Here is a 288,358-nt window from a genome sequence, read left to right as displayed (position 1 = left end):
AACATTCAAAGGTAAATACAGGTTCCATTACAATAAACAATCCTGACTTACTGAATGAAAACTTCCTGATAGCATGGCGGCTAGCTGGTTACTGCTAGTTCTGAGTGGCTGTTTCTGACTGAGCGGAGTAATTATGCAGAACAGGGAGGAAGCAGAGGAGATCGATTATTGTTTCAGAGATTACTGTCTCATGTTAGGACAGCGAAAGTTTTAGAACGTATGTAAAATGTATTTTTTTAAAGTTAGATGCTGCAGTTTCACTGAGGTTCGGTGTGAGAGTTCACGACCACGTGGAGCAGAAGCAACGCTCCGTCTGTGAAATATTACTATCTGTAGCGTAGCAGCGGTTCAACAGCGAGAGCAGAACCAACGTCTTACACAGCAGCTCGAAGACTTAAATAATTTTGACGAAGCTGAAGTTGGTTTCCAATTCCAGCTTCCAATAGCTAGAGGGCCATTCCATTTAATTTTTCACTACTTTCTGCATCTTTAATCAACTCTAGTTTAAAAACTACTACACCTAGAGACTTGAAACCTGGACTAGATTATTCTGCTCTAATAGCAGAATATTTATAACCATGTTTGGGATTTGTGAAACTTTTATCTGATTTGTGAAAACTCAATAAATTTAGATTTTCACAATTTTTGGCACCTCTTTCATTACTACAACTGCTCTAATTAAACTACAACTCCTAGACTCTTCAAACCTGGACTAGATTATTCTCCCCTTCAAGCAGAATATCTAAAACCATGTTTGGGATTTGTGCAACCTTTTTCTGATTTGTGAAAACTCAATAAAGTTAGATTTTCACCATTTTTGGCACCTCTTTCATTACTACAACTGCTCTAATTAAACTACAACTCCTAGACTCTTCAAACCTGGACTATGTTATTCTGCTCTAATAGCAGAATATTTTAATCCATGTTTGGAATTTGTGAAACCTTTATGTGATTTGTGAAACTTCACTAAAGATCAGATTACTATTCATACATGTTCCATGCAGTTTTTTTTCTTCAAATTCAATTCTAATTCAAAACCATTTTATTAATCCCAATGGGAAATAAAATGTTGGTGTAACTCATTAATTCTTCAAAGAGTTATTGTAGATGGTGATGGCTGTTGGAAGGAAAGATCTTTTACAGGGGTCTGTTAAGTGAAGTGAAGTTTCACAAATCAGAAAAAGGTTTCACAAATCCAGCTTGAAGAGGAGAATAATCTATTCCAGGTTTGAAGACTCTAGGAGTTGTAGTTTTTTTAATTAGAGCAGTTATAGTAATGAAAGAGATGCAAAAAATAGTGATAATCGAAATTTATTGAGTTTTTACAAATCAGAAAACGGTTTCACAAATCCCAAACATGGTTTTGGATATTCTGCTTGAAGGGGAGAATAATCTATTCCAGGTTTGAAGAGTCTAGGTGTTGTAGTTTTTTAATTAGAGCAGTTGTAGTAATGAAAGAGGTGCCAAAAATGGTGAAAATCTAACTTTGAGTTTTCACAAATCAGAAAAAGGTTTCACAAATCCCAAACATGGTTATAAATATTCTGCTATTAGAGCAGAATAATCTAGTCCAGGTTTCAAGTCTCCAGGTGTAGTAGTTTTTAAACTGGAATCGCCCTTTAGCTATTGGAAGCTGGAATTGGAAACCAACTTCAGTGTCGTATAATTTTTTGGGTTATTTGTTTAGCTTTCTGACCGTCATGCTAATCTGGGTGAGTGTTTGTAGCTGTGCGCTGCTTTACCTGATCTGATCGCTCTATATGTCTTTTTTTTTTTTTTTTACTGCCGTGAGCCTCGATATAGCCAAACTCCGTCAAGTATGGCATTGTTTTTATGCCATATTAGATTGGTAGTGTTGATGCATTTTGACGTGCTTCACCCCATGTGCTTAAATTTTTCGCCGCAAAACGCAAACTTCCCCATTCACTCAGTGCATTATAGTTCCACACGAGATCGCTTAGGATTTGTTGCTGCATGCTTGCGCAATGTGAAGGAAAGAGGAGACCAGCTGCACAGGCAGGCTGAAGCAGGTGATCGGTTTGTGTGATCGGCAACAAGAGACCATGATTGGCAATAACCGATCATACACTTTTTTACGGAAATCGGCCGATTATAATCGGTGGCCGATCGATCGGCACACCTCTAGTTACTACCAGGCAGTTCTCACTGCTGCTAACGAGATCTGGGCTGGAGGCGAGTGGTTGTGAATAGAAGACACAGAGAACTACGGACACCGTGAAAGCTCAAATAACATGCTTCGGCAAAGTTGTCACTTTCCTCACGTTTTTGCATGATAATACTAATAACAATAATAACAATAATAACAATAAATACATATATGTCACATATATATTATAATTATTCTAAATATATATACGTTTAGTCATAGATAGATAGATAGATAGATAGATAGATAGATAGTGCTATATGAAATAAGAACTGGGCAATGCATTTTAATGCTCAATATTACCCATCAGATACCATTCACCCTGTGGTAAAGTGAGGGAACAGTATCTGATGACTGAAAATCACCCATGAGATACTGTTCCCCCTGTTTTAAAGGGTGAGGAACAGTATCTGATGGGTATATTTTACCCATCAGATACCGTTTCCCCTATGTTAAAATCACCCATGAGATACCGTTCCCCCTATGTTAAAGGGGGGAACGGTGTCTGATGGGTGAAATATGCCCATCATATATATATATATGAACAAGCCCCGGTAACCATCACTGTGGCAGATGTCCAAGAAAGAGTCTCGGGTATGAGAAACTGGACAGCACCAGGACCTGACATGATCCATGCCTACTAGCTGAAGAAACTCACTGCCCTCCATGAGCGACTGGCAGCTCAACTGAACCAGCTGCTACAAAACGGGACTCACCCTGAATGGTTAACTGAAGGGCGCACAATCCTGATACAGAAGGATCCCTCAAAGGGCTCAGTCCCATCCAACTATCAGCCAATAACCTGTCTCTCTACAACATGGAAGCTCATATCAGGCATCATAGCGGCTAAGATAAGCGGACACATGGATAAATACATGAGCACGGCACAGAAGGGCATCGGCATAAACAGCAGAGGAGCCAAACACCAACTCCTTGTAGACCACAGTCGCCCGAGACTGCAAAACCCGACACACCAACCTGTGCACCGCTTGGATTGATTACAAGAAAGCTTATGACTCAATGCCACACACTTGGATCATTGAATGCTTAGAGATGTACTACATCAATAGGACTCTAAGAGCCTTCATTGCAAACTCGATGGGGCTGTGGAATACCACCCTTGAAGCCAACTGCAAACCACTTGCACAAGTGTCCATCAAATGTGGCATATACCAAGGAGATGCCCTGTCCCCACTGCTGTTCTGCATAGGCCTGAACCTCCTCAGCCAAATCATCAACAAGACTGGCTACGGATACCGACTCAAGAATGGGGCCACAATCAGTCACCTCCTCTACATGGATGACATCAAGCTGTACGCCAAGAGCGAGCGAGACATCGACTCACTGATCCACACCACCAGGATCTACAGCACTGACATTGGGATGTCATTCGGACTAGAGAAGTGTGGCCGGATGGTTACAAAGAGAGGGAAGGTCGCCTGCACAGAAGGGGTCTCACTCCCAGAAGGAACAACAGCAGACATTGAAGACAGTTACAAGTACCTGGGAATACCACAAGGAAATGGCAACCTCGATGAGGTCACAAGGAAAGCAGCCACAGCCAAATACCTCCAACGAACAAGGCAAGTCCTGAGAAGCCAGCTCAAGGCAAGAACAAGATTCATGCAATAAACAGTTATGCCTTACCAGTAATCAGATACCCTGCCGGAATAATTAGCTGGCCAATGAAAGAGATAAAGGCCACGGATGTTAAGACTCGGAAGCTATTAACCATGCATGGAGGGTTCCACCCCAAATCCAGCACCCTGAGACTGTACACGAGCCGTAAGGAAGGAGGCAGAGGACTAGTGAGTGTGAGAGCCACTGTCCAGGATGAAACATCCAAGATCCATAAATACATCAAGGACAAAGCCTCAACGGACGATGTGCTCAGCGAATGTCTCAGACAATAGGGAACAGAGGATGAGGCGCTGGAGGCACCATCATGGGAGGACAAGCCCCTACAAGGGATGTACCACCGACAAATAATTGAAGTAACTGATATCAGAAAATCCTACCAATGGCTGGAAAAAGCTGGACTCAAGGACAGCACAGAGGCCCTCATCCTGGCTGCACAGGAACAGGCCCTAAACACCAGAGCAATAGAGGCTCAGCTCTGCCACACCAGACAAGACCCAAGATGTAGATTGTGCAAGGAGGCCCCTGAGACAGTCCAGCACATAACAGCAGGGTGCAAGATGCTGGCAGGGAAAGCGTACATGGAACGACATAACCAAGTGGCGGGCATAGTGTACAGGAACATCTGTGCAGAATATGGACTGGAAACCCCAAGATCAAAGTGGGGAACACCCCCAAAGGTGGTGGAGAATGACCGAGCTAAGATCCTGTGGGACTTCCAGATCCAGACAGACAAGATGGTAATGGCGAACCAACCGGACATTGTGGTGGTGGATAAAGAACAGAGGAAAGCCGTTGTGGTGGATGTAGCAATACCAAGTGACTACAACATCAGGAAAAAGGAGCACGAGAAACTGGAGAAATACCAGGGCCTCAGAGAGGAACTGGAAAGACCTGGAAAGTGAAGACCACAGTGGTGCCTGTGATCATCGGGGCCCTTGGGGCAGTCACCCCCAAACTGGAGCAGTGGCTAAAACAGATCCCAGAAACAACATCAGACATCTCAGTCCAGAAATGTGCAGTTCTAGGCACAGCCAAGATACTGCGCAGGACCTTCAAGCTCCCAGGCCTCTGGTAGAGGACCTGAGCTCAGAGGATGAAAGAGACCACCCGCGGAGGGTGAGAAGGGAATTTTTTTTTTATCAGTATTTTTAGTATTAATAATACTAATACTACTACTAATAATAATAATAATAATAATAATAATAATATATGTCACATATATATACTACTACTAGTAGTAGTATTAGTATTAGTATTATTACTATTAGTTTCACGCAAAAACGTGACGAAAGTGTGACAACTTTGCCGAAACATGCTGTTTGAGCTTTCACGGTGTCCGTAGTTCCCCAGACAAGCACGCCGAACAAGCGCGTGCTTTCTCAGTGCTCACACGTATTTTGCTGCGTGGGTGGGGCGGAGCGGCAAGAAGATGCATAGGCCTGAACCGTATATGATGGGGAAATGCGGACTGACGTAACACCGGCCCAAGATAATAAGGGGCCTTAAACAGAATCATGATTTAGCCTACGTCAACTACCTCCTACTAAGATCAGCATCGCCAACAGTGTTAGATCTAGTTAAGTCTGTTGAAAGGGAGCCCATTAATTGGCTGAGTTTTAAATCAGTCACTGATTATTGGTTATTATTTTCTGTAATGTATTTGTGAACAAACCCAGTCACCCAGACATACAATTCAGGCGTGTGGCAGAAGGGAAATACCTAAAACATGGAGGGTAAGGATCAGGGTTGAGAAACACCGTTATAGAGGCTAAACAGAAGTAGTACTTATTTATTAAAATAGCAGCAAATTTGCTTATTTTATAACATACTTCATAACCAGTGACCAGTGATCTGTTTAAAAACTACAGTCTCAGATCAACATAGCCCTCCAGCACTGTCAGCAGCAGAAACAGAAACATTATAACTATCGGGAAAAACATAGACTAAGTTTGCTTTGCATTGCTCCCATTTGCATTGTCACATCATGACAATGATATAGTATGATCCGACTAAATATTACATTCTTGATTAATATGGGTTGCTGCTATGTTGTTACCGTGTTTTAAGATCTTGTTCAACGTGCCCCTTTGTTAGCTTTGAGCCCCTGCCCCTCCAAAGGTCTCTGCACGGCCCTGATCTGTATGTACAAAGGCGCACAAACAAACAGTTAGCTCTCACCTAATGATAAATGATAAATTTATAATGATAAATGGTTAATGGAAATCTATATTACTTTCAATTTAAATCGGTAAAATCCTTATATACCAGACACATTTACAAAATGCTGAGAAGAAAAAAGGACACTATTTTATTGTATCTAGGAATTCAGGGAAATTAAAAAGTTTTGGAAAGCAATAAAAAACTATAGAACATATTGTCTCAAAGGACATTGCACTATATCCACTTTTTCCTCATTCTAAGTCTGTATCCCAAAAATACTAAATGTGAACAACTATTGATATTTGTCTATTACAAGTTAAAAGACTGATAGCACTTTTCTGGAAGAGAACAACATGACCAAATATCAAGCAATGGATTAGACAAATGCTGAAGACTTTACCCTTGGAACACATAACATATCTCCAAAAAGGGAAAAGCGAGTTATTTGAAAGCGTTTACAAACCCCTCCAGACTTTTGTTGAAGGTGTGGCCTTGTGTCAAGAGAATGAAGCCAACTAAAGACAAAAATATCATAAGACCATGATGTTAAGAAGTCTCTACAATGGATTATCATCTCCTGTATATTTAAAAGAATTTATGCAAATGTGCATCAAAGAGGGCATTTGTTGTTCTTGTTGACTGTATTGGTTATATGGCAGGTATGTCAAAATTTATTGAAAAATGCAATAAAAATATTGATGGAGGAAAAAAATTGGGAGGCTGTGGTTGCACAAAAAGTTGATTGTCAACAGATCAAGAAACTGACAGACTCCATGACTGGAAGGCTTATAACCATTCTTGAAAAGAAGGGTGGCTATATTAGTCATTGATGTATTTTTTATATGTTTGTCAATTTTGAGATGTATGTTTATTATTTTCACTTCAACATATGATAATAAATAAGTGAGATGTGAAAATTTTCTGTTTTAATTCAGTTGCATAATATTTCTGCATCGTAATAGTTGCCCAATAATCACAATAATAATGCACACACAAATATTGTACTAAGAAAACCAAAATCTTTGGATTGACCAAAGGTTATTGACTAAATAACCTTTGGTCATTTCAAAGATTATTAACATTTTGGATTGATCGAGAGCGCTGCAATTTTGTTCAACAATAAAATGAATCCTCAAAACTAAAACTACAACTTGCTTAATAATAAGCGGCCCTCTTAAGTACTCAATAGGGTTATCAGTTGAATACCTGGGCTTGTCAATCTTGCATACACATGGCTGTTTTAGTTAGGTATTCGTGTTGCACAGTCCCTTATTCAAATTAAATAATTTATTAGGTTTTATTGGACTTAAAACTTTTCCTTGCATACAATTTCTCCACAGATAACAAGTTTTATTTTAGCTTATCTGTTGCTTTCTGCAGGGCATTTGTCAGTCAGAGTGAAGCCACGATGCATCTTCCTGCAGATGTTGGTGAGAATTTACTTTTTTTTTTTTTTTTTTTTGAAAAATCTTCAACAAACTGCATACATCTGCACAAAGATATTTCACCTTCTTGTTATCACTTCAACAGCAAAATGTCTCATTAATAATCAGTGGCTTACATTTGCAGACCTGTTCTTATTTGATGGCATGAACAGTAGGTATAATCACATCTCCAGTTGGGTCAGAGGGGTATCTCTACCTCTCTCTTCACATTAGCAATGTACTAGCTCAATTTAGATCAGTTTTAATATGATCTAATATGAGCACTACATATTAGATCATATATTCAGGATTCCATACTGAATAAAGAAGTATTCAGTATGTTATAGTTTTATTTCTAAATGTTTTACATTGATCTCTGTCCTCTATACTCTTAGTCATAAATTGGATTGAATTTATGACTAATTTCAATCCAATTCAGTTCATTATTGTGATGGAGACCAGGGGCTCCATTACTAATAAAGGGATGCTAATATTATGTTGCTTAGTTTATTTTCAGTCCAAATGTTTCCTGTTTCAGTTATTTATTTTAGCCTCATTGTGACATTTAGTTTAACATTTTTTAAGGTAGGGAAACTGGCCACCTTTCCTGTTCAGGGAGAATGTGAGGGGAAATGTCAGTTTGTTTCTGATAACTTTTATGGGTTTAATTTGAGTTTGCTAATTGAGTGTTTGCCTTTCCTGGTGTGTCTCCCCAGCAGGGTAGAGCAGCAAAGGGAGACAAATGCGCCAGGTGCTGCTGAAAAGCTCCTGGAGCATACCATGTCAATTAAGAGGGGTAATGCTCTGAGGAGTTGTATTAAGTTAAACGTATTATTTGATTGACCTTATATTAGTTTGGTTCTAATGATTTGAATGCATGTAAATATTGGTACCATTTATTGTTTTGTGTTAGGTCTGTGTAAATAATGTTTATTTCTTGTTTTGTTTTTGACAACTCCTTTATTTGGTATGAATGGTGAATTTGCCCCAGGTATCTTTGGCCCGGTCCCAATGATCAATGTGCACGCAAACACTGCTCTGTGAAGTGTGGATTCAATGAAGTGCACATAAGGGTTTGAATGCGCAGGTTTACAAGCGTGCAAAAATGTGAGAATTGGGACAGTATGCCACTGTGTCACAACTTCAACATCCAAAATGGTGGGATTAGTCGCTGTTCAAGACTTTGTGCTGCTAAAAAGTACAACTACAGCAAAACAAATTATTTTAAATGTACAGTAAAGGTATTTTTGATTTTCTAAGATCAAAGTGCTGATTTTAAGAATTAAGAAACTTAAAGAGTATAGCTGAACATTTTCAATATGAACACATTTCATTCCAGACATTTTCTAATTAATGTTATACTAGTTTTGATTATATGCTTGACTAACTGATGTTACAGTTTAACATGAGTTAAGCTATTCATATGAGACTACAAGCTAGACTAGTTCAAATCATGTTAACTTTAACTAAATTGTGTTCTACTAATTAAATTGCAATTATTAAAAGTATTATGTGTTCTTAGTTTGTGTTTCCTTAAGTTTTTAGTGTTTTCCTCTCCCTGTGGGAGATAACTTGACATATCTCTGCTGCCTGCTTGACTGAGACACTGCCTGTGTGCCAGAGTTAATTTATGGCGTGGTTCCTCCCTGATAACAGACAGTCCCTCCTGCAGGCCCTCTAAGATGTTATTCAATCCACTATTTTCGCATGCTCTACGATTAACTGTATTAATACTAAGAATGATCACATTTGTGTCCTCAACACAATCCACATTCTTAGGGGAGAAAGACTCACCTGGTATAAATTAAATTTTTAGCTATTCGAGTAATGCTTAAGAGAAATTTATTTAATCAAAGAATGTCATGAATATGTGTGTAGGGCTGCACTGATTGCAGTTTTCTGGCCGATTCCTGGTTACCAATCTATAAAACGCCTGACCTGCCGATTTTGATTTTGGCTGATATGAATTGTTTTTGTCTGAAATGTCGCTAAATATAGCAAGAAAGTCACTGAGTTGGCAACAGTGGGGTGAATATAGTTAACTATAAACATGCAGACCTGACCTTGTGGGCCAGTCTGTCAGTCAAACCTCTCACTGTAGAGTAGAAAAGGACAGAGACTGATTTTTAAACCTTTGCTGATGAAGATAAGATTAGGGAATAAGATGGGCTTCACATGTAAGTATCGGCCAATCACGATCCTCCAAAATTAAGGAAATAGGCGCCCAGAAGTCAAGTGGTTGATAAATCAGTTGGCCAATAAATGTATCCTATTATACATGTATATAATGTAAACAGCACTGCCAGAGATGCACTACGTTTATAGCAGGTTGTCATAATCCGTGTTTCTGTGTATTTATTTTAAGGTTTTTCTGTCCTGAGTCTCTGTTGTTTCTGCATCTTCCCCGTTGATTGCTTCCCAGGTGTGTCTAGTTACCTGATTACCCTGTGTGTATTTAAGTCCACCTGTTGTCTCTGTCTCTTGTCGGGTTCTCGTCTTATGTCAGTTGTTGTCTACTGCGTGCTTGCCAGTTGGTTAGCTTAGCTCTCGTTATTCAGTCTTCAGTTGCTACCGGTATTAGCTGTATGCTAACCTCTCTGCCATGCTGCCTGTCATCCTGGACTGAGCTTTTGTTCATCAATAAATCACCATTTTCATCTACATCCTGGGTCTACCTGCGTCTCTCCTCTCCACCGCAAACCCCACTCCCTGACACAGGTGTGTGAGTGGCCTAATGATCGGACTGCTGATTGCAGTCAGTCCACATTGTTAGCAGAACTAGAGGGCTCCAAAACCAAATTTTGCTTAGGGCCCCATGGAGGCTTCGGCCGCCCTTGATCATCATATTCGTTCACCGGCCCGAGAGTCCAGAAGATGCGCCGTCCCTCACTTCACAGGTTGTAGATGAGAATAGCCGTTAGCCTAGCATTGCTAGCATCAGCTAGCCTGGTGCTGTTAAGAACATCTCAAAAGACTATCCAGGGGACCATGGGATCAGTGGCTCGCCTTGGCAAAGAGAGGAGTGGAGGCAGAGGTGAAAAAGAAACTCCATCTTTGTTGCCATTAATATGTCCAGGAATGCGCCAACAATGACTGTTTACAGTTGTAACCTTCCGTCACAACAGCATAAACAACTCAACTCACTTACAGCAGTTGTTTTTTTACTTAAAGGAAAATTTCAAGGTCCACACAATGGGTACAGCAGTACCACTGCACATGCACAAACATGGTAGTCAACAATTTATCGACATACTTCCCAGGTGCCGTAAAAAATTTTATTTAATCTTGACGTGTTTTCATGTCAGTTCTATATAAATAAGAATGTGGAACAAAAAAGAATAACATGAATGAATCCACTATCAGACTAACATGTTTATAATATTGATTTATATTGTTCTTTTATTATTCGGTTAAACTTGTTTATTTGAGCAAGTGACAGGTATAACTAAAACGTTTTTTTTGTAAGAATGGTTTGGAAATGTATATTTTGTATTAATTATACATTCAATTGATCCACTGTTGCTTGCTATTGTAGCAGCAGTTTTTTTCTTTAGTATCATGTGCTTCAATTACTTATAATCCTTAATCAGAATATGTTGCTCGTTTGGTGTGAGGGATGGCGTACACAATTTATCTAGGATAGAATCTGTGATTCCTTTCATGGTCTGCTGAAGAAATCTGTTGACACGCATTGAACTGAATTACTTCAGCTTGGCTCGACATAGTCTCACCCTACGGTTGCACCTCCTGAGCCCGTTTTCGTCTTTGTGAAATGGATAAAGCCAGGATGAACTGATGGCGCTATGTCAAGCCTGGCTTTATCTCTTATTCTGGATTTTGTAATGCTACTTTTGTAAAACAGCCCTCAGGATAGCAGATTAAACTGGGATTTTCAGAATATTCTTGCTTAATTAGGTTTCAATTTGGTTTCACAATAGTGGGAAGACATAAGTTATCATGCCGATTTATCCTGTGCAGCTGTTCCTGCTAGTTAAGCCTGGAGCCTTATCTGTTAAGTCACCGGGCATGCTGATTAGAAACCTAGGTGTTTTCTCCATGACTTACTTGTCTGCTTGTTTCTGTCTTTTTAACTCTCTGCATCAAAATAACACTAATTATTTATGGTATTCTGTCAAGTACTATTATGATTTTAACATTGTAATGTTAGAAAATACCATTATCAATTTTAAAATGACATACAGACTATGTTACTGTTAGATTGTGTTTCTGTTAGATTGTGTTTTTGTTCTAGTTTTTTTGTCTAGGTTGAGGGAGCTAGACAAATGGGTCATAAAGCAACAAGTGTATGGTAATTAAGTCAAGCCATATAATTAAACAAATGTCCAGTTTAAATAACAGAACATTTAAAATACTCACTCAATTAGGTACAACTAGCTAGTACTGAGTTGGACCCCCTTTTGCCTTCAGAACTGCCTAGATTCAACAAGATACTGGAAACATTCCTCAGAGAGTCTGGTCCATATTGACATGAAAGCATCACACAGTTGCTGCAGATTTGTTTGCTGCACATCCATAATGCGAATCTCCCATTACACCACATCCCAAAGGTACTGTATTGGATTGAGATCTGGTGACTGTGGAAGAATTCGAGTCCAGTAAACTCATTGTCGTGTTCAGGAAACCAGTCTGAGAGGATTTGCATTTTATGACATGGCACGTTATCCTGCTTGAAGTAGCCATCAGAAGATTGGTATACTGTACTTATTAGTACCATTTGAGCATCATGTCAACGCCACAGCCTGCCTGAGTGTTGTTGCTGACCATGTCCATCCCTTATGACCACAGTGTACCAATACACAGTGTACCAGTATATCCCCCACACCATTGCACCACCACCACCAGCCTGAACCATTGACACAAGGCAGGACTGAGCCAGGCTTTCATGTTGTTGACGCCAAATTCTGACTCTATTGTCTGAATGTCGCAGCAAAAATCGAGACTCATCAGACCAGGCAACGTTTTTCCAATCTTCTATTGTCCAATTTTGGTGAGCCTGTGCAAATTGTAGCCTCAGTTTCCTGTTCTCAGCTGACAGGAGTGGTACACACTGTGGTCTTCTGCTGCTGTAGTCCATCTGCCTCAAGGTTTGACGTGTTGTGCGTTCAGAGATGCTCTTCTGCATACCTCGGTTGTAACGAGAGGTTATTTAAGTTACTGTTGCCATTCTATCAGCTTGAACCAGTCTGGCCATTCTCCTCTGGGATCAACAAGGCATTTACGCCCACAGAATTGACACTCACTGGATATTTTCTCTTTTTCGGACCATTCTCTGTAAACCCTAGAAAATCTAGTGTACGTGAAAATCCAGTAGATCAGCAGTTTCTGAAATACTCAAACCAGGTTAAGGTTGTTTATTTGAGCAAATGACAAGTATGACGGGTTGTTGTTTTCAGTTAAGAATGGTTAAGAAATTTATATTTTAGGCTAATTACACATTTAATCTATCTCCTATTCTTTGCTATTATAGTAGCAGTTTTTTTTTCTTTAGTATGTTGCGCTTCAATTCCTCATAATCCTAAATCAAAAGATGTTGTGTGATTGGTGTGCAGTATAGTGTATGCAGTTTGTCTAGCATAGAATCAATGAGTCTGTGATCGATCTCATGGTCTGCCGAAGAAATCTGTTGACTTGCATTCGCCAATTATTTGAGTTTGGCTCGACATAGTCACACCTCTTGAGCCTGGTTTGGTCTTTGTGAATTTGATAAAAGCAGGATGAACTGATGGTGCTATGTCCACCCTGGTTTTGTCTCTTATCCTGGATTTTGTAATCCTACTTTTGTGAAACAGCCCTCAGTTTCACAAAAGAGAATAACTGTAGAACAGTTATTCTCTTTTACAATACTGTATGCTGCATTTATGGTTGTGCAACTCTGTTTTTTCCTTTTTCTTGTTTATTAGATAATTGGTTTTGAGGTAATTTTTTCAGTATTCCAGTTTCATTTTGTCATAGCTCATTCACTAATCTGATTTGATTCCCATTTTATTCTTCTACATATTCCTTTTGTCTTGTCAGTAGTTAGATTACATGCCAGTAGTTAATGAAAGAGATAAATTACAGAATGTTTCAGCTGTAAAGAATTTAGATTTTATGAATAATCTAATAATAAATGATTGATTATAATTATTAATAATTACATAAGCCTAATATTAATGTGAATTCTGATTCCCAAAAGAAGACAGAGAAGAATGCACAAGAAGAAACTGATGAAGTGATATAGAATTATTTCTATATAATTCTATATCATAGAATTATATGATATGATATGATTCGTTCCTGGTGCTCCCTCCAGGAACGAATCACAGCTAAACAGAATGTCAGACCAGGTGTAGCTTCTATGGGAAGAAAAGTAACTGAGAGAAAGCAAAACTTTAATAGTTGAAATAGTGGGAAATAATGCAAATTGTAGAGGAGTAGAATAAGAACATGAGAAAAAGTGGTCATTTTGTCTTTCAGTAGCCTAAGCCTATCGCAGAATGACAGGATAACCTAAGCTAGTCTCACTATAAACTTTAAAAGGAAGTTTATAGTGAGAATATGGAAAGATTTTTTGGAGGGTTTTACAAATGAATTAAAAATAGAAATCCACTTCTGTGTGTTTCACAGGTGATTACACTGATTTCTACTCCTCCAAGGATCACGCCACTAATGTCGGCATCATGTTTCGAGGAAAAGAGAATGCTTTGATGCCAAACTGGTACATGCCATGCTAATATCTAGAGCAACAAACCAAATTAATAATAAAATTTCATGAATAATATTTAAAGATAGAAAGTCAGCCTAAATCCTGCAGATGTCATTATGCTCATGTAAAAGAAATTAATTTCTTTATGTTGTTCAAGGATTTTCATGTTTACACATGTTTTTCAAGACGACAGCTTGAGGGTTGCATGTTTTCAATTTACTAAATTAGAAACAGGAATAAATAACATTATTATGGTTTAACATGTGATTATCTATCACTTTTTTATTGATACTGAAACATTTGATTTAAAAACTTTGTACCAAGTTTAAGTAAATTTATAGAAAGTTCTAGCCATCAGTTTTCCAGTTCGGTAAGTTTGTGCAAAAACACAACCCAAATTGTTGCTTGTGTGGTTTTGTTGTTCAAAACTGGGTTATGATGTTTGGCAGGTTGAGGCTTCCAGTGGGATACCATGGCAGAGCATCATCACTGGTTGTGTCTGGAACCCCGATTCGCCGCCCTTGTGGCCAGATGAGGCCTGATCAAAGTAATCTCCTAATGTTTGCCAGTGTTGGGTATCATTAATGTCCTTTTTAATTTAATTACGAATTACACATTTTTGTGTTACTCATTAATTGAAGCAGACAAACCTATTTTGAAGATGATTTTTCAAATCCGGTTTCACATCTTTTTCTCTTCATATCAAAAAATATAAGTTTAACTAGTGACCTGAGTAGAGCATAAAACCAACCTGAAGATATTTTGACATAGTAGAGACTACCTAGACCAGGGGTCACCAACCTTTTTGAGACTGGGACCTGCCTCACGAGTACAGAGTAACACGATGGGCTACTTGTTTGATACAGACATAAATTATATTGGCTCAGCCAGCCTTTATAACAATAATACATGTGATTACATGCTGCCTGATCATATTAATGTTAGGGACTACTCACAACAGTTATCAGTAATGATTTACCATGGCAACAATGGTTAATTCCTATTATGTGATCAGAAGTTCTTAGTTCACAGAGTTTAAAGTTTGATTCCCTTTTGGAGCTCTTCTGTGTGATTCTAAATTTCCCACAAGTGACTAAGAGTATGGATTGTTGCAGTAGCATCTGCAGCTGTACGGGAGGATCAAACTCTGCTCATTCATCTTTAGCTTACAGAAAAAGCACCAAGCCGCCAAATAAACAAAAGTAAACTGAGCAATAAGATTTAGGCTTTGGCGTGCCCACCCCCACAGACTCGCTACATACAAGATGTTTTGACACAAAAGATCTGCTTTTCTCCACAATTTTATTAACAATAAAAGGGTTGGATAATACCTTGAGATGCAAGTTTGCATCTCAAGGTATGCAGAGTAAAAAAAGAAAATAATTTCTGGAATTTGTATGCAATTTCAATGCATACCTTGAGATGCATTCCCACTCTGCATACCTGCATCTCAAGGTATGCAGAGTGGGTACTCCGTTAGCTGCAGGCGCTACTGCCTTCCGATAATGTTCTGCAGGCATCTGCGCATAATTCTGAACTTTAACTGTAGAAAAGAGTTTTATACATACAGCAATTTATTGTAAATGTTTTTATAATTTACTTTTTTTTAAATCTAAATATAAACAAATGTTACTTCAATGTAAAAACATTTAATATGTATATATTTTTTTCTTGGCAGTGCTCCTTAATGACAATGGCTATTTTTAGAACTTGCTCTGGGGGCGACTGACAATGTCCCCTCAGGCGACTAGGTGCCCGCGGACACCATTTTGGTGACCCCTGACCTAGACTTTATTGTCAGAGGGACTTCTTTTTTTCCTCTTGGCTTTTCCCTTGAGGGAATCTATCTGAGCTTGGCTTCTCGGACTTTATCTCCCATGCATCTTACATGAGCTATTCCTCTGATGTATTAATTTCTGATCTTATCCATTGTTGAGGTTCTCCTTGGGAGTGACATGTCCTTCTCTGCTACTTACAACTCTGCATCCTGCCTCTTTGTCGTTGCCACTGTCTCTAAACCAAACAGCATTGCAGGTCACACCACCATCTTGTACACCTTTCCTTTCATCCTTTCTGATACTCTTTTATCACAAAGCACACCTGACACTTTTCTCCACCCATTCCAACCTGGGTGGACACGTTTCTTTACTTCTTTTTCATGCTCTAACTACTTAAAATCCTTCACCTTCTTATCTCTGTTCTCTGTAACCTCATGTCCACTTGAGTCCCTCTCATTCACACACGTATTCTGTCTTACTATATCTAACCTACATTTCTCTCCTTTCCAGGGCAAACCTTCATCTCTCAAGATTTTCCTCCACCTGTTCTGTGCTCTCTGTAAACTATGATGTTTACAGATGTTTGCAGTGTCATCTGTAAACATCATAGTCTATGGAGATTCCTGTCTAACCTCATTTGTCAACCTGTCCATCACCACATAAACAAGAAAGGGCTCAGTGCTGTTCCTCAGTGAAATTCCACTTACACCTTTGTTGTGTCTACCACTAGGTGGTGTACGAGAATAAGTTAGACTGAGGGAGAGAAGGAGAAGAAGAGATAAGATGGCGGAGAGGATGACCTGATGTTACTGTACTGCTGAGCGAGTTCTGAATAAACGCTGTTAAGAGTTCTTTGTCTACTTCAGCTTTTACCTCGTCCTGGCTTCCAAACATAACAACCTTGAACTCCTTTTTGTCACTCCAAAGCACATCTCACCACAGTCTTACAGCTCTCATACATAACACAATCCTGCACCACTCTAACATAGTTCTCTGCTACTCAAATTCAAATACAAAATTACTTTAGTGATCCAAAGGGAAGTTAAATGTTGTAACTCATATTAATTCATATGAATTATTGTAGATAGTATAGCTGTTGGCAGGAAAGATCTCTTGTAGCGGTCTGTATTACAGCAAATCTGAAGAAGTGTTTGACTGAAGATACTCTGTTTTCCCAAGACAGGGTTGTCCATAACTTTCTTGGTTTCATGAAGAATCATCATCTTCATAGGCTCCACAGTCGTACCCAGAACAGAACCAGCCTTCTTTATCAGGCTGTTAAGCCATTTTAGGTCCCTGGTTCTGAGGCTGCTGCCCTAACTGCAGAAGATATGACACTCTCAACAACAGACTTATAGAAGATCTGCATCATCTTGCTGCAAACCTTGAATGATCTTAGTTTCCTCAAGAAGTCCAGTCTGCTTTGTCCCTACTTATAGACACTTCACTGTTGCATCTCCAATCCAATCTGTTGTCCAGATGAACACCGAGGAATTTATATTCCTCAACCACCTCCACTTCTTCTCCCATGATGGAAATAGGGTTTGATCTAACCCTATTTCTACTGAAATATCTAGACTTTCTTATGCAGTACCATAACTCCTATCTTGGAATACAGTCATATGCTTTCTCTAGATCTATAAAAACACAATGCAGCACTGTATGACATTCTCTGAACTTCTCTATCAAAATCTGCAAAGACGGAATCTGTAGTACGTTTTTCTCACATAAAACCATATTGCTGCTTATAGATGCCCACTTCTGACCTCAGTGTAACTTCAAAAACTTTTTTCCATAACTTCATTGAATTTATCTACTTTATACCTCTGTAGTTCCCACAAAAAATGTCCCACTTTTTCTTAGCTGCTCTCTTTCTCTGTACCCACACTTGCACTTCCTTGTTCCACCACTAACTCTTCTTGACAACTTTCCCTCCAGAAGACACCGACTACCCTCCTACCTCTCTCCCTGATGGTATGAGCAGTAGTTGTCCAGTTTTCTGGGGGTTCCTCGTGGTTAACCAGAGTCTGTCCCATCTCCTCCTGAAAGCCACACAGCTTTCTTTCTTTTTAATTTTTTCAGCTTCCACCACTTTGTCCTCGACTCTGCTTTTGTTCTCTTCACCTTTCTCACCTTCAGAGTCATCCTACACACCACCATCTTGTGTTGTCCAGCAACACTCTCACCTACGAGCAGAGGTAGGAGCACACAGGTGGATTACTTCTTGTGAGGACGATGCAATCTGCTGTAATTCAGTGACTGCAAGGTGGTGTGGGGTCTGTAAGAGAATAAATTCATTAACTTCTGGCTCGTTGTATTCTCTTGTCCTCCCAGATTCAATGATGCCATGCGTGGATACAAAAGCCACACAGAGATAACAACCAGCGCTCCACGTCATACATTTTCAGAGTTTATTCCAACATTTAAAAGTATAAATTCACATCAACAACACAGACACTTCATACACACCAAGACAGACCTTCATTCACCTGAGACACATAGGATAGGGAAAAATGCCAAAACAGGAAAAAAAGGCAAAGACAAACGCTTTCCAAGTACAATCATAACATTTATTAGACAAACTAATGAAGCTGACATAACTCATAATAACATTGCAAACCAGCATCCAATTCAATATTTACCTTACTCCACAAACATCCACACACCAAGACAAACTTATGGGGAACCATTTCACTGACGCACCATTCCCCGGACACAGCATGACGGGTAACCCCGGAGCGATCTGAAGTTAAGGTTACGGGTCCTCCTGTATTCTAATTAGGGGACTGTCCTTAGCTAAGTTCATTTAAATCTAGTTTATGTTCCCGTAAAAGCCTTTTCTTTAAGATTAAAGAAGCGTTATTTTCTTTTAAGTGGAGACAGATGTTTTTTATTACCCTACCAGAGAGGAAGCTCTGCTCTGGCGACAAGACCAGATTGTTTAACAACAGCTGTTAAATCTTATCAAGGTGGTCAAAATGTTAAACTCATACACAGAGCCACTACCCCCTATGAATGCCTGCTCAGTCTAGCTGTGTTTTAAATTATAGAGAACTACAAACTAAATTATTTAATTCAACTTAATTAAGTTGAATTAATTAAGTTGTCTCTTATGTAGGACATCTTATGTAGGATGTTTCAATAGAAACATCCTACATAAGAGATTACGCTGATTTAACCATGGATATAATTTAGAGCTGAATTTTCTTATTTAAAGCACTATTAATTTTGTCAAATATTTTGAACATATAATCAAGTCTAAAAACTAGCATATTTTAAATTTATTTTCTTAACAGGTCACTGACAATCTTGTGCATCGTCTGCAAAAGAGGTAATCTACCTGTGTGCCCCTACCTCCGCTCTTCTATGTCACCCCATGTTCCTGCCTCTTCTGGAAGAAAGTATTCACTATAGCCATTTCCATCCTTTTTGCAAAGTCTACCACCATCTGTCTTTCTGCGTTCCTGGAGGCCAAACCTCCCCTTCACTTTCTCATCACATCTGTTCGCTGCTTCAACATGTCCATTGCAATCTCCCCCAATCACCACTCTCTGACGTCTGTGGATATTCCGCATCACTTTATCTAACTCACTCCAGAATTTCTCCTTCTCTTCTAACCACATTTTTCCAATATATATATTCCCTAGCTAGCACTGTTAGTCATGTTTGTATATGTACAGCTCACAGATTTTGTCTTGCTCTCTGTTGCACTACAGCTCCTCCCTAACATTGGAGTCTGCCAGGAATGTGAAGCATAGCTATCAAAGCTTTGCCACCAATGATAGCAAATAAGCAGTTTTTCCATAATGTTAAGTTGTTTCTTCATCACTAACACAGCTGCAGTAAACCGGTAATCTTGAGCCTGTACATTCTGTGTGGGGAGCATTTTCCTGGATTTATTTCTCACCGGGAGAAATGTATTTCAGATGGCAGGAGGACCAATGGGAGGAGGTAGAGTAGCTCAGTTCTTTTCACAGTCTTATACTGTCAGGACATAGGGATAGTTTTAACAAATATGTAAAAAAAAAAATCATTTTTATAAAAATGACCTACTGGAGCTATGAGCATGAGCATGACTGGTAGCTCAAATAGAAATAAAATCTTTGTCCTAAACATCGTGGAGTAAAGAAAGATGTATTTTGAGAAATTATCTGACTTATTATGCTTAATGTAACAACATTTACCTTTTGCCTTTCAGCAAAACCGCCAATCTTTGGTCCTTCCAAGCAACTGGACATTGAGCTTGAGATGGTAATTATTCTGTTCTTTCTATGAACCAGAGAAACAGAATACAGAGTAGAGTGATAATGTGAAGACACAAACTATTGACTAGAGAAAGGTCTTTCTCGTCAGTATATTTTAATGCATGTTAACATACATCGGTGTCGTTGTTGCTGGTGTAATAGAAAATTTCATTTTTAACCTTATTTCTGATGGAAATGCTGAATGCCTGACCTGGCAGTCTTAAAAACTTGGCATGTGTGGAATGCATTGTTGGTACTTTTGTTTGACCCTGCAACTATTTTTCCTGCCATAAAACCATTCCCTCCAAAGAGGTGAGGGACAGTTCATGAGGTGGGGGTAAGGATTGTCTTTGTGGTCCATCTGGCAATAGAGATAAGATCAGACTTTTGCTGTGGCTATATAACCATGTAATGTGTGTCGTTCAGGGCTCTTCTCCTGACTGCGTTTAGTCTTCGAATGCTTTTGGCTTCGAATAAAGACACTTAAAGACAAAGATTAATCTTTCTCTTATTATTGAAACAGATTCTCATTCTTTGATAAGTGAAATTTTCATAATCTGGAACTTCCTTTTTTGTTAACAGGCATTCTTTGTTGGTGGAGAAAGTCAGCTGGGGGAGCCTATTCCCATCAACAAAGCCCATGAACATATCTTTGGGATGGTACTTATGAATGACTGGAGCGGTAAGAATTTTTTTATTGATATGACTTAAAAATGAGTAGTCATCTAACAAAATGTAGTACACAAAAATCTAATCATCCAGAATGATTTGAATTCAAACTTGCTGACTGACTTTTAAATCAAAGAAAACTGAATTAGTTCCAATGCGGTCCTTTGATTCAAATACACTTTGCTGCAGCAAACAGAAAGGGGCAGGGACAGACCATTGTCAGTCTCGTACCTTATTTGGAAATGGGACCATTGCACTAAGGAAGTGAAGAGGGTACTATTTCCTATATTATCCGCAGTTTCCCGTTTTTATTTTCTTTTAAAATCTGTGATATATCTTCACCTTTAGGAAGGAGTTTCACTCTCAGTATGTTTTTGAACTTCTCTCTCATTTACTTCAGCACAGCTCACAGTTTTTTTTAACAAATTCTGTAGATTTCGCTTTACTTCTAAATCTGCTCCTTTGTCGCATCTTTTCGGGCCTGCTACCGCCTTTAGTAGTGTAAGGGTGGTAGCACAACTAATATAATTACTAAATCAGAATACCACAAAGTCTTTATTATTTATTATTAATTCTGGCATTACTGGAACAGTAAAGGAGCAATTCCCTCACAAAAGAACATATCTTTTCATTCTCTTAAGGAAGTAGAGCTAATTAAATGACATAAAAAAGACCTGAAAGTTATTCCAGTTTCATTTAATGGCCAACCTGTTGAAACTGTGGCAAATTTTAAATGCCCTGTCATTCCTGGACAGTCAGCTCAGCTTTGATGAAAACACTGACTATATCTTTAAGAACTGTTCTCAGAGACTCTATCTTTTAAGAAGACCTAGTGATCTTGGGGTTACCCAACTTGAGGTTGTTGAGTTAAAATGTTAAAACTTAACATTCTAACTAGAGTTTTAACTTAACTCAAGTTAAAACAACATCTTAACTCAAGTTTTAACTTTTCATCTCAGTTGGTTTGGTCACATGTGCAGACTAAGAATCTTTTAAGAATACTTTGAATGGCAGATATAACCACAGGTAAAGAACATCTATTAGACGTCATTTATTGACGGTGCAATAATTATTCTTAACCAAACTAAATAACATTTACCTGTAGCGTGCTAAGTGTTTTGCTCTATTCACAAATTGTTGATAATGTGATTCTATGAATATGATTCATCGCTTTAGAGTTGAAGGAAAATTTCCATGTTGATAGACTAAATCGTTTTGTCTTATTTTTTCCTATATATAAGACTCTAATAAAAAGTCTCTCAGAATAACATACATGGTACCATAAAAACAAAAATGTGAATTTTTGCTTGTATCTGTTTAACAACCCTGGTTGGAACAACCTGGGTTGTTATTCTTCTGTTATTAATTTGTTTATTATTGACTTTTGCTCAATTAAATTTCTTACGTAGTTCATCATGTTGTTTTTCATGTCTCCTTATTTCTTTTGTTCCTCCTATAATTGATGGAGATACATAAACATTATTTATAACATATGAAAGTATTGTTTGTCATTTAATTAGCTCTACATCCTTAAGAAAATTAAATGTGTTTTATAAGATAATTTATCTTTTACGGTGCCAGTAATGCCAGAATTAATAGTAAATAATAAAGATGCTGTGGTATTCTGATTGAGTAATGTAATTATATTAGTTGTGTTACCACCCCCACGACAAGCCCGAAAAGATGCGACTAAGAAGCAGATTTAGAAGTACACAGAAAGCTATAGGCTTAAAGCTTATAAAGCTAGGCTCAAAATCCATATTGCCAAAAAATGCATCCCTGTTCTAACTTGGAGAAATAAAATGTTAAAGGTGAAATAACCTTTTCTACATAACCAGAATAGTTCCATGAACTGCTGGTATAAGACAATATCTGAGGAGAATAGAGAAGGGATGCATATCATGGCAGGCTGGAAATCCATGTTGCCAAAAAATGCATCCCTGTGCTAACTTTAAGAAATAAAGACTTAAGAGTGAAATAACTTTTTCTACATGATTAGAGTAGTTCTGTAAACTACTGGTATGAGTTTTATATCAATAAGATAATATTTGGGGAGAAAAGAGAGGGGGTGCATATTTTGGCAGGCTGGAAATCCATATTGCCAAAAAATGCATCCCTGTTCTAACTTGGAGAAATAAAAGGTTAAGGGTGAAATAACGTTTTCTACATAACCAAAATAGTTCAATGAACTGCTGGTATAAGTTTTAAATCAGTAAGACAATATTTGAGGAGAATAGAGAGGGGATGCATATTGTGGCAGGCTGGAAATCCATATTGCCAAAAAATGCATCCCAGTGCTAATTTTGAGAAATAAAGAGTTAAGAGTGAAATAACTTTTTCTACATAACCAGAGTAATTCCATGATCTGCTGGTAGAAGTTTTAAATCAATAGGATAATATTTGAGGAAAATAAAGAGGGGATCCGATCCATATTTTGGCAGGCTGGAAAAGCAAATTGCCAAAAAATGCATCCCTGTGCTAACTTGGGTAAATAAAGAGCTGAAAGGATTTCACCTTTTCTACGTAATGACAATTGTTCTCTGAGCTAATGCTATAATTTTTATATCAACAGGATGGATGAAAATATTTTCAGGCTCATAAATTAAAATGCATTCCCTCCTGCATTAACAGACTAGAAAGTTAAGCATGATGTAAAATGTTCAACATAATGGGCCTCTGTTTTGTAATGCTTTTAAGCTGTTATGGTATCAAAAGAAAAAGCAGAGAATTTCAAACCATTTGCGGAGAACGTTTTCAACAGACACGGACTGAAAAGAAGTTCGACTCATGTGTCAATGAAGGTGTAAAAACCGTATTTATTTCAAGTAATTTGCGAAATAAAGACCACCATTTTAGGGATTACATGGTTAAGAAACGTGATAATGTTACAAATATCTTTAAAATTTCCTCTTCGGTCATATTTCAGTCCGGTTTCTCGTCAATATACGAGACTTTAGAGCGATACGCACTCCCACGAGAGGGGATGAAATTTTGGGCAGGCATGCGTTTCTGGGCATAACACTGGAGCGTCTTGTTGCAGAGAAACAAGCGCAGGGCTCCCATTAATTTGTAGTTATCATGAGTTAAAATTTTCATGAAAGTAAAATGTTCGTTTTTGTGGCGCATCTGCATCTTATTTTGAAGGGATATGTAAACGTTACAATAACGACCAGAGTCAGAGAGGGTTAGGGCAGTGGTCGAGACCAGAGGAGAGGAATAGAGCTCGTGAGTTTTAAGTCTGGTTCACACAGCACGATTCAAGATCTGATAAAAGTACAACAGGTTCGATTCCACCCACGAACATCCCGATTCCAGAAGAAAATCCCGTAAAACCCCACAACCTACCATACGTCAATTTAGAGTAACAAGCATGTCTGACGATGTAAAAGCAATAGTGATAGTTTGTGGACTCATTTTAAGCGATAAACGACATAACAAAAAGAAAAAACGTTGGATAAAAGACTGCAGGAGCAGTCGCTCTATTTGCTACACTATGCACTAAACTGGTGTTCTATCAGACAGCCATACGCTGTCAGGATAGCATACATGCAGTTAGTACGCATGCCCGCGCATGCGCATTAAGAAGTCCGACCGTCAGCGGAGTTGTCAGTTCAGCATATGCAACAAGTTATGACGAAAATAAGTCATTAAATTGTTTATAATATGATAACTAGATATATATACATGCGTTGTCGTGGTTTCAAAGTCTATTTAAAGCAGGTCTAGCTGCAGCTGCAGTTAACTACAACACACGCCCTTGTAAAACTCATTAACCTAAGTCAGGATGCCATACTGCTGTAAATAACAAAGTGTATGATGATCCACGTCATGATTCTATGTTGATGATTAAATAAAGTCATATGGTAATAACAGCGTATAGATGTCTGAGCTAAGTGCATGACTATGTGACAACGTATGCTGATCTGACACCGGGCTCTCAACTTTGCGCCTTGTCAGCTGTTGGGGATTCCCCTCCGTGCTTACGTCACCGCATTTTCTGATTGGCTACCTGTCACATTCAACAGGTTGCGTTCTTGCTCCCAGTCAGGGAAAACCCCACACGCTGCAAGGGCTAAGACAATCCAACATGTTGAATTCCTGATTTTAGATGGGAGCGGTACAACGTTCTACGTAATGCACCACACACTGCAGGATGATCAGTTACAATTATCAGTCTTAGAACTCGGAACATCAGGGGAAAATTGGGGCAAAAAATTTAAAATTGTGTCATGTGACCTTCCACTTACCGCCCCTCCGGGCAGCAGTAAAATTGCAAAGCCTTGTCCGGTCCGCGGTGACGGAAAGGTTGGGGACCACTGGGCTAATGCACAATGGAATGATTAAACTTACACAGCTGCTGACAAAGAACTATATGTGCCTGCTTAAAAGCTATCCATGTTTGAAGTTTATTCACATTTTCTTGAAGAAAATCATGCATTTTGACTTCTTAGTGGTGTTAATCATGGTGAAAGCCTTGTCATAAATTCAAACTTGGTGAATCTCTTCTGGACACTCTCATAGTCGGTGACCAATCACAGTGACCAATCCACTGTGGTCACTTAAGAAAAAGGAACAAAAACAAATAAACAAAAATACAATGTGATCTTAATTCAGCATTTATTTAATTACCACTCCAAGAATGCCCCTTGCTGCACACTGTCAGAATGGCAGATAAATGTCTAGTTAACATGAATGGTTGTTATAAAGTGTAATATCATAATTTCTTAATGCAAGAAGCATTATGACTAGAGCTGAACAAAATTATTCTGATCAAATATTTGTATGGCAAAAGTTCATACAGTCTACCATTGTTATTCAGAATGGTTGTTAATCATTTATAGTTTTAGACATGAGTGCATCTCATCACTTAATGAGTATTCAAAATTATTTCCAACCAGACACTGTGGCTTGTGGATGTTTGCAAGAAGTTTATTAATAAATAAATAGAATACACCAGTTTTACATTTGACAACAGATGTCTAAAATGTAGCTTATTTACTTAGCTGGTGGATGTTGATTCCTGCTCCTTCTTCCCCACTTACTTGTCCCCTCAGACCCCCCTTCACATGGAGAAAATAGTAACACAAAAATGACTTTCCTAATTTTCATGGAGAATATTTCATCTGCTTCTTTCTCTTTGGTCAAACAGGGACTTCTTTCTCTCGTAGCTGGTTCTTCATTAGCATCCTTTGACCTCCCACCCCCCCCATCTTGTGTCCTTAGGCTAAAATGGGTCTTCTTGTGGCTAAAGTCAGCAAAGCAAAGAACACCAGCACCATGTCAGCCAAGTTGCTAAATAGGGATAACTTTGACTAACATAGTACCTTTTAATTTGCTCTATTAAAACTGAAGGGAAAAATCTATTTACTTGCCTTTAAAATATGTTTAAAATTAAAGGCTAACCTTACAGTTATGGCAGTTAGCTAGCAATTAGCTTGATTTGCTCATAGCTAACATTACAAAGAAAGAGAAACATAGTCAATGTTTTTTTTCCCAAAGAAAATGTAAAGTTAAGACACATTCTCTTAAGTATTAGGTGACATACTTCGGCTTCGTTTTAAACAGGAGGCCTGGCCGCTATAACTTGTGTTAGGGAGGCCAACAAGATGGAAGACTTCTTCTTCACCAACAGAAGAAGAAGTCTTCTTCTTCTGGCATTAATGCACAGTGCATTAACATCTGTTAATGCACTGCTGCCACTTACTGGTGGAGATGGCATATTGCAATGCCTAAAACAGCCTAAAAATAATGTTTCAAATGCAAAGTTCTTAAGTGCTTTGTAGACATCTTGCTGTAAAACTTTAGAATCAATTAAATTAAGAAATGTATAACAAATGACATAGTGATCTAATAACACACAAAGATACATAACATTGTAAATTTTGATAACTATTATGACATATTTATGACAGATTCTTGGTTAATGTCAAGTTGTCATAACAAAGACATTTTTGTCTAGGTTAATATCAAGTTGTCATACCAAAGACATTTTGAATAAAGTCAACTTTGCATCAAAAGTGTCATTATTTACCGAATGACACTTTATGACAGTGCTTCTCAATTCCGGTCCTCAATCCCCTCTGCCCTGCATGTTTTAGGTGTTTCCCTTCTGTCACACCTGGATTGAATCTGTGGGTGATTAACAGGCTTCTGCAGTACTTGATGGTCATGCAATCATTCGAATAATCTGTTTTGGAATAGAGACACATCTAAAACATGCAGAGCAAGGGGGCCTGAGGACTGGAATTGAGAAGCACTGCTTTATGACAACAGTCATAGATATTCATGAAGACTTATTCATATTTATGACAGGTGTTATGTCATGTTTATGACAGTGTTATGTCAGTCTTACGCACATCCTGTCAAATAAAGTGTTACCTCTTCTCATTCTACGCACTCTCTAAGGAGTGCTGGCCTGCTTCAATTAGTTTTTGTTTATATGTGACTGTGCCAGTCTTATATTATGTATGCATGCCAATAAAAGAGATAGAGGAAAGACACAGAATAATTTATCCATAATAAGAAAGACCAACCCACCCTAATCACTAAAGCCCCTGTTGCACTGCACAGTGAGGTGCATGAGGATCCTAAGCTAAGATGTGGCGGACTGTTCTTTCCAGCCTTCAAGTAGTTCCGTGGCCCCCCCATTAATGTCTCCAGTAAAGACCTGCAATCCTCTGTGTCGCATGTGGACATGTTCCACAAAATTAAAACTATGCTAAGATTGAAGTGATTAAGCATTTCAAAAACATGGCTAAAAATATGTGAAATGTAATAAGATTCTAAAAAAATATTGATTAAACCTAATAAAAAATATTGCTAATTCAAAGAAAAAGAGGAAAAAGGAGAGGTAAAGTATCTGTAAAGGAAAAGGTTATAAATAGCTAAACCTAGAAGCACAGTGAAATGAGCAAGTGTTGTCCCTTATAAAAGGGGACAATTACAAGAGAACAAATGATCAGACAAAACCAGTGCCCCTTTACTTGTTCTTGTATTGTTTGTAAAGAAGAGCAGAACACATAAAAATCACAATTATTCTCATTTAAACAGTTCAAGCTGTTAGATGCCGAACAGAACATATCGCTAACGGCTTACTGCTGTTTGCGAAACAGAAACAGAGCTAAGTAGCTAGCCAAACACTCTTCGCACATCACATTAATGCAAGATAACTAATACGCGACGCAAAACAAACTAAATACATACAAACTCACACACACAGGGCAAGCATTCATCCATATCATTCTCCAAAGATTAATCTCTTACCTTCTAAAAGGGGACAATTACAAGACAACAAATGATCAGACGAAACCAGTGCGCCTTTACTTGTTCTTGTATTGTTTGTAAAGAATGCACGAGTCCCCCTAGTGGACTCTTGACTATGGCGCCAATGCACTGCTCTTTCAGACAAAGGACTATATTTCCTGCACACACCAAATCAAACTAAATTAGGATAATCAAACAATTTGATCTAATATTAAAATGTCAAATTAATATCATATGATAATCAAACAATTGGATCTAATATTAAAATGGTCAAATTAATATCATACCCTGCAACACACTCCCCCACGAAATAGATGTTGTCCCCAACATCTCAACTCATGCGATGTTGGGAAAGTAGTAAAAACATGAGAAGCAACACGTCAGTCTTAAAAATATTCCTTAAGTCACTAAATCTACTTACAGACTGGAACTCTTTTCATACATTCTCATTTTGAGGGTAAACACCCAGTGTCCATGTTTTAAACATGGAAGTCACTACTTGTCCATCATCTTAGTGGTCATCCTGTGACTCCATAACAAGAGTTCATTGAAAAGTACATTGTAGCTTGGATGTCAATATGTCAGTTCACATAGAGAATAGTCCCTCATTGTGAATGTTATAATAAACAGTCCATTATATTATGAACCCAATGTGTGTCCATTCTTTCAGTTTAGTGGTGCACCATGTCCTGTGCTCTCATCTCTGATAGTCATATGGGATGTAGTATGGGTGAACAATGTTCATCCATGGCATTGTGAAGTATGTGGGCTGTGGTGGAGTACCTAGGTTGTAGCAGACTGGAGATTCAAGTCTCTCATATGTAAAAACTTTGGGCTTCCTGTGAAGTCGTTGAGGTCGTTGAGCTTCTTCAGGAGCCTGAACTCCCTCTCTGACGATCCCATGTGAAGCAGGTTGTTCAGTAACATCCTCTATCGTTTGTTCCTCGCTACAAGAGCCAGACTCTTCATACTCCATCACAGTTGCTTCTCCTTGTTTGTGATCCATCTCAGGAACTGTGCTCTGTTCGAACCGGATATCTCCTAGCTCTTGGGTTGTGCTTGCAGGCATAGGGTTAACTTTCTCAGGCTGGGCTGGCTGATGAAATAGCAAAGGAAAGTATTCGTCAGCATCATCATCATCTTCCTCCTCCATTTGCTCCACTCCTTTGTTAATTAACACTTTCCTCCTCTTCTTTCCAGCCTGTACTGGGATCTCAAGGGGCAAAGAGTCACATGGGAGGAACAGATTGCGATGAAGGACCCTTGACCTTCTTTGACCTTTTTCAGGTTTGAGTTCATAAACTGGGACGTTTTCATTTACTTGGCGTACAACAACATGGACAATGTCCTCCCAGTGATTCCTCAGTTTTCCTGGGCCCCCACAAGGTGTCAAGTTGCATACTAAAACACGATCACCTGGTTGCAGTACTGAACTTTTCACTTTGCTGCTGTACAACTTCTTACTCCTCAGGCCGGCTTTCTGGGCATTTTCTCTGGCGATTCCATATGCCTCCTCCATGCCTTGCTTCCACTTTTCCATGTAGCTATGATGATTATGCCCTGCTTGTTCTGGAGTCAGGTTAAACAGCATGTCGACTGGTAATCGGGGAGAACGCCCATACAACAACTGAAAGGGGGAGAAGCCTGTCACCTCACTCCGAGTACAGTTGTATGCATAGATCATTTTGTTTAATGAATCCTTCCAGTTGTGTTTCTGTTTGTCTGTGAGTGTCCTGAGCATCTGGAGTAATGTCCGGTTGAATCGTTCAACTTGTCCATTCCCTTGCAGGTGGTAGGGAGTGGTTCTGGACCCAGCAACTCCACAGTATTTTTTCAGTTGTGTGAACAGTTGATTCTCAAACTCACCACCCTGGTCGTGGTGAATACGGGTGGGAAAGCCAAACCTCATGGCGTAATCATTAAAGATCTTGTCTGCTGCCGTTTTAGCTGATTTGGAAGTGGTGGCATAGGCCTGGGCAAAGCGGGTAAAATGATCAATGATCACCAGGATGTATTCATAACCCCCTAAGCATTTTTCGAGATGCAGGAAATCAACAGAGACAAGTTCAAATGGTTGAGTTGTTACGATGTTTGTGAGTGGGGCCCTTGTTTCCCGACTAGGTTTTTTATGTTTGAGGCATTCACATTTTCTCATGACATAGCTTTCTATCTCACTCTGCATAAAACGGCCAATAAAACCTGTCCCGTATCAGGGATGATGTTCTGTCGACACCTTGGTGACCCATTTCGTCATGAAGTTCCCTCAACACTGTATTTTTATGTTTTTCTGGGAGTACAAGTTGTTTTTAGCTTGTTGTCTTTCTGTGCAACACCCCACTTCCATCAATTTCCAACTTGTCCCACTCTCTTAGCAAGCACCCCACTTGTGGACAAAGTTGCTTGAGTTGTGCACTTGACGGTTTGCTTGCAGTTAGTTTGAACTGGATTACTGGTCCCAGAACTGGATCATTTCTTTGGTCATTCTGGATCTGTTCTGGTGTTAGTGGGATGATGGGTGTGTCAGGGGTCAAACCTGCAGATGCTACTGAGACACACATGGACCACGACACACTGGACTCATCTTAATTTTTCACAGCTTCTGTAGTTGCCCCAATGACATCAGATGGCATTTCTTCTGAACACTCCTTCATAAAAGACTCCACATCTAGAGGCATTTGGGATAAACTATTTTCCTTTCCTGGCCTATATTTCACAGAGAAATTAAAATCTGCCAGCTCTGCAACCCATCGGCATCCTGTTGCATTTAGTTTGGCAGTGGACAACACATATGTCAGTGGATTATTGTCACTATAGACAGTGAAAAACAGGGCATAGTATAAATAGTCTCTGAATTTCTCTGGTACAGCCCATTTAAGGGCGAGAAACTCCAACTTCCCCGAATGCAAATGATAATTTTTCTCTACAGCTGTTAGGGTGCGCGAGCCATAGGCAATCACACGAAGCTTTCCACTCTGCTTTTGGTATACCACGGCACCTAGACCCAGATTGGGCGCATCCGTGTGAAGAACAAATGGCTGTGAGAAATCTGGGAAGCCAAGAATAGGGGGGTTGACAAGGCAGTCAATGAGTTGTTCCAGAATCAACTGGTGTTTTTCAGTCCACTGAATGATTGTGCTGGATGGGACAGCTCTGCTGCCCGTTTTTGTTGGCCACTTTTTCTTTTTGTTCGTTAATGGCTCATGCTTTGTAGGTGCTTTTAACAGGTCATATAAGGGACTAGCAATACGTGACAAATCCTTTATATATTGTCTATAATAGCTCAAGAGTCCAAGAATTGCTCTTAACTCACCAATATTCGCAGGATGTTTATGCTTTAGGGCTCTTACAGCATCAGTGTCAGCTGGATCTATTCTGTTGCCCTCAGCAGACACGATCCTGCCCAAGGTACCGCACCTCAGCTTTAAACAGGTCACACTTTTTAGGTTTTAGCTTGATCCCATGCTGCCTCAAACGCTGCAACACTGCTCGGACATGGTTGAGGTGATCTTCAAATGTCTTGCTGAACACAAGAACATCATCAAGATATGGTACACACATTTCATCCCTCAAATCTGCTAAACATTACTCCATGCAGCGCTGAAAAGCTGCGGGTGCATTCATCAGGCTGAATGGAATTCGTATCCACTCATACAGACCCCAGGGGGTCACAAAGGCAGTTAAATGCCTGCTGTCTCTGTCTATGAATCCCTGATGATATGCAGCAATGAAAAGTAGGTGTTTCCCCACAGATTATCCATTATATCTTGAACCCTGGGAATCGGGTGGCGGTCAGGATGTGGGTTTTTTTTGTTGAGCTCTCTGTAATCTATACATAAATGCAGGGTGCCATCTTTTTTTCTTACACAGATAATTGGTGAAGGGTAAGAAATGTGGATCTTTCAACCTACCCTTGTGCTATGAGATCCTGCAGGTAGTCTTTCATTTCCCTGTACAGAGGTTTCGGCACAGACCGGTATGTTTTTGACACAGGTTCATCATCCTTCAATGAGATGTTAATTTGCAACTGGTGTATGCAGCCAATATCCTCATCAGTTTTGTAGAAAGACTCGGATTCTTCTCTTAATATCTGGCTTACTATTTGTCTCTGGTCCTCATCCAGGTGGGTTAAATCAACAGGGTCCCACTGTCCATCTGCAGGTGCACCTCCACTGGTGCTCTGGACCTGGATGTGATTGATTGATTTGCTTGTTGGTTGTTGGGTTGTGCTGAATAAGTCAGCTGGATACACAGACTTTACAGACTGCACAGCTCCAACGACTGTCCGGCCTGGAAGTGTTAATATAATGGTTTGTGGGGTTTTGAACACTTAAAACAACCTTTGGGGCTGTTTCTGCCTCAACTGATACAAGGGTATCATAGAATTCCAATCCTTCAGGCCACTGTGGGTTCACAAGAGGCTCACAAAGCAGAGTTTTAGCCTCCCTAAACTTTGAGGCCTGGATATGACACTCAATCTGGATGGTGGTGGTGTGTTTCGGCACATTGACTCTTTCATTTACTGTCCTCACATTGTGTTCACATGTCTGACCAAGGCTGACAGCAGAAATAAAGGCTTTTACCTTATTTTTTTTAGATGAGGGTATGCAATTTTTACTGCATTTACAAGTTTGTCCATATCGCCATATATTGATTGGCCTCCCTGGTTGTTCTGCACAAGATGTTCAATTACATTGAACCCAATGATGGGGCATTGCTGGTGGTTGCCTGTCAACACAAGCACAGGTATTCAGCTTGAAAGGGACTTCCAGCCAGCCAGAGTATGGCATGTCGGTGCCATTAGCTGCTTCAATACGTAATGGGTCTAGTGGGTCCTGTAGCTCAGTAACATCCCTTAGATGCAGGTCAGGTAGGTAATTTTCTTTCCATGCCTCATCTATAGCACATATTTGTGAACCTGTGTCCCAGAGTGCTTGAGTATTCAGTCCATTCAGGAATCACTTGATAATAATTTTTTTTCCTACTAGCTTTCTTACGGTTTGGTCTTTAACAGAAGCTCTGATAGTTTTGGGTTCAGATTGTTCATGTAGCTGCCTGACTTGTTTAACACCTAAACATGAGTGTGACTTGCAGTCAATTTTGTGAACAGGCCAATGCATTTTCTGACATGTTTTTGAGCAATAAAGTGCAGTTTTACAACTCGAGCAGCCTTTTAATTCCCTCTTCACTTTCTTTTTTTCACAGTTTACATAAAAATGGGACTTATAGTTAGCTTTGGCTGCCCCACGCCCCACGGAGACAACTCGACTTAGTTTAAAGGTTCCCTATATGTTGAATGAGCTGCTCTGTCTGCTCTACATCCTGCCCTGAAGTGCTCAGTACTTCCACATCTGAAGCAATGCTGACAATGTTCCTCATTAGCTTGGGCACAAGCAAAGCATCTGGGTTGTGGGCGTGGTCTTTGGTAATACCGTTGTGGAGCAAACTTTTGTTGAAACTGTGCAGTCCCTTTCATCCGTCCTGAACCATACAGAGGCCTGTACTCCTGCTGCATTTCTGGGTGTTGTTGAGGGTAACTTGGCATCATTGGTGACATGGACCTGAAAGACTGTTCTGTAGGTAAGAACACTGGACTTGCGGTATACACTTGTTCTGAACTTTGTGGAGGTTGCATTAGTGTTTTTTTGCATCGTTTCCCTGATTTGGGACAATTCAGCTCTCAGGTCCTTTAACAACACCATGTCAGAGCGCATTTCTTTGATCTCAGATAACACATCAGGGGACATTTGAGATCGGCTTTGCTGGGTTGAAGTTTTTGTTTCTCTAGGTGGCTGACCAGACTGGACAGTACTTACACTGGTTGCTCTTTGTGGGGCAGCATGCCTCTTTTTGTCCTACCTCTCCTTTTCATTTGTACAAGCAATATTCACTTTCTCCAGCAGCAGTTCACCGGGTGTGTCAGGCTTTGTGAGGTAAGGCTGAAGATCACTCTTGATGTTGTCATTCTGTAAACCTGTCAAGACAGTATGTATAAACAGATTTTGGACAAGAGCAGGGTCATATTTTAAAACTGGCTCTGCTCCCTGAGAGGCAAACAGAATTTTCTGTCTCAGGTCCATTGCCCTGATTAAGAAATTCTGAGGAGACTCTTTGCTGCCCTGAACCTCAGAAGTTAGCTGCTTGTAAAAATCCATGGCGCCCCTCTCCTGGTAATGGGACCTTAAGATTCTACGCAGATAAGGGTCTCTTTCCCCTCCAAATAGCTCCGTAATTGTAGGCCGGGTGTTATGGCAGCACAGATCACAGCATCAATAATATCTGTCTCTGAATAGCCTTTGGTAAGCCCACTTTCAATCTGTCTCGCCAGGCTAGAGAATGTCAGTCGATCCTTCTGGCCTGGTTCTCCAATCTGTCTAAGAATCTTCAAATCTTTGCGCCACATTTGATTTTCTGAAAATGTTGGAGTCACATTTTTCTGTGAAGCCTGTGGGCAAGAGTGTGTTTTTCTGTCCATTGCACCCTGGGCCTCTTTTTCTTTCTGTTGTAGTGACAATCTGAGTGCCTATATTTCTTTTTGAAGCCTTTCCTGGTCATCAGATTGAGTTTCTACTCTAGGTGACTCTTCAACAGATTTTACTTTATTTATTGTGTCCCAGATGCTGAGATATTCTGACATGCCTTCATCTTCAAGGCTAGCCAGTTCCTCCCGCAAGATATTTGATGAAATATGAAATTAGATGACTGTGTGTTTTACTAGTCAAAGGTTCTCTTCCAGGTGCTGAGAGCTGCAGTGTGATGCATACTTCAATCAGCTGTTCAACTGTCAAGTTATACAATGCTCCTTTTATCTCAGCTGAAAATTTTCCAATTCCGACTCCATTTTTATATTCTGAATTTCAGAAACAATAGAATGGAGCCCAACCGCCTTCAGTTGATTGGTGTTGATCTCTAGTGGTCAGTGCACACTTCAGGATACAAACTGTCAACTGCTGGCTGAAGACCTCCACGTTGTTTTCTGCAAATTTGGGTTGTTTTGGGATGATCAGCGGGAGGGATCCACAGGAATCTTGGGAATGATCCTCTCGCCAAACGATCCCAGCGGTGCCTCAAAATGTTGAACTTTATAAAAAGGGACAATGACAAGAGAACAAATGATCAGACGAAACCAGTGCGCCTTTACTTGTTCTTGTATTGTTTGTAAAGAAGAGCAGAACACATAAAAATCACAATTATTCTCACTTAAACAGATCAAGCTGCTAGATGCCGAACAGAACATATCGCTAATGGCTTACTGCTGTTCGCGAAACAGAAACAGAGCTGAGTAGCTAGCCAAACACTCTTCGCACATCACATTAACGCAAGATAACTAATACACGTCGCAAAACAAACTAAATACATACAAACTCACACACACAGGGCTAGCATTCATCCATATCATTCTCCAAAGATTAATCTCTTACCTTAAAAAAGGGGACAATTACAAGAGAACAAATGATCAGACGAAACCAGTGCACCTTTACTTGTTCTTGTATTGTTTGTAAAGAGCGCACGAGTCCCCCTAGTGGACTCTTTACTATGGCGCCAATGCACTGCTCTTTCAGACAAAGGACTATATTTCTTGCACACACCAAATCAAACTAAATTAGGATAATCAAACAATTGGATCTAATATTAAAATGGTCAAATTAATATCATACCCTTCAGCACAAGCACAATGTATTTTTCTGCATTGGGTGGCATTTTACAACGCTTCCACCATATATGGCCAACAAACAGTCCACAGACATGTCTCCCGTCCAGACACACAAACACCTCAAAAGCAGCACCACTTAGATCCTATATTGTAGACCCTAACTGTGTCCGAATTCAAGGGCTGCATCCTTCGTAGGCCGCTTACATTATAGCGCAGCGACAAGGTCTGTTCGAATTTGAAAACTTTTCCAAATGTTGCAGACAACTGCATCCTTCAATCAGTCAATCAATAAAATTGATTGATTAAATCAATTTTATTTATAAAGAACCCTTCATACTAAATGCTGCTCAAAGTGCACAGATCAATAAAAACAAACCCACAAAAAACAATTACCTACCCTACATGGAAAAACACACAACTGTATGGAAATGCACAAACTACGCAGAAATAATCCAATTCAGGAAATAGAGTTGAAAAGATGGGTCTTGAGCCTGCTCTTAAAGACAACATTTTCTGTGGCCCTCAGGTTCTCTGGCAAACCGTTCCACAAACGGGGGGCCATAATACTGGAAAGAAGCCTCACCATAGGTGTATGTTTTGACTCTTGAAACTGTTAATAGTCCGGTGCCAGTGGTTTAGCCAGCAACGTTGTTGGGGTGAAGCTGGACTCTTTGACAGTGGTGTCAGAGAGAAGGATCCTGTCCAAGGAGTAGATCATCTTGGACAAAGAGTCTCATCCACCTCATGATGGGCTGGTCAGCTACAGAACCAGCTACAGGACCAGCTACAGGACCACCTTCAGTCAGATATTGATAGCTCAGAGTGACTTAGACTACTTAGATTAATTTATAGTTTAACATATTTCGATTCGCATGCTTGGTTTGTTCTTTATTTTATTCATTTCTTTGTTTCGGGTCACTTATAGTACTTGTATTACTAATATTTAACACCTTAAGTAGAGTAGTAAGTAATTTCCCCTTGGGAAAGTATGTTATGTTCTTTTGTATTCTATGGAATTTATTTATTTTTTTTGGCTAAAAAGTTGATTTTAAAAAGTAGGCACACGTGAGATTTTTTTTATCAGCATTATTATTATTATTATTATTATTATTATTATTATTATTATTCTTTGAACCTACAATCCATTTAATGATAATGTTGCTTTTTGTCTATCTGCAGCTAGAGATATTCAAGCTTGGGAGTATGTTCCTCTTGGACCTTTCCTGGGAAAGAATTTTGGGACGACAATCTCACCCTGGGTTGTGCCAATGGAAGCACTTTTACCTTTTGCAGAGTCCAATCCCTTGCAGGTTTGAAGACAATGTCCAAGTGGCATCTTACTACACAAAGTCATATTTGTATTTTCTAAAAGTTCCTTTCAAACTTCATAGATATAAAATTTTTTGGGACTTCATTTGAGCAAATATTTTAATTATTAAAACCATCTACAGTACTTCTCACACATTTTATGAATTAATAATCAAAATCTTAGTCATGCTCAGAACTATACTCAGAACTGTCATAGTCCATTTTGTAGGAAAATTATAGCTGATATTGCTTATAGTTCATATTGCTTACCTACTTTGAATCCTACTTATCTACTTGAGTCCTTTGGCAACCACTTTGGTTACATCCTGTGATATACTTCTTTTAACCTGTTTAAAGCCTAAGTAATCCCCAATAGGCAAATTTGTTTGACAAATCTGCCTACAAATTTGCATGTAAGAAGCCAATCGAAGGGAAGAATATATTTCATGCACAGACACACACATACGCACGCGCACGCACGCACACACACACACACACACACACACACACACACACACACACACAAATAACATAAAACATAAATTTACAAACTACAAAAAAATCAGAGGAAGGGAATAACTGGTATTGGAAGAGAACACTGTGTCAAGAGGTGTTAAGCTCCAGTCCTCAAGGACCGGTGTCCTGCAACTTTTAGATTTGCCTCTGCTGCACCAAACCAGAATAGAATAATTAGATCATTAGCAAGGTGCTGGATAACTTATCTACACAAGGAGGAGGTAATTAAGCAATTTATTTCCAGTGTTTTGTACCTGTGGCACATCTAATAACTGCAGGAGACGGCCCTTGAGGACTGGAGTTTGACACCTGTGGTTTAGAAGATACTAACATCTTCAGAATTATCGAATTCTCCAGAGAGGGATATTATATTTTGACACACGTATCAAACAGTATACATACAAACACATTAAACTCTTTATATCACACTTTGAGACGCTACGATCAAATAAGAAGCAGCGGAAAACAACAAGGTGACTTGCTAAGATCAGGTCACGGTTAGTGGAGTAAACACATACCACCCGCCCGCTGAGCCTGGAGCCGCCTGGCCCCGTTAGCGGAGTTACGCTGCAATGAAGGAGTATATTTCAAAGAAACTGCATGAACTAAGTGCATAAATGAAGCTAGGAGGCCTACTTTCTAGCCTAAAAACATCTTAAAACAACTTTTTGTGACAAACTTAATTCCATTTATCGCTGCTGGTGGCGCAGTGCAATAGTGGCCATTTTGCTGGTACAGAGACGACAGGTATGGCTGCAGGATGGTTTGGAAAGCCACTCTCCTGTGCTCTGGCCTTTCAAAATAAAAAAACTAAGCTAAAAACTCAGGCTAACCATTTTTATCGGTGACCAGATGTCCGGTATTATTTGTTTCTCACAGGAGCATTACTTAAACTGACTTGCAGCTGGAAGACAGTATATAGTCTGAAACTTATGTGTGATACGGCCCCTGTGTAAGCCGGACAAAAAGAACTTCCAGGTCAGACCATTTGTCAAAAATGAAATCATGAAAATCGAAATTGAGCGCTCGTTATCCGTTTTTTCCATTTTCGTTTTGTGCACTAAATGGGAAATCGGATAACGAGCCGGTCCGTGTATTTCCAGGCAGTTTGTTTTTTCGTTTGAAATGAAAAATGAGAAAATGGAAATAGACTTGTTTTCCGTTTAGAAAACCAAATCGGAAATCGGATTTTTGGCTCGTTATCTGATCTGAAATAGTGTGCCAATTAGATTATTAAAAGCTTAACTAAATAAATGTTTGCCTATGGAAGAGGATTTGGGAAAGAAAACAGGTAATCAATTTGACTTTAATCTAAAAAAAAAAACCTTGCACATCAGTTGGTGTTAGAAAAATGTTATAGGCCCCTTATCCTCTTCTGTGGTTCAACACCACACAATATCTTTTCATATTTTTATAAGTGAAGTATGACTGTCCAATTAGAAATGTAAACCTTTGTCCCCTTCATGAGACTATGAGACTAAACATAATGAACAACTTTTGAGTTGATTCTTCCCATTATTTCTTATCTCTGGATTTATAAGCAAGAAACACTAAAATAATTATTTCATATTTAATTTGTATGAACTTGTATGTAGTCAGAGCTTTAAACTCAAATCTTACAATCTGTAATCTGTCTTTTTCTACCAGCAAACTACTGTATAATAATGGTGCGAGACAGTATGACATTTTTCTCCAATATTTGCAACTTTCACAATCATTTCTGGATGGATGGGGTATCATACTTAGTTTTAAAAGATGAAGCCAATCAGCATTCATCTTCCAATTTAAAGCATCAAAAGAGTACACAGCAAATTCAAAAGTGTTAGATTTCTAGTGTAAGTGTTGAATGTTAAAAATACAGTGTTAATTCAAAAACATGAGTGTTAGTGTGTATTAGTTTCCCTAAAGAGTTCCAAAGAGTTAAATAAAAAGCAATCCAGTCCAGTGGTGTTGATTTAGAAATCAACATCATACAGTTCCTCCCACAATTGTAACATATTTGTGACATCACTTCAGGGAAGGAGCTACAGGTAGGGTGGGAGTTGCAGGCCCCTAGCCTAGACCTACAGGGGGCCCACATGGGAGGCAGAAGATGACTTCAGGGAACTGCTTTTTTTTAATCACATCTGACAAGAACTGTAAAAAGGAGAGCACTCTCCTGTTTAAAACTAAGTATGATACCCCAGTCGGTTATATAGTAGGGTGATCCATTCCTGACTCATGGTTGCTATAACCTTACCAGACTGACTGATTGTAGTGACATAGTGGGTGTAAAATATTGAATAAAATGTTGTGCTACATGACTGGCTAACTACAAATGAATCGTCCTTATTGTCTCCAGGTGCATTCTGGGTAAAGCTCGTCACCAACGTCATCATCAGTCACGTGGCAACAAATGAGAAGCTAGCCAGAGCATTTCTATGGACTACGTTAACATGCTTTGAATTTGTGTTGTTTCATCATTAGTGACCAGTAGCCTAATGTTTCTGTTCTTCTCTTGGTTTGTTGTACTTCATGTCAGATAGACATCAAAATGACAGTCGTTCTCTGTGGTGATGAAACTTGTTAGTTCAGCTGTTGCGGGCATGTCTGTGTTGTACAGTTAAATTATCATGAGCTTTATTATTTGGGACCAGTCATTAGCCCCGCCCCCCAGCCAACACTGTCTTGTTCAGCTACTGCGTCACATGTTTGCCTGAGAAGCGGAGGCAGCAGTATGACGTCTTGTCTGGAGCTTATAACAAGGTAAGTTTCATGTTAAAATTATCATGTTTTTGACTATTTTTTATGGAGGCATTATTTTTCCGTTTACGCAAGAGTATCGATTCATATACATAGTTAGCTTGACGTACATTTATTTGTTTGGATATCACGGTATATACGACTATTTATTATCTTAACCAAACATTGAAACTGTCAGGAAAATCTGGAGGCCATTTGAGTTAACATTATTTAGCTGTGGAGGTCGTTTTCTTTACGTTTTTGGCAGTAGACTGTAAAATGGGGGAGTGGCTGTGCTGGACCATTGGCTTATCTATGCCACAGGCATCAAACTCCAGTCTTGGAAGGCCACTGTCCTGCAACATTTAGATGTGCCGCTGCTGCACCACCTGAATAGAATAATTAGGTGATTAGCAGGACTCTGGAGAACATATCTACACAATGAGGAGGCAATTGAGCCATTTGACTCTGGTGTTTTGTACCTGTGGCACATCTAAAAACTGCCAAAATCTTTTTTCTTTTAGTGTGTCATGTTGGTGACTGAAGCGTGTTATGATGACTTCAACACATTTCTTCAGAGAGGTTGGCACGACTCTTAATGCTGTCCAAAAAATTTTCTATAAGCTGACTAATTTCTTTAGTAATTATTTCTGACTTTTTTTATGCTTTATCTTGTAAACCGGGTGGGCAGAGTAATTTGAATGAATATGATGGTGACACACACAGGTGAGTCTGATTAGTTTTGTTCACACTTCTTTTTAAAATATTTATTTATTATCCTAATGTTTCTGCTATATTTCCTGTATATTTCCTCCTTTATGTTGGCAAAAACAAGAGCAGCACCAAAGACACTTCACCATCAGTGATCACAAGACCCTCCATGGCCACTTCCACTGAACTTTCAAAGCACACTTCACCTTCAGTGCAAAGTACCATGAATGAATGACCTTTGTTGTATATTGCTGTCAGTGCTCTTTGATGTTTTGAAATAAAAGTAGATTATATACTGCAAATGGTGCTGGTGTCTTTGTTGATTCAAGTGGCATCTAATGTCTTTTAAAATTAATTTGGGGATTATTGATGGCCAGTAGTTTCCGGGAAAAAACATTTTAATTGTTCTAGTGGCTTTTATTTGGTAGTAAATTTACAACAAAAGTGGGTAATGAGAGAAGGGGAAGACTGGGAAGCGAACCCACGACAGCCACATTGAAAACTAGATCCTCCATATGTGGGTTGTGCTTAAGCCCTGCGCCACCACAGCATAACCTGCCAGTAGTATTTCAAAACTCAGATTTCTATGTTAATATATACTTTACACCATTATACGTTAGATTAACACATTCAGTGTCAACTTTTGACAAAACACACCATCCAGAGTGCACCGATATAGACACTTTCAAAATGTTGAATTCAACTCTGTAGGCGTTGACTGAACACTTCCAAATTTGCTGTGTATATAAGCAGATATTCAGCCAGTGTTTGGGGAATCATGAAAAAATATTCCTATAATTTATATATATATAAAAGATGAGGAGACAGTTAAGAAGACGATGTCAGGTCAGGAGTAGGAAGAGGATCACAGAGATTCTGGGAAGCTGCATCCAAACCTGGAGCTGAAGCCTCTCTTCCTCAAGAGCTGTCTGTATGAAACAATAAAAAATAAATATTAAAAAAAAGTTCACACTGCACATAAACCGGAGGGAAGAATATATTTCACACACACAAATAATATGAATTTACAAACTAGAAAAAAGTCAGAGGAAGGGAATAACTGGTAATGGAAGAGAACACTGTGTCAATGTTTAGAAGATACTAACATCTTCAGAAGTATCGAACTCTCCAGAGAGGAATATTATATTTTGACACACGTATCAAACAGGATATATGCAAACTCATTAAAATATTCATGCCACACTTTGAGACGCTACGATCAGATATCAAGCAGCAGAATATGACAAGGTGACTTGCCGAGATCAGGCTGTAGTTAGTGGGGTAAACACACTCCACCCGCCCGCTGAGCCTGGAGCTGCCTGGCCCCGTTAGCGGAGCTATGGTGCTCCGAAAACTCCAGAGTATATTTCAAAGAAACTGCATTAACTAAGTGCGTCAATAAAGCTATGAGGATTACTTTCTCGACTAAAACATCTTAAAACAACTTTTTGTGACAAACTTACCTCAGTGATTCTTGAGAATAGGGACAAAACAGGTCCTATGGATAAAGCACAAAATTTGAATAAAATATACACAAAATATAATTTTTTCAAATTATATGAGTAAGTCAACACTGACTTACTTAGTCAGTGTTGACTGTTTAGTTTATGTAGTGACCATTTGTCCCCAAACTTAAATTCAAAAATCAAAAAACTCAAAAAACTCGAAAGTGATCAAAACAAAAGTAAATCCAACTCAAATAGTCACCTGATGCACCGTGGATTCTGGTTTACGCAGCAAAAAAGGGAATCAAAGTCAAAATATGGTTCTTTGGGTTTATTTGTAGTTCAGGCAAAAGGGTTACAGGCTTCTGCTCTTATTCCTGTACCTGTTCTCTGACTAACAAAAGAAACCGATATGACTGATTGGCTGGTAAAAAACCTTATGACCACCCATGTGCATAATAAGCTACCTAAGACCCACCTATTTATACCGTGAAATACCCACATCCCAACCTGAAATTAATTAACTAATTATGTGAATTCCTAATCAAAGAAATTATAAACAACAAAACAAAAATTCTAATGATAAATCAACTGGAAAAAACAAACAAATAATAAGAATAAACTAAACAATTTAAATTCTAAGATTTAACCAAAAAATGGGAAAATAGCTGCTACACTCCAGCCCCTAATTGTGCATTAAATCACAATTACATCAATCACTAAAGGAGCTATTCTAACAACCTCAATAATAATCTATATTAATGCAAAAACATTAAATAATTCTTCTGATTCTTAATTTTTTTTTTTTTTTCCAATGATGAACCTGCAAGAGAAGCAAGAAAGAAAAGGATGGAAGGAATAGAAATGTCTTTAGTCTGCAGATGCCTCCAGAAGCAGACAGAGCTTTGTTACTGGCCTCTCCAACACACTGGTTTTGGTCTGAAGTTGTACTAAACGAATCAGGCCTTGTGCATCAGCTTTGACTGCCAGGACTCTCCTCATCTGCCAACATCCTCTGGGTGCTGTAGCATCTGCAATTAAGACAATGTCTCCAAGAGATATGTTTCTTCTGTCTCATCCACTTTTGTTTTTCTTGCATTAAAGGCAGATATTCAGAGATCCACCTTTTCCAAAAGAGTTCAGCCATATACTGTGCTTGCTTCCATCTGCGTCTGAGGTACAGATCTTGTTTTTGAAACAGTCCAGGTGGCATAACAGGTTTGCTCTTTAACATCAGGATGTGATTTGGTGTGAGGGCTTCTAAATCATTTGGATCATCAGAGACCAAAGTGATGGGCCTATCATTCAAAATGGCTTCAGCCTCACAAAAAACGGTCTCTTTTAGCTCTCTATTGGCTCCCACAAAATTTGTGCCATTATCTGATCTAATGGAAGAGACTGGACCACGTCTGCAGATGAATCTTCTAATTGCATTAATGCAGGAATCAGTGTCGAGGGTATAAGCCACTTCCAAATGAATAGCACGACTAGTTGGGCAAGTAAATACTACTCCATAACGTTTAAGAAGACTTCTGCCTTTCTTCACATCAATGGGGCCAAAATAATCAACACCAACATCTGTGAATGGAGCTTTGTCTGGCAATATCCTTTCCTGTGGCAGGTCAGCCATTTTCTGTTCCAGAAGCTTACCTCTATTTCTTCTGCAGGTGACGCAGTCAGACAAGATTTTTCTGGCAGCAGAGTTTGCATTAATTATCCAGTATCTCTGACGCAGTCTGGACAACATGTGGTTTCTTCCTGCACGACCAAGCAGATTGTGAATGTAACGCAGAATTAATGTTGCCACATGCATGTCTTTACACAGGATGACCGGATGCTTAATTTCAGAAGGCATAGCAGCTCTTTTGAGACATCCACCTACTCTGAGAACTCCTTGATCAACCACTGGATCGAGTCTATACAGTTGGCTGTCTTTAGAGACGGTCTTGTTGGCTCTGAGTGAGTTGATCTCTGGTCCAAACCTGTGATGTTGTTCAAAGAGAATAATGGAATGCTCTGCTGTAGCCAGATCTTCACATGTCAAACATTGGATTTTCAGCATAACTTTAAACTGCTGCATCTTTTGTGACAACTTTTGCTTTTTAGTGTCTGCATCTTCTGTAGACTGATGCATCATGGCAGAAAACTCTTTTCTTTTCTGGGATAGCTGAAGGAGGAGCTTTCTGAGCTTTAAAACCCAAGCTACAGATGTTTTTAGCTTTGACCAGGATGAAAAGTAGGAGATGAAATAACTGGTAGGGTCTTTAGCCTCCTCAATAACAGTATTAACGATCACATCCTTTTTAATTTCAGGATCATCAGGAGGAAGCGAGTCACACTTTACCTCCAGCTTAGGCCATTTATTTTCAGACTCTAGCAGAAACTCGGGACCATTTATCCATTTGCTGTGCTTCAAGAAGTCCTCTGCTTTCATCCCTCTTGATGCTTCATCTGCTGGATTATCTTTAGAACTTACATATCTCCACTGGTCAGCTTGTGTTGTTTCTCTGATGATGGACACTCTGTTTGCAACAAAGGTATGAAACCTCTTTGTTTCGCTGCTTTTGTTAAACTTTCTTTTCAAACTCTGAAGACGTTGTTCTGCAATACAACGGTTCATAGGCAAGATGGAATTTTCAGATTTAAAAGGCAAATCAATATAATAATGTCCATTTTTTAATTGTGCCGAATTATCCATGATATTCATAAATTTGACATCCTCTTTGGACATTTCAATCTGCTCTTGGGATGTTGTTTCATTGAAATCATGATTGTATTGTTCAATCAACATTGTTTCCAGATGTTTAACAGAAATCCTGTTTGTAGTGAAAGGATGGCAGCCTGTTTTGTTCCTTCCACTCCGGAGTAGACCATTGATGACCCATCCAACTTGGGTCGAAACTGCATATTGGCCTTCATCCTGACTGTTGATCAGCTCCCATGGCTCCATTACTTTAGGTGCGTTTGTGCCAATGAGCAGATCCACATCAGCATCTATGTTGTGGAGCTTGATGCTTTGGAGATACGGCCACTTATCGATCTCCTCCTGTTGTGTAACATCTTGCTTTGAAACAGGCATTAGTTTCTGTGTCATGACATCTGGAAGGTCAATGAAATCATTTTTATCAAATGTTTGTACTCACAATGTCTTTATGTCCCATCGTTTGCAGCTGAATACTTGTTCTTCTACCTTTCAGTTGCAGCTTCCGGGCCAAACTTTCAGTGCAGAATGTTCCTGTGCTGCCCGGGTCCAAAAATGCATACGTCTGCACAGTGGTGTTGGTTTTTGGACTCCTGATTTGAACTGCAACGATAGAAAGGTTTGAGTTATCTTCATCACAGACCTTGACATGACCGCAGGTCTGAGTCATTGTGGAGGGGGTACTCTGAGGATTCTGTGGATGTCTGGAGAAAACTCCTGTGCTCTCCTCGTTGATGTGCAGGACACTGGGATGCTGCTGGTGACAAACAGAACAGACCAAACGACCTCTGCATTCTCTGCTTATGTGTCCCACCTTTAAGCAGCCAAAACACATTCCTTTTTCTTTAATAAAGTTTACCTTTTCTTTATGTGGCTTGTCTTTAAACTTAAAGCACTTGTCAACAGTGTGATTACTTTGGAGACAATACAGACAGCTGAGGCTTGAGGACTTGCCCTCATCTCCAGATGGACATTCATTCTTCACTGCAATGACATTTGTAGCAAAGCTACTCCCCCTTTTCTGTTTGGTAAAGCTGCTGGTTCTGGAGTTGAGCTGTTGATGGTCCATGATGTTACCAAACAGTGGATCAGATACAACTTTAACTTGCTTTTCAATAAAAACAACAAGATCAGTGAATAATGCCCTCTGACCCCTGCTTTCCTGCAGGTCACAGGCTACATTTCTCCAGCTTTCCCTCATTTTATAGGGAAGCTTTAGTATTATGCTCCTCATATTAAATGGCAAGTCCAGTTCCTTCATATGAATAATGTGTTCTGTTAAGTTTGAGCATCCCTTAAGAAACAGAGAGAATGCCTGCAGTGATTCAATGTCCTCATTTTTAATAGCTGGCCAGTTGTTAATTTTATCCATATAGGCATGTGCAATTTTATATTCGTTTCCAAAATGTTCAGAAAGAAGACTTTTAGCTTTAAAGTAGCCCAGATCTGATGGTAAATGCTGGCAACTATGCACAAGGTCTCTAGGCTGCCCCCTGGTGTATTGTTCTAGAAAGTGCAAACAGTCATTCATGTTGGACGTTTTAGCCTCTACGCCATTTTCAAACGCTCTTATAAATGATTTATATTGAAGAGGATCACCATCGAAAACGGGAATGTTTCTTGGTGGCAAAACAGAGCTTTGGTTTTGCTCAACCAACATGGCAGTGATGTCATTCTGCCGCTGCATGATGTCAATAATACTGGCTTGTTGACCCGTTTGTTGACCTGGTTGCTGCTGCCTGCTTGTGTTCGGATTTTGATGAACAGTTAATTGATCACATAGACTGTGCGGCTTATGAACGATTTGAATTGCTGGCTTTTGTTTCAGTCGGACAACTGGTTGCTCAGAGATGATGGAGGAGATTTTAACATCGTCCATATTTTTCTCTGGAACAAATGCATCGGCCCATGGATTAAGTTTTAGCGCCGAATTGGAGTTGCGCTTTTCAACATAGGAATTCATACCATCAGAACATTTTGAGCCACACTGTGAATTTATTTCGAACACACGAAGCTTTGCATTAGCAGCCGCTAACTCCGTCTCAAGCTCAAGTTGCTCCTTTTCTTGTTTTAGCTTTTCCTCCAGCGCTTCCAGCTGATGTTTCTTCTTGAGCGCAGCAGCCCGCTCCAGCAGCGCTGCTCTCTCGGCCTCTGCTTTAATACGAGCCGATGAAGTGGAGGAAACACGGGACACCTGAGAGCCTGTTCTAGACTTTACAGAGCAAACATTGGAAGCGCTGTCTTCAGGATTTATTACGTCATCATCATTTTTGGCTTGGTCATAATCATCTGCACTTGGTTGGACAAAGGGCTTACCCAGTTCACATAACCAGCCCCTGACAAGATCAGTAAACTCAAGGCAAGTATTCATTTTATTTTGAAAGTGTTCATTTTGTTTCATGAGTTCATCAGATGGAAGTGGCAAACTTGTCAAGTTTTTATGTGACACCTCTGCATCCTGACAACACTGAATAAATGTAGCAAGAAGAGAAGTCACCGAGTCCACTTTATCATTTGACTCCATCAAAATATTCAGATCGTCCATTATTCGTCTTACTTGCTTCAATTTAGCATTTCTTTTATCTTGGCATGTTTTAATATAGGACATCAAGCCTTTCTCAGACAGTTTAATAGTTCGTTTGGAAGAAACTTCCAAGTCACTCTTGGCCAAATGTGCTTTCGATCCGTCAGACATTTTGGCGAAAACACTTTGAACTGCTTGTAGTTTTGTTGTCTTTTACTTTATTTTAAACCCACTGGCGGTGCATAAAGGTCCAGCACTTTAACTCAGTCTTTTATTAATCTTCATGACGACGAACTTGCACTTTAATGTTGATCGCCACCATCAAACTCCTCTCGTTTGGCCGTTTTCCTTTACAGCATTAGCAATCATCGTACATACCGATGTCGTTGAAGAAAGACGTGTGTTGTAGGAGAAACACCTTCATGACTTGTGGGCGTGGCCCTTTCCTCCCGCTGTCGGCGTCCGAAGAACAAAGGAGACGGTTCCTCCAAACTTTACGCAGCCATCAGCAGAATTGAGATCGTTGATTGCAACTCAACTCCAAGGTCGGTTTTTTTTACTTGATGTAGTGACCATTTGTCCCCAAACTTAAATTCAAAAATCAAAAAACTCAAAAAACTCGAAAGTGATCAAAACAAAAGTAAATCCAACTCAAATAGTCACCTGATGCACCGTGGATTCTGGTTTACGCAGCAAAAAAGGGAATCAAAGTCAAAATATGGTTCTTTGGGTTTATTTGTAGTTCAGGCAAAAGGGTTACAGGCTTCTGCTCTTATTCCTGTACCTGTTCTCTGACTAACAAAAGAAACCGATATGACTGATTGGCTGGTAAAAAACCTTATGACCACCTAAGACCCACCTATTTTTTACCGTGAAATACCCACATCCCAACCTGAAATTAATTAACTAATTATGTGAATTCCTAATCAAAGAAATTATAAACAACAAAACAAAAATTCTAATGATAAATCAACTGGAAAAAACAAACAAATAATAAGAATAAACTAAACAATTTAAATTCTAAGATTTAACCAAAAAATGGGAAAATAGCTGCTTGACTAAACTAACCTGGGTCATGTGAGCACAACAATGTATGTTTTCCTGGTGGTTGCTGAATTTTTATTTTATTTTAAAAATTGTCTTTAAAAATCCCTTGTCCCGGAGTAGAACTCAACACATTATAATAGTTTAAAACAATTAAAGAAATACTAAAATTATAAATTATGACAATTAAGTATAAGTAGTCATATAAATAATTATAAAAGTATCAATAAATTGAATTAAAAATCTTTTTTATATATTTTCCAACTCCATTGAAACTTGTCCCTAGCTTTTGTCAACACCGTCAGACATAAAGAGAATGTAAAAACATCAGACATTATTAGGAGGCACCAGAACTTCTGAGGACCCCAGAAGTTCCTTTCTCTTCCTTTGCTAAGAGGGCTAGTTAGCTCTGGTTAGCTTATGTTATTCTTTAGTTTTTTCTTGTTTTATCCCCAAGTTGTTTGTCACAACCATGATGTGTCAACTCCATAACTGACAATTTACAAAACTTTGATGAAATTTGTGAAACAAATGCTTTATTTTGGTATACTGTAAAGATTTCATGGACCTGATGAGCTACAATATGGCCTCCTTCAGAATAACACCATATAAATTGAGGTAGTATGCCATTTCGTCAACTCCATTAGAGTTTTTGTGACTCTTTCAGTGAAATTGTTGACAAATCTCACTTAAATGTGCGATTAATTCATTTTAATGTATTTTACATAAATTGCATTACTTCACATGTATCAAGTATTTTATTTTACTCACTAGTTTGTCACCACCTTCAGCTCTGTGTCAACTCTGTTATGCACTGTCAACTCCATCAGATGGACTTTTTGTTGTTTTTTGTTTTAAATAATATTTTTTTGTTTCTTGAGAAGCATTTGTCTGTAAAAATGAGTAAAATATCACTAATAGGGTATTTTAAAAATAATTTTATATTTATTTTTGTCAGATGGTGATGAGAAAGTTCTGGGTCAGGTGATTAAAAATGTAATTTGAAAAAAAATGTTGTAACTGGGAGCCTGCACCTTAGCATCTTTATATTTCCAAAACATTATTTGTCATATTTGCATACATAAGGTTGAGAAATAATTTTTAAAAATTGTTGGGGAAAATTAAAACACATTTTGTCCCTATTCTCAAGAATCACTGACCTCTGTTTATTGCTGCTGGTGGCGCAGTGCAATGGCGCCCATCTTGCTGGTCCAGAGACAAGACGGGTATGGCTGCAGGATGGTTTGGAAAGCCACTCCCCGTGCTCTGGCCTTTCAAAATAAAAACCTAAACTAAAAACTCAGGCTAACCATTTTTCTCAGTGTCCAGATGTCCGGTATTATCCATGATTAGCTGTAACAATAAACTTTTAGATTATTTTGTTTTTATAAATTTTAATAAAATATTGTCACACGGACGTTGCCATGTTGATCACGCTGCAATGCATTCTGGCATGTCTACAGGTCCGACTGTAGACATGTCGGACCTGCTCATGAGTAACTCATGTTACTCATGAGTAACATGAGTAACATGTTACTCATGTTACTTAAAGATGAGTAACATCTTTAAGCCTTTTCAACTTTGAAGAACGTTCAAATTGATGGGAAAGTAGAAATCGCAAGAGGTAATGAAGATGAGGAAGAGGACAGAGTTGGCTTAAGATGGTGTTTTGCTGCTGCTGCCGCCACCTTCAATTCCATAAATGAAACAATGAATGATACGTGCCTTTGGTCGGCAGTAGCAATAGCTCCGTAAACATATTAAGAATTCCCAGCGCTGCTTATCTCTGATCTTTCTCCTAGTGTCTGCAGCTCCGTGTCCTGTCTGATAACAGTTGGTTAGGGTCCGGTCTTTATCCAAATCCTGAACGGGATCTGGCGGCAGTAGCTATAGCTCTGTTAGCATTTAAAAGAGCTTCCATTGCTTCCTGTCTCTTATGTTTCTCCCAGCGTATGTAGCTCTGTGTACGATCCAGTAGCAACTGTTCCAGAGTATGGTGTGGGGAATTTTACTGCCATAAGTCAAGAGCACACATTTTCACTTTGAAAAAATAACTTAATTTCTTTGTTCTTAAAGTGAAACTAACCCCCAAATCAACTTTTTTTTTTTTGCTGATAAACTGTCTAGATAGGATAGGATAGGTTTAGTAGTGTTCTATCTCAGTGGTCCCGAACCTTTGGATCACCGCGGACCGGTCAGGGCTTGGCAGTCTGTGGCCCGGGAGGGCGGGGGAGTCACAAGGCACAGTTTCCAATTTTGTGTCCCAATTTTCTGTTTACGACAATCTTAGTTCTGATATTGTCACCGATCATCCTGCAGTGTGTTGTGTTACGTAGAACGTTGGACCGCTGCGATCTAAAATCGGGCATTCAACATGTTGGATTGTCTTGACCCTTTTATCGCAGCGTGTGGGGTTTTCCCTGACTGGGAGCGAGAACGTAACCTGTTGAATGTGACAGGTAGCCAATCAGAAAGCACAGTGACGTAAGCACGGAGGGGAATCCTAAACACCTGGCAAGCCAAAACCGAGAGTCCGGTGGACATCGGAGATGATGTGTGGAAACAGCATGAATGTTTATTCAGTATTTCGTACAAGGAATATCAACGATAATGAGAGGAACTGGAGCGAAACCGGTACCGCACTTTTCAGCTATCATTAACCTGACAAAATAGTTCTAATGATAAGGCTGTTCATTCATTCAGGGCGTGATGCTGACTCTAGCTCGCTTAAAATGAGTCCACACACTACTGCTATTGCTTCTATATCTTCATCCGTGTTTGTTTATTCTAAATTCACGTATGGTATGTTGGGGTTTTTACGGGTTTGTAATAATGGAATCGGTTCACGTGTGTTGCTCCTGCCGTGTGGCTGGACACACAAACCAATCGAACCTGTTGTACTTTTATCAGCTCTGTGTGGTCACAGAGGTTTGGAAAATTGGCCGACAATTCTTAAATTGTGCTATATGAACCAGACTTAAGACTCACAAGCCATACTCCTCTCCTCTTGTCTCAACCACTGCCCTAAAACTCTTTGACTCTTGTCTTCAAAATAAGATACTGTGGCAGATACAATGTATGTATTTAACACCCGAATACATGCTCTTATTGTGAAGGGGAGAAGGTGAGGTGAAAAGACACCAACAGTTGTCCTTCATTCCATTTTTGGTTTTGGATGGAAGACATTGACAATAAAACAAGACTCAAATTACTTTTTCATCTTTTTTCTGCTGACTTCCACAATATAGACACGCCACAAAAATGAACATTTTACTTTCATGAAAATTTTAACTCTTAACGACAAATTAATGGGAGCCCTGAGCTTATTTCTGTGCAACGAGACAGTCCCATCTGGGAGTGATGAGAGAGACACCCGAAGTGTTGCTTATGCACAGGGTCCTTACTTGGTCTCTATGTGGCGAAGCAGTTTGAGCGCTTCATTCCCTCATTAGTGAGACGGTCGACGCATATCATCCAGAAAGGTCTTGGAATGTGAGAATCACCTACCGGGATAAATCCATTCTCCTGTCTCTTCTCCTGGCCTTGTCCCTTCGCAAAGAAACTTTCCAAAGACATCTGATCTGTTTCTTACTAATTTTGCTGCTTGTGGGCTCAATGTTGGCGCGCAAGACGTAACCAAGAGAATCCGGTTATAGGATTTTCAAAATAAGAGATCCTCCAGACTCAGGTAATGCATATAACGGAAATAATTAATTATTTCTTGTGAGGCCCGGTACCAATTGGTCCGCGGACTGGGGGTTGGGGATGACTGTTTTATCTCTTTGTTTCTGTGCAAATTTAGACATGTTTATGCAATTCATTATTTTTGTTTATGCAAAATAATGCTTTTAGGCATTATTTGGTGCAGTTTGGTATAACTTCATCACAGCCTGGTTTAGATAGTTAGATAGTTTAGAGCACAGTGCTCCCTCCCCACCTCTGTCCGCCCAATGGTGAGTTAGAATTTGGTGTAGTAAAGGTTGCCATGGCAACCTGTGAGCATTGGTTGATAGTGGTACTCAGCTTTACAAATGCATGATTTATTTGCAATATTGACACAAAGTGACATGGGTCTGCTCTGGTCTGACTATTTGGTGAAGGAATGGTGTTGAACGGATGACTGTGTCAGACTGGCTGCAGTGCTGAAGAAGCAGAAAAGAATCTGCAAGCAAGCAGGGAACTTTTTTTGAGAACAAAAAGATGAAACCCTGCTTTCAAACTGAAAGCCTAAGCACAAGTATTACAAGTTCTGAGAACAACGAAATTAAATTCTGCTTTCAAAGTGAAAATGTGTGCTCTCGACTTATGGCAGTAAAATCCCCCCATACATTTGCTTGGCTGCGGGTTTAGGCCCTTTGTGGACAAAAACTGTTGGAATTCAATTGTTTTTAGCTTGTAAAGGTAACGATCACCTGTTAAAGCCTTAATCAGTTTTGCCTGTACAAATTAATCAAAATCTTTCTAGAGAAATGTTGAAAGTAGGTCCTTCGGAAATTGTGTTTGGCTTTGGCTCACAATTTCCAAGCCAGAAATTGGCTCGGAAATTGTGAAATTGGTCTTTTCTTTTCACCAGTCAAACTCATTATGTTAAAAAACAACTCAGGGAAAGTTAGCCTTCCTGTGTTTACTTTGTAGATTCCAGTACAGAACCGCATCACCAACCCAGAAGGTGAAAAAATAGCAACCTCAATGGGAGAAAAATATTATGAAAGATACAATTTTTTTGAAGTAATTATGAGCATTGGCATATCACAAACAGCAATTTTTTATTTAACAGTTTTCCTATTAACTAAACAATTGCTGTTTGTGATATGTTGGCCTATATTTAGGCCAACATGTTGTTCAACTAATCTAGGATCCCTTTAAGGTTCAATAACACCTTGGGCCAGCCCTGCTCAGAATCAAAGAATAATCTGTGAAATGATACATCACGACAAAGGCCTTCTTAAACTAATTTAGAATAATGAAGAGTGTGCAAGAGTCCATCTATGTATGGTTTAAGTATGTTTCTGCTACACTTTTAACTTTTTCCAGAATATATTTCTGTTTTTCTCTTTGGTATATAACCATGGAATAACAGCTCCCCAAAAAACCTTTTCACTTTGTTCTGCCATTCTACAATGAATAAATTAGCTGAACTAAAACAAACGTATTTTATTTTGTTCATTTTGTTTACTTTACTAATTTGATAGAAATTCATTCCATTTGTGCTTCAGTGTTGTGACTGTGAGAATTTTTTTTTCCAACCTTATTTTGCAGGATCCCCAACCTCTCCCATATCTACAACATGAAGATGCGTATTCCTTCAACATTAACCTGTTTGTGTCACTCAAGGGTACTGTACACATCCAAACACACACAAGAAACTTGCAAAAATTCGGTGTACATTTAACTACAGACGAAAGAGTTTTTATTTGTCATATACAATCATCTACAGTTGAAACTACAAGTTTGCATGCAGAATTTTTTTTTTTCTGCAAGTGAGATTGTGAGAATCTGAAGTTAAATGAGACCAATCTTCTCTTGTGTTAGATTAGTTACAATTACAATTATTTATGATTATAAATGCTAGAGAACTTAGTGAACACATTTATTAGGATTTTTTTTTTTTGCCATTTTTTATTTCAGAAGTTTACATACATATGGTCAACATCAGCTGCGACAGACTGGCGACCTGTCCAGGGCGTACCCTGCCTCTCGCCCGAAAGGTTAGCTGGAGATAGGCTCCAGTAACCCTCCCGACCCCATTAGGGAGAACGGTGTATAGAAAATGGATGGATGGTCAACGTCAGAGATTATTGTCATTTAAACTGTATGACTTCTTTCATATCATAAAATTCCTCAAATATTTTTAGACAACCATGTCTACCCTTGGAACAATCAACACCCGATCCAGGATCCTTAAATTAAAGTCTTTTTTCATACGAAACAAACAAACTGTAAATCATCATTTTAATTGCTTTTCTAATGTGCCGTCCAATTAAAAAAAATTGGATGGAAAACAGGTAATGTAAATTCCAAAATCTTCTTTGACAATGTCTTTTGTATCAGGAATGTAAAAAACACATGTCCATGTTCCTATATTACATGACTTTTAATGAAAAATAGCTGTCTGTTCAAATAATAATAGTAATATAAAACAAATAATTATAAAAATTAATACAAAATCCATATTTCATAAAAAAAGTTAATATTTGTCTACTAGAGGAACTATTTGAACCATGTCTTATTTATGTACATGGAAACATCCTTCAACAGAATTTTTTTTCACAGTTTTTAACATAATTTTTGTCCCACGGTGAAGGGTTCCGGTGTACCAGGAGCAAAGTTAAAGGTAAATGTAAATATGCTGATTTACACAAAGATCCAGCCATCCATTTTCTTTACACCCTTGTCCCGAGTGGGTCGGGAAAGGTGCTGGTGCCTATCTCCAGCAAACGTTTCGGGCGAGATACAGGGTACACCCTGAACAGGTTGCCAGGTTGCAGGGCATTACACAAAGATATAAATATAAAATGAAAAAGAAATAAAATCTGAATAGTCTCTTTTATGTGAAGTCACATGGGCGCGGCACAGAAGATTGGCAGCCGACTAGGTGCTCTCCGTGCTCACGTGTCGGTGCTCGCTAACGTGATTAGTTGACAATAATGTTGTAAGGGGCTTTTATTTAGTGTCACTCCCCTTAATTGAGGTAGTATAGTCTGGTTATAGACATTTTCTTATGAAGAAAAGTATTATAATCTCGCAATGGTCACAGGCCACGTTCCCACCTGCAGCAGCTCTCCACATGAGCAGAACATGAAGGAACACCTCCTCCACCTAATCTGGCCAGTTTATTTTCGGAAGTGGTTAAAATGAGTAACATGCTATAAAAAAAGGTACTGATGTTTCCTACAATAACAGTAACAATAACTGCTTTGAATTTGTGTTGTTTCATCATTAGTGACCATGTAGTCTGATGTTTTTGTTGTTCTCTTGGTTTGTTTTACTTCATGTCTGTTTGGACTTCAAAATGACAATTGTTCTCTGTGGTGCCAAAGCTTGTAAACTGATGCTACCTGAGCTTTATTATTTGGGTATAAAGTTCCCTGTCATTAGCTGCGCTGCCAGGCCAGCATTGACTTATTCTGCTAGTGACATAACTAAAGAGCTGGCAGAGAAAAGGTTTTCACTGCAGTGAAAAAGCTGCAGGAGTGCAACATTATATAAACCTCAAAAATAAGTCTCAAAAATCCTTGTGCGCTTGCAACCTGATCTGTGTGTGAATACAGTTTTGTCTGTATCAGGCGACTCGTGCACAGTTAACATTTGTAGCTGTAGGACGAGGTTTGAATTAATAATTATCAAATTTGTGAGGTTGAAGTTGACAAATCTGTATGTAAGATTTTATGTTTGTAGAGACTGTAATTGTGCATGTGTACTTTTATTTTGTATTTGTTTCTTAATAGTACTGTGTGCATTTAACCACATATTTACAAGTACCTGGAGTTGCGCACAAAATGTTTTTTTTATGGTTTACAAGTCATGTTTCACAGATACAAAGATCCAAAATTACATATGAAGAGGATTACATGGATTACAAATCCAGTTTCACACACGCACGGGTATTTTGAGACCATTTTCTCTCCATACCGCTGAAGCATTTTTTTTATGGGCAAATCTATAGCAGATGCTTCAAGGAAGAGAAAAATATTTTTTGTAAAATTCAAGAATTAGGAAGGGAAATCAGAAAATTTGGTTAGTTATTATGATGATTTATTTTAACAAGGCAATTGTGGGCTTAAGTTTCAGTTAAATGAAATTTGGAACAAAAAAGTGGAATATAAAAACTGGACTGGATTGCTTTTTATTTAACTCTTTGAAACTCTTTAGGGAAACTAACACTAACACTCATGTTGTTGAATTAACACTGTATTTTTAACATACAACACTTACACTGGAAATCTAAAACTTTTGAATTTGCTGTGTAGCTACAATCTGATGCTATAAGTTTAATCTTTGAGTTTGAGCTTTGTTTGTTCATACAAATCAAACTGCAATCATAACTTAATGCTTTTTAGGTTCGCCAATTAAACTAGTCCTCCTCTCCCAGATTTCACAAAATTTAACACAGAAGTTGTAAGCGGTACTGATGTGTTAAGCAGCAAGAGGGGCCCCTAAGTCAAATTCTACTCCAGGCCTCATGCAGCCTTGGACTGACCCTGCATGATGAGTTTAATCCGCTGCTCTGCGCCAACAAACGGGAGATTTAATTTAATGCTGCTAATGTGGCTTTAGTAGCTCTTCCATTTTGTGTCTGTTGAGTTTTTAACAAGGGCACAGAAACTATTTTGGTTGGTCCAGTTAATGGGACGAGTTTCTCAGATCTCCGCAAAGCCGCGCGCATTAACTCTGGTTCACTAAGTGGACAAAGCATTTGGTATGGTTTGATGCATCATGTAACTGGAAAAATACTATTACTAATAATAAAATAATATACAACCAGCATGATGCGTGACTGCGAAGCGGCGAGTGCGAAAGCGCCTCACCAGGCTGAACCTGCATGATGAGGTTAGCGCTGGTTCGTTAACCAGCAACGCTCCGACCAACCGGGAACACAGACATAAACTTGATCAGCACAGATAGAGCCGGGCGCTGGACAGCGTATTGAGATGGAAAAGCCGCACAAAATTCTTTGTCCACAAACATAAATCATTCTCACCGCTCTCTCAATGCACCTCTGAAAGCTCCACTACAAGTTATTCCTGCGGTTCACGTAGAGCTGCGCAACCAGAGCTAACGCGGTGGGGTTTAAACTCCTACCTTGATCAAAAACTCTGGAAAGAAACATAATTATTCACAGGGGGTTGATGCAAATATCCATACAGGTTAGCTTGTGTCCAGTTTGAGTGAACGGAGGCGTGGATCCGCGCCGAGGTAAACTTAAGACATCCAGCTGCTGCAGCGTGCGAGGCAACGCGCAGAGGTGCCAGCGGTGTGATTGGTCAGCCCGCTGCCGGTTTTAAATGCATAAACTATAAACCTATCTTCTATAAACATATCTTTTAAGAATAAATCTGCTCTGGCAGTGAAACGCTTAGAGAAACAGACGATTGCAATACGGCAAAAAAAAAAATTGCTTTTTTTATTTTTAATTTTTCTAAAAACATAAACAAGAAATGCTTAGCCTGGCGGCAGGGCTAGCAAAGCATGGCGGGCAGCCAGGCATATAATACACTGGCAGAAACCCTGTGTTCAGTGCATTGGGCTCTCTCAATTGCTGTGAAGTCAAATCAGAAAAAGAAAAGAAAAAAGACATGGGCTCACTGTGTTCCACACGGACATAAAAGAGGGATGGACAATGAGAAAAGCGGAAGAGAAAGCCAAACAAAGAGGATGGGCGTTGCGGACTCTTTTGATCAGAGATCCTAGTCGACCTGTGCGGAATCTGTGGACGGGCGGAGGGGCAGCCAAAGACAAGACAAAAGACAAAAGCCTTATTGTTTATGAGATTGGACTGCAAGGTTGCCTACATTCCTCCAGCCGGGCCTCCAGCTTTGCCAGCCGGCCCATTAACTGATTGATTTTTATGATCGAACTGATTTTTGTTTTGTTGAATAATGGATTTGGGTGTTAAGTTAACTTGAAGCTATTTGTATTTATTTTTCTTCTTTTTGGGTTTGTTTAAAGGTTTTTACCGGCTTCTGGACCAATTGTGAACATGTCCTGACACACACTAATAAATAAATGGAGGATAAAATTGGTCCTTCAAGTAAAATCTTGTTGATTAAAGTTTGCATCAATTCATCCATCCCTTTTCAAGTGGGGAAGCTGCACAGTTTAAAAAAGAACTTGACAGTAAAAACTGGCTACAAACTGCTGGAGAACAAAAAAACTAATTGAAGGATCTTGATAAAGAAGAGACAGTTGCTGACATTTGTTTGGTTCACATCTCTGAACAACTGAGAATGATTCAAAAGATGGCAGAGTCAGCTAATGGGAAGACTGTTGAACAATTAAAGATGGAGAGAACAACAGCGAAGATGTCCCTAAGTTGATTGATCAATAATATAACTCGGACACATGAGGACATGACTGAAGAGGAATTAAAGGACAGTTTCAACAAGCTCAACATAGAGGCTGGAAAAGTAATGACAGCAAATGATGATCTGGAAGCAAGTCTCATCGCAGAAGTGGAATCCAAATTGGGTGAAGATGAAGAAGCCGTACTGATTGAACAGCAGAAATCTGACCTGGAAAAAACAGCAAAAGAATGTGAAGGAAAGGCTTAATCCAGGAGACCCTGTGGAGAACTTTTGGAAAGATTGAACTGTTAATTGCACTTCATGTAGCAGAATCAGAATGTGGGCATGTTGCCACTATTAAACCGGGAGTGGAAAAAGAGGCATATGACTTCACTCTCAGCCACCTGAAGGAACTTTTAAAGGCTGTGTTAAGGAATAACACCAAGTGTTTGGAAATACATGATGATAAATCATACTGCAAACCTGGGTTTTTGTGCAAGAATCAAAGCTGCAGGAATGGGGATGATCCACATCACTATTATCTATGCCCAAGTGCTGAAGCTAAGAAAAGCAACACAGTCCAGAGGAGGAACCAAATCAGTCCAGAAGACGACAAAGTAGCAGAAGGTACACACAGGATCAAGAAGAATTTCTTAAGAAATTGCCACCCGAGTTGGCCAAACATTGTAGAAATGTATTTTCAAATACTGCATCTAGAGTCTTTAATACAACTCTGAATCAGTCAAATCTTCTGATGGATAGTGGAGTGCAGGAACTGCCAGTGTTAATGATGCTTCTTGAAGTAACTGCAAATGCTGGACAAAAGATTAATTGATTTGGCGTCAGATACAAATTACATAACACATAAGGCTGCAAGCAGATTAAACCTCAAAAGTAAGGAGATCACGCTCATTGTCCATGGAGTTGGAGGGATGAAAGTTTGCGTGGAGACAAAACTTTACCTCCTGAAGATTTGTGTGAAAACCTCCAGAGGCACTTTTAAACCTTACCAGCTTGTTTGTTATGGACTTGACAGCATTGCAGATATTCATAAGCATGTTAAAGCAAAACAGCTGCAAAGATTTTTTCCAGATGTGCCACTGGATGAAATTGTAAGACCCAGAGAAATAAGCTTACTCGTAAGCCACAGGGAAGGTCAGTTGACACCACAAAGAATTAGAGTTGTGGGGAACCTTGTACTCTGGGATGGCACTTTAGGAAAAGTGGTTGGAGGAACTTATCCAGAACTGTTTGAGGAACTTGCCATGACAGTTCATACAACCAAAAGACATTTTGCAAGGTCAATGAGGACACCTGCTGTGAGATATGAATAATTCATTCATGAAATCCCACAGCATCCACCATTAAAATCATCAGGTCTCCATCTAACTTAAGGCATCAAAGACTGCAACTACAAGCCTAGATTTCTTGGAGTGGTGGAGGTGGAACAGTATTGGCGCGGCTTGTGAACCCAAGTGTGGAGGTTGTCTTTGTGGAAACTGTCAGCTGGGAGGAAAAGCGATGACACTTGCTGAAGAAAGGGAGCTTGAAATAGTGAAGGAAGGCCTCACCTGCAATGAAGGAGACAGACACACTGACGAACCTCATTGGCATGCTAGGCACCCATGGCTGGAAGATTTAGCATCCCTGCCAGACAACAGAAATGCAGTCAAAGCTACATTTTTTAGAACAGAGAAGCAACTGACTAAAGAACCTGACTGGAAAGCTGCTTACACTGAACAAGTGCATGACATGCTTCAGCGTGGAGCTGCAATGAAATTGTTTCAGGAAGCAATCAGCAAATGGAAAGGCCCAGTGTGGTATGTAAGCCACTTAATTGCTCTGAATCCACACTCTGTGACAACTCCTGTAAGACTTGTGTGGAATAGCAGTCAGAAATTTAAAGGGACAAGTATGAATGACCTGCTGATGTAAGGCCCAGATGTCCTAAACCAGATCCGTGCTGTCCCATTAAGGTTCCGAGAAGGAGCTTATGCTGCATTAGGAGATATAAAGAAAATGTATAATTCTGTTTGACTGGAAGAAAGAGAAGTTATCCTGCACAGATTTATTTGGCGTGATTCAGAGGATGAAAAAGTTGGAGATTATGCAATAACAAGAGTGAACATTGGAGATAAACCTGGAGGATGCATTGCACAGTTGGCGATGCGGGAAACTGCAAGTTTACTCTAATTTATTTGTCTTAAAGAGGAGCGGCAAGTCATCCAGAATAACAGCTATGTTAACATTCTGACGTCCCACAATGACCCAAACAGGTTAAAGGTCTGGGGTACATTGTGGAGGAGGATAAACTCCATGTCATAGTTAGCATAATTTTTTCAAAAAGGGAAAAAAAAAGATGCGACTTGGACAAGACCTCCAGTTGGACCAAATCAGAAGTCAAACACCAAATCCTTTGACAAGGCGAGAGCTCCTTAGTCAGGTGTCTGGTCTGTATGACCCACTTGGCTTGGTAACTCCTGCAAAATAGAAGGGGGTAATCCTGGTGCGGAAAGCCTTCCAAGAGGCAAAGAATGTGAGTAACCAAGTAAAAGACACCTGGGATTTAGCACTCTCAAATGACCTTAGAGAAGATGCAACCAAGCACTTTGAAGAGTACACTCAGCTTAGTAAGATCCAATTTGACAGAGCATTAACTCCCTTTCATAACTGCAGTGACTCCTTAGCAATTACATTTTCAGATGGAAGTGAATATGCTTATGGAGCAGTGTTGCATCTGAGGTGGGGATCAGTTCAAGACCCAATCATCAGGCTGGTGGAATCCAAGGCTAGGCTAACTCCATTGGATCAAAAAGCTGAGGCTGTTAAAGCACAGATATGTGGAGCTGTGCTCGCATCACGATTAAAGAAGTACTTTGAGATGCACAGCCAAATCAAAATTGAGAGGTGGCATCACCTCACTGATAAACAGTTCTTGGAGCAATTTAAAGAGAGAGCTATGGGTTTCAATCATTCTTTGCAAATAGAATTGGAGAGATCCAGAGCAATACAAGAATCCAAGATTGGTGGTGGATTCCTGGGGATCAAAACATTGCTGAGGAGCCAGCCCTCAAGATCTTGATATGCTCTCAGGGACATTTTCCTTGCTGCTCAGATGGGTGCCAACTTTCCCAACACAACCACAGATAGGTTGGTGGTTTATCAAGACAAAGAGTTTGGATTATTAGTCTGTGGCAGCAGTATACAGATCTTTAGAGAAGACAGAGTTGCAGTTCCCATCATACCCCATGATGCCTGGGTGTCAACACTGTTGGGCAGAGAAGCTCACAATGCTGCACATGATGGAATTGCTGGGACCCTACTGAGGATGAGGCAGAAAGCATGGGTTGTAAAAGGACAGAGGATAGCCCAAAAGATTGTTGACAGCTGAATGGTCTGTAGGAAAGCTCGAACTCTGAAGTGTCAGCAGTTAATGGGTGATTTGCTGCCTGAGAGGGCTGAGCCTGCCCCTCCTTTCAAGTTCATTTCAGTCGATCTCTTCGGGCCTTATCATGTCAGAGATGACGTCAAAAAAAGGGTGACGATTAAGGTCTGGGGAGTCGTCTTTTGCTGTATAACCAGTAGAGCTATTCACACCGAATTGGCAAGCTCGCTTTCCACTGAAAGTTTCCTGATGGCTTATCAGAGATTTACTGCGATCCGAGGTTATCCACAGAAGATCTCGTCTGATGCAGGCACCAATTTTATTGGAGCAAAACCAGTTTTGGAGGAGCTGTATAGATATCTGGGCACCCAAAATATATCAGGTTTGGAAGAAACTGCAGTAAAGAATGGGACTGAGTGGGTGTGGAAAATCCTTCTCGCAGACTCACCTCACAGGAACGGAGCTGATGAAGCTGCTGTTGGCATTGTGAAAAGAGCTTTCCAGAGTCTTGGTCAAGAATTTGCATTAACTTTTAGTGAATTTTATGCAACTCTTTATAACGCTGCCAATCTTGCAAATGAGCGCCCAATCAATGCCAGAATACAGAGTCAAGAGGGTTGTATTCAGTACATCACTCCTAACAGTCTTTTCCTTGGACGAGCATCTCAGAGTGGTGATGAGAAAATGTTTGATTTTTCCAGCTATTCATTCAAACGACTTAGAGCTATGCAAAATGAGGTTACTAAGTTCTGGAACAGTTGGAGGCAGCTGGCTGATCCCAACCTTTTTGTGAGGAGCAAATGGCACGCTTCCCAGAGAAATGTTGCTTTTGGGGACTTCGTCTGGTTGTGTGACCAAAATGCACTTAGGACAGTTTAAGCCGGGCAAAGTTGTAAGTGCTAATCCCGACAAGAATGGTGTTGTGAGGGACATAAATGTCCATGTTGTTAAGCTAAGATCAACTCATCCACCAAAGAAAGATAAAATCAAGACCACCATTTTTCACAGGAATGTTAGGAGGCTCATTATCTTAATACCGGTAGAGGAACAAATGGAAAGCCAAGCCAGAGAGGAATAAAACTCCAGATGTACCAAATACGACAGCGGAACTGCGATCTTCCCAGTGGTTCATGGAAAGATCGAGTGGGAGGTGTGAAGTCAAATCAGAAAAAGAAAAGAAAAAAAAGACATGCGCTTACTGTGTTCCACACGGACCTAAAAGAGGGACGGACAATGAGAAAAGCGGAAGAGAAAGCCAAACAAAGAGGATGGGAGTTGCGGACTCTTTTGATCAGAGATCCTAGTCGACCTGTGCGGAAATGGATGAATCTGTGGACGGGCAGAGAGGCAGCCAGGCCTCCAGTTTTGCTGGCCGGCCCATTAACAGCAACGTCTGAATTGAAGTGGTGGATTGTGGCGTTGATTGATTGATTTTTATGATCGAACTGATTGTTGTGTTGTTGAATAATGGATTTGGATGTTAAGTTAACTTGAAGCTATTTATATTTATATAATAAATATACATGACTAATATTGAAAAGTAAATATATTTATATTTAAATAAATGTAAATATTATGTAAATGTAAATCAGTGGTCCCCGGACCGGTACCGGTCTGTGGACCAATTAGTACCGGGCCGCGCAAGAAATAATTAAATATTTCTGTCTTATGTATTACTTGAGTCTGGAGGATCTTTTATTTTGAAAATCCTTTACTTGCGTGCTAACACTGAGCTCTCAAGCAGCAAAATGAGTAAGAAACAGATCAGGTGTCTTTGGAAAGTTTCTTTGCAAAGGAGAAAAGGCCTAGAGAAGAGACAGGAGGATGGATTTATCCCAGACCAGTAGGTGAGTCCCACTTTACAAGCTCGCTCTGCGTAACATGCGGCGACTGGCTGCTAATGAGGCAATGAAGCCTTCAAACTGCTTCGCCACATAGAGACAGAGCACGCTGTGCATACAAGCAACACTTCAGGTGTCATTGTCTCCCATCACTCCCAGATGGGACCGTCTCGCTGCAGAGAAACAAACTCAGGGCTCCCGTTGGTCATTATCGTGAGTTAAATTTTTCACGAAAGTAAAATGTTCATTTTTGTGCCGCATCTGTATCTTATTTTGAAGGGATATGTAAACGTTACCATAGCGACCAGAGTCAGAGAGCGTTTGGGCAGTGATCGAGAGGAGAGGAGTAGAGCTTGTGAGTCTTAAGTCTGGTTTAGATGGCAAGATTTAAGAATTGTCGGCCGATTCTCCAAACCTCTGTGACCACAGAGCTGATAAAAATACAACAGGTTCGATCGGTTCATGTTCAGCCACAAGGCAGGAGCAACACACCACACACGAACCAATTCCAGCCATGTTTACTGGAGTTTGATTGGCTGGGCAGTTAATTGAGAAGGCGGGGACAACAGCATATAAAGAGACTGCTAGCTGAAGTTTGAGAGAGACCGAAAGCTAAGAGACTGATGGGAAAGCTGCCATTTTGTCTCGTTAGTGAACTATGCTGTGCTGAAGGAGGCCTAATAAATCACCTTTGTTTATGGTACAGTCAACTTTGCCGAGTTTTCCTTCCACACCACAACTCTCAGTGTAACAATAAAAGACGACGGGAGCAGCCGCTCTATTTGCTGCACTATGATTTGGAGGCGACTATGTTTTTTCATAGTTAACATTTTTAACTGAATAAACATATATAATAATGACCTTTACATATAATAAAAATTTCCAAATATCATCTCCGATATCCACCAGACTCTCAGTTGCACGATATGTTAGCTATTTGGGATTCCCCTCTGTTCTTATGTCACCGTGCTTTCTGATTGGCTACCTGTCACATTCAACAGGTTGTATTCTCGCTCCCAGTCAGGAAAAACCCCACAGGCTGCAATAAAAGGGCCAAGACAACCCCCCCAAATTGGGTATATTCAGGCTTTAGCGGGAACATGAAGATTATCTGACGGTTCTCTCATATAGGGTTGGGCACCATTCCAATTGAACGATTCCAGTTCCTAACAATTCTCAATTCCAACTCTATTTAAAGATCCCTTTAAGTAGAGTTTTCACAGTGTCCAAAAAAAATTAACAATGAGCCAAAGTTAATTCTGAACAAAATATTCTCAATTTTAATTGTATGATCTTTTTACCTTTCATGAACTTAATTATTAATTTTCTCCACAGGGCTACTTCTAACTAATATATAGATATCTTATATGTACTTGAATTGTTATGATTTTTTTTTTTTACACGGTTACACTTTGACAGGAGAGCTTTGTTTTTTTTTTTAAAAAGTTGATGAAACCATATTTACCAAATATTTACCAGTTATTTTCTGCCTTTTAAGGTTTCTTTAAATGGTGATGGAAAAATATAAGGCCATCTGTCATTTTGATATATCACACACACCAGACCACTTGGTCCAGACACGCAGATTTATGCACATTAAATGAATCAATAAGAGAAAAATTCTTTATCAGAGCATTACCTGTGAGATGGACACAGAGCTAATTTCATCTCACTATCTGGATTGCACTCAGCTCAGTGGTCCATTCATTTATTAAAGTGAATATACACTCAGTTGCTGCCGCACACTGTCCGTGGCTGCGCACACACTACAGCTGCTTTTTCTTTATTGAAATTTGGCAGCTTCTTCAGTTGCTGGACTGGGAATTGAAACTTGGAATCAAAATGTACAAACTTAAATCATTCTGGGAGAACTGAAATGTTAGCCCTGTGCTTGAGTTTAACAAATGATTCTTGAGACTTGATGCCCTACCCTTGTGTATATGCTAAAATGTTCTCTGCTTTTTCTCTCTTAAGGTCAGGACATGACTGAGGCTGTAAACATCTGCAGTTCAAATTTTAAAGTAAGAATCTGAACAAAGCCTCAAGAGGACATTGTGGCATTTTAAGTAGGCTCTAAACACAGACAGTTACATTATATTTGATTATCCGATTAACCTTTCTCTATTATTTCTGACCAAATCAATCAGGTGGTTCAACAACTTTGCGTTTCTGGCAAATAATTTCACGGACCTGATGTATAACTGGTTCGAATTGTTGTTGTTCTTGTTTTTTGCCTATCGCCTTTGCCTTGATGTTGGGTGTTAACACCTTTGTTAACACTGTAGATATTTACTTTATTCATTAGACTTGTCAGTTTGGGCCCAGTAAACTCTGTAAGAGACAGTACTTCATAGAATTATCTGCCCTATGACACACTCACATGTTGTGATGAGTGTATGTATCAAAATGTGTTTCAAGTGTGAAACTTTTAGAGCTTCAAAAAAATGGTTATCAGTTCCAGATTACTAAACATGTTGCAGAATAATAAAGGTTTGTTACAGAAAGACTGTGAAGGTATGTCGTCTGAAGAGATGATCATGATGAAGCAGGCTTTCATAGCTGTAGGCTTTCACAGCTGTGTGTGTTACTACAGATGTGAGTGTTACAGCTGTAATAAAATCAGGGGTAGAGGATCGGAGTTTACAGTAAATTTAAATGAAATCATTTCCTTTTCCCTCTTTGTATCTCTCTTTGTTTAAAGTACATGTACTGGACAATGAAGCAACAGCTCACCCATCACACAAGTAATGGCTGCAACGTCAGACCAGGAGACTTACTGGCTTCCGGTACCATCAGTGGGCCCGTAAGTGTCAGCAACCTTACTGCCTTGTTAATAATTAAATGGTTTTGCACACACATGCACACACAGTATATCTGTCAGTCTTTGCATTGTCTTCCATTAATTTTTCCATTCATTTCTATAGCCTTACCCTGACCTTTCTCTAATTCTAGCCATTACCTAATCAAAGCTCAATTTATACCTTAGTCTTAAACCTAAGCTCTGAAAGGTCATACTTCATCCATAGTGCCAAAGTTTAATCTCATTGAGATAGATCCGTGACAAAAATTGTCAGTTTGTTGCCGTGCTTTTGCATTAACTAATCTTCTAACACTATCTGGTTTTGGTATTTGCAGGAGACATAGTTACTTTTGAGCAGAGATCACACTAGACTTTTTTGTTCAACATCATTTTGACTGACACAATAAAAAAAAAAAAAAAATCGGTCGTACTATTTTTACCCGTCAAATTATAATCACATTAACATAAGCTATTTAACCGCATTTTTATGTGGTTTAGTTAATATTCACCTTGTTGAACTGTGAATCCAGATCCCATCACACATAAAGCAGATGAACGGATCTAACTTATTCTCCGTAGTGACAAAAACCACCAACTATGGCCCCAATAACTTATAATAAATTTAATTAAACGACTCCACTTAAATTACATCACTTCACCTGCTGGGGTCTTATCTCACAGCCTCAAAAAATTCCTCCTGGTTCACATCTGCAGAGAAATTTGCACTTGTTCATCGGTCAGCTGGATCTGTTTGATCCGAACCGATCAGTTTAACTTTTTTTTTTGTACCCTGTGCTTTTACGATGATTTTTTCTTTTTTGCGTGGTTTCACTTCCCCAAAATGGACAGATGTTACATCTGCCACGCTTCTGAGCGCCGCTCTCCTGGGCGCAGGACGGAAACGTCTTCAGCTTCATTTGTTAAAACCGCAGGATGAGTTAAGTTTAATTCTTTGCAGCGGTGGAACCGCGTCCACATTGGTTGTGCAGCGGACTGCTCATGTTATGGTCTAATTAATTTCTGCACTTTTATCCATTTCCTCAACCTAATCTGCCCGCTCCTCTGTTTAGACTATAAATGGATTAACACAACATTTCATTCTCTTTAGTTTTCTCTGTTTTGTATATAATGGAGACTGAAATTAAACCTGCCATTTCTACCAAAGGTTTGAACCAGACGCGCTCCAAGGCGTCCGGTCAATAACTCTTCAACACGCTGTCAGCTCCTGGTCAGAAAGACCCATTAAGTTCAGTATCCATGAGATGATGTTCACAAAGGATTTTTGATTAATTGATTTTAGTAGCCTCTGCAATGAACTCTTTGCGTAAAGTCTGTAATGTCTGCCCATGTGCACTAGTCAAGGGTGTTAATTATAACCTGTCAAATGACAGACGGGCTTTAAATTTTCCCCGTCGTTTAAAAAAATAACCGGTCAAATACGGAAAATATTCTGTTCACGCGACCTCTGCTTTTGAGAAACATTTATATGACGCAATAAAGAATTATGTACATTTATACAATTCTTTACTGAATAACTTCTATAAAAATAAGACTGATGAAAGTTAACTTCTTGATGGAAATTGTAATGTCGTTGCTCAAAGAAGAGGCTGTCTGTATGTGACCAGCAGGTGGAGATCTTTTTAAAAGTTACAAGATGCACCCAACACAGACTGAGCAGTGCACAATATTTTATTAAACAATTTCCTTAAAACATTTCTTTTTGTAAAAACGAGGCTTCAGGCCTACTACTCGGTTCCTGGAACAAAAGGGAACAAATAAAGGATGGACAAGTTCAATTATTCCAAAAGAAATAAAACATGCAATGCAAAAGAAATTAGTAAATCAAACAAACAAACAAAAAGAAAACAAATTAGTAACTTCAATAACACACAACATATACAAACTGTAAAAGGAAACACTTCAAAGAATGGAACACATCATTGTCGTCATCCAGATCCAAATGCCCTTCGATGGGGCCAGAGGAGCAATGCCCCGCCCACACAGCCTTCCCAACTAGCAACAGGTTTAGTTGAGAGCGGCTCAAACAAACAATGGCAAGACAAGACAGCAGAGCATCCAAAGCGCTGCAGCTCCAAACACAATCAGGTGCCCAGGGGTGGAAACAGAGCCTAACCCGGGAGGAAGCAGGTCAGCAGGTGAGGACCAGATGGAAGCCACACGCCACAACCCCCCACCCCCCAGCTGCAGCCGGCAACGCCATCAGAGCAACCGATCACAGAAACGCACGATAGGTGTAGCACCCACAAACCAACCATGATCCCAGCCACGGATAACAAAACGGGCACTTACGATCGCAGATGAGCTGATCAAACACACAAGCCAACATGTAGCCGTCGACTGTAGCAACAATGGGAGAAACAAAGACACACGCACCTTGCATCGGCCGGCCCAACTATATAGGCACCTGCCCTGCCCACCAATCAACGGTGCGCTTCTAGCTGCACCTGGTGCACAGAGTGGGGGAGGGTGGAACACCATCCCACCACATGTAGAAAATTTCGACTCTCTGTGACCATTTCACAAAAGCAAAACAGAGGAAGTCGAGAGGGAGGGGAAACCCTTGCGGATAGCAGACACATTTTTAAAGAGCTGTAAACGTACATAAGAAATGGCTCAAAAATATCTACTGGCTGTAACTAAGAGATGGGGTGAGAAGCTCGGTCATCCGGGAGGGACTCAGTAGAGCCGCTGCTCCTCCACGTCGAGAGGAGCCAGTTGATGCTCGGGCATCTGGTCAGGATGCCTCCTGGACGCCTCCTTGGGGAGGTGTTCCGGGCACGTCCCACCGGGAGGAGGCCCCGAGGAAGACCCAGGACATGCTGGAGGGACTATGTCTCTCAGCTGGCCTGGGAACACCTTGGAGTTCCCCTGGAGGAGCTGGAACAAGTGGCTGGGGAGAGGGAAGTCTGGGCCTCCCTTCTGAAGCAGCTGCCCCCGCGACTCGACCCCTGATGAAGTGGAAGAAAATGGATGGATGGATGGATGGATGGATGTATTCAATGTAATATTACTATGAGGGTAAATGTATCAGTTATGTTTTTAGATCAGAGTATTTTTCACTTTGGTTGCAGTACTTTGACTTATATGTAACAAGCAAATATTGCTGTTGCAAAATACTATATTTTGTTTTGCTTCAGTTTGACAAATTTAAATTGACAATAAAATAAAGAGATTTTAAAATGTTAGTTTTTTTTAATTAGAAAAATAAAAAGATTTTTGAGAGTTTGGTAAATTAAGTTGCAAGTTTACATTTATACTTTTAAAAGCTAGCAAAGTATGCCGTTTTATGAATTACTGTAAAATGACAACTTTTTGTAATTCTATTACATAATTACTGTAATTTTTTATGATAAAAATGTGATGAAATCACAGTAACCATGTTGTATAATTACTGTGCTATTTTAAAGAAATTATAGTAACACTAATCAAATTACAGTAAGACAGTAATAAAAATTACAGTAAACCTGTGATAAAATTACAGTATACCTGCGATAAGATTACAGTAAAACTAATAGAATTACAGTAAGGCTACTGTAAAAAAATACTGTAAGGTTACTGTAAAGTTACTGTAATTTCTTTACCGTAAAAATTACAGTAACTGGCTTGTAACCCTGCTGCCAGTAAGTTACTGTAAATTATACAATGACTTTTTTTAAAGTGTACACCAGGGGTGTCCAAAGTCGGTCCTCGAGGGCTGGCATCCTGCATGTTTTAGTGCTCTCCCTGGTGGTAGTAACAACCTTTTCAGCTTGTCAATGTTCCTCTTAGGACTTCTAACGAGCCATCATTCGATCCAGGTGCGTTAAACCAAGGAGAGAACTAAAACTTGCAGGATGCCAGCCCTCGAGGACTGACTTTGGGCATCCCTGGTGTACACAAACTGAGAACATGTATCTACAAAGTTAATTTTCTATTCCTTCCCCCTCTGTTGTGTGGTGCTGGAATAAGCTGGCCAGTGATTTCTTCTTTTTTTTTCTGGGATGTGCCGTTGTTGCTTCTTCTTAATATTTTCTAAGATACCTGAGCAGAGTCTCCGCCTTAGAGATGATATTATGTTTTAGTGCATCCATTTTCTCATTCAAGATGTATTTGGTTTTGAATCATGGACCCATAAGTGACTATCTGTGATGTGCTGGTGACTTGGAAGACCCAGCTACATTTGATTTTGAGCCAGTTCTCTTCTTTTCCTCCAGCCATGTGTTACACCTGACTCAGAAAAATAATTTAGAATAACTCATAAGTTATAGATCACTTGCTAGGTTCAGCAGGATTAGAATTGGAATGACATTTTTCAGTTGAATGCAATTTTTATTTATGTTAAATGTACCTTTTTTTATATCAGAATACAGTTTACAGTACATATGTAATGAACCCATTTGCTCAGAAAGCGTTTTACTGATACAAAGGATAACTAAGGGAGAATATTGAATCTAGAGAAACTAAGGCTCCTTGATAATTGTATTTCATGTCATGTTTTACAAAACCTTAAAAGATTATTTAAGAATGATTTAACTGGTTAAAAAAGCTAATCATAATTTTATGGTTAAAAGGAATTTAACTTATGTGTTTTCCGTGGTTAAAAATAATTTTATGTAATACAAGACTTTGAGTCAAAAAAAGAACATGCATGTAAAATATTACTGTGGTAAGTGGATAATTATCTGTCCTCCATGCTGAGTTCTTTATATATGAGGTTAAAGAAAAGTCAGTGAGTTGAATTCATGAATTCCATTTATTAATACCAAAATACACCTGGTCCATTTCTCATGCCACCTTTAGGAGTTAGCAAGACAAAATGGCAACCAAGAACAGTTTGTGATCTGCTTTGTTAGCCTCTAGCTAAGTTACGCCCTAAAGAGGGCGTTCCCTAGTGTGTCATTCCCTCTAACCCTAGCTGTCATTTGCATTTCCTAACATGTCATTTCCTTTAGGTTTAGCTTAGCAACTAGCTAAAAGAGATGGAAGGAAAACACAGAATTATTTATTTTCAACAGGTAATACGAGAACTAAAGATGAGAATGGACAGGAAAAAAGTTTTATTTAGCTGTATGCAATGATATCATTATTGTGTGTAGGTTAGGTTTCTTTTGGTGGATCAGATTTCTGGATTATACATTATTAATATGTACTTTGCATTAATAATGAAAAGAGTAAAAATTAGGTCACATTAAATCATGTTTAATTGACAGTGCAGAAGCTGACATGATCACACAGTCCATTGTTGTCAAAGGTATATTTCTTTACATATAATTATGACTAGTTAAAAGAAAATTTACTTTATTTCCACAGAACCCTGGCAGTTTTGGTTCCATGCTGGAGCTGTCTTGGAGAGGGTCAAAGAGTATTGACATTGGAGGAGGAAAAACTAGAACATTCTTGAAGAATGGAGATGAGATCACTATCACAGGTTAGACATTTTGGTGTCAAAGGTGAATAACATATTCATATAACAAAACCTAGGTGGTGCTAAAATCTATGGAAGCCTGTTTCCGCCACTGTGGTAAAAAAAAAACATTATCTCATTATTATGAGATAGCATCTCAGAAATAATAAGATACTATCAAGATCCAGGATACTCTCACTGGCCACTTTATTAGGTACACCTTGCTAGTGCAGGGTTGGACTGCCTTTTGCTTTCAGAATTGCCTTAATCCTTCATGGCATAGATTCAACAAGGTACTGGAAACATTCCTCAGAGTCTGGTCCATATTGACATGATAGCATCACGAAGATTAGTCGGCTGCACATCCATGATACAAATCTCCCGTTCCACCACATCCCAAAGGTGCTCTATTGAATTGAGATCTGGTGACAATGGAAGCCATTCGAGTACAATGAACTCATTGTCATGTTCAAGAAAACAGTCTGATCAGTGCAATGCCGTGGCTCTTCGTGCAGGGCCTGACCTCAGGCAGAATTAGAGCTAAAACGATTCCTCGAATGATTTGAGTACCTCAATTATTAAAATTCCTCGAGGCAGAGGAAAAGTTATCTGCCTCGAAGCTTCGTTAAGTTATGTTTTATTATTTAGCGCACCATATTCCAGCTGGGTCGTTATTTGCATTGCGCAGTACTCTCAGCGCTTGAGTTGTTGACGAAAGCTAAGTGTTAGCAGCATAACATCCAATTTTCAAGTTTGGTCTGGAAGGATTTTATTGACATTGATAATGTCCGGGTTTTTGTTGTTTTTTGGGGAACCAATAAGCATCCTTAAGATTACGGGAGCAATGCTTGGAGTGCAGCAACCTTTCTCCTCCCGGAGCTGCTGGTTCAGAGCGAACAACTGTGGGATTATTTATACAGGTGAGCGGATAGACTGAACACTGGGCGGCTGTGCTTTAGATGCATTACCCTGCAACCTTGGATGGCTGAGGGTAATGTATAAGATGATCTTCCCTCAACGTGTGATGCTGTGGAATGGGAAAGACGAGACACACACGTTGAGCTTCCTTCACATTCAACTGGAAGATTTATTCTTCTTCTGTGTTATAAACACACTTCATATACAACATGCTTCAGGTATCACATACTTCAGTAGAGAACTATTAACTTCATTACATTAGAAATGACTAATATAACTTTAAACCAAACAATCACTCTTTCAATATAAACTGAAAAATGCGCAATGCCTCTTCAACACTGTGCCTCGGCACTAAGCCTCACACAAAGATATGATTTATCAGGTTTTTCAACAAACCCATAAAAAAAATCACATCTATAAAATAAAGAAACCAGAACAATGTCCCTTGAGTGAGAACTCTCCCAAAAAGTGCCAAACACAAGCCCTCGTACACAACAATTACAAGACGAACTTCGCGACTCATTAGTCGACAGCTGACCCAAGGACCTCCTCAACTCTTCCAAGAAACATATATATATTCATAAAAACACATTTTTACTGACCTGTGGAATGGGAAAGACAAGACACACACGTTGAGCTTCCTTCACATTCAACTGGAAGATTTATTCTTCTTGTGTGCTCAATCTTCTCTATGCCACCAACACGGCAGTGCCCCTAGCGGTTGTATGTGGAATTGCATAGGACTAACTAAAATGACACTAATGAACTTAGTACAATGAAAAATTAAAGATACAAAGATAAAAATTATGCTGGGGTGCCTATTTTCTTACTTGTTTTTAATTGACTAAGAACTCGTTTTTCACCCCTCTACAGATGCGTAGCTTTACGGACGATTCGGAAAATTAATTTCATATCATCTCGGTCTCAACAAATGGGTGGTGGATCGTATTGTGACGGTACATAGCTGATAGATGAGTTTCTGTATGTGACGAACGAAGGTGTCAAATCCCGTCGTTAACATGAACACAAAGCTATAAATGTTTGGGCAAGGTGAGAGTTCATCTATTAAACTGAATGAAGATGAATACATAAACCAAAAGCTGGAGTACAGACATTTTTTATGCGTATTTGTGAGCCTGCCTCTTTATTATTAAATTGAATATAATTTCAGATTTTTGTATAACTTTTCTTCAGGTTAACTTAGAGAGCCATTATTATTACTGGTTAATTTTCTAAACTACAGAAAAGTTATTGTTAGGGATGCTCAAATATGAAAAATTTGACAGACAATGATATCCGATAGTAATACTGCTGTTATTTTAGATTTACCAATGTTTCATTTTATCTTTCTTTAATGCGATTACTCGATTAACCGTAAGAATAATCAATAGATTACTTGATTACTAAAATATTTGTTTACAACAGCCCTAGGCAGAATCATGACTTAGGCTCCCCAAACCCCTAAGAACATCAGCATAACTAACAGTGTTTAAATATAGATTTATTGACGTTTCTGAGAGGGAGACCAGGTTAATTGGCCAGCTTAAAATTAATCACTGATTACTGGTTATTATTTGCTGTGATGTATTTGTGAACAAACCCAGCTCAAACACAAAGTTTACACTACACTGTAGCCATGGTAACACAACAATCAAACTATCAAGAGGATTCTTTGCACTTTTACAAAGTAAATTTCCTAATTAAATTCTAAATGTACAAATTTTTTTCTCTGCTGGATACATTAAATAAAATTTAATAGTATTGTCATTCTCAATAAATTGATGCTACATGTTTAGATCTATGGTCTCGCTCAATAATCAATCACTCAATGAATTCAACCATTTATAGGGGCCCCTTAATGTCTGGGGCCTACCAGCAGCTACTGAGTTGTTTTTTTTACCTTAATATCTCAGTCTGCATCCAAGTTGTTATAGAGATTAAACAGAAGTAGTAGGGCTTATTGTGGAGATTTGAGTTTCTCTGTGTGTTCATTTTAGGTTTTGTTTCGAGTGAGTCTCCGTGCTGTCCTGTATACCCCCTTGATTGTTCCCCAGTGTGTCTCGTTCTGTGATTACCCCCTTGTGTATTTAATGCCACCTGTTGTCTCTGTGTCTTCGTCGGGTCCTGGTCACTACATTTCGTCTTAAGTCTGTTGCTGCCGTCCATGTAATGCAGTTGCTACCAGTTATGAGCTTTAGCCTTCCGCTCAACTGTGCTCCCTGTATCTTGGACTGTTTTTTTGAGCTTTTGCCTTCATTAAATAATCATCTTCACTTCAACCTGGGTCCTCAGTGTCTGCCTCACCACCATACACCGCACTTCCTGACACTTATTAAAATAGCAGCAAATTTGCTTATTTCATAACATGCTTCATAACCAGCGACCTTCTCTCCTGTGTTCTGTTAAAAAATTACAGTCTCAGATCAACACAACCCTCCAGGACTGTCAGCAGCAGAAACCTATCAGGAAAAACATAGACTAAATTTGCTTTGCATTGCCCCCACATGATGACAGTGATATAGAGTGATCCGATTAAATATTACCGTAGATTCTTGATTAGTATGGGTTGTTGCTATGTTGTTGTACAGTGTTTTAAGAGCTTGTTCAATGTGACCCTTTTTAACTTTAAGCCCCTGCCACTCCAAAGGTCTCTGCACAGCCCTGGTTGCCTAAATATAGAAAGACACATTAATTACTAAGATCCCTTGAAACTTATTTGACAAAATCCTGGAATATAGCAGGGGTATTTTAGAGACCAAAAGACGTAACAAGGTACTAGGGGAGTATTTAACATACTTTAAAACAGTGTTTTTCAACCACTGTTCAACTGCACACTAGTGTGGCTTGAGTGATCGTCAGGTGTGCCGTGGAAATTATTCAATTTCACCTATGGTACTGTATTTTCTGAACTATAAAGCTGCTACTTTTTTCCTAAACTTTGAACCATGCGGATTGTAGCCCGGTGCGGCTTTTCTGTGTATTTTTCTTCAACCACCAGGGGGCTCTCTAGCAGGAAGTGAATCATTAAAAGTCAAAATTATAAATCAAAGAAGAACGCGTTAATTTTCATTTAGAACAACCACATGCTAGCAGCAGGCACGATGGAGAAATGTTTTCAAACTCATATGATGCAGCTTTTAAGTTGAGGGCTGTCGATCTGGCACTACAGGAGGGAAATAAAGCCGCTGCACTTAAGCTCGGTGTGAACGAAACCATGGCTAGTAGTGGCTAGTGGCATAATCATGTGTTTTTCTTACCACTAGATGGCAGTTGGTACAGAGCATTTTACATTAAAACAAGAGAATTAGTGATGCATGAATGTTACAGGTAGCGGTGAGAGCATCGTATCTAGAAAGACTGACGACAGTGATGGAAAAGACAGTGAAGCTCAGCAGTAGTTGGAAAGAACATGGGTCCATTTCCCACAACATGTCTGTGTGAAGTGAGCTTCTCAAGCCTGGCTACTATAAAAACTAAAACCAGAGAGAGACTGAGAGCTGTTGAGGAAGAGCTTTGTCTTTCTTCAATTTCTGCCAGGAAATCAGCTGTTTTATCCAAATATGCACAGGTTTCACACTAGATGGGTAAAATATACAGATAGACATTTTGTACATGCAAATCTTCATATTGTACCAGTGAAATCTTTCCCAAATATTATTGCTTCTTTCAGAATAAGAACTATTTCCTGTATTCCGGCTAAAAGAATGCTTGTGAAATAGTTTGTAAAACACTTTGAAGTTTTCTACAACTTCTTCAAATTTAACACCACAGTGTTGTGGCCCTGTTCAGGTGTATTTTTGAAGTGGACATGTTACGTGCAATTTTAAATAAGAAATGTAAAATGTGATAAAAATACATGTTTGTGTTTATTTGATTCCTATTCAAGACACTTTGATAAGAATGACTATATATGTAATATAGGCGGCTACAGAGTATCTTTGTTTACATTTTTGGTTAGTGGTGTGCCTCGAGATTTTTTCAATTAAAACAGTGTACCTTGGCTCAAAATAGGTTGAAAAACACTGCTTTAAACAATATAACAAGACTTTAGACAGCTAGATTGGATAAAACTCTAGAACTGTGGAAAGTGTCAATTCAAGAGGTAATCGGGGACAGAGGGATACTTGTTAACAGCCATATGAACCTGTGATTCAGTTCTCCTTTGTTTCTCTTTCTGAACTACTTGACGGAAGCTGATAAATTGAACAATCCTGTTGTCAATGAAGGGGTCAGAATGGAGCTCAATCTCAAATAAATCCAAATAGAATATATGTTATTTTGACTGAGGGAAATTTGTCTTGGGCAAAATGTTACATACAGTTGTGAATAAAATCATTGAAACACACAACGATAAACTCAGGGTCAAAACAGTCAACAATAATGCAACAAGTTTAGGCTACAATATGAGATGTCTGCTGTAGGATGTGTTACACCGCAGGAAATGATGGGCCGAGTCACTCCTCGTGCAGCATATTTATTCAGTTTTAAACAGCGAACAGAAAATACAGCGGTTACAGTAGCGCTCCCAACATCCGCTGCAACAAGCTGTCCTCTCAGCAATGGCGGACTCCTACAGCCTGCCAGAGCGTCACCTGCTGTTGCATGTGGTACTACAACAAATACACATGCTCTCTACTGACATCACTGTACATCTACATCCAACATACTTTCATTAACTCAACTGAACTCAGACAATACATAAGTTTAAAACACATTTTGCGGCCCTATTAAGCCGACCCACCGAGCCCACATAAGCTCGAGCCAAGCGTGAGCCGTTAGCCTCGCTACTTTAGCCTGGCGCTAACTCCTGCTTTATATCTAGCTCGGTAATGCAGCTATACTGAAGCGCCTTTGTTGTGTCATTCCGTACCCATCGGAGGCTACTGGCGTTATGAGCTATACATTCTAATACTCAGCTTACCTGCGAACAGAAAATACAGCGGTTACAGTAGCGCTCCCAACATCCGCTGCAACAAGCTGTCCTCTCAGCAATGGTGGACTCCTACAGCCTGCCAGAGTGTCACCCGATGTTGCATGTGGTACTGAGCGCCCTCCGATGGCAAAACCCAACCATTGTTAAATCTAATAAACATTGTTAACTCTAATAAACATTGTTACATCTAATAAACATTGTTAACTCTAATAAACATTGTTAAATCTAATATATTCTAACGCTAGGCTGTGAGTGATCATCACCAAAAACAAAATGTGGGGGGGCTAGTTTCATGACTCACTTTCATAGTGCCACAGATGCAGTATGGTAAGATGCTATTGTGTTGTGGAATGAACACTGCTGGGAGAACGAACTGAACAGAGAGGAAAACAAGCAGGCACTTGGAATAAGAAAAGATGAAAGAATGAGGAAAAAGACAGTTAAAAAGGCTTTGCAGAAACCAGATCCAAAAGGTAATTTGAAGAAATGGGATATTAATAATAATGGCATTAGGGCTGTTGTAAACGAATATTTTAGTAATCGAGTAATCTATCGATTATTCTTACGATTAATCGAGTAATCGGATAAAAAAAAATTATAAAATGAAATATTGGTAAATCTGGCATAATACCGGTGTTACTATCAGATATCAATATCAGTCCAATTTTCCATATTTGAGCATCCCTAACAGTTACTTTTTTGTAGTTTAGAAAACTAACCTGTAACAATAATAGCTCACTTTCTAAGTTAACCAGAAGAAAAGTTATAGAAAAATCTGAAATTATATTGAATTTAATAACAAAGAGGCAGGCTCACAAATATGCTTATAAAAAATGTCTACAATCCAGCTTTTAGTTTATGTATTCATCTTCAGTGAGTTTAATAGATTAATTAAACTCACCTTGCCAACTAACCTGTCACGCTTTGGGTTTGAAAATACGGGAAATGCCGCCTGGAGTGGGAGGAGAGGGCGAATGAACGAACGTAAGATGGGGTGGAGGGGAGGAAATAGACCAGCGGACTGACGAACCGTTAGACCGGGGGACGAACACGGGGGGAAGCAATACGGGATATTTACGACACCTTCACTGGTCACACTCAGAAACTCATCTACCAGCCATGTACGATGCGCTCCGCCACCCGTTTCTTCAGACCGGGATATGAAATTTATTGTGCGGTTCGTCGGTAAAGCTACATTTACACGGTAAGCATCAGCTACTCAGCCGCCCGCCCTGTTCAGGCTATCCGCTCACCTCAGCGCTCTTCCCGCCGTTCGCTTTCAACCAGCAGCCCCGGAGGAGAAATGCTGCCGTACTCCAGGCATTCCCCCAGTCATTTTAAGGATGCTTATTGGTTCCCCAAAAACGATAAAAAGTCGGGCATTATCATCAATCTATAAAATCCCCACGGGCCAATCTTGAAGATTGGACTTTATGCCGCTGAGACTTAGCTTTTGTCAACAACTCAGAGGCGGAAGTGAGAGCTCCGCGCAACACAAATGAAGTCCCGGACGGAACACGGTGCGCTAACTAATAAAACATAAATTAACGAAGCTTCGAGGCAGGTAAATTTTCCTCGAGGAATTTTAGTAATCGAGGTACTCGAATCATTCGAGGAATCGTTTCAGCCCTAAATGGCATATTAATAATAAGTCAATAAATGGCATATTACTGAAACCACACCATTTAACTTTAGGATACTAATCAATATTAAAAATATACACAGAAATGTTGACTTAGTAATAAGTCTGTTCAATAACTACTTAATCTTATTTTTAGGTTACTTTTACACTGACAACCAACCCTCATCATAACTTTAAAATGTTTATGTATTGTTTTGATGTATGCTGTCTAATTATTGTTATATTCTTCTGTATCAGCTGAATGATGTCAGTAATATTTTGTAATAATGATTATTTCTTCTTAGGTTACTGTGAAGGAGATGGATACAGGGTGGGGTTCGGACTCTGCAAAGGAACCATCCTCCCTGCCCTAAATCACTGAAACCAACAGTTATTGCTAAAGTCATCATTTCTCTGCTGATCACCTGGATTGGCTGTTAATTTTTCGCTTTAGGTATAAATACTGCTATGTGGTCTGGCAAAATGGAAAAATTACCTGGCAATAAATTCACCTTATTTAGACATAAACTACAAAATATTTGCAGGCACAATACAGCAGCTATTCAGTCAAAAGGACAACTGAAAAACCTGCAATCACTAAAATAATATTTAACAGTAGGTCCTCAGTATCATAAATTATTCATAAGTCAAATAAATCTCACAACACTGCCTATATCAAATAATGTCAAGAAAAAAGAAATATTCATTCAGAGTCAAATACTGGTTGCATCAAAACAATAGTAACAATACTGTACTGAGTTACTGAATCAAAACTTCTTGATAGCTTGGCTAGCTGATTAATGCTGGTTCTCATCGGTTGTTTCTGACTGGGCGGAGTAATTCTGCAGAACACGGAGGAGACATCGATTTTTTTTTTTCAGAGATTATCTATCTCATAGCAAATGTTTTAATACATACTGTACAGACCAAAAGTTTGGACACACCTACTCATTCAATGAGTTTCCTTTATTTTCATGACTATGGACCTTACCAAGCTCCGCCCAGAAACACCCCCTAAAATCCCACGTGGCTGCATGGCTCACAAACAAAGCCTCGCGGAGCTTAGTTTCTATGTGTAAACATGGCGTCTTTCATTTCGACTGACTCTCTGCAGAGTATTTCTGAGTCGATTAGTGTAGCATTTCTGCCGGATTTTCAAAAAATATCAGCCACGACAATGGACAGGGGAACCAACAAGTTCATATCTTTTTTGGACAACATAAAGATGTTTGAGCCACGCGATGTCTCCAACATTGTGCGCGTCGCAGCGAAATGCTATCGGTCAATGAGGAAAACAGCAGATCCTCACACCCTCAGCATAAATATAGCTGTGGACAAGATCACTGATGCCTATTGTTCTTGCAAGGCTGGGTAAGTCGGGCATTCATGGTTTTGAGGGTTACTTTTGAAATCAGTGATTTCTGTTGTTGGAAAATGTTTGAGTGTGCCTAGGCCTGACGCACTGTACTCGGTGCTAGCGTGGCTAACACGATTACAGTTTTGTAAAAAGCCTTTTCAGGTAAAATAAAATCATTAATGTGTGTCAGATACGGTACACATTGCATATTGATCTGTTCAGCTAACGTAAGACTGTGTAACAGACAGGCTTCAAGGTGTAGAAGTTGTATAGGTACTGCCATTATGCTGTACTTAGCTAAAAGGTTTTCATAATGGATGTGTTAATTATTGACTTTTTTTGCATTCACTAAACACAAAGAAAGCAAAGCAATAATACTTACAGCAGCACACACTCCTTTGTTCTTATTCAGCCTACGACGGTTGAGCTGCAAATGCGGTCATGCACAAGCTTTGATCCAAGCAATGCATTCCGTTTCAGATTTTGGAAATCTGTGAATTTTAGTTCCACAAATACGATCAGGATACCTCACATCGCCTGTACAGATACCCCACTGACAGTGGAGAACCATTCTTTTTCGAGTCCTGACACAAAAACTTTCTGCCGGTCTGCTAGTCCACAATGTACATTAGCATGTGTTTACTACTGTAGCTTGTGATTGTGAGAAGCTAGCGTTTCATCAGCTAATGAGCTAATGAAACGCGGCCCCTGTGGTTAGGTCCATAGACATTGTAGATTCACACTGAAAGCATCAAAGCTATGAATTAACACGTGGAAATATGTACTAAACAAAAAAGTGTAAAACAACTGAAAATAGTCCTTATATTCTAGTTTCTTCAAAGTAGCAACCTTTTGCTGTGAAAGCACAGAGTGTGTGCTTTGCACACACTGCATTCTCTTGATGAGTTTCAAGAGGTAGTCACCTGAAATGGTTTTCACTTCACAGGTGTGCCCTTGTCAGGTTAATAAGTGGAATTTCTTGCCTTATAAATGGGGTTGGGACCATCAGTTGTGTTGTGTAGAAGTCAGGTGGACACACAGCTGATAGTCCTACTGAATAGAGTATTAGAATTTGTATTATGGCAAGACAAAAGCAGCTAAGTAAAGAAAAACGAGTGGCCATCATTACTTTAAGAAATGAAGGTCAGTCAGACCGAAAAATTGGGAAAACTTTGAAAGTGTCCCCAAGTGCAGTCGCAAAAACCATCAAGCGCTACAAAGAAACTGGCTCACATGAGGACCGCCCCAGGAAAAGAAGACCAAGAGTCACCTCTGCTGCGAAGGATAAGTTCATCCGAGTCACCAGCCTCAGAAATCGCAGGTTAACAGCAGCTCAGATTAGAGACCAGGTCAATGCCACACAGAGTTCTAGCAGCAGACACATCTCTGCAACAACTGTTAAGAGGAGACTGTGTGAATCAGGCCTTCATGGTAGAATAGCTGCTAGGAAACCACTGCTAAGGACAGGCAACAAGCAGAAGAGACTTGTTTGGGCTAAAGAACACAAGGAATGGACATTAGACCAATGGAAATCTGTGCTTTGGTCTGATGAGTCCAAAGTTGTGATCTTTGGTTCCAACCACCGTGTCTTTGTGTGCCACAGAAAAGGTGAACGGATGGACTCTACATGCCTGGTTCCCACCGTGAAGCATGGAGGAGGAGGTGTGATGGTGTGGGGGTGCTTTGCTGGTGACACTGTTGGGGATTTATTTAAAATTGAAGGCATACTGAACCAGCATGGCTACCACAGCATCTTGCAGTGGCATGCTATTCCATCTGGTTTGCGTTTAGTTGGACCATCATTTATTTTTCAACAGGACAATGACCCCAAACACACCTCCAGGCTGTGTAAGGGCTATTTGACCAAGAAGGAGAGTGATGGGGTGCTGCCCCAGATTACCTGGCCTCCACAGTCACCGGACCTGAACCCAATCGAGATGGTTTGGGGTGAGCTGGACCGCAGAGTGAAGGCAAAAGGGCCAACAAGTGCTAAGGATCTCTGGGAACTCCTTCAAGACTGTTGGAAGACCATTTCAGGTGACTACCTCTTGAAGCTCATCAAGAGAATGCCAAGAGTGTGCGAAGCAGTAATCACACCAAAAGGTTGCTACTTTGAAGAACCTAGAATATAAGGCGCATTTTCAGTTGTTTCACACATTTTTGTTAAGTATATAATTCCACATGTGTTAATTCATAGTTTTGATGCCTTCAGTGTGAATCTACAATTTTCATAGTCATGAAAATGAAGAAAACTTTGAATGAAAAAGTGTGTCCAAACTTTTGGTCTGTAGCTACTGTATTTAAAATCTTTTCTTTTTTAAGTTACGTGTTGCAGCTTTAAGCAGAGCTTCGGTGTGGGAGTGGAGCATACATGGCGCTCCATATGTGAAATATTACTACCAGTAGCGCGTAGCGGCGGTCCAACAGCTGGAGCAAAACCAGCGTCTTACACCGCCAGCTCGAAAACTTGAATTTATTTTTCGGGTTATTTGTTTAGCTTTCTGACAGTGACGCTAATCCGGGTGAGTATTGGTAGCTGTGTGCTGCTTTACCTGCTATCTGGTCGCTCCGGATGTCCCTTTTTTACCTGCATTGAGCCTCGATGTAGCCAAACTCCGTCAAGTGTTTGTGTTTTTTTAAAACGTCATGTTAGATTCGTTGTGTTGATGCATTTTGACGTGCTTCATCCCCGAGGTATTTCTTCGGCGGAACACGCAAACTTCCCCATTCACTCTCAGAGCTTTTTAGTTCCTCGCCACATCGCTTAGGATTTGTTGCTGCGCGCTTGCGCATTGTGAAGGAAAGAGGAGAAAAGCTGCACAGGCAGGCTGCGAACTGAGATGCAGGGGTTTGTGATCGGCAACAAGAGACAGTGATCGGCGATCACCGATCATAGACTTTTTCACGGAAATCGGCCGATTATGATCGGTGACCGATCTATATATAAAGCCTCAGTAAACAACATTATTTGTTTTTGTATCCCTCGCTCAATAAAAACCACTTCACCTTAGTCTCCACTGCATCAGCATTTTCTAAGATTATTCAAAACTGCATACTATAGATATGCTTTTTACCTTTTAAAGCTGCAGTATGTAACTTTTACCAACATTTGGTCAAACTGTCACCATGTTTCGACAATATATGAGACAGATAATCTGTGAAAAGATCGAACTCCTCCATCTCCTCCCAATAGTATTACTACTGCTGTCTGCAAAACTACTGCACCTCTCCCGATCAAAAAACAATCAATCGAAGCCAGTAGGAAGATCTTAGGACTGTTAATCATGCTTATGTATGTACTGCCCAATGTATTACTGACAATGAGACAACTTACTGTTCCAGGAAAACGATTTATCCGCCGTCATCAGTGATGATGCTAAATAGTCTTAGCAAGCTCCATTGTTGGTGAACCAGCTGTTGGGTACCAAACGGGAAATGGGGATGGTGTGAGCACCATGTACAAGAGGTAATCAACATCTCTAAGACCTCCTCCTGGTACTGATTTGGTATTTCTGGTGGATCACTGTATTTTTCTCAATCTCTCTCAAACTGTGGTCCTCAAGGTACTACATGTGAGCTCAAAGTGCAACTCTATAGTTAACTTACCAAAGGATTGTGTTTAAAAATAATAATGAAGCTCACCGAGATGTTCAGATGTTTTCTTTAGTTGTCCTGAAAAATTATGTTTGTGTCTTAAATTCCTAAATATGGAGTTTGAATTAAGAATTGACCATTATTTTTTATAAATAAAATAATGAAGCCTTTGTGTAAATTCAAACTGGAAGACTTTTCAGCCCCATCTACATTGTCTAATCGCTGTGTTATGTTTATCTGCTGCAGCCTATTAACATCGGACAATGCCTTGTCTTAGCAAGTAATCAGTCAACCTTTTGTTTATAAGGACCTTCATCCATGGCACCATGTGTTTTCCAGGCGGGAGGATGTTGCCAGTCGGCATTGCAAAATGCTTATCCAAGCTTAACGCAATTCACAGCACAGTGTCTTTTGTGGAGGTCAGAGTTCCTTCTCCCATAAATTCATTTATGTCAATAAAACTTTTTAATCACTGTTTTTCTCAGTATGAGTCTCTCCAGGTTGAAATACAGTCTTGTTTGAAAAAAAAAACCAAAGCCATAAGTGGCTTAAGACTGGGTCACTCAAAAAGAAAAAAAAACCTTAAGCCAGAGGTTCCCAAACTGTGGGGCGCGCCCCCTAAGGGGGGCGCCGTGTCATTGCAGGGGGGGCGCGGGAAGCCGTCTGGATGAAAAACAAAACAAAACATGAACTCTGTATGTACTGGGTTTTTACCTTAGAATGGCCAACTCTCTGTTATTCCTATGTCAATTTGATACAGTAGAGGCTTCCACACTTCCCATATTTGTGTCCTCTGTCACTTTTATCAGCAGTTAAAACTGTTTAATCCGTTGTTAACATGTTGTAACCTGTTTTTCCGAGCCGCCTTTAAACGCAACATGAGTGCTACGACGCTCGCGCTGGGTTTACACCTGTGAAGGAGACCTGCTGCTGCTGTGCGGAGCTACGTAGGTTTGTGTTAGAATCACGGCAGCAAACCAGCAAAACGCAAAGAACTTTTCACAGTTTTTTCCTCCAAACTAACCGACTGAGTTGAGTAAAGCTGTTGGATGCAGGTAATGTTAGCTAAAAGATGACTAGCTAATATCAATACATAACCTTAAGCTTAACAAGTACCTTGTAGGCTACCAATGTTGGTGTCTATTTTCAGCTACTTCATTTTGCCCCCAAAAAAGTCGACCCCCCCCCTCACACGCCTCGTTTCAACCAGACAGCCATTTGTAATCCATAGGGGGGGGCGCAGAAAATGTTTGGAAACCACTGGGGGGGCGCAGAAGAAAAAGTTTGGGAACCACTGCCTTAAGCTATTGGTGGAAAGAAAATGCCAGGACTGCTTATGATCAGAGGAAGCCAAGTCATGCCTCCTAAGAGTATTGATGTGTCGTTCATAAGCGATTCAATTTCTTTGCCATGAACGAATCTCAATTGGTGAAAACATTTTACAACTTTGCTTGCTTGTAAAGCTCTGCTCAGATGTCACCAACTATTGCTATTTTTATTTAATCTCCAAATAAATGCCATAGATAAATACAATTGAAATAAATATAATGCATACAAGGATTATTGTTTCTGCCAAAGTAACGCAAGTCTATTTTTCTTTTATTATGCTTCTAAACTACTAATAGCCAGCCCTAAAAGTATGTTAATGCACACAACACAACTTCTTTTTTTATTTCCATGTGTTTGACATCATTGGAAAGCTTAGAAACCACACTTTCAGAGACTGCAAATAATTAAAATAGACTTGTTCATGGTTTTGTCATAGCCAGTCACATTTCCAAAATAGCACCAACCTTCTCATTAAGATGAACAAAGACAACAAATGAGTGGAGAGACTAATGGTTTAATTTCGTATTTTATATATTAAGATGTGTTATTGTGGGGCAATTTCAAATTAGGTGGTCTGTAAATGAGTTAAATGGTTCTCAGCCTGGTTTGAAAAAAAAAAAAAAAACACTGCTGTTGTTGACAGCAGGACCACAGGATAAGGTAGAGGAGCTTGATTTTTTTCCACACATTATCTAGCTCATATTAGTGATAGTTTTGACAAATATGTAAAAAAAAACAAAAAAAACCTGCAGCTTTAAGTGTATTTTCATGAAAACAGTTAATTAAAACAAAACTGAAATAATTCCATTATTAATAGACTTGGAGATAAACTGTTGTCAGCTAAATTGACCACTTTTCCAGAGAGCCCTGAACCATTAGGACATTTGTCATAATTTATTACCTTTCTATCCACCTTATTTTTGATGGAAATATGTATAGTCAGTTGGCAGATTTTTGTGTGAGCCTTCCGGTCAGGCACCTCCAATCAGTGGTGAACTAACTCAGTTTTGACAGTCATTGTAACAAGTCATAATTCTGGCTTTGAGGAAGACTGGGATTGTTTGTATTGTTAGAGGTTTCCATAATAATTGTTACAAAAAGAAATAATTAATTGGAGGAGGAGTGTTTTAGTCATAAGTTGCATATGACGATGCAATGACCTTCATCCACTGCCGAAGAATGAGGATTCCCTTCGCCTGTGGTTATAAGCTGTAAAATAAATAAAAAAAACACCAAATCGACTGTATATTTGCTCTTTTTATTTTATGGACTCAAGACCTATAGAAGACCACCGATAACAGAAAAGTGGCTGGGCTATGAAATCCAGCCAATAAGTTCTTATTTCTCAACAGAGAAATAAGAACTGGAAGGAGATGTGTCAAGTAGTAAGGGATGTTTACTTGCAGGCTCATGTCTATTGTAATATATATATATACATATATATACACACACAATAAGTCATTACTAGATGACTTATTGTATATGTGACATTAATGCCAAAATATTTTAATACAGAGTGATTTCAAACTCTGCACTGTTGTGGGCCATACAGTTTTCAAATACGGCGTTGCCATTATATTTGCTGACAGTGAGCTATCACTTGGTCATTTCAGCACCAGCATTGACTGACAACGCGGCAGGAAAAATATATAGGTTCAAAACTGGCATGCATGAATGCAAGTAGCTAGCAGAAGTTGATTTAAAAAGATGAACTATTGTGTTTTCATTCTGTGTACATAAGTTTTTAATAATACATCGTTCTCACAGATTGTCAGTAGATTGCAGATTGTCAATATTTTTGTCTGTAATAACTGGGTTAAACATGAATACATGGGCCTGGTCCCAAGGGTTGGTGTCTCAGCAAGTTTTTGTGTAGGAGATATAAAGGTTTTGTGTTTCATGGTGAGTTTGTTTCAAAATTTGAGACCTGGCCATGCCCCTTCAGCACACACGAAAACTAACTGGTTTGATAACTATTATTTGGCCATGCCTTATGAAGAAACTGACCAGGTTTAAAGCCAATTGATCAAACTCACTAGGAGAAGTTTGATCAAATGTGCTATAAGCACCATCCCTGCTAAGGCCTAATAAGAAACAGAACCTCTCCACTGTTCTTTATGAAGCATTACAGGCTATGTAACCTGTTTTGGGTGTGCAACTAGTACAAGTGCTTTTCTTTTCTTGTACTAGTAAAAAGCACTGTGTTCAAGCGCTAGAAACTTCTGACACCAAAGAAAGAAGACATCCGGAGAAGATTACCTTCGACCCCTGCAAGATCCCAAGAGGAATTGTCGACAGGAGCTCATGTGCAAGGCCTGCACATTCTTCATCAGCATCATCTTTCTTCCTTGAGAGTGGTGGTTGGTGCGCCCAATGCCCCCGTCAGAGACATGCCCCACTTTGCATATAACAGAGACTTCCATTTCTGAGAATGGAAAAAAATGTCAGTGGCTTTCTTCCATGGTTTTAAAGGCCTATCCCCAGGGACCTCAAGAAGAAAAACTAATTATTTATTTTACTCTATGCTAACTTATTCAAAAGCTTTATTTTGAGACAATAAAGGAGTCCATACCATATATATATAAAATAAGTAAAATAAGTAAATAATAATCATCAAGTAAAAGGAGGATGCAGTCATCACAAAGCAGATAAACAATTATCCCAATGTTTGAAAAAGGTAGAAGTATATCTAACATCGCTAAGTGTTGTAGTTGTCAGAGCTCTTAAAAAATCCAAGCAGCAAATAAAGCATCAAATTCCCTAGCAAAGCATGAAAAGTTGGTTACTTATGATAAAGATCTAACTTGCAGATGTCCAACATGGAAGTCTGAGAAGAATTCTAAAAGCGTCCTGATAGGCTACTTGCAGTTTCTTCATCATTGCTTTGCTGTAGTTTCACCACTGATGGGTCGTATAAAACGAGGTGTAAAACGTTTGAAAAAGGGACACTTTCACTTCATCTGTATTCATGCTAAATTTCTGTGCCAAAATATTAGCTTGAATGTACTCCTCAGAACACTGTCGCTTCGCATCATCATCATCACAGAGATCACTCATCAGAATAAGACCGAGAAATTTTTACATTAACCAAACTCATAACTTGATTTGCTAAATTAAAAGATAGAAAATTAATCTTCTCAAACTTTAAACTCCTTAGTTGTAGCAATCATAACACTCCTTTTGGGATTAAACATTATGTCAAACTGGACACAATATCTACCACAGACCCTAAGTGACTGCTGTAAGCCAGCACTTTAGGGAGACAAAAGGACCAGATCATCTGCGTATATTAAATGATTTACAAGATGTTGTTACGGCCCAAGGCCTTTTCCTTTGGGTCTCTAACATCCATGTTTTGGACTCCTTAATTGGTGCTGATTGGAAGTGGAGGCAGCTGGCCAGTGTCTCCAGATGACGTCAGATCCACCTTAAGATGCACCACTTTCTCTGACTAAGCAGCTCATTCTTCCTGTCTCCCTGCCACTCTCTCCCCCAACCAGTTATGGTTTTTGTTAAATAAATTCCCTTTTAAGTGATCTCTTGCGTTGCTTCCCTTTCATTTGTTATGGTTTAAGAGCCAGACCATAACAATGTTTACCCGCATACATCCAGTCTTGCAATCATTTAGTCCAGTGGTGTCCAAAGTCTGTCCTCAAAGGCCAGCATCCTGCATGTTTTAGTTCTCTTCCTGGTGGTAGTAACAACCTTTTCAGTATGTCAATGTTCTTCTTAGACCTTCTAATGAGCCAAAATTTGATCCAGGTGCCAGCATCCTAAAACATGCAGGATGCCGGCCCTGGAGGACTGGCTTTTGGTGTCATGGAGGGTGTGGTTGGTGGTGGTGAGAATGAACGCTGACCCAGATGATGATTTAATAAAGAGAGCTCAGGCACAGTCCAACACAGGCAGCATGGCAGAGAGTTAGCACACAGCTAATTACTGGTAGCAACTGAAAAACTGAGGACTGAAAAAGAGAGCTAAACCAATATGGGACTTTACAGTACAACTGTGATGGCAGGCAGACAGACGACAAATGACATACAACGTACACTTGACAAGAGACAAAGACAACAGGTGGGACTAAATACACAGGGAGGGTAATAAAGGAATGAGACACACCTGGGAAGCAATCAACGGAGAAGACGCAGAAACAACAGACTCGGGACAGCAACTGAACACAGAAAAACCTTAATATAAATACACAGAAACACGGATCATGACATTGGGTACCACTGATTTAGTTCAACAGGTACAAAATAAAAAGAACACCAGATAAAATTCCACCTTGTCTGACTCCATTAGATACAGATAAAGGTTCGGAAACCTTCGAATTCCATTTAACTTGTACAGACTGATGAGGATACCAATAATGTAATATCCTGATTAAATATGCAGGGATGTCTTTACTTTGCAGTTTATCAAATAACTTATGGTGGTTAACTCTGTCAAAAGCTTTAGATGCAACCAACAAAACATAAAAACATAAGTATTCTGTCTCATATTTACTTACAATTTCTTTCAATTAATAAATACATAAATCATTCACTAGCAAGGACCACACCACAAAGATGTACATTTGAAGAAATATTGATGAAGGGGTGAGGGATAAAAGGATGAGGGATGAAGGGATGAAGGGATGAGGGATGTAGGGATTGGGGATAAAGGGAAGTATAATGTAGAGATGAGGGATGAAGGGATGTAAGGATGAAGGAATGAAAGGACAAGGGTTGAAGGGATGAATGATCTTGATTTGGTCATCTGGGGAGAATGATGGAGGGCTTGGGAGGTGAAGACTCTATGTGGGGATTTGGTCTTCGGGAAACGGATCTTCTTATTTTCCTGAGCCTGCATAGGACCCCCCAGACGAAACCTGCAGCGTAAAGAAGTGAAACATGGTTATGAATGAAGGAGAATAAAATGAAAGAGATAAAGGGTAAGAGAGGGTGGGGTTGACAAAATGTAACAGACTGAGATGAGTGGGTGAGCAGAGTATAAATAGGCCGCCTGGAAAATTAGAGGTGTGGTTTGGGCGTGGCCCTGCTCCCGAACTTAAGTTAACGCATTAACTCCATTTCACTAGCAAGGACCATGCCACAAATATATATGTTTGAAGATTTATTGATGAAGGGGTGAGGGATAAAAGAATGAGGGATGAAGAGATGAAGGGACAAAGGGATTTAGGGATGAAGGGGTGTAGGGAAGAAGGAATGAAAGAATAAGGGTTGACGGGATGAATGATCTTGATTTGGTCATCTGGGGAGAATGATGGAGGGCTTGGGAGGTGAAGACTCTGGGTGGGGGTTTGGTCTTCGGGAAACGGAGCTTCTTATTTTCCCAAACCCGCATAGGACCCCCAAAAGAGTCTGATTTAAATAGAACAGATGAGAGAAAGAGCTTGTCATGAATCACTGAGATTATTATGAATGCATGAACTGTGCGCTGGGGATAACCAGCAACTTAAACTTGAATCATCTTATCAGAGATGAAGGGATGGAGGGATGAAGGGATGAGAGATGATCTGACTGAATGCTGAAGAGGCGGCTCCTATGCAGACGTGTTTAATGTGTGTTGCAGAACGGGCTCAAAGTGGATGTGTGAGAGGAGCAGGAGGTTTCCTCATCTATTTGATGAGCTTGTTGGCTCTTGTGTTTGCTTCGTCGATGCGAAGTTTATTCATGTCCGCCTTATCGTTGATGCAATATGAGAATGGGTGGAATAAAGTTTGAGAGAGATGCCTGATCTTAGCTGAGATGACTGGAGATCCATACTCAAGTGGCTAGTTTTCAGGATTCTGAGATGCGGTGTGGACCTTCAGATGAAATGCTTGCTGAAATTCTGGTCTGAAAATAAAGACTGGCTCATAGGGGTTGAGGATGGAGTTGGGATGGAAGAGATGAAAAGGATGAGAGATGGGAAGCTGATCAGTTGACTTGTCTGAAGAAAAAAGTTATGACTGTGAATGGTGATATCTGAAAAGCATAAATGAATGAAGCATTGTGCTTGAGGAGCTAGAACTACAGGGGAGTAGGCTGGATTCATATCCAGCCTACTTGAAGAAGATAGTGGAGCTGGAGTTGGATGAGTTACTGAATCTGGAGCAAAGAGTCAGAATTTTTGAAGAAAGCAACACAACGTCAGTGATGCTCTGAGTTACTGGAATGTGAGCTGCTCAAAGCAGGAACTGATGTTAGACTGAGACCAGAGTGAGTCTAAATAAACAAGAGTAGACTTCTTATGCCATTCATGTCCCCAAAGTTTTGCTGCAAAAATGATGGGGTAAGTTTGAAAAGTGCAAGAGAAATAAACTCTTGAGGTCATTTTGGCTTCACCATTTACCTCTGCAATAGCCACCAAGTCTATAAAGGGAGTTGCATTTGTGTAGATTTGAAAGTGCTAGGGAGTCATTGTAGAGGAAAAACATGCCCTTGCAGTAGTGATCAAGGATGAATGAGTCTTGAACAGAAGGGATGCTGGCTGCTTTTTGGTGGAATATTAGGAATGCAAGATTTCTCAGAGGAATGATACAAATTGCATGGTTCACAAAATCAAGAAATGTAAGCAACTGTTATTTGAAACATCTATCAGTGGGTAAAATTAAAAAGAGAGCAAAGTGATTTGATTGATCTTTCAGGGCTACATGACGAACGAAAGGGAGGAAAGCTATGAAGTAAAAGCTCTTTTCCAGAACATGTCTGAGCGCCAGAAAGTCTGGCTGAATGAGGAGTACTTTGAAGATGTCTCCTTTGCAGAGCCCAGCCCCTTGGTCTGCTAAGCGAATGATTTGAATGATCTTATCGAATCCTTCTGTGACGTCTTTGGCTATAAATGAGTCAGCTGTGCCAGGACCAGAAGGAGCGAACTGAAAATAGAGACAGTGATAAGTGGAATTTGGAATATCTATGCCCAAGTGAAAATCATGAATGAGTCCGTCAACGAGAAAATTAAACTCCCTATTGGAATGGTGTTTAAGGGCAGGAATGAGAGCATTCACCTTGATTGAGAGTAAAGATATTGTTTTAGTAAATTTACAGTGGAAGTAGGATTCTGAGGTCAGAATATCCTTGCATAGACACCGTCACAAATTAGCTGGCATGCAGCAGTTTGTGGCTGGAGACTGAACTGCCAAGATCGTTGAAATTATTGCAGATCATTTTGTCCTTCTGGTACAGGATGACACAGCTTCATTTGTCGGCACCCTCAGAAAATTGGTGAGTTTACAAGAGGGTTGATATCTGAGGTTTGGGTTGATATGAAGGGGAGAGGCAGTGGGAGACTGCCAATCAGAGGCTGAAGAAGTGTGAGATGAGGAATGAGGATGAAGAGGGAGAGTAATTGAACAAGTAGATGTAGCACCGCAGAAACTACAAGAAAGATGCGCAGGCAGCAAAATGCGGCAGTTATTCGTGTTAAGGAAAATCCAGAATGTCCCCTGATTAAATTGTTGAATGGCCTACTACCTGAGCTGCGAAAAGAATGTGACATTGATGGAAGCCTGAGTCTCCACATCAGAGAGTCATGTCAAGAATGATGGAGAGTTAGTCATCGAATTCAGAGCTGGGAAATGAATATTAGAGTGTATGGAATTCTTACTGAGGAAGCCAATAACCTTCGAGGTTGCAGCAAGGTGTTGTGCATTTTCTATAATACTATTGTTGAGAGCGTCGTCTCTTCTGCCGTAATCTGCTGGGGCAGCAGCATCAGAGCCAGGGACCTAAAAGGTTTGACCGCCTGATAAAGAAGACTGGTACTGTTCTGTAGATGACTAAATCAGACAGCTGCGGCTGATCCAGAATTCTGCTGCTGGTGTTTGGCTAAAGTCTGGAAGGTAGCGCGCATCCCTATAGTTCTAAAATCCCTGCACTGGGTCCCTGTAGCTCAGAGAATAGACTATAAAATATTGTTGTTAATTTATAAATCACTGAATGGCTTAGAGCTACAATAAGTAAAGATTTGCTGTTGTATTGACCTTCCTGACTTTTTGGGTCTTCTGATTGCGGACTGTTCTGCGTTCACCACCAAACATGGAGAAGTGGCCTTCTGCTGCTATCCACCACGAATGTGGAACAACTTTCAGAAATCTATCGGAAGACTATTGAAACACTGAATTCCTTTAAATTCAGACTTAACACACCTATTTAGAGTTGCTATTGAAACATTGTAAATGGTGTGTAATACTGCCACAAAACAAAATGTTATATTTCAATTGTTAACTGTGTTTTCTAGAACTGCATTTAGTTTGTTTTTGTTTTTTTAACGTAATGTAAAGCGCTTTTGAACTGCCTTGTTTGCTGAAATGTACCAGAACTTGATTAATTGACTGTGGAACTTCTGGAGATGATTATGTAAATAAAGATTCTTCATAAATCAAGAAAATTATGAACAACATCTTATTCATGAGACTGATTTAGGAAAGCAGAGCATCTTCGGTCAGAGGTTTCTTCTAATTCTGTGTAGAACGGATCACTGCGGAAGATTTTTCCTGGCAACAGCCATCCATATCATTTAGAATTTGATGGCAAAATTAAGGTAAAATGGAAGGATGTTATGTTGTGTTATTGCATGAAAGGGACAGATGTTAAAAAGATGTTTGTGAAGCTTGGGAGGATAGGGATGAAACGATGGTACAGACAAGAGCTTTGAAGCTCAAACAGAGAGGATGCGGGCAGATAGTGTAATACAACCTGGCACCCACTAGGGGAGCTATCGGTACGAGTAGAAGTCCGGAATCGGTGCGAGGAGGCGGAAATGACGTCACCAGAGACACTGGAGGAGGAAGCAGACACTGGGAAAAAAACGGAAACACGTTATGTTTGGATTTCGGTGGTGGTGCTGTTGACTGTTGAGTTTCTGAGGAGGAACGCTGAGATGTGGATATGTTGGTGGTGCTTGGCTGAGAGACTCTGGAAGTTCGCAGTGATCCGGGAGGAGCCTGACGCTCCGATGGAGGTCGACTCGCCGGCATCGGAATGACGTCACCGGAGATGTTGGAGGAGGAAACAGACGTTGTTGTCTGCATAGACATAAGAATAAACCCCGCATAGACCGCTCTCGCCTATTGTAGCTGACCAGCTTTAGGGCGGCCATCTTGGAGCGGTCGACCGCTCCACTCAGCTTTATATGTTTTGCAGGCACAATGACATATCAGCGCATTTAATCGATCATAACACGCATTTTTGTTAATGAAAACCTTATTCAAACAGCTATCAAAGCTACATTTATAAATAATTGTATTTTTAAAGTATTTTTTTTAAATGTATTGATACATAGTTCAGCATATTGAAATATGCTTAGTGGGGAAAACAATAGAATAGGAATAGAATATCCTGATATTGATTTAATATTGATGCATGATGAGCATTTTACAAAGCACACAGCTGTTCATAATTAATTTAATAAATGATTTAGTAATATCAATACATATTTATATAAATATACAAACACAAATAAATAATGATTAATAATGACACAAGTAAATAATGATTAATACTGAATAATATATTATATGGCGTATTGTATGGCCTAATATATATTATTCATTGGCTGTTTTCCAGCCGACGAGTTCTAGCTTCAGAGTGATTCAACAGCTGAGATTGAGTCCAAAATCCAATGTGAGATTCATCATTGTCATGCAGTGAATCCATCTCTCTTTAAAGATATTTCCCACCTCTTCCTCAAATCGTGTGTTTAGGAAACCTTCAAAATAAAAACGGAAGATTTGGGAGGTATCTTACAGAATGACAGAATGAAAGAATTACATATAAATAACAGTCTTTACCACCTGTGTAAACTTTGGTGGTGAATGTTATAAGACGTAATATAAGTTTTATAAAATATGTTACATTGTTTCATTTCTAATGTAGGCTCTGGTGTCAGATAATCTAAGTCAATGTTAGAGAATAATTATTTTTTATTTAAGATTTACGGAATCTCAGTTAGCCTTCGTAGTGGGGGCTGAAACCCGGTATTACACCAAGCACTATAGCTAATATTAGCTGATGTCTCACCGGTGGACATACATACAGTAAAGTAATATTCTAATATTCTAATCACAAAATATGCACAATAATATGTCCATCTTACTTGTGAAATGTTCTGTCAAGCCCTCACATCAATAGTCCGTCGATCTGAACAACAATATCCCGCAGTGCTGAGACATCTTCTGCTGTTTTGCTTGAGCAAAGTCCAAGGGACGACTACTCCAAGATGGCCGCCGTATTTCCTGCACTGGAGCAGCCAATGCGGGGTCTACTCTTACATTATGTCTATGGTTGTCTTACATGGGGTTCCAGAAAGGGATACCTTTCTTATGTAGAGAGCGCTGAAGACGCTTGGCCTTGACAAGTTGAGACGCCTGCGGTGGAGCGCTGGGATGTGGATGTGTTGGAGTTGTTTGGCTGAGTGACTCCTGAAGGCGGCAGTGGCCTGGAAGAACGAGCCTGATGGCTGACGCCTCTTAGCGGTCTACAGCCATGGGACTGGAATGTTGTTGGAGGTGAAGGATGTTGAAATGACGCCAATGAGGAGTGAGACGGAGTTCGAGTATCCAAGATGACAGAGCGCTGGCGTTTGCGACTTGAAGCTTGACTAATTACTGGAAGAGGAGAATATTCGGCACTAAAATCCTTGTCAGACACTAGCCCAAATCAGCTTCATTTTATGTATGGTATTCTCATAACAGAACAATTTTGACACATTTTCACAGTTTAATTCCACATAAGCAGGAATGTGATCAGATGTTGAAAATGGCTGTGCATATAAAGTGATCAAGCCAAGATGTTGTATGGCATGCTTCACTGATGTGTATATATGGCTGTCCGCTGCAGCTTCTCTTTAATAGATGAAACCAGGTTATTTTTTAGACAAAACTGAACTAAATGTTATTAATAAAGGGAGCAAGTATTCGATATGTCAGCATTCAGGTCACCAACAATGAAGACACAAGTCACATTATTTAATAAATGAACTTATAAAAACAAGCTTAGCTTAATACCCATCTTAATTATGCTGACACCCATATGTAGTATAAAATAAAAAAGGCTTTGTTCTTGAGAACAATCTTTACTGCAATATTATGACTTCAACCTGTAGTGGCTTACTATGTGTGACTCTTCTTTGTGAAGTATATATAATTGTGCATTGGCATTCTCATGTCTTTTTCATCATCTTTTGTGCAATTAATATAAACAGTGTTTATTATGATCAAAAGAAGGGAATGTAATGGAAAAACTTAAGTGCTCCTCACCGCTGTTCTCCTTTAGGTTAGTTGCATAGTCTTGTCATGAGATTGGTCAAGCAATTGTTGATGCTCAAAACTATCAAGTTGTTACTTACCCAACACAGAACTTATCAGGATTTAAGCTGTCCTCTTTAGCATTAAAGGACTCCACAGAATCCCTGATATATAACAATCAATGATTCACAACTATAGTCTAATCAAGTCTCTCTTCTCTGACCAGAATCTATAAAAAGAAGCCAGAATCCACTATTACTCAGAGCAGACTTGACAGATTACTTTAACTGAACAAATTCTCACCTTGAAAGGTTTTAATTTCTTATTTATTTTATGTGCAAATATACATAGTTGTACATCTTTTAAGACACGTCTACTGTTTCTGTCATGATGTGTGTAGGGGTGGACCCAATGGCAGCAGGGGCTAGAAGGACTTAAGAAATAACCTAACTAGAATTACCAAAAGACAATATACACAGACTCGGACATGTTCGGACTGAACCTAGGGTGATGAAATTAACATTACTAGAAACACTGCAGGGAAGCTGAAATAAGAAATAACTAGAAGGATAAAAAGGAAATAAACTATATTCACTAAAGAAAGCTCGACATGGACTCAGACAAACAGGGACAGAACCTAAGGTAATAAACCTAACTAGAAACACTATAAAGGACTGAAAAAGAAAGCAATAAGACAATTCTAATTACACTAAATACCTCAAATAATATCAAAAGGACCACGAAGGGTTAATGTAGTATACTGAGTTAGTTCCTCATTTAAGTTTAGTTTGATTACCCCCCCAGACCACTAGAGGGAGCAGTGGGAAGCTAGAAGGAGAGTTTTAGCAAGTAAAACTAGGGCAGAAGAAGCTAGTGCCTGTAGTGTGTTAAGTTGTGTTCAAGACCGAATAAACAAGTTAAAGACAACTGCTGAGAGTGACTCTACTTCTTGGAAGTGAAGATATCACATATTGGCGACGAGGATACTGGCTAGAAACGGGAAGCACCTGATTCACAACAGAGGAAGGAACGGACGCACGTTGTCGTGCGGATACACACGAGGCGGAGAGATTACCAAAGGAGGTGATTAGCGAGGCCGCAATGAGCGCGACATTCGGCACTCTGTCAGCATTTGATGCTAAAGAACAAACTTGGGAAGAATACTGTGAGATTCTTGATCAGTTTTTTGAAGCAAATGACATTGATGATAGTGATAAGCAGAGGGCTATACTTATTAGTGTGGTGGGACCAGCCACGTATAAGCTAATGAGAAACCTCGTGAGCCCGGACAAGCCCAGCTCTAAAACGTACAGTCAGTTGGTTACAAGGCTGAAAGAGCACTTTAATCCAAAACCAAGTGAGATTGTGCAAAGATTCAAGTTTGACTCTCGTTCCCGTCAACCTGCTGAGTCCGTTAGTGCATATGTAGCAGAGCTCAGACGCCTGGCTCAAGATTGTAACTTTGGTACTACGCTGGAACGGCGACTGAGAGATTGTCTAGTGTGCGGGATTGATAACGATAGGATTCAAAGACGTCTGCTGTCGGAGAGTGACCTGACATTTGAAAAAGCATTTCAGATAGCTGTAGCCGAAGAAGCTGCAAACAGGAACGTTTCAGACTTGCAACAGTCAGCGGCGTGTCACAGCATGGTGGCGGAGGGAAAAGAAAAGAGAGCAGATTGGAAAAATAGAGAGAGTGAGTGTTACCGATGTCATGGCAAACGCCACAGTGCTGTCGAATGTAGGTTTAAAGACGCCAAATGTCACATTTGTGGGAAAATAGGACATATTGCCAGGGCATGCAGGTCCAAAAATAAAAAGAAAGATGAGACCAGTCTTAAGGAAAGAGGAGCACGTCAAGGCGGGCGCCAAGGACGGTCACACAAATCACACAAGGTATGTGAAAAACAAGATGATGACAATAGTTCAGATCAAGATGAAGAAGCATTCACTGACATGTTTGTCAACGGAAACGTCTATCCAGAAAGTTGAGCCCTTCGCAGTAAAAGTGGAAGTTAACAGAAAAGAAGTGAAGTTTGAAATTGACACAGGATGCAGTGTCAGTCTTATGAATGAAAACCACTTTTTGGAGTTGTGGCATAAAGACAGTCGACCACAGATTAAAGAAAGTAAACTCTCTTAAATTATACAGTGGAGAGAAAATTACAGTGGTTGGTGTAGCTCAGGTTGAAGTGAGCTATGCAAACCAGAAGAAAACGCTGCCCGTAGTGGTAGTGAAGGGAACTGGACCAAATCTGCTAGGCAGAGGATGGCTGGAAGAATTGAAACTCAAGTGGGATGAGATTAGACACGTGAAAACAGAGGCACAAGGATTACAGGAAGTTCTCTTGAGACATGAAGAGGTTTATAAAGAAGAATTGGGAATGTTAAGAGCATGCAACCATCCGTGTATCTGCAGACGCCCATCCTAAATTTTACAAACCCCGTTCAGTCCCATATGCCATGAGGTCTAAGGTGGAAGAGGAGTTAGAACGACTTTTAAAGGAGGGTATCATAACCCCAGTGAAGTATGCAGATTGGGCCGCGCCCATTGTGCCCGTTCTGAAGCCGGATGGCTGTGTCAGAATTTGTGGTGATTATAAATTAACAGTAAACAATGCTTCATCACTGGAACAATACCCAATTCCCCACGTTGAAGACCTTTTCAATGCACTAACAGAAGGCAAACAGTTTACCAAGCTCGACCTAAGTCATGCATATCAGCAGATAGTTATGGATGAGGACTCCAAGAAATACCTGACGATAAACACACACCGTGGCCTTTTCACTTATAACAGACTACCATTTGGAGTGTCATCAGCCCCAGCTATTTTCCAAAGAACAATGGAAAGCTTGTTGCAAGGTCTCCCAAATGTAGTAGTTTACTTGGATGACATACTGCTAACTGGAAGTGACACCAGAGGACACCTGAAAACGCTGGATGAAGTTCTCAAACGACTAAAAACCACTAAAACCCCCGGACTGCGACTGCACAGGAGTAAATGTGCATTCTTACAGGATCAGGTGGAATACCTGGGTCAGAGAATTGATGCGGAAGGTTTGCACCCAGTACAAAGCAAAGTGAGAGCCATTGAGGAAGCTCCACCTCCCACCACAGTGACTGAACTAAAAGCTTTTTTGGGCCTCCTAAACTACTACAACAAGTTTCTTCCTAACCTTGCTACACGCTTAGCACCATTACATCATCTGCTGAGGAAAGGAGTTCCATGGCGTTGGAATAAAGAACAGCAGGAAGCATTCAGCTTAGCTAAACAGCTGCTGAAATCAGCCAAAGTACTGTGTCATTACTCAGCAGACAGAGACCTGGTGCTTGCATGTGACGCCTCACCATACGGAGTGGGAGCCGTGCTGTCACATGTGATGGAAGATGGGAGTGAGCGACCTTTAGGGTTCATGTCAAGGACATTAACGCCAGCGGAAAAGCGTTACTCACAGCTCGACAAGGAGGGGTTAGCCATCATATTCGGGATCAAACGATTTCACAAGTACATCTTTGGTCGGAAATTCACAATCAACACTGACCACAAACCTCTGATCTCCCTTTTTAATGAAACGAAACCAGTGCCACAGATGGGATCGCCAAGAGTGCAAAGGTGGTCTACCCTGTTGAGAGCATATGAGTACAACATTGTATACAAACCAGGTAAAGTTCATGCTAACGCTGATGCATTGAATCGTCTGCCACTGCCACAGACTGATGAGGAGGAAGACTCAGGACAAGTCTTCATGCTGGATGTGATGGATAATCCACCCATCACCACATCCCAAGTACAACAATGGACAGCTAAAGACCAAATTCTGTCACAAGTGCTGTCATGGTGTTTAAAAGGTTGGCCCAACAAAGTGGACACTCAGTTCAAGGCCTACAGTCAGAGAAGGTTAGAGCCAGGGATGGATGCTGAAATAGAGAAGGAAGTACAATCCTGCCGCACATGTCAGGAAAATAGGAAGGCTCCAGCTGCTGCACCCCTGCACCCTTGGGAGTGGCCAGAGACACCCTGGAGTAGACTACATGTGCCGGCCCTCTCTCAGGCAAGATGTTTCTTGTGGTAGATGCACATTCGAAATGGATTGATGTGTATCCCACAAACAGTGCAACAAGTCAAGTTACCATAGAGAAACTCAGACAGTGTTTCAGCACACATGGCCTACCCCAGATGATAGTTTCAGACAACGGCACATGCTTCACAAGTCAAGAGTTTGAAATGTTCTTGAAACAGAATGGAATACAGCATGTTACATCTGCACCTTTCCACCCAGCATCAAATGGCCTGGCTGAAAGGGCTGTACAGACATTCAAACAAGGCCTGAAGAAAACTAATGGGGACACTTTGGAAACAAGGTTGGCAAGATTCCTGTTTAACTACAGAATCACACCACAATGTACCACAGGCTTGTCACCTGCTGAACTGCTGATGTCACGGAGATTGCGTTCTACGCTGGATCTCCTGCTGCCGGACATCAAGGCGAAAGTACGTAAGAAGCAAGCAAAACAGAAGGAATATCATGACACCCACAGCAAGTGGAGAAGCTTTTCTCCCGGCGATGATGTGTACATCCGTAACTACAGTCATGGACCGAAGTGGGTGCCTGCCATCATTTTAGGTAGCACAGGTCCAGTGTCTTATACTGTGCAGATGGGAGATGGACGTGTCATGCGGCGTCATGTTGATCAAATCAAGAAACGACATGTGATGCAGAGGGGGATGGATTGGGCTGGAGCACAGTGTGCTCTTCAGTTTCCAGATGAAGTAGTGGCACTCGGGCCGATGGACTCGGTGGCTCCATCTTCAGGAGGAAGGGCATTCGTGGAGCCTGCTGAAACAGCTCAGGTTCATTTTCCTGCAGTGGATGTGCCAGACGTGGACATCGGACAGAGAACAGATCCACCACCAGTACTACGCCGCTCAGAACGTCAAAGGAAGACTCCTCCTTATCTGAGTGACTTTTTGTACAAGTAGTGAGTTCCTTAAGTAAGAGTGTTCTCTGGACTCGCTAGTTTGTTCACCTTCCACGTTTAATATATATATAGAGTTCTGATATTACTGTCGTCAGAACCATTGGAATGTTAGTTCTTGTTAAGTTTACTAACTTAGTTGACTCTTAAAGGGGGAGGGATGTAGTATACTGAGTTAGTTCCTCATTTAAGTTTAGTTGGATTACCCCCCCAGACCACTAGAGGGAGCAGTGGGAAGCTAGAAGGAGAGTTTTAGCAAGTAAGACTAGGGCAGAAGAAGCTAGTGCCTGTAGTGTGTTAAGTTGTGTTCCAGACCGAATAAACAAGTTAAAGACAACTGCTGAGAGTGACTCTACTTCTTGGAAGTGAAGATATACCAGTTAAACTAAAATGAACTAAAATATAAAGCTAAATAAAATGAAAAACAAAACCAACCCAAAACCCAGATTCTTGACAATTTCTCTGAATCTGAGTAAACAATTTTAACTGCAAAGTATATTTGCTCCACAAATTTGCCCTAACTGTACAAACTTTTATTGTTACTTTGTTAAAGTGATAATAAAAGTTACAAATTTTACATTTATTTGAATTTACATTCTTCTATTTGCCTGTCACTTTGCTGATGGTGCACCCAAATTTTCCAACTCACAAGTTATTTTTTATTTTATTCTCGTGCATCCTCTGCCTCTACAGTCATGAGATGATAAGGATAGACAAAGTGCAGGATACAAATGTATCATATTCTGATCTGAAGTCTATTAGTTTCCTGAGTTTTAATAAAACTCCCAAAAACTGTCTATACCTCAAAAATATTTATTCATTATGCCAGTTTTTAGTTGATTTTGGTCAAAGAAGTCATTCCAACATTTGATGGAGCAGAGCAGTAAAACACATACAGTTAGGATTGAAGCTTTGATTCTCTCCACAAGAACATTATAATTTTTCTTCTAATTTTCATAAAGAACAAACATACGATTTTCTTTCCATCTGACATTTTTTTAAAATGGCACAATTTAAGTTAAGAATTCTTTCTCTTCTGCTTGACAGTTTTTTAAAGAGAAAAACTTGTAGATACTCCAGAACTGCTACATCTCCTGCTAAATAACTTATTTTCAGCCTGCGATATTACTTTAGACTGAAACGTCTTTTTCGTAAACTATAGTCATTCAGTTTTACTCTGAAATGATGGCTGGTGTGTAGGTGACCTACAATTCAGCTCAGTAGCGGTGATATTGGAAGAAGGAAGGAAGCACGTTGAGTCTAAATATTTTAGCAGAAACTAGTAAACAAATAATCAATTTCTAACATTTTAATAAGGAGTTGTACATAACTGCACTGTTTAACATTCAGTTATTAATGCAACCCTAAAGTCTCGCGGTGTTACGATTCAGACATCTTGCATTTTAATAAGTCTAGTCTTTGAGATATTGCTGTTATAGCAACATTCACGCTGTTCTTATTTCCCACAAAGAAGCGTTTGTTGAAGGATCGAATCATTTTCCTCCGCATCAACGCGGGTGAAGTGGGAGGCTGGAAGAAGCTTCGCGTGCCAGTTCCACGGAGTGCAGACGGTTTCTAGCGGGGGGATTCTCGCGCCGTATTGTGCGTCATCTCCATCGCTTTGACATATTTTTATCCACGCAGTGACAACATGGCGACTCCCGCTGCTGTGAACCCGTCCGGTAAGTACTTTTCTGGGTGTGTGGATGAATGTGAGCGGGGAGGGAGAAGCTGGAAAGGGGCTCCGACACCGACAGGCCGCTGCAGCTCCAGCCAGCATCCATCCCCTTCCCCCACTCAGCTCATGGTTACACCGTTACCATTCTTCAGTGCTTCGAACCGTGGAAAACAGATGGGTAGTTGTGACTTTCTGGATGCTTTGTAGTTGTATTCGTGATCTTGATTGCTTCAGAAAACCGGAGACAGAGTGTGTATGCGTGTGCTTGCGTGCGTTCGTGTGTTCATTTGGGCCATACAAAAGCTCAGCGTATCGCTCTCCACAATCATTGTCCTTCCCACAGTCTGCAGAGAGTTCCATGGACGCATGTCTGCTTCATTGTTGATCCAACATGAGGAGCCGAATGAGATGCAGAAATGTTCTTTAAGCAGCAGCAAGTCTGGAATTATTCCACAGCTACTGGAACAGTTACCAGGGGCAATTCTACTTAACACGGTTAGCAACTGACAAGGACTCCTGACCAAGACAATTATTAAAAGCTGTTTAATCTTATGCATTCATTCACAACCACATTTAGCAACAACTGAACTACCAATAACGCCTTTTGAGCTGTTATCTATCCTCCACATGAACTGGTGTGAAACTAAGGCGAGTACATTTCTCAAGCATATAATAGTATTCCAAGAAAATCATCACAGATTTAATAACCAAATGTGAGATGAACCAAATGACTGGTCCATGGTGAGGGTGGAAGGAGCACATGAGGCGTGGATAAGGCACCTTATTTGTTAGTTGCTCCAGGATGAGCTTTTGTTGTTGCTTAGTCATCTTGAATAAGATAATCAACTGTAGGATAAATTGTTGGTTGGCCACAATCACGTAGTTTATGTGACCAATTACTTTTTATTTTACAAAACCAACTATAAAGCCTGAAGGGATAATAAATAGACTCAATAAATATATACAAATATGAACAATGAATAGAGATCTGTTTATAACATCAGTTTATGTCAAACCAAAGTGTAATCTGCAGCTGTGCAGTATAGCCCATCTGCGTTGAATGGTTTCAGTAATAATTATGATTTGGTTTATATGGAGGACCAAAACTGACATAAGAAATAAAAGCATAAATATACATTTAGTTTTTCCTTGTCCTTACACATTAGTTTCCGTCAAGAAATTTATTTATTTTTTTCATTTCCCTTAAAGATGCATTTTCCGTCAATAAATGTATATATTTTCTTTTTCATTTCCCCTAAACATGCGTTTTTGTCAAGAAAAGTAAATATTTTGTTTTGTCTTTTCCTTACACAAGCCCTCATTCTTTTGTCATTGCCTCCTCTCCTGTTTTTACTTTTCCGTGTGCATCTTTATGTTAATGAGGAGAGCTACCTTCTATGTCCAGCTCCTCTACTAGCTCCTTTACTATTGGCCAATAGAGCTTTGGAACCAACGTCACTGCGTCAGACGTCGAGGGGCGTTTACGTTTTGCGCAGTCGCTCAGTACCATCTTTACAGGCCACAGTCCAAAACAAACTATATCCTGGTGATTTTATTGTGTTACTGACTGCATTGAATTTAGTTTCGAGTTATATATTGGATATTCCAATATCCGCAGAGCAAGCAGCGTTTAGCTCCAAGTTGATCCGATTTATGTACACTAATTTCGGCCAGCTGTTCTCGAGCTCCCTCCTCAGCGTTCGGAGGTTCACTTAGGGACTGTCAAATTTCCGAACCAAACACTCCTGTCAAACAAATGTTAATAAATGCCTTGCCTTGTGACCAACTGATACAAAAAAGTGGTAATTCATGCTTTTACATTACACACACAACCCTCTATTAAAATGTCAAGTCACATTCAATATTTTAAATAATTTTAATATTAAATAATATAATGTTTTCTTCAATAGCTTCCATATTGTGTACCACATTGACTAGAAATGAGTGTGTAATTGTTGTACTAAACTGTATATAGGAGGCACATGCATTTGTATTCCATTTTAACTAAATTTTTATTTTTACCTATTTTTTTTAGTTTAAATTTAGTATTTCTCTTCAATAGCTTCTAGGTCATGTGACCTATTGAGTCAAAATCGGTGTGAAATTGTTTTACCCGTCTGTACAGATAAGGTACACTAATTTTTATTCAGTGTGACCCTTTTTATTCACTGTCGATACATAGCTCTACATCACCGTGTCACCAGGTGACTCTGAACCCCTCCAGTAACTGAATAGATTATTAAAACAGATAAATGTGCCAAAACTTTCTACAGCTGAACAGAAACAAAACTGAAGTTATCTTTGGACCTGAAGAAGAACAATCTACAGATATAAATCTAGAGTTGTATATCTATAACTAGTGATGGCCCCTGACCTGAACCTTCAGAGCCAGATAAAGACAGTCACAAAGTTCTTCTATCACCTGAAGAACATCTCCAGAATTAGAGGACTTATGTTTCAGCGAGATCTAGAGAAACTCATCCATGCAATTTATCTTTAGTCGCATTGAGAAAGCTAAACAAATAACCTGAAAAATAATTTAAGCCTTCGAACTGGCGGTGTAAGATGCTGGTTCTGTTCTCGTTGTTGAACCACTGCTACGCGGTGTGTTTCTGGAGCAGAAACATACGGAGCTCTGTTTCTACTCCACCTGCAGTGAATTCACACCAAACCTCTGCTTAAAGTTGCAGCACTTAACTTAAAAAAAAGAAAAGATTTTAGATATGCATTAAAACTTTCGCTGTCCTAACACAAGACAGATAATCTCTGAAAAAATAATCGATCTCCTCTGCCTCCTCCTGTGTTCTGCAGAAAAGCTCGGTCAGAAACAGCCAATCAGAACCAGCATTCATCAGCTAGGCATGCTATCCTGAAGGATTGTTTATTTTGATGCAGCCTGTGTTTGACTTTGAGTGAATGTTTCCTTTTTGACTTGACATTATTTTATATAGGCAGATTTACTTGACTAATATATAATTTATGGTAGTGAGAGCCTTACTATTAAATATTATTTTACTGATTGCAGGTTTTTCTGTTGTCCTTTTGACTGAATAGCTGTTGTATTGCACCTACAAGTATTTTGCATGTTTTATGCCTAAATTAGATTAATTTATTGCCAGGTCATTTTTTAATTTTGCCAGATCACTTAGTATCATTTATACATAAAGCAAAAAAATTAACAGTCAATCCAGGTGATCAGCAAAGATCGGTGATCGGGAGCCTCATTGGTGATCGGTATCAGAATTGGCAGCAAAAAACCTGATTGGAGCATCCCTATTAATATTGTAAGTGTTGATGGATTAAAATTTAGGTTTCCATCCATTCGTTTTCTAATACGGTTTATCGCAAAGGTGCTGGTGCCTACCTCCAGCGGTCACATATTTAGGTTTATATTTTACATATTTCATACATTATTTGCACTGTTTTTAACTGGATTTTCTTGCATTGTACATGTGTAAAATGTCAAATAAATTCTAAGTTCTACTAAATTCTGCTATGTTGTTATTAGATGAGCTTGAAGGAAGTAAAAATGAGGTGGAATTGCCATTTAACCAATTCCAACTTTGAGCTTTGTAAATCGGTTAAATTAGTTAGTAAATTAGTTAGTACTTTAAAAACATGTTCACATTTTTTAATATTCATACCAAGCAACATTTTGATTCATTGTAAAAGAGTGTAGATTAATACTTTATATAAAATTAAGGAACCAAGAACTTCCCTTTGTTTGAGCCACAATGTATTCACAATCTGGGGGGTTAAAGACGTCCAAATCGTGTACCTAGCCATTCGTAAATTGGACATGTACCTCCACTGACTTGTGATTCTTGAAATGATTTGGAGTGTAAGCACCGACACCACAAACCAGGTACGCAAATTTATCTGGGAATGTCAGTGGAGGCAGGGTAATCAGGGTCTCTGCTCCAATTTTTTATTTCAAACAGGTCAATATTTCCAGTTTTAGCTATTTTTCTCATGTACTGTTTTTTGGTATCTATCGCTTGTTGCTATATAGCCCACTTTGTTTTGAATTGCTTTTCAGCATTATGGAAGAGGATACAGTGGTAACACAATAAAGACATAGGTGGCCCGTCATGCTTTACTAGGCCCCCTGCCAGGCTAGTTGCTTGTTTTTGTTTTTAGGAAAATAATAATAAAATAGCGTCTTTTTTTGTTTTTGTTTTTAATTAAGCCGGATTGCAAGCTTCTCTGTTGCTCTAGGTTTATAGAAAATACCTTTACACTTCATGCACTTAAATCCGACAGAGCGGACCAATCACCAGCTAAAACCTCTGTGCGTTACCTTGCGTGCTGTTGCTGCTTTATTTCTTTAGTTTACCTCAGCAGGGATCGCTCCCACCTCCTTTCACTCAAACTGGACACAGGGTGACATGTATGGATATTTACATCAACCCCCGGTGATGAATTATGTCTCTTTGCAGAACTCTGCATCGAGGTAAGAGTTTATAACCCACCGTGTTAGCTCTGGTTGAGCAGCTCTATATGAACTGCAGGGAAAACCTGCTTTCAGTTTCAGAGGTGCGTGTTGAGGGAGTGATGAGATTGATTCATCTTCGTAAATAAAGAATTATGCGGCTTTTACATCTCAACACGCTGCCCAGCATGTGGCTCTGTTTTCCCGGTAAATGCAGGTTCAACCCAATGAGGAGCTTACGCACTCATTGCACTCATTACTCACTCTCCTCGTAGTGACGCACCGTGCTGGTTTTACATAATTTTATTATTATTTCTTCTTATTATTATTATTATTTTTCAGGTTACACCAAGCATCAAACCATACCAAATGCTTTGTCCACTTAGTCAGCCAGAGTTATTGCTTGTGGCCGCGCGGAGATCTGAAAAACTCGTCTCACAAACTTAAGCAACCAAAACAGTTTCTGTGATGCTTATTAAGAACTCAGGGGACTCAAAATGGAAGAGCTATTTAAGACACATTAGCAGCATTAAATTAAATATCCTGTTTGTTGCGCATCTCTGTGCACAATGCAGCGAATTTAACTTATCATGCAGGGTCGGTCCAAGCCTGTATGAGGCCTTGATCAGAATTTGACTTAGGGGCCCTGCTTGCTGCTAAAAACATCAGCAACTAGCTTCTGTGTTAGATTTTGTGAAATCTGGGAGAAGGGGAGTAGTTTCATTGGCCAACCTAAAAAGCAATCAAAAATAATTGCAGTTTACTAACAGTGGTGGCTCCAGAAATGTTTTTCTGCAGGTACTAAGGGAGAGCTAAGCATTTTACTGAGGGTGCTATTACGGATCTTTTTTTTCCCTATAGTTATCAACACACACACATCAGTATTATTTTAATCAGACTGATTTGCATTTATTTGATTTTTAGACGTCAGCAAGAAGCCTTGAGCCAATAGCCAGATTACTTCCAGATAATTTTACATTGTTTAGGTTAAAACAGTATTTATGACAAAGGGGATACTGTAGTATTGACTCTTTGCAACTACGTCACTTAATCATTTGAATCGCCATGATGTACATCGGAAGTGAGAATAGGGAGTATTGAACTGAGCAGCTAAAGTTGTTTTTCCAAGTTGTTTTTATCAGTTTATTCCTGGTTTCTACTTGCTGGAATCGAGCTAATTTGTCTGTGAACATAGCACACCTGGTTGGGGCTCATATGCAGCGATATTTACTGAAGCCTGAAACAGGTAGTTTAGAAACCGATCCATACTTCTTCCTTCCTGACCTGTTGATCAAATTACCGACTTTTTGCCTGAATTCACACTACATGATTTGTCACTATGTCATATCAGCGTTTCCCCTTAAACCGGAGCACCTTAAAAATGTACAGAAGATGAGACGCTAATAATTTTTTTCCATACATGTAGGCTACATGACGCCGTGGCATTGTTTCCATGGTTACTGATGGTTAGACGCTACCTTCTCCATGCGATACCTTTCTAACCATACTTACCGTATTTTCCACACTATAAGGCGCACCTAAAAACTTTCAATTTCTTCAAAAGTTGACAGTGCGCCTTATAATCTGGTGCGCCTTATATATGGAACAATATTGAGCCACAACAGGTCTAGCAACTACGGTAAGCAGCCGTCGACTTCATTTTCGCCCGTAGAAGAAGAAGCGCGCGGTGCATGCTGGGATAGTTGTCAGAACGCTGGTTTGTTAATAAAGTTTGACTGACCTATCTACCACCGACCGTCTAGAATCAGGTCGTCTGCAGGTCATTTAGCACCACGTTCTCCACGAACATGCTGTGCACAAACCGAGAAGGGTGACCATCGTCCGCCCACGACCCGGCCCAGTCCCGGAAAGCTCTCTCGCCGACCACTGGAGTCGGACTGTTTTGTTGACATTTTTTATGTCAACAAAGTGGCTTTAGACATTCATCCGGGGTGCTTTGACTAGGGTCAAAGCACCCCGTACTGTATAGGACCAGCCCCTATACAGTTCAAGCTGGGGGGGGGGCGCGGGAGAAGAGAGACAGAGACTGCGGCGGCAGCGTGTCGGTTGGTCTGTGTTACCCAGAAAGCAGTTGGGCACAATATAGCAACACCAACACCGTGAGTGAAACAATGGTACGGGTGGCAACCATAACTGTAGTGTCTATTCTATGAGCCTTATAATCCGGTGCCCCTTACAGTTCGGAAAATACGAGACTTATAAAGTATATGAACGTTAATCTTCTTACCTTGTATGAAGTGTTCGCTGCAAATCCGTGGTTACACCAAGCTGCCAGTCATCATGATTGATGGCTAGCTATCCATTGCCGCATCTTTCCTCGTTAAAATAAAATGACAAGCTTGGTTTTGGCCTTTGTTTGTTTGTGCGACTGCACAGCACCTTGTGACCATTTTACTGCAAAATCAACTAAATAAAAGCGATATTAGGCTACCACATGTACTTATTTTGACAGGCTTTATACAGGAGAGCATAGATTTGAACATCCATCATGGTGGAGACAGTGATGTCACATGCAAAGGGTCATATTGTAATATTTGTTTTTTATTTTATTTTTTAAAATTTACTTGTGTTTATTTAATTGCCTAATTAACCGCTACAGGGCTTGATTTGACTATCACTATAATGATAAAATGATCAAAAATTTTATGCTTACTACCGGTTACCTTCGTGCTGACTAGAGATGTGCCGATCAGGTTTTTTCCTTCCGATTCTGATCACCCATGAGGGCCGATCACGGCCGATCACAGATACTGATCACATAATTATTATTTTTTAAATTATAACCACTACCGGTTACATTATGTGGAAAAAGGAACCATGAATTCACCTTAATTTAGACAAACACTTGTTTTTAATAACTTTTTCTCAAGAATAAACAAAACAGGCATTGTGCAAATTGTTCGGTAATACTATCTTTAACAGACTGAAAACATATGAAGGCTCTGAAGAGGCTAAATAATGCAAAGAGTCAAAATAAAACCTCTCAACATTGCCAAAAAATTCAATTATAAAACTTAACATTCAAAGGCAAATACAGGTTCCATTACAATAAACAATCCTGACTTACTGAATGAAAACTTCCTGATAGCATGGCGGCTAGCTGATTACTGCTAGTTCTGAGTGGCTGTTTCTGACTGAGCGGAGTAATTATGCAGATCAGGGAGGAGGCAGAGGAGATAGATTACTTTTTCAGAGATTATTTGTCTCATGTTAGGACAGCGAAAGTTTTAATACGTATGTAAAATTTATTTTTTTTAAGTTATATACTGCAGCTTTAAACAGAGGTTTGGTGTGAGAGTTCACTACCAGGTGGAGCAGAAGCGGCGCTCCGTCTGTGAAATATTACTACCTGTTGCGTAGCAGTGGTTCAACAGCGAGAGCAGAACCAGCGTCTTAGATCAGCCAACGATCTAAGATTGTCCTAAGGGAAAAATGGGGGCAAAAAATCATGTAGTGCGAACTATTGCATTAGGTAGATGGACGTGCCCATCTTCTCTATTTAAATCTAGTGATTACTGAAGGGCAATATAGTATACAGACTTCATAATATGCACTCTTTTGGATGAATGCAGTATATATTTCCACTTTGGCTTTATGTTGTTTAGTTTTTATTAAAGTACGTTTTTTGTTAATGGAGACAGAGAATCCATTTTATTTTTATTTTTGGTTGTTTTGTTTTAGTTTATCAGTTCCAGTATTATGTGTTCTTTTGAAAATAAAGTGCATCTATCTATGGCAGGAAATCACATGCATTATTACATCATTGCCATTAAATCAGTGTCAAAAGTCTTGAAACAATATTTTCGTTTATTGCAATAATTTTTTAGACAATTAATCGCTCAGCAAAATTTATCGTGACAGGCCAAGCACTGCTTTACCTGCTATCTGATCACTCCATATGTCTTTTTTACTGCAGTGAGCCTCGATAAAGCCAATCTCCGTCAAGTATGGCATTGTTTTTATGCCATATTAGATTCGTCGTGTTGATGCATTTTGACGTGCTTCACCCCACATGCTTCAATTTTCCGCCGCAACACGCAAACTTCCCCATTCACTCAGAGCGTTATAGTTCCACACTACATCGCTTAGGATTTGTTGCTGCGCGTTTGCGCAGTGTGAAGGAAAGAGGAGACCAGCTGTACAGGCAGGCTGCGAAATGCGAAGCAGGTCATCAGTTTGTGTGATCGGCAACAAGAGATCGTGATCGGTGATCACCGATCACAGATCATACACTTTTTCACGGAAATCGGCCGATTATGATCGGTGGCCGATCGATTGGCACACCTCTAGTGCTGACTAACATATGGTATAGTTTGCTATGATAAACACTGTCAATATCATTGAAGTCAGTTCATTTAGATAAGGGACGTACACTTTCTGAGAAATTGCGACCGCTGATTGATCAGTTGCTGACAAATACCTTGGAATGATTGGGGGAGGATTGTTCCACGTGTCATGTTGGTGTAGAGCTTTCGAACCCACATGCAGAACACACTCCGGAGACAGAAATTGAATTAAAAGGTTTATTATACAATGAGCAAGTGACAGTGTTTGGTCCAGACGGCCGTCAGACTGGAGCTCAGGATTTCTACACAGGACAGAGATGGTGAGTTCAGGGTAACTGGGATTTTGCAGAACGGAGCGGTAAGTTTGCTAGCTTCCTTGTTTGGAGGATCTGGACCGGGAGGGGGCTTCTGAGGATCCAGGGCTTGTCAGTGGAGCGGTGGAATGAGCGCAGAAGCGGCGTTGGCGGGCGGACAGGTAAGACTTGGAGCTTAGAGGGTCCTTTCTCGGAGGTAAGCTGCCAACTTGATAATCCAGGAGAGGTCTGCAACGGAGATGATTTGGAGGACTCGGGCATCTAATGGGTAACACCCACAATGTCTCGAGGAGCGGTTTCAGAAAGCCAAGCTTCTTGGCTACACCAGGAAATCCCAGGGCATCACAGGGGAACACCTGAGATTACAGAGACACGGGGAGATCAGAATACAGGAACAGATCTTGGTTAGAGGTTGAGCACTAGGTCGAGCCTGTACTAACACTCTTGCAGAGATGTGTCGGCAGCCTCCTCCAATTATACTCCTCCAGATGACGGAATATGTCTCAGGTGTGCAGAACAGCAGACACTAACACAAGCCCTCAGGTGGAAAAACACTAACAAAACCTCTGGATCCCAACAGTATCCCCCCCTCAATGACCGCCACCTGGCGATCCAAACGAGCATGAAGGAAGGGAGGAACGAAAATCAGAAAGTAAGGAAGTGTCCAAAATAAAAGAACCAGGGACCCACCACTGATCCTCCGGGCCGTAGCCCTCCCAGTCGACCAGGTACTGGCAACCTCGGCCCCGTCGACGTGATCTGGGAAACGTGGATACTAGGGCTGAAACGATTCCTCGAATGATTCGAGTACCTCGATTACTAAAATTCCTCGAGGAAAATTTACCTGCCTCGAAGCTTCGTTAATTTATGTTTTATTAGTTAGCGCACCGTGTTCCGGCCGGGACTTCATTTGCGTTGCGCGGAGCTCTCACTTCCGCCTCTGAGTTGTTGACAAAAGCTAAGTCTCAGCGGCATAAAGTCCAATCTTCAAGACTGGCCTGTGGGGATTTTATTGATTGATGATAATGCCCGACTTTTTATCGTTTTTGGGGAACCAATAAGCATCCTTAAAATGACTGGGGGATGCCTGGAGTACGGCAGCATTTCTCCTCCGGGGCTGCTGGTTGAAAGCGAACGGCGGGAAGAGCGCTGAGGTGAGCGGATAGCCTGAACAGGGCGGGCGGCTGAGTAGCTGATGCTTACCGTGTAAATGTAGCTTTACCGACGAACCGCACAATACATTTCATATCCCGGTCTGAAGAAACGGGTGGCGGAGCGCATCGTACATGGCTGGTAGATGAGTTTCTGAGTGTGACCAGTGAAGGTGTCGTAAATATCCCGTATTGCTTCCCCCCGTGTTTGTCCCCCGGTCTAACGGTTCGTCAGTCCGCTGGTCTATTTCCTCCCCTCCACCCCATCTTACGTTCGTTCATTCGCCCTCTCCTCCCACTCCAGGCGGCATTTCCCGTATTTTCAAACCCAAAGCGTGACAGGTTAGGTGGCAAGGTGAGTTTAATTAATCTATTAAACTCACTGAAGATGAATACATAAACTAAAAGCTGGATTGTAGAAATTTTTATAAGCATATTTGTGAGCCTGCCTCTTTGTTATTAAATTCAATATAATTTCAGATTTTTCTATAACTTTTCTTCTGGTTAACTTAGAAAGTGAGCTATTATTGTTACAGGTTAGTTTTCTAAACTACAAAAAAGCAACTGTTAGGGATGCTCAAATATGAAAAATTGGACTGATATTGATATCTGATAGTAACACCGGTATTATGCCAGATTTACCAATATTTCATTTTATATATTTTTTTATCCGATTACTCGATTAATCGTAAGAATAATCGATAGATTACTCGATTACTAAAATATTCGTTTACAACAGCCCTAGTGGATACGGAGGGAGGAAGGCAGATAAAGACGGACAGCAGAGGGACTGATGACGGATTCGATTTTATAAGGGCCAATGAATCGTGGGGATAACCTTTTGGACATGGACTTTAATGGAATGTCCTTAGTGGACAGCCAACCCTGTTGTCCGGGCATGTTATCAGCAGGACGATGTCTCGTGGCCCCTACCGTGATATGAAAGTATAATATTACTGCGGCCCACAGGGTGAGCAGACCTCTGAAGGAAGTCCCGCCCGCTGTTCCTTGTCATGGCTGACATTCGGTGCTAGGCTAAGCTACACTGACTTCATTCACACTACGCTTGTAACAGTGCGGCGGATGATGGAAAAGTCCGGTACCAGTTGCCCTTCCCTGCAGTTTCGAGCTGGATATTTTCGAAACTAACTTCACTGTAGTGAAGTTAGTTTCACTGTAGTGAAGTTAGTTTCGAGTTGGTTATTGGATTTTCCAATATCCACCAAGCAAGCAGCGTTTAGCTCCAGGTTGATCCGATTTATGAACGCTAATTTTGGCCAGCCGTTCTCTAGCTCCCTCCTCAAGCGCTTGGAGGTTCACTTCACTGCAGTCGGCAACACAATAAAAAACCACTGGGATAAAGTTTGTTTTGGACTGTGGCCTGCAAAGATGGCACCGAGCGACTGCACCTAAACGCCCCACAACGTCTGACGCAGTGATGTTGGTTCCAAAGCTCTATTGGCCAATAGTAGACATAGAAGGCAGCTCTCCTCATTAACATAATGATGCAGCAGAAAAACAGCAAACGGAAAATACAGCAAGCAGAAACAGAGCAAGCAGAAATACAGCGAGCAGAAAAGGGAGAACCAAAAAAAGACAAAGCAAAATATCAATTTTTCTTGACACAAACACGTTTAGAGGAAATAAAAAAGAAAATATATACATTACTGGATGGAAATTTATATGTAAGGAAAAGGAAAAACTAAATATATATTTATGCTTTTATTTCTTATTATGTCGGTTTTGGCCCTCCATACAGTTCATGTATTGGAGAAATAATTAAATGTTGGTGACATTTTCTCTCTTGCTCTTGATGAAGGCGGACGCTTCTTTCCTCTGTTCCCTCCCTGCCCATGCCTGCCCTGCTTGCTCTATTTTCGTCCTGTCTTTTTCTATATTTTTGGAGCCTTTCTTTGCATATCATCCAAATCTACAAAGTATGGATCTGGTCAACCGATCTCTCAATGCAATTGATCAAAATTTTGACGAGAAATCTGTGTAACGCTAATTAAGGCTAGGCGCCTGACTACGGCCAAATATAATAATAGGCAGTCAGAAAGGTTCGGCTGTGGAGCCCGTGTGTGTGAATAAAACACCATTAGACAGAAAGTAAGTTCAAGTTATTGTATTCAAGTTTATATTTTTGCATATATTTAGGAAGGTATTCAATAATAATATTTATAATAATAGTGATTTTCTATGAATATAACCAAAAGACACAACAAGAAAAAACAAAACAACAACAAAACAATAAACCCTGATGACACCCAAGAGTTCTTTTTCTATTTTAAATCTGTTCTTGAATCCAGGGTGATTAATAGTCCATCAGTCAATAATCCGACTGTTTTTAGTCTATGATCCAAGGCAATAGGTCCACAATGCATAAAGTAGTTTGGTTCAGTTAAGTCCTACTGCAAAGCTGCGGTGATCCGGTAGCTCGCCATCCTGGGTTGAAACAAAAACCTGACCTAAAGAAGGTCATAAATAAAAATGAAAACAAATTAGCATTCACATTTAAACAGGGTTAAACTGTTATCCAAAATAACTAAACATTCAATAATAAACAAAATAGTTATATTCCATAGAATATTTCTCAGGAATCATTCAAATTAATTTCAAGTTAAGCATCACATTAATGTTACATATCCAAATAAAGTTACAGATCAAGGTTACAGATCAAATTAAAGTGCACTTTCAAGTTGTATCTAAGTTTAATTGACATTAGAGTCAATTAAACTTAATCGACTTCAGTATTGTTTCAATAAACAATTCATTATTTTTCTTTTTTTTTTGTTGCGCAACTCCAAAGAAATTAACCAATTCCAGAGTTCTATAGGCCGTCAACAAAATCAATGAAAAGTAACTAAAACTATCCTAAAAGGATGAATTTACAAAAATCAAAGGGCCTATTTAATATTTTGAGGATATATCATCTATCTGGCCACAAAATTAACAAAAAGAGAATGACCTTTTAATCAATGAGACCATTTTTCAATCACTAATACATAGATTGAGTGGGCGTGTCGCCACCACATTTCTATTTTAAAAAATATCAAAGTACGTAAAACAAGCGACTCACCGTCGAGCGGTTGCCAGAAAACACCGCTCGCTATTAACATTAGCTGTGTTAATAGGGCTCGATCCAGCCACGGTGACAGCAGCAACAGCAATTGAGGAGATCCGAATTCACCTGTGATCCGGAACTTAGTGTGTCGTCAGTTTGACCCGCCAAAATAAAATATGGGTTGATTATTTTGTGCAGGTTACATCTGGGCACAGGAGAGTCCTCTTGTCCTGCTGGGACACACCCGGTGGGATTCACCCTGGATTTATTCATGATAACAGGATTTCGCTGTTTGGAGCTTGTGGATTCCTGGATTATCGACAAATTTGTGACATACTTGGCCGAACTAGCGAACACTCAGACTGTTGGTGTGAACAGAGACGAGGACTCTAAAACTCACTAACGAGTTGGAATCGATCTTGGAGAAGTTGCTAGTTTCGGCTCATTGGAATGACCAAACTAATTTGGATGATTGGGAACTAAGATGTATCGGAGAGACTTTAGACACGATTGAAATTCATAATCTTCCCGACCTAAGACATTCTGTTTATGAATTGGCTTTCCCTGTGTGGCCTTGGAATGGCTGCATATCTCTAATCTCCTTGAAGATATGTAAACACAATGCTCTTCCCTCCTCACCCCCTCCTGTTTCCATGGAGCTGTGGAGCTGAACGCTCTTAAGGAAATATCTCGATAACAAACACGTCTATCGGACTATGCCAGGGGCCACAACCACCTGGCTTCATGACCCTTTGGCGTCCCCGCCTTCACTCATGTCTTTTTTTTTTTGCCCCTTTGTTTTGTCTGAATATCTGAATGTTGCCATCTGCCCTAATGTGTCCTTTCCTCTTTTCCTTTGGTTTGTTATTTTGTTTGTATTTCCTTTTAACTTGTGTAAAGTACTTTGAATGCCTTGTTGTTGAAAATGTTCTATATGAATAAAATTACCTTACATTTCAGGATATTTTTTAAATGTTTTTTGTGGAATCCTTTATGCAGCCCAGCCTCACCCAGACTCTGCCTCCAGCGGCCCCCGGGTAAATTGAGTTTCAGACCTCTGATCTAAACGGATGGTTAATCTTATCAGATCCTCCAGGGTCTTAGAGTCGTCTAATGTACCTAACTCATCTTTTATTGAATCATTCAGAGTGTGAAAATAGGCGCTCTTTACTGCCGTTTGATCCCAGCCCGAAGCAGCAACTTTAATGTGAAAATCGCTAGCAAACTCTGCAACAGTCTTTCTACCTTGTCGGATCTTTAATAATTCTCGGGAATCAGCTGTTTTATCGGTGTCTTGGTTGAACGCTCTTTTAAAATCCTTCAAAAATTCATCAAATGAATAGCCATAATCAAACGGGGTGGAAAATATAGCCTCCATCCACTCAAGCGCTTTGCCAGACAAATGAGACACAATGAAAGAAATCTTTCTCCCATCATGGGTGAAACTCTGAGGGGAATGGTTGAAAATTATAGAGCATTGAAACAGAAATCCTCTACACTTACATCTCCAGAAAACCTTTCAGGTAGAGATGGATAGAAATCAGAAACTGCAGAGTGGACTGTATTTTCTGACCTGGAAGCTGAGGGTGGATCCGGAGTGGGAGCAGGAACTGGATCTGAAGCAGGAGCCTGTGGATTGGACCTTTTGCAAATAATTAGCTTTTTCCTCAAGATGACGGTTTGTCTCAGCTTGACGATTGTTTAGCTCCTGTAAAGCAAGATTGCGATTCTGAATGAGAGAGTACTGTTGTTCAAGTGCTGGGTTCGGTTGTTGGCCAGTGTTCTGTCATGTTGGTGTCAAGCTTGCTAACCCACATGCAGAACACACTCCGGAGACAGATAATGAATTAAAAGTTTTATTATACAATGAGTAAGTGACAGTGTAGGGGTTTGGTCCGGACGGTCACCAGACTGGAGCTCAGGATTTCTACGGAGGGACAGGGTTCAGGGCAACTGTGATTTTGCAGAACGGAGCGGTAAGTTTGCTTTCTTCCTTGTTTGGAGGATATGGACTGGGAGTGGGCTTCTGAGGATCCGGGACTTGTCAGTGGAGCGCAGGGGCGGCGTTGGAGAACGGACAGGTAAGACATGGAGCTTAGAGGGTCCTTTCTCGGAGGTAAGCTGCCAACTTGATGATCCAGGAGAGGTTTGCAACAGAGATGGTTCAGAGAACTCGGGCATCTAATGGGTAACACCCATGACGTCTCGAGGAGCGGTTTCAGAAAACCAAGCTTCTTGGTTACACCAGAAGCTTGGTTGTGGTGTAGGTAATGCCAGGGCATCACAGGGGAACACTTGAGATTACAGAGACACAGGGGAGATCAGAATACAGGAACAGATCTTGGTTAGAGGTTGAGCACTAGGTCGAGCCTGTACTAACACTCTTGCAGAGATGTGTCGGCAGCCTTCTCCAATTATACTCCTCCAGATGACGGAATAGGTCTCAGGTGTGCAGAACAGCAGATGTTGACACACCCCCTCAGGTGGAATAACCTCGGGCGCCCTCTGGTGGAAAAACATTGACAAAACCTCCGTATCCCAACACCACGTCTGCATGTGGGCAGAGCCGGCATCATGTCAATTGTTTCCTGGAAGTAATAATAGGCAGAGAAGTTAAAATCCTCTTGTGGGATTTTTTTTTAACCCAGTATATAATAATTTATTTTTATTTTGTGTCTTTTGATGAAAATGCTGCAACAACTACATAAGTAATGTTAAATCAGATGAAAAAAAAAATCTAATATTTTAGATAAGTGCTATAACTTTTCCAGGGGGAGCTATAGTGCCTCCCTGGCGCCGCCACTGTTAAATAATTATTAACCAATTTGTATTTGTGAACAAACAGAGCTCAAACTCAAAGATTAAACTCATAGAATCAGATTTTAGCTATGGTAACAAAACAACCTAACTATGAAGATTGTTTTCTGAACTTTTACAAATTAAACTTGCTAGCTCCTTAAAATCTTACATTTAAATGTTAAAAATTTTAATTCTTTGAATTTATGTATCCTGAAACCATTTAAAATCAAATTTAGCAGCATTGATAATCTTAATAAATAAATATTACATTTATATATCTGTGGTCTGTGTTAAAATATTAGCATTTATGGGGCCCCTGAAGCTCTGGGGGTCCTTATGAAGCCGCTGACTTAATTTGGATTAACAGTAGTGCAAATAATCAATATTCATTTTAATTAAATTATTTGTTTTTAAGACTAGTTGTGGGTTTAAATAGCATTTCACTGGCGATGTTTTCCGTATTATATAATTACCCAGTAATATTTGTACATTTCCTGTCTACTTAATATGTTTTTGGCGGTACACCAAAAACATGGTGGACCGCCGGTGGACTTCCTCGGTGCCCTGACCACCGGGCTTAGCAAATTTTTTGGGGGAAGCCCTGGTTGCTGACCATGTCCGTACTTTTATGACCACAGTGTACCCATCTTCTGATGGCTTCTTCCGGCAGGATAACGTGCCATGTCACAAAGCGTGAATCATCTCAGACTTGTTTCCTGAACACAACGAGTTCACTATACTCAAATGGCCTCCACAGTCACCAGATCTCAATACAAGAGAGTACCTTTGGGTGGTGGAACGGGAGATTCACATCATGAATGTGCAGCCGACAAAACTGCAGCAACTGCGTGATGTTATCATATCAATATGGATCAGACTCTGAGGAATTTTTCCAGTACCTTTTTGAATCTATGCCAGGAAGGATTAAGGCAATTCTGAAGGCAAAAGGGGGTCCAACCCTATACTAGGGTTTGGATCCTCCTGGTAGCCCAACCCCCTAGTATCCTTGCTATCACTTTATTAGGTAGGAAGTTATACCTAATAAAGTGGACGGTGAGTGTGTATATACAGTCATATGAAAATATGAAAATATCTCTAAATATTTGAGTATAGCAACAGCTATTTCAGTTTGATATATCTAATAACTGATGGACACAGTAATATTTCAATATTGAAATGAGTTTTATTGGACTAAAAGAAAATGTGCAGTACGCATTAAAACAAAATTTGACAGGTGAAAAAATTTGGGTACCCCTTATTTTATTGATTTGAATACCCTTAATTACTTTTCACTGACTTACTGAAACACAAAATTGGTTTGGTAACTTCATAAAAATTTGAACTTCATAGCCAGGTGTAGCCAATCATGAGAAAATGTGGCCCATTGCAAGTTGTTCTCCTATTTGAATCTACTCTGAAGGCAGGGCATCATGGGCACCTCAAAACAACTCTCAAATGATCTGAAAACAAAGATGTAAAACATAGTTGTTTAGGGGAAGGATAAACAACTATGTTTATCCTTGTCTTAGAGATTTAAACTGTCAGTTTCCATTGTGAAGAACATAACAAGGAAATGGAAGACCACAGGGACAGTTCTTGTTAAGCCCAGAAGTGGCAGGCCAAGAAAAATATCAGAGAGGCAGAGATGAAGAATGGTGAGAACTGTCCAGGACAACCCACAGACCACCTCCAAAGACCTGCAGCATCATCTTGCTGCAGATGGTGTTACTGTGCATCATTCAACAATTCAGCGCGCTTTGCACAAGGAGAAGCAGTATGGGAGAGTGATGCGACAAGCCTTTTCTGCAAGCACGCCACAAACAAAGTCGCTTGAGATATGCAAAAGCACATTTGGACAAGCCAGCTTCATTTTAGAATGAAGCTAGCTTCATTCCTGGGTTCATTTTGGAATAAGGTGAAACAAAGATTGAGTTGTTTGGTCATAAAAAAGACGCTATGCATGGTGGGAAAAAAATAAACACTGCATTCCAAGAAAAACACTTGCTACCCACTGTAAAATTTGGTGGAGTTTCCATCATGCTTTGGAGCTGTGTGGCCAATGCCGGCACTGGGAATATTGGATTCCACTCAATATCAGCAGATTCTTGAGAATAATGTTCAAGAATCAGCTATGAAGTTAAAGTTACGCCGGGGATGGATATTTCAGCAAGACAACTATCCAAAACACCGCTCCAAATCTACTCAGGCATTCATGCAGAGGAACAATTACAATGTTCTGGATGGCCATCCCAATCCCCAGACATGAATATCATTGAACATCTGTGGAATGATTTGAAGCGGGCTGTCCATGCTCAGCGAACATCAACTTAACTGAACTGGAATTGTTTTGCAAAGAGGAATGGTCCAGGATTTAGAAACTCATTAAAAGCTGCAGGAAGCAACTAGAGGCTGTTATTTTTGCAAAAGGAGGATCTACTAAATATTAGTCACTTTTCTGTTGAAAAGATAACACAAGCTGACATACATTAAGCAATGTTTTTGCATCAACAATGGGATTTCTTAAAGAGTTGGTGTAAAATTTAATATTTGCTCATTTTGGGTGAAACATATATTTGTTATATTGTGTCCTTTGCTCTTAATTGTTGCATGCTGTAGAAATAGCCAGTGAGCTGCCAGGTCCGGTAGCGATGCCTGGAGGAGTTGGGAGTGGCCAGGTGAGAATGGCAGGTGCCGTGTCAGGCCGCGGTGGGAAGAGGAGATCAGGCGGGTAAGTGTTTTTAGTTCTGCTCTGTTGTTGAAACACTTTCTTTTCTAGCACATAAGAAAAAATCCCAAATTTATACAGAATCCTACAAAAATATTCATACCCTTCAAACCTGGGATTCTGCAATTAATTAATGAATCTCACTGGGATTTCATGTGATTAAACAAAAAGAAGTTAGCATTATTTTGTAACTTACAAGTACTTATGAGTAATTATGAATTGGAAGAAAAATTACAAATGGTTTTAACATTTGAATGGATTGGTGACCTGTCCAGGGAGACCCCGCCTCTCACCCGTTGACCGCTAGAGATAGGCACCAGCACCCAGTGTCTTTTTAAGTACATTGAAATAAATTCAGACATAATTAAAGTGATTCAAAGTGCCACACTTTGGCAGCTAGATTTAATGAATTGAATAACTGTCATTCTATTTTATTTTACAGAATGGACTTTGATGATGAGGATGGTGAGGGACCCAGCAAATTTTCAAGGTGAGAGCAGTGAAAGCAAGCAGCATGAATCAGATCTTCAATTATACAAATGAAATAAGAAAATAATAATAATAACTTTTTACTTTTTGTGAGCCTCCTGTGACATCAATAGGAACAAGTTATTTCTCTTATTTTTATTTTTCACCATCAGAAATACATTAGGAGAAATGTTTGAAACCAACTTGAAAACACAACGCAGAGACTGTTGAAATAGTGGAAACTGTTGATCTAACAAATTTAAGAGCAGCTTAGGTCTCTACATTAGCATGGTATAGACAACAGAACGGTCCCCATTAAGATATTTCAGTTGGTTTCATTATACCTCCATGTAGAAAAGAATAAAATAAGTGACTGAACAAGTGGTCTACAATCAATATTAATAGATTCAGTGTCAGAATCTATAAAGTCAGTGTAAATGGGTGGCGTCAAAGACGAATCTATGGATGGATGGCTGACAGGTGCAAATGACAAAATGAACAGGAAACACATGAACGATGCAAACCAGAGGTGCACAGATTGCAGTTTTCTGGCCAATCCATGATGACCAATCTTTAAAAAGCCTGACTCGCCAATTCCAATTTTAGCTGACGCAAACTTTTTTTGGAAGGATGGATGGATGGATGGATGGATAGATGGATGACTTTTTTTGTCTGAAATGTTGCTAAATATAGCAAGAAAGTGGCTAAGTTGGCAACTGGTATCACACTGCACCACTATGGCTTCATTTTTTAAAATTGCCTGTATTCATCCTCACTGACATTGTTCAGCCTGGGATTTGCATCTTCCCTCTCATGTCTGTATCTTTACAAGGGTTCTTGCTTCTAAGGACATGATGGTATCGGGTCGAGGATGTTTTAAAAAGACGCGGGTTGACAGCAGCTCCCTGCAGCTGCATAATGTCCGTCTCTAGGCAACCACAACAGTGTTGGTCCATAGTGTTCTGGGGGTCCTTTATAGTTCCCTCCATGAGAATTTAGCTGACTTTAGTATTTTCCGTGTTCTATTTTTGTCATTATTGTTACAGTTAGTGTTCATATGTATGTGATAGACATGTCTATCAGACATTTATAGAAATATGGAACAAATCATGTCACGTATCGGTTCAATTCGGGATGCAACATTTAACAGCCAAATATGGGGTGATTCCATATTTTATGAGACAGGTGGTAACCCTGTAGTATAGCCAAGCCAGGCATGGTCTTAGTAGGGCAGGGCTACTGAAGTAGAGCCAGTGGAAAAGGGGCAATAGTGAGTATATTTTACTGAGAGTCTTGTCCCGTACAAATCTGTTAGTCGACTCTCCCTAATGGTGTGGAGCATTTCCATTTTGTGGAGCGAGATTGCAGCACTTCATACATGCTGTTGTTTTTTTGTTGTAGCATTTTCCCTTCCTATTTCCTGTGATTGCCAGTATTTTTTGTTTGCATTTCATTTTTGTATTTGCGATTTTTTTGAGTTTGCATCATTCATGGTTTTTGTGCAGCTTGTGTAGTTGCACTTCTCACGTAAATATTTAAATGCAATTAATCTCTTTTTGTCTGATGGAGTTGTGCCTCAGTAATTATTACTGTTTAATTAACTTTGAAACATTTAGTTATAACACCTAAAGGATGATATGAGATGACATTATATAAAGCTGTTGATAATCTGTGTCAGTTAAATTGGAGGTAGGTATGATTCTACAGTCATTAGCTGTGTATTCTTTTCTTTCCTCTGTTTTAGAGAGAACCACAGTGAGATTGAACGACGCCGGCGTAACAAAATGACCCAGTACATCACTGAGCTGTCAGACATGGTCCCTACCTGTAGTGCCCTGGCCCGAAAGCCCGATAAGCTAACCATACTACGTATGGCAGTCTCCCATATGAAGTCCATGCGGGGGACAGGCAACACTTCTACTGATGGGGCGTACAAGCCCTCTTTTCTCACTGAACAGGTAGTGTAATGAAAGCTGATGGTCAACCAAAAGTAATATAAACAATTTAAAATAAGCAGCTTATCATATCAGGATTTTTTGTATATTGAACTCGCAGTTTTACCAAAAAATGTGTCAACTACTCAGGTAAAGTGAACTCTTACAGAGGAACATAAAGGGCCGTAAAAATTATCAGCATCATAATGTGATGTGGCTTGAGTGTGTGTGGTGAGGCGTTTCTGCTGTTTGTTATATTCTTCCTCTTGTTTTGCCCTGATGACTCTGCTCTGTTTGTCTAAAATTGCACAGTATTTCTGATTGTCAGCCTTCTAAAGCAATTTTTATCTGAGAAGCAAGTCAAGGAGACCCACTCCACTGTTAATGGGCGTACTGAACCGTCTCCACCATCAACTTGGCACCTTTCCCCGTGGGAAGCGCTCGGTAAAATGGGGACAACGTGATGCTGTCCTGATACAGAATGAGACAAAGCTGAAATCTGTTGCACCGTCTGTTTGTCAGTTCATAGCAGGCTCATCCTTTCTTCTCCTCTAGCACCTGTTCACTCCAGATGTCCCTTGACCCGGCCTGTCTGTTCCTCTGAATGTGGTGGGGCAATATCCTTCTCTCTGGCACTCCACACATTAGCTTGTTGGAACATGCACTTGTTTCTAGCTCTGTGAAGCTTCAGGTGGCCCTGTTGAAAACCAGATTACTGATGAACAAGAATGACTTGTTAGTCATTCTTTTTAAATGGCTACTTCACTTTGTCAGATTTGTATTTTACTTTGGTCTATCCTTCTCTGAACTAGTAGTCACAGCTGTCCTGGGTTAGTCTGACAGAGGCATCATGTGTCACCGGGCCCTCTGACCAGCAGGATAGGCGTGTGAAGTGTCTTGCCCAAGGACATAACAACAAAGACGCACAGAGCTGGGATCGAACTGACAACTGTTGTGGAAATTTTCCTTTAAGAATGAGGCAAAACTGTTTCAAGAACCAGAGAAAGAATATATTCTTAATCAGTATTTATTTGAAGCCTTAACAGTGTTTGAAGTCTCTGCTCACTGAACGCAGTCAGGAGAAAGAGCCCCGAGCAGAACACAGCTTACAGTTTTATAGGGAGAGTTTCAATCCGATCGCATAGTTTGATAATCTACTTGGTTGTAAATAAACAAAACAATAATTATTCTGTCAGTCCACGCCCCATTCTGAGGACAGAATGGGTCATAGAGAACGTGGAAACATCACACAGGTAAAACCGAATAAATGAGCACAGAGATTATTTTGGTGAGGTGAGCAAAGACGCAGGCAGACCCAGGTTGAAATGATGATGATGATGATTTAATGATAATAATTAATGGGACAGAACAACGGGGAGCACAACAAACACACGATGACACAGGAAAACAGGCTGGTACACACAACAAGTATCTGACAAGAGGCAAAGACAACAGGTGGGGCTAAATACACTGGGAGGGTAATCAAAGAAACGAGACACAGCTGGGAACAATCAACAGGGAAGACAGAGACTCATAGGGGAACAGGCTAATAAACACAGAAAAACCTCAAAATAAATACACAGAAAACACAGATCACAACAGTACCCCCTCCTCAAGGGCAGCTACCAGATGCCTCAAACAAACAAAAGTCCAAACACAACAAGGATAGGCGGAGGGGCGCTGGACGGGAGGCTAGAGTCCAAAAATCAACGAAAAACAACCCATCAGGGTGGGCGGAGGGGCGACGGAGGGAGGGCAAAAGTCCATGGGGAACAAAAACAGAATCACACAGTCCAAAAAAAACAAAAAGCACGAAGCAGGAAGCGGAGTCCCGGAGGCTCTGGAGGGCCGGCAAGAAGGCTGGCTAAAGGCTCAGGAGGGCCACCAGAAGGCCCGGAGGGAGCACTGGAAGGCTCGGACGGAGCACTGGGAGGCTTGGACGGTGGACTGGGAGGCGGAGGCTTGGACAGGCCGGCTGGCGAGCCAACTAGAAGGTCGGGCGGAGCACAGGGAAACTCGGGCGAAGGACAGAAAAACTGAGGCTTGTCCGCAAACTCGGGGGACGGAGCACGGGGAGCACTAGGAAGCTCAGGCTCGTCCGCAAACTCGGGGGGCGGAGCCACAGGAAACTCGGAAAGCTCAGGAAACACCAGAGGCTGCTCACCAGCAGCGGGCACGGGGAACTCTGGAGGCTGCTCACTAGCTCAGGGCAGGGGTGACGGCTTGACCCAGGGGCCGGGATCTCCAGCGGCTCAGGGCAGCGGTGACGGCTTGACCCAGGGGCCAGGATCTCTGGCAGCTCAGGGCAGCGGTGACAAGGCCCCACTCCGGGCAGGGGGATCGCCAGCCGTGATCCCCACAGCAGTGCTCCGCCACAGAACTCCTCCAGCGGGACTGCTCCGAACCACTGCCACGGGCTCCACCGTCTTATTTGGGTCCGCATCATGCGTCTCTCACCGTTAGTGTGGTCGGATCCTACTGTCATGATTGGGGAGTTTTGATGAGGTGAGCAAGGACGCAGGCAGACCCAGGTTGAAGTGATGATGATGATTTAATGATAATAATCCATGGGACAGAACAACGGGGAGCACAATGAACACATGACGACACAGGAAAACAGGCTGGTACACACGACGAGGATCCGACAGGAGACAAAGACAACAGGTGGGACTAAATACACTGGGAGGGTAATCAAAGAAACGAGACACATCTGGGAACAATCAACAGGGAAGACAGAGACTCACAGGGGAACAGGCTAATAAACACAGAAAAACCTCAAAATAAATACACAGAAAACACAGATCACAACACAAATGTCCTTCACAGACATGCCTCCATGCAGAACTCTGACACCCATTTTCTGCATTTTGTTACAAATGTGCGCAAACCTCCACGGATGAAATCCCTCTGATGAAGTGAGCTCTCAGATTCTCTGGAGGATCCAATCCAGAAGAAATGTAAGCATGTGAGATGGCCTCACCCAACCAGTGAGAAAGACGCTAGGCGGACAGAGGACATCCCACTGAGTTATCTCTTTAATGCACGAACAGACGCTGAGAACGACGCAGTGCAGACATGTGTGCCACATAACAGCAGAGCGCGCGCATGGGACAGAGAAGATGAGATGCAGCTTTTAGGAGTAAAAACAGGATTGGGACGCAGCACAGCTGAGCTGCCATCGGCTCGTATTCTGAGACAAGAGGAGCAACAGAGAGAGCAGAAAATTGCTCACTCTCTTTACAGACGTAAGGGCCAACAGTAAAGCAGTTCTAAAAGACAGTAACTCAAGAAAAGTCTGATTTAAAGGCTCGAATGGAGCTTTTACCTGAACACGCAGGAACAGACTGCTGTCTAATCCCATAGAGGAGCAAGTGGGTGTGACACAGGTGCGCTTCTGCGCATGCCTCTCAGAAACCGCTTCATCAGGGGGCGGTTAAAGACCGTTCTGTCACCCAAACCCTCATGGCAGGAGGAAATAGCTGCAGCATATGTTTTAATGGTGCTGAAAGCTAAATTTCTGTCCATCAGCTGCTGGAGAAATGACAGCACGCAGCCTATCAATCCATTCTTTACACCCTTGTCCTTTAGTGGGGTCGGGAGGGGTGCTGGTGCCTATCTCCAGCTAACGTTCCGGGCAAGAGGCGGGGTACACCCTGGACAGGTCACCGGTATGTCGTAGGGCGCACGCAGCCTAAAGGACATGAAATGGGCTCCATGCCCACTCCCGCGCACCAGGGTTGAAAGGCTGACCACTTTGAAGCATATAGCGCTGTGGTAGAAGTGGCTTGTGCGCACTGTATGGTACCCACATCCTGAGGGAGACCAAGCCTCTCTAGGCACTCCCGTTCAGCCGCCAGATCCAGAGATGCTGGCCTATTTCTGAGTGGCTCCTGATCCCTGCCCCGGTCTGGAGGAGCGCGTCCTCCCTCCATGGCAGCTTCCAGCAGCTGGTGTCGTCCTGACACCAGCTGCTGCAGACTGGGAAACAACGCTGCCTTCTTGCGCTCGGGTGCATTACCGATTACCAACAGCTGTTCCTCCCGAACTCGGTCCAGGAGCCTTGGAATCAATGGAACTGGCGAAACGCATAAAGGAGCAGTTTTGGCCACGGGCTGTGAGCGAAGGCGTCCACCCCTAATGGTGGGTCTTGTGGGCTCAGTGAGAACCGCAGCTGGCACTGCACGTTCGCCCACGAGGCGAACATGTCCACTGCTGCTCTGCCGAATCTGCTCCATATTTGAGCGACCTGCTCGGGATGGAGACTCCAGTCCCCGTGGTGAGGACCGCCCCTGGACATGATGTCTGCTCCTCTGTTCAAGACGATGGGGATGTACACCGCTCTGATCGAGAGCACAGCAGCTCTCTGGCGATGTTTAACAGCTGAGCAGAGCTCACGCCTCCCTGGTGATAGATGTAGGCTGCTGCCACTCTGTTGTCTGTGTGGATCAGAACATGATCCACACACTGACCCTGCAGCGGAGGATCAAAGTGTTGAGTCACCTTCAGCACTGTGAGGAGCTCCAGCACGTTTATGTGAATAGACGTGGTCTGGCCACTGTGCTCCAACCACCTGAGACAGACACGTTCCGACAGGGATGCGTCTGTGAACACCGATATGTGTGACGTGGGTCTGCTGAGGGGAACCCCCTCTGCCAGAATGCTGGGGCTCCTCCAGTGGGTCAGATCGGCTCCCACTGAAGGAAGAACAGAGATCGTGCGCCTCTTCTGGTGCACAGGATCTATGCGCAGGCGAGCGAACCATCTCTGGAAGCATCTCATGTGCAACAAACCCGGTGGAATCACAACGTAAGCCACTGACATTCCCAGCAGCCGCATGACTGACAGAGCAGTCATTATGCTGCGAGGCCTGACATGGCGGAGCTGCGCTGACAGAGCTTCAATTCTCGGCTGTGCCAATCGGGCTCTCATCATAACTGAGTTCAGCTCCACTCCCAAATAAAAGATCATCTGAGATGGAATAACCAAACTCTTATCCCAGTTGCTTCTGAGTCTGAATGGCGGCTTCCTCTCTGGACCGAGCCAGTAAAAGCAGGTCATCCAGATAGAAGAGGACTCTCATCCCTGCCATGTGCAGTGGCTGCAGTGTTGCTTCCACACATTTGGAAAACGTGCGCGGTGCGAGACAATAACCAAATGGCAGACGGTTGTACTGATACTGGGTCCCCAGGAAGGAGAAATGCAGATACTTCCGGTGTTTCAGGATGATGGGGACGTGGAAGTATGCGTCTTTTAAATCTACGGAGGTGAACCAGTCATCCTGGTGAACATTTTCCATCACTTGTTCGATTGTTAGCATGTGGAATGGCCTCTCTACAATCGAGCTGTTGAACAGGGACAGATCGAGAAAGAGTCTCACTCCTCCTGTTTTTGGGGACCAGAAAATAGCGGGAATAAAACCCAGCGTTTTCCTCTCCCTGGGGAACCGTGGAAATGACACCTTTTGCCACAAGTTCCTGCAGCTTTGACATGAGAGCGGAGTTCTACTCCGGAGAGGATAGAAGCATCTCCATGATCCCCTTGAAAGGCAGAGGCCTGCCTCCAAACTGCAGCGTGTAACCCCTGCTGATTAGCCAATCCATCCACCTGTCCAGGGAACATGCGCCTCTGAATAATATTCTGAAAGCGGGCTTGCATTTACGTGAGGTGCTGTGGTTCGCATGAACTCCAGCCAAGTCAGAGCCCCTACCGCCATCCACTGCCTTGGACATTCTCAGAGGGGGGGAACCAATGGGGAATTTGGCCAGCAAGGGCTGGTTGTTAGCCTCCATGCAGCATGACGCGACGGCGTTCATGTCAGGCCTAGGGCGAACCCGCACGCTTCCTGAAGAGGGGTCAGGGTGCTTGAGACGCCATTTTGGTGCGGACTGCTGCCGGACAGATGACAAACAGTCGCCACTCACAAGGTGAGATGACTGCGAAGCTGCAGCTGGAATCACAGTAGGCTTTGACTGTTCACAGAATGCGCTCTTGTACTCAGACTGCTCAGAAGAGGCATACTTATTCACTGAGACAGAAAAATTCTGTGTAGAAACCACGGAGCTGCAGTGCCTCCAAAACAGCTGCCTAGAGGCTGCCGGCTTGCTGTGTGTGGGAAATGTGTGCAAGGAAAGGAAGCTGCTGTGAGATCAGCTGATCTGACAGAGTTGGAACCTGCAGGAATTTTGCTCTCAGCGATATGTTTGTGTTTTATTTCAAAATATTTCATATTACCACACACATTCCCCCCAGCTAGTCATTTCCTAGCTTGACTTCTCCGTGGTCCCTGTGGCTGGCTGGAACCGGATGGTTCGGGCTGACGTCCTCTGGGGAGACGCTAGGTCACTGGGTGGTGAAAAGAACTGCCAAGAGGTGGAGGAGGGTGGCAGAGCGGAATGGGAAGAGGCTGCAGTCTCTGGTGTTGACGGCGGCCACGTCAGTCCCCCTAGCGGCCGGAGGTGCAGGGGACAGGTTGTGGCCGTTCCAAGCGGAGGACGGACTTCGAAACCTTCTGAGTCTTCTTAGACTCCGATAGGAGAGACTGGAAATTGGCACCAAACTGCACATCGGGGTGATGTGACATCCAGCAAGTCCTTCTGGAGCTTCTTGGACATAGATGGTGAGAGGCGGAGCCAGGTGGTCCTCTGGATCAGAGTAGCCCAGGTAGCTATCCGAGAGGAACAAATCGCTAAGGTGGTGCACAGATTGAGTATGGCATCAGCCGCCTTGCAGAGAGAGCCCTTCAGCTCCTCTGGTAAGGCAGCTTCCTTCACCCTCTTGGAGATGCCGTATGCCAACAAAGCAGCATTATTGCTGTCAGCCGTAATCTGATAGGCGCACTGGTGGGCCCGGTCAGAGAACCTGGTAATCAGCTGATCATGCACAGGTGGGAGGAGAGCACAGGAGCGGCAAGAGGGCTGAGGCGTCAGGGCGAGGTCAGTGTGCTGGGGCCCGGGCATCCCTCGCAGATCCAATGCCCGTCAAGGACATGATGTACCCCGTCTGATAAGACGGGTACAAATGGATGTTCGCTCTTAAGACAGTGCTATCTTACGCTGAAGAAAAAGAAGGAGCCGTTTGTCTGGTCTGACCGTTTTTTATACAGACGGGGTGGGGCTCACCCAGTAGGTGGGCGTGGACTAAGCCTTTTTTCAGTGCTGTGCTGCGTGTGAGGGATAAACCCACTAACAATAGCCTTAAAAGGTGAAGCCTATACGAAATAGAACTCCTACCGCCATCATCCTGCCATTGTTGACCTTTTTCAACATTTTTCTCTCACTACTTTGACTGCCCTTATTATATAGGCAATGACAATTGTTTTTTTTTGTTTTGTTTTTTTTGCACAGAGAACTCAATGTGCCACATTTCATAGGGTGATCAAACAATGGCTTTCGTTTCTCAAAAGTCTTCTCTGGGCCTTTTTGATCCTGTAGGAACTGAAGCACCTGATTCTGGAAGCAGCAGATGGCTTCTTGTTTGTGGTGGCGGCAGAGACTGGCCGAGTCATCTATGTGTCAGATTCTGTGACTCCAGTGCTGAACCATCCCCAGTCAGAGTGGCTTGGCAGTACCCTGTATGAGCAGGTTCACCCAGACGATGTGGACAAGTTGAGAGAACAACTCAGCACTTCAGAAAACTCAATGACAGGTAAATGTAGTTGCATATTTTTTTCTGCTAACAATTGCTCTGGTTATCATTTGTGTTAAATATTTTATGTTTTACTTTATGGTTGCCAGAATCTGGGAGTCTGAAAAATCTACAACCCCATGCAAAAAATTGAGCTATATCATGGTTGGAATGGTTGTGTGTGCCATTCCTGCTATAAGAGATGAAAATGAGAGTAGACACTGCCCTAAAATGAGCTGTTAAATGAAAAGATCAGATAAGGTCACATTAAGGCAAAAAAAAAAAAAAGAAAACACAATTGGGTCACTTCATGCTGAAGTGTGAATGTGGCCAGAGTCTCTGTGAGCATTTCTTAAAAATATAGTCAGTTTTTTCAGCATAAGTGAGCTGACTGTCCAGGAATGACCTAAGGTATTAAAAATTGCCACATTTTCAATAGGTTGGTCATCAAGTGAAACTGGGCCCGCTTTAAGGTCTTGTTTAGATAATTAAATTAGCTCTACATTTTAAAGAAAATTAGATAGCTTGGTGTTTTAAAGAATGTATCCTTTATGAAGTTAATAATAATTAAAGTTTGTGGTATTCTGATTTAGTGATGTATTTATGTTAGCTGTGTTACCACCCTCACACCACTAGAGGCAGTATAAGACCCCAAAGGATTCTACTTACAAGCAGATTTAGAAGTACATATAAAGCTTCAGAATTTTAAGAACTGTGAGTGGTGCTGTAGTAAATAAAAGAGAGAAGTTTAAATACATGCCGACAGTGGATCTCCTTCCTAAAGGTGAAAATATCACAGATTTTAAAATAAATTAAAAACAAGAGGCCACAGATAATATTCCTATATTATCTGTGGCCTCTTGTTTTTAATTTATTTTAAAAACTGTGATATTTTCACAGCGTCCTCTCATTTCCGAAGTGCAATTGTCCCATTTCCAAATATGGTATGAGTCTGTCGCATGGTCCTTCCTCACCCATTTCTGTTTGCTGCAGTGAGGTGTACTTGGATGTTACTACTGGCAAAAATCACAAAGACGACAGGAAGCAGTCTTTCTTTGTGGTTTGTAGTTTGATTGTTTTCTCGGACAATGTGCAGCTGGCTCCACCAAAGCTCTCACAGTATTGCACAGTTCATAAAATACAACCTGTTGTATTATAATACAACAGGTGATTATAATTGTAACAGGCGATTAAAAAATCGCCTGTTACAATTTCCTCAAAATGCAGCATATGTAGCCGCTCCCAAGTAGACAACAAACTGTGTTGCCTTCACATTTTATTTCCCACTTCCATTTGTGGTTCCATAGGACGAATTCTGGACCTGAAGACGGGGACCGTAAAGAAGGAAGGGCAGCAGTCTTCCATGAGGATGTGTATGGGCTCCAGGCGCTCCTTTATCTGCCGCATGAGGTCTGTTGGTTACTAAGAAATATTACTTTAGTTAAGAATAGTGATGAACTCAGGTGCCTTTTGCATTATGGTGTTTCCCCTAAACTATACAGAGTAGGTGAGAGGTCGGGTGCAGGGCCGGACTCGACTGATATTAGCTAGCTAGTCATCTTTTTGCTTATTTTACCTGCATCCAACAGCTTTACTCAACAGTCTGTTAGTTTGGGGGAAAAACTGAAAAGTTCTTTGCGTTTTGCTGGTTTGCTGCCATGATTCTAACACACCTGCGTAGCCCTGCACAGCAGCAGCAGGTCTCCTTCACTGCTGCACAGGTGTAAACCCAGCGCAAGCGTCGTAGCGCTCATGTTGCGTTTAAAGGCGGCTCGGAAAAACAGGTTACGACATGTTAACAACGGATTAAACAGTTCTAACTGCTGATAAAAGTGACAGAGGACACAGATATGGGAAGTGCGGAAGACCCTATTGTATCAAATTGACAGAAGAATAACAGAGTTGGCCATTCTAAGGTAAAAACCCAGCGCATACAGCGTTCGTTTTTTTTTTTTGTTTTTTTTTTTTTCTTTCTTTCTTCATCCAGATGGCTTCCCGCGCCCGCCCCCCCACCTGCAATGGCACGGCACCCCCCATAGGGAGCGCGCCCCACAGTTTGGGAACCTCTACCTTAATGACAGCCAGGCTGAAAGGAGAAATGTGTGGAGAAACTAACGACAGAGTTCTGGTCATCATTGATAGTGTTAATAGGGGGGGTGGCGCTAGAGCGCTGCAATGGAGTAAGCACTTTTTTGTGAGGCTCCATGATGTCTCCACAAATTTCGTTTTTAATATAACATACCTGGTACTTTATTCTATATTGTTTTATTTCAAGTGAGTGGGATTACTTTTTTTTCACTTTTTATTTTTCAAAATGGGGAAGAAGGACGGCGCACTGAAGGAGACAGCTCAGCCGAGCTCCGGAGCTAGCAACAAAGCTATTTTAGCTGCTGTTACAGCCCAGGGTTTGAAAGTTGCTAAACTTTTCGATCTTATTGATGACCTAAAGAAGTCCATGGAGGGTCGTTTCAAAGCTATTGAAGCTTCTCTTGCTGCCGTGCAAAAACAACGGAGAGCCGAGTCGTCACCATTGATGAAGCCATGTCGTCTGCTGATGGCCGCATCTCGGCCCTCGAGGCCTCCTGTTATGAGCTCCAGGAAGCTAACGCCCTGTTGAAGGTAAAGCTTAGTGATTTGGAAGGTCGGTCCCGCAGGTGCAACATAAGGGTGCTTGGCATCAAAGAAGGCGAGGAACAGGGTCGCCCTACTGACTTTATTTCACGGCTGTTACTGGAAGTACTCGGGAAGGATAACTTTGTCAAGCCCATCAAGATTGACCGTGTCCACCACAGTCTTAGGCCAAAACCACAACCCGAGGCGCGACCACGAGCTATCATCGCAAAGATTCACAATGATAGGAACGTGGCTAACATTCTGCGACTCAGCCGCCTGCATTCACCCCTGATGTACGACGGAGCCCGTGTGTCCATCTTTCCTGACTACACAGCTGAAGTTGTGGTTAAACGGATGACCTGCAACAACGTGAGGAAGAAGTTAACTGAGGCGGGCGCTAAGTGCACGCTGCACTATTCAGCCAAGCTGCAGGTTTTACACAACATTGTTAAGACTTTTCTCTCCCCGGCAGAGGCTGAACATTTCGCCGTTTCCATCTCTGCCGCTGCAGATGTCTGAACCTAGGCTCATTGGTCTTGCTTGCTCGGCCAATGGTATATTCTGTACCTTAAAGCAGTGGTCCCCAACCTTTTTATTACCACGGACCGGTCAAGACTTAGAAAAGTTTGCTGCGGCCCGGGGGGGCGGGGGGTGTGAACCGTCAGATAAGGCTTCTGCATGTTGGTGTTCCCACTAAATCCTGAATATCCCCAATTTGGGTTGTCTTGGCCTTTTTATCGCAGCCTGTGGAGTTTTCCCTGACTGGGAACGAGAATACAACCTGCTGAATGTGACAGGTAGCCAATCAGAAAGCGCGGTGACGTAAGAACAGAGGGGAATCCCAAACAGCAGACATATCACGCAACTGAGAGTCCGGTAGATATCGGAGATGATATGTGGAAATGTTTATTATTATATGTAAAGGTCATTATTATGTTTATTAAGTAAAAAATGTTAACCATGAAAAAACATAGTCACGTCCAAATCATAGTGCAGCAAATAGAGCGGCTGCTCCTGCTGTGTTTTATCCACCGCCTTTTCTTTTTGTTTCTTTTATCTCTTAAAATGAGTCCACAAACTGTCACTATTGCTTCTACATCGTCATCCATGTTTGGTCATTCTAAATTCCCGTGTACTATGTTGGGGGTTTTGTGGATTTTCTTCTGGAATCGTGATGTTTGTGACTGGAATCGGTTCGTGTTGCTCCTGCCATGTGGCTGGACACACGAACCGATCGAACCTGTTGTGCTTTTATCAGCTCTGTGGTCACAGAGGTTTGGAAAATCGGACGACAATTCATAAATCTTTCCATCTAAACCAGACTTAAGACTCACAAACTCTACTCATCTCCTCTCGACCACTGCCCAAACGCTCTCTGACTCTGGTCACTATGGTAACGTTTACATATCCCTTCAAAATAAGATACAGATGCGCCACAAAAACAAACATTTTACTTTCATGAAAATTTTAAGTCACAATAATGACTAACGGGAGCCCTGAGCTTGTTTCTCTGCAACGAGATAGTCCCATCTGGGAGTGATGAGAGACAATGACACCCGAAGTGTTGCTTATGTTCACAGCCTGCTTGGTCTCTACGTGGCGAAGCAGTTTGAAGCTTCATTGCCTCATTAGCAGCCGGTCGCCGCATGTTACGCAGAGCGGCTTGTAATGTGGGACTCGCCTACCGGTCCGGGATAAATCCATCCTCCTGTCTCTTCTCTGGGCCTTTTCCCCTTTGCAAAGAAACTTTCCAAAGACACCTGATCCGTTTCTTACTCATTTTGCTGCTTGTGGGCTCAGTGTTGACACGCAAGTAACTGAGAGAATCCGGTTAAAGAATTTTCAAAATAAAAGGTCCTCCAGACTCAAATAATACATAAAACGGAAATATTTAATTATTTCTTGCGCGGCCCGGTACCAATTGGTCCACGGACTGGGGGTTGGGGACCACTGCCTTAAAGCATTGCACAGATGGTGGTGTTTTTTTTTTTTTGTTTGTTTTTTTTTTTTCATTCTCTACCCATATATTAGCTACATGTTATGTTGTCAGCGGTCATGCCGGGTATAAAGTACTTAAGTTCTTTTTAGCTTCAATACTCTCTTTGCATATCTCTTTGCCGTCTCTATATACCTGATCGCTGAAACTTATAATTGTTCAGGTGTTCCATTTATACAGTTTATTGTATCCTGGAGATTCACAGGGTTTTGCTCCTTATTTCAGAGTGGTTATGGAAGTTCCATTAGTGTGTTCCTCTGGTCGGTTCCCAGCAGCCTCCCTTAGTTCAAGGGGAAGCACTGTCTGTTTTTCCACTGCAGTGTGGTATTGGGAGGTGGGTGGTTCAGGGGTGGTATTTGGTTTCTTGGGTGAAGGGTGGGGGGCAGGGAGGGGAGGAAGGGTGGGTGGGTGCCTTTTTCTTTTCTTTCTTTCCCTTTCTTTTTCCCCTTATTCAGCTCCGACAATGTTTTTTTCGTCTACCGTTTTGAATGTATTCTGATGGTGCTCCTTCCAAGCCAGCCGTAAATCCCATTACCCTCACCACCTGGAACTGTAGGGGTATGGGTAGGGCTCTCAAAAGGGGCAATGTCTTTTCTCACTTAAAGCATCTGTCTTCTGATGTTGTGTTCCTACAGGAAACACATATCTCACCTACAGAGCAGAGATGCTTGAGGACATCCTGTGTGTCGCAGGTGTATCAATCCAACTTCACCTCCAGGGCGAGAGGGGTTGCCATTCTCATCCGTAAAACCATACCATTCATATTTGAGTCTCAAGTGACTGATTCAGGAAGGAGATACATACTTATTACTGGGATCCTTAATTCTGTCCCTCTGGCCCTTCTTAACATCTATGCACCTATTTTTGACTGTCCAGACTTTTACAAAAAAGTATTTAGTCTTGTAGCGGAGCACAGCGTGTATAGAATCATTGTTGGGGGTGATTTTAACAATTACCTCAACCCTGTGCTTGACAGGTCCTCTCCTAAACCCGCCCCACCATTGCAGTCCACTTCAATGGACTGCAATGAAGTGGAGTTCATTGCAGGTCTAAAGACGTTAGCAACGTCTTTAGATCTGGTTGATGTCTGGCGGCATTTACATCCTATAGAGAGGCAATATTCCTTTTTTTATTCGGTTCACAAATCCTCAACAAGAATTGATTATTTTTTGGTTGACTCAAACTTATTACCCCGTGTTCTTAAATCTACCTATCACTCTATTCTCATCTCTGACCATTGAGTTAAATTCACTGTTGTCAGTTGAATTTAACTTTGATATTCAAAGAGCACAATACAATTGGAAACTTAATCTCTCCTTATACTTGGACAGCTCCTTTTGCAAATTTGATTCTAAGAAGATCTCAGACTTTTTGGCTTACAATGATAATGGTGCCGTCTCTGATTCTACTCTCTGGGAATCTTTGAAGGTCGTAATAAGAGGTGATATTATATCATATCAATCCAATATTAAAAGAATCACCCTGGAAAACACATTCCGTAGCTCTAATTCTGACCACATATTTTCTTCTATCGTGAATTTAAAGTATGATTATAACTGCATTTTGGGTGAGCGGGTTATTAAGGATATCAGAGGCTGCGACAGAGGCTCTGGCAGTTGAAGGGAATGCAGGTCAAGCGGGCTATCAATAAGATTGTTTCTCCTTCAGGTCAGCTTCTGACAGATCATAAGCTAATAAATAAAACTTTCTTTCAATACTATTATAAACTCTATGCATCTAATACAACTGCATCTACAGAGGATATCACGCACTTTATTCAACCATTGGACATTCCAACTCTTACAGATGCCGTCAGGCTGGAACTAGATGGTGATGTAACTCTGGAGGAGATAAAGGCAGCAATCTGCTCTTTTCCTAGTGGAAAGGCATGCGGACCTGACGGCTTCGGAATCGAGTTTTACAAGTCCCATATCGATATGGTGTCGCCACTTACTCTGCGTATGGTCAAGTCTTCCATTGAGCTTGGGCATTTTCCTGAGTCCTGAGTTAATGATTGTGAGGAAAATCACAAACTTCTCAAAAAACTGCCGGACTGGATAATACAGAGATGGAGTCGTATCGTTGTGGAAGAGTTAGACAAACATCAGGAGTACCCCAGCTTTGCTCACTTCACACAGTTCTTACAAAAGGAAGCGAAAGTTGCTTGTCACCCTGTCGCCTCACCATTCCTAATAAGTGAAAAAACAGAGGAGAGACACATTAAAAGAGCTAAAGCACTTACTACAACTGTCCAGTCAAAGTCTCCCTTCCCCACAGTGGTTAGTAATAAACCTAAGCCACCTTGTTTGTTTTGCAAGGACGAACTGCATGGTGTAGCCAAGTGTCCTACATTTGCAGCAAAAACCATTGATGAAAAGAAAGTTTTCATTCGTGAAAGTCACCTCTGCTTTGGATGTTTGAGAAAAGGCCATGTAACTAAAGAATGCAAAGTACGTCACTCCTGCAGTAAGTGTGGCCGACGTCACCCTACCTGTCTCCACACAGAGGGAGTAAAGGAACCCAAAGAAATGAAAACTGAGGACTCTGTTTCCCCCGCTGAAAATGGAAACAAGGAAGTACATAAAGTTATGACCCATGTACTTACAAGAAAAACATCTGCAACATCCAGCATAGTACCAGTTTTTGTGTCAGCTGCATCAGAGCCACAGAAAGAAATACTCACATATGCCCTTGCTTGACACCCAAAGTGACTCTTCCTTCATTTTAGGAGACCTGGCCTCTGAGCTGAATGTGGATAAGCAACCAGTACAGTTAAAGCTCAGCACAATGACCTCTGTTGACACAGTTGTGGCAAGTAGACTTGCTAGCAACCTACAGGTGTGTAGACTCTGATGCTCATGTCAAAATAAAACAAGCCTACTCTCGTGACTTTATCCCAGTTGACAAGTCTCATATTCCCACTAGAGAAACTGCACTTCAGTGGCCACACCTTAAAGGCCTAGCCAACCAGTTACAGCCACTTCAAGATTGTGAAGTGGGCTTGTTAATTGGTTATGACTGTCCATCAGCTCTAGCTCCCCTAGAAATTGTCACAGGACAATTAAATGAGCCTTTTGCACAAAGAACCATACTTGGTTGGAGTATCATTGGGTCTGCTAATCCCCACTTAGACAGAAAGGGAAATCAGAGTTATGTGCACCGTGTCAATGTCAAACAAATGCCCACCCCCTCAGCTGCTGATGTGCTTAAAGTCTTAGAGTCAGACTTCAATGAGAGAAACTATGAGGATAAGTACGTATCCCAGGATGATGTTCGTTTCTTACAACTACTCAGTCACACAATAAAGCAGAGAGAAGATGGACATTATCAGATGCCCCTTCCCTTCAAAGACAGCAAGCCACCAGTCCTTCCCAACAATAAGAGGCTAGCCACAGTTTGACTGCAACACCTAAAGAAAAGGCTAAAAGCTGACAAACAGTATCACGAGCATTACAATGCCTTTATGAAAGACGTTATCAGCAGTGGTGATGCAGAACTAGCCCCTCCTGTGACCGATGATGAGATCGCTTGGTACATCCCACACCATGAGGTGTACCATCCCAAAAAGCCAACAAAGTTAAGAGTCGTCTTTGATTGTTCTGCTAAGTTTCTTGGTGTCTCACTGAACGATACTCTTCTCACAGGTCCTGATATGATTAATTCACTGGTGGGAGTGCTCGTTTCAGAAGGGAGAATGTAGCCATCATCTGCGACGTCGAACGAATGTTCCATCAGTTCTTTGTCTGTCCAGAAATGCGTAACTACTTACGATTTCTATGGTGGCCTGATGGACAACTAGATGTAGAACCCAAAGAGTACAGAATGGCTGTGCATTTGTTTGGTGCTGGATCATCCCCTGGATGTGCTAATTTTGGCCTTAAGTACCTAGCACAACAGCACAAATCCGACTACCCGAAGGCCTCCGACTTTGTCGAAAGAAGCTTTTATGTAGACGATGGGTTGACAAGTGTCCCATCAGTCAAAGAGGCTCAAGAGCTCATAAACAAAACACAAGCCCTGTGCAAACTTGCGGGTTTACGTCTGCACAAGTTTAATTCCAACCAAAGTGATGCTCTCTCTCATCTACCACCCTCAGAAAGAGCCAATACAACAGAGTCACTCAACCTCAAACCTGATACTACATCTGAAAGCCATGTGCTTGGAATCCAGTGGTCAGTCAAAAATGACACCTTCAACTTCAGTGTAAACACAAAGGACCAGCCTCCTACTCGCCGGAGCCTACTGTCAGTTATCTCATCTTTGTACGACCCACTGGGGTTTGTAGCTCCATTCACTTTGAGTGGCAAAAGTATCCTACAAGAGCTCTGCCGTAGAGGTACTGAATGGGATGACCCCATTCCCGACAACCTGCGCTCACGGTGGGAGGACTGGAAAAATGGTTTGGAAAAACTGAAATCAGTTGTAGTACCCAGATGTTACCATCCACCTGAACTAAAAGACATTGCTAAAGTGGAACTGCATCACTTCTCCGATGCCAGTAACACAGGCTATGGAGCATGTTCCTACATTAGGTTCATAAGTGATGACAGCAAAGTGCACTGCAGTCTGGTTATAGCTAAAGCTAGAGTCGCACCTACCAAAGTTATAAGCATACCACGACTCGAACTGTCAGCCGCAGTCACTTCAGCTAAGAGGAGCGTTAAGCTGAGATCAGAGCTTGAGATTAATGTTGATGAGGAGTTCTTTTGGACTGACTCCCAAGTAGTCTTGGCATATATCAACAACGAGGCACAAAGATTTCACGTCTTTGTTGCAAATCGTGTCCAGTTGATTAGGGAAACTACAGATCCCAAACAGTGGCATTACATTGACACAGCTCAGAATCCAGCGGACCATGCCTCTAGAGGCCTTGGTGCATCAGAGATTATGACAACCTGCTGGTTGTCTGGCCCAAAGTTTCTGTGGGAACAAGAGATCTCCTACTCAGCTGCCCCCTCAGCTGAACTGTTGGTAGGTGATCCAGAAGTTAAAGCAGTCAAAACCTTTACGACTCAAAAAAGCGAACAAGATACTATCCTCAGACGCTTCAACAGGTTTTCTAGCTGGTCAATGCTCCTTAAAGTAGTGGCAAGAATAAAAAGACTGAGACCAAACAAAACCCAATATGGCAGTGTCATAACAGCAGATGAACGCAAGGGAGCAGCTGACGTAATAATAAAACTCCTCCAACAGCAATCCTTCTTTCAAGAGCTGAGAGCATTGAAAGTAAATGATAGTCTCCCAAGTTCAAGCCCTCTCTTTCAACTAGATCCCGTTGTAGATCAGGGACTTCTCCGGGTTGGAGGAAGACTAAAAAAGTCAACACTCTGCCAAGGTTTGAAACACCCTATTATTCTCCCAAAGGACCATCACATTACAAACCTGATCATGTCTCACTTTCATTCAAAGATTTGTCATCAAGGCCGAAGCCAGACGCTCATGGAGATCAGAGCAAATGGGTTTTGGGTGATTGGTGGAAGCAAAGAAGTTGCAAAGCTAATAAGCAGATGTGTTCAATGTCGAAAACTTCGGCGGTCTCCTGAAGAACAGCGCATGTCTGAACTACCGAAGGAACGAGTTGAAGTCTCAGATCCTTTCATTTACAGTGGAATGGATTGTTTCGGACCATTCACCACAAAGCAAGGTCGCAAAGAGCAAAAGAGGTACGGACTCCTCTTTACCTGGCTTTCCTCATGCGCAGTCCACATTGAAATGCTAGAAAACCTGTCTACAGACTCTTTCATTAATGGCCTACGATGCTTTATCAGCTTAAGAGGAGCTGTCTGTAAGTTGTACTGCGATCAAGGTACAAATTTCATTGGGGCCAAAAATGAGCTAAAGGAGGCGCTCAAAGAATGTGACAGAAACGCCCTGCAGGCTTTCCTTGCAGATAAACAGTGCGAGTTCGTATTTAATGCCCCATCTGCCAGCCATGCCGGAGGTGTGTGGGAACGACAGATTCGAACCATCCGCAGTGTTCTCAATGCCACCATCGCTCAATCACAAGGCAGGCTGGATGACACTTCCCTAAGAACACTGTTTTATGAGGCAATGTCTATAATCAATAGCCGACCACTAAGCATTGATGGAATCAATGACCCTAAATCACCTGAACCTCTGACTCCAAACCATCTCATATTAATGAAATCAAAGGTTGCACTGCCTCCTCCTGGAAAGTTTGTGAAGGAAGACTTGTATGCAAGAAAAAGATGGCGCAGAGTGCAATATCTAATGGAACAGTTTTGGAGTAGGTGGAAAGTGGCGTACCTTCTGAACATATCCACAAGACAAAAATGGCATCTACCTCGTCGCAATCTTGAGGTAAATGACATCGTCATCATAAAGGAAGACATGCTTCCCAGAAGTCAGTGGCAACTGGGTCGAGTTGTTGAAGCACCACAAGAGGATGATGGCTTGGTGCGCAGAGTCAAACTTCAAGTTGGTGATCGAAATCCAGCAAAGAAGCAGGGTACAACACGCAAACCTCACATTATTGAAAGACCTGTTCAAAAACTTGTAGTTCATTTAGAAAGTCACTAACTGATGCTCATTAGTCTCACATCAGATATTACATTGCTGAAGGTTAATGTGTGACGTTAACTGTATTTTTGTTTGTTCAGTTCTTTAACGTCCATTTGTCATGCTTAAAATCATGCATGAATCGTTAATAAGCTCTCATCATACATGATTTGGTGGGAGTGTAAATGCCCGTTAAATGTTTTATATGCTGATTCTACCCATAGTACCCAGTAGGGGCGCTGTAGTTTGGTTCATGTTGAGTTAGTGCCTTCATTTAAAACCGTAAAATGAGAGGAAGTGTTGCTAGCCTCCTGTCAGTCAGCGCTTTGGGCTGAAATATCCCACGGACAAGAGGAAGAGGAGGATATTCTTCATCTTAATGACTCTGAACTGTAGCGCACATTCTTAAGAACAGGTTAAAAGGCTAAAGGCAGCACCGCACGGACTTTACCGCCATAAACTTTGCAGCCCTTGGACAGCGGAGCGAGGTACATGTTTAGAGCTCCATTATGAAGTTAGCGTTATTATTATAATGTATTCATGTTTTGCGTCAAATAACAGCACTTAAGCAAAATGTATTTTATTCTCTTTTAGTTTTCACGGTGTATTCGAAGCACGGTATGTTCAGTGCACTTCAACAACTTTGTTTGGAAAGAAGTAAATATGAAGTTACTGCACCCGTCGAAGCTCTCCGTGTTTTCTTGGGTCTGAGGGACTGCTACAATGATGCCAATATTTGTCTTTTACTTAAAAAGGATAGAGATCCTACTAATGTGGCATCATATCGCCCCTTGAGCCTGCTTAACTCTGATCAGAAAATTATTGCTAAGGTTTTAGCTAATCGATTGTCTTCCCACATCAGTGCTCTGGTACATCCAGATTAATCTGGATTAATTCCAGAAAGATTCTCTTTCTCCAACACTCTCCTGCTCTTACCAATTCAGCAATCATATCTTTGGACGCCCAGCAGGCATTTGATCAGGTGGAGTGGGGATACATGTTTGCTGTTCTTGACTCACTGCAGAGTTTTGGGCAGTTCTCTGGTTTCACAATCAACTGGACTAAGTCTGCTTTTGTGCCTCTGTCTGATGGACTTGACTCTGGTTTCTTGAATAGTTTACCATTTAAAATCGCCCATGACTATTTTGTGTATCTTGGTATCAATATTCCTGTAAACTCTAAGCTACTTTTTCAATTAAATTATTTAGATTTACTCTCTAAGCTAAAAAAATGGATTGACAACTGGCGGTTACTTCCACTCTCATTAATTGGTCGTATTAATATGATCAAAATGGTTGTACTTCCTAAGTTTATTTATCTCTTCCAAAATATCCCAATTTTTATTCCTTCCTCTTTCTTTAAAACATTGGATTTAATTATCATGCCATTTGTTTGGGGATATAAGCCTTCCCGAATCTCTAAGGCACATTTGCAGAAGGCTAGGGGGGAGGGTGGCTTTGGTCTTCCAGTCTTTCGGCATTATTACTGGGCCTGCAATGCGAGGGCTTGGACATTCTGGATGTCGGGCACTGCTGGGGTGGGGAAACCCTCTGCCTCTTTTCCTGGTTGGCCTCAGATTGAATCCCATAACTTGTTACTACAAACTTCTGCTTCTTTGCCTGCAATATTATTTTCTAAACCTGATATCCCTCTCAAGAGACTCGCTGCTGACTTCATACTTAGGAACTCATTTAAGATTTTGACACAAATAAAGAGGGTCTTAGAACTTCGAGATCTGTCTATGTATACCCCTTTGTGTCATAACCCCTGCTTTAAGCCGGGTCTTTTGGATCCTACCTTCAAGCTCTGGTTGAGCAGGGGCCTTTCCTCTCTCAATGACCTTTTTATCAATAAACAGTTTTTATCATACCCTCAGCTACAGTCTAAATTGAATCTGTCCTCAAATATTTTTTTTCGTTATTTGCAGGCTAGGAGCTTTGCAAACCAACTTAGTTCGAATTTAAATCAGCATTCAGTTCAGCATATTTTTTATGATCTTCTTGTTAAACCTCCTACTTCCAGACATCTTGTCTCACAATTTGTGAATGTTTTTTTCTATGTCTACATCATCCATTCATATCAGAGATGCTTGGTCCAAAGATTTGGGAGTTACAATTTCTACTGCACTTTGGGATCGCGTGCTGATGGGAATTAAAAACTGCTCCATTAGTGCTAGATTACAACTAATCCAGTTTAAAGTTGTATATCGCCTGCACTATTCTAAAGCATGGTTGAGTAAAATATTTCCAAATCATTCAAGTGCCTGTGACAGATCTGGACACCCTAAGGCTACCCTTGGACATCAATTCTGGTATTGCCATTATTTAACAACGTTTTGGTCTGACATATTTTGTCTCTATCTAACTGCTTATAAACAGCAGATACCTTCAGATTGTCTTATTGCCTTGTTTGGGGTATCTGACTCCTGCTCTGCTCTACCCTTGCCTATGCAACAGGCTCTCTCTTTTGGGATGGTTGTAACTAAACGAGTCATTCTTACAGAGTGGAAGTCTGCCTCACCTCCTTCTTTTAAATGTTGGCTGAATAACATGGCTTCCTGTTTACATCTTGAAAAAATATGCTATACTCTCAACAATAATGTACCCAGATATGTTGGGGTGTGGTGGCCATTCCTTGAACATCTGAGTGATTCCACAGGTGTAGGTCACAGGTAGTGGCAGCCTTGCTCCGGCTCTGTAGCCCTGCTACCTCCCTGCCTGTCAAAATGGCTGTAGGTTGGCCTACCAGTCGGTGCACAAGTGATTTAATATACCCTGATACATTCATTCCCAGCAGTCTGGCGGAGCTGAATATTTTATTTAGTTGTCTTCTGTTTTATTATGTGTATGTGTGTATAGTTATTTTTTTTCTTCCTCTTTCTTCTGTCTCCCCCATCTATGTTTTTTTTTCTTTTTTTTCCTTAATATTCTGGGGTGGGTTGGGTTGGGGTATCACCTTTTCTTTCTGTTAATCGTGGCTGCTTATTTTCTGGTAATATAAATGACGGTTGGGCAGTTGTATTCTGGAACCTGTATATAGAAGATCCCAGTGTTGTCAGCATCATCCCACACTAATTGGTTATAGCAGACTGTTCGATAATTCATATGTCAATGTATGTTAACTGTCCTGTTGAAAACAATAAATATATATAAAAATAGGAGAGAAGAAACACATGGAGCCCCCAAGCAGCTGTTGAGTAGTACAGTTTTGCTTATAATTTTAATCTTTCAGGCAGAATTCCTATTTTTGAGCCATTTTTGGACCAAATAGACTTAGGACATAATAATAAATAATATATTGCTAAATATATATACCTTAGCATTTTCAAGCAGTCTTAGACAGTTTGAGTGATGGGATTGTTGAACAGTCTGTTGGCCAGTGAATAACGCATGTATTATCAAACAATTATTGTTTACTCTTTTTTAAATTCTGACCACAGAATCAAGCCAAATGACCCTGATCAAAATGTTTCTGGATGTTGTATCCAGTTCAGCCCAGACTGTTGAATTCTGAGCCATATATAGAGCAAAATAATTATCAAGGAATCTGCAGGAGAAGGTAGCTAAACATCATAGCAGGTAAAAGATGTAAAACATTAGCAGTCCTTAAAGTCTAAGAAGTAGTAAATGAGGGTTTATATTTAAACCAGGCCACAGCCAAAGAGGCCAGCAAAATTTTCCGCCACCAGCGACAAAAAAACAAGTTACAAAAAAATAACTTCAGCTGACATCCAGGACAGTGGACTCACTTCTACCACAGAGACGAGCTTCAAAACCTCTTGAACAAAGGCTTCCCACTGTAGATAACTATTAAGAATGATACGAATCCATTTATTACTCTTTTGAACTGATGTGAAATTGATTTTTTTTCCCCACACAAGCAGTTTATATTTATTATCGTCAAATTACAGCACTCCATACCAGGGGCGCTGCCAGAAATCTTAGGCCCCCTGACAAAAAATTTGATTAGGCCCCCCCGTGCAGCTGCTGTTACAATTTTTTGAGTCTGTTTGATCTATAAAAACATCACAATTTTAAAGGCTTGGGTCTGCCTTGCTTTCTTTGGTTCAATACTGATAATTAGCACAATATTTACTGCTCATGAATTTAACACCCAACAGTCCACATCCAGTATGCAAGTATGTTGCTTAAATTTTTTCTATTAGTTTTAGATACTGAAATGTCTCTCCCATTGTGACAAAGTGGTTCAGTTTATGTTCACCACTTGTCCCTTATATTTTATCATTCACTTATTTTATAGTTGGTTATAATAATTAATGTAAACATTGCAATTTTGCTTTACTTACTATCCCGGGTTTGTTTGTGTTAGCATTATGTTGCAGGATCTATCTATGTTTAGGTTGGTTATTATTTCTGGATTGTGGGTTGAATTTGTTTCAAGGTGTATTTATTTTTTCTTTCTATTCACCATCATTTGCCCTTGTAGATCTGCAGGAGTGTGGGAGGGGCCGACCCAGTACTTCCTGATTGAGTGGCTGGATGATGTCATTGATTACCTTATTGGGTTCTACCAATTAGAGGGTTTTTCTTTTGTGTATTGCTTTGTTTGTTTTTCTTTAAAAATAATCTTTTGGAGTTATTTTGGATCATGTGACTTATTTTGCAGATAATTTCATTAGGTAGGAGTTTGTAAATTGATTTGTAGTTTTGGTGTTTCTTTGTTTAGAATTTGTTTGTTTGACCTGTTCCTTGGTGGCTGTGTCCAATTAAGCACAGGTGTGGTGCCAAATGTGTATAAAACCAGTGAGTTTTTGAATGCTGGGAGAGAAGTCTGAGAAAGGATTGAATAAAACGTATAACTGGAAGAAACTGAAACCGTGGCTGGTCCTGATTTTCTGCTCACTTCTGACCCTTGAGCCTAACCTACTTTACAAATGGTGGCAGCGGTGGTTCCAGGCCGATAGGTGTCAGAAATGCAGAGATCAGCCAAATCTAAAAGACATCAGGGGCCAATAGAGGGTGCCACAGAGGAGGCTCAAGACGATGAAAGCCTACCAGAAGCTTCCGGTGAGCAGCGACCTGAGGCACAAAGTCTTTCTGAACTTTCAATTTTATTGAAAAGCCTGATGCAGCAGCATGCTGACCAGGAAGCCAAATGGGAGCACGACAGACAAATACAAGACGGTCGGTGGAGGAAAATGCAACACCAGTTCAGTCAACTTCAGCAGGAGGTCCAAATGGAACGTCAAGAGCAGCAGATGCAGCTGGAGGGTGCTGTAGCTGATCCTGGGACACTTCCCGGTCCTGCGGTGCGACCAAAGGTGCCACAATCGGTGCAACAGAGACGAAGCCCTCCCAGCACATCTGAGGAACCACAAGCATCCAGTCTGAGAACAATCAGTTGGAAAGGTCCAAAGATGCAGCCCTATGGTGAGGATGAAGATATTGAACATTATTTGACAACATTTGAAAGAATTGCAACCGGATGTCAGTGGCCAAGGACAGAATGGGCCCTGCATCTGGCACCTCTTCTCAGCGGTAAAGCAAGAGCTGCTTATGTAGCTATGGACACTGATGACACAATGGACTATGATAAAGTAAAAACTGCTGTACTGGAGAAGTTTGAAATAAGTGCTGAGACTTACAGATCCAGGTTCCGGTCCACATCGTTGAGGGATGACGAGACACCCAAGGAACTGCGAACACGCCTGAAAGATCTGTATGAAAAGTGGATGGTTCCAAAGAAGAGGACAAGAGAACAAATCGGAGATGTCGTGGTGCTGGAGCAGTTCCTGAGAGTTCTCAGCCCGGATCTTCGAACCTGGGTGAAGGAGCGCAACCCCTCCACTTCAAAAGAAGCTGCAGAGATGGCGGAGGCTTTCCTTGCAGCTCGCCGCCCACACAAAGGGTTCATGACTTTGAAACAGAGTTCAGGCCCCTTAATGGTGGGTAAGTCGGGGGCTGGGAATGGACATAGACATAAATATCACAAAGACAGTTCCCCGTTCAGCGGCAATAATCGTGTCAGGGAATTTAAACAAAGAGGTCCTTTGGTTTGTCACTCTTGTGGCCAAACTGGTCATTTTAAGGCTGATTGCCCGGGTCTACAAGTCAGTAAAACTTGCATGTGTTTTTCACCAGAGTGTTTTGATTTACAGGGGGAAAAACCTGAGTCTGCTGTACCCTCTAGGGGTCAGGAGCACACGATTTGTGTTTTCATTGAGGGAAAGCCATGTGTTGCCTTATTAGATTCAGGCAGTAGCCGCACCCTCGTTAGACAAGATTGTCTTCCCAGAGACACCACATTTTCTGGTAAAGTTAAAGTCTGGTGTGTTCATGGGGATGATGTTGATTACCCCATGGCCAATGTTGTCCTTCAAGTTCATGACCAGGAACATTTACTTACTGTAGGAGTGATGGATAAACTTCCCTACCAGGTTGTATTGGGTCGGGATATGCCTCTCCTCAGGGACATGTTGGCAAAGACAGAGAAAGATCTAGATACTTCAAGTGAGGGTCTGCTAGCCGTCACTAGGTCTAGCTCTAGGAAGTCTCAGTCAGTGCCTGGTTTGAGTGAGTTACCTTTTGCTAACACTGAAATTCCTGGTGAGGAAGGTCTAACACGTCAATGTCCAAGAAAAAGCAGAATGCAGAGGAGACATGAGAGGGTAAAGGGGACAGAAGTTGCTGAGTTACTTTCTGAACCTGACATTGATGAGCTACTGGTGATCCCGAGCAATATTGTCCAACTACAAAGGCAGGACCCCTCTTTATCGTCTCTTTTTGCTAAGTGTGTAACAGAATCAACACAAATTACAGAGGGAGTTCGGGAAGTTTTCATTATAAAGAATGAACGCCTGTATCGTCGTAGCAAAGTGGGTGACCAGTTAGTAGTTCCCATAAGTTTAAGGCCAATAGTTTTACAGTTGGCACATTCAGCTCCTTGGGCGGGTCATTTGGGATATGTGAAAACTTTCTCCAGAATGTCAAGCCGGTTTTTTTGGCCGCAACAGTTTTCAGATACTGTACAATACTGCAAATCATGTCCGCAGTGTCAGTTAACAGCTCCGAGTAAGAAAGGTGACAGAGCCCCACTTATTCCTATGCCAGTAATAGACACCCCCTTCTCTCGTATTGCTATGGACATTGTTGGTCCGCTGGAGAGGAGTAGCTCAGGACATAGATACATTCTAGTGGTGTGCGACTATGCAACTAGGTACCCTGAAGCTTTCCCATTAAGACGAGTTAAAGCTCGCCAAATAGCCAATTGTCTGGTTCAGCTGTTTTCAAGGGTGGGAATTCCCAGAGAAATACTTACAGATCAAGGGTCGAACTTCACTTCAAACTTATTGAAAGAGGTTTATAAACTTCTGGGAATTACCGGGGTCAAAACTAGTCCCTACCATCCTCAAACTGATGGACTTGTTGAAAGGTTTAATAAAACCCTGAAGTCAATGTTGAAAAAGTTTGTAAAAGACTCGGGGAAAGACTGGGATCAGTGGTTACCATTTCTGCTTTTTGCTTATAGAGAAGTACCTCAAGCATCTACTGGGTTTTCTCCATTTCAACTTTTGTATGGTCATACTGTCAGGGGTCCACTAGATGTCCTCAAAGAGGCCTGGGAGGGGACCAGACCTGAAAAACAGTGTACATCACTCTCGTATGTGTTGAAAATGAGGGATAAACTTGAACAGTTTCAGGAACTGGCTCATAGTAACCTGGTAGAAGCCCAACAGCGTCAAAAGAAGAACTATGATAAAACAGCTCGTAGGAGAACCTTTACAGAAGGACAGAAAGTGTTGTTACTTTTACCAACTACTGAGAGCAGCCTCTTAGCCAAGTGGCAGGGGCCTTTTGTCATTAACAAGAAAGTAGGTCCTGTCACTTACGAACTCAACATGCCAGATCGGCGGAAAAAACAACAAGTTTTTCATGTCAACATGTTAAAGGAATGGACTGAACGGCCAGTTCCATCAATGCAGTTGTGGGCTCGAGCTGTAATCGATGAAGAAGAGCTTCAAGAGCAATTCCTTCCATCTAAAGCGGGCGAACAGCTTCTGCCAGATGTAAGCCATCTGTCGGCAGAACAGCAAGGAGAACTGCTGACTATTCTGCCAAAAGAACTTTTCAGCACAAAGCCAGGTTTCACCCATCTCATTCAGCATGACATACGACTGCGCAATCCAGATCAACCACCCATCAGAGATACAACCTCCAGAGTTCCAGCAAAGCTGATACCAGCTCTGAAACAGGAGGTGGAAGAAATGCTGTCTATGGGGATCATAGAACCTTCCAGAGGTGAGTGGTGCAGCCCTGTGGTGCTTGTTCCCAAGAAAAATGACTCAAGACAAAGATTTTGTATTGATTTTTCAAAACTTAATGCTGTCTCTGTCTTTGATGCATATCCAATGCCGAGAGTTGATGAACTTATTGAGCGCTTGGGAAATGCTAACTACCTGACAACACTTGACCTCTGTAAAGGTTATTGGCAAGTTCCACTAACAGAATCCTCAAGGGATTTAACCACTTTCAGGGTTCCTAGTGGACTTTATCGTTTCAGAACTATGCCTTTTGGACTTCACGGAGCTCCAGCTACATTCCAGAGGATGATGGACTTGGTTTTAAAAGGAGCTGATGGCTATGCAGCAGCATACATCGATGACATTGTGGTGTTCAGTGAGACATGGAAAGACCATGTGAAGCATCTGACAGATGTCCTGCAAAGAATCAAAGCAGCTGGATTAGTCATCAACCCTGGAAAGTGTCACATTGCTAAGACTGAAGTTGAATACTTGGGGTATGTTATCGGGGGTGGGGTTATCCGGCCTCAGGTGAGTAAGGTTGATAGCCTTGCTGCTTGTTTTCCTCCTACAACTAAGAAAAAGCTGAGATCTTTTCTAGGTTTAGCTGGCTGGTACCGTCGGTTCATCCCCAATTTCTCCACCAGATCAGCCATTCTTAGTGACTTGACACGTAAATCTTGTCCTAACAAGATTAAATGGACTTCAGAGAGTGAGGCTGCCTTTGTGGATCTGAAAAACTGTTTGTGTAATGAACCTGTGTTGCTGTGTCCAGACTTTACACGCCCATTTACAGTGCAGACTGATGCTTCAGGGGTGGGGCTAGGAGCAGTGTTGCTGCAAGGTGATGGAGGTGACAAAAGACCAGTGCAGTACATAAGTCGAAAGCTTTTTCCCAGAGAAATTAGATACTCAACAATAGAAAAAGAAGCTTTGGCGATAAAATGGGCTCTTGACACTTTAAAATATTATCTACTGGGTGGTGAATTTGTGCTTGAGACTGACCATCGAGCTTTACAATGGATGAACAAAATGAGAGAGACCAATGCAAGAATCACCAGATGGTACCTGTCGTTGCAACCTTATCGTTTTAAGATTCAGTATAAAGCTGGAAAGAAGAATGTTGTGGCAGATTACCTTTCCCGTTCCTATGAAGATTAAATGACTTAAAGGGGGGGGGAATGTGACAAAGTGGTTCAGTTTATGTTCACCACTTGTCCCTTATATTTTATCATTCACTTATTTTATAGTTGGTTATAATAATTAATGTAAACATTGCAATTTTGCTTTACTTACTATCCCGGGTTTGTTTGTGTTAGCATTATGTTGCAGGATCTATCTATGTTTAGGTTGGTTATTATTTCTGGATTGTGGGTTGAATTTGTTTCAAGGTGTATTTATTTTTTCTTTCTATTCACCATCATTTGCCCTTGTAGATCTGCAGGAGTGTGGGAGGGGCCGACCCAGTACTTCCTGATTGAGTGGCTGGATGATGTCATTGATTACCTTATTGGGTTCTACCAATTAGAGGGTTTTTCTTTTGTGTATTGCTTTGTTTGTTTTTCTTTAAAAATAATCTTTTGGAGTTATTTTGGATCATGTGACTTATTTTGCAGATAATTTCATTAGGTAGGAGTTTGTAAATTGATTTGTAGTTTTGGTGTTTCTTTGTTTAGAATTTGTTTGTTTGACCTGTTCCTTGGTGGCTGTGTCCAATTAAGCACAGGTGTGGTGCCAAATGTGTATAAAACCAGTGAGTTTTTGAATGCTGGGAGAGAAGTCTGAGAAAGGATTGAATAAAACGTATAACTGGAAGAAACTGAAACCGTGGCTGGTCCTGATTTTCTGCTCACTTCTGACCCTTGAGCCTAACCTACTTTACACCCATGAGCAACAGTCAAAAGCAACGTGCAACTACACATAAAGCAATCCAGACTTCTAAAAATGCTATGTAGTTGCATTTTATTCAAGCTGCAGTACATAACTTTAATAAAAAATATGTTTTCTCTATATTTGTTAAAGCTGTCACCATGTTGTAGCAGTTTGTTATGAGACGGATAATCTGTGAAAACAATCAATCTCCTCCATTTCCTTCCTGAATTACTATTACTGGTTAAAGTAATGCACCGTTCTGACCAAACAACCAATCAGAACTAGCAGGACGCTCTTAGCGCTGTCAATTAGGCTCATTCACTCACTGCTAAATGTGCTAATGGTGGAGAAAGAACTTATCATTACAAGACACTGTTTATCTGCCATCATTGGTAACTATGGTAACTAAACTGAGCATTCACAGTTTGAATCTGCACAGCTTTGTGCTATGCTAGCTGCAGCATAGCACAAAACAAGGGGGAGGAAGGATGAGCACCACCACATGAGATTGTGATTGACAGCACTAAAACTCTCCTGCCACTGACTGGTTGTTTCTAGCAGAGGACATAGATTTTTCACAGATTACCTCTCATACCATACTGTCACAACATAATGAAAGTTTTAAAAAATATGTGGAAAAAAATATTTATATAAAAGTTACATACTGCAGCTTTAATTTCACTCAGGAGAGGATGGGTCAGGAGGAATGTGTTTTAGAGATGCTGCTCACTCACTCATCTGAAAGTGGTAAAAGGCACAGGGAACAAGCTAAAAATATATGAATATGTTGTCACTAGCATTTAATTCATTAAATGCTAGTGAAATGGAGGTAAACAGTAGTCTGTAGCTAAGCTAATTATGCTAAATGGTTGATAATCTCACAGTCTACCCACCTCTCTTGGAGAAAAACTGGGTTATAAATTTACACTCTTGCCTTTTTCTCTCTCACTCTCTCTATTTTGTTTTTGAAAACCTGATTTTTATAACTTTTCTTAGCAGCATAGTAACTGCCACAGTCGCCGCTGCATTCAGCTGCAGCTTCTACCGACTGTAGCTGCACACGTCACGGTGAAGCGCTCCAAGCAGGAACGAACCTTTTCATGCAGATCCAGGGGGGTTCAGGGCAAAAACGGATGTGTGTTTTTTGGTCTGGGAGGGGCAACATTAAACTTTTACTGCTAAAAACAATCTTTGAAAATACAATATGATTAATTTTGTATTTGTCAGGACCCTGATTTTTTTATTTTATGTCTATTAACAAAATATACTGCTCAAAAAAATAAAGGAAACATTTAACTTTAATTTTGTGTGTGGCTCCAAATCCAGGCCTCCATTGGTTAATAAATTTGATTTCCATTGATGATTTTTGTGTGATTTTGTTGTCAGCACATTCAACTTTGTACATAACAAAGTATTCAATGAGAATATTTAATTCATCCAGATCTATATGTGTTATTTGAGTGTTCCCTTTATTTTTTTGAGCAGTGTATAAATAATTCAATTGTGGAGGGCCCCCTGCTGGTCAGGGCCCCTAGAATCGTCATTACTTTTCACCCCTTTAACGCACCCCTGCTCCATACTCCTGGTGGCACTTATACTTTTCTTGTTGCAAAATGGCAACAGGAAAAGGTTGGAGAAAACATTAGTCAGTTGGTTTTTTAACAATAATTGAATACATTTTTTGAAAATTATATATTCTATTGAGTATTCATTACCCATTTGATGTATACATAATAACAATTCTTTGACTTTTTTTTAATTCTGTACATAAACAATAATCAAAGTATGAAAAATCTACGAAAACTACTACTGTAACTCATAAAAACTAAACTAAAATGAAACAATATTTAATTAATAATAATCATTATTTCCCCCAGTGTATTATAAGCCTGGTGGGCTGCCATGCTTTACTATCCCCCGTGCCTCCCCAAATACCCGTGCCAGGCCAAAATATATATAATATATATATATGTGTGTGTGTGTGTGTGTGTTTTACTTTATTTTTCAGGTATTGAGAAGATTACAAGAGTACAATTTCAGTCTGTGATACTAAATTCCTTCTTACATTTCTATTTACAAAAACAAAAAAAGATGGAACAAGGGGATATTATTTTGGAAAAATGTTACTTTTATGTATATAACAATAAATAAATTATATAGCAAATAAACACTCTGAAGAATGAACCCTCTCTTTTTTCATTCTCAACAATCTGGTATTCTTCCATATTGTGTTTTGTTGACATAGGACACCCATTTGGACCACAAAATAGTAAACTTGTTCAGTTGAAAACAAATTAAAAATGTTAATCTTTCCATCTGACAGATTTCATTAACACACTCTATCCATTCTTCTATAGTGGAAGGCTCAGGGAGGAGCCAGCATCTGGTGACAGTTTTTTTACAGACTGTAATTAGTATTTGAAACAGATATTTTCAAATATCTGTTTGAAAATATCAAACTGATATTTTCTGTTTGATATTGGATTCTGTGTCACCTAGAATAAAAATAGCGATTTTAAAAGATATCCAAGATATTTTCAATATTTTTGTGTATTTCTATCCAATAATGTCTTATAATTGTACCGTCCCAGAATATATGCCAGTGGTTGGGTTCTGTGTTTCCACATTGCCTCCACCATTTAGGCTTCCCAATGGTACAAAACATTTTCTGTTTTGGTGTTATAAAAAAGTCTAAGCAAGTATTTCCAGTTAAATTCTCTCCATGAGTATGAATTAGTAGATCTCCAAACTGTCACGCAGTAACTGTTCCATTCATTTTCTGTGATTTCCATTTTCTTTTTCACATAGAAAGTTGAATGTGTTTTTTTACTCATAAATCCCTTGTATAACCGTGATATAATTCCTTTTTTGGATTTTGCCTGATATGCCATTAATATTTATTTAAGCACTGGTTCCTGCTCATCTGTATGCCTAATAATTTCCCGATTAAGATAGTGGCATACTTGTAGATATCTATAAAAATCCTGTCTTCCCAAGTTATAACTTGTTTTAAGTGTTTGAAAGTTTTTATTAGTCCTTTATCCATTAATGAGAAATGTGTTGTTATTCCTGTAGCTATCCAGCTACGGAATCCGGTATCTGCTTGATTTGGTTTAAAATCATGATTGTAAGCACACCATCTTATAATTCTTAGTGTGTCATGTAGTTTATATTCCTGTTTAACATCTGTCCAGATTTTTAATTGGGATCTTATCTAAGGATTTTCAGTTTTGAGTTTAATCTGTTCTAAATCTTTATTCCCCAAGATTGCCTGTAGGGCGGGGGTCTGGAGTAAGAGCCAATTCAATGTCCTTCCATAAGCCGTTATAATTTTTATTACAAAAGTTTATCAAAGGTTTAATTTGTGCAGAATAAAAGTAGTTCTTTAAATGTGGTACGTTCATGCCTCCTTTTTCTTTTGAGAGCTGTAGTGTTTTAAATCTAATTAGGGCTGTTGTAAACGAATATTTTAGTAATCGAGTAATCTATCGATTATTCTTACGATTAATCGAGTAATCGGATAAAAAAAATTCTAAAATGAAATATTGGTAAATCTGGCATAATACCATATTGGCATATTGATATCTGATATACTATCAGATATCAATATCAGCCCAATTTTTCATATTTGAGCATCCCTAACAGTTGCTTTTTTGTAGTTTAGAAAACTAACCTGTAACAATAATAGCTCACTTTCTAAGTTAACCAGAAGAAAAGTTATAGAAAAATCTGAAATTATATTGAATTTAATAACAAAGAGGCAGGCTCACAAATATGCTTATAAAAAATGTCTACAATCCAGCTTTTAGTTTATGTATTCATCTTCAGTGAGTTTAATAGATTAATTAAACTCACCTTGCCACCTAACCTGTCACGCTTTGGGTTTGAAAATACGGGAAATGCCGCCTGGAGTGGGAGGAGAGGGCGAATGAACGAACGTAAGATGGGGTGGAGGGGAGGAAATAGACCAGCGGACTGACGAACCGTTAGACCGGGGGACGAACACGGGGGAAGCAATACGGAATATTTACGACACCTTCACTGGTCACACTCAGAAACTCATCTACCAGCCATGTACGATGCGCTCCGCCACCCGTTTCTTCAGACCGGGATATGAAATTTATTGTGCGGTTCGTCGGTAAAGCTACATTTACACGGTAAGCATCAGCTACTCAGCCGCCCGCCCTGTTCAGTCTATCCGCTCACCTCAGCGCTCTTCCCGCCGTTCGCTTTCAACCAGCAGCCCCGGAGGAGAAATGCTGCCGTACTCCAGGCATTCCCCAGTCATTTTAAGGATGCTTATTGGTTCCCCAAAAACGATAAAAAGTCGGGCATTATCATCAATCAATAAAATCCCCACGGGCCAATCTTGAAGATTGGACTTTATGCTGCTGAGACTTAGCATTTGTCAACAACTCAGAGGCGGAAGTGAGAGCTCCGCGCAACGCAAATGAAGTCCCGGCCGGAACACGGTGCGCTAACTAATAAAACATAAATTAACGAAGCTTCGAGGCAGGTCAATTTTCCTCGAGGAATTTTAGTAATCGAGGTACTCGAATCATTCGAGGAATCGTTTCAGCCCTAAATCTAATTCTCGGCTTTTTTCCAACCCATATAAATCTGGAAAGCATTATGTCCCAATTACAAAAATGTGCTTTTTTGTAATTTCTACTGGTAGGGCTTGAAACAAGAAAATAAATCTTGGTAGTAGGTCCATTTTGACAGATTTAATTCTTTGGGTTAAACTCATGAAGTGAGTGACAGTTCAGCATTGTATATCCAATCTAATTTTGGTCAGAAGATCCTCATAATTACACTTAGCTATTGAGGTTGTATCTTTGGGGATCAGAACTCCAAGGTATTTCAATACAGTTTAGTCCCTTTTAAGTTTTAATTCGGCACACAAGCATTTTGGTGGATTATAAGTAAATGTCAATATCTGCGTGTTTTTCATATTGAATTTATATCCTGCAAATTCACTAAAGCTGCTCAAGCGCTGGAATAATGTAGGCAGCAATGTGTTTGGTTCATTTATGTATACCAGGGGTCCCCAAACTTTTTTCCTGTGAGGGCCGCATAACTTTTACCTTCTCTGGTGGGGGACCGGAGTCAGTTTGTAACAGAAAAAGTGTGACGATTGCAGGAGTGCCTAAATGTAAAAATGTATTGTTTTCCAGAAAGCACAATCAAATAACCCTCTCTGGGTACTTCACAGAAAAACATCCAGGAAATAAATAATAACACTATTTATGAAATAAATACTGTATTTTCCGGACTATAAGCCGCAGATATTCTCTTCCGCTCCAGGTTTTCCACAACGATGCAGCAGAGGGGGGCGGACACCCAACATTTGAGTCATAACAGGTCGATTGAATATCACATTTATTACGGTTGAAAAAGAAAAAGTTGCCAAGTTTAGATTTAACTGAACTGATTACGGCAGTTTCCGAACAGTAAAAGTGCTGATCCTTCGTATCTGCTACTAGCATGTGCTAAATGAAAATGGGCGCCACCTTCTTCTTCTTCTTCTTTAGATTTCAACGGCAGCTTGCGTCATTTATTGTTGCACTACTGTCATCTATAGGATCCTAATATTTATGCCTCAAATTCTCATAATGATCCCAGTATTATTTAAAAAAAACGAAAAATCTTCTTTTTCCCCTCAATGCTAATTTAACTGATCAACAACATTTTCAAATTTCAATTCCCTATTAAAGCCTAATTCTGTTTTAATGGGTAATTTCTTCTTTTATTTCCAATTTTGACTTCTAATGATTCACTTCCTGCTAAAGAGCCCCCTGGTGATTGAAGAAAAATCCACATATGAGCCGTACCGGACTATAAGCCACATGGTTCAAAGCTTAGGAAAAAAGTAGCGGCTTATATGTATATAAAAAAAAATCTAAATGTTCCCTGGTATTGTTCAGGGGGCGGACCAAATGTGGAGGCAGGCCGGATGCGGCCCGCGGACTGTAGTTTGGGGACCACTGATGTATACCAACACATCATCCTCATATAGCGCCACCTTGTGTGCATCACCAGAAATGTTTTTACCTTATTGTCAGTCTTCCTTATTAGTTGGGCTAAAGGTTCTATGTAAAGGCAAACAGAGAGAATCCACATCCTGGTCTTGTTCCACGCTCTAATTCAAAGGTATTTGACAGATGTCCATTGATTTTTATCCGTGCATTTGGTGTTGTATACAGTGACCTGATTACGTCAATAAAATTGGAGTGGAAACCAAACGTCTCGAGTACTTTATAGAAAGTCCCAGCTTATTGTATTGAAAGCTTTTTCAGCGTAGAGCAGGGGTGTCCAAAGTCGGTCCTCGAGTGCCGGCATCCTGTACGTTTTAGTGCTCTCCCTGGTGGTAGTAACAACCTTTTCAGCTTGTCAATATTCCTCATAGAGCTTCTAATGAGCCATCATTTGATGCAGGTGCGTTAAACCAGGGAGAGAACTAAAACATGCAGGATGCCAGCCCTCGAGGACCCACTTTGGGCAGCCCTGGCGTAGAGGCTGATCACTGCAGCTGGCGTTTGGTATTTTTGAATGTGGTTCAAGATATGCAATGTGCAACATACAGTATATTATTATGGGTTTGTCTCTGTGGGATAAAACCGGACTGATCTGTATGAATAAGTTCTGGGAGTATCTGTTGTATTCTCCTTGAGAGAATTGATGTAAATAGCTTATAATCAACATTAAGTATAGAGATAGGTCTGTAAGAACTGCAGCTCAGATGGTCTTTTCCTTCTTTTGGAATAACAGATATTGTGGCCTTTTTCCATGTTGGTGGCATTGTAACCTCTTTCAGAGCCATGTTAAGAATTTGAAGGAGGAATGGTGATAACTCTAACTTAAATTGCTTGTACCATTCGGACGGAAATCCATTTGAACCAGGAGATTTATTTGTTTTAAGCTTTGTAATGCATAAGAGAGCTCAAGCTCTGTGATATTAGCCATTAACCTTTGATTTTGATAATGCAACAAAACAGGTAGGTTAAGTTGTTCTAGGAATTGTTTATAGTAAGTTTGGGAAGCTTGTTGGATTTCATTTTTTTATATATATTCTTTTTTTTTTTTTTAGAATTTGGGTCCCTTATTTTGTATATTGTGTTGTCTGCTTGTTGTTTTTGTAATGTTTTCCCTAAGAGTTTAGAAAAATGGATTGAGTCTTATATTCCAATCCCCTCACAAATAAGTATTCCCGTTGATTAGTGATGGGTCTGGCAACACTGATGCGTAGGCGCATGTGTGAAGCCCATAGACCAAAACCCATGTCAGTGCGCGTATTGGTTTCAGCAAGTCATGTGACCGATACAGGAACTGTTTCAAAAATGACATTAAAGTGCCAAACTGTGTTTCTGTCAATCTGTCAAAAGCATTTGCCAAACAAATTCTTGATCTTTTACGGAACAGCGTCAACTATGGAGCAGCCTCAAACGAAAGGTTTCCGCAGTGTGGGACCATTTTGATCTTATTTTGGAAAATACATTTGTTTTCATTTTGTTGTTTCATCCAGTTCTTGTCAGTTTCTACTTGATCTATCTGAATCCAAATTCATCTGAAATTGTCTCTTAGTTTACTTTCATGTTATGTTCTGCAGGTTAAGTGTCACACATGTTTTACTAAACTGTCTTATTTAAATAAATCTACCTCCTCAATGCTGAGGCATTATGAGGCCAGACAAGAGAATGAAGTCCCAATACACCTAGGATAAACTCAGATATACAGCCAGTCTTCTCAGTTGCTTTTTAGAAATTATTTCATATACAGTGAACCCTCGCTATAACATGGTTCACCTATCATGGTATCGCTGCTTCGCAGATTTTTTTGTGCAGTTTTTTTTTCACAGTGTTATGCGTCCTGATTGATCGTATGATTGGTAGAAACAGTCTCTGCGCTTCTTCTCTACCTGAGTGCCAATAAAGTTACGGTATTTAATACAGATAGGAAACTGAAACTTTGAATGCCAGCCGGAAAAAAAAAAACTGTGGCCAGAGGCAGTGCAAAACCCGACCGGAGGCTCGCTTGACGAGATCCATCACTCTGCCATAGATACAGCTATGAATCTCGCAACGCAGCTTGAAGGAGACGCTTTAATGTCATAATTCTGGATCACATTAAAGCCCAATTGATGCACATGCACATCCGCTGATCTGAAAACAGGTTTTGTCATTTGGTTTCAATGTAGAGTATTTATTTATGCTGTGTTATAACTAAAAAAATAAAGGTAACTGCTTCACGGATTTCTCATATCACGGGTTATTTTCGGAACGCAACCCTAAGAAAAACAAGGGTTCGCTGTAGATGTAGTGTTTACTTCATTTTTTTCTACAGCAGGAGAAGTTTTGTCAATAAAGCGTAACAGGCTAAATTTCAAAATGTTGTAAAAACCTTTTTTTAAAATAAAAATCTGTGGGGAAAAAACAGTTTACAAGGATCCTCATTCCAAACACGTTCATTTAAATTTTCACTTTATGGTACATGTTCACATTTTTTATTGACCTTATATCAAATATATTTTAAATTTAATTGAAAATATGACATATTAATAATAATAATATTCAATAAAATACAAAGACTTAAATCTTATTGTATGGACTAGGTCAGTGGTCCCCAATTTTTATTACCGTGGACCGGTCAAGACTTAGAAATTTTGCTGCGGCCCAGGGGGTGGGGGGGTCGAACCGTCAGATAAGACTTCTGCATGTTGGTGTTCCCGCTAAAGCCTGAAAATGCCCAATTTGGGTTGTCTTGGCCCTTTTATTGCAGCCTGTGGGGGTTTTCCTGACTGGGAACGAGAATACAACCTGTTGAAAGTGACAGGGAGCCAATCAGAAAGCGCGGTGATGTAAGAACGGAGGGGAATCCCAAACAGCTGACATCACGCAACTGAAAGTCCGGTGGATGTCGGAAATGAAATCTGGAAATGTTTAATATTATATGTAAAGGTCATTACTATATATGTTTATTCAGTTAAAAATGTTAACTATGAAAAAACATAACTCACCTCCAAATCATAGTGCAGCAAATAGAGCGGCTGCTCCCGTTGTCTTTTATCCACTGCCTTTTCTTTTTGTTACGTCTATTATCTCTTAAAATGAGTCCACAAACTATCACTATTACTTCTACATCGTCGTCCTTGTTTGGTTATTCTAAATTCCCGTATACTATGTTGGGGTTTTTCCTGGATTATCCTCTGGAATCGGGAGGTTCGTGACTGGAATTGGTTCGTGTATGGTGTGTTGTTCCTGCCTTGTGGCTGAACATGAACCGATCGAACCTGTTATATTTTTATCAGCTCTGTGGTCACAGAGGTTTGGAGAATCGGCCGACAATTCTTAAATCTTGCCGTCTAAACCAGACTTAATTATCACAAGCTCCACTCCTCTCCTCTAGACCACTGCCCAAACACTCTCAGACTCTGGTCACTATGGTAACGTTTACATATCCTTTCAAAATAAGATACAGATGCGCCACAAAAACGAACATTTTACTTTCATGAAAATTTTAACTCACGATAATGACTGAGGGGAGCCCTGAGCTTGTTTCTCTCCAAGGAGACGGTCCCATCTGGGAATGATGAGAGACAGTGAAACCCGTAGTGTTGCTTATGCACACCGTGCTCTGTCTCTATGTGGCGAAGCAGTTTGAAGCTTCATTGCTTCATTAGCAGCCGGTCGCCGCATGTTACTCAGAGCGGCTTGTAATGTGGGACTCGCCTACCGGTCCGGGATAAATCCATCCTCCTGTCTCTTCTCTGGTCCTTTTCCCCTTTGCAAAGAAACTTTCCAAAGACACCTGATCTGTTTCTTACTCAATTTGCTGCTTGTGGGCTCAGTGTTGGCGCGCAAGTAACCGAGAGAATCCGGTTAAAGGATTTTCAAAATAAAAGATCCTCCAAACTCAAATAATACATAAAACGGAAATATTTAATTATTTGTTGCGCGGCCTGGTACCAATTGGTCCACGGACAAGTACTGGATCAGGGGTTGGGGACCACTGGACTAGGTCATCAAATCACTATGTTGCCTGTAGGAATTTTTAATGTCCAGCAGGTGTCAGTATTCAGGTACACAGTATCGAGACATAATCGACACAGTTTTGCTATGGGTCGAAACGATACATGACGCCTCATCTACCCATCACTACCGTTGATTGTCCCATTAAATCAAATAGTTTTTCATAAAAATGAAAAGTCACCTTCAGGTGGAATGTGTACCTTACACTGTGTTACATTGACTCCATCTATTCTACCTGTTATCATGTTATCAACGAATATCTCCCTTCTTTGTCATTGATTTCAGAAATAAGTTCAAATGGAACTCTCTGTTATATTAATGTGGCTACGCCCCATCTAAGACTGGACTTATACGATGAGTAATATATTTTAGAGAACGCCCATCCTTTTTAATTTTTCATGTTCCTCAGATGTACGATGTGTCTTTTGCAACATAGCTATCCTTTTCCTTTACCTTTTCCTTCTTCATTTTAGATAGTATGTCATTTCTCTTCATGGGGTTAAGAACCCATAAAAACATAAACAAACATACTGTAAAAACGAATTAAGACTAGTAGAGTTAAACAAACAAAAAGTTTGGTATTCTTGAGCCACTTTGGGTGAATCTCAGTAATTTATTTAATTAATTTAATTTAATTCCCTGTTGTTGTTGTTGTTATTAATAAATAATTGTTTAATTGAATTGAACCAACATACACTTCACTCCCCCAAGAATATACCAGAACTGGAATGGGTCATCATCATGGCCTTACCCTCAATGACCCAAGAATTTCAACCTGTCATTGGTGCTAAATACAGCAAGGTTTGTTTTAAGAACCAGTTAGTGTAGGTTTCTCTTAGGTAATTTCTGTTAATATGATTCAGAAAGAGTAAATATTGATGTTTTAATGCAATAATGGGCCCCATCCATGTGGTGGGACCTGAGATTAGATTGTTCCAAAGTCCAACAGTAGGGTCCTCAAATGTCTTCATGCTTTGTTCTGTTATGGGACAGCTTTGTTCAAGAGAGATGTGAATGGAACATCTCTCTTGTTCCATTCACATCTTCTCACAGTTTGACATGGTTAACACAGGTGGTGGCATTTACAAACTGTTCTTAAATGTTCCAGTGTACATTTAACTGGTCCATGATGAGTTGGAGTCTTGTGTGTGTTTGTCATTTAGGTGTGGAAGTGCGCCACTGGATCACATCTCCCTAAATCGTCTGTCTAACATGAGGAAAAGATACAGGTAGAGTCTGAGTCCAAAAACAGCTATGATTCAGAATTTTAGTGAATTTTGACTTTATCCTTTGTAAAATATGAATAATGTTTTGTGATAACCAATAGGGAAAGAAACATAGCTTTCATAGTAAACTGCTTTTAGCAGCTCTGACATATGCAGGCTTTTTCTGCCTCACCTTTTATATTCAAAGTCCACGATAAAATGTTTTTCTGTCAATGCTGAGGCTGCAGCACATGTCTAATATTTAGATCATTTTTTATGCATAAAGAAAGAATTCTGGGACAGAATGTTTAAGCCGGAAGTAGTACTCGATACTTGATTTTCATCCAGCAGCCCACAGAGATGAGGTTTCATTGCACTGCAATGAAACCTCATCTCTGTGAGCATGAAACAGAAAAAAAAAACACGCACGCATGCACACACACACACACACACACACGCACACACACACACACACACAGAGAGAGAATGACTCTTCTGTCAGATACATGTGTTTTATGTGTAAAAAGCCTGTATGAAAGAGAATAGCAGTTATATTGTTGTGTTGTTTAGTCTATCTGTATGTTTCACTCTAACCTGCAGCTGTCTTTCTGTCCTTCCATGTTTGATTATCAGGAACGGCTTGGGACCATCCAAAGAAGGAGAGGCTCAGTACTCTGTGGTGCATTGCACTGGGTACATCAAAGCCTGGCCCCCTGCAGGTAAAGAGATGTTCTGCAGCTGCAACTGGGCTTTCCCACACATCTCCAGCAATTAGACATAGTTTGACCACTGTTCAGATAAATGCTTCCATCTGGTTTTGTGAAATACTAATATTTTGTCTAATCAATTTCTCAGCAAACATTTAGATTTCTGTTGTTTCGATGCCAACACAGAGGATTATTTCTGGGAAATTTCTAGGAAGCTCAAATCTCTCAGTGCAACTACCCGAACTGAGGGATTTTCATAAAGAGTGTTTTAGTGGAATGAGAAGCCACTCTCACACAAACTCAATATCCGTAGACAGGAAAAACAGTTACAAGTATTAGCATTTGGTCCTGGTGGATCAGAGCCAGGTTGTGAGTTGAGGTTCAGTGGATGAGAAGAAACAAAAGCATGAGACAAAGCAGAGTGGGCAAACTATTTCAAAAATGAGCTGGAAAATGTTGAGGTGTATGATCTAAATGTTCTCCTGAATAGACTCTGCTCTGAGTAACAGAGAGCGATTCTTTCGTCTTCATGCTCACACTGGCTCTGGCACTGTCTGCAGCAGGTTTAATCACCACTTTCAATTAGTTCCTCACAAAACATCACTAAAGCTCTGGCTTTTATTGCAAAATATAGTTCTTTCTCCTTTGTTCGTGCATTATTTCTAACTCTCATTGCACCTGTTATGACATCTTCCTGTCCCTATATAACTCAGGCATGACCATACCAGAAGAGGATTCAGAGGCGGGTCAGACAGGAAAATACTGCCTGGTGGCCATTGGGAGACTGCAGGTGTGTTTCAGCTCAACCCCTATAACAGCAGAATCAACTTCCACACCATGACTGCACAGCAGCTTCCTCTTTGATCTGCCTAGAACTCTGACTCTTTTCACATATCAACATATAAGCCTTGCATTCCAGTGTGCCAGAAGAAATGATGCCATGAGAAAATGCCCTTCCTACACATTAACCACCTTCTGATCATTGGCCCTCACTGTCAAATAAAACCAGCTCATTATTATCTGGTGTACGCAGAGAAATGATCTTCTGATCCTTATTATGAAAATAATCACATAATGACACAATGACATTGTGGGTAAGTAGCATCTTCACACTGCAGTTTAACAGAACTGACAGCAGATAAATGAAAGCCAAAAACCAGCACACATAGTTCTGTGGTTTTCTTAATATTTCAACACCTTGATTGATTGTGGCTTTCTTTAAGACCTATTCTCCATTGCTGCATAATGTGGTGACCTTTGCGTCTGTATGTGCCCCCTTCAGGTAACCAGCTCTCCAGTCTCCATGGATATGAATGGCCTGTCAGTTCCAACAGAGTTCCTCTCACGTCACAACTCGGATGGTGTCATCACGTTTGTTGATCCACGGTGCATTAACGTCATTGGTTATCAACCTCAGGTAAGCTCTTTAGGATTTCACAACTTCCTTCTTGTAGAAGATGCTGTGTTGCTCCTTCAGATTTTCAGAATCTTTGTTAGAGAATGCTGACTGGTACAGTCAAAACTGGTTATTTTCTTTGGTCATTAAAAAAGCCGCTAACACTGCTTTACGTATGTTTGTTTTCTAAGATTTTACTGAATCATGAAGAATCATAGTGTTTATGGCTACATAAGGAGGCAAAATAGATGTTGGTTTTTCAACCTCTCCTTTGAGTGCTCAGCAACATGAGGTTTCCAGTATACAGGTGCTGGTCAAAAATTATAATGTCATTTTTAAAAGTTGATTTCAATCAGTAATTCAATTCAAAAAGTAAAATTTGTGTATGAGGTACCGGGCCTTGTACGACCGGTGTCAGAGTCTGGTCTGCATTGCCGGCAGTAAGTCGGGCTCGTTTCTGGTGAGAGTTGGACTCCGCTAAGGCTGCCCTTTGTCACCGATTCTGTTCATTACTTTCATGGACAGAATTTCTAGGCGCAGCCGAGGTGTTGAGGGGATCCGTTTTGGTGGCCTTAGGATCGCATCTCTGCTTTTTGAGGATGATGTGGTCCTATTGGCTTCATCGGAACGTGATCTGCAGCTCTTGCTGGAGCGGCTCGCGGCCGGGATGAGGCTCAGTGCCTCCAAATCCGAGGCCATGGTCTTGAGCCGGAAAAGGGTAGAGTCCCTTCTCCGGGTCGGGGGGGTCATCCTGCCTCAAGTGGAGAGGAGTTTAAATATCTGGGGATCTTGTTCACGAATGAGGGAAGAAGGGAGCGGGAGATCGACAGGCGGATTGGCGCAGCGTCTGCTGTAAAGCGGGCGCTGTACCGGTCTGTTGTGGTTAAGAGAGAGCTGAGTCAAAAAGCGAAGCTCTCGATTTACTGGTCGATCTACGTTCCTACCCTCATCTATGGTCATGAGCTTTGGGTCATGACCGAAAGAACGAGGTCCTGGATACAAGTGGCCGAAATGGGTTTCCTCCGCAGGGTGGCTGGGCTCTCCCTTAGAGATAGGGTGAGAAACTCGGTCATCCAGGAGGGACTCAGAGTAGAGCCGCTGCTCCTCCACGTCGAGAGGAGCCAGTTGATGCTCGGGCATCTGGTAAGGATGCCTCCTGGATGCCTCCCTGATGAGGTGTTCCGGGCACGTCCCACCGGGAGGAGGCCCCGAGGAAGACCCAGGACACGCTGGAGGGACTATGTCTCTCAGCTGGCCTGGGAACGCCTTGGGGTTCCCCCGGAGGAGCTGGAACAAGTGGCTGGGGAGAGGGAAGTCTGGGCCTCCCTTCTGAAGCAGCTGCCCCTGCAACCCGACCCCGGATAAGCGGAAGAAAATGGATGGATGGATGGATGGATATTATATTCATTCATTTCATACAGACTGATATATTTCAAATGTTTATTTCTTTTAGTGTTGATGATTATTACTGACAATTAATGAAAACTCCAAACTCATGGAGTTGTGGTAGAAATGTGGTAGAAAAAAAGTGGACAAGCATCCAGGATAACCGCATCCTGGTTATCCTGATTGTGAAACAAAACCCACTGAAAAATGTTGAGGAAAGCTACAAAGAGTGGACTGCAGCTGCTGGAGTCAGTGCTTCAAGAATCACCACACAGATTTATGCAAGACATGGGTTTCAGCTGTTACATCCCTTTTGTCAAGCCACTCTTGAACATTGATGGCATCAGAAGCATCTCATGTGAGCTAAAGTCAAAAGGACTGGACTGCTACTGAGTGGTCCAAAATTATCTTCTCTGATGAAAGTCAATTTTGAATTTCCTTTGGAAATCAAGGTCCCAGAGCCTGGAGGAAGAGGGGAGAGGCACAGAATACATGTTGCTTCAGGTCTAGTCAAAATTTCCACCGTAAGTGATGGTTTAGGGTGCCATGTCATCTTCTGGTTTTGGTCCACCATGTTTTCTGAGGTCCAAGATCAAAACAACTGTCTACCAGTAAGTTTTAGAGCATGTTATGCTTCCTATTGCTGACCAACTTTATAGAGATGCAGATTTAATTTTCCAACAGAACCTGGCACCCGTACACAGTGCTAGAATTACCAGTACATGGTTTAAAGACCATGGTATCCCTGTACTTAATTGGCCAGCAAACTCGCCTTTAGCCACCAGAGGTCGCGTTAATGGAATATTTTCTGTATTTGACCGGTTATTTTTTTAAACGATGGGAAAATTTAAAGCCCGTTGGTCGTTTGACAGGTTATAATTAACACCCTTGACTGGTGCACATGCGCACACATTACAGACTTTACGCAAAGAGCTCATCGCAAAGGCAACTAAAGTCAATCAATAAAAAAATCCTTTCTGAACATCATCTCATGGACACTGAACTAAATAGGTCTTTCTGACTGGGAGCTGACAGCGTGTTGAAGAATTATCGACCGGACACCTTGGAGCGCGTATGATTCAGAAGTGCATTACAAATCTTTGGTAGAAATGGCACGTTTAATTTCAGTCTCCATTACATTCTGAACAGAGAAGCCTAAAGAGAATGCAGCGTTGTTAATCCATTTATAGTCTAAACCGCATGTGTCAAACTCAAGGCCCGCGGGCCACATGTGGCCTGCCATGTCATTTTATGTGGCCCTCCCAGCGTTTTATAGGGCCACGATTGACTTAAAATAGATTTTGAGCATGAATTGACTAAAATCTACATATCCCATAATGCATTCCGATTGTTACCAGCCAACATTACGGTTTCTCGCCACTAGAGAGCAGCAGCAAGCTGCTTATTGGTTTTCCCAGCGAATAAAACCGAGACATGGACAAGCTAACATCAAAACGTCCAAGAAAAGAAAAATCGATTTACAAGTAAGACTGTGAATGAAGATGTGTGTGAGCTGGTGTCAGGGCGGCAGGTCGCGCTAGACTTTTTTTGTTATCCGTTATCTTGACCGACAGCATAAAAAAAAAAAAAATCGGTCATGTACTATTTTTATCCGTGAAATTAGAGTCATATTAACATCGGCTATTTAGTCGCATTTTATGCTGTTAATATTTACCGTGAATCCAGATCCCATCACAAATTAAGCAGATAAATGTAAACATTCATTCAATGTTAAACACCGGTTGCATCAAAATAAACAGTCCTGAGTTCCTAAATCAAAACTTCCTGAGAACATGGCTGTTTTGTTCTGGTTCTGATTGGTTGGTTCTGACTGAGTTGAGTAAATCTGCAGAACACAGGAGGAGGAAGAAGAGATTAATTATTTTTTCAGAGATTATCCGTCTTATGTTAGGACATAACGAAAGTTTTAATACATATGCAAAATATTTTGTCTGTTTAACTTGCATGCTGCATCGTTAAGCAAACGTTTGGTGTGAGAGTTCACTGCAGTTGGAGCAGAAACGGTGTTCTGTCAGATCAGCATACGTTGTCAGATAGTCATATGCTTAGCTCAGACATGTATACGCTGTTATTACCATATGATTTTATTTAACCAGCAACATAGAATCATGACGTAGATCATCATACACTTTGTTATTAACAGCTGTATGGCATTCTGACTTAGCGGTTAAGTAGGTTAATGAGTGTTACACGGGCGTGTGTTGTAGTTGACTGCAGCTGCAGCCAGACCTGCTTTAAATACACTTTGAAACCACGACAATGCATGTATATTTATCTAGTTATCATACTATATGATATTATAAACAATTTAATGACTTATTTTCGTCATAACTTGTGTATATCCACTGACGGTCGGACTTCTTAATGCGCATGCGCGGGCATGCATACTAACTGCATGTATGCTATCCTGACAGCATATGGCTATCTGATAGAACACCGCCTGCTTGCATAATGTGAAGGAAAGGGTAGATGAGCTGCACACGCAGGCTGCGAAGTGAGACACAGGTGATTGGTTTTGGTGATCGGCAATAAGAGACCGTGATCGGCGATCACCGATCATACACTTTTTTACGGAAATTGGCCGATTTTGATCGATGGCCGATCGATTGGCACACCTCTAATATTAGAATTATATAAAAGCTTCCTCGGCACGCAACCAGATGGCTAGAGGCAATATTTCGATAGCAAATAAGGTGAACAGAGGGCATCCCTGCCTCGTGCCCCTTCCAAGAGGAAAGAGTGAAGACACAAGGGCGCAACTACATCTTATTCAGGTGTATGCAAAGGCATCATCGGCGTGCCGCCCCCTTCAGACCGGGTTTTGACGCCCCCTCTGGTGCAGCGCCCAGAGGGGGCGTTGCATACCCACTTTTTGCGCCACTGTGAAGACACCATGTTATTTGTTTTAATTGAGGCCACAGGTGATGAGTACAACAGCTTAACCGAAAGGATGAAATCATTATTAAAGCCAAATCTTTCCATTACTTTCCATTCCCCATTCGACCCTGTCAAATGCCTTCTCTGCGTTGAGAAATACAATTATTTCAGATGATAAGGTGCTTGGCATATGGATAATACTGAGAAGACATCTGGTGTTATGGAATGACTGCTGCCCAATTATAAAGCCTGGCTGATTTAATGAAATAATTGTCATACTGGTGTTAACGCTACGAACCTACATGCAGAACACAAGTCAGGATGCAGAGATCAGATAAGTGATTTATTAACAAAAAAACAGGATTTCCAGGTAGCTTCTCTTAAACATCGGAGAGGACGGAAACAATCAGGAATGCCAGGAAGGTCTGGAGACAGCAGCAGATCAGGAGGTGAATTCAATGACCGGGGGAATTGACAGTTAACTCTAAAGAAATATGCTTACACGGGGGGAAGAAATCAACCACGCCGCCAGGAGTGGGGAGCTGAGAATCAGGGCAGGAGGTGTAGGTAGGACTGCGGTGGAGGGCGGACAGGTCGTAGGACTTGACTACGTCACGAGAGAGCGGTCGGACTGCCAGCTTGGACTTCCAGACACTGAGGAGTCTTCTTTTCTTTTCAGCGGAGGAGGTGAGTGGTTGTCTTGGGCACCAGTGGGTAATTTGTCCACGGCGTCACAAGGGAAACTCGGGGATTTAGCCAGACTTGTCGTCACAGGAACAGCTGAAAGAATCCAGGCAACAGAAGGAATTAGATAAGCTTCAACTGGAAAACACAACTGGAACACAGGAGGGCTCAGAGTTACCATAACTGGCTAACACTCAAGCGTCGGTGTGCTGGCAGCTGCCGTCTCTTGAAGTCCCGCTGATGAGTGGACTGGGAACCGGTGTGACGGTGACATCAGCACTCCAGTTCCCCTGACCTAGCCTCCACGGAGCCCTCTGGTGGTGATGGCAAGCCATAGGAACGAAAAGGCAAAACAAAACCCAAAAACAACCCAGCTCCCAACAATAATGAGGGGGAGTACTCGCTGGAGACGGGTTGCAAGAATTTTAGATAAAATTTTCAAATCTACATTAAGGAGGGAAATGGGTCTACACAATGAGGGATCTTCATCGTTCTTAAGATTCAAGGATATTGTAGCCTCTGATAAGGTGCTAGGCAGACGCCTGTTTAAGAAGGCCTCATTATGTCAAGACTGGCACCAGAAGATCCACGTTGGCATTATAATATTCTGAAGAGAAACCATCAGGGCCAGGGGATTTGCCTGAATTTAAGGTTTTTAACAAAGCCAATGAGCTGAACTCTCATATACGCCTTTAAGGCTTCTCAGAGGATACTTAGGTAAATAAAAGTGATAAAAGTAAAGTGAAAGCTGATTCTTTAAAAAACTATTTGTAGTCCTTTTCGGTAAGCAGCAGTGGTGGGAAGTAACGAACTACAAGTACTTAGTTACTGTACTTAAGTACAATTTTCGTGTATCTGTACTTTACTTAAGTAGATTTAATAATGGGTACTTTCTACTTTTACTCCACTACATTTTAGAGTAATTATCTGTACTTTCTACTTCACTACATTTCTACAAAACTGTCGCGTTACTTGTTACATCCAAGTAGCGTTGCTCTTTTTTTCCGTTAAAATGTGAAGTTCAGGGTCTTAAGGTGGCACCATAAAATTCAACCAATAACGTGACTTACGTGTCTGTTGTCACCCATCGCCTCCACCTTTACTCGCACGCGGAGCTCTAGACATGCGCAGTAGTTTCCTCTGAGCGGGAGAAGATGTCTGTCTAGTCGTCAGTAATATAATAGCGCTGCATAAATCATAAGATATGGCGACATGTAAAATCAGCAGCGCTTCGCTTTCACAGACGGTGGGGACTTCGTCCAACTTTTAGCGTCACTTGGAAGGAAAGCTTAAAGAAAGGTAAGATCCGTGGACGTGATGCTAGCAAAGCTAGCTGTACTGACTGAGAAGCATGTTGCATCTGCGATGAAAAAAGTTGTCACTCATGCTGAATTATTGTGTGGAGGTGTTGACTGAGGTGTCGCATTTATGGGACAACGCTGTGACCAAAGTGCAACATAGTAATATGACATTCAGGAACGATCCGATTCTTCTGGACGGATCTTTACTAGGTTGATAGGACTGAAGCCTCACTGAGACGTTCTGTGTTCTTGTAATGCTGTGCATACACTGCTATTATTTAAATTCATTTATATATATATGTAACGGGTATTAGATATACAGATTAAATTCCTGCTAAAATATGTTTCACAGTTATCCTGTAATTGGTGGTTTTTGGCGCCCCCTACTGGTTACCTATAAATTGGATGAGAAACCAAAAATTCCACACAGTTGGTTCAGCACTCTGTTGTGGTAAGTCAACAAATCCGGTTCTCTTCTAAATGGTGTTGGAGGTTTGTTCAGGAGGGTGACTGGAATCTTTGTTGCATTGCACAGAGACATGGGTTGACGGGTAGAGAGGCTCACTGCGCCATATGTGTTTTATCAACCACTGATTATTACAGGTGGTTGATAAAACCACCTGTTTTATCAACCACAGGTGATAAAACACCTGTTTTATCACCTGTGGTAAAACAGGTGATATTATATATATATATAATTATATATAATATAATTATATATAATATAATTATATATATATATATATATATATATATATATATATAATTATAATATATATAATTAATATATAATTATATTTAATAATTATATATAATTATTATATTATAATAATAATATAATAATAATTATATTATTAATAATGATATAATTATTATTAATAATAATTATAATTAATTATTATTAATTATAATAATTACATTATATTAAATGTGAGTAATTTATTTTGTCAGATATGTGTATCAGTTTGTCAGTTAGCTTGTTATATTTATCAGTTTGTCAGTTGTGGTTGCCATTCTGTTTGTTTGTTGGGTTCTATGGCAACATGACGTTTCTTTTCCACTAATCCCCAGAGAGCTTTTAATGACTGTTGTTGGTAGCATCTCTACCATAGGTTGACCGGTAGAGATGCTCACTGCACCATATGTGTTTTATCAACCACTGATTACAGATTGCAATAAATCATCTATTCCCTTCTCACCCTCCGCGGGTGGTCTCTTTCATCCTCTGAGCTCGGGTCCTCTACCAGAGGCCTGGGAGCTTGAGGGTTCTGCGCAGTATGACCAGTTCCATAGCTGTTTATTGCACGGATCTTGTTCTTGCCATTGAGCTGGCTTCTCAGGACTTGCCTTATTCGTTGGAGGTATTTGGTATTTGGGGAGTAGTTAACTCCCCCCTGACCTTACCTTTGGGCTCCTCCCTTTTGCCGTAGCATTTGTGAATGCTACGGCATTCACAAATGTCAATCTCAAGTTGTGATAGCAGTTGCCGTTTGCGGATGTTGGAACACTGAGCTACTAGTTGTTTGGCAGTCATTGTAGACTGTGGGTGTCGAAGTAACCATTCCACCCTCAGTCTTTGCATGTAACCCCTCTGACTAGGGTTACTTGAGTAGTAGCATTCCAACAGATCCATGTTTTCGTCTCTCGCCCATTTCCGTCTTGTTCCAGTAGCCCATTTTTCATCAAGGTGCTCTGGTTCCCCAGCACCTGACGCAGACCTTGTTTGGCCGGGCGACGTCTGAGCCGGCATGTTATGCGTATCAATGTCTCTCATGTTATGAGGTAGGCTATATAGCTCCAAGGGTCTTGCCTAAGGACCCACACTGCATAGCTCAATTGCACTGTTGTAACTCGCCCCAGCCCGGATTCGAACCCCGGTCTCCCGGGTGGTAGACTGGTGTCTACCCACTGAGCTATACAGTCAGCTACCAGTGAGCTCGGGTCCTCTACCAGAGGCCTGGGAGCTTGAGGGTTCTGCGCAGTATCTTGGCTGTGCCTAGAACTGCACATTTCTGGACTGAGATGTCTGATGTTGTTCCTGGGATCTGTTTGAGCCACTGCTCCAGTTTGGGGGTGACTGCCCCGAGGGCCCCGATGACCACAGGCACCACTGTGGTCTTCACCTTCCAGGCCTTCTCCAGTTCCTCTCTGAGGCCCTGGTATTTCTCCAGTTTCTCATGCTCCTTTTTCCTGATGTTGTGGTCACTTGGTATTGCTACATCCACCACAACGGCTTTCCTCTGTTCTTTATCCACCACCACAATGTCCGGTTGGTTCGACATTACCATCTTGTCTGTCTGGATCTGGAAGTCCCACAGGATCTTAGCTCGGTCATTCTCCACCACCTTTGGGGGTGTCCCCCATTTTGACCTCGGGGCTTCCAGTCCATATTCTGCACAGATGTTCCTGTACACTATGCCCGCCACTTGGTTATGTCGTTCCATGTACGCTTTCCCTGCCAGCATCTTGCACCCTGCTGTTATGTGCTGGACTGTCTCAGAGGCCTCCTTGCACAACCTACACCTTGGGTCTTGTCTGGTGTGGTAGATCTGAGCTTCTATTGCTCTGGTGTTTAGGGCCTGTTCCTGGGCGGCCAGGATGAGGGCCTCTGTGCTTTCCTTGAGTCCAGCTTTCTCCAGCCATTGGTAGGATTTCCTGATATCAGCCACTTCAGTTATTTGTCGGTGGTACATCCCATGTAGGGGCTTGTCTTCCCATGATGGTTCCTCCAGCACCTCGTCCTCTGTTCCCCATTGCCTGAGACATTCGCTGAGCACATCGTCCGTTGAGGCTTTGTCCTTGATGTATTTATGGATCTTAGATGTTTCATCCTGGACAGTGGCTCTCACACTCACTAGTCCTTTGCCTCCTTCCTTGCGGCTCGTGTACAGTCTCAGGGTGCTGGATTTGGGGTGGAACCCTCCATGCATGGTTAGTAGCTTCCGAGTCTTAACATCCGTGGCCTTCATCTCTTCCATTGGCCAGCTAATTATTCCGGCAGGGTATCTGATTACTGGTAAGGCATAGCTGTTTATTGCACGGATCTTGTTCTTGCCATTGAGCTGGCTTCTCAGGACTTGCCTTATTGACTTGTCAGGACTTGTCAGTGCTGTAGATCCTGGTGGTGTGGATCAGTGAGTCGATGTCTCGCTCGCTCTTGGCGTACAGCTTGATGTCATCCATGTAGAGGAGGTGACTGATGGCCCCATTCTTAAGTCGGTATCCGTAGCCAGTCTTGTTGATGATTTGGCTCCTTGGTATATGCCACATTTGATGGACACTTGTGCAAGCGGTTTGCAGTTGGCTTCAAGGGTGGTTTTCCACAGCCCCATCGAGTTTGCAATGAAGGCTCTTAGAGTCCTATTGATGTTGTACATCTCTAAGCATTCAATGAGTCATAGGCTCCAAGCGGTGCACAGGTTGGTGTGTCGGGTTTTGCAGTCTCGGGCGACTGTGTGGTCTACAAGGAGTTGGTGTTTGGCTCCTCTACTATTTATGCCGATGCCCTTCTGTGCCGTGCTCATGTATTTATCCATGTGTCCGCTTATCTTAGCCGCTATGATGCCTGACATGAGCTTCCATGTTGTAGAGAGACAGGTTATTGGCCGATAGTTGGATGGGACTGAACCCTTTGAGGGATCCTTCTGGATCAGGATTGTGCGCCCTTCAGTTAACCATTCAGGGTGAGTCCCATTCTGTAGCAGCTGGTTCAGTTGAGCTGCCAGTCGCTCATGGAGGGCAGTGAGTTTCTTTAGCCAGTAGGCATGGATCATGTCAGGCCCTGGTGCTCAGCCGTTGTAATTGGCGTCGGGGTTGCCTGGTGTTCATTCGGGCCACGATTCTCTCTCTCAGGTCAGTTGCTGTCTCGTTCAGCTTTGATAGTTCGTTCATTACTGGGGCTGCATACCCAGTCTCGGGGTGGGGAGTAGTTAACTCCCCCCTGACCTTATCTTTGGGCTCCTCCCTTTTGCCGTAGCATTTGTGTTGTACCTCGTCAATCTCAAGTTGTGATAGCAGTTGCCGTTTGCGGATGTTGGAGCACTGAGCTACTAGTTGTTTGGCAGTCATTGTAGACTGTGGGTGTCGAAGTAACCATTCCACCCTCAGTCTTTGCATGTAACCCCTCTGACTAGGGTTACTTGAGTAGTAGCATTCCAACAGATCCATGTTTTCGTCTCTCGCCCATTTCCGTCTTGTTCCAGTAGCCCATTTTTCATCAAGGTGCTCTGGTTCCCCAGCACCTGACGCAGACCTTGTTTGGCCGGGCGACGTCTGAGCCGGCATGTCATGCTTATCAGTGTCTCTCATTGTATGAGGTAGGCTATATAGCTCCAAGGGTCTTGCCTAGGGACCCACACTGCATAGCTCAATTGCACTGTTGTAACTTGCCCCAACCTGGATTCGAACCCCGGTCTCCCAGGTGGTAGACTGGTGTCTTACCCACTGAGCTATACAGTCTCAGCTATACAGTCAGCTCAGTATTCGCCAATTACATATATATATATATATATATGTAATTGGCGAATAAATAAAACAAGAACGCAGAGCATGCTCATCGCTCTTTGTTTTCGTCACCTATCATGGTGGCAGACTTTGCAGCAGGAGGGAGGATGAAGACAGTTACTGTGCTCCTTCTGCGTGGTTACTTCTTGCTTATTGCGCCTTGGACAGTGTTCATAGTTGAGCGTTATTCACCGTTAATTGCTATGTTTAATGGTGCAGACAGTTGTGATTTCTGACATTGGCAATATGGGCAACCTCCCAGGGTGTTATTTTTTTTAGGGATGGTAGGTGACCTCTGCGGATTGTGTCACAGAGATGAAAGCAAAACAGAATGAAGAAGAGTTTGAATTGATACTGGTTAAATTTATTTCAGCTCTAAGTATTTAATATCTAGGTGTTTTTATGGGAACGTGGATCTTTCAGATCGATTTGAGAAGCAATTTTGACAGGTGCACTTTATTTTATTGTGTCATGGGTGCTGATCTTGGTCTTGATTTGGTCTCAGGTTCGATGGTCTAGATTACAACTCTGCTACTGGCTCCTTGGCTCCATGTCCTCCCCTGCCCACCCTTTCAGTTGGATTTCTTTCAAAATAAATGCCACTAAAAAGAATAAAAGTGAAGTTCATGCTATGTTAGGACAGGAGACAAGATGTTTCCATTCCTGAAATTATGATGCATAGAATCACATATTTAACTCTAAACTATGTTAGAGTAAACACGATGAAAACATGCTTTATCTGTGGCACTGTTCATTAAAATGGCACATTTCTGATGCATTAAAATTAAATACGATCGGTTCACTTAATGATATTAGCGATTAGGTAATGCATTCAGTAAGTACTTTTACTTTTAATACTTAAGTATTTTTAAAAGTCAGTACTTTTTTATTTTTACTTAAGTAAAATGTTAATGTGGTACTTTTACTTTTACTTGAGTACATTTGTGTCTGTGCATTTGTACTTTTACTTAAGTACATTTTTTGAGTACTTTCTCCACCACTGGTAAGCAGCATAGAATTAAATCTCCAAAATTTAAAACGGGATTGACAGACCAGTTCTAAATCTAAGGAAGCTGGTGCATGGTCAGATATAGCTGCAGTGTGATAATCACAAGCTTTTATTTTAGAAAGCAGTTTAATGTCAATAAGGAAAAAAATCTATGCATGTATAGGTACGGTGGGCATGGGGGAAAAAAAGGGAAAACTGCTTAATGCCGGATTCCCATGTCTCCACAGATCCACTAGTCCCAACTGAGTTTTGAAAACATTAAGGCTTTTAGCAGGATTAAATAATGAGATTGTTTTTTTTTTTTTTAGGATCTGTCTAAGTGGGTTAGTCATATTAAAGTCTCCCCCATAACTAAATAATAGTTTTCAATATCAGGCATAGATGAAAACAAATAAATCTGGACACAAAGCTATAATCATCCCAATTTGGACCGTAGATACTAGCTAGTATCACCAGAGTTTTGCAATTTGCTGAACACAATTATGAAACGGCCCTCCGTGTTTGCTATTATTTTGTGTTGTTCAAGCATATTATTACAAATAAATATGGCTGTTCCTCGAGCCTTTGCATTGAATCTAGAATGAAATACATGGCTAATTCAACTTCTTTTAAGTTGCATTATTTTCCTATTACAAAGATGTGTCTCTTGTAAGAAGATTATGTCCCCTTTAAGTTGCTGCAAATGAGCCATAACCTTAGTAATCTTGGTGGCATTTCCCAAACCTCTCACATTTCGCGAAACAACCCTCAAATTATTACCTGTGTTGGTCATACCTTACTATTCCCGAAGAGGTATATACCTTGTAGTAACAGTTAAGTCAACATAATATCAAAATACACATCAGGATAGATATGCTGCCTCTGAATTAGTAGTCTATTGGTCATCACGGCATTCTAGTACAGCCTCTATAAAAATAGTCCACCACTCCACTCAGCGTTATGTGTTTAGCAGGCACAATGACGTATCAGCGCATTTAATTGATCATAACACGCTTTTTTGTACTGGAAACCTTATTCAAACATCTATCAAAGCTACATTTATAAACAATTGTATTTTTTAAGTATTTTTTAATTGTATTGATACATAGTTCAGCATATTTAATTATCCCTAGTGGCTATAACAATAGAATAGGAATAGAATATTCTGATATTGATGTATGATGAGCATTTTACAAAGCACCCAGCCGTTCATAATTTATTTAACAAATTATTTAGTAATATCAATACATATTTATATAAATATACAAACACAAATAAATGATTAATAATGACACAGATTAATAATGATTAATACTGAATAATATATATTAGATACATGCTTATATGTATCATACATATAAACATGTACAGCCTAATATAAATGATCTGTCGGCTGTTTTCCAGAGTTCTAGCTTCAGTGATTCAGCAGCTGAGATTGAGTCCAAAATCCAATGGGAGATTCATCCGTGCTGCAGTGAATCCGTCTCTCTTTATAGATATCTCCCACTTCTTCCTCACATCGTGTCTTTATGAAACCTTCAAAACAAAAACGGAAGATTTGGGAGCCATCTTACTTTTGACAGGGTGAAAGAATTACACATAAATACCACCTGTGTAAACTTTGCTGATGAATGTTATAACAAGTAATATAAGTTTTATAATATATGTTACACTGTCACATTTCTAATATAGGCTCTTGTGTCAGATAATCTAAGCCAATGTTAGAGCATAATTATTTTTTTAGATTTACAGAATCTCAGTTAGCTTTCATAGCGGTGCTGAACCCGGTATTACACCAAGCACTGTAGCTAATATTAGCTCGTATCTCACTGGTGGACATAAATACAGTAAAGTAATATTCTAATGACAATATATACACAATAATATGTCCATCTTACTTGTGAAATGTTGTCTGTCAAGCCCTCACATTAATAGTCCATCGATCCGAACAACAATATCCCTCAGTGCTGAGGCATCTTCTGCTGTTTTGGTTGAGCAAAGTAGGGGGTTCGACCGCTCCAAGATGGCCGCTGTATTTCCTGCGCCGGAGCAGCCAATGCGGGGTCTACTCTTATGTTATGTCTATGTACGTATATGCCACGAGTAGTGGTGACGTACTTCCGTTTAAACTTTTGCCACATAGATTGATTCCGGGTCCCGCTGGCTCCTATTGTTTTTAACCATAACTGCAAGAGCTGTACCATGAACAAGACGCAAAAGTAAAAATATTTGCGAGCTACTGGTACAACAACTGAGTTTTGTTGTGTGCCGTTGTGTCCAGTAATTAGCCGGTACCATCCAGAGCTTAGTTTTTTTTTTGTTTGCTGTTATCAAGGCGACAGCGGACTGTAGCCAAAACTTAAACACTACAGCTAACACACGGTTTGTAGCTGCCTGCTATTTCAAACTTCAGGATATTGAAGATCCAGCGTCAGAAATGGGAAGACGGAGGTTAAAAGGAAGCTGTACGTGCTTCGTTCAGTGGAATAATTTGTTGGAGGAAAATAATGCAGGAGGAAATCCACTGCTACGGAAACAGGCTGAGAACAGAGGCAGCGATTCAGCACAAGGTAAGTCAATGTGTGTGTGTTGATGTATGCATTTGTGTTATACAGGGTATGAAAGTATTTTTAGGCAACTTCTTAGTTTTTGTTTATATGACAGTTATATACATTTAACATGCGGTCAAAGCGCCCCTCCGATACCGAGCACGGTAATTTAAGAACAGCCGAGAGCAGCAACACTTCAGCATGAACATTGAGCAACACGATCCAAACCACACAGGTAGCCGGTCAAATTAAAGTCCAAAACCTTCGCTTTACAGCCGTATAAGTGTCACCGATCCACTTGAAAAATCCACAAAACAAATGGTACAAATAGTAAAGAATCACATATTTTCCGAATCCCAAAAATGTAGCATCTACCTTTGCTGTTTGTTTCATAATTATAATCCACATTAAAGTGAATTTTTCCACTTGGCTGCTATAATCTTTTCTTGCGTTACACAACGTAATTTCTCTTTTGTTTTGCTTTTTTTCCTCTCCATTATTCTGCTTAGAAAAATTACGCTATGAAGTTACATCCTCCCACTGCTTTTTATTTTTAAAATGGTTAATTTAGGTTTGCCTGGACTTTTATAAATAATGCTTCTTCTATGCATCTTTTTTTTTTGTATTACTGTTGGTACTTCTGCTAGTAGTTAAAATGAATTTCAGCAAATATAAACACTTATTTATTTTTGTTTTTAATTTTTCAGGTGTGCATCGTAACACCTCGTGATGTGTTTCTGAGCCATGATTGAGCCTCTGTGCCGATTACCTTTCCATTGGATCCAAGCACCTGGACCGGCTGACCGGTAAGGCGTCCATCAGTTGGACGCCGTACTGGTCCATCAGTTGGTTCCATCAGTTTTTATTTACAGTACTTGGTTAAATCAGGGTCTGGAAACCGGAGGACCAGATATGCAAAAATCTTCCTGCAGATCCTGGACTGAGGCGAGCTGGTCTTCCCCTCTCCTCCAGAGTGACGTGTTTTCATCGCCAGTAAAGGCAAACAAGTATGATGTCTGAGTAACTGCTGTTCATTTTGTTATCCTGTTTGTACATACAATAAAATTGAATCTCATTTGTAATACTCTACACCTCACAAACCTTTTTTTTCCCTTTTTCTCGGTGTTAACATTATATGAAGTATTTGCATGTAGATCAGGAATTCAATTGAGATATTAAAATGAAACACTTTAAAGTTATACCAGCAAAGAAATGTGAATATTAAGTAATATGCAGTTAGTCATATAATTCAATATACTGAATAAGGCTGGATGATATGACTTACAAGATTTTTTTTTCATACCAGATTTGATTTTAATCGATTCCTCCTGTCTCCAATTTCTATAATAAAATTACAGAAAATATTTTTTAAAAAGTGCCTTGATTTCAATAATCTCTTCTTTGAGTTGTATAAGGGAGCATTAAGGTCAGGCTACAAGAATTTTTAATTACGAGAATGCAGTCATCATTACAGCAGAATAAAGATGCAATTTTATAACAGTTTCTTAACATTACAAGAAGTCATTTTAATGAGAAATAAAGATTCAGATTGATCTGATGTAACTAGCTCAGCCCATGTGGTTCTGACATTTTGTCAGTAATCAAGAGGATGTACATTTCCACCTCAACTGGCCAGGTAAGGATTAAGGTAAAAATAAGAAATGGCGCAAATATACAAAATGGAAAAAGAGCAACGGATAGGAATACTTTCTACATAAAGAAAAGCAAAAAAGTTAATGGCAGGAGAAAAGTTGTTAGCTCAGCCGATCCCTCCGTCCAGGAAGCCACCAAACAGAACTCCTGTCCAACTCCAGCTATAATAAAGATAAAAAAAAGAAATAAAACAGAAAGATAAAATAAACAATGCCAATTTGATAATTCAGATCTAATGCGTTCCAGATGCAAAAAACATTCTGAAATTTATCATTGACATTTTACAAATTTCACAAATCAATTATAAAGTTTCACAAATGTTTTTATTTAATCTTTCTATTAATGCAGAATAATCTAGTTAGTGTAACAATTATAGGCCACGCAGCTAACTGCGGCTACAAAAGCAGCATCAGAAGATGGTTCTTCTTGAAGGAGCCTTAGGTGTGAATGAAGACACAAGCACTGTTTTAGTTTTGGTGTGAATGTATTAGTGATTTGAAGAATAAAAAACAACAACAAACAATTACAAATACACATTGAGAGACAACTTAATTCCAAATAAATCAATTCAAAGATCAAAGTCCTTGTCCTTAGCTCGCCATCAGTTCAAAGAGGATCTGAAGATCTTATCCATCATGGGGGAAAAAAAACCCCGACCTAAAAGGCCAAAAAAACCATTAAGTGTTTTTAACAATTATGTGCAAACAAATGCAATTATTAAATATCTAATAATTAAACTAAACATTTCAGTCAGGTTTAAATTAACCATATTTTAAATAGACAAAAAGAATATCAATCATATTTCTAACTAATCAATTTAAGGTTAAAGTTGAAAAGTTAAAATCAAAGTTCACTTTCAAAATATCAATCAAGGAAAATAAAATAAATTAACTCAAATACTCAAGCAAAATAAGGAAAAGAAATATACTGCGCAATATCAAATTAAATGTAACTACATCCTATTTTCAATCTCAAGAAATCTTGCACAAACCCAACGGTTACCTTTGAGCAGAGAGTGCCAGACTACAATCAGCTGTGAATTCCAGTGACGGCCCAGGTAACAACCGCTGACAGTCTAATAAAACAATGCTCTAGTGATCAATTGAGCAACATTTTTATGGTGCACAATACTGCTATCAACCCAGCAAACTCACCAATAGTTCAAATCAGTTGTTTCAAAGATTTGGATGGATTTCCAGGATGAAATGTTCAGCAAGACGCCAACAGCCAGCCACAATCACAGTGGTACAGGTGATGATGTTAAATAAGTTGAACAGTTTGGGGCAACACAGGAAGTGGGCCTGCAACAATAAAAGTCTTTACTAATTGACTAAATGCGTGTTACATTAGGTTTGAAATGTCTAGGTGTTGTAGTTTTTAAAGTACAACACATTAAAAAAGCTCAAGATAGTGAAAAATTAAGTGTAATCGCCCTTTTGCCTAACTATTCCGAATTAGATGCTACATTCGGAACCTAACTTAAGCTTCGACTGGTAGCTACTCATTGGGCACTGTATATCTATACAGCTCTATATATTTATATAGAGTTATATATATATATATATATATATGGATAGATAGAGCTCTATATATTTATATAGTTATATATATATATGGATAGATAGAGCTCTATATATTTATATAGATCTATATCTAGCTATATAACAGATATTATAACAGATAATCAAAACACTTAACAGAGCATCTCTGTAAGCTTGTTAGGTACGTCAGACATGAGGCATTATGGTGAATACAAACGATTTATTAACTTACCTTAGAAGTTATTGTGAAGTTTGACACACCAAGCTTAAATCCTTTGTTGTTGGACCGTTTCAGGACGTCTGAATAATTATATAAGTATCATTAATAGTCCTGCAGCGACCGAGGAGCCATTGTTAACATCCTGTTGCCTGTGCACCGGAAGCATTCTATGTGGCAAAAAAAATGCGGAAGTGCTAAAACGGGAGTCCGTGGCATATACCCCATTAACACCTGAGTGAAGTTGGCCCCCCCACCTTCTACAAATCAGACAAAATTGGTGTCAAACGTTTGTGCTACATTTGTGCTGGTTGACCTCTATAAACTACTATTAATATCTATAAAAAGATAGCAGTACAAACGAAAATTTTTGCTGCACAAACATAGCTGAGTTGATTGACACCCATTTTGTCTGATTTGAAGAAGGTGGGGGGGCTGGTTGACCTTTGATGACCTCTAGAAACATTTCTTTATATCTTTAAAATGATAGCGGCACAAACGAAAATTTTTGCTCCACAAACCAGCACAAACGTAGCACAAACGTTTGACACCAATTTTGTCTGATTTGAAGAAGGTGGGGGGGCCAACTTCACTCAGGTCCCATTAACTGGTCGCGATTCCAATACAGCAAGTTACTGTTGAGATAACAAACAAGAAGTGGAATTTAATAGAGTAGTAGTGTTAGAGGTGGGAGCTTCAGAAAAAGCGTCTACTCCATCTTTCAGCCCAACCGGAAGTCTTATCTTTTTCATGATATTTTTATTTATTGACTAGCATCTGTAGTGCTAGTTACCACCTGAGCATACAATGGTTACTAGTAATTAGAATTAGCAATATTGTAGTTTCACAAACATAATCAACTACAGTAAAATCTGTGGCTTTGCTCTGTTTGTAGATACTGTGGTTCATCTCATAAAATTGACAGCATGTATATACTGATAAAGATGATTTGGAGGATTAACTAAACTTTGCCGTTTTTTTTACTCTTAGCTGGATATTGACCAGAAAACATAACCTCATATTTGATGCAGTTCACAGATTACTTCCAATTAAGTTAAGAGATTTCCTCCAGCTATTACTTGTCACTGCCAAGCTGAATGTGCTACTGTGATCCAGAAAGAAGAAACCAACTGAAGGAAACAGATCAGATTCTACTACATCATTTAAGTCAATATGTCAGGAAAGGAACCCAGATTCTAGCTTGTGATTTCTTCTGTTTAGAGATCATAACGGTTGTGGAGTTTGAATGAGCTTGAAACTTTGTGAAGATTTAAGAGAAGTTTGAAGTTGACTGAGCTAGGGCTGTTGTAAACGAATATTTTAGTAATTGAGTAATCTATCAATTATTCTTACGATTAATCGAGTAATCGGATAAAAAAAAAATTCTAAAATGAAATATTGGTAAATCTGGCATAATACCGGTGTTACTATCAGATATCAATATTAGTCCAATTTTTCATATTTGAGCATCCCTAACAGTTGCTTTTTTGTAGTTTAGAAAACTAACCTGTAACAATAATAGCTCACTTTCTAAGTTAACCAGAAGAAAAGTTATAGAAAAATCTGAAATTATATTGAATTTAATAACAAAGAGGCAGGCTCACAAATATGCTTATAAAAAATGTCTACAATCCAGCTTTTAGTTTATGTATTCATCTTCAGTGAGTTTAACAGATTAATTAAACTCACCTTTGGGTTTGAAAATACGGGAAATGCCGCCTGGAGTGGGAGGAGAGGGCGAATGAACGAACGTAAGATGGGGTGGAGGGGAGGAAATAGACCAGCGGACTGACGAACCGTTAGACCGGGGGACGAACACGGGGGGATATTTACGACACCTTCACTGGTCACACTCAGAAACTCATCTACCAGCCATGTACGATGCGCTCCGCCACCCGTTTCTTCAGACCGGGATTTGAAATTTATTGTGCGGTTCGTCGGTAAAGCTACATTTACACGGTAAGCATCAGCTACTCAGCCGCCCGCCCTGTTCAGGCTATCCGCTCACCTCAGCGCTCTTCCCGCCGTTCGCTTTCAACCAGCAGCCCCGGAGGAGAAATGCTGCCGTACTCCAGGCATTCCCCCAGTCATTTTAAGGATGACTGGGGGAATGCCAGCTTATTGGTTCCCCAAAAACGATAAAAAGTCGGGCATTATCATCAATCAATAAAATCCCCACGGGCCAATCTTGAAGATTGGGCTTTATGCCGCTGAGACTTAGCTTTTGTCAACAACTCAGAGGCGGAAGTGAGAGCTCCGCGCAACGCAAATGAAGTCCCGGCCGGAACACGGTGCGCTAACTAATAAAACATAAATTAACGAAGCTTCGAGGCAGGTAAATTTTCCTCGAGGAATTTTAGTAATGAGGTACTCGAATCATTCGAGGAATCTTTTCAGCCCTAGACTACGCCACACAGCTTCTCAGAATGCCCTTCATAATTTACAGATTTCTTGGCAATCAAACACCTTTATCTCATGCATTGGACCACTAACATCATAATCCTCTATTAGTAAATTCTTGCTATTGCTAAAAAGAAGTTGCTGGTGCTAGCTTCAAACCTTGTGTTGAACAAACTCAGTGAATAGAAATTCAGCCCTTGGAGTGAGTGATTTTATTTCTGTAGGTTGTACTGGAGTAGAGAGTCCATGTCATAAGCAGCATGAGTTTCTAAGGTGGCAGTAACTCCAGCACTTTGGTCTCTCTAACTGTACATTGTGTTCTGTGGGATTTTCTTTTTGTACAGATTTATATTTCACCTCCTAAATCCCTTGCATGTGGCTATTGCATCATGAATACACCGGGTCACAGAGACTCCTGGCTGGCTACCATAAACTCACTGAAAGCAGCTGAGCCCAGCCAAAGCATGTCCTGGCCCACATGGTTGCATTTGTCCTGCAACACAGCTTTAGGCCAGTGCTGTGCTGAGATTCTACCAGTGTTGGCTACATCTCTGCTTTGTGTGATCCAGTCACTGTTCCCTCTTGTTGGACAGAATGGTCAAAATTGGACAACATCCAGGTTTTTCTGGTGAAAGTTACTTTGTGCATTGTGAAATAGAGCCAAAGCAGTATCTATGTCCTTCTGTGTGGGAGGACAAAACATTTTGTGTCCTATATTGACTCCAACCAAAATAGCAATATAGCTATATTGGTATATTGGTTATAGCAATGTAGCTTATAGCAATTTAGCTGTAGTTTTTCCAGTTACTAAGTAAAATGCTGGGAAGTGGAGGCCTTGTACCTTGCTGTGGGGTGCCATGGAGTGTTTCTTTGTTCAAAGTCTAAAAAAAACTCATTACTGCTGTTGTTGCCATTGCCAACGGACCTTACCAAGCTCCGCCCAGAAACGCCCTCGAAAATCCCACGTGGCTGCATGTCTCACAAACAAAGCCTCGTGGAGCTTAGTTTCTATGTAAACATGGCGTCTTTCATTTCGACTGACTCTCTGCAGAGTATTTCTGAGTCGATTATTGTAGCATTTCTGCCGGATTTTCACAAAATATCAGCCACGACAATGGAAAGGGGAACCAACAGGTTCATGTCATCTTTTTTGGACGACATCAAGGTGTTTGAGCCACGCGATGCCTCCAACATTGTGCGCGTCACAGCGAAATGCTACTGGTCGATGAGGAAAACAGCAGATCCTCACACCCTCAGCATAAATATAGCTGTGGACAAGATCACTGATGCCTATTGTTCTTGCAAGGCTGGGTAAGTTGGGCATTCATGGTTTTGAGGGTTACTTTTGAAATCAGTGATTTCTGTTGTTGGCAAATGTTTGAGTGTGCCTAGACCTGATAGACTGTACTCGGTGCTAGTGTGGCTAACACGATTACAGTTTCGTAAAAAGCCTTTTCAGGTAAAATAAAATCTTTAATGTATGTCAGATACAGCATACATTGCATATTGATCTGTTCAGCTAACGTAAGACTGTGTAACAGACAGGCTTCCAGGTGTAAAAGTTGTATCGGTACTGCCATTATGCTGTACTTAGCTGAAAGGTTTTCATAATGGATGTGTTTATTATTGACTTTCTTTTTTTCAGACTTGGGGGTCATTATTCACACATTGTAGGCCTCCTTAAGAATCTCAAATGGATAAACAATCACTCAAAATATCCCCATTCACTAAACACAAAGAAAGCAAAGCAATAATACTTACACCAGCACACACTCCTTTGTTCTTATTGATCCTACGACGGTTGAGCTGCAAATGTGGTCGTGCACAAGCTTTGATCCAAGCAATGCATTCCGTTTCAGATTTTGGAAATCTGTGAATTTTAGTTCCACAAATACGATCAGGATACCTCACATCGCCTGTACAGATACCCCACTGACAGTGGAGAACCATTCTTTTTCGAGTCCTGACGCAAAAACTTTCTGCCGGTCTGCTAGTCCACAATGTACATTAGCATGTGTTTACTACTGTAGCTTGTGTTTGTGAGACGGTCACGCACGTGGTAGCTGCGCTGTGACGTGAAATGGGGATTAGCCAATGAAACGCGGCCCCTGTAGTAAGGTCCATTGTCTTGGACAGCCAGGGGCGCGGTATAGGGGGGGAATGTGATGGCAATTCTAGGGGCCCTGATCAACAGGGGGCCCTCCACAATTTATTTATTTATTTTTTGTTCATAGAAATAAATAAAAAAATGGGGCCCTGTCAATTACAAAATTAATCATATTGTATTTTTGAAGATTGTTTTTAGCAATAAAAATGTAATGTTCCCACTCCCAGACCAGAAAACACACAGCTATATTTGCTCTGAACTCCCTGCATGAAATGGTTAGTTCCTGCTTGGAGCGCTTGAGAGTGACACTGTTCAGGAGCAGACAGTAGGAAACAAGAACGACTGTGGCAGTCACTATGCTGCTAAGAAAAGTTAGAAAATTAGGTTTTCAAAAAAATAGAGAGGGAGAGAGAGATAAAGGTAAGAGTGTAAATTTATAACCCAGTTTTTCTCCAAGAGAGGTGAGTAGACTGTGTGAGATTATCAACCATTTAGTATAGTTAGCGTAGCTACAGACTGCTGTTTGCCTCCATTTCACTAGCATTTAATGAATTAAGGAAAAAAAATTCCAACATATTCATATATTTAACTTCTCCCTTGTACCTTTTACCACTAGCAACAGATGAGTCAGTCAGCAGCAGCTCCCTCCTGACCGTCCTCTCCTAAGTGAAATTAAAGCTGCAGTAACTTTTATTTAAAAAAAATTTTTTCCCACGTATTTGTTAAAACTATCATTATGTTGTGACAGTATGGTATGAGAGATAATTTGTGAAAAATCTATTTCCTCTGCTTTCTCCCAGTGTTCTGTAAAAGCAACCAGTCAGTGGCAGGAGAGTTTTAGTGCTGTCAATCCAAGGGCGTAGGTTCGGTCTAAGTTTTGGTGGGGACCTTGGTGGGGACCTTGGTGGGGACCTTGACACCCCCACCCCCGGCAGCACAGTGAAATGCCCAAGAGCACCGAACATTTTTGAGAAGGGGGGGGAAATCACATTGGCTTAATAACCCCCTCCCCCCAACCATAACCATATCATACATCTTGTGTATACAACCAGATACAGTCATACTCAGCAGATCAGTTCAAGAACACTGGTTTGTATTCACACTAGCTTAACTTAATTTAAGACTAACACTTCAAATGCCATATTTACTGAGATAATTTCACAGTATATTTCATATCTGAGAACTAACACCTCACCTGGAGCCCTGAAGCTCCAGCCACCTCTCCATCGTTCTGCTCTGCCCCTTGCTCTGCTGTCTGAGCATCCTATGTGAAAAAATATTACATCATTAACAGACCTATTCTACCTCACATTCAGTGCTGACCTTACTAAACACCGGACTTTACAACAAATGCGTTGCGTGATAGATATCTAACTTATGGGTCCACTCATTGTACTTACAGCCGACGTAGCGAAATAACTTCTAATGTCTGTCCTTTTCTTTTTTGGTGGCGACATGGTCTCGGAGACTCAGAAGGAGACGCGTGTGCCCAGCTAGCCGCCGCCTTTTGCAGCTAATTAAAGAACGTCCGACGATTCAACTGACTCCCCCTCCCCCCAGCCCCCCGACAGCACCGTTCCGACACGGTCTCGGAGGCTCATAATAAATGTCAAACTAAGAAGCTTCCGTTCCGCGCACCGCCTGTTGCTGCTAATCAAAGATCGTAGATCCACGTTCTTTGAGCCAATATGGCAAAAATTGGTCGGGACTTTTTCATATCCCGTGAATATTGGTCGGGACATGTCCCTACCGTCCCTACCCAAACCTACGCCCATGTGTCAATCACAATCTCATGTGACTCTTCCTTTCTCCACCTTGCTCTGTGCTATTCTGCAGCTAGCATAGCCTGTTGTAAATGCTTAGCATGTAAGCATAGCTACCATGATGGCAGATAAACGATTTTCCTGTAACAATAAGTTGTTTCTCCACCATTGGCACATTTAGCAGTGAGTGAATGAAGTTGATTGACAGCCCTAAGAGCGTCCTACTGGTTCTGATTAGTTGTTTTGGTCAGAACGGTGCATTACTTTAGCTAGCAATAGTAGTTCAGGATTTTTCTGATATTCTAATTTTATGACCACATGCAGTCATTCAACCATTTATGCACACACTGATTATGAGGTAATGAATTGTAGAGACCCAGAAGAGCAAAAAAAAAAAAAAAAAAAGATTTAAATAAAAAGGAGGTGGAGAATTTGTTCAATCTCTTTTTGTATGATAAATCTTAGTTAACCTCTTGTTGTCCTAAAACTGTAGGACCTGCTGGGAAAGGACATTCTGGAGTTTTGCCATCCTGAGGACCAGAGTCACCTGAGAGAAAGTTTCCAGCAGGTAGGTTCGAGGTGTGGCCAGTCTTTACAACTGGCAAGTTTTTTTTCCCCTGCTACTCCTGTAACTGGAAGAGGATGGATGGATAGATGGATGAACTTCTCTCTGCTCGGATCAAACCTCTGCTCGCAAACTTCTTTGCTCGATTTCAAATTCTTTTCTGCTCTCTCTCAAAACAAAAATGTACCATCGCCTGGCATTGGTGCAGCCAATAGAATGAAAAGCTGTGTCCAAAGGCCGGATTTGAAGGCCACTGACATAATAGCGTGGCGACAAGGCTTGTCCGAATTTGAAGTTTCAAATATCTGCTCTATTCATCAACACATCGCCTAATTGCTCATTTTCTGAGATGTCTGGATTAACAGTGGCCTCCTCCACCAGCTGTCAGCTAGCCGGGTGGAACCAGGTTCATTGTACTGGGAGAGAATGTGACTGTGCACATTGTTTTAAAAAGTCCCACTAGCTTTCCCCAATGAGTGAAAGTTAAATACTGATATTATTCAGTCAGGTAATAGTTAGTTGAGAAATGTTTGGTTTACTAAAGTATGAAGAGATATACATTTCTCATATTATTATTTCTGTAGGTTTCATTGCTATTAAAGAATATGTATTTAACACAATGTGGTTCCATATTTTTAGATTAACTAAAGTAGTGCTTAAAAGTAATAGAACATACTTGAACTTAATAGTGAACTGGCGTCCAAACAATAAACTAAGCATCCATACAACCTTAAAACCGGTCTCCATGGAGATGAATAGGGTGTGATAAAAGACAGCAATTGCTGGGTTTCAAACATGTGACCTGGATGGCACGCGAAATACAAATGGTGCTCCGGAAGTGAATTTCTCAAGTTCAAAACAAAATGGATCACAACGAGTAAATGCCTTAAATGGGCGGCAACGGACAAGGTATCTAAAAAAACCCCCCAAAAAAACATGTATATTTAGGATATAATCCATATAGGATCGGACTTGCCATATAATCTTGAGGATTTACCCGGTGTCAAGGCGATTGACGGTGACATAACTAACTATCTGATGCTGGAGACCTCATATTACCTCATGCTTTCATCTGGCATAAGCCAGATGAAAGCTTTCAAAGGCCTACAACCATTTAGGATCAAAAGGAGCATTAAATAGCTGTAGACTTGTTTCTGCTGGGTGAGTAGTGAGTTGTGCTATTTTTAAGTAATTAGTCTATCTATGATAACAATGTTATTGCAAACAACAAGCTAACCCTTATTATTTCTATGTGCTTGGATCTACTTGTAAATAATGTATTTAGCTTCTGTAAACCCAACTTCATGTTGGACTTAATACTGCATTTCTATAATGCAGGTCAACCATTCGCAGCGATCTACAGAAACCCCATTTAAAAACATGGATGGTGGCCAGAGAGAATGGGGAAGTAGTTACAGCCCAGGTTAACAGTAGGGGCCCAGTCTTGGGAGTCTACATCACCTGCTGCACTTGAACAACCTTAAAAATAGTAATGTAAGATGTAAAATACCAATGTCAGCACTAAGCTAACTGATAACAACACTAGCACTCAAACCTTTTCTGGGGGACAACCAAGCTAGAGCGTAAAAATAATACATCTTACCTTACATGTGAATGCTTGTCTTTCTAAGTAACTGTCCAATAAAATATCTGAAAATACAATTAAACGATGCGACTGTTACCTGTCAGAAAGTGGTCACTGGAAATTCTGGCATTGTTAGTTCCTCCACCTCCTGTTTTTAGCCATAGATTGCTGATCCACTTTTCACTTCTTTTTTCGGTAAGTTTTTTTTTTTTTTAAATCAACTCCCTTGTGACCAGCTACCTTCAAAACATGAAAATAATGTTTATATTTCTCTCTATTAGAACACTGGGAACAACCATACACAACACAGACTTTAGGCATTTTGAAACTGGATCAACAGAAGTAAACAGGCTGCATTTATTTTCTGACCCCCATTTGCATTTCATGTCAGCACTGTGTCATCTGCAACCCAGATGACACTTGTTTTTGCTTGTATTCCCAAAAACAAGTGTACATAAAATAAAATAAAACAAGTAAGTCATCTTACCTTCTCACATGTAGGCCTGTCACGATAACAAATTTTGCTGAGCGATTGTCTAAAAAATTATTGCGATAAACAATAATATTGTTTCAAGACAAAAAACGTACTTGAATAAAAACTAAACAACATAAAGCCAAAGTGGAAATAAATACTGCATTCAACCAGTGCAGAGTATAGATTATGAAGTCTGTATACTGTATTGGCCTTCAGTGATCACTAGATTTAAATAGAGGAGACGGGCATATCCTGACGCAATAGTTCACACTACATGATTTTTTGCCCCTATTTTCCCCTTACAATAATCTTAGAACGTTGGGCGTTCCAAGATTGTCGCTGGTGATTTCGTAACCGATCATCCTGCAGTGTGTGGTGTGTTACGGTAGATCGTTGGTCGTGGCCGCTCCGATCTAAATCGGCGGATTTCCCCGACTGGGAACTTAACGCAGCCTGTTGAATGTGACAGGTAGCCAATCAGAAAGCGCCGATTCTCCTCGTGCTTTCTGAGTGGAAATTACAAGGGGAATCCCAAACAGCTGACACGGCGCAACCCGAAGTCCAGCAGACATTAGCAAGGCCTAAAGAGCTCCGGCCGGGGGCCGGATTTCCAGCTTTTGACCAAACGGTCCGCCTCAACCAAACTGTAGTCTCCAGGCTAGACCGGAACGTGTCGGTGGCGACGCATCTAAATTTGCAGTACCGTAATTCCGCCACACGTAGTGCTATCTGAAAAATTCCAACGGTTTCTGAAAGGGGAGACGTTGCACTTTCCAGGAAATATCGGGTTAATACGGCAACTTCACAGCCGCAGCTGCAGAGAGTGTAATTAATCCGGGGGGCACTCGTTTAATAGACGGTAAATTGCGAAAATAACTTGCTGGATATTGAAAGTTCCGGTTGTTATGGATACATGGGTAAGTATATAATCTCACAGGACATTTAAAGAACTACTTACAATTAAAATAAGGAAGATTTATTTAGTCAGACGTTTGAAACTTAGGCGTAAAGAGCTCCGTCTGGGGGCCAGACTTCCAAGCAAAGCGAGCATTGGACCAAACGGCCGGCAGTGGTGTTTTTCAACCACTGTTCCGCGGCACACTAGTGTGCGGTGAGTGATCGTCAGGTGTGCCGTGGAAATTATTCAATTTCACCTACGGTGCCGTATTTTCCGGTCTATAAGCTGCTACTTTTTTCCTAAACTTTGAACCATGCGGACTGTAGCCCGGTGCGGCTTTTCTGTGTATTTTTCTTCAACCACCAGGGGGCTCTCTAGCAGGAAGTGAATCATTAGAAGTCAAAATTGTAAATCAAAGAAGAACACGTTAATTTTCATTTAGAACAACCACATGCTAGCAGCAGGCACGACGGAGAAATGTTTTCAAACTCATATGATGCAGCTTTTAAGTTGAGGGCTGTCGAGCTGCCACTACAGGGGGGAAATAAAGCCGCTGCACTTAAGCTCGGTGTGAACGAAACCATGGCTAGTAGTGGCTAGCGGTGTAATCATGTAATTTTCTTACCACTAGATGGCAGTACAGTGGGGAGAACAAGTATTTGATACACTGTTGATTTTTCAGGTTTTCCCACTTGCAAAGCTTGTAGAAGACTGTAATTTTTATCATAGGTACTCTTCAACTGTGAGTGATGGAATCTAAAACAAAAATCCAGAAAAATACAATGTATGATTTTTAAATAATTAATTTCCATTTTATTGTGTGAAATAAGTATTTGATCATCTATCAACCAGTAAGAATTTTGGCTCTCACAGACATGTTAGTTCTTCTTTAAGAAGCCCTCCTGTTCTCCACTCATTACCTGTATTAACTGCACCTGTTTGAACTTTTTACCTGTATAAAAGACACCTGTCCACACTCAATCAATCAGACTCCAGCATCTCCACAATGCCCAAGACCAGAGAGCTGTGTAAGGACATCAGGGATAAAATTGTAGACCTGCACAAGGCTGGGATGGGCTACAGGACAATAGGCAAGCAGCTTGGTGAGAAGGCAACAACAGTTGGTGCAATTATTAGAAAATGGAAGAAATACAAAATAACGGAAAATCTCCCTCGGTCTGGGGCGCCATGCAAGATCTCACCTCGTGGAGCATCATTGATCTTGAGGAAGGTGAGGAATGAGCCCAGAACTACACGGCAGGACCTGGTCAATGACCTGAGTAGAGCTGGGACCACAGTCTCAAAGAAAACAATCAGTAACACTCTACGCCGTCAAGGATTAAAATCCTGCAGTGCACGCAAGGTGCCCTTCCTCAAGACAACGCATGTCAAAGCCCGTCTGATGTTTGCAAATGACCATCTGAATGATCCAGAGGAGGAATGGGAGAAGGTCATGTGGTCTGATGAGACAAAAATAGAACTTTTTGGTTTAAACTCCACTCATCATGTTTGGAGGAAGAAGAACGATGAGTACAACCCCAAGAACACCATCCCAACCGTGAAGCATGGCACCTGAGTGAAGTTGGCCCCCCCACCTTCTTCAAATCAGACAAAATTGGTGTCAAACGTTTGTGCTACGTTTGTGCTGGTTTGTGCAGCAAAAATTTTCGTTTGTGCCGCTATCATTTTAAAGATATAAAGAAATGTTTCCAGAGGTCATCCAAGGTCAACCAACCCCCCACCTTCTTCAAATCATACAAAATGGGTGTCAATCAACTCAGCTACGTTTGTGTTGGTTTGTTCAGCAAAAATTTTCGTTTGTGCTGCTTTGGCTTTGAAGATATTAATGAAAGTGTAAAGGTCAAAAGGTCAAACAGCCCCCCCACTTTTATGAAATCAAACAAAATCGGTGTCAAACATTAGTGCTATGTTTGTGCTGGTTTGTGCTGCAAAAATTTTCATTTGTGCTGCTATCATTTTAAAGATATAAAGAAAGTTGGATTTCATAAAAGTTGGGGGGCTGGTTGACCTTTTGACCTTTACACTTTCATTAATATCTTCAAAGCCAAAGCAGCACAAACAAAAATTTTTGCTGCACAAATCAACACAAACGTAGCTGAGTTGATTGACACCCATTTTGTCTGATTTGGGGGTTGGTTGACCTTGGATGACCTCTGGAAACATTTCTTTATATCTTTAAAATGATAGCGGCACAAACGCAAATTTTTGCTGCACAAACCAGCACAAACGTAGCACAAACGTTTGACACCAATTTTGTCTGATTTGAAGAAGGTGGGGGGGCCAACTTCACTCAGGTAAGCATGGCAGTGGAAACATCATTCTTTGGGGATGCTTTTCTGCAAAGGGGACAGGACGACTGCACCATATTGTGGGAAGGATGGATGGGGCCATGTATCGTGAGATTTTGGCCAACAACCTCCTTCCCTCAGTAAGAGCACTGAAGATGGGTCGTGGCTGGGTCTTCCAGCATGATAACGACCCAAAACACACAGCCAGGGCAACTAAAGAGTGGCTCCGTAGGAAACATCTTAAGGTCCTGGAGTGGCCTAGCCAGTCTCCAGACCTGAATCCAATAGAAAATCTTTGGAGGGAGCTTAAAGTCCGTGTGGCCCAGCGACAGCCCCGAAACCTGAAGGCTCTGGAGGAGATCTGTATGGAGGAGTGGGCCAAAATCCCTGCTGCAGTGTGTGCAAACCTGGTCAAGAACTACAGGAAACGTCTGATCTCTGTAATTGCAAACAAAGGTTTCTGTACCAAATATTAAGTTTCATTTTTCTGGTGTATCAAATACTTATTTCACACAATAAAATGGAAATTAATTATTTAAAAATCATACATTGTATTTTTCTGGATTTTTGTTTTAGATTCCATCACTCACAGTTGAAGAGTACCTATGATAAAAATTACAGTCTTCTACAAGCTTTGCAAGTGGGAAAACCTGAAAAATCAACAGTGCATCAAATACTTGTTCTCCCCACTGTAGGTACAGAGCATTTTACATTAAAACAAGAGAATTAGTGATGCATGAAAGTTACAGGTAGCGGTGAGAGCATCGTATCTAGCTGTGACGACAGTGATGGAAAAGACAGTGAAGCTCAGCAGTAGTTGGAAAGAACATGGGTCCATTTCCCACAACATGTCTGTGTGAGGTGAGCTTCTCAAGCCTGGCTACTATAAAAACTAAAACCAGAGAGAGACTGAGAGCTGTTGAGGAAGAGCTTTGTCTTTCTTCAATTTCTGCCAGGAAATCAGCTGTTTTCATCCAAATATGCACAGGTTTCATACTAGATGGGTGAAATATACAGATATTCACATTTTGTACATGCAAATCTTCATATTGTAACAGTGAATATGAAGTGAAATCTTTCCCAAACATTATTGCTTCTTTCAGAATAAGAAGTATTTTCTGTATTCCAGCTATAACAATGCTTGTGGATTAGTTTGTAAAACACTTTGAAGTTTTTTACAACTTCTTTAAATTTAAGACCACAGTGTTGTGGCCCTGTTCAGGTGTTCAGGTGTATTTTTGAAGTGGACGTGTTAAGTGCAGTTTGAAATAAGAAATGTAAAATGTAATAAAAACACATTTTTGTTGTGTTTATTTGATTCCTATTCAAGACACTTTGATAAGAATGACTATATATGTAATATAGGCGGCTACAGAGTATCTTTGTTTACATTTTTGGTTGGTGGTGTGCCTTGAGATTTTTTCAATTAAAAAAGTGTACCTTGGCTCAAAAAGGTTGAAAAACACTGCTGTAGATAATAGACAAAGATGTCTGCCAATCAGAATTCTAGCTCCAGTGTTCTTGACCAATGACTGTAAAACGTTTTGTAGAAATAAGTGCATGCGTTCGGTTAAATCAAATGCGATATGAAAGAAGATGGAGTTTGTCTCACCCGGTAAAGAAACACGTTTACTTGAGAAAGGAATTAAAAACAGGTGGCGCTGGGCATGGCTAGAGGAAAGGGGACAAGACGGGAAGCTGGCGGAAATTTTTACAAAAGGGGGGCGCTGGGATTTCTTTGGGGGCGTTTGGTCAAAGGTAAACTATACACCTTACAATCACAACAATACCAGTTTAGACTTTGAGCAACTTCCTAAAACTATATTGTATAACATTAAATCATGTCTGGCTACAACTGTATCGATGGCAGCTCTTCTTCTTCTCTTCAGTATTTGTAGCTTTTGGCGCAGCTCTGTTCTCCTGCTACTGGTAGCTTCACCACATCAGGTCAGCGTTACACCTGCTGATGACGTTGCTGTGATTCACTTTGTCTGGTGTCTGATTTTCTAATATTTTATGTTTTATTGAGGATTTTTGTACATATGTTTTGGCAGTTCTATGATCACGTCAAAGCAGCAACTTATATTAAAAAGTGTTTTATTTCCGTCTGGATGCTGCCCGCTTCCATGGAAGGACAACAGAAAATCGCTCTTATAAACATGTAATTACTAAACTCACGATACCCTGACTTTGTATCCCTCTGAAAAATGAACCCATTTAAATAAAGAAATCCCTCCATGGTGATACCACGATTGAGAGCGTTCATTTTATAGCGTTAACACCGGTGCTGTACGTGGTCCGGTATGAAACGGGTGTGATAGAACAACGGAACCACAGGACTTTTAAATTTCAATAATCAGAATACCGAAATTGTTTCCGTTGTTTTAAAAGGTTTATGTCAGTCTGCCTTTTCCCCCATCGATACGCCCTGCACCTTAGGGGGTAAAAAAAAAAAAAAAACGACGCACACATTGCGCAAAACTCTGAAACAGGAGAAGCGGGACATAAAACGGAGCGACATACTAAATGTGAATTATGGCTGAACAGTGAAAAATCAACACATGATGTGAAACATGACGATTAGGCGGCGGAGCAGGTGATGAGTGAAGATTACGGATGGCGGGCGTCAATAAATGATAAAATAAATCTAGCAACAGGAAAAAACTAAAGTGGACATAGCAATTGTTAGGATCTGTGTTTTCTGTGTAGTTTCTGTCTGTCTAGTCCTGTTTTCCCCTGAGTCTGTCTTGATTGATCCCAGCTGTGTGTCGTACCTGTGATTACCCTCCTAGTGTATTTAGTCCCACCTGTTGTCAGTGTTCCTTGTCGGATCGTCGTCGTGTTACACCCTCGTCTCACGTCTGTGTTCTGTTCCTGTGCTACCAGTGATTTTCTGTTCCTCCTGGTTTTTGTCATTAAATCATCTTATCATCATGACTACCTGGGTTCCCCGGCGTCTCCCTCACCACTCCCATCATCATCAAATCATGACAGTACGATCCGACCAGAAAACAGGTGAGGACGCCAGCGATTGGGGTAGCGAGGCTTGGTTCCAGCAGCAGTTGGAGTTGGCTCAACGGGATCTCTACAAGGACGTAGAGATCTTGCCTTCTCCGCTGCTGCTGGAGGAACTTGGTCTCGCCTCGGACCTCGACGCACCCAGGCAACGCGGGCCGCGACGGAGGCGGCGGCGGGGATCTAGAGCGGAGGAGTTCTGTGGCGGAGCTCCAGCCAGCCAGAATCCCTGGGTGGGAACTCGGCTGGCGTTCTGCCCGCCCGGAGTCGGACCCCGCCGTTACTGCTGCCCTGAGCCGCCGGAGATTCCGGCCCCTGGGTCACGCCGTTTCCGCCGCCCTGAGCCGCCGAAGATCCCGGCCCAGCGGTCACGCCGTCAACGCCGTCCTGAGCCGCCGAAGATCCCGGCCCAGCGGTCACGCCGTCAACGCCGTCCTGAGCCGCCGGAGGTCCCGGCCCCTGGGCAAAGCCGTCACCGCAGCCCTGAGCCGCCGGAGGTCCCGGCCCCTGGGCAAAGCCGTCACCGCAGCCCTGAGCCGCCGGAGGTCCCGGCCCCTGGGCAAAGCCGTCACCGCAGCCCTGAGCCGCCGGAGGTCCCGGCCCCTGGGTCCCGCCTGCAGCTGCCTCCGGTCCCCGCACCGAGGCAGCGTCTGTCCCCGCTGCCTCCGGTTCCCGCGCCGAGGCGGCGTTTGCTTGCTCCCCCCGAGACTCCGCCTCCTGAGTCTGCTCCCCCCGAGTTTCCTGAGTCTGCTCCCCCCGAGTTTCCTGAGTCTGCTCCCCCCGAGTTTCCTGAGTCTGCTCCCCCCGAGTTTCCTGAGTCTGCTCCCCCCGAGTTTCCTGAGTCTGCTCCCCCCGAGTCTCCGCCTCCTGAGTCTGCTCCCCCCGAGACTCCGCCTCCCGAGTCTGCAGAGTTTCTAGTGCCCCCTCCTCCCGAGTTTGCTGACTTGGTCCCTCCTCCCGAGTCTCCGAGCCCTCCTCCCGAGTCTCCGGAGCCTGCCGCCGGCCCACCAGCCGGCCCACCGGAGCCTGCCGCCGGCCCACCAGCCGGCCCACCGGAGCCTGCCGCCGGCCCACCAGAGCCTCCGAGGGTCCGCCTCCTGCGCCGGCGGAGGAGACCGCCGGACCCGCCTCCTCGCTTCCTGCGTCGGCGGAGGAGACCGCCGGACCCGCCTCCTCGCTTCCTGCGCCGGCGGAAGAGACCGCCGGACCCGCCCAAGGGGGTGTGCTTCCTGCGCCGGCGGAAGAGACCGCCGGACCCGCCCAAGGGGGTCTGCTTCCTGCGCCGGCGGAAGAGACCGCCGGACCCGCCTCCTCGCTTCCTGCGCCGGCGGAAGAGACCGCCGGGCCCGCCTCCTCGCTTCCTGCGCCGGCGGAAGAGACCGCCGGATCCGCCCAAGGGGGTCCGCCTCCTTCGCCGGCAACGTCCGCCGGACTAGCCTCCTGGTTCTCCGCCCACCCCGTTGGGTCGTTTTTCGTTTTGGACTGTTTTCTGGACTCTGGCCCTCCTGCCGTCGCCCCTCCACCCACCCTGCTGGGTTGTTTTTGGTTTTTGGACTTTTCTGTTTGGGCGTCTGGTAGCCGCCCCTTGAGGAGGGGGTACTGTTAGGATCTGTGTTTTCTGTGTAGTTTCTGTCTGTCTAGTCCTGTTTTCCCCTGAGTCTGTCTTGATTGATCCCAGCTGTGTGTCGTACCTGTGATTACCCTCCTAGTGTATTTAGTCCCACCTGTTGTCAGTGTTCCTTGTCGGATCGTCGTCGTGTTACACCCTCGTCTCACGTCTGTGTTCTGTTCCTGTGCTACCAGTGATTTTCTGTTCCTCCTGGTTTTTGTCATTAAATCATCTTATCATCATGACTACCTGGGTTCCCCAGCGTCTCCCTCACCACTCCCATCATCATCAAATCATGACAGCAATAAACCAAGAGAGGATAATACTAATCAAAGGAAACTAAATGGAAATGAATGAAGAAGAAAATGCAAGAATAAACTAAGAAACTAAAGTAAATACAGAGGAATAAACTGGTATGGCAAGACCTTTCAAGCAATAATTAATACAGAGGACTGTATGGCAAGAATAAACAGATACTATTTCCAGAAAAAGGTAAAATAATATTATTGAAATGCCATGGGTTTATTAAGACCACATCTAATACTGAGAATAAATATATCTTACAGACCATAACAGTAAAGAACTTATAACGTATTTGTTTTTAATAAGATTTAATATATTTATTTCTTCAATATTATTTTTCATGTCAGTGTTAATGTCATGAGGCTGATGACTCCATGACACTTTCAATTTGACTCATTAGGATTTGATTAAGAACCAGATTTGTTCTTTGTATTTTATGTCCAAAAAAACTATTAATCTATAAATCAATAGACAGGTCTATATAAAGATATAATCCATGTTTCTGTCTCATATTTCTATGGCATTAAAAAGGAACTTTTGTTGTTCCACTGAAAGCTCTGGTTTGCACAATAAATGTCATGTGGGTGAAATTTTATGGATGATACTCTGATGTCCCATTCTCCTGAAGGCAGCACAGAGCTGCAACACCAGAAACCGACAGAAACACTGAAGAGAAGAAAAGTTATGATTAATGTAGTTACTGTTCTATCCATGTTTTAATGTTGCAGAGCTCTTTTTTTTTTGTGTGCAAATAGATCAAAGTTTAAACTGTCATTGCTGTACATCTTTTATCTGGTAATTTTGTGGAATATTTAACAACTAGAAAATGACAAAGAACAAGAATATTTTTTCCACTCTGATTGGCTGCTGTTAGGCCTACAAATTTTAAGTTGATTGTTCATTAAATTTTTCATAGACACCTGTGAAAATTATTGCTATTCCCATGGCTTCTTTGTTCTCTGGGAAATTATCTTGATGATAAATATAGAAACAAGCGTAAAAATCAAAACATCTACAATAGTGATAGTAATATTAATAATAAAATAATAGTCAGTGCAAAGTAGCCTACAAATTCTTTGTTGGGGGGCGGTGAGGGTCCTGGATGCTGGGGGGGGGCGCTGGCCCAAAAAGGTTGAGAAACTGATTTAGTTGGTAATGTTGCATGTTCTAAATTACTTGCAAAAACATTGACTGAAAGGACTCTTATTAATGTTGAGGGATTTTTGCCTATAAGGCAAACCTTTAGGGCACAGACATTTTACATTTTGTTTTGAGTTGAAATGTACTGAAGTCTTATTTAAGTTTGAGTGTTTAGCTTGTTAATTGTATTGCTAGAAGCAATTGTTTGCACTATTCAAAGACACTTTTTATTAAACTGTGGCAATAGCAACGCTATAGTTAATTTCTATCATAAATTAGTTTTAGTTTCAGGCTCAGGATTTTTTTTTTACTTTAAGCCCTGCATTGGAGATGATATGTGGAAACAACATTAATATTTATTCAACATTTCGAGAAAGAATATAGAAATGACAAGGGGAGGAGTTGGAGCCAAATTGCTACCGCAGTTGATAAACTTGGTAACTTTTCAGCTGTTCTTTGTTAACGTGACAAAAATATATATATAATATATTATAATGATTTTCATTCAGTCAGGATTTTACGCTGACTCTAGCCACATGCATCACAGGTAGATTCTAGTAAAGCATTGATTAATGCCCGATTTTAAAATTAGTTAACTGGACTTGTAGCCATTATTTTGTGCCCATGTGGCTGGACATCACATGGCATGACCAACCCAATCGAACCGTTATACCTAGGATTTCTGTCGGCTAATGTGTGGTCTCAGGTTTTGAAAATGGGCTGACAGTCAGCTGTCAACTTGTGTAATGTGCGCTGGACATTATACTAAGGAAATAGGAAGGGAGCGTCAGTGGAGAGCACTGGAGATTAGCCTTCTTTCATTCAGTGTCATCAACAGAAAGAAAAAAGGCAGGAAGAGACGATAAAGCCGATAATTAAAATGAGGTCGATAGGTTTAATTTATCATGCGATTAATTGATTAATTGATTTATCGTTTATCGCGACAGGCCTACTCACATGGCAAGGAAAGTCCCTTTTATCTTTAGAATTGTAATATGTATTACTATTTTAGCCTTCTTTCAAGTAATTTTATCACTAAGGTCATATTTTGAGTTCAGATTTATCTGTCCATTTATTTCTCACAAATCATTGATCACCTTGTAAAAGCGCCTGGATGTTCGTTGCACTCTGCATCACTTCTCCTGCTTTTCCGGATACCGTGGTATCAGTTATTTGTTGCTCAATTCCTCCTTAACTGGGGAACATAGAAAAGTTTTGCTAATTTGCTGGTTGTTCAATTATGTGCACTGTTGCCTGTGTATTTTGTCCAAATATACATTGATAGGGTTGATGCTTGATGCATTGTTGGGCTACATTGTTGCTTTACTTGGCATATTTTATTTATTTGCATATTATTGGATGCCTGTGGCTTGGTGTGGTGCATAGTTTTTGCATTGTCCTGCACAACGTGTGCATTGTTCAGGTCTAGAAAAGTCTATTGAAGGCTCTAACTGAAACCCCACACCACGCCACTGTGTAATCCCATTTTCTCCAGGCTGCTTTTGTAAGTGTTGCGAACCCCTTCGCACCACAGTCCAGCTAGATTCTCAGCTGGGCAGGAAAAGGCGACACTGCTCTCATGTTTTTGTCCTTAAGATGTTTGATAACTTCTCGTACCTATTTGCATTTCTTCTGTATGTTTCTGGTATAATCTTGGTCAAAGCACATCCTGCGGCCAGGGTGGGTAACATCACATCTATTCCATGCCGTCTGTATTACTTTTTCTTTCACTCTGTATTTAGAAAACCTGATGATGATTGATTGTGGGGAAGAGGAGTCTTTAGGCTTCATATTTAATGACTGGTGGATCCTCTATCCTGCAGTCAGTGGCGGCTCCAGAATTTTTTTTCTGCATGTGCTAAGGGGGAGTTGAGCATTTTACTGAGGGTGCTAAGACAGATATTGACACATGTATTAGTATTGTTATTTTAATCAGACTGATTTGCATTAATTTGCCGCTTAGACGTCAGCATGAAGCCTTGACCCATTACCCAGATTACTTCCAGATACATTATTTATATTACATTATTTTGGTTAAAACAGCATTTATGACAAAGGGGATACCCAAGTATTGACCCTTTGCAACTACGTCACTTAATCATTTGAATCACCATGATTTACATCAGAAGTGAGAATCTGAAGTATTGAACTGAGCGGCTAAAGTTGTTTTTCCAAGTTGTTTTTGTCAGTTTATTCATGGTTTCTACTTGCTGGAATCGAGCTAATTTATCTGTGAACGTAACACACCTGTTTGGGGCTCACAGGCGGCGGTATTTACAGAAGCCTGAAACAGCTAGCTTAGAAACCTACCACTTCCTGCCTTCTGACGTATTGATCAAATTACCGACTTTGCCTGAATTCACACCACATGACTTATGTCACTGTGTCATATACAGCGTTTCTCCTTAAACAGGAGCAGACTTAAAAACATACGGAAGACGAGATGCTTATAATTTTTTTTCTATACATGCTAGACTACATGATGGCATGGAATGTTCGCTGCAAATCCGTGGTTACACTGAGAGCTGCAAGTCATTATGATTAATGGCTGCTGTCCATCGGCGCATCTTTCCTCATTATTTAATAGCTTAATTTATCTCTACAGGGCTTGATTTGACTATCAATAAGTGTCCATATGATAAAAAATGGTATTCTTACTACCGGTTACCTTCGTACTGACTAACATATGGTAGTTTGCTATGATAAACACTCTCAATATTGTTGAAGTCAGTTCATGTAGATGAACTGACTTCAACAATATTGACCATCGATCTGGACGATGGACTGATGGTCGTCCAGATCGATGATCTGGACGACCATCGATTGGTCAGTTGCTGACAAAATGATTGGGGGAGAATTGCTCCACATCTGCATGGGGGCAGAGCCGGATCATGTCAATTGTTTCCCAGAAGTGATAATACGCATAGACAAAGTTCAAATCCTCTGGCATGATGTTTTTTTTTAACTAAGTATATAATAATTTATTTTTATTTTGTGTCTTTTGATGAAAATGCTGCCATAATTTAAGAAATGTTAAATTAGATGAAAAAAACAAAACAAAACAACTAAATCTAATATTTTCTGGGGGGTGCTAAGGGAGTGCTATGACTTTTCCAGCGGGAGCTATAGCACCCTCTACCGCCGCCACTACCTGCGGTAATTTGAGTGAGGTGCGCATCATGTCAGTTATGAAGGAGATCACATCGTTCTTCTTTTCTTTATTGTGAAGTTTGAAGTTCTGTGGAACTTCACAATAAAAAGTGTAAAAGACCCATAAAAAACATACAAATATTACATCAGTGCCAAATAAGAAAGATGAAATGTAGGATATATCCTACAACCAACTCCCCTACACTGTTTGGCATGCTGCCAGTTTTTTTTAAACACAAAAATTAAAGCAAGGAAGAGGGAGAATAAGACATGGCAAAACTGAATGGAGGCAAGACACAACCAGAAACTGGGTATAAATAAGATTTTTGAGCCTCGCTCTTGATTCGAGGTTCCCACATTTAGCTGAGATATTAGCTTCTCTTTGTAACATGTATCACAGTATGCGGTGTGTACACAGGCTTGTGGACCAGTAGGGAAGCTCACTGCGCTATTTGTGTGTTGTTTACCACTTATTTCAGTAAATGGCATAAAATCCAACCAACTGGCCTCTGCATGTGCATGGCAGGACGGGTATACAGAGCTGTCATATAAGAAAAAAATAAGAATTAATTTTTAGGTCCATTCCACCAGGACCAGAACAAGCCTTTATGGGGCCCTAAGTGAAATTTGGTTTTGGGACCCTCTAGTTCTGGCTGCAATCAGCAGTCTGATCATTAGATCATTCACACACCTGTGATAAACTTATTGCATCTCTGGCAGTGCTGTTTACATTATATACATGCATAATATAGCATTTATTGGCCAACTGATTTATCGACCAGTTGACTTCTAGGCGCCGATTTCCTTAATTTTGGGGATTGTGATTGGCGGATACTTACACGTGAAGCCCATCTTATTCCCTAATCTTATCTTCGTCAGCAGAGGTTTAAAAATCAGTCTCTGTCCTTTTCTACTCTGCAGTTTGCCTGCACATTTACAGTTAACAATATTCACCCCGCTGTTGCCAACTCACCGACTTTCTTGTTATATTTAGCAACATTTCAGACCAAAAAAAATTCATATCAGCCAAAATCAAAATCACCAGGTCAGGCTAAACCAGGGATCAGCCAGAAAACTGCAATCGGTGCAGCCCTACACACATATTCATGACATTCTTTGATTAAATGAATTATTATTATTAATGCTTTGGTGCAAAAAACTGATTGAAAATCGATTTATTTACTGCATGTTTATGTCTGTTAAGGCTCAGATGGAACGGCACAGAAAGCAGCCCTAAACCATTCAGACACGAACACAATAGAGACACAATCAGATGACTTATTACCCTGTGATAATAACTCAATAGTCCATGGAAAAACCTTATAAGCTTATATTAAAGCAGAAAGTACGGCGGCCACCGTAAAAAAGGCTTACAGTATCAATTATGCCGCATGAACTGATCAGTAGATTATTGCGAGGGAACGCAAAAGTTTTGCGAGGGAACGCAAAAGAAAAAAAATTCCCCATGTCCCCTGGAGGGCTCCGTAATGCAGAACAGGGAGGAGATCGATTATTTTTTCAGAGATTTTCTGTCTCATATTAGGACAGTGAAAGTTTTAATACGTATGTAAATTTTATTTTTTTAAATTTAGATGCTGCAGCTTCAAACAGAGGTTCGGTGTGAGAGTCACTACCAGGTGGAGCAGAAGCGGTGCTCCGTCTGTCAAATATTACTACCTGTAGCGTAGCAGCGGTTCAACAGCGAGAGCAGAAGCAGCGTCTGACATCGCAGCTCGAAGAAATAATTTTGCGGTTTCTTTGTTTAGCTTTCTGACCGTCATGCTAATCCGGGTGAGTGTTTGTAGCTGTGCGCTGCTTTACCTGCTGTCTGATCGCTCTATTTGTCTTTTTACTGCAGTGAGCCTCGATATAGCCAAACTCTGTCAAGTATGGAATTGTTTTTATGCCATATTAGATTTGTCGTGTTGATGCATTTTGACGTGCTTCACCCCATGTGCTTCAATTTTCCACTGCAACACGCAAACTTCCCCATTCACTCAGTGCGCCATAATTCCACATCGATTAGGATTTGTTGCTGCACGTTTGTGCAGTGTGAAGGAAAGAGGAGACCAGCTGCACAGACAGGCTGGGAAATGAGATGCAGGTGATCGGGTTGTGTGATCGGCAATCACCAATCATACACTTTTTCACGGAAATTGGCCGATTATGATCGGTGGCCAATCGATCGGCACACCTCTAATATATATATATATATATATATATATATATATATGGTACCCTCAAGAATTTAAAACTACTTTAGCCCCTGGCTATATCTTCACCTTTAGGAAGGAGTTTGTTTCACTCTCAGCGTGTATTTGAACTTGGCCTAAATATGCAACTTTCCTATTACCTAAAAAATTGCTGTTTGTGATATTCAAAAACTCTTAATTACTTCAAAAATGTACATCCTTTTTTATATTTTTCACCCATGGAGGTCACCATTTTTTCACAGATGGGTTGATGACACCTTTTGGTCCATTCTGTACTACAGAGTAAACACAGGAAGACTAACTTTACCATATTAGTTGTGTATCATATTGCGTTTGACTGGTGTAATTTCAGATAATGCCACACTGTGTCACTATTGGCTGTGATAAAAAAAATAAATAAATAAATAAAAACGAATCTGGTAATTTCCCACATGAAAGAAAGGAGAGCGCAGTGCGAGAGCCGGAGTGGAACACAACGAAGGACCTAATTTGTACCCTGGACATTTCTCCTTAACACTTTGAGCCATTTATAGAAGCAGAACTAAGGAAGGCTCTAACAGGATCCTTACCTTAACAAGATAAAAATAAATGTCGTGCATCCGCTGAGGCAGGCAGAGTTGGACGCTCTTTGAGATGCTAACAGGAGCTATACTGCCTGCGGTACTGACATCACTGATCCCACCAGACCCATGGACGTAGTCGGTGCACTGGAAAAAGTGTGGCCCAGCTTAAATTAAAAAAATTGATGTCCATTTGTTGCATCTAATATATTTGACTTCACAGAATCTAAATAAAGTGGTTTGGTACAACTTGACTATTTAATATTGACTCAAACCATATTACTTTACTTGACCCAATATTAATTCTTCACCTTTATCCAAGTTAAATTATTTACATTTTAGTTTTTGAACCAAACTAATATATTTAACTTGAACCCATCAAATATATATACCTTGCATTAATTAATTCATTAGCACCATGAAAGTCTTTTTTTTTAATATTTCATAAACTTGGTTTCATAAACAATTTGCATCACTCACATCACACTTAACACACTCCAGCAACAGTTTTTTTCTAAGCCATTTATTCCTCAAGTAAAAAAGGACAAAAAAGTTGCATGTTCAGACAAACAAATATAAACATGTCATTGTTGCTCTACATCAGAGCAATGAAATAAAGACAATATGGCTTATCAAGCAAAATTAAATGGACAGAAAGCATTCACTGTTGTTGTACTGTTCAAACACATCTGAACTTGAAGGAATGTTGCATCTGTAAACATCATCAAAGAACTAAAATTCCAACAAAAGCACTCCATGAAAGTGACCCCGTGAGCCTGTATAGCAAAGTGCTGTGAGGTGGTCTACCTCTTAAATAGATGCCAGTGGCAACTACATGCACACATTAAGCACACACAAATATACACTACTGTGCAGTTTTGAGTTCACCACTGAGTTTGCGAATCTTGGAAGTCATCTTGTCAAGCTCCATCTGGATCTTCTGAAGGGCCTCAAAGGTGAACCTGAAACCCTGTGGATACTCCATGTTAAGAGCATAGCAAAGTCCAAAGAGCATTGCCACTCCAGCTGCAAGAGAAGGCAACTCATTGAGGACTTCCACACCATCAATGACAATCCCAACGTCTTGGGGCTGCTGTAGAAGGCTTGAATTCTCTCTGAAGACGAAGACTGCCATGATGGTCCTCTCCAGCTCCTGCTCGGCTTGATCGTTCTGGGAGACCTGAGGCAAAATATACGAAATATGCAACTGAACAACTGCAGTCTGGCACACCTCATTAATCACTATATACTGTATAATATAGGTGTTCTCCCGTGATGAATAAAGTTGAATCATCATTGTGACAGAAAATATCTGGACATACCATGTATTCCTTTATAAGGTCCTCAACACGTTCTCCCAGGTAGATGATGAGAGCTTTGAGGATACACTCCCTTCTGAAATCTGCATCAGCACCCTTTAGGGACAATCAAAATGGTTATTATGCGATGTGTACACTAGTCTAGCAACTTAATTCCCAGCTCTACCATAAACAGTGCTTTTACAGTGTGTGCCTGGTCAATACTGAATCCATGGCAGACAAATTGAAAGCAGTGAAAATGTAAAGCCATTCTAGTACATCTGCCAGAGGTCACTAGTAGTCCCTCTTTACATATGAAGACAGACTGGATGGCTCCTGTTTGGGTTCCTATAGTGACAGGTGCAGTGACAGGTGCAGAAATTATTTTCTATGCGCTACTACACATTAATGTACTCATAGGTGGCACATGTTTTTCTGTTTTTAAATGGTTGATAGTGAATATGGTGCAAAACTTGGCACACAATAACAATGCCATGTACATCAATTGCACATCATCTGCACATCCTCTTCATGTAGAAGGATTGAGGGCTGTCGTTAGTGGCTAATTATATACTGCACATCATACCTGGTCAAGAAACTCAAGGATCGTGGCAGTTTTTGCTTTAGTGATCCCTCCTTTCTTTCTGAAGATCTTCAGCAGCTGCGGGGAGTGCTTGTCCAGGTGCGCCATAAATCAGGTCAGGAGGGGAACAGCAGTAACGCGCAGAAACTCTGCATCAACCTGCACACAAGAAAACATTGCGAAATACACTTAAAATTTAAGAATAATGTGAAATAAAGAAAATAACAAAAACAAAACATTTTCTCATCTATGGGCTTAAGTATACAAAAAGTTGTATATTTCCAACTTTATTTCCATCTGAAATAAAGCTGGCCATCTTTCCATGAGGTTCTCGATGGTTGGCTTCTGATCCACAATCTCTTGCCTCCTGAACTGAAAAGTCCTGGCCATCTTCTCCCGTATGGTTCTCTCAGTGGTTAGCTCTATTTCTTCATTCAAGTCATAGTCAGATGGATTGGAAATGAGTGACGTTACAACTATTCCACTTTTAAAGTCATTAATGGTGCATGACTGATGTTTTCTCCATTTATGGCTCCGGAAACTGCTGTATATGTTGGTTTTGTATGAGCAACCATCAAACATACATGGGACTACTTCATATTTTCTCAGATGTTCATAGATATGTTGGAAAAAAACGTGCTCAGTAGAAAGCTGATTGTTTCCACAAATGTAACACTTGAAAGAAGAGTGTCTTTGTTGGGACTCCAGAGAAGGATGATTTCTAGAGAGATGTTTCTGAAGACCATTCCATGTCTTGGACGAACAGGGACATTGTCCGTGGATGCATGGATAGGGACGCCGCCTACCGTGAAACCGATGGTCAATTCTCAAGTGTTTCAGTATCTCAGATCTTCTTGAAAAATGCTTGCTGCATTCTTTGCATTTCCACATCCAACCTAAAAAAAGGAAAGCAGACCAGTAAATATTTAGAAAATGCAATGAACAGAAATCTTAGTTTGTTTAGTTTTAATGACAGTCTGGTAATCTATATATCTATACAATGTTGAGTCTAGCGGTAGTAAAGAACATTGAGCTGCATGTTTTGTATGAACTAAGATATACACAGAGATTCATTCATTCAACATCATTATAGCTACTACTGCACTCTTACAATCAGAGCCACCCTAATGTAAAATGACTGCAGGCAAATGCAACACTGTACTTGCCCCCCCCTTCATTAGAGATTTGCTTTAATAGAGTAAGCTTGGTTGAAGTTGGCATGTTCACTTTTTGAAGCACTCTGCCTGCCACACTGATCTTGCAGACCACTTCGACTGAAATAAAATAAATAAATAAATAAATTAAATCGTTTGGTCCACTTAATCTTGTCTCCACATTCATTAGGTTTTTCTGAACGTTGCAATCCAACAGTTTTACTGGCTCAACGATATTTTAACAATGGGCGCGTGCGAAATCACACTTCATAAGATACCTGCCAGCATGCCATGACATATCTCTGAAAACACAATGCATTCGGAAAATGAAGTTCTTAACCTACAGTAAATGGGGCAGTGTCGTGAACAAAATGCATGAAAACCAGTTGTAGAGCCGAACAAAAAGTTTAAGGCTTAACAAGGAGATTCGCTTACCGAGAGCATATCCTGTGAAACCGTTTTAACAGTTGGACAAACCAGCATGGCGAACACTGGGAAACATCACCGACCATACCATACAAGTATAATGCATGCACAAAACACCATTAATTTTCAACGGGCCTCGCTACCATTAACAAACTGGGACTTTACAATCATAGTGGTATAAACACACTAGACTAACTAATTGCTAACATGGCTTTACATGGGTTAAGCTAGTCAAGTTCACCATGTAGCCGAGCTAACCGTGGTGGAAGCTATTGATTGGTAACGAATTATGCCTACCTTGATTAATTCCAGCTACAACCGAACAATGTACACATAGTTATATTTCTCGTGAAATACGTGTAAGTTCAGAAATTACACCACATTTAACCCAGCGAAAAAGAAAGCGTTTACTGGGATACCCACATTTAGGCGGGACTTTCAGCTTGCTAACCAGGTGACATTAACTCGGTCTTTTGCATTAATACAATTGTAGGCTTGTTAAGACACGTTTACATCAGCTTAGTTTAGTACTTACCGCGGGTTTATTCTTTGATAACGTGCTCGGACGTTAATCATTCCTTCTTCCCCATGCCGAAACGGACGAAGCTCTCCAAGCACTTCTCCCCAACTTCTTCTCACGTGACTCAGATTGAAAATATGACATCATTTCCTTTCAGCATGTTTTGAGAGGAACCAAAATATTTGCTTTCTTCCCTTCAGAAGTCTTATTAATTCAGTCTGGATCAAAATTGACACCTCAGAATGCAAAAAAATAGACTTTCACAACCAAGTCAATTATTTTACATTGTATTCAATGTAAATTATTAGCTTGAATGAACAACTCTGTGCTACACTTTTTCCAGTGTGGTAAAGTCCGGTGTCGCTATTGACACCACACCAGATTCTACTCAGCACAGCACAGCACAGTAAAAGTATGCCTTTATTTCTTACCATTTTCAATGTAGAGCCTTTAAAACCACAAAATAAAATCTTAATATTTTTCTAGAAAATCTCTGCTGCTGAGCCTTAAGTTTAAGTTATGATACTCCCAAGTATTCAATTTCTACATATTTATAGGTTCTCAGCCATCCAGGACACACTAAAAAAGCTTTAGAGCAACATAAATTATAATTTAAATATCACATAACTTGTATTAAGAACCACTGCAATAAATCAATATTGAAGAGGAATTTTATTAAGTGGAGTTACTCATTAAAACATTTTAGTCAGAGCATTACATTTTTGTAAAGGTTTACCAGAGATTAGATATGCGACTCTGAATCAAACTCACATCTAAACAACATTTATCTTAGTTTGACTTCTATGGGTCTCAACAGGTTGTTTACTGAGAAAGACACAGGGGCATTGCTACTTACTAGTCAGATTTGATCCTGCAGCTTGAACACAATAACATTTTTTAAACCACATTTTATGTTACATTTCACTGTAACTTTACCGACCCCCCCAAAATTGCTCTTAAGAAATTTCTCTTTTTATGGGCCTCCCTCCCAACCCCTAATAATGAAATGGGATTTCCGCCCTTGATGCCAGAATCAAAATATTTTTTTTTTCCACATTGAGAAGTGTTTATACTTTCTATGTTATACATATAAGGACCATATAGTACAGTAAAATATTTATGTTTTATTTCATTGTGTTTTGGTTTACACAATGAGCCACTGATGATTTTTGTTATAGTACCAGCAAGAATTTAAAACTACTTTCACCCCTAGATATAATGAAAGGTATTATGACGGTTGGAGAGAAAGTGGACAAAATTGAACAACAGGTGACACACAGCAGTGTTTTGCTTGCTAGTCTAGCCAAAGTGGTGGAATTTAATGCTAACAAAGTTAAAAATTGCAAGGCAAAGTTTAAGGAGCTGGAAAAGCAAAGCGAAAAACTACAAGAGAATGCTGATCTTAAAAAGAAGCTCAGAGAACAGGAAAGATACAGAATGTGACAGCACCTTTGCATAAAAGGGTTGAAGGCTGAGAAAGATGAAGACGTCAGGGCTTTAGTCATACAGATTCTGAAGCACATTGTTCCTGAATCTGCGTCAAGGCTGGAGGAGGATGTGGATGTTGTTCACCAACTGGGACAGAAGATGGATAACAAACTCGGAAGCATCATCATGCTATTTACACAAAGTTTATGGAGCAAAGAAGTCTACTGCATCCAGTTTGCTGTATGTGGATTGTTGAAATGCTACCCAAAGAAGACTGGGAGGAGAGAATCTGTTTATGGCCACAGACTGATCAAGCTAGGAGGGTGGAAAAGATGGTCCACCATCATGGCTCCTTTGACAGATGCCTAATCGGACTAGATGATATGTATACTAATTAAGAAGGAAATATAGAATTTGTAAGAGGACTTGTTACTGCAACTCTTCAGTTTAAGTTTTTCTATAGCTAACTTACCGAATCATTTCACAGTAGTCAGTTTAACAGTTTTTTTTTGTACTCAAGGCTGTTTTCTGCTGTTTCTAAGGTTATGTCAGAAAATTTTAATTGGTTCACTCAATGTTAGAGGTTTAAAAGACATTGTTAAAAGAAAAGCATTATTTTTGTTTTCAAAAGAACAGAAGTCAAAGTTTTTTATTTCAAGAAACTCACTCTTTGAGTACATATCAAACCCTTTGGGCTAACCAATGGGCTGACAGGATTTTATTCATGGTACAAACAGAACTGGTGGTGTTGCAATTTTCCTGGAGAAATTCTGACACACAAAGGAGACACAAATGGACATTGGTTAACAGTGGTGACCAAAATTGATCATTTAGTCCTCATAATAATTAATGTTTATGGCTTTAACAATGACAGTTTAAACTAGTGTTTCTCAACAGGGGCAGAGAGACTTCTCTGTCCTCGCCCCCTCTGAGCTTGAAACTTTGAGCTTGAAACTGTTCGTGCTGGAGTGGGAGAGGCTCCAGCAGCACGGACAGTTCAGAAAAGATTCGGAATGAGAAAAAAAAGCTATTTATGGACCGATTAAGTCATGTTATAAATTCCCTTGATAGGTATTTTTCCAAACCTACATAAGAGAACCACAGACAACGTATATGTATTTTATGGCCGAACTTTTGCAAAAGGAGAAGACTCAGCAAACTGCTCCTCCAAGCCGTTCACAGAGTGTTCTGCCCTCTCTCTGCTAGAGCAGGCCTTTTATTTGGGAAAACAAAAGTGAGAAAAGATAAACAACAAAAACAGATGGCAAGCTGTTTTTGGTCATCTAGCCCTTTCCCTTGAGAGTGATTTCTCCCAAGGGTGGAGGGAACAATCAGTTCCAAAAGTATTCAAAAAGTCTTCGCACAGACAAGAAAATCACGTCAATGCTGATTAATATAAAACTGATTAATGAACAAAAGTAATAATAAAAATGATAACACAGAAAATCCCCAACACCCTGTTGCTAGCAGATCTATCCCGACTCAAATGCAGCCTTTCTCCCAGTACTGGGAGAAAGATTCTGCATACCAATGCAGAATCTTTTAGCGCTACAGACTACCGGACCCTACCAGCTTACCTTCACCCACTTACCTCTTCAACTGACCTGACTCACTTTTCTCCAGGTGTCTTGCTTGGCGTTGAGGGTGCAGACTTGCCTCATTCCCTTTTATTTTGAGTGGAGATGTCCATGGCGTAGCTATGGTCTTTAGAAGTTGCTTCTTTCTTTTCAAGTCAACTCTAGGCTTGAGTAACTTATTAATTTTCTGGGAAGCCATTTCTGTAATTTTGGTGGAGAGTTAACTTAACGATAAGTAAAATTTCAGACTTGCACTGCAAGCTCTAGAAAACACGCCTGTTCAACCCGCCATCTTGTCACTCTCACTGAGGTGGAGGCTCGACAGCTAAGGCTAGACCTGTCCGAATTCACAGTTTCTGTCTTCCGGTCATCGATATTCACGCCCTTTGAAGGACCTGTCCTACATAGACCAGGACCTTCGAAAGATGCAGACCCTGAATTCACTAAAACGCGTGTCTGAATTCAGCGGTCCGGGGAGCACCGGGAGCAGAAATCTCCAAAAATATCGGGACAATATTGCAATTAAGTGATGTATTGATGAACCAAGCAGAAATTTGAGACTTACACAGCTACTTTCTCACCTAAAAGCATTGTAAAAGTCTTGTTGTGTCACTTAAAGTGTAATATAGCAAAATAATTTGCTGCTCTCCACCACTATTGCCGCTTTGCCTGAATCTATCTTTCAAATCTGGGGCAAAGAAGGATGCATTTGTCAGGAGGAGCCTTTGAATTCAGACGGGCCTTGTTGCTGTGCTAATTATTTTGCTATATTACACTTTAAGTGACAACATGATTTTTTACCTTCAAATCAAAAATTGGAGATTTGGATTCTCTCTTTATTTTTCTGTGTGACTTTTGACATGTTTTGTGAAATTTGTTTATTTTGGCATTTATCAAAAGTATCTTACTTTTGATAAAGTGAAAGAATTACACATAATTGCCTTGGCCACCTGTGACTATTATAACATATAATAATGTATATAATTCGTTTTATTTCTAAGGCCGCGCTCGGTAACACTTTGACGGGGTGTGAATAAGACTGTCATAACACCGTTATAAACGCAACATAACACCTGTCATGAACATGAGGAAGTCTTCATGACACTTTGACCGTTGTCATAAAGTGTCATTTGGTAAATTATGACACTTTTAATACAAAGTTGACATTATTCAAAATGTCTTTGTTATGACAACTTGACATTAATCTAGACAAAAATGTCTTTGTTATGACAACTTGACATTAACCAAGAATCATTGTCATAAATATGTCATAATAGTAGTCATAATATTGTCATTAAGTATAATTACACTAACAAAACGGTAACAAAACAGTAATTAATATTTTCCCTACCTGAAATAAACCAAACCAAGTAGGACCAACAATAAACATTTCACTAAGCTTTATTAGACTGCAAAATGACTTAATAACAGTCATTAATAATTCCTTTTACATCAAGTGGAACAAGTAGGACCAGTTATGAAGATGTCATTAAGTTTTATTACAGTGTCATTAATATCTTTTACCTCAAGTAAAGTGAAATAAGTAACAACAGTTGTCATTAAGTGTCATTACAGTGCCATTAATATTATCTCTTATCTCAAGTAAAGTAAAACAATTACTTAGTCTTCAAACAGAGGGTTTAACATCTGTAACTCTGAAACACTGATTGAAAAACTAAAACAGAATTGTTTATTCTTTAACTTAAGAAAATAGGTTCTTTCAACAGTCTGCCGTCTCCTTCGTTAAAGCATTCCTGTAACGCTCTGAAAACAGGGAGATCTTCTTGTCTTCATTTCCTGAAAGCAGCTCAGAAATGCTCAGAAATTATAGCTGTTCTTGCAATAGTTGTGGTCAATGATAATCATGGTGAAAGTCTTTTCATGAATTCAAACTTGGTGAATCTCTCCTGGACATTTTCATAGTGGGTGATGGCTCAGTTCATTGTGGTGTAAAAAAAGAACAAAAACAAATAAACAAAAAAAACAACAACGTGATCTTAATTCAGCATTTATTTAAATACCATTCCAAAAATGTCCCTTGTTGCACACTGTCAGAATGGTAGACTGGCAGACAAATGTCTAGTTAACATGACTGGTTGTTATAAAGTGCATTACAATTATTTCTTAATACAATTAGCATAAGAACTAGAGCTGAGCAAAATATTTGTTTGGCAGAAGTTCAGACAGACTGCCACTATTGTTATTCAAATTGCATCACTTAATGTACAGTTTTAGACACATGAGTGTACCTTTTCAGTTAATGAGCATTCAAAATTATTTCCATCCAGATACTCTGGCTTATGGATGTTTGCAAGAAGTTTATTAATAAATAAATAGATTAAACACCTGTTTTACATTTGACAACAGTTAGTTATCTAAAACGTAATTTATTAAGTCAGCTGGTGGACTTTGATTCCTGGTCCCCCTTCCCCACTTACCTGTTCCCGCCCACCTCCCTTCACCTGGAGAAAATAGTAACACAAAAATGACTTACCTAAGTCATTTTGGGGAATATTTTATCTGCTTCTTTATCTGCTTCTATAACTAACGTTATAGTAATGGAGTTTAATAACTTTAGCTAACATTAAATTACAGCCAGGTACAATTAGCTTGAATTGCTCATAGGTAACATTACAAAGAAAGAGAACATAGTCAATGTTATTTTCTCAAAGAAAATGTGAAGTTAAGACACATACCTCATATGTATTGGGTGACAAACTTCGGCTTCTTTTTAAACATGAGGTCTGGCCGTTATAACTTGTGTTAGGTTGGCCTCACAAGTCAAGTACACCTCGCTGCAGCAAACAGAAAGGGGCGGGGACAGACCACTGTCAGTCTCTCACCTTATTTGGAAATGGGACCATTGCACTCCGGAAGTGAAGGGGGCGCTATTTCCTATATTATCAGCATTTTCCTGTTTAAATTTTCTTTTGAAATCTGTGATGTAGCTTAATCTGTAGGAAGGAGTTTTACTCTCATCATGTATTTCAGCATCTCTTTTCTATTTACTTAAGTGCAGCTCACAGTTTTTAACAATTTCCGTAGCTTTCGGTGTACTTCTAAATCTGCTTCTTAGTCGCATCTTTTCGGGCCTGCTACTGCCTCTAACACAACTAATATAATTATGTCACTAAACGAGAATACCACAAAATCTTTATTATTTACTATTAATTTTGCCATTTCTGGCAACGTGAAAGATAAAGTATCTTCTAAAATACCATATTTTTCTTCAGGATGTAGAGGTGACATAAACAACACCTTTATACATTATAAATAACATATATATATCTCCATCACTTATAAGAGGAAGAAAAGAAATAAGACATGAAAAACAACATTATCAACAATAAAAATACCATTTACAAAATATACATAAGAAATTTAATTGAGCAAAAGTCAATAACAAACAAATTAATTAGGTTCACAGACGAATAACCAGGATTGTTAAACAAGCAATAATCCACATTTTTGTTTTGTTGGTAGAGTCTTATATATAGGAAAAAATATGATTAAACTATTTAGTCTTCCAAGGTGGAAATTTTTCTTTGACTCTAAAACAATAAAATAAAACTAATTAATAGAATCATAATATCAACAATTTGTGCATCAAGTAAACACTTAGCATGCTACAGGTAAATGTTATCATTTAATTTGGCTAAGAATAATTATTGCACTGTCAATGAATGACTTCTAATAGATGTTCTATATTTACCAGAGGAACACAATAACGCTTTCATGAGCTCAAACTGACGGAAAAAAAAGGATGGATGCTCTAAACAGTTTAGACAGAGTTGTTATTGGTTTCACCACTATTTACCTTCTATTTTTCCAAGTATTCTTAAAAGATTGTCTGTTAGTCTGCAGCTCATGTGACCAAACCAGCCGAGGAGATGAAAAAAAAGCTAAAGCCCTCAACAGTTAAAACTTGAGATGACTTAAAACTTAAGTTAAATTTTTAAGTTTTAACATTTTAACTTATTGTTAAAATGTTAACATTACTTAACTAGAGGTAATGTTAGCTAATGTTACCTCTAACTAACTAGAGGTTTTGCACGAGTTGCACTTGTTAGGTAACCCCAAGATCACTGGGTCTTCTTAAAAGATAGACTGACGTTTCTTAAAAATGTAGCCAGTGCTTTCAGTAAAATTGAGCTGACTGTCCAGGAATGATCCAAGGTATTTAAAACTTGCCATAGTTTCAACAGGTTGGCCATGGAGTGAAACTGGAACCACTTTCAGGTATTGTTTAGGACATTTAATTAGCTCTACTTCCTTAAGAAAATTAAAAGGTATGGTGTTTTGTGAGGGACTTTATCTTTTGAGGTTCCAGTAATGCCAGAATTAATAATAAATAATAAAGACTTTGGTATTCTGATTTAGTAATGTATTTATATTAGTTGTGACAGGTGTTATGTCATGTTTATGACGGTGTTATGACAGTCTTATTCACACCCCGTCAAATAAAGTGTTACCCAGCACTCTTGTGTCAGATACAGTAATATAAATCAATGTTAGGGAGTAATTAAAATTTATTAAGATGTGTGTTAACTGAATGAGGAAGTCAGAGGTGACCGAAAAATATGTGAGGATAGTAAAGGATGTGTACAATGATAGTAGGGCTGAAACAATTGAGATTAAAGGTAAGGAATTTATTACTGAAATAATTGTCCATTAATTTAGTATTCAAATAATTAACTGGAGTATGCGGACTCAAAAAAGGCATTTTTCTGAAAGAACCTATTCAGAGCAGTTATTAAGCCAAAACTTTAAAATATTGCATTTAACATTTGCCTCTTTGTAAATATGTTCTACCTAAAACGTCTCAAGTGGCAGTTTTAGGTTCACTGGGTTCAAATTATGCAAAGAAAACTTACATTAAGCACCTTTTGCTATCTAATTATTAATATGTTAATAGAAAAAAATAATGGTCAGATCAGTGTGTATTTTTACCATTAGTAAAATGAAAATAAATAAATAAATAAAATAAAAAATAATGTGAGATGTTCTTATTCCTAGTGTGTGATGGTAGAAAATGGCAAGAGTCATCAAAAGACTGAGATCAAAGACTGTGTCAAATGATATGTTTCTTTAGTCAGTAAATTAACCAAATCTTAAGTGTGTTTGCTCCTCTGCAGGTAGTGAAACTGAAGGGACAGGTGCTGTCTGTCATGTATCGTTTCCGATTGAAAAACAGAGAGTGGATGCTGATCCGAACCAGTAGTTTCACCTTCCAGAACCCATACTCTGACGAGATAGAGTACATAATCTGCACCAATACCAACGTCAAGTAAGTTATTTTACATTCTGTTTATTACTTTCATTTAAACTCTACTAAAAGTCTGAATCTCTTAATTCTGAAATCACTAAACAAGAACTTTATCGAAGAAAAATCAAATCTCTCATTAGGATTGGTGGCAGGTTGGGCAAGCCCCTCTTTCCAAACCCTCTGTCCCAGAGCCAAATGTTTCATTTTGTGAAGCTGCTACTAAAATAGATACTAAAATAGTATCTATTTTAGTCTTCTCCAGGTCGGACTATGACATAATTTTTTCAGATACAATAATATGTATTTGTGTATTATGTGAAAATGTTCACTCTCTGCTCTTAAAGATGTTTCACTGGTTTTAACAAAGTCTTCTGTTATATAAAGTGCCTTGAAAATTAGCCATGGGTAGCTGCTCTCTACTCGTGCAGCTGGGATGAGCAATAGTTTATTTCCTGAAGAGATTCAGTCTTGGTGTCTCTCATCTGAATCATGCATGAAGAAGTTACATGTTAGTTTATTGAGGTATGACCTGTAACACATTACAGCAACACATACAACATTAAACCAACGGTTTATAAGCATTGTTTCAGGTATGAACTCTCGCAGATATTTGGGATGTTGTATGAGAAGCTGACTGTGTCTCGTGGCTTTTTCAGGCAACTGCAACAGCAGCAGGCAGAGTTAGAGGTTCATCAGAGAGATGGAATCACAGCTTATGATCTATCGCAGGTAATCCCCTTTTTAAAAATTGTTCCATAACTTGAGTATAAATGCAGTGTTGCCCATTTCCTAGACATCTACATGAATAGGTGCTTTAAACTAATTCAGAAGTGACATAGTAAATGTTATACATTTGTCCTAAAAATGGGGACAGTACCTTCAGTATTCACTGTTAATTTTTCACTTTAGGTATAAATGGTGCTATATGATCAGACAAAATGGAAAAATGATCTGGCAATAAATTCACCTAATTTAGACTTAATATATGCAGGCACAATACAGCAGCTGTTCAGTCAATAGGACAACTGAAAAATCTGCAATCCGTAAAACCTGCAATCAGTAAAACAATATTTAACAGTAAGGTTCTCAACATTTAAAATTATACATGAGTCTAAATTTTCATAACACTGCCTATCTAAAATAATGTCGACAAAAAAGAAATATTCATTCAAAGTCAAATGCAGGTTGCATCAAAAATAAACAATCCCAAGTTACTAAATCAAAACTTCCTGAGAGCATGGCTAGCTGATTAATGCATTTCTGATTGGTTGTTTCTGACTGAGCGGAGTAATTCTGCAAAACACAGGGAGGAGGCGTCGATTATTTTTTCAGAGATTATCTATCTTACATAGCAAACGTTTTAATACATATGTAAAATCTTTTTTTTGTTTAAGTTACCTGCTTTAAGCAGACGTTCAGTGTGAGAGTTCACTGCGGGTGGAGCAGAAGTGAAGCTCTGTTTGTGAAATATCATGACCAGTAGCGCTTAGCAGGAGCAGAACCAGCATCTTACGCTGCCAGCTCGTTGACTTAAAGTATTGGGTTATTTTGTTTAGCTTTCAGAGCACTATGGTCTTCTGGGTGAGTGTTGGTAGTTGTGCGCTGCTTTACCTGCTATTTGATCGCTCCGGACCACTGCAGTGAGCCTCGATGTAGCCAAACTCTGTCAAGTGTTTGTTTTTTAAACGTCTTATTAGATTCCTTGCGTTGATGTATTTTGACATGCTTCATCCCCGAGGTATTTCTTCGGCGGAACACGTAAACTTCCCCATTTACTCTCCTCTGAGAGTAAATGGGGAAGTTTACGTGTTACGTTATAGTTCCTCACCACATCGCTTAGGATTTGTTGCTGCGCACTTGCGCAGTGTGAAGGAAAGGGGAGGTCAGCTGCACATGCAGACATCCACATCTTTCTGTATAAATTGCTGGCTGGTTTTAATGTCGTGTAATTCTCGTATCAGCTCGTCCACTCTGGTGTTTGTAGTGTCCATAATAACTTTAACAAAGCCTTTGAAATGGTCCTGTTTTTGTTGAAGCAACTCCGTGTACATTGCCTTCTGCTGGGTCAGTAACTCTTTAACTTGCGTGTGCGATACAAACTGTTCATCCGGTCTAATCTCGTTGTTGGATCCTTTTGGAGGCATTATTTCATTAGGCCCGAGCAGCTAAGCGCTGCGAAGGCCTATTGTAATCGCGCTGTTTATTATTAGGCCCGAGCAGCTAAGCGCTGCGAGAGCCTATTGAAACTGTACTGTTTCTTATTATTCTGCCACCCTCTTTGGGGGCCTTTTTGGGGGCTTTATCATATTCAAAAACTCACCAAACTTGGCGGGGGCATAGAGCCCGGTGAAAAATTACGTATTTTAAGGTCCTCTGACAAATCGCACAAGAAACGGCTCAAGGGCGCCACCTAGCAACTTTCAAAAGACCCTTTCCTATTCACTTACTTTATCGTAGAGACTTGAAACTTGGTACACTTGTAGAGCTCCCCAAGACACTCAGAATTTACAATTAATGTCATAGTGCAAGTATCACAGAATGTCGGCCATTTTGGATTGAAGTTCCGATTTTGACCCGATTTTGGCCGTTTACAGGGTTCGCATTTTTTCGAACTTGTCCTAGGGATTTCGATCGATCGGCTTCAAACTCGGTCTGATCGTTCATAAGGCATGGCCGATCCAAAGTTATCAAAGGTTTGCGTTTTCGACCTTCCTGAAGGGGGGTTACCTGGGGTCAAAGTTCATGGATTCGCCATGAAACACAAAACGGTTATAACTTTTACAAAAAAACTCACAGCAGCACCAAACTTTCAGTGATTGATCATCATCGGGTCCCCTACAATACCCAATGGTAAAATGATGACATCATTTAGGCCACGCCCCCTGAGAACAGGAAGTGTCATGTTTTACTCTGAATGGTCGCTATCTGACCCCTTTGACCTAATCAACATGAAACTGTGTCCACAGACAGAAAACATGTTGGTGTGTCATGGATTCCAACCCTGTTTGGTTTCGATGGAGCAGGTGGGCGTGGCGGCGTGGCGAACTGACCTGTAACGCCGTGTCCATACGTTTGGCTGCAGATTCCACAATTTTGAGCCCAGCTGCACCAAACTTGACATGAGTGATCCAGGTGGGATGCCTGACGATCCTATGTCGTCATAATCTGACGTCATATAAGCCCCGCCCCCTCAGAACAGGAAGTGCCTTTTTGTGACTTGTAAAGCTCCATCTATGGCTCTCTCAACCTAATCAAGATGATTCTGTGTTGCATGACAGATAACATGTTGGTCTCACTTGCTTTAAAGCGCCAAGAGTTTTCAGTAGAGGGCGTGGCCGTGGCAGCGCGGCGAAGCAGAGGGAACGCCACCACCATACGTTTGGCTCTAGATTCCACATCGTTCAGCCCAGCTGCACCAAACTCACTAGGATGCATCCTTATTCGTCCCCGAACAGGAATCCATAACAGTCGTTGATGGGCGTGGCTTAATTTCTCTACAGCGCCCCCTAGAATTTTTTAAATAAGCAGCCCCAAGCCATTCTTTAACCTAGAATTATGAAACTTGGTACACATGTGTATAATGTCAGGACCTACAAAAAAGTCTCTTGGAGCCATGGTGCAAACCCAACAGGAAGTCGGCCATTTTGGATCAAAATCCGCCATTTCCTCTTTTTCATAGACGTCGCATCTGATCTATCTCCTCCTACAGCTTTTGAGATACAGACTTCAAACTCAGTCAGCAGAGAGTTGAAACATTAAAGGTCTGAAGTTATCACAGGAATTTTTGTGTGTCAAAGCATGTGGGCGTGGCTTAGTCCCAAACTTTGACTATTCACCATTAATCATAAAAGTGACATAACATGCACATACAAGGTCACAGCTGCATCAGACTTTCTATGTCTCATTATAGACCAGTCCTCATAAAAGTTAGGTGGTCGATTGATGACATCACCTTAGCCCCGCCCACTTCAGACAGGAAGTCACCTCTTTTTTCTACTGTATGTCGTACTTTTACACTCTAAAACATCTTGGTGTGTCATGGATTCCAACCCTGTGCAGACTGACATAAAATGAGATGATGATGAACTCTGTAAATGCCTACTGACCCGTGGGGACGTGGCAAAATAGCTGTCCCTCGCCATATACATACGATCGTCTCTTATTCACAAACGCATCATCCGATTTACACCAGACTTTTTATGAGTGAGACTTGTGAACCTCTAAGAAGCCCAATACAGTTTAATTGCAATTTGACTCCACTGCGCCCCCTAGGTTAATCAAACAGCTGTATCTCCTTGCCACATGGCCCAATCTGCTCCAGATTTTGGGTGCATGGCAAGGGAACGCTGCCGAAGGCATCGAAGCGAATCGCGTGGAGGACGGCGCGCGAGCGTCGGCGGTGGCCGGCGGGAGGCGGTGCTGGAACATCCGCGGTGGCTATAGGCTTGAGCGGCGCTTGGCTGCGAGGGCCGCTTGAGGCTCCGCGGAGCTTTAATTATTTTTCCCGTGCCAAATAAAATGGCTTTTTGGGGGCTTTATCATATTCAAAAACTCACCAAACTTGGCGGGGGCATAGAGTCCGGTGAAAATTTACGTATTTTAAGGTCCCCGGAAAAATCGCAACAGAAACGGCTCAAGGGCGCCACCTAGCAACTTTCAAAAGACCCTTTCCTATTCACTTACTTTCTCGTAGAGACTTGAAATTTGGTACACTTGTAGAGCTCCCCAAGATACTCTGACTTTACAATTAATGTCATAGTGCAAGTATCACAGAATGTTGGCCATTTTGGATTGAAGTTCCGATTTTGACCCGATTTTGGCCGTTCACAGGGTTCGCATTTTTTCGAACTTGTCCTAGGGATTTCGATCGATCGGCTTCAAATTCGGTCAGATTGTTCATAAGGCATGGCCGATCCAAAGTTATCAAAGGTTTGCGTTTTCGACCTTCCTGAAGGGGGGTTACCTGGGGTCAAAGTTCACCTAGTCGCCATGAAACACAAAACGGTTATAACTTTTACAAAAAAACTCACAGAGGCACCAAACTATCAGTGATTGATCATCATTGGGTCCCCTACAACAGTGGTCCCCAACCGCCGGTCCACGGACCGATACCGGTCCGTGGACCAATTGGTACCGGGCCGTGGCAAAAATAATTAAATATATCCACTTTATATATTATCGGAGTCTGAAGGAGCTTTTATTTTGAAAAACCTTTAACCGGATTCTCTCAGTTTTCTTGTGCGCCAACACAGAGTAATAAACACTCAAAATGAGTAAGAAACAGTTATCTTTAGAAAGTTTTTTTACGATGGGGAAAAGGGCCAGTGAAGAAACAGAAGATCCCACTTGCAAGAAAAAAAAAGCATTTAACAGACTATACCAGGAGTCCTACTTGAGATATGGATTTGTCCCGGTAGGTGATTCTCATATGCCAAGCCCGCTCTGTGTCATATGTGGTGACTGTCTTGTTAATGAGGCAATGAAGCCATCAAAACTGCTTCGCCACTTAGAGTCAAAAAATCCCGAATTAAAAGAGAAGCCTCTGGAGTATTTTGAAAGAAAAAAACAGGAACATGATGGACAGAAAAAATTACTGAGGGCCACCACATCACTAAATGCAAATGCACTGAAAGCATCGTACTTGGTGGCTAACCGTATTGCTAAGGCTAAAAAACCATTTACTATTGGTGAAGAATTGATTTTGCCCTCTGCTAAAGACATTTGCCGTGAAGTTCTTGGAGAGGATGCTGTTAAAAAGATTGAGCAGGTGCCTCTGTCGGCTAGCACTGTGACACGGCGCATTGAAGAAATAGCCGAAGACATTGAGACACAATTGTTGGAGAGGATTAATACATCACCGCATTACGCCCTCCAGGTAGACGAATCTACAGATGTTGACAATAAGGCAATACTACTGGTGTATGTGCGATATATTTATCAAGAGGATGTGCATGAGGATATGTTATGTGCATTATCGTTGCCAGCAAACACCACCGCCACAGAACTGTTCAAGTCGCTGGATGGCTATATATCAGAAAAACTGAAATGGTCCTCTTGTGTCGGCATATGCACAGATGGAGCTGCTGCTATGACTGGACGGCTGTCTGGTTTAACTACTCGGATAAAAGAAGTTGCACCTGAATGTGAATCTACACATTGTATCATTCACAGGGAAATGCTGGCAAGCCGAAAAATGCCCCCACAATTGAACAGCGTATTGAATGATGCTGTTAAAGTTATTAATCACGTCAAAGCACAAGCCCTTAACTGTTTGAGCAACTTTGTGAGGGGATGGACGCAGAGCACAGACGCCTTCTCTTGTACACTGAAATAAGATGGTTGTCCCGAGGAAAATCGCTGGCGAGAGTGTTTGAATTACGAGAACCGCTGCAAAGATTTCTCTCGGACAAGAAGTCACCGCTGGCAGCACATTTCAGTGACCAAGAATGGGTCGCAAAATTGGCTTACCTGTGCGACATATTCAACCTGCTCAATGAACTCAATCTGTCACTTCAAGGAAAAATGGCAACCGTCTTCAATTTGGCAGATAAAGTAGCTGCATTTAAAGCCAAATTGGATTTGTGGGGACGGCGCGTGAAAAAAGGCATATTTGACATGTTTCCAACATTAGCGGGGATTTTGGGTGAGAATGAGCCTGAGCCTTCATTTTCCCAGCTGGTGCACGATCACCTGTCTTTGCTTTTAAAGGAGTTCGAACGCTACTTCCCAACCACAAAAGACCCACGAACTGGCAAGGAATGGATCCGCGACCCATTTGTCAACAAACCAGCTGAATCTAGCATGTCTGTGCAAGAAGAAGATCAGCTGCTGGAGATCGCAAATGACGGCGGCCTTAAAAGTATGTTTGAGACAGCAACTCTGCCGGTGTTTTGGATTAAAGTCATGGCAGAATACCCTTACATCGCCACCACAGCACTGAAAACCCTGTTGCCATTTCCGACATCATATCTATGTGAAGCGGGGTTTTCTGCAGTGACAACAACCAAAACAAAACAACGAAATAGACTGAACATAAGCAACACACTTCGGGTGTCGTTGTCCCCCATTATTCCCAGATGGGACCGTCTCCTTGGAGACAAACAAGCTCAAGGCTCTCATTAATGTGTCGTTGTCAGGAGTTAAAATTTTCATTAAAATAAAATGTTCTTTATATTTGTTTTTGCGGCGTATCTGTATCTTATTTTGAAGGGATGTTTAAACGTTACGTCACCGCACTTTCTGATTGGCTACCTGTCACATTCCACGGGTTGCGTTCTAGCTTCCAGTCAGGGAAAACCCCACACGCGGTTACAGAGGATTATCAGGTAAACCCCCCCCCCGCCCCCCACCGGTCCGCAGCAAAATTTCCAAGTCTTGACCGGTCCGTGGTAATAAAAAGGTTGGGGACCACTGCCCTACAATACCCAATGGTCAAATGATGACATCACTTAGCCCACGCCCCCTGAGACCAGGAAGTGTCATGTTTTACTGTGAACGGTCGCTATCTGACCCCTTTGACCTAATCAACATGAAACTGTGTCCAAAGACAGAGAACATGTTGGTGTGTCATGGATTCCAACCCTGTTTGGTTTTGATGGAGCAGGTGGGCGTGGCGGCATGGAGAAGTGACCTGTAACGCCGTGTCCATACGTTTGGCTGCAGATTCCACAATTTTGAGCCCAGCCGCACCAAACTTGACATGAGTGATCCTGGTGGGATGCCTGATGATCCTATGTCGTCATAGTCTGACGTCATCTAAGCCCCGCCCCCTCAGAACAGGAAGTGCCTTTTTTTGACTTGTAAAGCTCCATCTATGGCTCTCTCAACCTAATGAAGATGATTCTGTGTTGGATGACAGATAACATGTTGGTCTCTCTTGCTTTAAAGCTCCAAGAGTTTTCAGTAGAGTGTGTGGCCGTGGCAGCGCGGCGAAGCAGAGGGAACGCCGCCGCCATACGTTTGGCTCTAGATTCCACATCGTTCAGCCCAGCTGCACCAAACTCACTAGGATGCATCCTTATTCATCCCCGAACAGGAATCCATAACAGTCGTTGATGGGCGTGGCCTAATTTCTCTACAGCGCCCCCTAGAATTTTTTAAATAATCAGCCCCAAGCCATGCTTTAACCTACAATTATGAAACTTGGTACACATGTGTATGATGTCAGGACCTACAAAAAAGTCTCTTAGAGCCATGGTGCAAACCCAACAGGAAGTCTGCCATTTTGGATGAAAATCCGCCATTTACTGTTTTTCATAGACGTCGCATCTGATCTATCTCCTCCTACAGCTTTCGAGATACAGACTTCAAACTCAGTCAGCAGAGAGTTGAGACATTAAAGGTCCAAAGTTATCACAGGAATTTTTGTATGTCAAACCATGTGGGCGTGGCTTAGCCCCACCCACTTCTGACAGGAAGTCACCTGTTTTTTCTACTGTATGTCTTACTTTTACACTCTAATTCATATGGGTTTCATCCTGTGCAGACTGACATAAAATGAGATGAAGATGAACTCTGTCAATGCCTACTGACCCGTGTGGTTGTGGCAAAAATGGCTGTCCCTCGCCATATGCATACGATCGTCTCTTATTAACAAAAGCATCATCCAATTTGCACCAGACTTTTTATGAGTGACACTTGTGAACCTCTAAGAAGCCCAATAGAGTTTAATTGCAATTTGACTCCACTGCGCCCCCTAGGTTAATCAAACAGCTGTATCTCAGTCAGCAGAGAGTTGAGAAATTAAAGGTCCAAAGGTATCACAGGAATTTTTGTATGTCAAAGCATGTGGGCGTGGCTTAGTCCCAAACTTTGACTATTCACCATGAAACATGAATGTGAAATAACTTCCAAATGCCAGGTCACAGCTGCATCAGACTTTCTATGTCTCATTATAGACCAACCCTCATCACAGTTAGGTGGTCAATTGATGACATCACCTTAGCCCCGCCCACTTCCGACAGGAAGTCACCTGTTTTTTCTACTGTTTCTTACTTTTACACTCTAATTCATATGGGTTTCATCCTTTGCAGACTGACATAAAATGACATGAAGATGAACTCTGTCAATGCCTACTGACCGGTGGGGGCGTGGCCAAATGGCTATCCCTCGCCATATGCATACGATCGTCTCTTATTCACAGACGCATCATCCGATTTGCACCAGACTTTTTATGAGTGACACTTGTGAACCTCTAAGGAGCCCAATAGAGTTTAATTGCAATTTGACTCCACTGCGCCCCCTATGTTAATGAAACAGCTGTATCTACTTGCCACATGGCCCAATCTGCTCCAGATTTTGGGTGCATCGCCAGGGAGCTCTGCCGAAAGCATAAAAGTGGATCGCATGGATGACGGCGTGCGAGCGGTGGCTGGCGGGAGGCAGTGCTGGAACATCCGCGGTGGCTATAGGCCTGAGCGGCGCTTGGCTGCGAGGGCCGCTTGAGGCTCCGCGGAGCTTTAATTCGTTTTATTACTGAAAGTTTTCCTCAAAGTGATAATGAAAGTAGAATACTTTTCTCGGCTGAAATGTGATAGTAGGGTTCTTGCTGAGTTGACTCCCAACTTGTAATTTGACCCAAAATGGCCACCTAACTGTGCATTTTAGGGGGTACTTCCAAGAGACTTTTTTTCTTGCCTTGGGGGATTCTACCTAGGTACCGAGTTTCAGATATCTACGACCTACGGTTTCTCCTATCTCATGTTAGGGGGCCCTGTAGAGCAGTTTGGCCACGCCCACTTGCAATTTCACCGGAATCTGAACATTTTGCCATCTGAACATTTTGAATCTGAACATTTTCACAATTTTGGGTGAAGTTTGGTGAGTTTTTGAATATGTTAAAGCCTCCAAAAGCCGGAGAACTTCCAGGAACACCATCATGGCTGCAGCTTAAAAGGCGAGCTCCTCGACCCAGATCTTTGTAAGCCCGATTAATTTGATAATTTTTCAACGAAAAGTCCGAAAGATAATATTTAAAAAGGGGCATTTACTATGGACTAATCAGAAATACGGCAGAAAGTCTCAAAAATCCGAGTTCGACGACAGAGGTCGACGGTAACGAAACGTTAGCTTTGAAGCTAGCTGACTCAGCTAAAGAAGCAACAGAGGACCAGAGCTGAACGTAAAGACTCAAACCGCAGAGGTCTGTTCCGACTTTAACATGGCAAATTTGGAAACAATTCTCCAGGAACTGCGAGACTTCCGTAAAGAAAACTCTGACGCTCTAAAAGGAATTAAGGAGAAGATTAAAATAGCTAACAGCCGTATTGATGAAGCAGAGAACCGGATAGAAGAAGCAGAGGAGCGTTTGCAGCACATTGAGGAAGCTACAATGGAGCTCCTGGAGCTACAGAAACAGTTCGAAACACGGCTTTGGATCAAGAGGGACGTTCAAGGAGGGAGAATGTACAGATTCATGGACTCAAGGAGGGAGCAGAGGACGGCGCCGGTTCGATGACGGAATTTATTGAGAAACTTCTGAGAGAGAAACTGGAGCTGCCGCCGTCTTTTCCCTTCCAGATAGAGAGAGCCCATCGGGCTCTGCCGCCGCGTCCCTCCCCGGAATAACCACCGAGATCGATAGTGGTAAAGTTTATGAGCTTCAGGGTGAAAGAAGAGATCTTAAAGAAGGCATGGCAGAAGAAAGGATTCATGTACAAGGGGAAGAAAGTTTTTCTGGACCATGACTATGCCCCGGAAGTGCTGAAGAAACAAAAGGAATACAAAGAGGCAAAAAGAGTCCTGCGGGAGAAGAAAATACAGTTCCAGACGCCATTCCTGGCGAGACTGCGTGTTTTCTACGAGGGAGAGACACGGATCTACAACACGGTTGAGGAGGCGACCAAAGACATGGCGGAACGAGGGCTGCAGGTGGCGGAGACCAGACCGGCGGTGACCAGCTTGGAGAAGATCAGACGCCTAACTTGGAAGACCATCGGGGCCAAGAAAGGAGGACAGACACAGAGAGAGACAATAGAAAGATACAACAACGGTTCCAATGTTTTAGGAGAAGTCAGGATGAGATTTCAGGACCACTGCCCTTTAAAATGAGGTATTTAAGATCTTTAGTTTGTTTTTTGGATGGGTCTATTCAAGTCTGAAGGGAAAAACCGGGGCTTAAAGAATGATGACTCGGGTCATGCTAACAGAATTATTTTTTTTTTATTTTACTAATTATTTCCTGAGGGAGTTTTTTTTTTTCATTAGGGTTGGTATCCCCCCCCCCTTTTTTTTGTGGACATTGGAGCGATGGTACAAACATGAACGAAGCTAACTGCAACAAGAAGGGCCCACTCCCTCTGGCAGGGAGAGGACTTGCCTTTGGGCAAGTTTTCCATCATGGCTTACAAAGGGTCAAAGTGCAGACCCTACTCTTGGAAGTTCTTTGGTTAGTCACTTATTCATCAGTGAACGTTCTAAAACTGTTCAGTTGTATGTTCATTATTACTTTGTTTATCTAAGGGTAGCCTAAGGGTCCTAAGGTGTAGAGAAGGTGGAAAATAAGGAGTCACAAGGAGTAAATGACAATACAGAAAAAGGTATTAAAGTTGGCCTCTTTTAATGTGAACAGGATGCTCAACCCAGTTAAAAGGTCTAAAGTATTAGGAAAATTGAGAAGGGAGGGAGTGGCACTGCCGCAGGAGACGCACCTGACAGAGAAGGAACATGAGAAACTAAAGAGAAATGGTTTTAGTCAAGTATTTTACTCATAGATCAGGGTGTAGGAGAGGAGTCACAATATAGATCAGGAAGATCTATATTTGAAAAACTTTCAGAAACAATAGAAAAAGAAGGAAGATACGTGCTGATTAAGGGGAGATTAGAAGGAAAACTGGTCACTATCCTGAACATGTATGCCCCCCCCCCCACCACTGGTCATTTTATAGAAAGATGTTTGATTTCATGACAGCTGAGGGAGAAGGCATTCTGATATGTGGAGGAGATTTAAACCTCAGATTGAACCCACAACTTGATTGTTCGGATGGCGGGAAGCAAAAATCTATAATTAGCAAAAAATTTAAAGAAAATGGCAGTGCTGGGAATAATGGATGTCTGGATTTAGCTCCCTCCTGAAGCTAAATCCATCAGGCAGAAACTACACCACCTCACTCAGTTTATTAAAGAATCGACCTTACTATAATGTGTATAATAAGGATAGTTACAGAGTGGAAAATTGTGACATTGGAGTAAGGGATGTATCAGATCATAGTCCAGTATATATCACCCTGGAATTGTCAAAGGAAACAAAAAGAAAATGTGGAGACTAAATGCAGGCTTATTACTGGGGAATATGAAGAAAGAACTTGCGAAAGAAATTGATATATATGTAAAGGAAAATAATAATGGGGCGGTATCCCCAGCTACGCTGTGGAAAGCAGTAATTCGAGGGAAGCTAATTGCCAAATTAGCTTCCCTCGAAGCTAAGAAAAAACAGGGTAAACTTAGACAGTTACAATTGGAATTAAAATAATTAGCAACACAAAAACTTCTCTCTGGATGAAAAAAAATCTCAAGAAATTAAAAGAATACAAAGCGAGATAAACTGCATTTTGGAAGATGAGATTAAAAAAAACCTTCTGTACACAAAACAAAGGTATTATGAAGGAGGAGTAAATCAGCTAAATTGCTAACTTAGAATGAAAAAGCAAGTGGTAAATAATAATGTTTTCAAAATCAGGGACTCCTCTAATTTGATCAAAATGTGATCATTTGATCAAATTAGAGGAGTCCCTGATTTTGAAAACATTAAGACAGAAGAGATTCAAAATTGTTTTGAAAGCTATTATAAAAAATTATATTCTCAAGTAGAAATTAATAATGATAATCAAATACATACATTATTGGAATCTTTGAATTTACCAAGAATAACAGAAGATCAAAATCATATATTAACAAAGGAGATTACAGAAGAAGAAATAGACTCAGAAATTTCAAGATTGAAAACCAACAATGCTCCGGGGACATCTGACACCCGGAGCATTGTTGGTTTTGTTGGTTTTCAATCTGATTGCCATGGTTTTCAGATGAGTAACCAGATGTTTACAAATTGCTGATCCAGAACGCTGCTGCTCGCGTTCTCACTAGAACCAGGAAGATAGAGCACATAACACCAGTTCTAAAGTCCCTACACTGGCTCCCTGTAGCTCAAAGAATAGACTTTAAAATACTGTTGTTAGTTTATAAATCACTGAACGGTTTAGCACCACAATACATTAAAGATCTGTTATTGCTGTACCAACCATCTAGACCCCTCAGATCTTCTGGTTCTGGTCTGCTCTGCATCCCCAGAACCAGAACCAAACGAGGAGAAGCAGCATTCAGTTTCTATGCACCACGGATTTGGAACAAACTTCCAGAAAACTGTAAAACAGCTGAAACACTGGGTGCCTTTAAATCTCAACTTAAAACCCACCTGTTTACAGTTGCTTATGGCAATTGATGCCTTCTATGTATTTGCGAGTGACTGGGAGTCATTGCGCGTATATAAAACCCTGTAAATTCTAGACTAACAGGTAACCAATTAATGCACAAAATCCGCGTAGGACAGCGAAAGTCCTAGCGCAAAATTTTCGCGAAACAGGTGGACGGAGCCTGGTGCTGCAAGGCTGGAGGCCTTGTCCTGTTAGGCTGTGATTTTATCTTTTCTTTTTATCTTTTTATTACTTTCTTTTTCTTTCTCACTGTTTAAAATTATGTAAAGCACTTTGAAATGCCTTGCTGCTGAAATGTGCTATACAAATAAAATTTGATTGATTGATTGATTGATTGAACATAAGCAATCCATTATACACTGCAAAATGGAAAGATATAGAATGTGCTATGTCACCCACGATACCTCTACAAGCCATAATAAATGATAACAAATTGAGAAAACACCTTAGGGAGGAGTCGAATCTATGGCTAGGATTATCTCTTGACATGTGGAATGAAATTATTTTAAGATATGGGTAGACAGAGCAGAGTAGACTACTAAGGTGGATAACGCATGACTCAGATTTTAAACCTAATGTAACAGACAAAACATTTAGTAAATGGGAAAAGGGTCCAAAGATATTCTGGGAGATGGTTAAGAGAAATACTATACAAAGCTTTGAAGAAATAAAGAATAAATATGAATTAACCCTTTTACGCCAAAGTTTCGAGCGTCTGCCTAAATAAATCTTCCTTATTTTAATTGTAAGTAGTTCTTTAAATGTCCTGTGAGATGATATCGATAACAATTGGAACTTTCAATATCCAGCAAGTTATTTTCGCAATATACCGTCTATTAAACGAGTGCCCCCTGGATTAATTACACTCTCTGCAGCTGCGGGTGTGAGGTTACCATATTAACCCGATATTTGCTGGAAATTGCAACGTCTCCCCTTTCAGAAACCGTTGGAATTTTTCAGATAGCGCTACGTGTGGCGGAATTACGGTACTGCAAATTTAGATGTGTCGCCGCCGAGACGTTCCGGTCTAGAAGGGTTAAACAACAAGGATCTCTTGTTGTAGTACAGAGGAACTACTAAGAAGGATAAATTTAATTGAGTTTGAATCTGGTATAATTAAGATGTTTATTTCAGCAAATGAATCAAACTTGGGGAAGAAAATAATTCCAAACTGTATACAGGATTGGAAAATTTGAAGAAAAGTAATACAACATACATAAAAGTAAGACGGGAAAAAGATGCCAATTGTGGGCTTTCGCAGGAGAACTGGGAGGAGATATGTGGGCAACAGTGGAAAACATCTTGTTCCCTTTCGTGGAGAGTTTGCCTGGAAGAATATTGTAAGATATTTCTGTACGCCAGCACAAAGAAAACACCAAGATACAAAATGCTGGAGGCAGTGCGGAAAAGACAGAGCGGGTCACTTCCATGTATTTTGGGATTGTGTCTTCATGGTACCCCATTGGCAGGACATAAAGACTGGTATGGATAAGGTACTGGGGTTGAATATTCCACTTACATTTCATGTTCTGTACATGGGAAGAGGGTCGGAAAGGTTCACAAGGTGATATATGTATAGGATTATGTTGGTAGCAAACAAAAAAGCCATTACTAGGAAATGGCTGAAGGCAGAAGCTCCTAAAAGGGAAGACTGGGTTGACGTAATGCAATATAATATTTATATTATGGAAAGGCTGACTTTTTCCATCAGATTAAAATCTGGAAAATTTAAGAATTATTGGAAAAAGTGGCAAGGATTTATTTCACCATGGAGATCAGACTTTATTGATTAATAGTGTGGTTACAGGAACCCTTATAGAGCTACAGACTGTAAATAGTTTGCTTGCAGTTCGTCTTCGATGAGAAGAGAGTTAACATTGTGATGACTCGGAAGAGAAGAACAGAGAAAAAGAAAAAAAAAATTTTGGATGATCTTTTTGTTGGCTTTTTTTCTTTCCTTTCTTTTTCTTTTGTTAATCAACAAGAATTGATAGATTGGATAGACTAGCAAAGTTGCTATGTCTAAGGCAGGTACAGATTGTATGTGCAGCTTTTCTTGAATGATATGTATGGAACATTTGGAAAAAGAAAATAGTGTAAAGTCTGTATGTACACTTGTATGGAAAAACTGTCAATAAAAATGTGCAAAAAAAAAAAAGCCTCTAAAAGCCAATTCATTTGACGGTAGCGGAGTCAGAATAATAATCAGCACTATGATTACAATAGGCCTTCACAGCACTTAGCTGCTCGGACCTAATTATCTTATCACTATTGTTATAAGATAGTGATATCTTATATCACTATAAGATATAAGATATCTTATAGTGATATCTTATATCACTATAAGATATAGTGATATCTTATAGTGATATAAGATATCACTTATATCACTATAAGATATAATCGGGCATGATGTGCCCGAAGCACATCATGATGTGCTTCGGGCACATCATGATGATTTTTGTCTATTTTTGCCTTTGTTTTCTTATAGACTTTAGTAGAATGACCTTTTGTTAATATATTTTGGAGTTTGGATAATTTCTTATTTTTGGTCTTTTGATTACGTTAATTTGTGGCGCTGTTAGTCCGCCTATAAATAGGCTGGGTTTCGGCATGTTGGATCTCTGCCCTTCCACTCGCTTCCGCTTGCTCCACCACCACCGGGGACGCGTCTTGATGCGGTGCGCGCACGTCCAGTCGCTGTGGGCCGCAGCTGACGTTTCCAGCCTGCCATGCGGTATTTCTGTTGGCCTTTGTTTGCTTTTTCGTTGTGATTTTGGCCTGGTGGGACCGGTTGTCCTGGTTTCGATCTTTCTTTTGTATTAGGTTTTGCTTTAGGTTGTATTAGGTTTTGCTTTAGTCCAGTACTAGAAGGGGCTTCGACGGCCCTGTATAGGGTTGGCCCCATGCTGTACCGTTTTGTTCTGTTTGATCGGCTCACCAGGCCCAACTTTCTGTTAATACTTTTGGGGTTTTGTTTTTCTTTTTTGGGGACACGGGAAACTGAGGGCATTTAACTCTCTTTTTCTTCACAGAAAATCCGAAGCAGCTGAACAAAATAAAAACTAAAGTTCAAGAGAGTTTAAGAATAAAAATATTTTGTTGAACCTTCATTCTTGTCTCGTGTCCTCAAATATGTTGTGCCCTTGGTGGACGTAACAACTATATATTATTTTTCTCTGCCTCACCTGCCTCCCTTGACCACAAGTCTCTGGTGTCCAAGCCTGTCAATTGAAAGCCTAGTGCTCCGTTCTCCTGCTACTGTTAGCTTCACCACATCAGGTCAGCGTTACACCTGCTGATGACGTTTCTGTGATTCACTTGTCTCATGTCTGATTTTCAAATATTTTGTTTTATTGAGGATTTTTGTACATATGTTTTGGCAGTGCTGTAGTCGTGTCAAAGCAGCAACTTTAAAAAGAGTTTTATTGTCTGTCTGGATGCTTCCAAGGAAGGACAACAGAATATCACGCTTATAAACATGTGACTAAAATCACGATACCCTCACTGTGTATCCCTCTGAAAAATTAAGTTAAATAAAGAAATCCCTCCATGGGATACCACGATAGACAGCATTCATTTCATACAGTTAACATCGGTGTTGTAAGTGATCCGGTATGAAATGGTTGTACCACAGTACTTTTGAATTTTAATCATCAGAATACCGGGATTTTTCCCGTTTTAAAAGGTTTACATCAGCCTGCTTTTTTCCATCGATACACTTCCCGACAGCTCCACACCGTAGGAGGTAAAAAAACAACTCTGAAACAAGAGAACCGTGACATAGAACGGAGCAACAAACTAGATGTGAATCAGGATCAGCGAATCCGGCCATGAACAGTGAAAAATCAAGAGCTTATAGTGACAGTCAGATCAAGTGAAAATCATGATTATTAGGCAGTGCAGGTGAATGACATGAGTGAAGATTACTGGTGATGAGCATCAATACAAACGATAAAATAAAACTAACAGGAAAGAAACTAAAGAAGACATGACAATAAACCAAGAGAGGATGATATTAATCAAAGAAAACTAAATGGAAATGAATGATGAACAAAATGCAAAAATTAACTAAGAAACTAAAGTAAATACAGAGGAATAAACTGGTATGGCAAGACCTTTCGAGCAATAATTAATACAGAGGACTTGTATGGCAAGAACAATCAGACACTGTTTTCAGATAAAAGGTAAGATGTTGTTGGGTTTGTTGAGACAACATCTAGTACTAAGAAGAAATATATTTTACAGACAATAGCAGTAACAGGGAACTTATCACTTATTTATGTTTTTAATTAGATTTTATTTTATAAATTTCTTCAGTATTATTTTTCATGTCAGTGTTAATGTCGTGGTGGTGTTAAGTGACTCCATGACACTTTCAGTTTGACTCATTAGGATTTGATTTGATTGATTAAGAACCAGCTTTATGTGTAATTCCTGTCCAGAAAAAAAAAACTATTAACCTATAAATCAATTGACAGGTCTGTATAAAGATATAATCCATGTTTCTGTCCCATATTTATATGGCGTTAAAAGGATCTGGAGCTTTTGGTTTTTCCACTGAAAGCTCTGGTTTGCACAGTTATGCTATGTGGGTGAAATTTTATGGATGGTACTCTGATGTCCCATTCTCCTGAAGGCAGCACAGAGCTGCTACATCAGAAACTCACAGAAACATTGAAGAGAAAAAGAGTTATGATTGATATAGTTGCAGTTCTATCCATGTTTTAATGATGCTCAGAGCTCAGTTTTTTGCAAATAGATCAGAGTTTAAACTGGCATTGTTGTACATTGTTAGGAAAATAAAATTAAAATATGCTAGTTTTTAAACTTAACCATATGTACAATATTATATAAAATCATCAGCATTTTAAAATAAGAACATTGGGTTCCAAATTGCCTATACGTTACTTTAGGTTTAATGCAGGAATCTGTTTTTTTATGAATCGCTCAGAAAAGGAAACAGATGCTAGGCAGTTCAGATAAAAACAGCATGGAAAAGACAAGTTCTGCCTGTTCACAAGTCAAATTCTTTGGTGATTTTCTAGGGGTAAGGAAGACACTTAAAACCTAGAGAAAAACAAAACAAGGTCTAGGTGAAAAATAAATCTCTTTCTGACAACTAGGGTCTTTGTTCAAATGTTTAGAAAGGGAGGAACTGGAGAGATTCCAGATATAACCAACATGAGAAAATCCTGTTTGCTCTCTCTGACTTTTACTCATTCTGGACCTTTGCTCTTTCTCTCTCTTCATCTTTGGTTTTGAATAGGTCTCAGAGAAGGTGACAATCATTTAGACCATCCCATCTAGGTAATTTGAAACTGCTTAGAGGCTTAGAAGGAGAGGACACACCTTCAATGAATATATTAAAATTAGGAATGCACCTCTTAATAAAAACCTCCACTTCACAGAAGCAAATCGAATTGCTTTGTTTGCGGCCGCACAAACAATTCCCAAAGCCGCCTTCGCTTTTTCTCTTATTTTTGTATTTTGTTCATTTTTCTACTTTTCACAGGTAATTAATGTCTGTTTTATGGTTTGGACTTCTTGATGGTTTGGGTGTGATGCTGATCTGTTTTTCTATGTATTTAATTGTCTGAATAAAACCCTAGATATGTCTGAAGTGAATGGCGACTGGTTTTTCTCTGTGTGGTTTCCACTTTGTACATGAGGAACCCTGAATTTGGGACACTAGAGGAACATTTTATTCCTCTAATTTAACATCTTTTATCTGGTCATTTTGTGCAAGATTTAACAACTAACATTAGAAGATGGCACAGAAGAAGAATTTTTCCCCACTCTGTCTGCTGTTAGGCCTACTGATGTTAAGTTGAATGTCCATTGCATTTTTCATAGATTCTGTAAAAAAAATGTTTTTATTCCCATGGCTTTTTTGTTCTCTGGAAAATTATTTTTGATGATAAATGCAGAAACAACCATAAAAGAACATTAACAATAGTGATAGTAATATTACTAATAAAATAATATTCAGTGCAAAGTAGCCTGCAAATTCTTTGATGGGGGCAGTGAGGGACCTGGATCATGGATAGGGGAACACTATCCACTATCCAACCCAAAAAAAATGTTGAGAAACACTGGTCTAGTGGAAGGGCAAAATGTGGCAGGAGAAGATGCACCAAAGAGATGACTGTATTCCAGCCAAGAAGATTCAAGAATCTGGCAGAGATCCAGAAAGAGCGGAATGAGGCGGGATCATAGCTTCAAAAACCACCACAGTCAAACACATCCAGGAAATGGGCTACAACTGTCGGGTTCTTCGTGAGCCAATGGAGGACATTGGCTCATGGAGGACAACTGGGCCAAGGAGAAGAAAAAAAGTGCTGGATCATAGGCCAGTGTTCTAAGGTCCTCTTTTCCAGTGAAAGTAATGTTTGCCTTTCATTCGGTGATGAAGAGCCAAAGGACTTGGAGGAGGACAAGTGAGGAACTGAACTCAAACTGCTTGAGGTCCAGTATGAAATATCCACAGTCAGTCATGATTTTGGGGCACATTGTGTTGATAAACTGCTTTCTTAAACTCAAGTTCACCGCAACAGTCTATCAAAAATGTTTTAGAGGACTTCGTGATTCCTTCTGCTGAGGACCCGTATGGAAATGCAGATTTCATCTTCCAGCAGAACTTGCTTCTGGCGGCATACACGTGCCGCCAGAAGCACCAAAACCTGGTTTGATGCCCAAGCCCATGCTTGACTGGCCAGCCAACTTGCTGGACCTAAATTCCATTGAGGGTTTACCCAAGAGGAAAGTAAGGGGCACCAGTCCCAACGACAAAGAAGAGCTGACAGTGATAAAGGCAAAGGGATTCCCAACCAAGTATTGAAGACATATCATTTTTAAAAGATATGTTTAAAAACAATATTTTAATTTTAACGTCTTTCTTTTTTTTTTCTGCAAAAACTGAGAAATTTAGGCAGATTTCTTCAGAGTATTCTAATTTTTTGAAGTTCTGTTTTTGTGGGTTTTATGAGCTGGAAGCCCAAATTATGTAACAGTAAACAAATACTTGAAATCATTTAAACTGTGGGCCCTGAATCTATAACTTATGACAGTTAGAAATTTTAAGGATTTAATCAGGTGATGTGACATTATTTGACATTTATGAAAATAATCACATAACCTGTGTATTTTCACAGATTTTTTAGGATAATCCTGCTGTTGCACATGTGTAGTTGGTTCTGTAGTGTAGTGTGTTCTTTTGTCAAAGAATAGATTTTAACTTCTGCTGTTGGTTCTTAAACACCGAACGGTCTTGAACTGAAGTTCAGCGTTCAGTGAAGACACCTCAGGTTTGACCCACATATTTTAATGTTGTCCAACAAAAAACTTACCACAAAATTTGCAGTTTGTGATAGAACCATGTAATGAAGGTCTTCATTACTTGGCTGGAAAACACTTAAAATGTGTGTTGAATGATAAAAGAAACGGATACAAACAGATTGAAGTATTTTATTGATTGTGTGTTTTTATGCAGTGGCATCTCAGCTGGAACTGGTGGTTTAAATTCAACAAACAAATGTATAATACAAGTATTGTGATTGTTTGAAATGCACTGAAATGTTTGAAGGCTTTGTGTGGGTGTGGCTTACCTCTGTCTCTTCCTCTGCAGTGTGTTCAGGCTAAAAGATTCCCCAGGGGCCTAAGCACCTTTTAAAGGTTCTGGAAGAAACCAAATCAAATGGAAGAGGGGGAGCAATAGAGCTATGCACTTGAAAAGTTTAACATTGGATTTATATTTATAGAAATGTGTTTTTAGAGGTGCTTTAATGGAATAGTATTTGCTAACATATATTATTCTGAAGATTTGGTTATTTTGTCAAGGTTTGTTTGTGTGCATGTATTTTGTTTTACCGTGTTTCTTGGTGGGTTTATTAATTGGAGCAGCCAGGGACTATAAAAGCCTGCATGTTAGCCACATTGAGTGTTGTTGCTGCTGAGACCCTAGGCCATTGTAAGCAGGGCAGTCTGTGTTAAATGTTGGTGAATAAACACCTAGTGGGATTCCACCGTTTCTCTGCCTCAAGTCTCCTACTTCCTCCAGCCGCTAAGGGCCATTCTAACAAACCACAAACTGCGAATTGTCCTTTGACAATTTGCATTGGCATTTTTAAAATAATAAATAAGAAGATATATGATGATTCCTAAGAATTTTCTGATCATTGATGATCAGTTTCCATGATAATAATATCCAGGCAAGAAAAGTTCTTCGTTAGACTGTTGGACCTTAATTTGCATGGACGGAAATACTGGGGCAGAAAGGTTCCGACCCCCCCAATCTTGGAAAAGTCTAGAATTGCCCCCCCTCCCAAAGAAATCATAAAAGAAACCTTTGTTATAATACAAAGGTTTCTTCAATATGAAAAGACAAAAGAAACAAAGAACAAATTAAATCTATCATTCATCTAAGAAAAAAGTAAGACTGAATTTTTAGCAATAATGACATGGGATTTCCTCCCTTGTTAATTGTACCCATAATGGGTGTGATTAAAAGTGCACCCACTGTTTAAACTGGAACCCCGTTAAAAAGACAATTTAATAACTGCTGTCACGAAATCCTAATGTCCTTTTCTGAAAGTAGTCAGCGCCTGCACTGCAGAAGAACACCTCCAACCTTGTTCTATAAATGTTCTCCATTTAGTGAATGGAGAAGAATATTTCGGACATGTAGTAGATGTCCTATATGCACATAACTACATGTAACCATGTATTTATGTTATTTTTAATAAAATTGACATAACATGTAACTGTTCCTTCAGGTGCCTGTGGCAGGAGTCAGCAGTGGAGTCCACGATACAGGGAAGACCATTGATAAGACAGAGACTCTCTTCTCCCAGGAGAGAGACCCACGCTTTGCTGAAATGTACACCAGCATATCTGGCTGTATGTCTGCAACACACACACACACACACACACACATACACACACACACACACACACACACACACGCAGTTGTGTTTTTTTCACTTGTGGGAACTTTACATTGACTTCCATTCATTTTCTACGCCTAACCCTTCCTCTAACCATAACCATTACATACCTAACACTTAACCCAAAAACAGTATTTACCTTCATGGGGATCAAGAAAATGTGCCCACAAGGAGGAGCACAAGGAGGACCCACAACCCCACATTTTAGACATGTATAGGTCCACACCAGGATATAAAAATGTTGTTCACACACATACACACACACTTACCATTTATATAGACTGCTGTGATATGTAACTGGGGCCTTTTTATCCAAAGCGGGAGACAAGAAGATGATGGTTCCCTCTTCTACGGCAGGAGGACAGCCTCTCTACACCCAGAGCTCTCCCTTCCAGCAGGGCCACTCTGCCAAAAGCTTCAGGTACGCTTCAGTTAATGGATATATTCTATTCTGGCAGTTTACATATGTAAAGTAAAAGCTTTGTATTTGACTTTTTGTCTGGTTTTGTGTTTTTGTTCACAGCTCTTCTGTGATCCATGTTCCTGGTGTAAATGACATCCAGTCCTCGGGGTCGTCCAATCAGAATCTAGCTCAGATTTCTAGACAACTTAATACAGGCCAGGTAGCTTGGTCAGGCAACCGACCCCCATTCGCTGGACAGGTAATGCACATGGAGTGAAAGCTGTGGACATTTGGGGAAAAAAAAGAAAAAAAAACACACAACTCCAAACTTCCTCATGGTTGAGATGACTTTGCATCAGCTTTGTGATCGTTGTCAAGTTAACTAATAAAAATCTGCTGTAATGTTTTATACCATTACAACAGATTTGGCCTCATCTGTGAAGTCAAAGCCTGGATCAAGTCAATGACTTTCTCCTTCAACTCATCTAAAGACAAAGTGTTTTGGATAAAATTTCAGTCCTCTGATCAATTTAATGATGCAAAAACATCCCAGAGAGCCACAGGCTAATCACTAACTTAGAAAATTATTCAACACAACTAAAAAACTGCAGCAAAAATCTTAAAAAGTACTGTGAGTTTACATATCTCCCACATATTATTAGGATTATCAACATTTGTTCTACTGTCATGTGAAACTATTTAGACCTATGAAAGTCTATGTTTTTCATTAATCATTGGTAAGATGAATGAACAGTAAAAACTATCGCTGTAATAGCGCACAAATACATACCATGAATTTTTGGTAAAATGTCTTCTCCAGACAAAGCTGATCTTCATCAAATGCCCAGCATTAAACTGTATCCGTTTCAGGAAGAAATGCCCCTTTTCCACTGGCTCTAATGGTCCCGGCTCCACTCTATTAGGCTTGCTTTGTGAGTGTTTCCACCAGTATTTTTTGAGGCCGGTTCCTGCTTTTTAGGTCCCTGCTTTTTATGCCAGCTGGACTGGCCCAACTTGTGTGGGTGACGCAAGTTTCGCTCCTGTTCACTGACCGGTTGTGGGCGTGGTCAGACGTAGCAGTAAAGAGAGAAGAAAAACAAACGGCGCAAAATTTCAAACTCACTGCAACACAGGAGTGATGGAAGCTACAAACAAGCGGTGGAACAACGAGATGCTGGTTTTTCTTTGCATCGGACTTCAATATTCAGTGGCAACTTGATGAAGCAATGAGGAATTAGTCATTTTTGTCAACGTAGCAGAGAGAATGGGAAGCCTCGGTTAGCCACTTCGGAGCCCGACACAGCCCCACGGTACACCCTGACTCAGATGCATGCTACGCCGCTGCTGCACTCCAACCAGGTTTGTAGATATATCTGTCTGGTTTTTACTATATTTAAGGTGCGCTATTTATAACTTTGTCAGTATTGTACAGCATGTTGCCCTTCATTTGTTCTTTTAGGTTTTATCTTTGCATGACAAACATTCCATTGTTTGTCATTGTGCTGTTGCTCTGGAGTTTTCCCCTGTTGTAAGATAATTATTATATGATTTTCTATTCTAAAGTGGCTAGATAAAAGTTCTTTAATTAAACGGTTATTGTACAAGACATAAAAATGAACAATAAACCTGAAGAAAATGAGAGTGGTATTTTATCCATGGCCGTATGTCTGCACTGGATTAAAACTTACAAGGTAAGGTAAGGTAATTGTATTTATATAGCACATTTTCAGCAATAAGGCTGTGTTTTACATGAGTTAAAAGGAAATACAAACAAAATAACAAACCAAAGAGAAAAGAAAACTAATCTAATGTTGTTCTAAAGTATGTAATTAGCAACTCCTGTTCAGGGTTGCTAATTCCATTTCTAAATAGTGAGTACTCTACAGTTTCTGATAAAACAAGCTAAAGAGTGACTGATCTAATTCCTTTTCTGGGTTAAAGTGAGTACTCCACAATTCTAAGTTTGTTCTAAATCCTTTTCTGGGTTAAAAGTAATACAAACTAAGCAGTGACTGTTCCTGTTCATGACAGTCTGAACAGCACAGGTTCAGATTGTTTTCGAATGTGACCCATATCCGATACGTATCCGATTCAAATGTGACCTAACGTCCAGGCCGCATTCATCTGAACTGAATGTCACTGATACTCAACAAATTCTGCGACCTGATATGCGCAAGTGGGAAGAAAAACAACTATGAAGGACTATAATGAGGATTGAGTTGTTATATGCTGTTCCGGTTGGACAACAACTTCAAATATGTAAGCTAAGCTCCACCGTTAGCCTCCATGTTTACTTCCGCAAACACTGAGCACTTCTTTTTATGAAGGTTGGTGAAACACTGAGAACGCTGACACTATTGCGCCCTCTACTGCGCATGGGGGACACTTTCAGGTCGTTTGCCCGTTCAGACTGCAGAACACATACAGGTTTCATATGTGTGGCAGTGTGAACAGCCTGGCAAAAAAAAATCTGATTTGACAAAAAATTGGAATTGGGTCACTTCAGGCTGCAGTGTGAACGCACCCTAAATTTTGTCACACCCTCATCATGTTTTCATCATGCCAAAGCCTACAGTTCATGTATTGGAGAAATAATTAAATGTTGATGACATTTGAGGATATTTTTTAAATGTTTTTTGTGGAATCCTTTATGCAGCCCAGCCTCACCCAGACTCTGCCTCCAGTGGCCCCCGGGTAAATTGAGATTGAGACCCCTGATCTAAATAGTGCGTACTCCACAATTTCTGATATTACTAGTAAACTAAAATAATCCTTTTCTGGGTTAAATAGGGAGTACTCCACCTAAAACAAAAAAAAGAGGAAAGGACACATTAGGGCAAGTGGCAACATTCAGACAAAACAATGGGCAAAACAATGATACGAGTGAAGGCGGTGACGTCAAAGGGCCATGAAGAAACATTACTGAGCCCCGATAAAGGTATTGTTTATCCAGGAATGTCCTTAGGAGCGTTCAGCTTCGCAACTCCATGGATACAGGAGGGGGTGAGGAGGGAAGAGCATTGTGTTTACATATCTTCAAGGAGATTAGAAATATGCAGCCCTCCCAAGGCCACACGGGGAAAGCCAAATCAGAAACAGAATGTCTTAGGTCGGGAAGATTATAAATTTCAATCTTCCCTAAAGTCTCTCCGATACATCTAAGCTCCCAATCGTCCAAATTAGTTTGGTCATTCCATTGAACCGAAACTAGCAACTTCTCCAAAATCAATTCCAACTCGTTAGTGAGTTTTAGAGTCCTCGTCTCTGTCCATACCAACAGTCTGAGTGTTCGGCCAAGTCTGTCACAAATTTGTCGATAAGCCAGGAATCCACAAGCTCCAAACAGCAGAAATCCTGTTATCATGAATAAATGATGTGCAAAGAAAGGGTCCAAAAATATAGAAAAAGACAGGACAAAAGCAGAACAAGAAGGGCAGGGAGGGAGCAGAGGAAAAAAGCGTCCGCCTTCATCGAGAGCAAGAGAGAAAGGTCATTAAGTAATTACATTTTGTCTTTTAAGTACACAACTATTCCAGTTATTTATAATTGTGTATAAATGGTAAAAAAAAAATGTCTGTATAGGCCTGTCACAATAACAAATTTTGTTGAGCGATTAATTGTCTCAAATTATTGCGATAAACGGTAATATTGTTTGAAGACCATTTTAAACTTAATGGTAATGACATAATAATGCAAGCGATATCCTGCAAAAATAGATACACTTTATTTTCAAAAGAACACTGAACACTGGAACTGGTAAACTAAGTAAACAAAACAACCAAAAAGAGAAATAAAATTGACTCTGTTAGGCCTGTCGCGATAAACGATAAATCAATTAATTGCACGATAAATTAAACCTATCGACCTCATTTTAATTATCAGCTTTATCATCTCTTCCTGCCTTTTTTTCTTTCTATTGATGACACTGAATGAAAAAAGGCTAAACTCCGGTGCTCTCCCCTGACTCTCCCCTCCTCATTTCCTTAGTGTAATGTCCAGTGCACACGACACAAGTTGTCGGCCAATTGTCTGCCCATTTTCAAAACCTGAGAGACCACACATTAGCCGACAGAAATCCTAGGTATAACAGTTCGATCGGGTTCGATCGTGCCGTGTGGTGTCCAGCCACATGGGCACAACATAAGGGCTACAAGTCTAGTTAACTAATTTTAAAATCAGGCATTAATCAATGTCTACATGTGATTCATGTGGCTAGAGTCAGCATAAAGTCCTGACTGAATGGAAATCATTATAACCAGTGGTGGAGAAAGTACTCAAAACATGTGCTTCAGTAAAAGTACAAATACACAGACAAAAATGTACTCAAGTAAAAGTACCACATTAACATTTGTACTTAAGTAAAAAAGTACAGGCTTTTAAAAATACTTAAGTATTAAAAGTAAAAGTACTTGCTGAATGCATTAGTGGCTAATACAATATCATTAAGTTAACCGATCGTATTTAATTTTAACACATCAGCAATGTGCCATTTTAATGAACAGTGCCACAGATAAAGCATGTTTTTATTGTGTTTACTCTCTGTAACATGGTTTAGATTTAGACATGCAATTCTATGCATCATAATTTCAGGAATGGAAACATTTTGTCTCCTGTCCTAAAATAGCATGAACTTCACTTTTTTTTTTACCACTATTAGCATTTATTTTTGAAAGTCCAACAGAAAGAGGGTGGGAGGGGGAGGACATGCAACCAAGGAGCCACGTAGCAGAGTTGTAGTCAAGACCACCTAACCCGAGACCAAATCAAGACCAAGACTTGCTACATGATGCAATAAAATTAAGTGTACCTATCAAAATTGCTTGATCTGAGTGAGGCTTCAGTCCTATAGGACTTAGTACAGATCCGTCCAGAAGAATTGGATCGTTCATAAATGTCATATCACTATATTGCAGACTTTGGTCACAGCCTTGTCTCATATATGCGACACCCCAGTCAACACCTCCGCACAATAATTCAGCGCATGAGTGACGACCTTTTTTCATCGCAGATGCAACATGTGTGTCTCAGTCAGTACAGCTAGCATCACGTCCACGGAGCTTACCTTTCTTTAAGCTTTCCTTCCAAGTGACACTAAAAGTTGGACCAAGTCCCAACCGAAGCGCTGCTGATTTTACATGTCAACATATCTTATGCAGCGCTATTATATTACTGATGATCAGAGAGACATCTTCTCCCGCTCAGAGGAAACTACTCCATATGTCTGGAGCTCCGCGTGTGAGTAAAGGGGGAGGCGATGGGTGACAACAGACACGTAAGTCACGTTATTGCTTGGATTTTATGGCGCCACCTTAAGACCCTGAACTTCACATTTTAACAGAAAAAAGAGCAACGCGACGAGTAACGCGACAGTTTTGTAGAAATGTAGTGAAGTAGAAAGTACAGATACTTACTGTAAAATGTAGTGGAGTAAAAGTTGAAAGTATTCATTATTAAATCTACTTAAGCAAAGTACAGATACACAAAAATTGTACTTCAGTTACTTCCCACCACTGATTATAACCTATTTATGTCACGTTAACGAAGAACAGCTGAAAACTTACCGGGTTTATCAACTGCTGTAGCAATTTGGCTCCAACTCCTCCCCTTGTCATTTCTATATTAAATGTTGAAAACATTAATGTTGTTTCCGCATATCATCTCCAATGTTGGCTGGACTTCGGGTTGCGCCGTGTCAGCTGTTTGGGATTCCCCTCCGTAATTTCCCCTCAGAAAGCGGAGGTGAATCTGCGCTTTCTGATTGGCTACCTGTCCCATTCAACAGGCTGCGTTAAGCTCCCAGTCGGGGAAAACTCCTGATTTTGATCGGAGCGGCCACGACGAACTAACGTAGCACACCACACACTGCAGGATGATCAGTTACGAAATCACCGGCGACAATCTTAGATTGGCCAACGATCCAAGATCGTTGTAAGGGGAAAATAAGGGCAAAAAACCATGTTGTATGAATTATTGCATTAGGTAGTCGGATGTGCCCCTCTTCTCTATTTAAATGTAGTGATTACTGAAGGGCATGTAGTATACAGACTTCATAATCTGCACTCTTTTGGTTGAATGCAGTATTTATTTCCACTTTGGCTTTATGTTGCTTAGTTTTTATTCAAGTAATGTTAATTTGTTAATGGAGCCTGAGAATCCATTTTATTTTTGTTTTTGCTTGTTTTGTTTATTTAGTTTATCAGTTCCAGTGTTATGTGTTCTTTTGAAAATAAAGTGTATCTATCTATGGCAGGAAATCGCATGCATTATTAGTAATTTTTCCATTAAATCAGTGTCAAAAGGTCTTGAAACAATATTATCGTTTATCACAATATTTTTTTAGAAAATTAATCGCTCAAGCAAAATTTGTTATCGTGCAGGCCTACTCAGTCTTCAATAACAAAAAATGCACTTGAATAAAAACTAACAAACATAAAATCAAAGTGGAAATAAAAACTACATTCAACCAAAAGAGTACAGATTATGAAGTCTGTATACTATATTGCCCTTCAATAATCAATAGATGTAAATAGAGAAGACGGGCATATCCGATTACTTGATGCAATAGTTCACTCTTCCCTTAAGCCCAGTTCACACTACACTTTTTTTTGACCCAATTTCCCAATTACGACAATCTAAGAACATCCAACGTTCTAAGATTTGTCACTTGCGATGTGAGGTGTGTTACGACTGATGGGGTTGAGTCGGTAGAACGGTAGAACGTCGTGGCCGCTCCGATCTAAATCAGGCATATTCAACATGTTGGATTATCTTGGCCAGTTTATCACTACAGCGTGTGGGGTTTTCCCCGACTGGGAGCGAGAACGCAGCCTGTTGAATGTAACAGGTAGCCAATCAGAAAGCTCGGATTCCCCTCCGTGCTTTCCCCTCAGAAAGCACACGGGCCTGTAACAATCATCAGCCGTGTTTGTTTACATTAATTCACGTATGGCATAGTGGGCTTTTACTGGATTTTCTGTCTGAAATATGAATGCAGGTGAGAGAAATCGGTTCTCTCACCGATGGTGTGTTGCTCTTGCCGTGTGGCTGGACAACCGATCAAATCGTTATACCTACGATTTTTTGTCGGCTCGTCTGTGGTCTCAGGTTTTGAAAATGGCCTGACGATCGACCGACAATTCTAAAATCGTGTAGTGTGAGCTTGGCAGTGGTTCCCAAACTTTTTCTCCTGGGCCCCCCCAGTGGTTTCCAAACTATTTCTGCCCCCATGGCTTAGAGACTCCCTACTCAGCCCCGGCTCCAGACGAACAAGGGGGGGAGAATCAACTTTTGGAGGGGGGGGCAAAATAGCTGAACATAGACAACAACACCAGTAGCCTACAAGCTACTTCTTAACAAGCTTAAGGTGCTGTATTGATATTAGCTAGCTAGTCATCTTTTAGCTAACTTTACCTGCATCCAACAGCTTTACTCAACAGTCTGTTAGTTTGGGGGAAAAACTGTGAAAAGTTCTTTGCTTTTTGCTGGTTTGCTGCTGTGATTCTAACACACCTGCGTAGCTCTGTACAGCAGCAGCAGGTCTCCTTCACTGCTGCACAGGTGTAAATCCAGCGCGCTCGTCGTAGCGCTCATGTTGCATTTAAAGGCGGCTCGGAAAAACAGGTTACGACATGTTAACGGATTAAACAGTTTTAACTGCTGATAAAAGTGACAGAGGACACAGATATAGGAAGTGTGGAAGGCCCTATTGTATCAAATTGACAGAGAACGACCTTTGAATGACCAACAGAGTTGGTCATTCAAAGGTAAAAATCCACATACAGCATTCATGTTTTGTTTTTCTTCTTCCAGACGGCTTCCCGCGCCCCCCTGCAATGGCATGCCCCCCCACCCCCACCCTCCCCAGGGAGCGCCCTCCACAGTTTGGGAACCTCTGCACTAAGGGAATGAGGAAGGGAGGGGTCAGTGGAAAGCACCGGAGTTGAGCCTTTTTTCATCCAGTGTCAGCAATAGAAAGAGAAAAAGGCAGGAAGAAACGATAAATCCGATAAATTAAAATGAGGTTGATAACTTTAATTTATCGTGCAATTAATTGATTTGGTTTATTGCGACAGGCCTACAAAGTAATATCTGTTTTAATCATTCATTCTGTGTAAGTTCACTCTAACTTACACATTAGTAACTCTGTGTTATGTATCTACATTTGTATGCTATAAGCTATAACATCTGATTACTTTTCCCAGGGAACAGAAGAAGAAGAACATGGCTGACATGATAAACAAAGAGGAGAACCATCAGCAACATAAACTACTCCTGGAAGGTAGCTACCAGCAAAGAGATGGTAGAACTCCATAGAGAAGAGTTGAGGCAAACAAAAGATGAAAAATAAATGCTGTTGTGCTCTCAATGAATGAAGTATCTTTTTTATACCCACTCCACACATTATTGTACATACTGTAGTTTGTATGGCATCAAGGTCTTTGTACAATCCTCCGAAAAATGTGAGGAGCCTTTGACAGAGTGAAAATAACACTATATTATATTATATATGTATTTCATTGATACTTGACATTGTAGATTACCAGTGAAGGCATCCAAAAGTGAACATACATTATTCAGCAAACCAAACATTTTGACATTGGTTGCTAACAACAAGAATCCAAAATACAAGTCATGTTTGTTAATTTCTAGTTTGTACAACCTAATTCTATCCACTCACTGTTTAGCTGTCGTCTTGAAAAATCTTCAATTTAAGAAAGTGAGAAAATGTGTCCAAAACTTGTAATCTTAGTGATGAACAAAATTACGAGTTCAAACTTTTAAGCTCCCAATCAGTTCTTAGTGACCAAAATGTAAAAACAAGGAAGGTTTGATTAAAACTTGAACCAGTCAGATTAGAAGGAACACAACTTTGTTTTCAGTATAACTTGAATATCATATCAGATTAATCATAATTAAACATATTGAAAATTTGAAAAACAACAGACAAGGTAGTTAATGCATTTCAACTTCTGTAAGAACATCACCCACATTTTTTTAAAATGAGCAAATTTTTCATCAGCACATTGGGCTCATGTGATCCCTGCTCCAGAAAGGTGAAGGTTTCTGGACATCCTGAAGGTAAACACCGACTGGCAGTCAGGAAGACAGACACTGATGAGACATCCTACAACTTGGAGGAGGTATAAATACATTTTTTCTATTATTAATGCATGGGCGTAGGTTTGGGTAGGGACGGTAGGGACATGTCCCAACCAATATTCACGGGATATGAAAAAGTCCCGACCAATTTTTGCCATATTGGCTCAAAGAACGTGGATCTACGATCTTTGATTAGCAGCAACAGGCGGTGCGCGGAACGGAAGCTTCTTAGTTTGACATTTATTATGAGCCTCCGAGACCGTGTCGGAACGGTGCTGTCGGGGGGCTGGGGGGAGGGGGAGTCAGTTGAATCGTCGGACGTTCTTTGATTAGCTGCAAAAGGCGGCGGCTAGCTGGGCACACGCGTCTCCTTCTGAGTCTCGGAGACCATGTCGCCACCAAAAAAGAAAAGGACAGACATTAGAAGTTATTTCGCTACGTCGGCTGTAAGTACAGTGAGTGGACCCATAAGTTAGATATCTATCACGCAACGCATTTGTTGTAAAGTCCGGTGTTTAGTAAGGTCAGCACTGAATGTGAGGTAGAATAGGTCTGTTAATTATGTAATATTTTTTCTTTTTTATTTTATTATTGATTTCTTCTTATCTGCAATTGTGTTTGCTGTATCCAGAGGATATTTCTTTTGATCTTACTTGTAACGTTTGCTGAATTTTGTAAAGGAAAAAGTAAAGTGTTCTTGAACTGATCTGCTGAGTATGACTGTATCTGGTTGTATACACAAGATGTATGATATGGTTATGGTTGGGGGGAGGGGGTTATTAAGCCAATGTGGTTTCCCCCCCTTCTCAAAAATGTTCGGTGCTCTTGGGCATTTCACTGTGCTGCCGGGGGGGGCGGGGGGGGGTCCAGGTCCCCACCAAGGTCCCCACCAAAACTTAGACCGAACCTACGCCCTTGTATTAATGTAATAGAATGTCTCTCCCCACAAGCAACAGTCATAGGCAACGTACAAAATATAAATAAAGAAATCCAGACTTCTTAAAAAAAAGCTACGTAGTTCATTTTATTAAAGTTGCAGTATATAGCTTGAATAAAAAAATATGTTTTCTCCACATTTGTTAAAGCTGTCAGCATGTTGTAACAGTTTGTTATGAGACAGATAATCTGTGAAAACAATCAATCTCCTCCACCTCTTCCCTGAACTACTATTACTGGCTAAAGTAATGCAACATTCTGGCCATAACAACTAATCAGAACCACTAGGATGCTTTTAGCACTGTCAATCAACCTCATTACTCACTGCTATTTAGCAGTGAGTTTTCGTGCATTACACGAAAACTGTTTATCTGCCATCATATTTAGCTATGCTAACTAGCTGCGCTAGCTACAGCATAGCACAGAGCAAAGGGGAAGGAGGATGAGCAGCCACATGAGATTGTGACTGTCAACACTAAAACCTGCCTCTGATTGGTTGTTTCTAGATAGCGCTGGGAGAAGGCAGAGGAAATAGATTTTTCACATATTATTTCTCATGCCATACTGTCACAGTTTTAACAAATATGTTAAAAATATGTATATTTTTAAAAGTTACAAACTGCAGCTTTAACTTCACTTACTAGAGGACAGGTCAGGAGGGACGTGGGTTAGAGCTGCTGCTGACTGTCTCATCTGTTGTTAAAGGGAACTACGACTAGTTATAAAAATAGACCTTATTTGGGAAATATTTATCTCAGATGTAAAAACAATACAGTAATAATACTGTAGGTTACTTAGTTTTTATAAATTTTAATAAAATATTTTCACAGGAATGTCGCCATGTTTTTCACACTGCAATGCATTCTGGGTAAATGAATGCATTGCATTGCATCAAGTAATCGGTCCAACTGCCTGGCTCCTCCAGCCAAAACAGTGATGAGAAATGTTAAGCCTTTTTAATTTGAACCGTAGCACATTGAAAACAATCGCAACATAGAAATCAGAAGAGGTGATGAAGATGAGAAGGAGCAAACAGAGGAAGTTGGCTGTAGGAGCTGCTGCTGTCTTCAGCTTCATAATGAAACAATGAATGACACTTACCTCTGGTCACTTTGTCATCCGGTAAGTACTTCTGTAGCTCTGTGTCCAGTTAGGTAACAGGGTATGAACTTCGTTCAGTGTCAGTGGTTTTACAGTACCAGTGGATCTAGCTCCATTAGCATTTCCAGCAGTAATAGCTCTATTGACGCTGCTTGTCTTTGACGTTTCTCCCAGCGATTGTAGCGCTGTGTCTGGTTTGGCTTCCGCTGTGCTGCTAGAGCTCGGTGCAGTGGTAACAGCCACACTGGACTTAATTACTACCGACACCGGAGTAATGGAGGACAAAAGTGTCAAGCTAAAGACACTAGACACTGGTTGATTCCTTAAATTTGAGATTTTCTTGTTTTACGGACCTGGTTGATCGGTGATGTCAATACCGCAGGCAGATGCTCTGCCTGTCTCAACGGCAGCACAGCATTTATTTTTAGCTCATTAAGGTAGCGATCACCTTAACGCTACCTTAACGTTGGCTGTTAGAGCCTTTGGCTGTTAGAACCTTTGTTGGTTCTGCTGGTATAAATGGCTCAAAGTGTGGTGGAGAAATGTCCAGGGATTAGGTGCTTCGTTGTGTTCCGCTCCGGCTCTCGCACTGCGCTCTCCATTCTTTTTCGTTCAGGACAGGCGAGGCATCAGCACTCCGAGAAGCGAAGAAATAACTGGCTGCAGGCATTGTGATGACCAAAGCCGCACACGCCCAGAAAATTCAAGGTCACTTCACCACCAACGACCCCCGGCGCATGTGGAAGGGCATCAACATCACAACATCAGGGGCGCACAATGTCCAATGGACCCCTCACTGCAGGTTGTACGCCCACGTCGAGGATCCTAACCTCCCTCAGCATCAGAGTAATTCCACCACCTGGTGACATGCCTCTCTGTGTGACAACATCATATGTGAAGAAGTCCCTCCAGGAAATCAACCCCCGAAAGGCTGCAGGCCCCGACAACATCCCAGGGCGAGTACCGAGGGACTGTGCACATCAGCTGTCTGAGGTGTTGACTGACATCTTCAACACCACACTGTCACTGTTATCTGTGCCCATCTGCTTAAAGACCGCCACCATCGTCCCTGTCCCCAAGTGCTCCACAGTGACGACCCTGAATGACTATCGGCCTATAGCCTATTGGTAGTCATGAAGTGCTTCGAGAGGCTAGTCATGAACCACATCAAGGACTCCATCGACGTCACTGTGGACCCCCACCAGTATGCCTATAGGAAGAACCGCTCCACTGCTGATGCCATTTCTTCGGTGATCCACACAGCTCTCACCCATCTGGAGAGCAGGAACTCCTACATCCATCTGCTCTTCCTGGATTTCTCCTCAGCATTCAACGCCATCAACACACAGACCCTGGTGCAGAAGCTCTGGACTTCCTGACCAACAGAATTCAGACTGTGAGGATCCACAACACCATCTCCTCCTCCATCACCCTCAGCACTGGCTTGCCGCAGGGCTGCATGCTTAGCCCCCTCCTCTTCACTCTGCTGACGGATGACTGCTCGGCAAGACACCCCAGCTGTCATATAGTGAAGTTTGCCGACGATACAGCAGTAGAGGGACTCATCACTACACAGAGAGGAGGTGGAACACCTGGTGCACTGGTGCAGAGAAAATAACCTCTGCATTAACATGAAGAAGACCAAGGAGATTGTGGTGGATTTCAGAAGGGACAAGGATCCTCTTCTGTACATCGGAGGAGCAGATGTGGAGGTGGTCTCCAGCTACAGGTACCTGGGTGTGCATATATCCAGCGACCTCACCTGGAGTACCAACATCTCCTGTTTGGTCAGGAAGGCCCACCAGCGTATCTACTTCCTCAGGAAGCTGCGGAGAGCTGCACTTGGGAACTCAATACTGAGGAGCTTTTATCGCTGTGTGGTGGAGAGCATTCTCTGGACCTGCATCACCGTGTGGCACAGCAGCTGCACTGCTGCTGAGAGGACAGCTCTCCAGAGGGTGGTCAAGGCTGCACAGAGGACTATGGGGAGCAGCCTTCCCTCCACCTCAGACCTCTACACAGCACGATGCAGGAGGAGGGCGCTCCTCATCATGAAGGACTCCACCCAGTTTCTTCCCTTCAGCCATCAGGCTGCTGAACTCAAGCTGCACCAAATGCAGCTTCACCTCATAGCTTGAGACACATAACAGACACAGACACATAACTACATCACTTAATTTACTATATGTTCATTTGTTTATTTTATTTCATTATTTATTTATTTATTTTTTATTAAATTTTTTTCTTTGTGTAGTGGATTTCTTTATCTGGGACCCGAGTACAAATTATTTATGATAATAAAAAAATCCTTGAATTTTTTTCACAGTCGATAGTGACAGTGTGGCATTATCTAAAATGACACCAGTCAAACGCAATATGATAAACAACTACTGGGGTAAAGTTAGCTTTCCTGTGTTTACTCTGTAGACTCCGGTACAGCGTCATCAACCCAGCGGTGAAAAAATGGTGACCTTCATGGGTGAAAAATATAACAAAAGTCATACATTTTTGAAGTAATTATGAGTTTTGATGTATCTAAAACAGCATTTTTTTAAGTAATAGGAGAATTGCAACATATTTAGGCCAACATGTTCACACTTAAAAGTCATGGATCCTTTTCAGTATGGAAAAAAGTAAAGGGACCAGTTAAATATGTGAATATCTTGGTCATTTTTTCCCCTTCGTTCATTAAATGTTAGTGAAATGGAGGCAAATAGTAGTCTGTAGCTACCATTGACCACCATTCACCATTCAGCTAATTATGCTGAATGGTTGATCATTTCACACAGTCTGCCACCTCTCTGAGAAAAACTGGGTTACAAATTGATACTCTTACCTTTTTCTCTCTCTCTCTCTATTTTTTGAAAACCCGATTTTCTAAATTTTTTTAGAAACATAGTAACTACCACAGTCGTTCTTGTCTTCTACTGACTGCTGCTGAACTCCCACCGTCAAGTGCGCCAAGCAGGAATGAACCATTTCATGCTGATCCATCGGGGTATTCAGTGCAAATATGGATGTGTGCTTTTTGGTAATATTTAATTTTTATTGATAAGCAAATTTAGAAAACATAATATAATTAATTTTATAAAATTGTGGGGGACAACCTGTCAGTCAGGGGCCCTTGGAATTGACTTCACAGCCTGTGTATGCAGCTTATCTCTTCTTTCCTTCACACTGCATAGGTGTGCGGCAACAAATCCTAAGCAATATCCCCCATTCACATGATATGGGGGATACCATTCAAGTTTGCATGTTGTGGCGGAAAAATACCTTGGGGATGCAGCGCGTCAAAATGTATCAACACAACGAGTCTAATGACATTTTAAAAAACAAACACTTGACAGAGCTAGTCTAAATCGAGGTTCACTGCAGGAAAAAAAAAAGAAAAAAAAGACAGAGCGGCCAGACAGGAGGTAGAGCAGCACACAACTAACACCACTCACCTGGATTAGCATCACGGTCATAAAGCTAAACAAATAACCCAAAAAACAATTTAAGTAAACGAGCTAGCGGTGTAAGACGCTCTTTCTGCTCTTGCAGTTGTACCGCAAGAGCAGAAATGTAGCGGCGGTACAACAATTTCAGAGACGGAGTGCCGTTCAACCTCCACCGGCAGTGAGCGCTCACACCGAACGTCTGCTTAAACCTGCAGCATATAACTTAAGCAAACAAAAAATTTATTTTTGATGGTTGCATCAAAATAAACAATCCTGAGCTACTAAATAAAAATTTTCTGAGAACACATAGGGGAGGCAAAGGAGATCGATTGTTTTTCAGAGATTATCTGTTAGGACATAGCAAAAGCTTTAATACATATCCTGCATTTGATGTTGTTTCCTTTTGTCGAATACGATTGTATTTTTGTGTTAGCACTACTCTGTGAAGCGGAAGGTTACGCGCTTATAAAAGCGATATAAAAACCTCATTGCTTTTCGTTCTCTGTGTGTTCGGCCAGAGCAGGGCAGTGTGGCTACCAGTTAAATTGATGATGTCTCCTGTCTCCTATGTATTTCATAAGTTAATACTTCTGCAAAGATGTATTCACAAGGTACAGATGAAGAGTCCAGAGATTCCCGTGGAAATAATAGGAGATCCGCTGCTGAAGAACCAACACCTTTTTTACTTTACATCTGATAAGCAGTGTTGTAAGATTTTTCACTCATGTATAATTTAGGGTACTGAGAACCTTAATGTTTATTATTTCACTACTTGCAGGTTTTTCAGTTGTCCTTTTGACTGAATAGCTGCTGTATTGTGCAAGTATTTTGCATGTTTTATGTCTAAATTAGGTGAATTTATTGCCAGATCACAATTTTTCACTTCAAGTATAAATACTAAGCCAATCTAGATGATCGGAATCTGCAGTAAAAAAAAACCTGATCGGAGCATCCCTAGTAGTTGGAATACAAAAATCATTGTTAGCTCACTTTGCAACATCTGGGCCATCTGCTTTTGTAGCAACTAAAATCCTGTATTTTAGGCTATGGTTAATATTCCTGGTTTTACGTCCGCTCAGTTGAGATTCGTACTGCCGATCTTCACTTTGACATTTATTATCAGAGCAATGTCTTTTGTCGTGCCATTTTCCATATAAATTTGGCATAAATCAAAATCAAGCACAGTAGAAAACTGTTAGCCTCTTCCTATTAACACAACAGAATCGCACTTGACCTTAAATATCCCCACCCCTTCAGACACACTCAGAACTCAAAATGAAATACGCCCCTGGTGGCCATAAACACAAGAAAGTGTGACCAGCAGGTGGAGATATTTTTAAAAGTTACAAAATGCACCCGAACACAGACTGAGCAGTGCACAATATTTTATTAAGCAATTTCCTTAAAACATTTTATTGAGGATTTGAAAGGTGGCTATACTCTTAAATATCTAAGTAAAAGAAATAACGCACAGAGACGTAGTTCTTGCTGCTAGGCCATAGACGAGCCGGAGATTTATTACACTACCACGGATACCTCATTACAGTTTCTTCAGTTCAATACAAAAATCTTCATCGTCATCGTCTTGTCACAAAAAATCTCCCGAAGTCTTAATCTCGACCTGTTTTATACTTTTCCATCTTCATCAGTGTGTGTTGGAAAGTTTCAACCAATGGCGTGCTACTGTTGTTTCGCAGAAAGATTCTGGCACGCTTTATACCGAGTGTGTATTGGACGACCTTTAAAATATTTTGGACCTCACGAACTCAACATCTGCTCCATTTCAGAATTGCTGAATAGAACAATTTATCTCAAATTGTTGATTTTATCTTGCACAAACAGACATCCTTTCCAGTAAATTCTGGCTCCATTTGCGCTTTGCACGCAAATGGAAGGAAGGCAGTCGGTCAGGTTGACATAGTGCGAAGCCAAAGACTTTCCGGAAAACAACTCCTTTAAATAGTATTTCCGCTCTTACAATTTCTTTTTAAAAACGAGGCTTCAGGCCTACTACTCGGTCCCTGGAACAAAAGGGAACACATAAAGGACGGACAAGTTCAATTATTCCAAAAGAAACAAAACATGCAATGCAAAAGAAATTAGTAAAACAAAACAACAACAAAAAAAACAAATTAGTAACTTCAATAACACACAACAAATACAAACTGTAAAAGGAAACACTTCAAACAATGGAACAAATCGTTGCCATCCAGATCCAAATGCCCTTCGAAGGGCCCAAAGGAGCAATGCCCCAGCCACACAGCCTGCCCAACCAGCAACAGGTTTAGTTGAGAGCGGCCCAAGCAAACAATGGGAAGACAAGACAGCAGAGCATCCATAGCGCTGCAGCTCCAAACACACAATCAGGTGCCTGAAACAGAAAACCCATTAACGGTGGATCCAGATAAAAGAAATCAAAAGCTAAATAGCAGGTAACTTACCCAGGGGTGGAAACACAGCCTAACCCGGGAGGGAGCGGGTCAGCAGGTGAGGACCAGATGGAAGCCGCACCCCACAACAACCTCCAGCTGCAGCCGGTGCAGAAGCGCACGATAACCAACCACGATCTCAGCCACAGATAGCAAAAAGGGCACTTACGATCTCAGACGAGCCGATCAAACACACAAGCCAACATGTAGCCGCCGATTGTAGCAACAGTGGGAGAAACAAAGACACACGCAACTTGCAGCGGTCTGTCCAAGGGGACCTGCCCCTTGGACATATATATATATATATATATATATATATATATATATATATACACACACACACACAAATATCTTCCTTTAATAATATCAATTTTTTACTTTAAATGTGATGAATTTCTTCGTCCGTTTACATGCAACTTGAAGTGCTTGAATCAAATGTTTCCTGAATGTTTACCACTTTAAATAATTGAATGAGAGAAAACAGCCACTTCCAACTGTACACATATTCTGCAGCCATGCTGAACTCCTCTCCTGGCGTTTCCTCCTCAGCCGCTCCAACTTGCTCCTCATCTACAGCCGCTGGAACTGTGTTTTCATTATTTACCTCTTCTGGGGTAAATAATGAAAACAGTCTCAGTAACTTGTTGATGGTTTTGCTGTATCGCCTCTTTTCGCCCATGTCGGTCCAATGTTGTGGCGTTTACCTCGCAGTGACCCATATTCAGCACTGGAACCCAGTCTGGATTGAGCTAATCCATTTCATACGTTGGTTTGCCTTCAATAGGACATATCAGAACACACATCAGTATGAATATTGTAAAATTTGATAACACTAGTAAAATAGTTTACTTCACAAAAATGTAATAACCTCGATGTCCACTGATAAAACTCGGACTACGCTACATAAACAATATTAGCCCGACCTAAACAAGGTTGACCCACTTAAATGAACTCAACAGAAACTGATCATGAGTACACTTGGACAAAATCATAGCAAATTAAATTATGACACAACACTAACAAAGCGAATGTAGACACTCACCAGAATGGAAATATCTGGAGCAAACTGGGGATGTTGGATGTCTCAACATCAGGACATTCGTCTTCTTTTCGTTAGCTCCGATAGCTTAGCCTCCTCGCGTTGTTTCCAAGCAGGAAAATAGTGAAACGAAAGTCCGTTTTACATCTTTTTACCTTTTTGATCGTGTGATAGGACATTACACCCAATAACGCAGCAAGTTCGTGCCATAGCTAAAATATCTGTGAGACAGTCGTTTTTGTCGGTGGCAACAAAGATGGCCCTCCGACTAGAGCAGTGACGTCACGCTCCGAAGCTCTATTGCATGTGGCAGAAGCCAGGAGACACAAATAAAGATATGTCCACATATTAAATATACATAAGAGGCAAATCAGGTTTACACATTCATTATCTCACTAATTTATCAGTTTGTAGTTCACATAGTTGACAAATTTTTGTTACAGGTCTTTCAAGAACATTTTTGTTTGAAGATGAACTACTCGCACCAGACCCTTTATCTGGAAAAGTTTTAATAACTTTCCCTAATATCCAAGATCCTCAAGGTGTTGTGAAGTCCATAACTACAACTACATCTCCAGGGATGAAGCACCTTTTTCTCTTTATCCATTTTTGTCGTTCTTGTAATAATGGTAGATATTCTCGAATCCAACTTTTCCAAAAAAGATCTGAAATGTATTGGATTTGTTTCCATCTTTTAGCGCAATGTTTCTCAACCTTTTTTGGGCCAGCGCCCCCATAGCCCTTATCCAGGTCCCTCACCGCCCCCCACCAAAATATTTGCAGGCTACTTTGCACTGACTATTATTTTATCATTAATATTACTATCACTATTGTAAATGCTTTGATTTTTATGCTTGTTTCTGTATTTATCATCAAAAATAATTTCCCAGAGAACAAAAAAGCCATGGGAATAGAAATTATTTTCACAGTCGTCTATGAAAAATGCAATGAACATTCAACTTAAAATTGGTAGGTCTAACAGCAGCCAATCAGAGTGGAAAAATATTCTTATTTTGTGCCATTTTCTAGTTGTTAAATATTCCAAAAAATTATCAGATAAAAGATGAACAACATGCCAGTTTAAACTTTGAACTATTTGCAAAACGACTGAGCTCTGCAGCATTAAAACATGGATAGAACTGTAACTACATTAATCAGAACTCTTCTTCTCTTCAGTGTTTCTGTCAGTTTCTGTTGGTGCAGCTCTGTGCTGCCTTCAGGAGAATGGGACATCAGAGTATCATCCATAAAATTTCACCCACATGGCATTTATTGTACAAACCAGAGCTTTTAGTGGAAAAACAAAAGTTCCAGGTCCTTTAATGCCATAGAAATATGAGACAGAAACATGGATTATATCTTTATGTAGACCTGTCTATTGATTTATAGATTAATAGTTTTACTGGACAGAAATTACAAAGAACAAATCTGGTTCTTAATCAAATCTAATTAAAAACATGAATAAGTGATAAGTTATTTACTGTTAAGATCTGTAAGATATATTTATTGTCAGTATTAGATGTGGTCTCAACAAACCCATGACATTTCAAGAATATTATTTTACTTTTTATCTGGAAATGGTGTGTTTATTCTTGCCATACATCCTATGTATTAATTATTGATCGAAAGGTCTTGCCATACAAGTTTATTCCTCTGTATTTACTTTAGTTTCTAAGTTTATTCTTGCATTTTGTTATTCATTCATTTCCATTTAGTTTCCTTTGATTAGTATTATCCTCTCTTGGTTTATTGCTATGTCCACTTTAGTTTATTTCCTGTTTCTAGATTTATTTGATCATGATCAAATAAATCATGATTTATTGTCAATACATGTATTGTCAATACAATACATGTATTGACGCTCACCATCAGTAATCTTCACTCATCACCTGCTGCGCCGCCTAATCATCATGTGTTTCACATCATGTGTTGATTTTTCACTGTTCAACGTCGGATTCTCTGTTTTTATGCCATAATTCACATCTAGTTCGTCGCCCCGTTTTATGTCCCGCTTCTCCTGTTTCAGAGTTTTGCGCGATGTGCGCGTCTTTTTTTTTTTTTTTTAACCCACTAAGGTGCAGGGCGGTCGGGAAACGTATCGATGGGGAAAAGGCAGACTGACAAAAACCTTTTAAAACAACGGAAACAATTTCGGTATTCTGATTATTGAAATTTAAAAGTGCTGTGTTGTTCTATCACCCCAGTTTCATACAGTATCACTTACAGCTCCGGTGTTAACGCTATAAAATGAACGCTCTCTATCGAGGTATCACCATGGAGGGATTTCTTTATTTGAATGGGTTCATTTTTCAGAGGGATACACAGTGAGGGTATTGTGATTTTAGCTACCAGTAGCAGGAGAACGGAGCTGCGCCAAGAAGCTAACAGAAGCTAACAAACACTGAATAGAAGAAGAGCTGCCATGTATATTGTTGCAGCCAAGCATGGCTTAATGTTACACAATACAGTTTTAACAAGTTGCTCAAAGTCTAAACTGGCATTGTTTTGCATTTAAAGTGTAAAGTTTACCTTCGACCAAACGCCCCCCAAAAGCATCCCAGCGCCCCCGTCTTGTAAAAATGTCTGCCAGCGCCCCCTGCCGTACTCTGAACGCCCCCTGGGGGGCGGTACCGCCCACGTTGAGAACTGCTATTTTAGCGTAAAGATCCTTTTTGTCAAAAAACCCTGGTGGGAGAGCTGACTTTACCTATATGAGGAGCAAGTGGTTGGGTGTTAAAGCCTCAAGGTCATTAGGGTCCTCTGATAACTTTGTGATGGGACGATCGTTAAGTATTGCCTAAAATACAGTGTGAAATCCTTCATCATCCAACATTTGTTGATGGAGCACTGAGTGCAAAACCTTTCTGATCATTCGGATGAGGCACTCCCAAATCCCGCCACAATGTGATCCAGATAGTGGGTTAAAACTCCATTTGATCCCCTTGGGTGCCATGGCATTCTCAATTTTTCAATTGTTTAGAAAGACTAGACCTTCTCATAGCTCTCTTTCTGCTCCTATGAAATTGGTACCGTTATCTGATCTCATGTGTGAAACTTGCCCTCTTTGAGAGATAAATCGCCACAGTGCATTAAGACATGAGTAAGCCACTTCAAGGTGCACGGCTTGTCAAGCAAGTGAATACTATTCCGTAGCGTTGTACAACATTGCTCCCTCTTTTCCTGTCAATAGGCCCAAAATAATCTATCACCATTTGTGAATGGTGATAGATCAGGGACCACTCATTCCTCTGGCAAGTCTGCCATCTGATGTTGACTGGTTTGTCCTCCATACAGCCTGCAGAATGAACATATTGCTATGAAACTCAATTTGTTATCCAAAATTTTCTTCTTACAGCTGAGAGGACATGATTTCTACCTCCATGACCAAGCTGTAAGTGAAAATGTCAGAGGATATGTGCCGGTCCTTTGCTAGAATATGAGGAAGTTTAATGTTTTTAGAGATGGCCGTTTACTCAGCCAGCCTTCAGTTTCAGCTGAACTCCTTTTAGCTTGATGAACCAAGCAACTGCAGACTTCAATTTTTGCCAGTCTGAGAAGAATGCTATTAACTGAGAAGTTGCATTATTTGAGTTAATGATTGTAGCATTGATCAAGGGAGTCTGCTTTAGTTCTGGGTCATCAGTAGTCATACTGAAATCCATTGGAGACTTGGGCCACTTATCTTCAGGTTCCCACAAAAATGTAGGACTTTCCATCCATTTTTGGTTCAAAAAGTCTGTCAACTTAAACCGGCAGGGTTTAAAGATGAAGGCACGTGTCTTCAGTGCTCAACGTATGTGTTATCTCTGATGATTGTTACTGATTGATTGTAACAAAAGTTTGAAACCTTCTGTCTTAATTTTTTATATACTTTAGAACTAATGTGCTGTCAGTCCAGAAGCAGGTCTTCTCCAATGGCAGCTGAAGCTCTGACTGAAGCATGTTATTTAGTCTAACGGCCATAACAGCGGCTGTGAGCTCTAAATGTGGAATAGACACAGGTTTGAGTGGAGCTACTCTGGCTTTGCCAAACAAGAAGGAGACTTGAACCCTCTTGTTGATGTTCTACATTCTGATATATGTAGCTGTAGTTGTACCATGCTCACTCTCACTAGCATCAGAGAAGTTGAGTAACTGGCATTAACGACTTCTCCAAACCCTTCAGGTTTGATGCATCTGCTGACTTGGAACTCAGCCAATTTTACCAAATCTGTCAGTTACTGGTTCCACTGTTTTTGAAAAGTTAGAGGTTTAGGATCATCCCAGCCCCATTTGATAAAAAAGGGCAATCATACTTCCTGCCAAGCTGCCTTTACAAGAGCTATGCAGAATACTGCATAGCTCTTGTAAAGGCAGCTTGGCAGGAAGTATGATAGGTGCTAGGAATCCAAGCGGATCATAAATGGAGTTGATGGTTGACAACAAGGCTTTTCTTTGACTTTCAGTTTGAATTTTTTCAGTCTCACTGTCATTCAACTCTGGGACCTGAGCTCTCCTGGGACACATTGGAGTATCTGTTGCTAATCCATTGGGTTAGTGTAAATCCTCCTCTGCTGCAACTAGCCATAAGATCTTTGGTCATGGTAACTGGACTTTCCTCTAATGGCAGACTTTTTAAGAGTTCATCCATGTAAAGTTTTTGTGGTTGTACCACAAAAACTTTTTCTGCTGATGTTGTTGTACAACATCTGCTGAGAAGTTGGACTGATTATCCTCAGCAGTCTTTCTGAGAACATAGTAAGCACAGCTCGGTAAGGAGACTGCACCAAATAACTGCAGTCTCCTAGATCAGTGGTCCCCAACATTTTTATTACCGTGGACCGGTCAAGATTTGGAAATTTTGCTGCGGCATGTTGGTGTTCCCGCTAAATTGGGTTGGGCCAAGACAACCCAATTTAGGTTGTCTTGGCCCTTTTATCGCAGCCTGTGGGGTTTTTCCTGACTGGGAGCGAGAATACAACCTGTTGAATGTAACAGGTAGCCAATGAGAAAGCGCGATGATGTAAGAACGGAGGGGAATCCCAAATAGCTGACATATCACGCAACTGAGAGTCCGGTGCATATCGGAGATATGTGGAAATGTTTATGATTGTATGTAAAGATCATTATTATATATGTTTATTCAGCTAAAAATGTTAACTATGAAAAAACCTAGTCACCTCCAAATCATAGTGGAGAAAATAGAGCAGCTGCTCCCGTCTCTTTTATCCACCGCCTTTTCTTTTTGTTACGTCTTTTATCTCTTAAAATGAGCCCACAAACTGTCACTATTGCTTCTACATCGTCATCCGTGTTTGGTTATTCTAAATTGCCATTTGCTGTGTTGGGGTTTTTTACTGGACTATCCTCTGGAATTGGGATGTTCGTGAGTGGAATCGGTTCGTGTGGTGTGTTGCTCCTGCCATGTGGCTGAACACGAACCGATCAAACCTGTTGTACTTTTATCAGCTCTGTGGTAACAGAGGTTTGGAGAATCAGCCGACAATTCTTAAATCTTGCCATCTAAACCAAACTTAAGACTCACAAGCTCTACTCCTCTCCTCTCGATCACTGCCCAAGCGCCCTCTGACTCTGGTCGCTATGGTAACGTTTATATATCCCTTCAAAATAAGATACAAATGCGCTACAAAAACGAACATTTTACTTTCGTGAAAATTTTAACTAACGATAATGACTAACAATGCCCAACATTAAAGGTGAAGATGCTAAAGCATTAAAAGCATCTGGACTGTTCCAGGAACTGCAGTATTTGGAGGAGTTTAAGCATGCCAGCTAACATGAGAATCTTTGTTCAAAAGTTTGTTTCTAACCCTTTCTGCATGTCCACTATTTATCACATTAGTCATGAAGTTTGTGTACGCATTATGGAAACTTGTTCTTTTTCAATTTCCTTTTCAAACCAAGTATGCGCTGCAGAGCAACAGAAACGTTTGGCATAAAGAGTTCTTCCTTTTTGAAAGGCAGTTTCAGTTCGTAATGACAATCTCTCCAGCTGTGCAGAGCGTTCCATTATGTCTAGAAATTTTTGTTCCTCTCTTGATATTTCCTCTTGTTCTGTAAATGACTTCTCAATAAAGTCATAGTTGTACTGGCTGGTTAGAAGCTCTTCGATCCTGTCAACACTACAGTTGAAAGACTTCTTTGTTCCATTGACATGAACTGTAGCCACTTTCACCATCCCTGTAACCTTATGCTGAACCATTTATAACCCATCCTAGCAGGCTTCTGATTGCATAGGGCCCCTTACCCTGACTATTAACCACCTCCCAAGGTTCCATTAGTTTAGATGCATTCGTGCCTAGCAGAAGGTCTACACCAGCATGTATGCGAGGAAAATTAATGTCCTTTAAGTAAGACCATTTTGACAGCTCCTCCTCACCGATGATGTTGTCTGTAGAGACTGGCATTTCTTTTTGGTAAACGCAATGGGAAGCTGATAGAAATAGTTTCCTTTTTCTCTGAAATCTCCAGCCCTTTAAATGATAGAGGTCGTCATCTTTTTACTATTTCGACCTTTTACCTTTCGACCTTGAATGTTGAGTTCATTAAGAAGTCTTTCAGAGCAGAACGTATTAGTGCTTCCTTTATACAGAAAGGTGTATGTTTTAAATTTCCCTCTGAACTCTTCACTCACACAGGCAGCATGGGAAGAATCCCTTCATGGTGGCCAGCCAGATGTTTTTGGCTACAGTGTATGCAAGTGATGCACTTATCGCAGTTCTTGTTAAATGTCCTATATGCAAGCAACCAAAACATAAGCCTTTGTCTTTTAGAAAGTCTAGTTTCCCCCTGTGTGACCTCTTTCCTAACTGTCAACATTGTTCCAATCCTGTGTACAATACAGACAGAATAAATAATTTGATTTGTCGACAAATACTTCATTTTTGAGAAAAAGGCATGCTACAGTCATCGTTAACACGGGTGACAAAGCCGTTTCTTTTAAACTGTGACTTTGAGGTTTGCTAGATCTTGTGATTCCTCTAGCTGGTTGTAAATCCTGTATGTCTCCAAAAAAATGGATCTGAGATTATCCTAATCTGATGTTCAATAAAAGCAACAATATCTCTGAAATGTGCTCTTCGACTAGTTCTCTCAAAAATCTAATTTGCTTTTGTTCTACATTTTTCTGTAAGTTTAGAAACAAACATTTGAACAAAGATTCTCATGTTAGCTGGCATGCTTAAACTCCTCCAAATACTGCAGTTCCTTCATTGCATTGCAGCATTTACAAAGGAACAGTCCAGATGCTTTTAATGCTTTAGCATCTTCACCTTTAATGTTGGGCCAACTAGTGACCTTTTCCATGTAGGCTGCAGTAATATTAAATTCATTGCCAAAGTGTTCTTTAAGGTGTTGCTTTGCCACAGTATACGTAGCTGCCTTCACATAGCTGCCTTCACAGTCATGTGAAGGCAGCTACGTAAATCCCATCTCATCATTGGGGGGACGATAAACAGGGAAACTAAGATTCAAATGTCGCTTATATGAGTTTGGTTTGTTCCTCTCTTGATATTTCCTCTTGTTCTGTAAATGACTTCTCAATAAAGTCATAGTTGTACTGGCTGGTTAGAAGCTCCTCAATCCTGTCAACGCTACAGTTGAAAGACTTCTTTGTTCCATTGACATGAACTGTAGCCACTTTCACCATCCCTGTAACCTTATGCTGAACCATTCTAGCAGGGTGGGTTATAAATGCTACACCTCTGACTAAAAACAAGTTTTAATAAGTAACTTAGACTTAATAAAATTCCTCATAAATATTGACTTATTGCAGTGGTTCTCAATACGTGTGTTATTTAAATTAGAACTTAAGTTGCTTTAAACTTTTATTTTTTAATTTGTTTTGTTTTTCCATGTCCTGGATGGCTGAGAGAAAAAATAAATATATAGAAATTGAATATTTGAGAAATATCATAACTTAAACTTAAAGGTCAGCACCAGAGTTTTCTAGAAAAATATTCAGATTTTATTTTGTCGTTTTAAAGGCTCTGCGATGAAGATGGTAAGAAATAAAGGCATACTTTATTTTGTTTTATCTCAGCTGCAATAGCCCCTCTACTCTCAGCTTGCAAACAGAACTGTCAGCTAATGATCAACCCCTAAAGTTTCAAACTCTTCTTAATAAATTAAGAGTTAGAGCCCTAAATATAATTGAAATATTGGTTACATTCGACAGATAAAAAAACTAAGCCTATGAAAGCAATGTAGGAGGAGCATAGGAGGTCCAGCATAACTATGCTGCTTTTGATTTACAAGGCATAATGTGGCAGTTTACCATGATTCAGCCAAGGTAATGAAATAACGCTGATTTTTATTATTACTGTGTTTCTTCCTATTAAGCAGTGACAGTAAATAAAAGGTGTTACATGTCTTTTGCTTTAAGTATTTACTTACTGGAGTTTTTATTGTTTGTGCTGTAGAGCCACATCAACAGCTAGCTCCTCACTTCAGCGGCTCTAACGGAGCCTGTGCCATTCAGCACTGCTGTTGCTCCTCCTACACGTTGGACTGAACTAACCCTAGCCCTTCTTCTAACAATGGTGTGGGGGGGGGAACCTAAAAAAATATTTATTATTTTTTTCCTAGATGAATGGAAGATTTACTTAGTTCTTTGTTTCTATTTCCTTTTTATATTGATATTGTTTAAATGTAATGGTTTCTTTCATGATTTCTTTGGGGGGGCAATTCTAGACTTTTCCAAGATTGAGGGTGGTCCGCATGTCTGGGTTCTGATGCCAGGTGACGCCTGGTTCTTCTTCGGACCTGTAGCACAGATTCCGATTCCTTGTTCCCCTTTCACTTTGTCTGGCTGGCTCCAATAGCCTACTACGGTGCGGCGATTACTTTACAGCTTCGTGGAACCAAAATGCAGCCGGATAGGTGGATCTTCCAAACGAGGCAGTTTTCTACCTAAATGCAGCGGCTAAAATCCTGTATTTTAGGCTACTGGTTCCTGTTCGTGGTAGGCGTGCGCTCAATTAAGATTCATACTGCCGATCTTCATTTTGACTTATAATAAAGTCATTTATTATAAGTCAAATAAAATGACATATTCAAATGGCAAGACATATGGAAAATGTCTTGCCATTTTCCATAGAGCCATATGAATCCAGCATAAATCAAAACAGTTGAAAACTGTTTGCCTCTTCCCATTAACACCTGAAAAGAATCACGCTTGACCTTAAATAACCCCACCCGCTTCAGACACACTCAGAACTCAAAATTAAATATGCCCCGTGGTGGCCATAAACACGGGAAAGGATAAAAGGCTCTTACAGCTTTCCTCCAGCTGTCCTTGCTACATATGCAGTATTTCTCTCACTGCACATTTTCATGAAATCTCAGAAAAATCACAATCGGGCTTTAAAAAGTAGCTCTGCTCTCTCTTCTTTTGTCTCAGAAAAACAACTGTTAGGTCGCATAGTAACAAGCACATGGCGCCTGGAGGCGGGGGCTCTATACCCTCACCGCCAGGAGGCGTCAGCCTGCTACAGATTAAGCCGGGTCTGTGGAAATGCGTTCACTCCAAAGTAGAGTGGAGTCAGGTCGGGTCGAGTAGAGCGGAGCTGCTGAAGTAGAGCCCGTGGAAAAGGGGCAAAAGTATGAAGAGAGGGCATTGGGAGCTGTGAGAGCATTTCAATTTAGGATAAAACCAAAGTGAAAAATAATTTTATGCCACTAGATGAATACCTTGTTTGCTAATGAAATGTTTTATTTTTGGAACATTTTTTTTTTTGCTTAACTAAATGTGGTTTATTATTTCTTAGGCTTCTATGTTCACTTAATATACCGATACAGTTTTGTTTGTTCCAATGATCACAAATTAAATCCATAAGTTTCTTCATCTTAGTGAGATGCTGGTACATTCCTGTTTATTCCAGGAATGCATAACAGGATTGTACCAACAGGAATTGTAAACTAAGTACGTGTTTTTTTAAATCATCTCTGACTTATAGATGGCCGTTTTAACCAGTTTTTCTGGTGTCCAGTCCAGCAAATCCCAGTCCAGTCCGTTTGGTATCGGTTCTGGCCACAACTACCAGACTGACCCCGCCTCCTACAGTCCACTGTCATCCCCAGCAACATCCTCGCCCAGTGGAAATGCTTACTCAGGCCTGACAAACCGCAGCACAGCCTTTGGTAAGCTTTGCTCTCCAATCACCATGTCAGTGAAGCTTACTGCTGTTTTTGGCACATCTGACAATGTAAATGTAATCCGACTAAATAAGGTTAGAAGCAAGGTAACAGACAAAGCAAAATAAAAATCTACTGGCAACTGTATCTGGGGGAGTATAGTTAATGGTAAAATGAAGGGTGGATAGAAAGGGATTTGGGGGCATGGGCAGGGGCATGGTGTTCAGGGCACATTTCTCTGTAAACTGCAGAATGGGAATTGGGGAGGAGAGGAAACATGTTTTTATGTTCCTAGTAAGTCTAACACTTAGTGTCTTAGAGACTGCTTGCATTGTTTCATTAATTTAACAAATCACAGCTTTTTCTAAAAAACTGTATCTTACATTCTTTAATGATTTAATAAGACATTTATTAAAGCAACTCATTAAACTTATGGCATTTTTATGGCATTCAAAGCAAAGTCTATAAAGTAAGAGGATTTATTTTTTTTGTTTGCTATGACATCCACATACCATCGTACTGAAATATTAAGATACAAATTATTAATGACTAACAGTAGCTCTTTATCTAACTGTATCACAGTTAAAAAGTTTATTGAAGACTGGAACCATGTGTGTCTAGTCAGATACAGTTGGGGAAAAAATTACCTTTTTTTCTCTTTCTGAAGTAAAATCAGATCAATCTTCTCTTGTTTCAGCTCAGTTAGAATTACCACAATTATTTCTTATTTGTCATAGATTTATTTACTAATAAATAAAACTCAGAGTCAGAAGTTTGCATCCATTTCCTCTGTAGCAATGCCTTTTGGCTTCCTTCCCTAAAGGAATTTATTTATTAATGCTTTGTGACATTAATAAATAAATATCTGACATAGTCTTTGTCTGAGAATCAGAAAGGAAGATGCTAAATAATTTCTAAATACTAAGTAGAATATTACAAAAATAAGTTGTGATCCAATAAATCTTGATGTTTCCAGATGTGTCAGGAGAAGGTGGTCAAAGTGGAGGCCAGTTCCAGGGTCGCCCCAGTGAGGTCTGGTCCCAGTGGCAGAACCAGCATCATTCCCAGCAGTCGGGGGAGCAGCACTCACACGCCAACCCCAGCCAGACAGAGGTCTTCCAGGTACAACCCAAAGCGCTCAGCATTTGACCCCTGTTTGCAGACATGTGACCTGTGACCCCATGTCTCTGTAGGACATGCTGCCTATGGCTGGAGATCCCACCCAGGGGACAGCAAACTACAACATTGAGGATTTTGCGGATCTCGGCATGTTTCCACCCTTCTCTGAGTAAAGGTCGCCTCTACGACATACCAATGGACTTTGCTTCTTATGTTTCATCTATTTTTTTTTTATAAGAGCAGCACTCGACCACCTAGAAAAATTAATGTCATAGTAATTCATTACTCTTATCTCCATATTCATTACTGTCATCTCATAGCAAAATAATGCTCCATCCAGAAGGCCTGAAGAATGAACTGGTGGATGCCCTCACACCCTAGGGATTCTGCTTAATGGAGAGTCTTAGTTAGTCGAACCTTTCTCAGCTTGTGATTGAACGTTGATTTTCAGGTCACTGCGTGTGTCCTCTATGGTCAGCATTCTGAAGGCATGCCTTCTAACTAGAGCAGTCGCATCTGTCAGAGCTCATCACCATCATTAAGACTGGATGAAGGAGAACTTACTTTTAGTTTTCTTAAAGAACAAGAGGAATATGGAAAACTGTGTATTACCTTAAATGTTCAACTCTTCCTACATGCTATGGTTTTTACTTTCAAACTGTTCATCTAATCTAAAACATCAAGTTTTTTTTTTTATTTATATTGCAATTGAGATCTAATACCCAAATAATTAGAATGTTTTTGGGTATTAGATCCTGTTCATGTTCATTTAATGTATCTATAATAAAACTTCTTCAATTTAGATTGTCTTAGTTGAGTAAAAATCGTAAAAGGTAACAACAGATTATGTGAAGCAAAAATAAGAATAATGCTGCAATTCTTTCGTTCTCTGTTGAACTCCAAACTTCTACCTCCACCAAGGAACCCGCAGAACATTTTTTCAGTTATGGTCAATGTAAAGCTTTCTTCAGCTATTTAATTTTTGAATTAAATAAAGTTCACCTGAAGGAAGTCGTATCTTTATAGGCGAAGGCGCAGAACAGATCTGCGATTTTTGTGAATTGTAATTGACAAATAGCAGGTTGCGTAGCCTTCCATAAAAAACAAACTTAGTCACCAAAAGGAATTTGGTTCACTATGTAAATATTTTATAAAATGTTGAAATGTTACATTAGAATTCCTTTTATATATCTTCATTTCAATTAAACGTCTGACAAGTAGCAGATCTCATGAGAAATGGATCACTGGGCAAGACGTTTTTGCCATTTTCTTTATAATGACGACATTGTGGGTCTTATGTATAGTTTTCAACGTCAAAAATGAATCTTTCCGCATCCATTTTGAAATACTGTACCACAATACAACAACAATACAATAAAGGAACAATAAAGGAACTAGCAATGCAGCGCAGAAGAAAAGCAGCAACATAAAGTAGTTTTTGCCTTTATGTTTTACTGATTAGAGGCGGAACAGCTTTGAACAGATCGCTGCCTGGAGCGTGGGCAAGTCACAATCTCTGTGGGTTGGTTTAGGGAAAATAATGAGCATATGTTTTGATGCACGTCAGACGCCTCAGCTGTTTGTTGTGTTATAAAGGCTTTAAAATTAAATTAAAATCAGCCAGGACAATAAATCAGCAGGTAAAACTTTAAAGACCACTGGATCTTGGGCTGGTAAATCCCAACTGGTGCAGACTGACCAGTCAATCTGCAGATTGACTGTTTAGGTGTCAAACAATAATCAGCAATAAATTATAATCTTTATTGTCATGTAATAAAATTACATGGACTATGGTTGATAAATAGATAAATAGCACTAGATGGCATTTAATGCTTTTATGGCTACTGGGTATAAACCATTCTTCAGTCTGTTTGTCCTTGCTCTGCAGTTGGAACAAACCTTGTCATCCTCTAATTCATCTCAAAGTGTTCTTCTCCTTTCACCTGGGATGAGTGACTGGACTGTGCAAAGTCCAGTCACAATTATTTTGTATGTCCATACCTAAAGCCCTTTGGGTTGGAAAATGAAAAAAAAAGAAAAAGACTTGTGTTAGGATCACTGACTGCAGAGAGCAGCAGGAGAAGACAATCCGTTTCTGTCTCCCTGTCTCCCTATGTAGTAATGTCCTGATTTTTAGAAAACACTTCATGCAACTATAGCAGGATTAAATGCATTTTAAAATGAAGAAATTTTAGTATACCATTGCTGAGTTACTGCTTAAAGTGCACTTCATGACGCTAACTGTTCATTACACCAGCCTGCTGCTCAGCAGTGTGCAGTATGTCCGTTTTCAGCTTTCACTGCTTGACTTTAATTCATTGTTATATATTCATCAAACAAAAGGCTGAATAACAGCTTGCAGTGAAGTAATGTTTACATGATGAACTGCATGTCCTTGACAAATGGAATAACCTTTAGACATCTTTTGCTAAGGATCTAAAATTATTATTTTTTCAATATTGTGATTATGTCAACTCATCTAACATTCACAGAGTACATTTTTGTGTAAGTCTTAATGATATTGTGTATAATGTGAGTGCATTTAGTACATGTTGGTTAGCTAGTAAACTGTACATTGACTTCTAGACCTGTTTAGACTGTGTAAATGTGACCCATTATTTTGTGTAAAACTGTGCTTGTGACAATAAATTCTTGATTTGGTGGCTTCCATTAAAGGTTTATTTCATCGTTTTATATACACTGCTCAAAAAAATAAAGGGAACACTCAAATAACACATCCTAGATCTGAATGAATGAAATATTCTCATTGAATACTTTGTTCTGTACAAAGTTAAATGTGCTGACAACAAAATCACACAAAAATCATCAATGGAAAAATCAAATTTATTAACCAATGGAGGCCTGGATTTGGAGCCACACACAAAATTAAAGTGAAATGTTCCCTTTATTTTTTTGAGCAGTATGTATATATTTTAACACAAAGACCTAACTTGTGGCATTCTAGTTGTACAAATAGATACTATTAGGTCAACTTTTCCACAGCATATTACAATGGAGTTATTTAGTGGTCCAACTAAGATTGTATCTCAAAAACATCTGAATCTAAACACCTGTGTGTGCGTGCGAGCGCGCATTTGTTTGTAATACCTTGTGGGGACCACCTGTAAATACACATGTGGACAAAATTGTTGGTACCCCTCGGTTAATGAAAGAAAAAACCACAATGGTCACAGAAGTAACTTGAATCTGACAAAGGTAATAATGAATAAAATTTATATGAAAATGAACAAATGAAAGTCAGACATTGCTTTTCAAACAAGCTTCAACAGATTATGCTAAAAAAATAAACTCATGAAACAGGCCTGAACAAAAATGATGGCACCCCTGAAAAAAAAGGGACATGTTAATTCAAGGTGTGTCCACTAATTAGCATCACAGGTGTCTACATTCTTGTAATCTTTCAATGAGCTCCATGTAGTCATTGTGCCGTTTGTGTACCACACTTAACATGGACCGGAGGAAGTGAAGGAAAGAGTTGTTTCAGGACAATAGAAAGAAAATTATAGACAAGCATGTTAAAGGTAAAGGTTATAAGACCATCTCGAAGCAGCTTGATGTTCTTGCAACAACAGTTGCACATATTATTCAGACATTTAAGACGCATGTGACTGTTAGTCAACCTCCTTGGACATAGCTGCAGAAATAAAATTGATGAGATGGATAGTACAAACAAAGAGATGGATAGTACAAACAAAGAGATGGATAGTACAAACAAAGAGATGGATAGTACAAACAAAGAGATGGATAGTACAAACAAAGAGATGGATAGTACAAACGATAACAAATGAGCCCAGAAAAACTTCTAAAGAGATTAAAGGTGAACTTGAAGCTCAAGGAACATCAGTGTCAGATCGCACCACCTGTCGTTTGAGCCAAAGTGGACTTAATGAGAGACGACCATTACTGAAAACAATTAATGAAAAAGCCAGAATAGTTTTCCAAATTACATGACAGGCCACAAAGTTTCTAGGAATATGTCCTATGGACAGATGAGACAAAAATTTAACTTCTTGGCAAGACACATCAGCTCTATGTTCACAGATGGAAAAATGAAGCATATCAAGAAACGAACACTGTCCCTACCTTAAATCTGTACAGGGTATAGTGAAATCTCAAGACTATCAAGAGATTCTAGAAAGAAATGTGCTACCCAGTGTTGGAAAGCTTTGTCTCAATCGTAGGTCATGTGTCTTGCAACAGGATAATTACCTCAAACACACAGCTAAAACTGGTGGAAGTAACAATCTTTTCAGTATGTCAATGTTCTTCTTAGGCCTTCTAATGAGTCATCATTTGATCTAGGTGTGTTAAACCAGGGAGAGAATTAAAACATGCAGGATGCCGGCCCTCCACCATCGACTTTGGGCACCACTGGTATTTTAAAGAGGCCTTCTATGAGCCCTGACCTCTATAGAGCAGGGGTGCCGAACCCTAGTCCTCAAGGGCCGGTGTCCTGCAACCTTTAGATGTGCCTCTGCTGCACTACACCTGAATAGAATAATTAGGTTATTAGCAAGGCTTTGGAGAACTGTTACGACCCGGCTCGGCCAGGGGAAAGGGAAGTAACATTAAAAAAACCTAGATGTTAAGGTTTAACAATTTAGGGGTTTATTGTTTGGGTTTTGACAAAAATAAAAGGTAAAAATTAACAATAGTCAAAAATATAAGGACTTACAACAAAATGTGCTAAATAAAACAAAATTTTGACTTTCCAGCGACAAATCTTAAACATTTCTGGGTCTGGTTGCAGTGGAGTTTGGTAAGAAATGGAATGGTGAACAACAGGAGTAACCTTGTCAGGCTTACCAGTAATCTGAGAGGTGGGGTAGCTGTGGCAGCACTGAGCATAAAATGACACTGGTTCAACTCTGGCTTTGTCAGCACTTACCACACTTGAGAAACACCTTTTTGGAGCTGAATCCACCTCCTGGGCCGCACAAGGCTGAGATCGTGTTATTGAAGAAGAATGACCAACAGCAGTTTGTAGCACATCTGGTTTCACTTGGTGGACTGCAGGCACCTCCGTTTTAACCGGTGGTTTTTCCTCCTCTGAAAAGGTTGACATAAGTACACTGTCAGACAAGTCAACATTTTTCTCAGAGGTTTCCTTTAACCATTGAGCTTCCATGAGTACACAGGAAGCAGGGACATTAGTTTGTGGTGGCTCTTCCTCCCTAGAAAGGGAGTAGGGGACATCTGAAACATCCAGGGCTGGAGTTACTTTACCACCTGCAATATCATTACCTAGTAAAAGGGAAATACATTTAACTAGAAGCGCAGAACAAACAGCAATGGGGAAAATACCAGAAATTAGTTCTAACTGTAACTGCACCAGATGTACAGGTCGGGGGCCATAACCCATTTCAAGTCCTTGCAGTATCACACTGTAGCCACAAGAAGACATCTCAGAAAAGGGTAGGGAATCTGCTAAGATAACAGATTGTGAGGCACCCGTATCACGCAAAATGCGAACTGGATGTTGATCTGTTGTCTTTCCAGATAATGAAACACATCCATCCAACAAAAAGGGTTCAAAACATGGATCTGGAGTGCAGCCATGTTCAGCTCTTCCTAAAACATGAGCTTTTCTCTTAATTAAACCCACACTCTTTGGTTTGGTCTGTGAAATGTTCTGTTCTTTTCGTTTCAAAGCTAAACAGTTAGCAATAAGATGACCCATTTTGTGACAATAGAAACATTCCCCGTCATCTTTTTGTGGAGTTGACGTGGATTGGTCCGTAACTGTTTTAGCAGGCACATTTTCAGTGAGCATAAACTGAAAGGTAGACTTATGCGTAAGCACATATTCATCGGCTAACACAGCAGCAGAAGACAGCCTTACCTTTTGCTCATTTAAGTGAACAACAACACGTTCAGGTAGACAATTTTTAAACTCTCCCAATAGAACAAGTTCTCTCAGAGTGTCAAAATTTGTCACCTTACTTGAAGCACACCAACGGTCAAAGAGACTTCCCTTTTCTCTGGTGAACTCTACATAGGTCTGAGAGGGGCTCTTCTCAAAAGACCTAAATTTTTGCCGGTAAGCCTCAGGAACAAGCTCATAAGCTTTCAAAATGGCAGCTTTAACCACATCATACTTAAGGGTGTCAGAAAGAGGAAGGGCGGCTACAACCTCTTGAGCTTTACCATGGATTTTGCACTATAGAAGTAGAGACCAAACGTCAGGGGGCCACTGTAAAGCCTGTGCTATTCGCTCAAAAGCAGAGAAGTAAGAATCAATCTCCGTCTCTCGGAACTCAGGTACTAAAGACACATACTTAGTAACATCAAAGGATCTAATAGAAGAGGGCCCACCAGAACTACTAGTAGGGCTCTCACTGGCTGTTTGAACTGGGAATCTGGCCTTATACTCGAGCTCTAGCTGTCGAAGCTTTACAGCTTTTTCAGTATGGAGTTAGTTTTGTTTCACAATTATTCAAAAAAAAAATTATGTCAAAGCAAAAATCACTAAGTTTTTTTTAAAAACTTTTTTTGTTTTTGGTTGAGTCTCTTTTTTTGTTGTTGAAACTTTTCAAAGAAGAAATCTTACACAACTTATGACAACAGTCACATATTTTGTCTGCCGCAATCCCGGTAGCATATTGTGCTAGCTAATGTTAGCACTAGGTAAAGTTCATAAACTAGGCTTGTGTAATATTCGTTAACCAGCGCACCTCTGTCAAGTGGCATTAAGCGTGGAAAATACCAAATATATCTGGAGGAAATATCTGTTAACTGTTGTGTAATCCTCCGTGTGTGTGTATTAACTAGCATTGAAGCTAAAATGGGAAAACAGCGGATCGTTGCTCCAGTGTTATCAGGTCCACATTAATCTGCACCACACGTCAAGTGACTGTGCAGATGATTTATTTACCAAGCACATAATCAGTGTTGTCGATGAGGGGAAGCAATGTAACTCTGAAATATATATATTTTCTTCCAGATGTAAAACTAAGCTGGTAGGTCACAGGCCGAAGGAGGACATTCACATAATTTCTGTGTTTTTATTATTTGGTGGGTGGGTGTCTTGTACTTAGTTTTATATCATATTTTTATGATATTAAATTAAATTGGTGTTCTCCTAATTCCCCATTCTAGTATGACCAGCAGAGTGCAGTTGAAGCAGGACAGGCTTGTAGGTCTTACTGATTCCTCCAGCTGCTACAGACGATCAGAACAGGAGAATGGAGAGACCAGCAAGTGTCGAGTCAGAGAAGGTCAGGTAGGGAAGGAAGTGTTGCTTTTAGGGGCCGGGTGTGTTTGGCTAAATATATTTCTCCAAGTCAGTTTATTTGTTGGTTTTAAAAATAATGTCTGCTTATGTGCTGATACATTGTAATAAAAATACAAAAATGACCAACATCCTGGCAGAAGTAAATAAACAAGTTTATATCAGAGCTTTTTCTTTTTGTCTTTACTGGTGATGAAAACTCATCACTCTGGAGGAGAGAGGAAGAGCAGCTCAGCCCAGTCCAGGATCACTGCAGTGTCAGGGTAGCTGCTTAAAGTCTGCAAGTAGATTTTTACGTATCTGGTCCTCCAGGTTTCAGATCCTAATTGTAAATAAAAAGTTGGTCAATGTTGTGATGATCCAGCTGACTGTGGACTGATGGTCACTGTACTGGTCAGCGAGGTGCAGGTGCTTGGATCCAAGGGAAAAGCAATTTAACAACAGGAAGGTCTCAAGGGGTTGATTGAGAGGAGTTGATACGAGTTCCCCTGTCCTGGGTGAACATCATAGAGTCTCAATCATGGCTCAGAAACACATCAAGAAGCTTTATGACGCAAACCTGAAAAACAAAAATGAATTTAAAAAAAATATAAGTGATTATATTTACCTAGACAACATAATCAAAACCCAAAAGCCCTAAGGTCTTTTAAGAGTTTTAATTGAAAATAAATTGACTATATCTCAGGAAATTAAATGTTCAAGTGAAACAGTTACTGTATCACAATAAGAGAAACTGCAAAAAAAATATTGCAGAGGTGTAACACTGAAGTTACTGAGAAAGAGTAAACTGAAATATTTAGTAAGTAGAAAATGTATGTTAAAATTTGAATACTTTTTTGAATGTAGCTGAAATCAATTTAAACCACCAGCAGACAGTACAATACGCCGATTATCTGTACTAAAAATAATGCAAAAAATGTAACATAGAAGAAGAGGCATTATTTTTAAAACCAATAAATAAACTGACTTGGAGAAATATATTTAGCCAAACACACCCGGCCCCTAAAAGCAACACTTCCTTCCCTACCTGACCTTCTCTGACTCAACACTTGCTGGTCTCTCCATTCTCCTGTTCTGATCGTCTGTAGCAGCTGGAGGAATCAGTAAGACCTACAAGCCTGTCCTGCTTCAACTGCACTCTGCTGGTCATACTAGAATGGGGAATTAGGAGAACACCAATTTAATTTAATATCATAAAAATATGATATAAAACTAAGTACAAGACACCCACCCACCAAATAATAAAAACACAGAAATTATGTGAATGTCCTCCTTCGGCCTGTGACCTGCCAGCTTAGTTTTACATCTGGAAGAAAATGTATATATTTCAGAGTTACATTGCTTCCCCTCATCGACAACACTGATTATGTGCTTGGTAAATAAATCATCTGCACAGTCACTTGACGTGTGGTGCAGATTAATGTGGACCTGATAACACTGGAGCAACGATCCGCTGTTTTCCCATTTTAGCTTCAATGCTAGTTAATACACACACACACACACACACACACACACACACACACACACACACACACACACACACACACACACACACACACACACACACACACACACGGAGGATTACACAACAGTTTTTAACAGATATTTCCTCCAGATATATTTGGTATTTTCCACGCTTAATGCCACTCGACAGAGGTGCGCTGGTTAACGAATTCAACATAAAGACAGGAGAATATTACACAAGCCTAGTTTATGAGCTTTACCTAGTGCTAACATTAGCTAGCACAATATGCTACCGGGGATCGCGGCAGACAAAATATCTGACTGTTGTCATAAGTTGTGTAAGATTTCTTCTTTGAAACAGGGTGGACACTTTAGAAGCTGCTAAACGGTGTAGTTTTGTGAAGATTACTTACCATTCACATTCTGTGTCTCGTCACCGAAGCCCTGCAGTTCGGGACAGAGTTCTGAGATCTCAGGGAGTCATCCGCTTTAGTCAGCGCTAACCAATCGGAACACGTCTTACATCGCTCGTCCTTAAGCCCCGCCCAGAATGTTCATGTAAGCTTCCCCAAAGCAAATAAAGTTGTATAAGCAATAAAACGAATTCAACCAAAAACTCAGAAAAAATTTCAACCTAAAAAAAGAGACTCAACCAAAATCAAAAACAAAAAAACTTAGTGATTTTTGCTTTGACATGATTTTTTTTTGATTGAATACTACTGTTTTTGTTTGACATGATTTTTTTTTTTGATTGAATAATTGTGAAACAAAACTAACTCCATATTTCAGCCTCAATTTCCAACCGTTTCACTTCAAGCTGATATTGCCCAAGTTGTGCTTTCACCTCAGCCTCAAATTGCAATCTGGCGAGACGAACCTTCAGGCGAGCATCAGCTTTGGACCCAACAGATCCAGAGGAAGCCGAGAGTGGATCAAACCTAGGAAGTGTGACAGGAGTCTGAATCCCACCAACCACCTTCATGTCCCCCTCTGGTGTTAGCTCCTGAGGTCTCTCTGCAATGTTCAAGGGGCCAGCAGATTCTGTCTCTGGAGCAGGCACAGCAACAGTTGGTAGAGCAGATGAGACCGGAGTCTGCAAAGGCAAAGATAAATTCAATACAACCAGTTTGTTCACAATTAGATCCCTTAACTCCCTTTTAAGCAGTTGCTTGGAATAAGAAATGGAAAAGTAACTTGCAATCTCAGCTAAGTCAGCTTTACGACAACATGCAAGTTGTTCAAGAGAAGGCTGTTCCAAGAACTGATCAATATTAAACTGAGCCATTTTGAACTAATAGCACAAACTGTACAGAGGCACCTCCAAGATGCAGAACCAAACAAATTTCCCTAAACTGTAGCCACGGGATTGTATTAAATATATCCCGGACGAGCCCCCATTTAATGTTACGACCCGGCTCGGCCAGGGGAAAGAGAAGTAACATTAAAAAAACCTAGATGTTAAGGTTTAACAATTTAGGGGTTTATTGTTTGGGTTTTGACAAAAATAAAAGGTAAAAATTAACAATAATCAAAAATGTAAGGACTTACAACAAAATGTGCTAAATAAAACAAAATCCACAAAACAATCAGAGTTGTAAATCAAAGATTTTAACCAAACAAAAATGGACTTTCAGTATAGGTTACAACAAAAAAAAAAACAACTACAAATCTCTAACAGAGATACAAAGGTCCCCCACAGGGACATGACAAGTTACACAAGCTAACAAAGCTATCAGAGCTGGCAAAAGCTAACAAAGCAAGTTTACAGCAGTAAACAAACACCCAACAAAGTGGCAAGCTGTACGAACAAAGAAACAGCCATGCCTTCTCCCAGGAAGTGCTTGGTTTTAAAAGGGAGGCCTCAACAGTGATTGGTGGAGCCGGCAATTGATGACCCAATCACGGTAGGCCACAGGACAACAAGGCAGTACCCTCTTCCAGGTGAAGTCAGTCTGATTAGCCACTGAAAACAACAAACAAACACAGAAAAGGCCACTGGCCGTAACAAAAACGTATCTACACAAGGAGGTAATTAAGCCATTTCATTCATTTGTACCTGTGGCACATCTAAAAACTGAAGGACACAGGCCCTTGAGGACTGGAGTATTATACTTGTGCTATAGAGCATCTTTGGAAGGAGCTGAAACATGCCATCTGGAAAAGGCACCCTTTAAACCTGAGACAAGTGGAGCAGTTTGCTCATGAAATACCTGCTGAGGAGCAGAAGTCTCATGGACAGTTATAGGAATCATTTGATTGCAGTGATTTCCTCAAAAGCGCATTTGTCAAACTCAAGGCCCGCGGGCCACATGTGGCCCGCCATGTTATTTTATGTGGCCCTCCCAGCGTTTTATATGGCCATGGATTGACTTAAAATAGGTTTTGAGCACGAATTGACTAAAAACTACATATCCCATAATGCATTCCGATTGTTACCAGCCAACATTACGGTTTCTCGCCACTAGAGAGCAGCAGAGTCACCTCAAACTGCTTATTGGTTTTCCCAGCGAATAAAACCGAGACATGGACAAGCTAACATCAAAACGCCCAAGAAAAGAAAAATCGATTTACAAGTAAGACTGTGAATGAAGATGTGTGTGAGCTGGTATCCGTTATCTTGACCGACAGCATAAAAAAAATCGGTCATGTACTATTTTTATCCGTGAAATTACAATCATATTAACATCGGCTATTTAGTCGCATTTTATGCTGTTAATATTTACCGTGAATCCAGATCCCATCACAAATTAAGCAGATAAATGTATCTGCATTTTTCTCCGTAGTGACAAAAACCACTGACTGTGGCCCCAATAACTTTTAATAAATTAAATTAAGCGACTTCACTTAAATTAGCATCACTTCACCCGCTGGGGTCTGAACGCACTTCCTCCTGGTTCCCATCTGCAGAAAAATCTGCGCTAATTCATCAGTCAGTTGGATCTGTCTGATCCAAACAGATCAACTGAACTCTGAGTGTTTTACCCTGCGTGGTTCGGTGTGAGCTTTTACCGGGATTTTTTTTTTTGCGTGGTTTAAGGCTCCATTTGTTAAATCCGCTGGATGAGTTTCTCCCAGCGGTTTCTAATTCTTCCGCAGTGGTTCAGCAGCGGACTGCGCATGTTACAGTCTAATTAACTTCTGCGTCATTTATTTCCTCAAGATAAACTGCCAGCTCCTCAAATGGATTAACACAACGTTGCATTTTCTTTAGTTTTCTCTGGTCTGTAATGGAGACTTGAATTTAACACGCCATTTCAACCAAAGGTTTTGAATGTGCTTCCTAACCAGACGCTCCGAAGCGTTATTTAACAATATGAGGTGTTTAATGTATTTTTAACATTGTATTTTTATATATTTATGCTAGGGCTGCCCAAGCCTAGTTTTCCAGAGCTACCATCTGCAACTTTAGATCCATTCCTTCTCTAAGACACCTGGATCACTGACTCATTATAAGCCTCTACAGAACTGAATGAGGGAAGTCAACCTTTTGTCTGGGATGTGTTTTAGCAGGGATGGATCTAAAAGTTGCAGTCTGGAGGACTGAACCTGGGCACTCCTGATTTGTACCGTCAATGTGGCCCATTGAGGGTTACCAATATGCTGAAGTGGCCCTCGGTGAAATTGAGTTTGACACCCCTGCTCAAAAGATTGTGCAACAAAATAGTACCATCATTTTTGTTCAGGCCTGTTTCATTAGTTTATTTTTTTTATTCTGTTGAAGCATATTTAAAAAGCAATGTTTGACTTTCATTTGTTCATTTTCACAGACTGTTTATTCATTATTACCTTTGTCAGATTCAAGTTATTTCTGTGACCATTGTGAATTTTTCTTTAACAGAGGGGTACCAACAATTTTGTCCGTGTGTAACTCAGAAAGAATTTGAATTGGTTGTTACGTCTCTTCCTCATAGCTTACATTCTTTAGCACAAACCATACGTTTAGACAAACTGTACCATAGCACATGACTTAATTTCAATTGAAGGAACAAATATAATGCATAAGAAATTTACAAACAGGTTTATCAGAACTCACTTAGAAACTTTCTCTACTCCCACAAGCAAACACAGATGGGGTTATTTGAGCAAAAATCTGTGGAGTGCAATGTTTTTATTGCCTTATAAATAATTGTTTACTAATATGATCAAAGAATTTTTATTTAAGATTTTACATAGATATTATCCAGTTAAAAATAACATGTGGCGCTTCTCTCCAAATATCAGCAACAACAACCGCCCTCACAATTTGTCAGTGTGAGGGCGGAATTATTGAACATTTATTTGTGGAGTATTCTCATTCTGTAATATTTTGGTCTGATTTGCAAAAACTCCTTACAGAAAAAATTGGAAAGAACATTGTTTTTTCAAATTTGCAAATATTGCTCATATTTAACAATTCAACCTTTTCTTTAGGTGAAATATAAGTAGTAAATCCAATTATAATCCTACAAAATACTATGTCCACAAGATGAAATGGAGTGAAAAAAATACCCTCATTTAATACATTTAAAGAAACTGGCTTGAAAAACTTAACTTTAATAATCAGAAACATTAACTGTTCCTCAGCAATTTTACTTTCTCCGTTATATTTTTTACTTTTGCTTCTTTTGCTGTAACAAATCATTTATGTACTTTTTAAGAAAATAATATAGACGAAAAGGTACACATTGTTTTACATTACCAATTTATGTACATGTTTAACTTTTTTTTTTTTTTTTACTTTGTTCTACTTTGAAGATTGCAAGACATCAACATCAAACTTGTCAATGTTTGTGGTTATTCTTTGTTTTGTTTGTTTTTTATGTGGCATTTCTCATTGTGCTAAAGATCCTCTATGTATGGTTGAATGGTTGAATTATTTGTTTGAAAAAATAAAACAAAAAGAAAAAAGTTAGCAAAAGGCCAGACCTGTCTGAATTCAGGTGTTCTCTTCTGGTTATCATTTATTCGAAGGACCTGTCCTACGTAGACCGGGTCCTTCGAAGGATGCAGTCCCTGAATTCTGGACAGCACCATCTCCACTAGTACAGTGAGATGTTTCTGGAATAACCAGAAAACAAGAAAAAAAAAGAGCCTTTAGGGAACCAGACAGGGCGTTACTGAGACTCCTCAAAACAGAAGCAGCTCAAAGTCAAGATTAGAGTCAAAAATAAGTACAGGAAGAAGCTGGAGAACAAACTGAAGAAGAACAATATCAGAGATGTGTGGTTAGCGATGAAGAAGATTACAGGTTTCAAGCAAAAGGAAACCTGTAAAAGGAAATAGATGGATCCTGTCACATCTCAGATGTTTCATCTTCCACCTCATACTGACCATCCTCTTCATGAGACTGTCTTGAGAAAACAGAGTATCTTCAGTCAGAGACTTCTTCAGATTCGCTGTAGTACAGACAAGAGATCTTTCCTGCCACCAGCCATCACCATCTTCAATAACTCTGAAGAATCTGAATAAAAGAGCTACATTTCTGCAGTTGACTTCAAATGGTTTTGCAATTTCAACAAAAAACATTCAGTGCTGTATTTTCGCAGGAAATTTAAATTTTTGCAGTTGACAGCTAGATGTCAAAGTTCTTCCAATATCATCTTTGCTATGAGCACAGTGCACATCATCAAGTGGTATTCATACCCCACCTTGGCTGTTTGATGATTTGAGTTGAATTAGTTAAGGATTTACCAAAGGGTTAACTAAAAAATGACTGTTTCATAAAGGTAAAGCCATGAAGCGAGTCATTTATTTCTGAAGAAAAAAAATAACACATTTAGTTTAACTTACATTTCACAATAGTAAGAATTTCTATATTTGAGGTAGAATGCTACATTACAGTCAAACTGAGCTTGACCCTTCTGTCAAATTTTAATCGGATGATTGATTGATGGCCTTAATTAATTGATATTAATTGATATCAAACCCCTCCCCCCAACCCCTCGTGACCGGATGTCCCCCCTTTCCTCCCCCAACCCCCCGTGACCATCTCGTGATTGAATCCCCTCCCCGAACAGAGACTTTATTTAGACTTTGAATTTGTCAATAGAAACGGAATAATTTACTTGTAAATTAGCAGTGAATAAATAAATATAGTATATCCCAAACAAAACAGATAAATAAATATATTATATTCCAAACAATATTGGTTGCTGAGCTTGAGAAGTGAAAGGGATGAGTGGAGATGGTGAATACATTCAAAGTGGAGTGACCCCGGCCCTGCACACCATGGCATTTGTGTGTGCGTGTGTCCCCAAGCATAAAGCAGCCTATAGATTCACCACACCATTTGTGTGAGCTGACATGACCAACTCGGGACGGTCATATGAGGGATAATAAAAATAATAATAATAAATGCAGCCGGTG

General features: G+C 40.5%; 4 protein-coding genes, 2 long non-coding RNA genes and 1 pseudogene across 6 annotated transcripts in view; 4 read left to right on the top strand and 3 right to left on the bottom strand.

The window, feature by feature from the left end:
* fah (fumarylacetoacetate hydrolase (fumarylacetoacetase)) overlaps positions 1-85,003 on the top strand; it is a 102,926-nt gene extending 17,923 nt beyond the window's left edge. Inside the window, exons 4-14 of the mRNA XM_088004067.1 lie at positions 7,349-7,398; positions 14,020-14,110; positions 14,548-14,645; positions 20,075-20,127; positions 20,703-20,802; positions 36,883-37,013; positions 53,933-54,008; positions 65,878-65,924; positions 66,605-66,706; positions 72,014-72,131; positions 79,885-85,003. Coding sequence (XP_087860193.1) covers positions 7,349-7,398; positions 14,020-14,110; positions 14,548-14,645; positions 20,075-20,127; positions 20,703-20,802; positions 36,883-37,013; positions 53,933-54,008; positions 65,878-65,924; positions 66,605-66,706; positions 72,014-72,131; positions 79,885-79,961 — 943 coding nt within the window. The 3' untranslated portion in view covers positions 79,962-85,003. The remainder of the gene's footprint in view (positions 1-7,348; positions 7,399-14,019; positions 14,111-14,547; positions 14,646-20,074; positions 20,128-20,702; positions 20,803-36,882; positions 37,014-53,932; positions 54,009-65,877; positions 65,925-66,604; positions 66,707-72,013; positions 72,132-79,884) is intronic.
* On the bottom strand, positions 44,091-44,356 carry LOC148160117 (uncharacterized). The gene is made up of 2 exons (XR_015762467.1): positions 44,287-44,356; positions 44,091-44,162 (listed from the first exon to the last, which is right to left on the bottom strand). It is a non-coding gene; the product is annotated as an uncharacterized LOC148160117 (long non-coding RNA).
* Positions 44,985-47,800, bottom strand: LOC148160116 (uncharacterized). Its single transcript, XM_088004590.1, has 5 exons — positions 46,940-47,800; positions 45,790-45,862; positions 45,595-45,708; positions 45,295-45,503; positions 44,985-45,005 (listed from the first exon to the last, which is right to left on the bottom strand). Exons 1-5 carry the CDS (start codon positions 47,798-47,800, stop codon positions 44,985-44,987), a joined length of 1,278 nt encoding a protein of 425 aa, XP_087860716.1.
* Positions 54,021-65,504, top strand: LOC148160115 (uncharacterized; annotated as a pseudogene).
* An 18,015-nt stretch (positions 85,004-103,018) lies between the features above and the next one.
* arnt2 (aryl hydrocarbon receptor nuclear translocator 2) lies at positions 103,019-275,972 on the top strand. Its single transcript, XM_088004065.1, has 19 exons — positions 103,019-103,749; positions 122,429-122,540; positions 122,980-123,027; positions 124,750-124,963; positions 132,370-132,583; positions 133,870-133,972; positions 165,014-165,079; positions 165,689-165,774; positions 166,476-166,552; positions 167,045-167,179; positions 191,642-191,720; positions 221,096-221,243; positions 221,879-221,951; positions 243,427-243,550; positions 243,916-244,018; positions 244,121-244,259; positions 272,034-272,184; positions 273,155-273,300; positions 273,372-275,972. The coding sequence occupies exons 1-19, from the start codon at positions 103,719-103,721 to the stop codon at positions 273,468-273,470; spliced, it is 2,148 nt and encodes a 715-aa protein (XP_087860191.1). The 5' UTR covers positions 103,019-103,718; the 3' UTR covers positions 273,471-275,972.
* On the top strand, positions 143,979-144,367 carry LOC148160114 (uncharacterized). Its single transcript, XR_015762587.1, has 2 exons — positions 143,979-144,178; positions 144,285-144,367. It is a non-coding gene; the product is annotated as an uncharacterized LOC148160114 (long non-coding RNA).
* Positions 209,108-211,094, bottom strand: LOC148160113 (uncharacterized). The gene is made up of 3 exons (XM_088004066.1): positions 210,855-211,094; positions 210,293-210,385; positions 209,108-210,150 (listed from the first exon to the last, which is right to left on the bottom strand). The coding sequence occupies exons 1-3, from the start codon at positions 210,957-210,959 to the stop codon at positions 209,836-209,838; spliced, it is 513 nt and encodes a 170-aa protein (XP_087860192.1). The 5' UTR covers positions 210,960-211,094; the 3' UTR covers positions 209,108-209,835.
* Positions 275,973-288,358: the final 12,386 nt, after the last annotated feature.

This window comes from Poecilia mexicana, unplaced genomic scaffold, assembly GCF_051168715.1.
Source record: "Poecilia mexicana isolate PSO_F unplaced genomic scaffold, ASM5116871v1 scaffold_3, whole genome shotgun sequence".
NCBI lineage: Eukaryota > Metazoa > Chordata > Actinopteri > Cyprinodontiformes > Poeciliidae > Poecilia > Poecilia mexicana.
Note: the sequence above shows the minus strand (reverse complement) of the source record. Positions and strands in the feature narration are given on the sequence as shown.

Bases quoted from the DNA above. Each gene is read 5' to 3' on its own strand.
- LOC148160116 (XM_088004590.1), bottom strand. From the start codon at position 47,800: ATGTCTGACGGATCGAAAGCACATTTGGCCAAGAGTGACTTGGAAGTT. The intron at 45,709-45,789 runs GTACCCCCTCCA...CTATCGTTGCAG, and splicing joins ACATCCACAGAATCCTCAGA to TTCAAATCAGGAGTCCAAAA. The intron at 45,006-45,294 runs GTTGGATGGGTC...GTTGTATTGCAG, and splicing joins AATATGCAGTTTCGACCCAA to AACAACGTCTTCAGAGTTTG.
- arnt2 (XM_088004065.1), top strand. From the start codon at position 103,719: ATGGCGACTCCCGCTGCTGTGAACCCGTCCG. The intron at 166,553-167,044 runs GTGTGTTTCAGC...TGCCCCCTTCAG, and splicing joins TGGCCATTGGGAGACTGCAG to GTAACCAGCTCTCCAGTCTC. The intron at 221,244-221,878 runs GTAAGTTATTTT...TGGCTTTTTCAG, and splicing joins TGCACCAATACCAACGTCAA to GCAACTGCAACAGCAGCAGG.
- LOC148160113 (XM_088004066.1), bottom strand. From the start codon at position 210,959: ATGGCGCACCTGGACAAGCACTCCCCGCAGCTGCTGAAGATCTTCAGA. The intron at 210,386-210,854 runs GTATGATGTGCA...TTGTCCCTAAAG, and splicing joins TCCTTGAGTTTCTTGACCAG to GGTGCTGATGCAGATTTCAG. The intron at 210,151-210,292 runs GTATGTCCAGAT...ATTTTGCCTCAG, and splicing joins ACCTTATAAAGGAATACATG to GTCTCCCAGAACGATCAAGC.